Source organism: Ictidomys tridecemlineatus, chromosome 6, assembly GCF_052094955.1.
Source record: "Ictidomys tridecemlineatus isolate mIctTri1 chromosome 6, mIctTri1.hap1, whole genome shotgun sequence".
Lineage (NCBI taxonomy): Eukaryota > Metazoa > Chordata > Mammalia > Rodentia > Sciuridae > Ictidomys > Ictidomys tridecemlineatus.
Window position 1 is genome coordinate 130,789,310 of NC_135482.1, and position 288,358 is coordinate 131,077,667.

A 288,358-nucleotide genomic window follows, 5' to 3' on the forward strand; every position below is an offset into this window, starting at 1 on the left:
AATTTGGCTCTGTTCTTTTAAAGAGGAAGACAGGAAGGAAAAAGAGGAGGGAGGGAGGGAGAGAGAGACAGAGGGAAGAAAATAGAAAAAAAAGAAGAGACAATGCTCAGAAAAATCATGAAACAAAATTAAAATTCCTTGTAAAACAATCCCATTTCGTATCCTATTGAACTCCACAGGAAATGCCATCTGCCACAGTAAGCAAAACGGATGATGGAAGGAGAAAAGAATATAAGACTCTTTGAAAACTGAGAATAAAAATACCACTGCTGACATTTTGGGTTCCTCTGACGTGTTCCTGTATCGGGTTATAGCCTCCCTCCGAGACAGTCCCTTTCTTTCTTATACACATGCCTCCCAGCCAAAAATAGTTTCACAGAGCTTCTAAAGTCAGAAATGAGCGGTGCTCTGGGTGTGTGTTTGTGCGAGGTTGCATGTGAGCTGGTGAGCAGGGATGGGAACAGTGAGGGTCATTCAGACCCGTGAGACAGGCAACCCTGACCCGCGAGGCCTGGCCAGCAGCACAGTGATTCATCTTCCTCTCAGGCACAAGCACATTAAGTCCTCTCTTTTGCTCTTAGTTCACATTTGTCCTCTTTAAACCAATGAGTCACAAGTTGGAAATATGCATGAAATAAGCAAGAAGAATATGTCACCGAGTTATTTCTGGTGGTTCAATATACACATCCTAGGACATCATGTGTTTGAAAGGCAGATTTTTTAATATGAGAGGCTGATACATAGCAGATACAGTTGATTACTGTGATAAAAAGAAAAAGGGAAAGGGAACAGGAGAGAGAAATAAATAAACCAGGTGCAAGAAAAAAAAAAAAACAGATCCTGGTAAAATGATTAAGTTTAGGTGAAAGGGGATAAAATATTTCTTCCTGATCTCTAAAGGATAATTTTATTCAGAGGAAATTGCATAAATTCTTGGTCACTCCAATTAGTAGAGAATCATTCTTGCCAAAAGTTTAGTCCTGGGGAACAAATGGCATTTGGTCTGTTGTAAAGCTGTCCCACCCTCTCCACGGCAAACATGAGTTTCATACCTGGGTGCAAACAAAACGCTTCTATTCACATTTCCTCAGCCAAATCTTAATTACCTGAGAAATAGAAGATGAAATAATTGAGGAGTTTTATTATGAGAAAATAGGAACCTGAAAACAGCCACCTATAACGACTGGCCAGATAATTACCCAGGCAGGACCTTGTCACTCATTCATTTGTTCAGCAATTACCTCTTGGGCACCTAGCATGTGTCAGGTTGTAAATACCTGAGACAATGAGGAGACAGCAGTGCACAAAGGCAACACTGCTCTTCTCCTTGTGAAGCAGGGGGCAAGACGGGCATTAATTAATGAAGGAAGCAAGACAGGCGTTTAGCAAGTAGTAACAGAAATAACGTCTGACAATCAGGTGTATGAGGAGCAGGAGGGGGGTCCTTCCTTGCCTGGGGTCTGAGGCAATGTAGGATAGAGACCTAAAGATTTGAAGTTCAGTGGAGACCCAAGGAACTGAAGGAAAACAAGGGGATGGCAAGAACCCTCTCAATGTCATTGCCAAGTCCTTCCTGAAGCAGGAAAGAGAAGAGAGCTCATGAGGTTGTGACAAAGAGAAATAACTGGAGCTCAAAGAGTGAGACAGAAGAATAGGAACTGAGGAGGGGAAAGCAGAGGAGAAATAGGAAATGGTTTCTTAACCATGTTGAGAACCATGGCCTTTCTACAAAGAGTTATCACTGGAAGTCACTGGAAGTTGGGGACAGATGTGAACAGATGTACACTGTTAGCAATAACTAGCTTTTATGGAAAGATAAGGAGAAAGAGAAAATGTTCAGGGGCTTCTGAAGTTCTCTAGCATAAGGGTTATAGGTAAAGAAAAGGTAGAAATGGTCGGAATCAATTGAGAAAGACTTATCCGCAAGACAGTGATTGCTTTCAGGCATAGGTGAGACAGAGTCGGATGAAAGGGGGGAGAGTAATAGAATAGGAGGGGAAGAGGGTCTCTATGAACCCTCCTTTGTGAATTATTTGTTTAAAAAGCTTCCTCTTAAGCAGTAATGGATAATGTGGCATATATACACAATGGAGTTGTATTCAGCCATAAGGAAAAATGAAATTATGTCATTTGCAAAACAAAAAGAAAGAAAGAAAGAAAGGGATGGAACTAAAGACCATTATGTTAAGAGAAATACACCAAACTCAGAAGGTCAAATGTCACATGTTTTTTGTTTGTTTGTTTGTTTGTTTGTTTGGTTTTTGTTTTGTTTTTTTTTCCTCATTGTGAAAGCTAGAGAGGAAAAGGAAAAGAAAGTTGGTAGGTGGGAGACCTCGTGAAAATCAAAGGGAGATGAGTAGAGGAAAGGAACCAAGGGACAGGAGGCTAGGTAGGTGGAGGGAGTGCTGGGGAGTGATATTGACCAAATTATGTTGTTATGTTATGGGCACAAAGAAATATGTAACAACAAATCCCATCATTACATCTAACTATAATGCACCAATTAAAATGTAGAAAAAAATAATTAATTCTTTTAAAACTACTTCTTGGTATCACATGTCCACTGTACATTTTAACTAGTTTTCCTCTTAGGATTCCCTTTGTTCCCTCCTATTCAATATAAAGTACTTCCCTTCACAGTGGAATTCATATTGAAAGACTCCGATTAGGGTCATGGCAGAATGAAGGGAGGAACTGATACCACCCAGAAAATGTGGTCTGGACTAATGCAATGACTGATAAGATTTGGGTTATCTCCCTATTGGCAGGCAGTAAGTGCATTCTCCGTTTTATATAAAATAATTTATTAGGATACATGGAAATCATTTTCTTTGGGAAGGGCAAAGGTAAAAGGAAATCTATGTTGGTTTCAGGCAGCCAAAGGATGGTATGCTATTACAGACATTCATCATTTTTTTTGGCTGCCCAGTGTCTGACCTTCTTTCGTCCATTTAGGATATTTCACAAGACCTATCCTACTACAGAAGGAAAAGATGTTAAATACTCACTATCCCAGATTTTCTTGCAAAGAGGAAAATGAACTCATTTTCAAGGCTGAATCAGTTCAGATGCACCCACCCTGTATTATAAATAAAAAATTAATGACAAAAAGAAGAGTCAGATGAAAGTGTGCTCTGATGATAGGGTGGCAGCTGTATTCACATCTGCCTTTCAGGAATGGCAGAACACACAGTCCCAGCTGCTAAATACAAGGATCACCAGCAATAGGGCAGGGAGAACACACGTCAAATCAGAGTTCTCGGCAGTTGTAGCAACTGTGTTTTCTCTAGAACAGTCATATGACGTTCTTTGGGGTTGTGGTTTTTTGCTTCATCAAATCTGAACCTCTTTGTTATGTCTTCTCAGTAATTCCGGGACTTATAATAGTCATTCAGTAGATTTCTTTTCTAATTTCTATCTGGCATTTAAACTAAAACCCTTCACTAATAATCACTCTGTAGCAATAAAAGATGAGAAAGTGGGAGAATTTAAAGGGTTGTATGGCTAAGCATAGTGCAGGACAGTGGCCGGCAAAGGGTTTTGAGACAGACAGGGTGTCACTGAAGATGTAGACAAAGTCTAAACAGCAATGAAAGGAGAAAAGTTAATGTTCCCACAAGCCAAGGTGGAGAAGACCAATCCCACATAATTCCAGGCTCCAGTTCTCACATATTCCTCATGTGATTCTCCTTTGATATAAAACAAAGGTCCATCAGTGAGCTGGACTTGTCATCCTCCATAAGTCTAGCCTAGCTGAATAACCTGCAGGTTTTGCCACAAAGGGTTTGACAGTCAAGGTTTGACCTTGCACTGTTAATGCTTTTCATCCTCACACTCTCTTCCCAGGAGGGCAGCCACTAAAAAAGATTTGGCAAAACTTTATAGCAAGATTTTGCCCCTTTAAAATTACCTTCTACTCTCTGTAACCAAATCTATCACATTTGCTCCTGAACTAGAACATTTCTGTAGTCCATTGGTTTTAGCTCCAGTGCATACTGGGTGCCAGAGGTATCATGGGCTCCATGCTGATCTCACATGGTTGAATCAGCCAGATGCACCCACCCTGTATTATAAATAAAACTAACGTGGTTGACATTGCTATGTCTCAAGGCAGCAATAGGAGTAAACTGAGAGTGAAGAATACCGGATTAAGTGGGACCACCTCTACTGGAAAAAAAAAAAATGTACAGGGATAAGAGCTCAGACTTATTAACTCATTCATGAACTCCCCACTGGTCTCACTCTCTCCTCTCTCCTCTAGTTCTATGACTTTCAATATCATCTGACCATAGCCAAATGCATATTCAAAGCATAGATTTGTCCCTTAAACTCCAGAATCACAGACCCACTTACTTTCTTGAAGTATATGCTTAGAGATCTAATGATTGAGTGATACTTAAAATGAGCACAACCGAACTCCTGATTAGCCTAACATCTCTCCTTAAGTGCATATCATTCAGTCATTGCTATTTCAGTTAATGACATCACCACCCTATCAACCTAGAATTATTATTTTTTTTACCTTCTCCTTTCACTTCAGATATATTGCCCTCCTTGCTTTCCTTATACATTACCAGGGATTCTTCTACATAGAGCTCTTTGCATATTATTGTTTCATTTTCCCAAAGTGATCACTTTCTAATTATAACCTGTAACCCCCCCTTCCTTATTCGTTCAAGAACGTCCCTGATATCTACATAGAATGCCTCCCCTACTGAGTTATTTTTCTACCCTCTCATCATGCTTTATTTCTCTTCCTCCTTTTACCTTTATTTCTTTTGTTCATGTGTGTATTTTCAGTTGATTCCCACTAGATTGTACTTCATTTAAACAAATTCTGCTTTTTTGGCTCACCGCTACATCCCCAAACTTTTGTTAATGTCCTCCTGTAATAAATCCTTTCTCTGTGTTTGTGAAACACATAATTGAATGAAAGAATAAAGAAGAACTCTAATGAGAGATCCCTGAAGGAACCCATCATGTTTAGGAATTAAAGAATACAGAACTCTGAGTCGTCTCAAAGAAGAGACAATTAAACCAAAAGAACTGGAGTCGCTGAAGCCAGTGGAAGCAACTGTTTGAAGCTAGAGGAAGTGGTTAGCACTGTAAAATGCCGCAGAGGAGGGGCCACTGAAGGGAGAGGACAACAGAGAGTGGTAAAGAATCAGGGTCAAGTGAGGAAAGAGTTTCCAAAAGCAGACAGTGACCAACAACGTCAAACATATTTGAAGAGTCAAGTAAGATCAAATGGCCATTGAGTTTGTGAAACAGAGATTAATAAGAGCAGTTTTGGTGGAGTGTCGGAAATGAGAATCTAATTGCAATAGGCACAGGGAGCTGCAAAGAAAAGAGGGAAAGGAAATAATGAGTACATAAAATTCTTTGAAGAAATTTTTCTCTAAATAGAAACTGAAATGGAGCAATTGGCGTGGATATTCAGATACTTGGGACATTTTAGTTTTTCAGATAGAAGATATTATACCATCTTGGTATTTGGATGAGAATAATCTTATAAATAAGGAACAGTGATTATAGAGGAAAAAGACCTAACAGAAACAGTAAAATATATATATATATATATATATATATATATATATATATACTGAATTCCATCCCTCTTTGCATACTCTTGCATACGCAAATACATGATTCCTATTTTTGTCTCATTTCTTAATATCGTGCTTTTTAAATTCAGGAAGAAATGCAAAATAATACTACAAAAACTTGCCATTCTGCTTTTTATCTGCTTTTTCTCCTTTTCCAAATGTGCCAATTATAAATCCTGCATACAATCAATACAGTCAATATATAAGCCATTTTGGACACTAAGCATATGCTAAGCATGCTGGTATTGACTGTTACATTTCCTTGAAAAGAAATGCTGTTTATGACAATTGGACTGCTAAAGAGTCATGATAGAAACACAGCAGTTCAGGGTCTGCCAATGGAAAGTGAGTGAAGGATCTTTGGAAATGGGAAGGTCAAGAATTTGAGAGTCCAAGGTAGAGAAAACACACTTAGTAGAAGTATATTATTACCATTTGGATTTTAAATGTCCTCCAAATGTTCATATGGTAAAAGCCTAATCACCAGCCTATGGCACTATCAAGAGGTGCTGTAACATTTAATAGTTGGGGCCTACTAGAAGAAAGGTAGGTCAGTGGGGCCATGTCCTTGAAGTACATGTTGGGACCCTGTTCCTCCTCTGTCTTTTTCCCTTCCCTGCCAACATCAGAAGAGCAGCCTCCATTGCCATGTACTTCTATCATAATGGCACTGTACTGCCATAGTCCAAAGGCAACTAGGACAAATGTTCACAGGCTGAAATTTCTGACACTGAGCCAAAATAAACTTTTTCTCCTTTCAATTGATTTTGTCAGGTATTTTGTCACAGCAACAGAAAGCTGACTAACACATATATTAAAATCACCAACAGTTGGATGGATCGATGAACCAAGTGCTGAGCCTTTAGGTTGTATGGTCCAAACATCCACAAGAGGATGAGTGGAGGAACCTATATTTGAGTTTCACTGGAGTTGAACATTCATACTTCACATAGCATTCCTGGGCGATCTCAATAGCTCCTGCCACTTTAATGATGAGATATATTTTAGTGTATACATTAGTAACAAAGAAATATCTGCCTTTAGACTCCAGACTCTCATAGCCAGCTGCTTACAATATCTTCACTAAGGTAGAAATTGAAAATGTCCAAAATTAAAAGAATTTCTCATTTCTTCCCAATTGCTTAAGAAAGAAGTATCAATAGCCACTTTAATCTATCTCTATCATCTGACACATCTATAAATTGAATACATATTGTTTCTACTTCCTATCTCTCTGCCAGCTCTGACCATTTCTTCAAACTCATCTGTTATAACTCTATTTCCAAAGGCTATAATTTTTTTTTTTATGGATGTGTCCAACAGATTCCTGATTAGTACCTACTTTCTTTCTTCTCCTTGGTTTCCACACACACAATTGATTAGAGAGGAAATGGCTGGAAAACACTACCGATTGAACATTCTTTTTTATTATCTTTGTAATTATCATTGTTCTTCTTTTATCCAATTCTTTTTAAGTATTTTCAGCTTAAGAGAAACGGCCTATTGTGTGAAGCTTGAGGAAAGCAAACTCCATTCCCCACTATAGTAACTGAAAGAGAACAGACCCTTCCATCCCCCATCTTCTAGTACCTAAGACACCAACGTCCAATGTAGGCTTGGCCAATTTGATACTTGCACTCAGCACTTTAGATCTGGAATAAACGATGTGAAAGATCATGTAGCTGTGTTACTTAACAACAGCTCTCTGGAGTGGGTAGAGTATCCCAAGGGCCAAAGGAGGGAACTGTTCACCTGTCAGAAGTGCCACCCTAATAGGTTGTTCTGATCCATCACCTTGGCTGTGGCACAAGCTGACTAGACTCCATTAGTTCTCAGATTTTCTGGATCTCCAACTTGTCCTATGCCGCAGTCTGGCTGGGCACAATTCAGGAGCCACTTGTCAAAAGAAATGAACTTTATTTTTAGAACCACACAGGCCAAACAAAACAGCTCCTCAGGAAAAACCCTCAGAGCCCAACTGCCATCACCGGCTTCCCACAAGTCTCTTACACAAAAACACAAGCTCTCCACCTCCCACAATCCTCCTGCTCTTGAGGCCGATTGGCTGGATCATGTGGGCAGAGCCAAAGAAGTCCCCCAATGAGCAGCTCCGTGGTCTGAAAGGGCAGGGAAACAGCCCAATGAGCATCACTGCAGAGGAGCCAATCAGCTAGATGTTGCTGGGGCCGCTGTGAGCCAATTATCAGCAGTCTGAAAGGGCAGGGAAACAGCTCAATGAGCATCTCCCTTGAGCATCACCACAGAGGAGCCAATCAGCTAGATGTTGCTGGGGCCGCTGTGAGCCAATCATCAGCCGGCAGCTGGAAGTTTGCTGGCAGCTGGAAGTTTGCTGGGGCCCCTTCGGCTATGGCTCTCAACAGTCCTATAAGTATTTCTAAGCCAATGTGAAAAGTTAATATTCTGCTTGACCCAGCCCATATAATGTTCTATTGCTCACAGTGCAAATTCTGACAGTTTGGTAAAGAGGTTGTCATAATAGTTTAGGATAAAAAACGAGTGGCCTCAACTAAAACCAGGGCAGCATAATGGAAAGGATTGAAAAACAGGAGTTAAAATTCGTAGGAATTTGTTGGATCCTGAGATAAAGAGAAGCCAAAGTCAACAAGAATAGTTTTTAGCCTGAGCGAATGAAGTGGTGGTGAGTACTTGGAAACAGAAAAGAATAGAGAAATAATAATTATAAAGGAGGTGGGCATATGGCTGTGGTGAGTGGGATTTGTGGCGGTGGGAATAATTACTATTTGATAAAAGTTGAGTCTGAGACTTTAAGATAATGTTATGAGAGCCATGAAGTAGACAGATGGATGAATCTGTGGGAAATGTTAGGGATAAAGATAGAGAATTGAAGTCATCAGGAACTGAAATCATGAGAGGAAATGAGATCACTCTGGAAGAGTTCATAGCATGAGAACAGTGGGTTGAGGATGGACATCTGGAGAATGCTATAATTTACGAGATGAGCTTAGGAAGAAGTCTAGAAAATAAATCAGAGCATTTTGGTCCAGTCTCTGTTTCTTATGAGATAGTTTGACTTTAATTATTCCACCTTCTTGTTTCCTTAGACATCTAATGCCATTTGAAAATCATATTCTTCCTCCCTTCCTTCCTTCTTTCCTTCCTTCCTCTTCCTCCTCTTCTTCCTTCTCCTCCTCCTCTTCTTCTTCTTTTAATTTTTTGAATTTCCTTCCCCATGAGCTACAATTTTGAATAGTTATTATCTACCTCAAGTTTCTAAGCAAAGATTAGAGTTCCACATTCTTTTCTAGAAACCTCTTCCTTTAAGCTCTGAAGAAAAATAAATATCTCTCCATTTTCCCCTCTGATAGATTTTGAGCAAATCTATCAGAGGGGAAAATTTCTAAAAGTCACAGAATAAAGGAATTTGCTTGTAACTAATACTCCCACATAGATCCCTAAGTGCAGGTTTTCTCCATCCCCAAACCCCCAAGCCCCCATAGCCATCCTGAGTTTACAAGTTCTAATTAAATAGAGTCCTAATTCGGTCACCAAGTGAGGACCTGTTTGACCTACAAGAAACTCAATCGATTATTCCCCCACGTTTTTTAGCATTATTCTTTGGTTTTGATGCCTTATATCAAATAAATGCTGCTGGTTAAATAGGGACTGTGTTGACATAAAAAAATTATCTTATAGTTAGTTATAAATCCACTGCTCTTATATTCTCAGATTTTACTGTTTCTTGAATGCAAGCATCTCTGATAGTGTGCATGTACGAATATGTAACAGCAAATGGCATCAGTATATACTATAATGCACCCATTTTAAAAATATGGGGGAAAAGTAAATATGTACATTAGACTATATATTAGAAAAAAAACTATATGATGAGAATAGTTCATCTTTATTCTTAATAAATAAAAAGGCCAAATTGGCTCTTTAAAAAAATCTCTAGTAGATGTAAAAGAGGTAGTGAAAAAGGAAATAAATATATATGCAATTCCTCCATCTTTTCTTTGTCTTAGGGTTGGGGGAGGATAGAAAAAGGGAATTATTCTATAGTCCCAAGACAGGAAAAGGAATTCCTAACAAATGCAACAGAAAAAAAAAATTGAGAAAGATGGTGATACATAGCCTGAAGGTAATTTTATACAATATTTTAAACAACTTTGTGCATGAAACAAGAGAAAAGCAGTGATACATGGAAATCCAGATAATGCCAATACATTAAAATAAAAATACCAGGTTCAGAGTATCAGAGGTTAAACTAAAGGTTCAAGTCCCAGAGCAAAGAGTTTAGATTAGAAACAAAAGAGGTAGAAATCCCAGGTATGGTCCTGAACCTAAGAAGGGAAGTGTTAATAATTTACATAAAGTTGTATAGTGAGATTTGACTTGAAGACAGGGAAAAAGGGAAAGCACATCAGTGACATTCTGGGAAACATCATTTAACTAAAAGGCAGAAGAAAAAGAACAGAGATTGACCAGAAGCTTTTGAGTGCTATTTTTTAAAGTGTTGAGACAAGGTCTCTAATAAGGCCAAAAGAGAAAATATGGAATAAAAAAAGGAAACTTGTGTCAACTGAAACCAATGGAGACCTTAAATCCCTATAATATTCTCTGGAATTCAATTGAATCTATGAGGTGGTGAATGCACCATGGAGCCAGTCCCTGGGGAGGCCCTAGGTAAAGCTTGTAGAGGACATGAGCTGAACAGCAAAGCCTCTTCTAGTTTTCTGAGAACTAAATCCATTCAAGAGCTGACTGGATTCTTAAAATAAGAAACCAGAAGATGAAAGGAGTTTTAAGAAAACAGGAAGTTTGGGGTATAATCAAGTAAAGGAAGAAACTGGAAGAATGGTAAAGCAGAAATTATTCTGAGAAAGAAGACCCTGTAATTGAAAATATTATAAATCAGCAGTAAAACATGAGAAATTACCTTTAGGCAGGAGAAAGATATACTGTATTGCAATATATTAAGTAATTAATAATGGAAACTATATCTAATATTAACCCTCACCACTACCTGCCTTTCCCAATGGACATCTGCCTGCAGATAGACCTCTCTTGGTTTTTAAGGCAATAAAAACTTTACGAAAATAATTGTAGGCTCATATACAGTTTTAAAAATAACAATACAGAGAGATGTAGTGGGTTCCTTACCCCGTTTCACCCAACAGTAACTTTTTTATTTATTTGATACTAGGGATTCAATCTCTGACCTATATTCTCTGAGCTATATCCTCAGACCTTTTTAAAATTTTTTTTAAATTTTGAAACAGGTTCTTGCTAAATTGCTGAGAGTTTGGTAAATTTGGGGGGCTGATCTCAAACTTGCAATCCTTCTGCCTTAGCCTCCCAAGTCACCAGGATTACAGATATGTACTGCCACCACATCTGGCAGCAATCAGGACTGACATTATATCACCATTTTTTTTTAAGGGGAGTGTTGTCAAACAAATTTAAAGACTGTGGGATTAATATGCTCTTATCATAATTTAGAAGGTAAAAGCAATGAGTTGAGAAGAGGTTTTAAACATCTGACAATGTCAGACCAATAGCATCTCTTCATCTAATGTGAAATTGAGAAATTACAGAAAGTATCATGTTGCTTCATTAAAGGATCTGCATGCATCTATAGAACCATCAGTTCTAGGACTGTAATAAAAATTTTAATGAAATTTTAACTTTAAGAGGAAGTCGAAAGTGCAGGGCAGTGATACTGGCCAAATTACATTGTTATATTATTTGCATATAGGACTATGTAACAAAAAATTCCACCATTATGCACAAGTACAATGCCCAATAAAAGTGTATTGAAAAGTAAATTTAAATTTTAAAGATAAATTTAAAATATCTTTTAGTGTCAGAATAAAAGATCTCATAACTTCTCAATTTCATCTTTAGAATTCATTTCTAAATTACTTTTAATCACTCAAAAAGTATTTATTGATGTTTATTAGAGGACTGATATTGTTTAGATTCTGAGAACCTACTGGCAAACAAAAGAGACAATGTGCCCACCCATGTATCATACTATATATATATATATATATATATATATATATATATATGAATTAAAAGTTTTGAGGGGAAAAGAACTTTTCCAAATCGTTGTTATTGTTGTTACTGAGAATGGAACTCAGTGGCACTTTACCACTGAGCTACATCCCCAACCATATATATGTATGTGTGTGTGTGTGTGTGTGTGTGTGTGTGTGTGTGTGTTTTGAGACAGTTATCTCAATAAATTGCTCAGGTTGGCCTTAAACTTGGGGAAATCTAGCCTCCACTTTACAAATGACTGGTATTACAGGTAGGCACTACCATGTCTGGCTCACACAGCTCTTCAAGGCACATATCTCTGTGATCTCCAGGAAGCCCTAGAACAGAGGCTCTGCACAGTGGTTTCAAAACTGAATTCATGGCATCCTGCTTTACCAAGACCTATCTGACATGGTGCTGAGCCAAAGATGACTGCCAGACTCTTCCACTTAGTTCTGCCCCCAGAATCATTGAGGAATGTAGAACATTTAACATAAGATAGAAAAGAAAGGCTGAGGGAAGTGGCGTACACCTATAATCCCAGCCGTTCAGGAGGCTGAGGCACGAGGATTATGAGTTCAAAGCCAGCTTCAGCAAATTAGAGAGGCCCTAAGTAACTCAGAGAGACCCTGTCTCTAAATAAAATATAAAAAAAGAGCTGGGGATGTGACTCACTGGTTGAGTGTCCCTGAATTCAATCCCCAGTACAAAAAAAAAAAAAAAAAAAGATGAAAAAGACAAAAGTGGTTTAACATTCCAGCAAAATATTCATTCAAATTAAATAATGCATCTACATTATTTTAAAATAAGAAGGAGGAGGAGAAGAAGAAGAAGAAAGTCTTTTGGTGACCCCAAGAGCTATCATTTCCCTGCCCCCCACCCATGAACCATTTGATTCAATTCAGAACCCCAGACTACACCTTCTCTCTGGTCTTTCTTTTCTTATCCCTTTCTCTTCTTTATCAGTCCCTCCCATACAATCCCATGTTCTTCATACTCTTGAGTCCCTTATTCAAATTTGACTTACCAAAACCCAACATCATCTTTACTTCCCTGAAATATGATAATGGCTCTAAATAGCAAATTTCCTTCTCTGTTATTACGTCCTAAGTTATTTTCATTATAGTCTGGTTGTATGTGTGAAAATAGCTATTTCAATACACTTCTGGGTGGAACAAGTGAAAACATATGTTATATAACTATGATGGTGTTAGGCAGAGACAGGGGAGAGAGGAAATTACTCTCTGACCATAAAAGTTAAAAAATAGATGAATGGGGCTGGGGATGTGGCTCAAGCAGTTACGCGCTCGCCTGGCATGCGTGCCGCCCAGGTTCCATCCTCAGCACCACATACCAACAAAGATGTTGTGTCCGCGGAGAACTAAAAAATAAATATTAAAAAAAATTCTCTCTCTCTCTCTCTCTCTCTCTCTCTCTCTCTCTCTCTTCTCTCTCTCTTTCTCTCTTCTCTCCCCCTCTTTAAAAATAAATAGATGAATGAAGGACATCAGATGAGAGTAAAATTTGCCTTCACCATGATCCCAGTCACTCCACTGTTTTTTGTGCATTGTGTACCTTTAGTGGAAAATGAGACTAGAAAGACACCATTGTGTCAGGCAGCTCCTCAGAACAGAGGAGGTGAAGATAGGACGACAAAATTTTACAAGAGAACAAGTGACAGTATAAAAAGAGGTGAAAGCAAGACTAGTGAGTTAAGGTTGATCTTAGTTGCAAATAACAGAAAAACCAACAGTGATCAAAGGAAATGGTGTGTGTCTATCAAATAACAAGAATCCAGGCCAGGTGTGGTGGTGCACACCTGTAATCTCAGTGGCTCAGAAGCTGAGGCAGGAGAATTTCAAATTCAAAGTCAGCCTCAGCAACTCAGCAAGCCCCTAAGCAACTCAGGGAGACCCTGTCTCTAAATAAAATACAAAATAGGGATAGGGATGTGGTTCAGTGGTTGAGTGCCCCTGAGTTCAATCCCTGGTACTCACCCTGACTCCCCCCCACCACCACCAAAAAAAGAAAGCAACACTTCTGAAATACAGATGCTTCTAGTTTTCCTGTTCTGAATTTTACAGAATGGTGAATTTCATTCGTATGGCACAAGACAGTCTCTACACCACTTTGCATTGACAAAAGTAGGGTGAAGGGCAAGGTGAAGGGCAAATTCTCCTTCTTTACCTAGCTGTGCTTTATTTGGCAAGACAAGGAGGGAAAGTGTCTCCTCAGAATTTCTTTCAATAGCTCATTGCCCAGAATCATGTTACACAGTCACTTTGACTTATAAGAGGAGATATCCTGAGTACTTCCCCCCGCCTACAATTATAGGAGAAGAAATCAAGGAAGAAGGAGTTTGGGTGTTGAGAGAATCAATCTACAATATCTGCAACAACTGGAGTGGAGATGAATGAGAATTCCTAACTGCTTCTAAGATTCAGGGAAGATGGATCACAGAGAAACATTAAGCAATGTTGAGATAATTTGCTGCTCACCAGAACAGCAAATTACCTCAAGGATTTACATGTTTAGTTAAAAATAATAATTTTAAAATATCAGTGATATCAAGTGAGATGAAAAGAAAATTCACCCTTTAAGTTATTTGAGAAGTTCCTAAGTTAATACAATATCCACTCAATTATTGGGGTGTGTGTGTGTGTGTGTGTGTGTGTGTGTGTGTGTTTGTGGAGAGAGAGAGAGAGAGAAAGAAAGAGGAGACAAGTCTCACACCAAAGTAGAAAAATTTTTTAAATTTCTTTAGTAAAAAGAGAACTAAACTATATTTCAAATACTTCCAAAAGTATTAAGAAATAGAAACACAAAACTGGGCTGTATTCCATACAAGTTAATCTAGGTAACATGAAAGAATTAATGGATTATGATTTTACATAAATAATCATGTTAGTGTCAACCTACAACAGATTTGATCACACATTTGCTGGTTAAGCAACTTAATTTAGAGAGAGAAAAAAAATAGATTCTTCCAGAAATTTTTTTGATATATAAAGCATTTATCCAAATGGTGAGCATGGGTTAGTGGGTATATATTAGTAAGCATTTTAGTAGTGTATGCCCAAGTAGTTTGAAAATTGTCCTATTTCAAATATTTAATCTTTACATTTAGACTACATGAATCCATGTAAAACCCAAAGTAGAAAAATTGTGTTAAAGTATAAGATTTCTGATTACTTTCTGCTTTTGAAAGAAAACTGATAATAGTCCCACAACTCTAAAAAATACTTTTTATAAAAGAAACTATCTGAATTTTTCCTTAAAAAAAAATGTTTCAACAGCTCTAAATTTAACCATGAATCTGGAAACTTTCATAATGTCAATACTGGGTTGGGTTTGGTTTGGTTTGGTTTGGTAATGCAGATTGAACCAGAGGCACTTTACCACTGAGCACAACCCCAGTCCTTTTTATTTTTATTTTTTATTTTGAGAGAGGGTCTCACAAAGTGGCTTAGGGCCTTGATAAATTGCTAAGACTGACCTCAAACTTGTGATCCTCCTGCTTCAGCCTCCCAAGTTGTTTACAGGTTTATGCCACCATGCCCTGGGCCAACACTGTTTTTGATACAGATGTATAAACAATAATTGGTCATGACACATCAAAAGTAAAGTGTGACACTACTATTCTGGGATCTCACCATTGTAATGTCATTCTGTCATTGCATAATAAAGAGGATATAGACAGTACCTCAAAGAATATACTTGGTTGTATCCCAGTATAACAGGAGGCAGGCTAGATTTGGTCTGTGAGCCAGACCTCTGCATTAAATATTTAAGTCAAGGCGACCCACTGGCAGAAGAGGCCCAGAAACCCACAGAGGGGCAGAGCCGCCCCCCGCGCCTGCAAGGTAAGCGGACCTGCGACCCACCAGCAGAACAGGCCCAGCGACCTGCCAGTGTAGTAGACACATCTCCCCAGTTGGAGTAGGGGCAGAGCTGCCACCTGCACCTGCAAGGTAGACAGACCTGCAACCAACAGACAGAACAGGCCCAGCAACCCGTGCCTGAAAGGTAGGCAGACCTGCTACCGACTGGCAGGACAGACCCAGCGGCCTGCCGGCATGGTAGGCATATTGCCCCAATTGGAGGAGGGGCAGAGCCGCCGCCTGCACCTGTGAGGGAGACTTTGCAACTATACAAGAGCAATATAAATATATAGGGGGAAAATTCAATAACACAACAGTTTCACCAAGCAGAAAGAAACGCAAACACTATGAAAGGACAAGGAAAGAAAGGACCACAAGCAATGCAAGTCAACTCAACGTTAGAAGAGATAATAGCTGCAGCAGATGGAATGTCAGATAAAGAATTCAGGATATACATGCTTCAGATGATCTAGAGTCTCAAGGAAGACATTAGACAGCAAAATCAGACAATGAAAGATCACTTTGACAATGAATTACATAAACAAATCCAAGAAGCAAAAGATCAACTATACAGGGAGATAGAGGTTATAAAACACAAACAAACAGAAATCCTAGAAATGCAGGAAACAATAAACCAACTTAAAAACTCAATTGAGAATACTACCAGCAGAGTAGATCACTTAGAAGATAGAACATCAGACAATGAAGACAAAGTATTTCAACTTGAAAAGAACATAGAGAGCTCAGCAAGACTGTTAAGAAACCATGAGCAGAACATCCAAGTAATATGGGATAACATAAAGAGACCAAACTTAAGAGTCATTGGGATACAGGAATGTATAGAGGTCCAAACCAAAGGAATGAGCAATCTATTCAATGAAATTATACGAGAAAACTTCCCAGACTTGAAGAATGAGACAGAATTCCAAATCCTAGAAGCCTGCAAGACGCCGAATGTGCAAAATCATAAGAGATCCACACCTAGACACATTATAATGAAGATGCCCAACATACAGAATAAGGAGAGAATTTTAAAAGCTACAAGAGAAAGGAAGCAGATTACATTTAGGGGTAAACCAATCAGGATAACAGCTGATGTTTCAACACAGACTCTGAAAGCTAGAAGATCCTGGAATAACATATTTCGAACACTGAAAGAAAATGGGTTCCAACCAAGAATTGTGTATCCAGCGAAATTAAGCTTCAGGATGGAAGATGAAATTAAAACCTTCCACGATAAACAAAAGTTAAAAGAATTTGCTGCTAGAAAACCATCTCTCCAAAACATTACAGGAAGAGGAAATGAAAAATAACAATGAAAACCAACAGTGGGAGGCAGTACAGTAAATGGGGGGAAATAATCAAAGAGGAAAACAAACCATGTTTAGTAACATAAATAAATATGGCTGGAAGAACAACCCATATCTCAATAATAACCCTAAATGTTAATGGCTTAAAGTCACCAATTAAGAGACACAGGCTAGTATAATGGATCACAAAACAAGATCCCAACAGTATGCTGCCTACAGGAGACACATTTGATAGGAAAAGACATACATAGACTGAAGGTGAAAGGTTAGGAAAAATCATATCACTCATATGGACTTCGGAAACAAGCAGGAGTGTCCATACTCATATCAAATAAAATAGATTTCAAGCCAAAGTTAATCAAAAGGGATAAAGAGGGACATTACATACTGCTCAAGGGAACCATACACCAACAAGACATAACAATCATAAATATATATGCCCCAAACAATGGTACAGCTATGTTCATCAAACAAACTCTTCTCAAGTTCAAGAGTCTAATAGACCACCATACAATAATCATGGGAGACTTCAACACACCTCTCTCACCACTGGACAGATCTTCCAAACAAAAGTTGAATAAGGAAACTATAGAACTCAATAACACAATTAATAACCTAGACTTAATTGACATATATAGAATATACCACCCAACATCAAGCAGTTACACTTTTTTCTCAGCAGCACATGGATTCTTCTCAAAAATAGATCATATATTATGTCACAGGGCAACTCTTAGACAGTACAAAGGAATAGAGATAATACCATGCATCTTATCTGATCATAATGGAAAGAAACTGAAAATCAACAATAAAAGAAGAAAGGAAAAATCATGCATCACTTGGAGAATGAACAATAGGTTACTGAATGATCAATGGGTTATAGAAGACATAAAGAGGAAATTAAAAAATTCTTAGAGATAAATGAAAACACAGACACAACATATCGGAATCTATGGGACACAATGAAAGCAGTTCTAAGAGGAAAATTCATTTCTTGGAGTCCATTCCTTAAAAAAAGAAAAAAACAACAAATAAATGATCTCATACTTCATCTCAAAATCCTGGAAAAAGAAGAGCAATACAACAGCAAAAGAAGTAGAAGGCAAGAAATAATTAAAATCAGAGCTGAAATTAATGAAATCGAAACAAAAGAAATAATTGAAAAAATTGATAAAACTAAAAGTTGGTTCTTTGAAAAAATAAATAAAATCGACTTAGCCTTAGCCATGCTAACGAAGAGAAGAAGAGAGAGAACTCAAATTACTAGCATACAGGATGAAAAAGGCAATATCACAACAGACACTTCAGAAATACAAAAGATAATCAGAAATTATTTTGAATCCTTATACTCCAATAAAATAGAAGATAGTGAAAGCATCGATAAATTTCTTAAGTAATATGATCTGCCCAGATTGAGTCAGGAGGATATAGACAACCTAAACAGACCAATATCAAAGGAGGAAATAGAAGAAATCATCAAAAGACTACCAACTAAGAAAAGCCCAGGACCGGATAGGTATACAGCAGAGTTTTACAAAACCTTTAAAGAGGAACTAATACCAATACTTTTCAAGCTATTTCAGGAAATAGAAAAAGAGGGAGAACTTACAAATTCATTCTACGAGGCCAACATCACCCTGATTCATAAACCAGACAAAGACACTTCAAAGAAAGAAAACTACAGACCAATATCTCTAATAAACCTAGATGCAAAAATTCCTCAATAAAATTCTAGCGAATCGGATTCAAAAACATATCAAAAAAAATTGTGCACCATGATCAAGTAGGATTCATCCCTGGGATGGAAGGCTGGTTCAATATACGGAAATCAATAAATGTTATTCACCACATCAATAGACTTAAAGATAAGAACCATATGATCATCTCAATAGATGCAGAAAAAGCATTTGACAAAGTACAGCATCCCTTTATGTTCAAAACTCTAGAAAAACTAGGGATAAGAGGAACATACCTGAATATTGTAAAAACAATCTATGCTAAGCCTCAGGCTAGCATCATTCTGAATGGAGAAAAATTGAAGGCATTCTCTCTAAAATCTGGAACAAGACAGGGATGCCCTCTCTCACCACTTCTGTTCAACATAGTTCTTGAAACACTGGCCAGAGCAATTAGACAGTCGATAGAAATTAAAGGCATAAAAATAGAAAAAGAAGAACTTAAATTATCATTACTTGCAGCTGACATGATTCTATACCTAGCAGACCCAAAAGGGTCTACAAAGAAACTACTAGAGCTAATAAATGAATTCAGCAAAGTGGCAGGATATAAAATCAACACGCATAAATCAAAGGCATTCCTGTATATCAGCGACAAATCCTCTGAAATGGAAATGAGGACAACCACTCCATTCACAATATCCTCAAAAAAAATAAAATACTTGGGAATCAACCTAACAAAAGAGGTGAAAGACTTATACAATGAAAACTACAGAACCCTAAAGAGAGAAATAGAAGATCTTAGAAGATGGAAAAATATACCCTGTTCATGGATAGGCTGAACTAACATCATCAAAATGGCGATATTACCCAAAGTTCTCTATAGGTTTAATGCAATGCCAATCAAAATCCTGATGGCACTTCTTGTAGAAATAGATAAAGCAATTATGAAATTCATATGGAAAAATAAAAGACCCAGAATAGCAAAAACAACTCTAAGCAGGAAGTGTGAATCAGGTGGTATAGCGATACCAGACCTCAAACTATACTACAGAGCAATAGTAACAAAACAGCATGGTACTGGTACCAAAACAGGCGGGTGGACCAATGGTACAGAATAGAGGACACAGAAACCAATCCACAAAATTACAACTATCTTATATTTGATAAAGGTGCTAAAAGCATGAAATAGAGGAAGGATAGCATCTTCAACAAATGGTGCTGGGAAAACTGGAAATCCATATGCAACAAAATGAATCTGAATCCCTTTCTCTCGCCATGCACAAAAGTTAACTCAAAATGGATCAAGGAGCTTGATATCAAATCAGAGACACGGCATTTGATACAAGAAAAAGTTGGCTACAATCTACATACTGTGGGGTCGGGCTCCAAATTCCTCAATAGGACACCCATAGCACAAGAGTTAATAACTAGAATCAACAAATGGGACTTACTCAAACTAAAAAGTTTTTTCTCAGCAAAAGAAACAATAAGAGAGGTAAATAGGGAGCCTACATCCTGGGAAAAAATCTTTACTGCTCACACTTCAGATAGAGCCCTAATATCCAGAGTATACAAAGAATTCAAAAAATTAAACGATAAGAAAATGAATAACCAATCAACAAATGGGCAAAGGACTTGAACAGACACTTCTCAGAGGAGGACATACAATCAATCAACAAGTACATGAAAAAATGCTCACCATCTCTAGCAGTCAGAGAAATGCAAATCAAAACCACCCTAAGATACCATCTCACTCCAGTAAGATTGGCAGCCATTCTGAAGTCAAACAACAACAAGCGCTGGCGAGGATGTGGGGAAAAGGGTACACTTGTATATTGCTGGTGGGACTGCAAATTGGTGCAGCCAATTTGGAAAGAAGTATGGAGATTTCTTGGAAAGCTGGGAATGGAACCACCATTTGACCCAGCTATTCCCCTTCTGGGTCTATTCCCTAAAGACCTAAAAAGAGCATGCTACAGGGACACTGCTCATCAATGTTCATAGCAGCACAATTCACAATAGCAAGACTGTGGAACCAACCTAGATGCCCTTCAATAGAAGAATGGATAAAAAAAAAAATGTGACATTTATACACAATGGAGTACTACTCTGCATTAAAAAAAAATGACAAAATCATAGAATTTGCAGAAAAATGGATGGCATTAGAGCAGATTATGCTAAGTGAAGCTAGCCAATCCCTGAAAAACAAATGCCAAATGTTTTCTTTGATATAAGGAGAGTAACTGAGAACAGAGTTGGGAGGAAGAGCATGGAAAGAAGATTAACATTAAACAGGGGTGAGAGGTGGGTGGGAAAAGGAAAGAGAAGGGAAATTGCATGGAAATGGAAGGAGACCCTCATGGTTATACAAAATTACATACAAGAGGAAGTGAGGGGAAAGGGAAAAAAAGGGGGAGAAATGAATTATAGTAGATGGGGTAGAGAGAGAAGAGGGGAGGGGAGGGGAGGGGAGGGGACGGGGGGATAGTAGAGGATAGGAAAGACAGCAGAATACAACAGACACTAGTATGGCAATATGTAAAACAGTGGATGTGTAACTGATGTGATTCTGCAGTCTGTATACGAGGTAAAAATGGGAGTTCATAACCCACTTGAATCAAAGTGTGAAATATGATATGTCAAGAACTATGTAATGTTTTGAACAACCAACAATAAAAATTAAAGGAAAAAAATATTTAAATCAAATCATGTTCTTTCAGAAAAAGTAGATAGTAGTTTGCTATCATTATATAATTAATTTATTCTGTACATGGTGTTACATCTCTTTCTCATTAATAACACAAACAATGAATTATACCAATTTCTCCCTATAAATCTACATTGTTATAAAGATAAAAATATGTATAACATGGTGTTTGAACTAATCATTTTTAACATAAAACTAATATAAAAATATCTACAGGAAACTTACTTCTGCATGACTAGTTTCCAAGTAAAAATAATAGACAAAATATAACATACACAACAAAAATAATTGAAAGTACCTAAAAATTATGGGTTTAAAAAATATTCCTAACCCTTAATCTAACCATTCCACTTCTAGTATTTTAAGAAAGTATCCCATAACGATGGTAGCCCAATTCATAAACACCTTTACAGCAGTGTGTATTTTTAATTCACTGATTATACACATATTAAGTGCACTAAGAATCTAATCTTATTCAATGCATCAAGAATATAGCAGTAGCAAAAGAGAAAAGTTTGTATTCATGAACTTAAATTCTGAGGGTAAAAGAAATAGACATAAAAAAATGTCATGTTGGGGCTGGGGATTTGGCTCAAGTGCGCTCGCCTGGCATGCATGCCGCCCGGGTTCGATCCTCAGCACCACATACAGACAAGGATGTTGTGTCCGCCGAAAACTAAAAAAATAAATAAATAAATATTTTTTAAAATTCTCTCTCTCTCTTTCTCTCTCTCTGTCTCTCTTTAAAAAAAATGTCATGTTAGATGATGACAGATACTGTGGAGATAGGAAGGAAGGAAGGAAGGAAGGAAGGAAGGAAGGAAGGAAGGAAGGAAGGAAGGAAGGAAGCAAGAAAGGAGGGAGGGAGGGAGGGAGGGAGGAAGGAAGAAAGGAAGGAAGGAAGGAAGGAAGGATGGAAGGAAAGGAAGGAAGAGGTGAGCAGATAACCAGTCTGAGAGTTGAAATTTTAGTGTTGCCATAAGAAGAGTTGAGAAGGTCAAGTTTACCCAAAGACGGAAGAAGGTGAGGGAGCCAACTGTGAAGCTTTTTGGGAAAGAACACTTCAGACCAAAAGCAAGGGCAAATGCCTGATGTACAAAGAGACTAGAAAGTTCCACTACCAAGGGAGAGAATAATCTGACCAAAAAAGAATGAGAAGAGACAGAGCAATAGGAGATGAAATCAGAGAGATTCCTAGGCACCAAATTACATAGAGTTTTGTTGATCATTATTAGTATGTGGAATTATAATTAAAATTCAAGTATAATAAACTCTCAAAATTATGTAAATACTAAATATATTAATGAAGAATTAATACTTCTTTGGAATGATAGGATGTAATGCAGATATTTTAAATATGTATTAATTTTTCCTAGTGAATAGGAAAACCTGGTGATAGAATATCAAGTGAATGAAGCATCATATGGCATTGTAAACATATGGGTGCCCCTCCACCTGGGATGGCATTACATCCTGAGAAGCTCAGTGCAATTTGCAAATGTAGTGAGTAGGAAGTGCAGTGGATACGCCTCACCTACCAGCATCATCTTCTAACAAGCAGTACTCAGTGGAGTGTTGGTTGTTTACCCCATGACCCCAGGGCTGATGGGAACTTCAGCCCACTAGGAACCCTCCACTCTCACCAAAGAGCATCACACCACATAATGCTAACTTGGGAAACAATCAAAATTTGAAGTGTGATTTCTCTAGTTGTATCACTTTTATATCTTTGTAAAATCAAGGAATAAGTTGTGCCATCATAATTGAAGAATGGTCTGTGGTGAGATTCCAAATACTAAAGCTAGACTAGATCCTGGAAAAGGAACTTACTTGATGTGTCGATCTCAAGTTGTAAAACAGTGGATGTATTGTTTTCATTCCTTTCTTCATTTCTCAACTTTCCTTCAACAAGTGCCTAGATCTTTTATAATGTGAAAACAATTGCAAGTACCTTTTGTTAAATTAGATGAATATTTTGAAAAGGTGAAAAACCCAAGGTGGCTTCCAGAGCCAAATATCAAGAGAAGCCACTGGGGTGTGGCCCTCACCTTGATGCTCTGGACTCACTCTTCTTATATAATATGTATTGTCTCTCTCTTCCTCCTGACCACCTGTGCTACTGTTTGAGTCTGTAGAGAAATAGCTGAGAGAAAATTTGGAACTAGGTTCTTGGCAGAGATACTATTTTGTGCTAGAGGCAAGCACAGGCTTAGTTCAGAGGCTAGATCTGAGGTAAATGCTGCTTCGCTGTTTGGAGAATGCAAGATTCCTGGCATGGAACTGCTTATTTTTCTAAATAAATTGAATTTGTTGTAGGAGACGGTTTAGAATCTGGCACAGACCAAAGGAGGAGGTTTCAAATGAAATTTTTACCTACTGACTCCGTAGGCTTACGTGTGCAATAGCTGTAACCTCTTTGTTTCAGAGCTTTTTGATCTCTGAGATGAGAAGAGTAAGGTCAAGGGCAGTAGAAGAAGGGAAAACACTGAACAGTGTTCCTTCCATGTGCAGATATTGCTCAAATCCAGGGTGTGTTCACATCACCCCAAGTTCAGGCTGGTAATAGATCTTGTCAACCACCCTTCTCAAAGGATAGAGAGTAGCCAGGTTGGGGAACACTGCAAGTATATTTTTGAAAAAATAAGTTCTGGAAAATAATAAAGAAAAAAAATATGTCTAATAATGAAGACATATTTTTCCATGGTTTTACATCAGCAAAATGTTCAACCATCCCTCAGAATCGTTCAGGAGGTTCAGTTCCAGGAGCTCCACAGATTCCAAAATCTACAGAAGCTACTGTCCCTTATATAAAAATAATAGCATAGTATTTGCATATAATCTATGCACCTTTTCTGTATACTTTAAGTCATGTCTAGGTTACTTTTGATTCCTAATACAATGTAAATGCCATGGAAATAGTTGCTATACTCTGTTGTTTGGGGAATTATGAAAAGGAAGAAAAAGTCTGTACACGTTTAGTAAAGGTGCAAATGTTTCCCAAATATTTCCAACCTACAGTTGGTTGAATCCATGGATTTAGAACCCACAAACAAGGAGGGCTGACTGCACATTAGGTGGAATGTGACCATTCAAAAGGGAAGTACCTAATTAAAGGCAGAAATGTGGCATAAAGAAGGCCAGAGACATGACATGATGGCAATTCCCCAATTCTGCATGTCATTCCAAGGGAATATACACACAGTGTACAGTTTAATTCAATCTTCTACCTCACTTGCATGAATCAATATAGCATTAGGGTCTTTTGATCTTCCATTTCGCTGACAACTACAAATTCAGAACTGCAAAATATGCAGAGCCCAAGAAAACAAAGGAGATTCCTATTTTAAAATAGACACAACTTTATGGTTAACTCACAAAACTAAAGGAAACAAATGCGTTCCCAACACAATATCAGTAAGTCTTATACTCCAACCCACAAGGTGCTAAGCGAAACTTCACAGATCTGATGAATCAATCTCCATATGTCCCTGTAGGAAGAAGGGCTTCCTTTTGTATGCAACAGTGAACAAATCAGCACTCACCAACCAAAAGACATGGGGGATGGGGGTGCTCTATTCATGACCATCAGCTTAGCCAGAAATACCAGGGATGAAAATTGAATGACATCCAATTATAAACTGAATTGTCACACAGGATTCTGGAAGGGCAGATAAATTCTTCTCTTTTTCAGTTTTCAGCCCATTTTATGCAGCTATTAACAGATGGCCAAAGACTAGATAATTAATAATGAACAGAAATTTAGAGTAGAGGAAGGGAATTGAGAGGGAGAGGCAAGGGAGAGGCATGGGGTAGTGCTGGGGAACAAAATCTACCAAGTTATGGTATGTATGAATAGAGCACAGTGAATCTTGCTTGTATCTATCATTATAATGTACCAGTTGAAATAATAATAGACAAGAGGTTACTAGAGTAAAAAAGAGCCCATGTGGAAGTGGTGCAGAGCATTTCAGCTCTGAGCAGCTGGGCAACTCCCAAGTCCCGTGAGGCTGCAGCACAGCCTCCAGAGAGAAGACACAAGAGATTGGCAACTTGGACTGTAGCCCCACGAGCAGCGATGTCAGCCAGGAACCAGGTGCAAAGGCAGAGAGCAGGTTAATGTTGAAGAAGGAAAATGCCAAAGTTGTCATTTGACAAATTTTAATAAATGAGTATTTGAAGCTCAGGAATAAGTGAAGCTGAAATATGAAAAACAAATGAAAGAATGCATTCTAACTATCAGACCAGAAGTCCTACTTAGATGAGCAATATGTGTGCAATGGGCAAGATCAAAGAAGTCCGAATTCGAAACAGAAGAATTTTAAAAAGAAATAAAAATGAAGTTCAGATAAGAAGATCTGGAATGAGAAAGCACTACTCTGAAGAATCCCCTCTTGCTTCCGGAAGTGGAAGCACTCACTGGCGGGGAAATCTGCAAGGCATGCCTCTGCAAGGTCTCCCACCAAGGAAGAATCCAAGTGCTCCAGATGAAGGTCCAGGTGGAGATCTGAATCTAGGTCTAGATCCACAGAGGCTCTCGGAGGCATTATACAAGGTCCTGCTCCGATAGCTGTTCCAGTCTAGGTCTTAGGGTAGAGATCATAGCAGAGGCACAGCCACAGTTATTCTCCCGCATCTCCTCGAAGACACCCTGTTGGCAATCAGGCAAATGCTGACCCCAACTGTTGAGTGTTTGGGTTGAGTTTAGGTACCACAAAAAGAGATCTGAGTGAAGTCTTCTCTAAATATGGCCCCATGACTGATGTGTCTCTTGTATAGGACCAGCAGTCCAGACGTTCAAGTGGATTAGCTTTCGTATATTTTGAAAATGTAGATGATGCCAAGGAAGCTAAAGAACGTGCCAGTGGAATGGAGCTTGATAGAGGTAGAATCAGAGTTGATTTCTCTATAACAAAAAGACCACAGATACCCAACACCAGGAATGTACATGGAAGATCAATCTATGGCAGCTCACATCGTGGGGATCATGATGACAGGATATGATGATGTAGGCTATGATGATCAGGACCACTATAGCATATCACACAGAGGAGGAGGTGGAGGGGGAGGTAGATGGAGAGCTGCTCAAGACCAGGATCAGGTTTACAGAAGGTATTGAGCCATCCATGGGTGGTGTGTGTGAGCTATGTGCATTTGAGCATATAAGGGGATTGGTCTGGCCTGGCACGCTGATTGGGCCTCTCACTCTGCCTGTGACCCCACACAGCACCTGAGATGGGTGTGACTTGCTAAAATGTCAATCAATCTGCTGACCCCAAGCCATCACCAAGCAAGACTCCATCTTTCGAAACCCTATCCCTTGCCTTATTTGGGTGGAATATTCTATTGAATGTTTTTTCCCCAGTAAATAGAGAGGTTCCTGGTGTACTCTCTCACTTTTGCTCTTTCCAGACCTGTCCAGCAGAGGGCTGACCCTTGGGGTCACAGAGCAGCCCCACCCTCAAAACTCATGTTCATGTGTTGCATGGTTTCTTTGCGGTTTTCTTAGTTTATTGTTGCAGTCAGCTCCTTTGAACCCAGCTCATCTCTTCAGCCGAGTCAGCTGGCAGAGGTGTTACCTTCTCCTTACTTTTAGTTGTGGCGGATACAGGTCACATTCCAGATTTTGATCCTACTCACTTCATTGCTATTAAAGCATGGAGTTGAGGACTTTCTGAAACTTGCAGTAGACCTGGGATATTGTTTGTGGACGATATTTTTTATTGTTTTCTGTTTAAAAAAGTGAAGAGTTCCTAGTGAAATTAGGGAACTTTTATACCTTTTATGATGACTACTTTTGTTGGACTTGAAATGCTGTTTGTCATACTGCTAATGTGTAATTTGGTGCTTTGTTCAAAGTTAAGTGTTTTCAGAAAAGTGTGGTTTGCATGTATTTTTCTACACACTAAATTTTGACTGCTGAGAAGTTTCTATTGTACAAAACTTTATTCAAAAGATTTTTCTACTGAATCCAGGGTATTTTGAAGATCAAAGCCTGTGTGTAAAATGCTACCAAGTGGCAAAGAGCAACAATAAACAATTTTATTTTTAAAAAAGAGGGTGGGCTGTGGATAATTTGTACAAGGCCCTGGGTTCAATCCCCAGCACCACACACAAAAAAAGAGGTTATTAGAGTAGAGCAAGAATATTGAAAGGAGAAAGAGAGGGAAAGGGGAGGTACAGTGAAATGAGATTGAACAGTTGTGTCATGTATGATTATGGCATAATGAATCCCACTATTATGTATATTTTTAATGCACCAACTATAAAAAGAAAGGAAGAAATTTACTTGATTCAAGGTTCCAAAATCTTGGAAGTCTAAGATCCAGGGAACCATATCTGGTGAGGGCCTTCCTACTGTGTCATACATGGTAGAAGGTATCATACTGTTGAGAAAAATGAGAAGGCCAAATTCATCCTTTATATACCCCACCCCCCAAGATAACAAATCCATTCCTTCAATAATAACATTAGTCTACCCATTGCTTATTACATGCCCCACCTCTCAACATTGTTGCACTGGGAATTAAGTGTTCCACATATAAATTTGGGGGAATTCATTTACATTGCAGTAACACCCAGGTATAGAGAAAACTGGAAAAAAATTAACAATTTCAGCTGCAAGAAGATAGTGACCTTAATTTTTTTTGCATCCAGGGCTGGGTTCCCAAAAAAAGTTCAACAGAGAAAAAGTCCACTTCCTAGATGGTTCAGGTTATTGGTATATCATATCTGTAAGACTCGTGGCAACTTGCTTTTCCAACACCAATAATTGTGAGAAAGAAACACCACTGAGACAGGTGAGAGACACTGTTCTGTAATCATGTTCAGGTTATGAATAAATGCTATCACATTCACCACTTTCTGTGGTTTAGAAGCAATATCGGGTCTTGTGTAAACAAGACATGAATACTTCAAGGCATGAATACCAGGAGGTGGAAATGATGTAGGTGTACCTTAAATTCTGTCACCACCATCCTCCCTGTGATCCCCAATTCTTTAAGTTCCTCCCACATGAAAAACAAGGTTTTAAGAATCTCATCCCATTACAGACAAAGCTCAACAACCAAAATCTTATCATCTAAATCAAATCCAGGTACAGATAAAGTTCCTGGAATAATCTTTTCAATATAGGTTTTGAGGCACAATTTTTTTTTTCCATTTTGGAGCTATAAAACTAAAGAAACAAGTTATCTGCCTTCAACATACCCAAAATAGAATGCAGAGCATAATAGCTTATGGACGTGTGTTTTTATAAAAGGAAAAAATGGAAAGATGAAAGGAATCAGTGATCCATACAGTTTTGAAATCTAGCCAGGCTGATATTGGGAGCTCCTTTATTGTGTGTGTTTCAAGGCCTAGAAATAACCTTAGCAGAAAGTACCACTCCCTCTTTCTTGTGGCTTCTACTTTTTGTATCACATACACAAATATGACTGCACCTTCCCAGCTTCCAGGCCCACTTCCTGTTTCAAGTTTGCATGAGTGGTCCGATAATCTTACTTACTGCTGTGGAATTTGGGGATCTGACAGCCTCCTTTCATCTTGCACTCTGTCCATTTGAGTCCAAGATGGTAGTGTTCTGGTGAAATACTTTTTCCTAAGAATTATGCAGATCTCTTGTAGATTTTAATGGGATTAACTCAGAGAAAAATCTATACCTGCAGATTTGTACGTGGTAAACTCTTCTCTACCTGAGCTTCCTGCTAGATGACATTGCCCTTAAGACTCCTAAAACTAGGGCTGGGGATGTGGCTCAAGCGGTAGCGCGCTCGCCTGGCATGTGTGAGGCCCGGGTTTGATCTTCAGCACCACATACCAACAAAGATGTTGAGTCCACTAAAAACTAAAAAATAAATATTAAAAAAATTCTCTAAAAAAAAGTTTAAAAAAAAAAGACTCCTAAAAGTCCCATGGTTTGAAAAAGAGGATCTGTGTGGCACATTCTTAATATCTTAAAAACATCCTTTGTGTGTCCCAATATTCTATATTTTTGATAGGTCTGGGGCTTCAACAAAAAGTTATAATTGTCACACACAAAAAAAGTTATGATGTCACACCTCTGCTTTCTCACTACAGCATCAGCATGCTTTTCTGACACTGCTCAGAAACCGTATTTTATCCTAGTACTTGCACCATTGGGAAACAAATTTTAAGATCAATTCCCATTTCTTGTGTTTAATAGTCCTTGCCTTGATACATCTCTCCTCTTTCCTACTATTATAAACAACAGAATAAGTACTAAGTACACAATTCCCAAAATTTTCATCTGTTTCAACTAAAGTAGTAGATATTGACAACACTTATTTTCCAAACTATGTTCTTCCGAGACAATGAACATAGTATCTTTCAAGTACAAAATCATCAATGTTGTCACACCTGCAAGTTAAGACACTCAATGTAGCCATCACTAATTGAATTCTTATTGTCACTATAAGGATTTCATTACAATATACTTCCAATAAATTTTCAAAAATATTTAAAGGTCAGGCATGATGTGACCTGCATGTAATTCTAGCAACCAGGGAGGCCAAGACAAGAGGACTTCAAGTTTGAGGCCAGCCTCAGGAATTTAGTGAGGCCCTAGGAAGCTTATTGGGACACTGTCTCAAAATAAAATAAAATAAAATAAGAAGGGCTAGAGATGTAGCTCAGTGGTAGAGTGTCCCTTGGTTAAATCCCCACTACCACAAAAAATAAATAAATAAATAAAACAGTTTTTAAAAAGATACTGAAAAATAGTAAGCTAGGTATATAGCTCATTGGCAGAGTATGTTAAACTTAAAACAGATGATGATGGTCACAATCTGATCCTGAAGCTTGTTAATGAGTATTTGGTGCTGAATTCATGATACTGAAGTTAAGTGCTCATGCTGTGTCTGGTCAAGGTTTGCTTTAGAGGAGTCAGTGAGAATTCAGTGAGCTTCTAGACGAAGTAGTTGCATGTTTTTTTTTTTCAGTTAGCATGGATTAACTCTGGATTGTCTTTAGTAGAAGCAGTAAAGTTTTATTTAATTATCACTTCAAGTATAGGAAGCAAAGTTGGCATTCATTAATTTAAATATTATATATATATATGTGTGTATGTATTTTTTGCCATCTATATATATATATATTTATTATTATTATTATATTATTATTATTATTTTGCTATACTGGGGCTCAGACCAAAGACCTTGCACATATTAGGCAATTACTTCACCACTGAGCTACAACCCCAGGCCACACATGTGATTTTGTATCATTGCATCTAACATAATTAACTGTAGAAAGGACCATTATATTATATACAAATAAGAAAAAAGTTTCCAACTAAACTATAACACAATGCCTTATTATCAGAATTTTTAATACTTTTCAGAAGAGATTATTTTAGACTTTAGATACAGATTTTATTGTATATTGCCCTTATACATTTTTAAAAATGTAATAAATTAGCAAAATAAATCAGTAAGGTATTTTCAGCCTACTTTTCACATTCACAGAATGTGTTTTGGTCAGCTTTTTCACTGCTAAGATGAAGGACCCAACCAGAACAACTGTCAAGGAGGAAAGATTTATTAAGTTACCAGTTCCATTCCTCAGGGCACAAAATGAGGCAGAACATCGCAGCAGAAGAGTGTAGCAGAGGGAAGCAGCTCACCTCATGATCAAAAAGCAAAGATAGAGAGTCCGCTGGCCAAATACAAATATATACCCCATAGCCATGCCCCCAGTAAACTACTTCCTACAGCCACACCCCACCTGTCTCCAGCTCCCACTCAGTTAATCCCATCAGGGATTAATTCACTGATTAGGTTAAGGCTATAACTCAGTCATTTCTCTTCCAAACCTTCTGGCATTATCTCACCCGTGAGCTGTTGGAGGACACCACATCTAAATGGTAACAGGCTGCTTTTTTGACTCACGTTTTGATTAAGCATCACTCATATCTATGCACTTTCCACATGAGACCCTTTTGCAGCTTCAAGGTTAATGCTATGCACATTCTTCAAAAAAGCACTCCACTATCATCTCAGAATTTCCTCTACTGATCTTCATACCATGAATTTTCATGTTGAATATCTGGATCCTATCATAATGTTCCAAGAGAGGGTTTAAAGATCATTTTCACTCAACGTAATTACAGCTGTGTCATGACTACAAACCTGGCAGACAGCAATTTGTAAGATATCATCCATCATTAGAAGAAACTTGACTTCAGAGAGGTCAAAATATGTGCATCTTAGAATTAACAAAACATAGAAAATATGGGCTGAGGTTGTAGCTCAGTGGTTGTGCGCTTGTTTCACATGCATGAGACACTGGGTTCAATCTTCAGCATCACATAAAAAACATAAATAAATTAAAAAAAGATATTTTACAACTAAAAAAAGTTAAAAAAATACGGAAAATTCATTTTCTTATTTGGTACAATCATCACATTTAGGAAGCAAATCAAGATTGGTCCCAAAGTGATTTTTTTATAGCTACCTAATAAGTACTTAAACAAAAAGGGATATAATAGAAATATTAAATGTTATATTACAAATATAATCCTCTACCTGAAGGTTTTCCAAGTTTTTCAGCTCATAAAAAGTTTCATGTTTCAATTGAGACATATTTCAAATGTCAAGTAATAATGGCATATTCTCATGACTGCAAGCATTACAAATAAAAGAAGAAATTTGTTCCCAACATATGTTACCAGCAACCATTCTGTCCCAGAAGTAAAACAGGCAAGAAGTTAGATAGGCCCACATCCTGTGAAAAACACATTGATTCCAAAGATTCCTATTAGATTTGAATTCTACTGAATGCTATGTTCATTCCTCAAAATCCTGAGAAACTTTTTAACATAAAATAAGCAGCGCAACTGCAAACACTTTTCAATAATGAAAATAGTTTAATTGTGGCTGCTTTTACTCAAGAATTACCATTTTAAAGTTCTATTTACTGTATTTAGTAGCCAAACTACTTATCGAGCGGTTTCTATAAATTAATTCTTAAATTACTTGAGAATGCTTCTAAATGCAAGTAACATCAAATTTATTTGACATTTCACTATATGAGCTTCTTTGACATGCACTGTGCATGTCGGGTTGATAAACTTACACACACACCTTGCATGTGTAAGTAAAGTTTTATTGGAACATGATCACACCCATCATTTACATATTGTCTATTGTTGCTTGGCCATCTCAAGTTCGAAGTTGAGTGCCCCACAAAGCCAAAATCTTTTTTTTTTTTTACCATATACAGAAAAATAAACAAATTGTGCAAACCCTGGTGTAGAGCAAGGCAATGGTTTTATGTATCCCTTTCCACCCTATACCCTTCAGCTTTAAGCCAACCTGTTTTCCACTTTAGTAATGAGAAAAATCAGATTATTACTGAACAATAATGTACTATAAGTAATACTATCCTATGGAGTAATACTTAGAAAAACAAACTCTTCAAAATGATCCTTAGAGTAGAAGGAGAGCTTAACCTCAATATAATTATAAAATTTTCTTGAGCTCATATGTCAAGGACTATAAACACTACTTCTTTTGTAATTCAGTTGACCATCTCCTGCCTCCCAATGTTACAATTGAAATCCACTTGGCATTTTCAGTTCTACAATATTTTCAGAGAAGAATTTCAATGTCTCAACTGGTGGCAGTGCCAAATGACAAATACTAGTTTCAGTGGATAAACTAAGGGACAAAGACAGAAAATTTTAATGGCTCTCATTTTTATTCTTCCCTCATTCTGGATACATGGACCCTGACCTTGGTCTCAGGGTCAAGGATGGGTTTTGCAACCTAGGCTGGATCAGTTATAATGTCTTATTTCAATGCTCAAAGTGATTGGTTTAAGAGAAGAAAAATGCCCATAGCTAGCCAAATCCCAATACTTTCCTAGGTAATCTGCAGTTGGGAGGAACCTAGTCTTTTTCATATTTTTTTTATTTCACAGCTGTCATTGAGGCTGAAAATTTCATTAGCCATATTTTAGCTGTGGTTCCCAGGGGTCCAGTAAAAAAAAAAAAAAAGAAAGAAAGAAAGAAAGAAAAAGTCAAGCCAAATAAGAATCAGAGATGAGCGTGAGTAAAGGAGAAGAATATGCTGACAAGGACCAAGGTCCCTCATTTCAGATGTCCCTCAAGAGAGTTTTGCTGCTGTCCTAAGATAGAGCAGCCTCAAATCCTTCTGTTAGCATAAGCTGTGTTGCTTGCAACCAAGATTTTTGACTAACAGGGCCAGATAATTCAATGAAAGCAGCCAGCAAACCAACTTGGCAGATGTGACATCTTTACATTTTAAAGGCATTAATGGGAAGGAAAAAAAAACTGGAAATATCATTACTGTTTTCTTATGGAAACTTTTTTTTTGTTCTAGTGAGTTAAGAAACCAGTTTGGAAAAAAAATAAGCAATAGTACTAACACAACAATTCTTAGCCCAATTTAACATTAACATGCAGTGACTTAATCTTCCATTTACTTTTCAAAACAGATTAACAAATCACACAGCCTTACTCTCCATTTACTTCTCCTATCTTTATATCTCTGCTTCACTTCTCATAAAAAATTTTATGTCTAAAGTATAAAAAGCAATTTATGTAAGATCTGCTATAAGCATTTAGCTCGAATATCGAACTCATTCACATGCTGTTAGATATAAAAACAGTAAACACTTTTTTGGTTTTAAGTAAAGCAAAACTGTAAGGTGATGCAAAGGTAATATACATAAGAACTAAACTTAAAAAAAAAAAAAAGAAGAAGAAGAACTTGGCTGATCCACCCCTGCTGTGTGCATCTAATGTTTTTCCTCTGAGAATAGAACTTATTAGCAATCCTAAAGTAAAAAGGACAGGATATTTTTCAACAAGGGCCTCTGCTTTGCCAAACATCCCAGAGTTTGTCTCCAAGGACTTGAAAAGAAAGGAAGGAATGAAGAACGGAAACCATAAAGCACGCACTACGGCTATCATCTAATTACTGAATGAATGGTACAGTTGTTTTGTCTGATTGCGCTAAGCTAGTTATCCACTGCTAGCTTCATTGACAAAAAGGGAATCTACACAAATTATAGGGAAATTCAAGCACTAAAGGAATGTTTTGGTTCAGAGGTTTGCAATGACTATTGGCTTTGGTTTTTGGCAAAGCCTGTCTTTGCTATATGAACTCGGCTGTGCTGGGTCAGCCTGAAGCATTCCCAAAAGCCTAGAAGGGGACAGACTTCCTTGTCATCTGTATCCCATCAATAAATTAAAGTGATGTTCTCCAGTTCATGTTTGTTTCTTGGCAGGCTAATCTACAATCAGAAAAAGAAAAGCCTTTCATTTGTGGACTCCAGCTAAAGGAAGGAAGCTTTTGTATGTGGAATCACCGGAGACCAAATATTAAAAAGTGGAAGAGGAAAACCATATGTTGCAGTTCTTGTAAGCAAAACATCCCAAAGTCTTGGTTAAAGAAATGCTTGAGTTCATTATACCAAAAAAAAAAAATATTTTACTAGGAGAAAAGAGTGTTCGAATAACAATATTGATACCTCTGTTTCAAACATGGACATTGTAAGTCATGTTTGGTTTGCTCTGATTTTTTTTTTTAACCAGAAAAACCAAAAAGTTAGATATCTCTGAGAAACCTGAAATGATTAAAAATTTTAGCATAATCTTTTAAGACTTGCACTTTATTTTAGAAGAAATGAATCAATAGAAGAGAAGAGAAGTTTTAGAAGCTCATGGTTTGCTCTTTTATAAGTAGTCACAGCAAGATTAGCTGATGCTCTAAAATTGCAGCAATTGAATGCAGATCAAAGTAGAAGTGAGACATCACCGTGCTGATTATCTGTACCCTATATCATAGTTGCAATGTTAACACACCCCTTATTTCTCTTGGTTGATGAGGAGTTATCCTCAACCTTGTTTCATTTGTGAACAAGAACATCAAGGAGAAAAAACTGGTGAGGTCCTCTTCCAAAACCCCTTCATAGAAAATGCATAAGGTTCTTTCCATTCCTTTTGTCCTTAACCACATTTGTGTTTGGTTTCCTTATTTTCTCTCTGAAGAAGACAAGCAATAAATCTTATGTTAATAAATATTTTTTAAAAAGAATATGGCTTGCAACACAAAGCTTTAGTACTTCCTGACTTCATTTACCAGTGATTCAGCTCCTAATAGAAGTAAATTGCTATTGTTTTTCTTTTGTGCCAGGGGTCACTTAAAAAACCAACAGCAGATCCAATGCAAGAAGTATGATTGGTAAGAACCCTGGAAGTTCTTAGAATGAAAATGGAGTCACTGTGTCAACCCTTACCAAAAAAAAAGAAAAAAGAAAAAAAAAATTTAACCAGGAGGAATGAAAGAACAGTTTTCATGCACGATTGCCTGATAGTAGCTACCACAAAAGCCACAACCAGAACCACAATCTTGCACAGAGGCCACCACAATCTTACACAGAAAAATACTTCTGTGAGGACATTCACCCAGTAACTGTCTGTTCAATCTCAGACTGGCGCCATTCTTGTTATTAATCCTTGTGGTCAAGGATAATTGTTTCAAAATATCTTATGTAATCCTCCCATTTTTGCCTTTAAAAACTTCTTTGAACGTACTCATAGTTTACAATGACATGTGTATTCCCACTGCGATGCTGCACTATTCCCAGATAAATTTAATTAGTCTTTAAAGAATCTCTCTCAGCTTATTATTGAGGTTGATAGAATTGATTGATAGAGTAGGTACTGATGAAGCTTAAGACACAACAGTTTGAAATATGACTGTAGAAAACTAGAATATACCACCCTGAAATACGTGTCTTTGGCATATTGATTATTTTAAGCTGGTTGTTTTAAGAAACTGCATTTGCAAAAGCTCAGAATAGTTATGCTTTTATAAGAGAGTATTACATCTATTCAGGAAATCCTCATTTGAAAGTGTGTCTTCTGCATAAGGAGGAGAAGACGCAATAATCCACTAAAGACTCCTCATCAAGGGCTGGGGTTGTGGCTCAGTGGCAGAGTGCTTGCCTCACACATGTGAGGCACTGGGTTTGATCCTCGGCACCACATAAAAATGAATAAACAAGATGAAGATATGGTGAAAAAAAAGTTTAAAAAAAAGAAGACTCCTAGTCAGTAGAGAAGGCATCAACTTAAATCCGTACCACAAACTTGATCTTTCTTTGTTTCTTTCCCCATCACCTCATGTTAATGAGGACTCTCCCCCCTCCATCTCCCAAAAGCCCAAATTCCTCTTTTTTTCTATAGCTCAGGATGACATAAAAAGTCTGAATCATTGAGTTCCTTTTGTTTCTGGGGGGCGGGGGGGGGGCGGGCGGAGGGGCTCCACTCTGTACATACATACCTAATTTAACTTTGTTTTTCTCCTGTTTCTCTGTCCTATGTCAATTGATTTCATAGATCAGCCAAAATACCTAGAAAAGTAGAAGGCAATTTTTCCTCCCCAAGAGCACATTGGACAGAAACGTAAACATCTTTTGATACTCAGTAGATAACTACATGTTCATTTATCTAACTTAACTGGAAAGAAGATTAACCTCAAAAGCCAGAGAACTTTGTTCCTGATTATAGCATACAGAGCAGTGAATCTTTGGAGCCAGTCTGTGTAACTTGGGATAGTTATTTGACTTCTCTGGGCATCAGCTTCCTCATCTTAAAATGGGGATAAAGATAATGCTCACCTTACAGGACTATCATATACCTAGCACATAATAACCACTTGATGTATATTCCCTACAATAAATTACTCTCCACAGAAAGTCTTAGTTTTTCTATGCTCAATTTATCTGATTCGTAAATAGAGACAATAACTCACGTTTCCTACATCATGGTGATATAGGCTCAGAAGGAATTTTTCTTTTACCATCCGAGGGTTCAATATTTGAGCCTATGAAATAACCTGACAATTGACAGGTTAATAAGGTAGAAGATGCACAAATTTATTGTGTGTACATGTGCATGGGAGTCAAACAAAATATGAGACACAAAGAAGAGCCAGATGGTGGAAGCCTAAATAGCCTTTTGAACTACGGAAAGAAGAAGAGGGTTTTAGTGGGCAAGTGGCAACACAAGCTATGGGAAAGGAAAGGGAGGAAGTGCATGATGAACAAAGGGAGTCTCATTATGCAGATGGAGCCCTCTTAGGTAGCAGTCCTCAGAAGAATATATGATAGTGATCAGTGAAATTACAGGACAGGGGCTCAAAATAATTGCTTTCCTTCTAGAGAAATTTCTCTTAGTTAGGGATATTTCAGAAAAAGCCCTTTCCTGTACTTCTGGGGAAAGAGAAGGTCAGTAGGTCAGGGAGATTTGGGTTCTAGGGATGTTTCTGAGGCATTTCAATCTCTTTTATTGAAAAGTATCACTACAAGTGCCACATTTGGGGTATCATTTTCTGTGCTGCAATAGAGGTTTCCAATGAGTAAGTTATCTATTGCCTCGTCCCACTTCCAAATGCAGGTATAGCAAAATACAAATAGATCTCCCTCTTTTCATAGTTCTTAAATGGAACACACTATAATAACAGATTAACAAAAGAAAAATAAAAGTTTACTAATATGCATGTCTGCTATATATCCAATAACATATGTATCTTCCTAGGAGAAGTTCATTGGAGATAATCCAGAGAAATGAGTGAATCTCTATAGAAGATCTCAAAGAGACAGTTTAAACTCCAGGTTTAAAACTCTTGTTCTCTGAAACACAGAAAACAGGACTGGGACAGTCCCACTTAGGACAAGATTATTAGGACTGCCGGTGTTACTCAATGGCGGAGTGCTAGGGTCCCATTTGTTGGCACTGCAAAAAATAAATAAATAAATGCAAAATAAAGGCAAGGTGGCCAGAAAAAAAACCTTAAACAAAGGTAATATTTCTTATGCCCATTTAAATCACTGCTTTGATTATTGATTCAGAGCCTCTTAGAGTTAAGGCTGGGACTGTAGTTCAGTGGCAGAGTGCTTACCTAGCACATATGAAGCACTGAGTTTGATCCTTAGCACCACGTAAAAATAAACAAATAAAATAAAGGCATTCTGTCCATATTTAAATAATTTTTTTAAAAAAGAGTCTCTTAGGATGTGGTTCAGTGGTAGAGAGAAGAGAGGCTCTCACAGATGAAAATTTCCTTTGCAGATATAATCGTCCCTTCTGAGACAGTAACTTTTCAATCATATTTTGGGGCAGCATATTTTCGTACCCAACAACAATATAAAAAATGCGTTAATGTGAGGCTCTGAAGACAGATGGCTCTACAAAACATGCTTCCTCTCCATTGTGTCAGGCCTCAAGCAGCAACACTCACTGTGAAACTTAAAGTTCTGAAAATGGTCCATCAGCAACAGCTTTAGGTTGTGAACAATCAAGTACTACTTTCCACTGAATAGAGATTTGTGCCTGACTTAGTGAAAGAATTCATTTAAAGATCCAAGAAAGCTTCCTCTCCAAATGCCCAAAAGGTGAAGCAAAAGTTTCTTCTCTGAGACCCAAACAGTGGAGGGGGAAAGGTGATCATTTCCAAGAGTCACTTGAAATGACTAACATCAGACCAAGTGTGAGGAGGTGGCTTATCAATTTAGGGAGATGTTTTAGTCAGCTTTATTTTTGCTGTGACCAAAAAGACCTGACAAGAACAATTTTAGGAGGAAAAGATGATTTGGAGGCTCCTGATTTCAGAGGTCTCGGTTCATAGACAACTGACTCCATTGCTCTGTGTTGAGGTGAGGCAGAACATCATGGTGGAAGAGTATGGCAGAGAGAAGCAGCTCAGAACATGGGACCTAGAAGCAGAGAGAGTAAGCTACAAAGGCCTAACCCAAAAGCATGCTCCAGGGACCTACCTCCTCCAGCCACATGCCACCTGCCTATGCTACCATTCAGTCAATCCTTATCAGTGGGTTAAAACATTGATAGTCTAGACACCGTGGCACATGGCTGTAATCCCAGCAGCTAGGGAGGCTGATGCAGGAGGATCATGAGTTCAAAACCAGCCTCAGCAAAAGCAAAGCCCTAAGCAACTCAGTGAGACCCTACCTCTAAATAAAATGCAAAATATGGTTGGAAATGTGGCTCAGTGGTCAAGGGCCCCTGAATTCAATCCCCAGTTTAAAAAAAAACTAATTAGATTAAGGCTCTCATAACCCAATTATTTCCTCTCTAAGCTTCCTTGCATTGTCTCACACATGTAGCTTCGTCACCTGTCACAAAGTTGATGACTAAAAGGAGAGAAATATTCCAATATCCACATTAAAGTGATGGGGTTGGTAATAATTGTTTTCTTTTATTTATTTTTAAAAATATTATTATAATTATTCAGGGTGGGGGGAAGTACCAGGGATTGAACCCAGGGTTGTTTACCACTAAGCCCATCCCCGGTCCTTTTTAATATTTTATTTAGAGACAAAGTATCTTAGTCAGCTTTTTCACTGCTGTAACTAAATGATTCAACCAGCACAACTGAAGAAGAGGAGGAGTTCATTTGAGGGCTCAGGGTTTTAGATGTGTTAGTCCATAGAAGATGGGTTCCATTCCTCAGGGCTCGAGGTGAGGCAGAACATCATGGTGGAAGAGTGTGGCGAAAGAAGCAGTTCACAGGATGGTAAGGAAGCAGAGAGACTCCAATCACCAAAAACAAATACATACCCAAAGTCACACCCCAATTCCCATCTCCTCCAGCCACACCCTTCCACTTACTTTATCACTCAGTTAAACCCTTTTAGGGGATTAATTCACTGATTGGGTTAAGACTCTTACAACTCAATCATCTCCTCTGAGCCTTCTTGCGTTGTCTCACAGGTGAGTTTTTGTGGGACATCTCATATCCAAACTGTAACACGGGGTCTCACCAAGTTGCTCAGAAGCTTGATAAATTGCTAAGGCTGGCTTTGAACTCGCTATCCTCCTGTCTCAGCTTTGCGAGCTACTGGGATTACAGGTGTGCACCTTGTTAAATATTATTGAATTATTTTTTTTTTTACAATACTGAGTAGAAAGCTATGCTGTTGGCTGGTAGTAACCAGGTTCTCTAACACATGGATGTGGACTTGAAGTACAGGAAGAAGATGTGTACATGAGGAAGAAAGAGAGAAGGAACAAGAGACCTCAAACTCCTTTTCTGAGTTTTTATATCCTCTTCCATGAAATTCAATAACACTTTCTTATATATTGCCTTCTTTTTTTGGAAATTGAAATTCATTTCTTCTATCTCAGTAAATAGCTCCTGCTTTTTAAATATTAGCCTACAATCTTAATAGGAAGAATAAATTATTATTACAGAGAATACTGTATTCTGAGAGCTTGAGGTCCTGTTATATACAAATTGGAAACTACAAGAAAGATAGAGCAGGTTTCCTTTTTCTTGAAGTCCAAAGGAGGAAAATTGCTGACACTTACTAAGTTAGTGTTCATCACTGTTGATTTTTGTACTGGAAATTGAACCCAAGGGTTCTTTACTACTGAGCTACAACCCCAGTACTTTTATTTTATTCTTTTAATTTTTCATTTTGAGACAGAGTCTCGCTAAATTGTTGAGAGTATCACTAAATTGCTTAGGCTGACCTCAGATCTTGCAATCCTCCCGCCCCAATCTCCTGGAGTTGCTGGGATTAAAGGCATGCACCACCAACATCTGACTTCCAATAATTTTTTTATGACTTTTTCCGTTTTTGTTTTTGTTTTTTCTTTTGAGACAGGTTTTTACTGTGGTTAAGATCCTCCTACCTCAGTCTCCCAAGGATCTGAGTGTATAACTCAGCTTTTCATTGCTGTAACCAAAATACCTGACAAGAACAACTTAGAGGGAGATACATTGTTGGTTCACGGTTTCAGAGGTCTCAGTCCATGACCAGTGGGCTCCACTGCTCTGCCTCACCTCATGAGGCAGACCATCATGGTGGAAGGGTGTGGTGGAAGAAAGTTGCTCTGTTCATAGCAGCCAGGAAGCAGAGAAAGTGAGTAAGGACACAGGGATAAGATACAGTCTCTAAAAGCACAACCCTAGTGATACTTTCAGCCGTGCCCACTTACTAATAGTTACCACTCAATAGTATATTCAAATTATTAATCCATCAAATGGATTAATCTACTAATGGATTGCAGCCCTTGTGATCTAATAACCTTGCTGCATTGTCTAACATATGAGCTTTTAAGGGGATACTCCAGATCCAAACCACAACACTGGTATTATAGGTATATGGCACCAGATCAGTCCCTCCTTCCTAACATTTCAGAGCCTCTTTTTCTAGAAACTCAGTGTCTCTTGAGTTCCCTCACCCCAAATGAAGCAACTGACTTGGTCTCTTCTTTTACTAATCCAAATTCCTAATTCTTCAGTTTTTTCTTTTTTTTTTCTAATGCTATAGTAGGGATTGAACCCAGAGGGCTCTGCCACTGAGCTACAACCCCCATCCTCTTTTACTGTATTTTCAGACAGTTTTGGAAATTTGCTAATGCTGGCTTCAAACTTGCAATCCTTCTGCCTCAGCCTCCCTAGTAGCTGGGATTATAGGCATGCATCACCATACCCAGCTCAGCTCAATTCTTCAGAACTAAGGTGTTACTGGAAAGAAATCAGATCCAATGTGCAAAAAAAAAATTTATTTCTTCAGTTTGTCAAGCTCTGAAGAAATTAACTAATCTCCCTTCTTTATCTGGACTATGATTCAAACATAAGCAGGATGTAAAAGAAGGGTCTGTATAAAAATAATTTAGTAGTGAAATAACACTATTATAGAACTAAGAAAATAGAAACAAATAGAATAGGCATGCTAAAAACATAATTTCTAACATTAAATAAAGTGCTTAAAAAGTCGTACTTATGTACAATAAAAAAAAATAGATCAAAGAAATTGGAGAAAAGTACATAAACCCTAATGATAAAGACATTCCAGTAAATTGTTAATTAGAATTTCTGAAATGAAAACCCAACTGTTGAATTCTCTTTGAGGAACAGATTTAATCATTCCCATCTGAAACAAAATGAGAAATAAAGTAGATCAATGATAATGATCAAAATATTACTGCTATTTGTTGATAAAGGCTTATTCAGACATGCCTCTAAATCACAGTATTTGGCATGCTTACCTTGCCCATTAGGCAATGCTAAATCAAGGTGGACTACTCACCTGGGAGATAGAAGGATGAGGTAATTAATCAGTGGAACATGATAAAGGAAAGATGAACATTTGCTCCCTAAAGCCCAGTTACCTCATAAGGCAATACTGACCTGAGAAGTCCCAATTTATTTTTCCAGAATTTTCAATGATAATTCACTTACCTTCATTGGATAGAGTGAGTAAAGAGGTAAAGAAAGACTATGCATTAAACTAGCTGAGCACACATTATAAGAGAGTGCTCACTCTCAGTGAGAGGGATCTTACAATGTGCATGCTGTGGAATTTTCAAAAATCTACTTGTATCATGTGTCTTCACATTTGCTGTACTGTACATCTCCGAGTCATCCTTTACCAAGTGGGAAATCTTATTGCAATTATCCTACCCCAGTACCATCTTTGTATATTGGATGGATAAAAGACAGAAAACATGCCATTTAGCCCTAAAATCTCTGGATAATATCAAAACCTGATGTAGAGACGGCAGCATATCACCAGCTATCCTGACCTAGGAATTTGCTGTCATTATTTTATGGGGCTCTTTAGTTGTTTCCTTCTGGATGGAGTAAGTGTATTTCACACATGAAAATGAGGCTGAATCAAATATTTCCTTGCACGGAACCACCACGGAAGATATTAGACTATGTTCTGCTTTCCTTCTCCTTCCAGGAATACAGGATTGTATTTCTCTCTTCCATGTAACTTTCTTAGGCCAATAAAATGTGGATGGAAGTGCCATATGTTTCTTCCATGTGGTAGCTTTAAGAGTCAGTGTGCAATTCTCCACATTCCTTCTTTTATGCTTGTATTTTCTTGCCTTAGTGATTATGGAAGCAAGTGTTGAGATGGAGCATCTGTCAGCCTATGTCCCTGAGAGACTTCTGTGGGTAGAGGCCTTGTAAACCACAGATAAAATGTAGGCAGGGGGGCGGGGGGCAGGGGTGGGGGGAGTTGTCTTGTGTTAAGTGCCACTGAAATTCAGGGGTTGTTACTGCAGCAAAATCCAGAGCCTCCTGATGTGTGTACTGCTTCTTGAAAAGACAGAAATTTACAGTGAGGCAGTGCCAATCTCCTGGTCTCCATTAGGTGCCATTTTTTCTCTTTCATATACACCTAAAGCCTTTTAATTTTCATTCACCTCAGTTCCAAATGTCTTATTTTTTGATGAGCTAAAATCCACAATAGTGAACAGGCATTTTCATCCTTAAATCTCAGTGGATGTTGTCTCTTTTTACAGAATGACTTGGGATTTCTAAAATTCTTAATATGTTTTCATCTTGCCTTTACATCTAACTGGAAAAACCACTTTTAAGAGATTTCTGATCTGAAGTAGCTGGTGATGTTTCTTAAAACTGAACCCTGAGGAATCGAGCAAAGAAAAATAGTCATGCAACGTTCCAAACCTTGAAAATATTTATTTCTCCAATGTCTTTTTCTCAAGTATGTTTTTCCCCCTCTTCTCCTTTCAGAAAGATTCAGCTCAATTTTTGGCAGACTGTGTAGCACTAATTACTTAAGTCTGAAATTAAGAATGAAAAGTTAGGGACTGGGGTTGTGGCTCAGTGGTAGAGCGCTAGCCTCGCACATGTGAGGCCCTGGGTTCCATCCTCAGCACCACATATAAAAAAATAAATAAATAAAATAAAGGTATTGTGTCTATCTACAACTAAAAAAAAATATTTTTTAAAAAAGAAGAATGAAAAGTTAAAGCCAGGTGCAGTGGCTTTTTCCTGTAATACCAGTAGCTTGAGAGGCTGAGGCAGGAGGATCACAAGTTCAAAGCCAGCCTAAGCAAGTTAGTGAGATCCTAAAGCAACTTAGAGAGATCCTGCTCTCAGTAAAATATAAAAATGAACTTGGGATATTGCTCAGTGGTTAAGCACCCCTGGATTCAATTCCCAGTACAAAAAAAAAAAAAAAGAAAAAGAAAGAAAAGACAAGAAAATGTTAAAAGAATATAAAACTAAAATCTCAGGTTTAAGTTTAGGCAAACCAATTATAGCTCTAAATAGGTGATTACACTAGTCATTTTTCCATCACTATAACAAAATACCCAAGGAAAACAACTTACAAGAAAGAAATGTTTATTTTAGCTCATAGTTTCAGATGATTCAGTGTATGGTTGCTTGGCCCAGTTGCCTTTGGGCCTGTGGTAAGGAAGAATATCATGGCATAAAAGTGTAGACAAAGAAACTGCTCATTTAATTGTGGGCAGGAAGCAAAGAGAGAGAAAAGTACCTGGATCCTAATATACCTTCAAGGGCATGTCCCCAGTGACCTACTTCCCCCGACTAGATCCCACCTCCTAAAGGTTCCACCTGTCAATAATACCACCAGCTGGGGAGAAAGTCTTCAGTGCATGAGCCTTTGGGGGACATTCCAGATCCCAAACCATAACAGTACCCAAATTTACAAGGAGGTCTCTAAAGAACCTCTTTTCTCTATTTTGCAGTATGATCCTATGTAGCAGTTAGTTCCTTCTGTGTAACAAATTACCCTAAAATTTAGAGGCTTAAGACAAGAACTATTGGGGCTGGGGATGTGGCTCAAGCGGTAGCGCACTCTCCTGGCATGCGTGCGACCCGGGTTCGATCCTCAGCACCACATACCAACAAAGATGTTGTGTCCGCCGAGAACTAAAAAAATAAATATTAAAAATTCTCTCTCTCTCTCTCTCTCTCTCTCTCTCTCTCTCTCTCTCTCTCTCCCCTCTCTCACTCTCTCTAAAAAAAAAAAAAAAGACAAGAACTATCTATTAGTTTTATGAGTTTACATGTCAGCTGGACTGTTTCATTGATCATGAGTTGAGTTATATGCTCTCATTTTTATTCCTCCATGTAGTAGCAGTCAACTGAAAAAAATAGAGGCTAGGTGACTTAGGCTAGCATCACTAGGATGGTATTTCTGCTTTATATGGCTTCATGAAACTATACAGGCTTGTTTTCATAGCTACCTCAGAATGCCAAAAGAGGAAGCAGAATCAATTAACTACTTTCTGAAATCTCTACTTGTATTATATCCCTTATTATTTCATTGGCCAAAGACCTTCATTTGGAAAAGCCCAGGATCAGGTATAGAACTATCAATGTCATGGGTACAGGAGGCAATAGGATATTTGTAGAATTAATATATCACACTGCAGCTAATATGCTTAGAAAAAGCTAAGTTTGCATAAAAAAGCTCTATCAGTCTGTATTCTAAGACCATTCTTGAAATCTTCTCACAGGTGTGGTTCTGGCCACTTTTATGGTTGTTATCTAAGATTGCCAGTTCACAGCCAACCTGCTAGAATCTGTGCAATTTTGTCAAGGTTCTCTTTCACTTTGTGTGCTCCTATTAAACAACTCTGGCTCCCACAAGCTTCATCAATGGTCTTATATCCCTGCAAATCCTTGAATCTACAGAAACTACCACTTGTGCATCAAGCTCCTGTAAGCTACAGTCCTATAAGCTACAGACGAAACTCAAATACCAAGTGCTCAAAGGCAATAGCAATGGAAAGTTAGTGTACTGTATCCTTCCACAAAGTGAAAGCAATCTGCCCACACACTACAAATGACTAAAACCATATCAAAAGTTTCTGTATCTCTTACTTTGGCAAATTCTGCAAACTGCAAACTCTACTTTTTGCTATATCTCTCAATGCTTCTGACTCATATATTAAATGCTGGGATTTTAGAAGGGCCTCAAAAATTAGCATCCCTCTCTCTTGCTGAGACTATGAAAAATGAAAAATAAGATATCACCAACAGATAGGCAACCCAAATACCACATCTATGGTTAATAAAGGCAGAGCCGGAGTGAGACTTAAGCATGCCTGCTAACTGAAGCATACTTATTTCTCCAGGTACTGGCAGCACTCACGAGTGTTCTACTTTTCAAGATGGGAGGTGGGTGGTCTGATCTCATAAGAATTATTGCATGAAGAGCAGAAGTTATCCTGAGTCTTGATTCTTGCTTCCTTCAGGCTTTTATTTCTCACAAGAACAAATGGAAACTAAGCCAAACAGTTTTAATTTATTCATCTCAAATGCAGAGTTCAATGTGTCATTGTTTGTTCACTGGAATAGACAGGGTAAAAGAGTGAAATTACACTAATTGAGCTTCTACATTGGAAAAGATACCAGAAATTATAAATGTATATTTCTCCCTAAAGCCAACTTATGAATTTTAAAAATATTCAAAGATACAGTGGGAAAAATAACTCTCTGAATTGAAGATTTTAAAAAATGGACATCAAAATGAGACACTGTGAAATCTACTTTTAACCACATAGCCATATTTTATGGGAATTATATTTATAGGTAAAATACTAGGAAACAATGCAAAATATTTGAAACTATTATTTTCAGATACTGAAATTCATGCAGTGCAGGAGTATGATCTCTGAAAGAATCCAACAAATAAGATAAGCTATATGATTTCCCTGGCTCTTTGCCTGGATGCATATGGTCCCTAGAATAGAGGAATGGACCTAGGGGGAATGGGTAGAGCAAGGAGAAGGGAGGGTGGATATGATCAAAGCGTGATATGTTTGTGTATGGAAATATCATAGTGAAACCCATTAGTTAGCATGATTAATGTTCATCAATAGTTATAATTTTTAAAAGGCCATGGCATAGAGAAGTGTGGTGCAAATAGTATCTAATGAATGGTCTCACTAAATTATGAAGATAAAGGTGAAAGTTCTGGGTGACCTGTGCAGGGAGAGACAGAACATCATAAAGGAAAGAGCTAGGCAGAACATACTCTATGAATCTGCATAAGGTTTAAGTGTGTGGCTAAAATCAATCTGAACCTATATAGTGATACTATGTTTTCTCTATACTTTGTGATATAGTAATACTTCATGAGACTAGAGAAAGATTAACTGATGGGTAAAGAACAATGACTAATATGTTATACACACAAACACACACACACACACAAAAAAAAAAACTCCCAAGCTCACTAAAGCTCAATTCCCACAAGACAACAGAACAACTTTGTTGAACACACAAGGCATTTTTTAGAGACCTCAGAATGGGCATACCTTTGCAGAGGGACTAACTTACAGCTATAGTAAATACTAGTCTGGACTGGCTCCCCACAAAGCTTTAAATAATTTTCCAAAAGATCAATCTTGTCTGCAAAAAGAACTCAATCAATTACCACAATAAATTCCAACATCTTTGAATCAATGCAACAAAAGCCAGAGGCAAGAGAGCTATTCTCCTGAAGCAACCAAGCAGTGCCTCACTCATGGTGACTGTACCCCATTCCCTCAGCCAAGTTCCTCTGTATAGAACACACGAGGAATCTGTCATCACCACCTCCACAAAAATTATATCAAGAACATGAAAACCCAAAACACCTCACCAACATTTACTTCAAAAAGCAGCAGCATGGTGGCACATGCCTGTGATCTCAGCAACTCAAGAGGCTGAGGCAGGAGAATTGCAAGTTCAAAGTCAGCCTCAGCAACTTAGTGAGACCCTGAGCAATTTAGTGATACTTGCCTCAAAATTTAAAAAAAAAAAAATGAAAAGGGCTGGAGATGTAGCTCAGTGGTTAAGTGCCCCTGGGTTCAATCCTTGGTGAAAGAGGAGGCGGATGAGGAGGAGCGGAAGAGGAGAAGGAGGAGGAGGAGGAGGAGGAGGAGGAGGAGGAGGAGGAAGAAAAAGAAGGATAAAGTGGAGGAGGAAGAGGAGGGATGTGGGCAGGAAGGAAGAGGAGGCAGAGGAGGAGGAGGAGGAAGAGGAGGAGGGGGAGGAGGAGAATCTCAGACACCAGAAATTAAAGATCTTTGAAACAAAAACAAGAAGTATAAGATGGCAGAGCAGTATTAGGTTGACCAGGTTGTAAATTTTATCAAAAATCAAAGCTATTCCTCAGCTCCAGGACCAAGTACAATTTATGGAATTTATTACAGGTGCAGTGGTGCACACTTATAATCCAAGCTACTTGGGAGGCTGAAGCAGGGAACCACAAATTCTAGACCAACCTGGGGCAACTTAGTCTCAAAATAAAAAATGGGCTGGGGCTATAGCTCAGTAATAGAGTGCCCCTAGGGTCAATCCTCAGTACCAAAAAATCTAAATTATCCTCATAAACTGTATTCTAAATTTCTTACCAAGAATTCTAATTAGTTAGGGGCTGGGGATGTAGCTCAGTCTGAGATTGAGTCCCTGGGGGAGAACCTAATTACTTAAATGACATATTTTTTTAAAAAAAAATAATTTCTTCTACTCTTTAAAAGGCACTGTTTAGAAGAATGAATCACAACCCAAAGACCAAGAAAATATATTGGCAAAGCATATATCTACTAAAGGACTTGTATCCAGAATATATAAAGATTATAAAAATTCACTAATAAAACAAATTTCAATAAGAAAATGGACAAAATAATCAAGCAAATATTTCACCCACAAAGATATACAGATGGACCATAAGCACATGGAAAGATACTTGATATCATTAGCTATTACAGAAATGCAAATTAAAGCCCCCCCAAAGACATCAATATATACCTATTAAATTGACTAAAATTAAAAGACCATACTCAGGAAAAACTGAAACTCTCATATTCAGCTAGTGAGGATGCAAAATGGTACACTACTTTGGAAACCAGTTTAGCTATTTCTTAAATGTTAATCATGCACAAAACTTATCTTAAAAATTGACTTAAGCCAAGAATGAGAGAGTATATGTTCACTCACATAACTGCAAAATCTGTTGGGAATTGGCCTGCTCCAAAGACTAACTTCCCCATCCGGAGAAGAACCATCCAATGGTGAGCCATCCATTGGTGAGCCATCCAATGGTGAGCCTTGCTGGCTCATATGATCCTTACCCACCAATCAAACTAGCCCTTCTAATTCACATGATCCTTACCCACCAATCAGAAAGCACTCCATGCTAACTGTCAAACCATTCAACCATTAAACTGTCATAACTGTCAAACCACCCTTGGCTCTATAAATATGTAAAGCTATTCCTCAATAAACGGGCATTTTCTCCAATGATGAGCCTTGTTAGTTCTTTCAAAATCAAGATTAGTTTTATGTCAAACACTTCTAAATCCAGTGCTCAAGAAATATCTTCAAGACTCAAGTCACCTTTTCTCTTGCTTTGTTGTCTCCTGAAATAGAATCTTACACAGCTCTCCCTACGTGACGATTTCCAGCAGTACCAGGTTTACATTCTACTAACCTAAAAACCTCATCAAAGGAGCTTTTCTTTTCTGATGGTTCTGGAGAAAGTCCTGGAATTGGTATCATTAACCTGGTTCATATGCACATTTCTAAAATAATCACTTAACCATGAGAATAAAATGCTCTGAATGACTAGAATTCAAGCACACCCCCATACTCCCACTTGGCATTGCCCCCACTCATTGCACATGAACTGACCGAGGGGAAGGCCAGAAGTTTCCTTCAGAGTTAAACTGCTATTACCTTAAGATGGGCAATGGTCGGTGTGCAAACTTAGCTGCTGAAAAATCTATTTCACTAGCAACTGATTTGGAAATATCCTTTCTAGTCAAATTATCAGTGTCCTCTGGCATAGTTTTTTTTTCTTTTTCTTTGTTGCCTTTGCTTGTTTTAGTCACTCCTGTTGAGAAAGCTCAATACATTAGAAACTAAAGGAAGTACATAAGTTTGCCCTTCATTTGCATGGGTTCTGCATCCTTACATTCAGCAAACCATGGATCAAATATATCGGGAGAAAGAATTGCATCTGTACTGAACATGTACAGACTTTTCTTCTTTGTCATTATACTCTAACCAATGCAGTATTATATATATATATATATATATATATATATATGTAAATATATATGTGTGAATATATAAATGTTTTTGTATATATATGTAAATAAAACATTTACATTGTATTAAGTATTATAGGTAATCTAGAGATGTTTTAAAATGGTAAGAGACAGCAGAGCATGGTGGTGCACACCTGTAATCCCAGTGGCTTGGAAGACTGAGGCAGGAGGATCTTAAGTTCAAAGTCAGCCTCAACGAAAGCAAGGCATCGGGCTGGGGCTGTAGCTCAGTGAAATATTTGCTCAATTAGAACTTGGAATTAGGTTTTCTGTACACTTGCCTAGCACATGTGAGGTACTGGGCTCGATCCTTAGCACTGCATAAAAATTTAAAAAGCCATGCTATCTATCTACAACTTAAATAAATAAATAAATAAAGCAAAGTATTAAGCAACTCAGTAAGACCCTATCTCTAAATAAAATGCAAAATATGGTTTGGAATGTGGCTCAGCGATTAAGCACCTCTGGGTTCAATCCCCAATACCAAAAAAAAAAAAAAAATGTTAAAGAGAGTGAATAGGTTACATACAAATACTATTTCATTTCATATTAGGGAAACAGCGTCTGTGGATTTTAGCATGGGAGAGAGTCATGGAACCAATCCTAATGGACACAGAGGGGTGGCTCTATTTCTTCTTCTTGGGCCACCACAACTGGTGATATGTAATAATATGAATTTAACTTAAAAAAAAAATCTGTCAAAACAGGTAACACAAAGCCCCAGATGGAATGCACATCTACTGGGCACCTTGGAAGTCCACCATGCACACTGCCTTGGATGAATAATGAAAAGCTACCAGAGTTTCATGAATAGAGCCTTTGAATGTTTGGGGTTCTTTGTAATTCTGCTTTCGTTTTAGTAATTTTTGTCACAAATAGAACAGAGAAAGTGGAGAGGAAAGCTGTAGCACTTTCACAACCATAAAAGGCTATCTAGCTGAAGACCTTCTGACTCTTTGCCTGCTTTCTATTGCTAAACAACACAACAGTTATTAAAACATACCCAAAGCCAAATAGGCTGGTTACTGGCACAAAGTTAATTTAAAGAGCTGAAGTAGGAAGATTACAGAGCTGGAGAGACACAAGAACTTTTTTTCTGAGGAAAACTAAACAACCAGGAAAACACTGGAGCTTTCACAATCGTTTAAAAATCAGTGTGAATTAATGGGGCTGCTCAAATATCTCTCACAACAATCTTGGAATTTCCCATAGGAAAAGCAGCATTCGTAATGATTGAGTAACATAAAAAGTAGCATAAAACAGGTTTTCGAGAATCTATAATTATCAGATTGAAAAACGGCTATGTCGATTTGTATTAACAACTACACATTCTATTTCATAAAGAAATGAACGTTAAATGTTTTCACTTCTATGTTCAATTTTTAAATCATCTCATAATACGAGAAAGATCATCCTTTCATATGAAGCAATCCCAGGCCCCTCTGCCTGGCTTTTAACAGAGGGTCCCAGTTGTGACACCAAAGAGAATTAGTTGGTGACTTTTCCAGTTATCTCCAGTGGACCCTCTCCTTACCTGAGAGTCACTCTCAGGTGAAGGGCAATTCAGATGTTGTTTCATGTTCTGTCTCACCGCTAGGTCATCCTACAGAGAAATGCAGAGGTTGTAAGCAAGAGCATTTGACATTTACAAGAAGTTTTTCACCTTTAAAAACTCTTTTTATTGTTTTTACAGTTTAAGAAACACAGTAAGAGCCTGTATATGACCTCTTACTCAAATTCTTTCTTAACTTTAGCCTAATTTCATCTGTAATAAACAAGAAGAAAATTGAACTACCTTGAATTGACAAAGATTTTATATGTTATGTATGCACTAGGCATTTTTATCCCTTTCTCAGAGATATTGAAAAAGTCCTTACGAACATGCTCAACCCCTCCCAGCTAGTAAGTGGCAGAATTAATTAGAACTTGGACTTAGGTTTTCTGAGCAAGTCCACCAAGCTTTTCACAGCTTAAAAAATTAATAGCAATCTCTTATGTTTGCATAATATTTGGAAAAATTGAAAGTATTTCACTTGCATAATCTTATTTGGCTTTAGAAGGGTGATATGAAGTAAGCAGAGTAAGGTTGTGTCTTATTTTCAGTGCTGGGGATAGAACCCCAGGGCCTTGTGCATACTAGGTAAGTGCTCTACCACTGAGCTACATCGCAGTCCCCAAATAAGGAACTGAGGTTCTATGTCACATATAGGGAGTAGCTCAGTGGAACAGCACTTGCTTAGTATGCACAGGCCCTGGGCTGAATCCCCAGGACTACAAAAGAGAGAGAGACAGAAAGAAGGAAGGAAGGAAGGAAGGAAGGAAGGAAGGAAGGAAGGAAGGAAGGAAGGAAGGAAAATGATGTCCACTTCACACATGTGGAAACCAAAACTCTGAGCAATGGAGGTGGGAGGGTTAAATGGCTTACCTAAGATCAAACCATTTTAAACAGCAAAATCTAATCCAGAAGCCAGGCATTGGGACCCCTTATTCACATCATATTCCATTCTGTTATAACAAATTATATATTGCCTCTTGCTCAAATCCTTTCTATTTATCTAATTAAATTTATGATAAATAGTTTTGCCTTCATGTAGGAGGAAAAATGGACTACTGTAAAATTTTTTGAGCATTTTAAGATATTTTTGTAGGAAGGACGATTCTGCTGAAGAGTTTTACCTTACAGCACCTAAAATTAAGAATTTTGATAGTGTTTGTGATACTGATTATGATGGTGATGATGATGACAAAAAAATGATGACAATGATAATTATTTCCAGTTTGTGTAAATCTATTTACCTTTCCAATCACAGATATTAAATTTTGTTTTAGTAAAAGCTTTATTGATGCTGTGACTTAAAAACTAGATCCGCAATTGTAAAGTAGGAAAAAGTTTATTTGGGGGCTCACAGTTTCAGAGGTGTTAGCCCATAGAAGGTGAGCTCCATTCCTCAGGACTAAGGGTGCCGCAGGGCATGGCGGAATAGTGTGGCAGAGGGAACCAGATCACATGATGATCAAGAAGTAGATAGAGGCCACTCTCTGGATACAAAATACATACCCTATAGCCACGCCCCCAATGAACTACTTCCTCTAGCCCCACCCACCTGCCCCCAGTTACCACTCAGTGAACCCCATTAGGGATCAATTGAGTGATTAGAATAAGACTATAGCCCAGTCATTTCTCCTCGGGACCTTCTTGCATTGTCTCACACATGAGCTTTTGTGGGACACCACATTCAAACCAGAACAAATCTATCTCCCTTTCCAATCATGAGTATTTATACTCAACCTGTTTAATTATTACTGGGCTTGGTGTGCTGGAGCCTGCCTGTAATACCAGCAGCTCAGGAGGCTGAGGCAGGAGGATTTTGAGTTCAGAGCCTGCATCAGCAATTTAGTGAGACCCTAAGCAACTCAGCAAGACCTTTTTTCTAAATAAATAAATATATATATATATATATATGTTTAAAAAGTGCTGGGGATGTGACCCAGTAGTTGAGATCTCTGAGTTCAATCCCTGGTAAACAAAATTTTTTAATTAAAAAGTAAAATACTATTTGTGTATTACATTTTTAATTGTTCTTTAGGGAATTAATGATTTCATTGTGAACAATATGGGTCAGCATTTGAGAGGAGTTTCTTCTTGATTGGTTGGTTGGTTGGTTGGTACCAGGGATTGAACCCAGGGGTGCTTAACCACTGAGCCGTATCTCCAGTCCTTTTTAATTTTTTTATTTTGACACAGGGTCTTGCTGAGTTGCTTAGGGCTTCACTAAGTTGCTGAGGTTGACTTTGAACTAGCAATCCTCCTGCCTCAGCCTCCCAAGTGGCAGGAATTACATGTATGCACCACCACACCAAGTGAGAGGTTTCTTTAAACACTTCATTAAGCTTTATTTTTAAAAATTATCATTAAGAAAGCAATTGTGATGAAAAACTTTATAAACATTGGAAGATATGTTCAATATAAACATGCATCTATTTTTGACATGGAGAAGGTGAAATAAAAATTTTTAAGATAGATAATTCAAGATGTGTCACAAGATTCTATTGAATTTCCTACTGTATCAAGAAAAGTACTATGAAAAAAAAACAAAAACAAAAAGCAAAAAAAAAAAAAAAAAGAAAAGAAAAGTACTACGTACGTTTGGTTCCATGTGTAGAACATGGGAATCTAAACATCTTTGAATTCTACCTGACATTGTAGAAAAAATGAAGATGGCTTTCCTTCATTGAATAATAACACAAGTGTGACTTAAACGTTTAAAATTTCTCTCAAAATGTGAATATCAGTGAATATAAAGATATTTATAAAAATATAGTAAAGGGGGAGCGGGGGCTATAGCTCTGTTGGTAGAGTGCTTATCTTGAATGCACAAGGCCCTGGGTTTGATCCCCAGCAGCACACACAAAAAAAAAAGAGAGAGAGAAAAGAAAAGAAAAAATATATATAGTAATGGGGTGATATTTTCTTCTTTCTTAGAAAGTGAACATTGTTACTGTTAAAGGGCATTCTTATTACTACCAGGTGGTATGTATGCGTAGCTGTGTGTGTATAGATGAAAATACTTCATCAACTACTGGATATTATTCACATATATAGTATTTTTTTAAATAATTACCCCATTAACAGTTAAAAGTATCCTCATCTGTTTGGCTTCCTTTAGCCACAAGTGAAAGGCCATAGAGCTTTGTGAATAGTGAAGGTGAAATCTCCAGTAAAAGAATTTTTAAGGAAAAAAGAAAAAACTCACCATGCCAAAGTTCTGAGAGTTTCATGTTGAGCAACAAAGCTCTGGCTTTGGAACAGTGCCACAACTCTAGCACTTTCTGCCAGATCCTACATTTACTCAGGGCTATTTGAGCAAAAGTAGTGAAAAATGTTAAAGCAATGTTTACTTAGCAGATATGCAATATCAATCATGTTATGTACATTAGTGATAAGAATAAGTACTGGGTGGTTTGGGAAGAAAGTGACATTTTTCTCTTAGGTAGTGGAAAATTACCAGTAGACAATCTGTTTGAATTTTCTACTTAACTTTCCAAGTTTTTCTTCATGCAGCTCAGCTCTAAATTACTATGAGAGTGAAAAGGGAAAAAAAAGATAATGTGTTCCTCAGATTCTCATTGCTGTGACAAAACACCTGAGAAAAACAACTTAGAGAAGAAAAAAAATTCACTTTGGTTCATAGTTTCAGAGGTTTCAATTCGTGTTTGGCTGGCTCTGTTGTTTCTAGGCCTGTGGTAAGTTAGGGCATCATGGTGAAAGGGCATAACAAAGTTGCTCACCTCAGGGTAGCCAGGAGAGAGAGAGAGAGAGAGAGGGAGAGGGAGGGGGGGGAGGAAGGGCCCTAGAACAAAATAAATCTTTCAAAGGCACATACCCTTTTACCTACTTCCTCCAACCAGGCCCTATCTGCTAATATTTCCGAGGATTCTCAATAGTGATATCAGCTGAGAACCAAACCTTTAGTACATGATCTTTGGAGGACATTCAAATCTAAACCATAACAGATATCATCAAAAATGTTTTTTAGGAGCTGGAAATGTATCTTCATGGTAGAGCACTTACCTAGCCTGCGCTGGGTCCTGTGTCTGATCCCACTATCACCACAACAACACTACCACCAACACAAAATTTTATAGAGTTGATCTGAAAACCAAATAAACATGATGATAAACAATCCATTAAATATGTATGTAGTCTATTATTTCTATGATGAGATAAAGGGGCAAAGTGTGTGAGCAACAATTATGCTCCAAATATGCTCATTATTTATTCTCAAATGGCAGACCACTATTGGTACCTACCAATAGACACCCTGTTCCCTGAGTCCTAGTAACTGATTTCTCTACATTAGTTTATTCCCGCGCCATTTAATTAGACCCTTAATTTCCCACACAACTCTCACCCCTTATCTCTACTCCCTGATACCTTATATTCTGTTCCCAAACTGAATAACCTTCTCCAAGATAAAGGGATCTGAATGATTACTAGTTGCCAGTCTAATATTTAGCCAAAAGCCTAAGTAATCCACGGTACATCTAAAAGCAGGATTTCAGCTACTCCAAATACCTCCCTTGGTATTTTCTTTCCCTTGGGATTGGTCTGCTGGATTCTCATAGCGGAGTCATGGAAGATGTCTTGCCTTGATAGTAATGGAAACCTTGACCTGCCTTAAGGAGAGAAGTGGAACTGACTGACTGCCCACATCATTACCCCAGCCATTTTACATAGCTGATCTCCTCTCATCTTCAGGTAGCTATTACACAGACTTTTATCAACAGGAAAATGGAAGCCCACAGAGCCCAAAGTGAAAAATGGGATAAAGAAATCCAATCAGGATTTATACCATTAGTACTCTAATAGGGAAGTTCATGCTCCATCCTGCCTTTCAAAAAAAAAAAAGCTTGGGGTCCGGGTCTACTACTACTTGGGCATTCTATGTGAGGAACAAAGGAAAATTAGTATTTCTCAAAGATAAATTATATCTCCCCAAAATCACATGTTGAAGTTCTAAGCTTCAGTACCTCCCAATGTGACTATATTTGGAGATAGGACCTTCAAACAGGTAATTATGTGAAGAGGAAGCCATTATAATGGGTCCCAATCTAATCTGACTGGCCTCAAAATAAGAGGAGATTAGGACAAAAAAAAAAAAATCTCCCTAGGATATTAGGGACACACGCGGACAATAGAGATGGTACGTGGACACACTGAGGTGGCCATCTGTAAGCCTACGGAGGTGCTTCAGTGTAAACAACGCTCACCTTAGGCACCCACCTCCAGAAGTGTAAGGAGTACATTTCTGTTTCTCAAGCAACGTGGTCTGTGCTATGTTGGTATGGTGGCCCTGAAGGCCCTGGGAAACTAATAGAGTTTACTCTTCTCATAGTGAAGACGAGCTCTGAAACTTCCACCCATTCGTGTGGGATGAGTTATCTTTTGTCTGTTGTTGAACGATGAAGTTCATTAATTTTAGCCTTAAGGCCTGATTTGTATAGAACTTTCTGTATTAGCCAAATTAGACAAATTTCTAGTTAGTCTTTATGAGTTCATAATCATGTGAAAGAACTAGACCCATTTTATTATTCTGATACCTCATAGTATCCCATAATAGTTAAGAAGGCAGACTACAGCTAGGTGCCGTGGCACACGACTGTAATCACAGCAACTCGGAGGCTGAGGCAGAAGCATCACAAGTTCAAGGTCAGCCTCAGCAACTTAGCAAAGTCCTAAACAACTTAGTGAGACTCTGTCTCAAAATAAAAAAATAAAAATAAAAATGGGCTAGGGAAGTGTCTTAATGGTTAAACAAATTCCTGGGTTCAATCCCCAGTACTAAAAAAAAAAAAAAAAATTAATGCTGACTAGAAGCACACTATCTACACACACATTGGAGACATGGTTCTTAAAACATTTGTTATTGAAAAATGTAAACATACATATGAAAATAGAAAATTTAATATCCCATGCACATCAGCTGACTTTGATAATTGTCAATCCATGGCTATTTCATAAATCACGGCCACTCCCAGTCCGAATCTATCACCACCCACACATACCAGGATAGTTTTAAAGCAAACCTGGATATCATAGCATTTCATTCATTGACATTTATCTATATTAAATACATAGCAAATATAGTGATAATACAGTGTAAGATATATTAAAACAATATGGTCATATTACTTTATATATTACTTAATAGATATAGTATATTATTTTTAAAATGTATAATAAGGACCTTTTGAACATGATCAAAATCCCTTTATATAATCTAAAAAATCAGCAGTTAATTCTTATAATCACCAATAGGCAGTGTTCAAGAAAGTTTCTTGGTTTCCTCATAATTGCTTTTTCATAGAGCACTATGTTTTTTTAATAGTATATATTCAGGGCCAGAAGTATAACTCAGTGTTAGACCTCTTTCCTAATATGCATGAGGCTCTGAGTTTAACGCTTTTACTCCTTTAGTAACTCCTTTATGTTACTAAAGGAGTGAAATAAAGCAGATATTAAATTCAGTTGTGATCTTCAGAGATACCCACAATTACAGTTACCCTCGGGAGAAAGGACACTTGTTTATTGAAAAATCTATAGAATAAATGTAGTCCATGAACTGTCTAGTGTGTAAAATGATCCTGAATTTCAAATCGGCCTCAGCAGCTTACATTTCTCTCCTTCATCTGGGAGCCGTGTTTATTTGCTAAATAGTTAATATGTAAAAGGTAATATTTAATAAATAAATATTTAATAAATAAAGACAGCCTTCTTCTACATTATTGATATTTTTATTAATTAATTAATTTATTTTTTTTTTTAGAGAGAGAGAGAGAGAGAGAGAATTTTTAATATTTACTTTTAGTTTTTTCAGGGGACACAACATCTTTGTTTGTATGTGGTGCTAAGGATCCAACCCTGGCCGCACGCATGCCAGGCGAGCGCACTACTGCTTGAGTCTCATTCCCAGTCCAATTTATTTATTTTTAATTAGGTATATATGACAGCAGAGTGCATTTTGATTCACTGTATACAATTGCAGCACAACTTTTCATTTCTCTGGTTTTACATGATGTAGCATCACACCATATGTGCAGTCATATGTGTACCTAGGGTAATGAAGTCCAAACCATTACACCATCTTGTCCCCATGCCTCACCCCCCTCCTTCCCCTTTGCCCCATCAGAGTTCCTCCATTGTTCCCATACCTCCCTCCATTATGGATCAGCATCCACTTATCAGAGAGAACATTCGGCCTTTGGTTTGGGGGGATTGGCTCACTTCTCTTAGCATAATATTCTCCAACTCCATCCATTTACCTGCAAATACCACAATTTTATTCTCTTTTAAAACTGAGGAATATTCCATTGTGTATATATACTATAGTTTCTCTATCCATTCATCTACTGAAGAGCATCTAGTTTGCTTCCACAGTTTAGCTATTGTGAATTGAGCTGCTATAAATATTGATGTGGCTTCATTACATTCAGTATGCTGATTTTAAGTCCTTAGGGTATTGACCAAGGAGTGGGATAGGTGGGTCAAATGGTGTGTTTTTTTTTTATTAGTTGTTCAAAACATTACAAAACTCTTGACATATCATATTTCATACATTTGATTCAAGTGGGTTATGAACTCCCATCTTTACCCCGTATACAGATTGCAGAATGACATCGGTTACACATCCACGTTTTTACATACTGCCATACTAGTGTCTGTTGTATTCTGCTGCCCTTCCTATCCTCTACTAACCCTCCTCCCCTCCCCTCCCCTCCCCTCCCATCTTCTCCCTCTACCCCATCTCTCTCTTGTTTGTTTTTTTTCCACTTTCTCCTCACTCCTCTTATATGTAATTTTGTATAACCCTGAGGGTCTCCTTCCATTTCCATGCAATTTCCCTTCTCTCTCCCTTTCCCTCCCACCTCTCATCCCTGTTTAATGTTAATCTTCTCATGCTCTTCCTCCCTGCTCTGTTCTTAGTTGCTCTTTTTATATCAAAGAAGACATTTGGCATTTGTTTTTTAGGGATTGGCTAGCTTCACTTAGCATAGTCTGCTCTAAGGCCATCCATTTCCCTGCAAATGCCATGATTTTGTCATTTTTTAGTGCTGAGTAATACTCCATTGTGTATAAATGCTACATTTTTTTTATCCATTCATCTATTGAAGGGCATCTAGGTTGGTTCCACAGTCTAGTTATTGTGAATTTTGCTGATATGAACATCGATGTAGCTATATCCCTATAATATGCTCTTTTAAGGTCTTTAGGGAATAGACTGAGAAGGGAAATAGCTGGGTCAAATGGTGGTTCCATTCCCAGCTTTCCAAGAAATCTCCATACTGCTTTCCAAATTGGCTGCACCAATTTGCAGTCCCACCAGCAATGTACAAGAGTACCCTTTTCCCCACATCCTCGCCCAGCACTTGTTATTGTTTGACTTCATAATGGCTGCCAATCTTACTAGAGTGAGATGGTATCTTAGGGTGGTTTTAATTTGCATTTCTCTGACTGCTAGAGATGGTGAGCATTTTTTCATGTACTTGTTGATTGATTGTATGTCCTCCTCTGAGAAATGTCTGTTCAAGTCCTTGGCCCATTTGTTGATTGGGTTGTTTGTTTTCTTATTGTTTATTTTTTGAGTTCTTTGTATACTCTAGATATTAGGGCTCTATCTGAAGTGTGAGGAGTAAAAATTTTTTCCCAGAATGTAGGCTCCCTATTTACCTCTCTTATTGTTTCTCTTGCTGAGAAAAAAAAAAAAAAAAACTTTTTAGTTTGAGTAAGTCTATTTGTTGATTCTTGTTTTTAACTCTTGTGCTATGAGTGTCCTATTAAGGAATTTGGAGCCCGACCCCACAATATGTAGATTAGAGCCAACTTTTTCTTCTATCAGACGCAGAGTCTCTGTTTTGATATCAAGCTCCTTGATCCATTTTGAGTTAACTTTTGTGCATGGCGAGAGAAAGGGATTCAGATTCATTTTGTTACATATGGATTTCCAGTTTTCCCAGCACCATTTGTTGAAGATGCTATCTTTTCTCCATTGCATGCTTTTAGCACCTTTGTCAAATATAAGATGGTTGTAGTTTTGTGGATTGGTCTCTGTGTCCTCTATTCTGTACCATTGGTCCACCCGCCTGTTTTGGTACCAGTACCATGCTGTTTTTGTCACTATTGCTTTGTAGTACAGTTTGAAATCTGGTATCGCTATACCTCCAGATTCACTCTTCCTGCTTAGAATTGCTTTTGATATTCTGGGTCTTTTATTTTTCCAGATGAATTTCATGATTGCTTTATCTATTTCTATAAGAAATGCCTTTGGGATTTTGATTGGCATTGCATTAAATCTATAGAGAACTTTGAGTAATATTGCCATTTTGATGATGTTAGTTCTGCCTATCCATGAACAGGGTATATTTTTCCATGTTCTAAGATCTTCTTCTATTTCTCTCTTTAGGGTTCTGTAGTTTTCATTGTATAAATCTTTCACCTCTTTTGTTAGGTTGATTCCCAAGTATTTTATTTTTTTTGAGGATATTGTAAAAGGGGTGGTTGTCCTCATTTCCATTTCAGAGGATTTGTCGCTGATATACAGGAATGCCTTTGATTTATGCGTGTTGATTTTATATCCTGCTACTTTGCTGAATTCATTTATTAGCTCTAGTAGTTTCTTTGTAGAACCTTTTGGGTCTGCTAGGTATAGAATCATGTCAGCTGCAAATAATGATAATTTAAGTTCTTCTTTTCCTATCTTTATGCCTTTAATTTCTTTCATCTGTCTAATTGCTCTGGCCAGTATTTTGAGAACATTCCAAGTTTTCCAAGGAATCTACCTACTGCTTTCCAGATTGGCTGCACCAATTTGCAGTCCCACCAGCAATGTAAGAGTGTGCCTTTTTCCCCACATCCTCACCAACATTTATTGTTGTCTGTGTTCTTGATAACTGCCATTCTGACAGGCATGAGATGAAATCTTGTAGTTTTGATTTGCATTTCTCAAATTACTAGAAATGTTGAATATTTTTTCATATATTTGTCGATGGAATATATGTCTTCTTCAGAGAAGTGTCAGTTCAGCACCTTGGCCCATTTATTGATTGGGTTATTAGTTCTTTTGGTGTTAAGTATTTTGAGTTCTTTATATATCCTAGAGGTTAGTGCTCTATCTGATGTATGTGTGGGAAAAATTTTCTTCCAAAATGTAGGCTCTCTCTTCACCTCATTGATTGTTTTTTTTTTTTTGTTGTTGTTGTTTGTTTGTTTGTTTGCTTCTCAGCAAAACAAGCTTTTTAGTTTAAGTCCATCCCATTTATTAATTCTTGATTTTATTTCTTGCGCTATAGGAGTCTTGTTAAGGAAGTCGGGGCCTACTCCAACATGATGAAGATTTGGACCTACTTTTTCCTCTATTAGGCACAAAGTCTCTGGTCTAATCCCTAGGTCCTTGGTCCAATTAGAATTGACTTTTGTGCATGGTGAGAGATAGGGGTTTATTTTCATTTTGCTGCAAGGGGGATTTCCAATTCTCCCAGCACCTTTTGTTGAAAAAGTTATCTTTTCTCCGATGTGTGTTTTTGGTGCCTTTGTCTAATATGAGATAACTACATTAATGTGGTTTTGTCTCTGTTTTTCTATTCTGTACCATTGGTCTACATGTCTATTTTTGTGCCAATAGCATGCCGTTTTTGTTACTATAGCTTTGTAGTATAATTTGTCTGGTATTGTGATGCCTCCTGCTTCACTCTTCTTGCTAAGGTTGGCTTTGACTGTTTGGGGTTTTTTATGTTTCCAAATAAAGTTCATGATTGTTTTTTCCATTTCTATAAGGAATGATGATGGGATTTTAATTGGAATCACACTGAGTCTACATAGTGCTTTGGGTAGTATGGCCATTTTGACAATATTAATTTTGCCTATCCAAGAACATGGGAGATCTTTCCATCTTGTAAGGTCTTCTTCAATTTCTTTTACATTTTGGGTCTTGATATGTTTGACATACCCAATGACTTTAAATCAGCAAGACACTTTTTATTTTCTTCAGTACACACAAAAGTTGACCTGTGAAACTCCCTCTTTTCCCATCTCATCCATCCACTACAGTCTCTGTGGTGATGGGAAGATCCTGCTGTAGATATCATTGTGCTTTTAAAATTTATTTTCAAAAGATAGGGTGAGACTAATCATTATTTAGAGATTGAAGAAATTATAAGTCTCAATCCCTTCCCACGCAGTTGTTGATGGAACTCAGAAGATTTGTAAGGATGCATGCTAGGATGTGTAGGGCTTCAACACAGCACACACAAGTGTGTTGCTTAACACGTGCCTCAGGCTGGGGACATTCACATTAAGTGTGAGCATGGACTTAGGTCTGTGGGTGAGGCCAAAAAGACAGGAGGGGATGAGTAGAGAAGTAGAGATGAAAATTAATTCTCCAGTTGAGCTACCAGCTTTTTGTTATTTTCGTAATGCACCATTTTCCCACCTACCTGGACAAGTTAAATGGTAATGCCAGGATAGTCAACAAATGCCTCAACTAGTGGTCAAGCCTGGAAAAGTGGACAAGTCACTGAGAGAAACACTAGCCCTTTCTCAGATAGAGAAAAACACCAACTCCAGATATGTGGCCATTGACTTGATTTCACTACAACTCAAACCTTTATCACAAAATTCATACTATCATGTTTTTCTGAACAACTTGTTCCTTTGTGAAAGATTAGATCTCACCTGACACTCTTATTTTTCTCCCATGACATTGTAGAATGAACCAAGTTTGCTTCAGGCCTTCAGGGCAGGAAGACGTCTCTAGGGTGGCTAATTTCTTTGGCCCCTGACTGAGGCTGCTGACAGAAGAGCTCTGTCACCCACTTGAGAACTACCGGCAGCAATATTCCCTCGGGAGGAACTGAGTGGGGTAGCCAGTGCTGGAGGACTTGCAAAGGAAGAGAGGAAGAAGCAAGGTCTTCTGCTGTTGTTTTTTTTAAGATCTCCCATTTTTAATCCTCTCATCAGAACCAAATGTCTGGAAAAACAATAGATTTATAAAACAAAGGAAATAAAATGAACTGTTACCCAGAGCTACTTGAAGAAAAATATTTTCCTTTAAAAATATATTTAGTTTGAATAGAAATCTTTTACTATAAATATCTGCTCCAACTTAGAATCTAGAGCAAAGATAATAAAATAGGAAATAATTTTAACAAATGTGTAACTAAGGATTTAAAATTAATGTGTTGCCTTTGGTACAGCATAACATTCACTTTTATCACACATATGTTTAACTGGAGGTTTGAAAACATGATTACTCTATCCATTTCTGAAAAATAATGAATGTTAATGTCTTAATAGCCTAACAGATGAAGCCAAACAATTTAAAAATTTATTTCATTACCTACAATTAGTGTAATTTTAGGGAGACAATAATGTATACACAAGATGGCAAAGCCCTTAAAAAACTACACATAGATTTAAAAAAAAAAAAAAAAAAAAACTTCTACAAGTGTATAAAATAGATATGTTTCCAAGTCATGCAATCCAAATTCTTGTAATATAAAACTTTGGAGGCTGGGCACAAAGTCTTATGCTTATAATCCCAGGAGGATCACAAGTTTGACATCAGCCATGGCAACTCAGTAAGACTGTATCAAAATAAAATATAAAAAGGAGTGGGGATGTAGCTCAGTGGTAGAGCACCAATACAAAAGAAATAATTCTGAAATAAAATTTAAAAGTTAATTTTCACTTTTTAAATTTATTCTTTTGTAGGCTTTCTTGTTTAAATTCTTTTGTTGCCGTTGTTGTACTGTTTTAAAGCTAAGGAATGGAGCCAGGTGTGGTGGTCATCCCAGAAGTTTGGGAAGCTGGACAGGAGGATCGTAAGTTCAAAACTAACCTCTGCAACTTAGAAAGACCTTAAGCAATTTACCAAGATCCTGTCTCAAACATAAAAAAGACTAGGATGTGGATTGGTGGTTAAGAGCCCCTGGGTCCAATCCCTGGAATAATAATAATAATAATAATAATAGAAATGGAATTTCATTATATATGTATATATGGAATACATACATGGTAGACTGTGAAACCTACAGAAATACCACTTGTAAGGCCAAAGAAGTCAGTGTGCACACACTGACTTTAGATTGCTGCACTGAAGTCCCAACTCTGCTACTTGTCAGTGTGGTGCAGGCTAAAATACTCTTATCTATTAAAAAAAAAAAAGTTATAACAAAGCCTAACTCAAATGACTGGAAACATTAAATAAAATAGGCTACAAAAAAAATCAGTGTAGTTGTCAGCATATTCCAAGAACCCAGTAAAACTTATTTTATTGTGATCACTGTGTTTAATAGGCAAGCACTTTCAAGGGTTTCATTTAATTTTCAAAGTTACTGTTTTTAGTGAATTGAAGATTCTCTTAATTCACTTCCCTTTGACAGATACATGGGCCTAATTCTATGGATTCACAGGAACCAAATGCTGTGAATTGCAACTAAATCCCAGAAAAAAATAGAAGCAGAAAATTAGGACAGCATCTGCTCTTTCTCTCTGCTACCTATTGGAATTTCTCCATACATTTACCAAGCATACATTTACTATCACTGGGAACAAATTTGATAATCTTATTCCCCAAAGAGTTTCCCTGGACCATCTTGACATAGCTTAGAAAGATTTATGTAGACAGATTATGTGCCTAGATGAACCCACCTTCCCTGCTCCCCACATCCAACTTATATTTCCTAACTCCACGGATCCCACCCCCATCACACGTATCTACAAATTGCTCATAAGGCTCCCATTCTCAATATTCCTTGTAACCTAAGAACTTAATAAAACCTTAAACTGGAATTCAGCATTGATGCCTAATGTCGGGCCTGATCTGACACACTGGATTGGAGTTTGCCAACATGGGCTGTGCATGAATGTGGTATCTCTAGTTGACTCTGGTAGAACATTTCATCTGAAAATGGAAATCTGTTTCAATATGACTGCTTTATTAGGGAAACGTTTAACACAACACTAATTCATATTAGTTTATAACAATTTCACCTCCCAATCGAATTACGAGGCCTCCACTGAAAACTGCAACCAACTGGGCTGTTTGAATCCATTTAACACATGGGGACAATGAGTTGCCACAATCTTGTACATCTGCTGTCATACCTTACTATCAAATTTCAGATAACTCTTCTCTCAGTAGTTCACAAACTGCCAGTGCCCCAGTCTGGCTGGGCACAATTCAGGAGCCACTTGTCAAAAGAAATGAACTTTATTTTTAGAACCACACAGGCCAAACAAAACAGCTCCTCAGGAAAAACCCTCAGAGCCCAACTGCCACCACCGGCTTCCCACAAGCCTCTCACCCCAACAACAGCCTCTCCACCTCCCACAATCCTCCTGCTCTTGAGGCCGATTGGCTGGGTCACGTGGGCAGAGCCAAAGAAGTCCCCCATTGAGCAGCTCCGTGGTCTGAAAGGGCAGGGAAACAGCCCAATGAACATCACCGCAGAGGAGCCAATCAGCTAGATGTGGCTGGGGCCGCTGTGAGCCAATCATCAGCCGGCAGCTGGAAGTTTGCTGGCAGCTGGAAGTTTGCTGGGTCCCCTTTGGCTGTGGCTCTCAACATGCCAGATGCTGTCATACCAGCTACTAGGAAGGTTGAGGCAGGAGGAACACAAGTTTGAGGCCGGTCTGGCAAGGGGTAGAAATGTACCTCGGTGGAAGAGCATTTGCCTATCATGTGTGAGACCTTGGGTTCAACACTGAATACACCCCACCACACAACCACCACCACCACCACCAACAACAACAACAACAAAAATTTTAAATAAAAGAAAGAAAAAATTCACAAACCGTAGCCCTACAAATTATACATGTACACACACCCTCCTTTTAATTTTCTCCTCTTTCTATTTGGTCAATTTTAAATTTTCTTCTTGATTCTCTGTTTTTTCTTTCTTTTTTCCTCATTTATTGCCTAGCGCCCTTTTGTTCTTTCTTCTTTTACACACAGCCTGCGGTTATGTGTGTATGAGAGCAATTGGAGCAAAAACCTACTCCCACAAACCAACGAGATATTTTTTTCCAGGTAAAGTGCTATATTTCTTTTACTACTGATGTATAGCTCCACAATTTGCTGTGAATTAAACAGTGCCATCTTTATTGTCTTTCCTCCTTTTTTAATGTACCAGTGATAAATTTTGTGTGTATTCCCTTCGTGATAGCCTGTGGTTTCCCACAGGGAATTGGTTCTCGGACCTTCTAAGATACCAAAATCTAAGGATGCTTGGGTTCCTCATGTAAAATAGCATAGTATCCACATATAACCCATACCCATTCTCCTGTAAAATTTAAGTCATCTCCAGTTTAGTTAAAATGCCTAATACAATATAAATTTCATGTAATAGTTGTTATTCTCTATTGTTCAGGGAATAAAGACCAAAAAAAATGTCTGTTTGTGTTCACTACAGATACAATTTTTTCCGGAATATTTGATCTATAGTTGTCCTCAGATGTGACCTAAAGATATAGAGGGCCCATTGTATGGTGCTAAATGGTATGGTATAGGACTGCAGGATCTCTAGCCTTCTAACTGGAAGGGCATAGAGGGCAGGGAAGAGTTACTCTTTCTTCCCAGATAATATAAAGATGAAAGGTAACTCTGGTTAAAGAATTTTTGAAATAATCCACCAGACCTTAATTGCTTCCAAACCCTATTTAAATTAATACTTTGCTTAGTGTCAGATTTGATGTGATCCATGGTTAAGGGAAACATGCGTCCATCTAAACATATAATCAATTCCATGTGCAATTCGTAAGGAATGTGGGAGGAGATTTTCCCTTTCCACACTGTTTCTCCTAGGCTAAGAGTCTGAAGAACATATGGGCAATCTTTTGAATAATGATTCTAACAATAAGAGGCACAATTTAAAAAAAAATAGTTATCATGAACAAAGTAAGAAAAAGAAACAAATTTAATTTTTAAGTTGCTTCATATGAGATCAAAAATTCATTAAGAATTTATTCATAAAGAAATCAATACATAAAGAACAAAGCTTAGAAATGTAGTCCTTCAATGAAAAATTACCCACATTTAATTGGTTATAAGAATAAATTTGATCAGCAGCAGCAAAACACCCCCATGGTTTCCTGAAATTTTTAGGACAATTCTTTCTTCACAGGAAATACTAAGTATATAAAATCAAAGATTCTTTCCCTTCCCTTCCATCATATGCAATTCAGTGGATTCACTGCAGCTCTATGAAACATCACTGAGAGAAACACCCCTACCAGCTCTTTCATTTAGAATAATATGGGTAAAAAATTATAATAACATAATAAAGAAAAATGCACTCAGAGAAATGCAAAAGATCTGAAAAACAATCCTGTATTTAAGAAATTTAAGATGTATCACCTAACGAGACAAAGCTAAAACTAATTTTAAAATTTTAAGAGAACTATTATGTGGTACTGATGCAAATATAAAAGTTGTTTGAAGAAGGGGTGTTCTGGACTCTTAAATCTCTGACATCTAATGCAGAATGACTTTATGGGTAGGCTAACTAAACACTGGGACTTACATCAAGGTTTGAAAAGCAAGGGGCATGGCCCTACCCTCATCCTCCTATATCGCCTATAGTTCCCATTTTTGATGCAGTTATATGTGAGGCCTTTAGGTCCAAACTGAACATGCATTTCATGTGTGCAAATCCTTTCTAGACTTAAGATGAAAGAACATAGCCATATATTAGAATCAGTATCAAACCAACCTTGATGATGACTATTCATATCACACCCTCCAGAGCACAGATGCCATCATGACTCCTCTGACCTCAGAGCCCAACCGGAGAGACTAAGTCTCACCTTAGCTTTGATTCAATGCCCGCAATTCCAAATCTTTCACCCTGAAATCCAAGAATGTATGCCCCCTCAAAGCACCTTTCACCCCCAAATCCTCCACTCTCCTCAATCACTCCAGAGCCTTGAAATCTCATACTAACCCCAGTAGTTAAGATAGACCTATTTGACACTGCCTCTCCCGGATGTTAACTGTCACTTACTGACCATTCCACTGGTGTTTTTCAGGCTGTGAGGATGATCTGATGATTTTTTTTTTTTTTTTTTGGTACTAAGGATTGAACGCAGGGGTGCTTAACCACCAAGCCACATCACCAGCCCTTTTTATTTGAGACAGGGTCTCGCTAAGTTGCTTAGGGCCTTGCTAGGATGCTGAGGCAGGCCTTCAGCTTGTGATCATCTTGCCTCGGCCTCCGGAGTCGATGAGATTATTGATGATGGTATCTTGCTCATCAGGTTGATTTAAATGATCTGGATTCCACCTTTCTATTTCCTTCCTGTTTTACCATCCCACAAATGCCCCTTACAAAAATGACTTTTTTTAAGAAGAGAGCTGTTTTGAGTCAAAGAAATATAGTCCTGTTCTTCCTTGTTGAAGAGCATTTTGCCTCACTCTTCATTGTCCATTGCTTGGGGTTTTCTTTATTTTCCACTCTATTCCCATGGGCCTGATCATTTTCAAGAGACAACAGTCTTTTTTCTTTTTTTACCATACGATTTATTTTTATTTTTATTTTTAGTCATACATGACAGCAGAATGTATTTTGACATATAATACATACATGGAGTGTACAGACATCAGTCATATTGTCTATTCTATTCTGCTGCCCTTCCTATCCTCCCTACTCCTCCCCTCCTCTCCCATCCTTTCTCTCTATCCAATCTAATGTGACACACTTTATTTTTTCCTTTTTCTCATCACAACATCATATATGAATTCTGCATAACAATGAGGTTCTCCTTCCATGCAACTCCCCTTCTCCCTCTTTTTCCCTCCCACCTCTCTTTCCTATTTAGTGGTAGTCTTCTCATGCTCAAGATCAACAGTCTTATAGTCTACTTTATGTTACACAAGCCCTCTCCTTGAAACCTACCATTAAAAAAGCTTCTTTGGAAAGCTTATAGAATCCCCAGACTTCCCTACTATGTGCACATATCCTTGTTTTCGACAGTCTGTAATCTAATACCTTAACTGACATCTATCTAAAATCAAAGCCAGTAGAAGGAGTAGAATATGTGCAAAGAGAATCTTCACATTAAATATCTCTAAGGCAGAATATAATGCTATAATATAATATAAATATAATAAAGATATAATAGAATATAATAAAGATATAAGAGAAATTTAATGCAAGCATTTCTTGAGCAGAAATGAACAGCTAGTATGGATAGGTATACTTTGATCCATGAAAGTCAGGATTCCTAGAGCGCAAACTGGTAATTCAATGAATTGTAAGCATCTTTAATCCTGGTGTTGATATCAAGATAAATTAAGTAAACTAATCAGTTTACAAATATTTATTATATTGGATGATATAGACTAAAATAATAATATAACAAAGTGTGAATAAAAAACATAATTGTCCAGGGGCAATGTTATCCCCACCAACAATTGTCTTTATTAGTGTGAATTTGATGCTCAAGAAGCCATCTTAACTATTAGATCCAGTTACTAAGAGTTAGTTCTATAAGATTAACCCCAATAAAAAATTTCCAGTAAAATAAGAATTGTGTTTTATGTCCTATTTTATGAGAAAGGAGAAATGCACTTAAAAAGGATTATAATTATCTAGTTCAACTTCAGTACCACTATTAAATATTAGGAAAAATTTCATTTTTACAAACTTTATTGACACTTGCTGACATTCAGGGATAAAACTTGTATGTAAAAATGGTAAGTATTTTTAAAAAATCATAATTTTATTTGTTGTTATTTCATCCTCCGAAATTGTCCAGCTACTGTTGCCGTAATACCAGTAGAGGGAGCACCAACCATTGTTTTTTTGATGGTCTGCTCTTAACAAAACAAACTCTTTTTTGATGGATTTTTAAATATTTATCAACATAGGCAAAATTCTTGTAAATTACAAATATTGTTATCACTGCTAAATTTTCTCTTGAATTGGTTTTATTAAATCAGTATTGAAGCATTTTATCAATGTTTTAATTAAGAAAATAAAGTATGTTGTACAGAGTGAAACAAAATAGAAAAAAAGTTTTAAAAGTTAATAATCTAGAGCTCTGAGTACAGCTCCATGGTATAGCCCTTCCCTAACATGCACAAGGCCCAGGATTCAATCCCTAGCCCTGCAAAAAAAGAAAATAATAAATAAATGTTAAAAGTTAATACTCTATCTCCCCTTCAGATCTGTATTATAAACAAGACTTTTAAGTGTCTTATCATATCTTTCTTATAAAAACTTTATTTATATATATGTTTTTGTGTGTGTGGTCTGGTACATGCTGGGCAGCCACTCTACTGCTGAACTATATGCCTAGCCTTGTTTATTTGTTTTAAAATGGGGATCTTACTAAGGAATCTTATCTATAGCATATATAGATAACATATGAATATATGAACATATGAACATATGAACATATGAACATATGAATATACAATGCATTCCAACAGAAAATGTGAAATAAATATAATGTTAGCCCATGTAATAATTATGTATGTACAGAGGTTCAATATATGTATATATATATCACTGCCTTCTGAAGGAAAAATCTACACAGGAATGAATGTGCAGGTCTGGGGGGAAAAAAATACACAAACCCAAATGTACAATCCCCTTCTTAAAATGTGAAAGAAGTACTAAGTGAATTCACTTCTGACTTATGATTTATTACTGATCTCTTCACAAAACAAAATTGAAACAAAATAACAGCAATAAAGCAACCACTTAAAGCTTTTTAAAAATTGAAAAATATTCAAATACATTTTTTAAACTTTATCATATTTTTTAGATTTTTAACTAGCTGATCAAACTCCTTTCCACTAACAGCTACAATGCACTTATTTGTATAACTGGACTGAAAAACAAAGGGATGTAGCCCTAAATATTGGGCCTTTTCATTTTCTAGAGGCAACTCTCCTACAGTCTATTACTAAAAGCCCTCTCCTTGAAATCTACCATTAAAAATGCATAATAGAGAGAATTTCACTATAGGTTCCAAACTCAGCTCTTTGCAAAGAAATCCTGCTATATAAGTGGACTCAACATGTACAGATCCATCAGAGCCTAGAGACCCATCTAGCCATATGGTAGCCCTCTCTGTGGGTTTATCTTTCTGAGCCCAGTGAATTTGCTGAAGCCTGATCCTTTACTGGAACCCCTGCCCCCATTCAGTTCCTGTCACTCAGCTACCCTCCTTGTTTTCCGGTGTCTCTGCATAGCCTAATAGAAGTATTCTTCACCCTTACCAGTTTCTGCACCCCTTGATATCATGCACAATGCTATGGTTTCGCTCATAGAAAGGAAGGAAATATTGCAAGAAAAGAGAGAAAAAAAAAAAACAAGAGAGGGGAAGAGAAAAGGAGACACAGGGAGAGAGAGAGAAAAAAATGAGAACAAAAAGCAATGATAAAGGAAAAACTTGCAAGTGTAGGAGAAGGGAAAGACCCTCCTTACGTGATTATAAAGATAATTATTTCAGGGAGTGGGGAGTAATTAGTCAGCTATGTTTTCCTTTTCATCTCCTAAGAGCAGAAAAAGTTCATTCTATCTGTTTGATTTTTTTTTTTTTTACCTTTTACTAAAGGTATTCAACATTTTTTAAAAAATCTTCTAACAGCCACACCTTTGTGATAAAATAAGAAAACACAGCGTGGTGATCCTCCTTCCATCCATGAGCAAGACTGAGGAATGGAGGTCAAAAGCCCAGCTCAATGTCACAAGGAAGGCAGTTGCAGAGTTAGGATAAGACCCAGGGTTCTTGACTCCGGCCCTTTACTTTATCCACAAAGTCAACACAAGCAGTCTAGATTTGTTATCTCGCCCCCTTCTGTCTCAAAGGCTGAGTGACAAAGAGCGCTTAGTGTGATACTGAGTGTAAATGACAGCACAGGAAGTCCGTTCTCAGGGCAAGCTGTGAGACTGGCAGCTGAACGGAGGCCAGAAAGCAAGTCTGTACAGAGCACTTTCCATCTACGCTCACTATCTTGCTCCTACTGTGGCCCAGAGTCCAAGGGGAGGAGTCGCTGAGGCTTCGGGGAGGGCACCCTCAGGGCTGAAGTCCCCTGATCTCAATCCCTGAACATCTCTTAGCAAAAGGAAAAGCTGGCACTGGGTGAGGATGAAATGAATCATCTACAGAACTGAGCGTTTTACATTTTTAAAATAGAATGTTTTGTATGATCATTCACATAGGAACTGTAAATTATGTAATTACTTATGAACCATGTATATAATTCCTGTGCCAATGCAAAGGAACACTCTTTTCTGACATGGTACTAACCTCAGTTAATTCAGCTCTTTGAAACATGTTAATACAGTTCTCAAGGAATTCCATCTAGTCACGTATCACATGTTCGAAGCTTAAAATGCTGAAAGTGAACAAATGTTGCATCCAAACAGGTTCAGTATGAATAGCGACCATATATGGAAGAAACATTTATATGGAAACCACACCCACAGCTGGATTCAGGGTTGTAACACCCAAGACACTGTGTGTGTACAAATCTCGTTAGCCAACTGTATAGCACAAACACGGATTTATTTGTGCTATTATGGCATTGTCATTTACTGCAAATACAAAAGGCAATGAACCTATGATGACCTAATTCTACTGTAAATTAAATTTCATTACTATCTTCCTGTGAACATACCTTTCATTACAAATGGATAATCTTTTACCAAAACAAAGGAGAAAAATAAATTGACTTGTTTATATCAAATCTCAAAATATAATGTATAATTATTTATCTGTACTAAATTGTAACCAACAATTCTTTTTAATTTATCAGTAATCAAAATATCTTATGAAAAGATATGCTTTGCCTTATAATTAATTTTAAGATTGCCTAATTACATATATATTTTTACCCCCTAGTACTAGGGATAAAACCCAGAGATGCTTTACCATTGAGTTATATTTCCAGCCCCTTTTTATTTTTTATTTTTTATTTTTTATTTTGAGTCTGGGTCTCGCAAAGTTGCTCAGGCTGACCTCAAACCTTCGATCCTCCTCCCTCAACATCCCAAATCACTGGGATTGAAGGTGTGTGCCACTATACTTCACTGCTTAATTATATTTAAATTGATTGAAATAGACATCGTGTGCTAAACTCAGACAGATCTTGAAATACATTTTTGTTTTTTGTTTTGTTTTGTTTGAGTGGGGGTACCAGAGATTGAATTTAGGGGCCCTCAACCACTGAGCCACATTCCCAGCTGTATTTTGTATATTTTTTTTACCTGGACACAGGGTCCAACTGAGTTGCTTAGTGCCTCCACGTTGCTGAGGCTGGCTTTGAACTCGAGATCCTCCTATCTCAGCCTCCAGAGCCACTGGGATTATAGGTGTTCTCCACCACACCCAGCTTGAAATACGTTTCTTAGTTTTTCATGCCCCAGTTGTAAAAAGCTAATTTCTAAAATGCACACTCTGATTCATCATATTTTCATTAAAAATAGATTTCTGTTCTAAATATCAGGCATTTATAAAACAAAGAAAAATTTCCTTTATCACAGGAAGGAATTGTTTTATATTATCTATTCATGCAAGTATTCTAACAAATGGAAAGATCTATCAGAGCTCGATAGGTTTTTCCAGAACCCAAAAGAAGATATACTTAAAAAGGGAGATAGACACCCAAAGGAAGCCACAAAAACAGGCATAAAGAAAGACCCAAAGGGACAGAAAAATTGCAAAATGTCCTTTCTTAAAAAAATCCCAGACTACTTTGGTTACAGCATATGCACTGGCTTGGTTTTCCTAAATCAACAAGACTGAAGAAAAACTGCCTTGTCATCAGACCTCCAAAATATATGGATCTCCAGAGAAATAAATACATGAAGCTATAGATCTAAATCCAAATACTCTCTGCAGAAGAAAACAAATTTTACCTGCAAAATCAGTCGAGCTGCTTGACCAATGCATCAAAAATTACAGAGCAAATAAACTCTAAGGACATGATACTAAACTCTGTCCTTTCCAAAGGGTGTGGGGGCAGATAAGGGGCTCTCACTGCAGCAAACAGAATGCAAAACGAAAAGCTTGAATAAGAAAGACTGATGAAAGCATAACATTAAAAAGAGAAGTGTTTAACTGTTAAATCATCCAAATTACTTTGCCAAATTTTGACATGCTTGGTTTCCTGTAGTAAAAATCTCTCTCTCTCTCCTTTTTTTTTTTTTTAGTGAAAAAAAAAAAGTGAGGAAAAATAACCAGCTGTTCCTTGTATAGTTCAGGAAACGAGTTTGATTTATTACTTTAAGGTTATTTTTGAATAAGCTGCTTGTGGCAGCCAGAGTGCAGAAGTCACTGAGGCCTGTCCACTTGAAGGGCTCAAACTGTTTCCTGAACAGCCCTTCTTCACTCCTCACCTCCAACGGCTATTATTGACTACGTGTGACTGGGGCCTTCCAGGATTTTAAAACAGCAGGGGTCCCCGCCGAACAATCGGGCTGTCAATTACCTTTTCCCCTGTAGTGAAAGAGGGGCCCAAGACAATGCAACATCCCAGCGGGGAGCTGTGCAGCTCCAAGTCTGTAACCCACTCTCGCACAGCTCGGTATTCAAAACCAAGTAAATGGTTGGTGCCTTCACTTTTGTCTGTGTGTGTCAGTTCAAACCAGAATTACTGCAAGGTGTAGCTATGTCTCCATGGATGGGTTTTTAAGTTCTCGCTAGAGCAAAACTGACTCTGTACATTGTTATCTATGAGCTTTGTGGAAGTTCTTTCTGAGATCCAAACATACACAAAGAGCTCTCTGGCTCCCAGCCCCCTTCTGTACTCTGTAACCAGGAACGCCCAAGCCTCTCTACCTATATTGTGGCTTAAAAAACTTCCTGTGTGCATTGATGACTTGCTGTGAGGACTGTCCATCATCCCGCCCCTTTGTCTAGCAGTCACTTCCATTCGAATTTGACTGACTGAGGCAGCCTGAGTTATTTGTAAAGAACAACAAGGCTTTTCATTCATAATTTTAGTAGGGGGACAGGGTGCTAATGACTGAGCTTGAATAACTAGGGAATGTGGTATTCAAGGCAGGAAGAAGCCCAACCGACTGCCAAATGAAGGCCTGAGAGGATGTAGGTGAAGAGTGCCCGGGTAAAAAGCCAAACAGTGACAGGAGGATCACACATGTATGCAAATACAAATCGTGGTTTTTAAAAGGTGAGACAATCAAAAAGATAGAAGCAGGAAGGAGGGCAGGAAAAGTCTAACAGGATTTCATTAACTTTGGAGTTAAGTTACATGCCAGGGTTTTACAGAATCCGAAACCCATAAAGTGTCTACAGAGGAAGTGATCTTTTCTGCCACTGCTGGTCTTCCTACAAAAACAAAAAAGTTTTTTTTTTTTTAAAAAAAGGAAAACTAGTTTTCACTCTCTTTTGGTACCTCTCATATATTCAAACAAAGAGGGCTTGTTTTCCAAGGGTGCTCAGTTTGACAACCAAGTCTGAGTTCCAAAGAGCTTAGTTTTAGGGTCTTTAGTCAACTTTCTGTGCATGCAGCACAAACGTGGTATATAATGATTTCACATATCTGATGCTTCCAGGAAAGAGAATTTATAAAAATATAGATTTCCAGTTGAATGTAACTATATATTCAAGTATAACAGGATTTATTTTTCTCACTGAAATAGTAAAATTCTGGTTTGGTGTTTTTCAAATTAATAAATTATAACTGTCATAAAAATTTATTTAAAATGCATGATTTTATACTCAGATTCATAGAATACAATCCAACAGGAAAGTGTTGCACATTTTTAACTTATTGTGAATTAGTAGAATAATCCAAGCTATTTTTTTTTCCAAAATCCATGTAGTGCCTTAAGTGAAGAATGTTTCATTTTTAGAAAATATTTATTGTGTTTCTTCTGTTAAAGCAAATCAAATAAAAGTAAAGTTGAACAATAGCATGCTAGTGAACAATAACATGGTAATGACCAGAAAAAAATAAATTTTCTGTCTCTGTGTTTAGTCTATTAGAACTAGTGTTGTTAGGGAGAATTTTGGGCTACTGAAGCCCGAGGTCAAAGTTCAGACCCTGGGTTGTGTTGTCACCATAAAGGGCTATGAGAAGGTCTCACCAGAGGCAGCGAAGACCTCTACTCAGAGCTTTCAGACTCTTGACACATCACAGAAAAGAATTTAAGGACATGTCAGGCTTTAGCAAAGAAAGGTAGAGTTTTCTTAGCAAATGGTGAAGATATATGGAATGCTGTTTATCCGGAAGGTTAGACCTATCTCAGGGCTGGAGGACTAAGTTCTTTATTAGGGTACATAATGAGGTGGAATATGTATGATGCTAAGGGGCTATACTTTCCTCAAGATTGGGAAATATTAAGCAAAATTGTGTTTCCTCATTGTGGGGCCTGGTCCGGCATGCAGGTTTTAGCTCACATCAATATTTCTGGTGGTCTAATGGTTGATTGGATGGTGGGGTCCTAAGATTATGGTCCAGTCAAATGCTGCCCCTAGCTTCACAAGGTAACCTTCTTTCTATGTCTTGTTTCTTCTTTCCTACATTTCAGAAAAACTTAAAGGAACTGGAAAGTTATGAAGATTTGAATGGGCTCTTCAGTGTACTCATTTATTTTGATAGCTTTCTGTTCATTAGGGTGTTTTTTTGTTTTTTTGGAGAGGTGGGTACTGGGGACCAAATCCAGAGGTGCTCAACCACTGACCTACACACCCTCAGCCCTTATTGTTTTTTTTATTTTGGGACAGTCTCACTGAATTTCTCAGGCTGGCCTTGAACTTGGTGATCCTTCTACCTCAGCTTCCCAAATCCCTAGGATTATAGGTGTGCACTACCATGCCCTGGCCCTTAGATTCTTTTGTTGGATCGTAATTGTTCACAAGCCTACCGTACCACATTCCAACAGGGATATTTTCTTCTTTCGAGATTCAGCTTTCTCACGGGCTGCAGTGGTGCATGCCTGTACTCCCAGTGGCTCAGGTGGCTGAGGCAGGAGGACCGCAAATTTAAAGCCAGACTGGGCAAAAGCTAGTCACTAAGCAACTGAGTGAAACCCTATCTCTAAATAGAGCTGGGGATGTGGCTCAGTTGCAGATTGCCCCTGGGTTTGATCCAAAAAAATTAAAAAAAAAAAAAGAGGGAGATTCAGTTTTCTCTCTACATTCTTATTCTATTTCAGTGTAGGTACTTATCTCTAAATTCCCATCTCATACACTGACCTAATATTCTTTAAAACTGAGAAGAAAAATAGTTATGGCATGGCTAACATCCAATATTTTCTCATTCAGACAGCCATCCTGCCCAGATCAATGAGGGAACTGAGGCCTGGAGATACTTTATTACTTCCATCCACCTGAGTACTCGACAAATCAGTGAACACATTTCTGGAGCATTCTAAAACAAACCTAAAGAGGGTCTTGAGGAGATATTTTATTTATTTGTTTGTTTGTTCGTTTGTTTATTTATTTATTTATTTATTTAATGGTGTGAGTCCTAACCATGTACATAAATTGAAATAAAATTAGATGGACCCTGTTTATCTTGTGGTTTCTTATACCCTTGGGCATATCCTCACAAATTCTAGGGGTTTTAGAATAGGATTAAATAACTTACCCCAAAGCTTAAAATTAAAATTGGTTGAAAACTCAATTGCATCTTGGTGATTCTACAGTCAAAGCCAGGCCCACCATGCCTTTCTATCACCCTTGGAACCTAGGCACAGGCCATTTCCATGAATGACAGATGCATGTAAGACCTGGCCCAGGCCAAACCATGAAGTTTATGAATGTCTTTTTTTTTTTTTTTTTTTTTTTTTTTTGGTGTCTTTTTAGACTTCCTGGCCAACTGTCTCTATCCTCTTATGTGGTAGTAAATGTCAATAACTGGCTCTCTGGCAGGGCGAAGGGATTGATTTCAATATTGGGTGATGTCTATGTTGTAAATACACTCACAAGGCTAACTTTCCAGCCTAGCATCTTTACTAACTTACTGGCTTTACTAATTGTGGAAGCCAAACAAGATGCAGATAATTCTGTTCTAGCATCCACCTCCATTTATCCTCACTTCATTTGATATCTCCTCTATTTTCTATTCTTGGGCTCAATGAACTATGGATGAACATTATGGTTTCAAATTATAATAATTTATTGGAGAGTTATTACAAGTCAGATATCTTCTAAAATTCCACATGCACATTAGGCATGTCACTTTGGGGTGTCTTTTTAGAGGTTATGCATTTAATCCTCACAAGGATAATCTGATATAGGAACTATTTATATTCCCATTTACTTTTGAGGAAAATAAGGCACTAGCAGATGGCATAAGTTTTACAAGGTCCCCTTCCAGATCAACCGCATAATTTCAATATGTGGCCAGAGTTGAAAATCATTTATCCAGATAACAAAGCAAGAATCTTAGATATCTGAAAAAATATATAACAACATTCCCATTGTGAGTGGCTAAGTATATGTTAAGTCTTGAGTAAAGCTCAATTCACACTCCTGTTTAGTTTATAGATACCTATCCTATAAAAACCTCATTAGAGCTGGGAGAGATGGTGTGTACCTGTGATTTCTGCTACTCTGAAGGCTGAGGCAGGAGAATCTCAAATACAAGTTTGAGGCTAGCCTGGGCAACTTAATGAGACCCTGTCGCAAAATAAATATAAAGGGTTAGGGGTCCAGTTCCGTGGTAGAACACCCCTGGGTTCAATCCCCAACACAAAACAAAACAAAATAAACAAAAAAAATCCCTCTGTAGAGATGAATGAAGTGAAAACATGGGTCATCTTTAGGTTGTGACACAGTTTGTAATTTTTCAGTGTTTTATTTTGTTTATTGGTTTTTTTTTTGGGGGGGGGACAGGGTTGGCAATGCTAGGAATGGAACATAGGAACTTGTATATGCTAGGCAAGCATTCTTCTGGTGAGCTACACTCTCACCCCATTAATTTAGAATGTTGAAATTTCACAGCATTCAAATATACAAGAAAGACTTCCACAACTCAGTGTAAATGAATGCACATCTCTCTCCTAACAGGGGATGGAGTTTCAATACCATTTCCCAAAAGTATACAGTTTAATTCATCGTTGGGTAATATCCCAAATGTTGCGACGACTCTCATTTAAAAGCAGAAATTCACATTTCTCTATTCCAGATATTTTGAACAAGTAATTCCATGAATAGACTTTCCAATCAGAAGCAACCATATCAGCTAAAGAGGTTCTTTCTTCTCCAAAATGCTTTACCTACTTTGAAAAGGTCACTGACATAAACAAAAATCAATATATGGTTGAGAATTCCCTGGAAATGTTGACTATTAATAGCTGAATATAGCTAATAGTCATTATAACTTGTTTGTTTTTTTCTTTTTTTTTTTTTTTTTTTTAATTTGAGGTGTTAACTGGGCATTGAAGCCAGGGATGTTTAAACCACTGAACCACATCCCTAGCCCTTTTTAAATTTTATTTTGAGACAGGGTCTCCCTAAATTGTTGAAGCTGGCCTCAAGCTTGCCATCCTCCTACCACAGCCTCCAGAGTTGCTGGGAAATAGGTGTGCATCACCACATCAGCTAAAAACTTGTTTTAAATTTCTAAATTGGTTTTCCCATGTAAGTACAAATAAGTACATTTAAAAAAAATTAAATTGTTCTTAGTATGTTTAAAATTTCTTGAAAATATAAAGGACAAATAGCCAATTTTACCAAATAAACTACCAAGCTCAGCTTAATGGAAATCATCAGTACTGCACAGAGAGAACTTCCCACATGCTAGCTTTTCTGTACATTTCGGCCACCCAAGCAACCCCGTGCTCCCCCTTTTATAGACAGGAACTAAGGTTAATCATTTTGGTCACTTACTCATTCATCTGATTGAAAAATAATATTTTTAGTTCCTTATATGCACCAGGCCCCTCAGTGCTGAAGATAAAATGGCAGGCAAAACCAGATTTGGAGTCCAGCCCTATGGAACTTAAAATGCAGAGAAGGAAACAGTTATTAATGAAAGGATCACTCAATTACATGTACAGCTGCATCACAGAAGGTCATAGAGGAAAAAGAGGGATTTGACCTAGTCAAAGAGGTTAGAAAATATTTTCCTGAGAACACCATAATAGAAATTTAAAAGAGAATTAGGGGTTATTAAGGCAAAGGATGGTTGGGAAAAAATGCATCCAGGAAGGTCCTGTTGTAAGAGAGAGATACTTTTGAGCAACAAAAAAGTTGTCTTCATAGCTACAGGTACAAAGCAGGGAAGCAGGGGTAGGGGCTGGGGGATTGTTAGCAGACTCTAGGACCTTGAAGTTGTGTCGATGACTTGGATTTTTATCCCAAGAATAACCAGAATCGGAGGAGAATTTAAGCATCAGGAGATTGTGATCACATTTGCCCAACGTGGTCTGCACAGAGTCCAAATCCAAATCACTTGAATTCCCAAACCTCTGGAATCTGTCATGATATTTAAGTTCAACATAGAATATTATTTTGAGGGGAGGGAGGGAAATTACTAGTTTTTTGTTTTGTTTTGTTTTGTTTAAAGAGGCCTGAGATTAGCTAAATGGCCAAGTGCAAACCCTAGGTTTAATCCTTAGCACCACAAAGGGGGGGTAGAAAAGGTAGCAACTATAATAGTGATTTTGAAGATAAAATTTCTAATTTTACTCATGCATTATTTTAACATCTCTCAGAGTATGATTCAGGTATGTTTAGAATGTTTCTGTAATTTCAAAAGAAGGGTGTGAAGACCATTTCCTAAAATTACAAGAACATGAATGGCAAGAATTCTTAAGTTTGATGAATTCCTTTCTGTTATTTGTATTTTAATTATTTACTTATTTTGACTTTTCATGGTCCCTGGCACCAATGATGCAATTGCTGATAGGGTACTCCTTTATTCCTCTCCTTCTCTCCCTTCTTCCACAGTACCCCCCCCACCCCCGACTCAACTCCCTCCACTCCTACCCCTGCCACCCCACTGCAAGGGATAGAACCTAGTAGGGCCTCTCACCTGCGAGGCTATGCCACTGAATGACATTACCATCCTCTTTTCAAATTTTGAGACAGGGCCTCCCTAAATTTCCCAGCCTGGCCTCAAATTTACAATCCTCCTACCTCACTACCTCAGCTCCCCAAATCACTGGGATTATAGGCCTGAACCACCATGCCCAGCTAGTAGTTTTTAACTTAATAAGTATTTGCTCTTTCACCTATTAAAAATCACAGTCTTACCAAACCTGTTTGAGTCACTTCCTGATAATTATGCAAAATATAATGGTAATTTCCAGAGTAGCAGAATGACCCTTAAAGTCCCTCATTAAGAAAATTCAAAGACTGTTAATTTGCTTTTACAAAGTTTACACTTAAAAAAAATATTCACTTAATATTCCTTGATTTCATTCATTCATTGAAACGTTATTATTGTCTAAAGTCACAGAGACTCCAGTGAGTCTTTTCTTTTCTTAAGAATGTGCGGTGGTACATTTCTGTAATCCCAAATACTTGGGAGGCTGAGGTAGGAGGATCCCAAGTTCCAGGTTAGCCTGGGCAATTTTGAGAATTTGTCTCAAATTATTTTGAAATCTCAGGGTCTTGGGAGGCTGAGACAGGAGGATCACAAGTACAAAGCCAGCCTCAGCAACACAGCAAGGCCCTAAGCAATTTAGCAAGACCCTCTCTCAAAATGGAACATAAAAAGGGCTGAGGATGTTGCTCAGTGGTTAAGCGCCTCTGGGTTCAATCCTTGGTATGGATGGATGGATGGATGGATGGATTAATTAATTAATTAATTAATTTTAAAAAGGGAGCTGGGTGAGTAGCTTAGTGGGAAAGTTTGTCGACCGTGTGCAAGGCCCCAAGTTCACTTCCCAACAGGGAAGAACAAACAAACAAACAAAATTGTGATGATGAAGACATGAAAAGATAAATTAATAAAACAGGAAAAAGAACATAAAACTGAATACATGCTTATAGTTTGGAGGACTAGGCTCCAAAAATCCTATGATTTCAATTCCAGGCCCTAAAGAAGTCCAAGGCAGCCCTGATACAGATTCCCCAGATCTTTGGAGGAGTCTATCTTTTAGAGTTACACCCAACATACCGTAAGTATTAAAAAGCTGTAATGATTCTGTAACTACAAAATATTTCCTGTCCAAAGGAACAAACTAAATCCACATGCAATAGTAATCCATTTATCAAACTGAATCCATTTAGACTTGATCTGTTAACTGAGATTAACTCAAATCTGGCTGGTAGCCTCAATACCGTGGCATCTGGACCAGAAGAATGGCCTTGATGGAATCTGTTTGACTTCATCTTCCTTAGAGAGCGGTTTGAACTTCCTGTGCCCTTTTGATCAAGTCTCCACATAATGGGAAAAATAAAAGTAAACATCCTATTTATTCAAAGGCTAATATCTTCCTACTGCTACTAAACATGGCCAGTAATATCCAAAGACTAATTTTAATGATTTTCATTTATATGGGGCTTTAGTGTCTGAGAAGATTCTGAAACAAAGGGGATCAGATATTTAAAAAGAAGAAGGAAAAAAAAAAAACCTAGGACTACTCACAGAGAGGCAAAACAAGAATGCAGTGTCTTCACAGATAAGATTTTCTCTGAACACATCAATCCTACAAAGAAAGAAGTTTGATTTTTACATCAAGGGACAAATACATTGAAAAAATGAGAAAAATCATGTTGGCCATGAACAGAGAAATTCTTTTCCTGCCTTGTTACAGAATTTCAGTCCACAACTGACTTTACATAATTGTAGTAATAATGTACAAGTATTTACCAAGAATGTTCATTAAGTAGTCAGTAGAAACCACAGGTAGATTACTGCCAAGTACATAATCTCTGAGAAAGACCAGATCCTCGGAGCCTCCAGCTCAAGGTCACTCATCAAGACCACTCTTCTTTCCCTGGGATAACCCCAGATCTTTCTCCCGGTTTAGTTTGGAGTAAAGGACATCTGCAAAAAAAAAAGGTTAGATCCAGAGATAAACCATTTCCAGTCCTCCAAGCAATCTAGATAAGAACTCTAGTGGTCTATTTTGAATTCCTTTGCATCTTTATTGCAGCCACTCCCAATTCCTTCCTAGAGGCAATATCAACAGAATACAAGGGAATCAAAGCAATTCAAAAAGTGAAATGACAACAGTCCTGGCTGCCAAGTCCAAAGGTCCAGTATTGCAAAGTCCTTCAAGGCAGGAAAGCCCCCCGGAAGTGTCCTTGCATAAACTGATTCTACTATCACAATCAGGCTCTAAGGAAATGGTTGGAAGCCCCCAAATTTTGCCCCAGGAAACAGCACGTTGTATGCATGCCATCCTTAAATGTGAATATATAAATAAACTGTTTTGCTAATAGAACTAACAAAATATCCATATAGCTATTCTTTTTCTTTTCTTTTTTGTCCCAAGAACGCATTAGGGCTGGGGTGTAGGTCAGTGGTAGAATGCTTAACATGTGTGATGTCCTGGGTTCTAACCCTCAACACTGCCAACCTCCCCACTCCCAAAAAAAAAAAAAAAAAATGATATCTTTGCAATTTCTCTGAACCTAGTAACATTAAGTACTTTGCTCAATCTAAGAAAGAACTGGAGAGAGCCTTGTTTAAAGCTAAATTCTCCCACTGCAGCACAAAAACTTAGACCCAGCAAGTACAATCCTAAAAATATGACTTCAACTCACCCAACACAACTACCAGCAGAGAAAAACATGTTTCCATTGCTGCTATTTACCAAAGATCAGAAGAGGTGAAATGCACATGTTTATATATTTAGAAAAATACTGAGGAAGGTCATAGCTACAAAATGAAGTAAATGCAAATAAATGAATACATAAAATATGTATTCATTTATTTACACATGAGATCTAAATATATGGTGGTGTCCTGTTTAATGATTAGGACTAAGAAAGCATGTTACTTGGTGAATCCTGGGAATTTGGAGGTAGGTATTGATGCACCACGAATTTCCATAGATTTGGAATTTATCAGTATTAGGCAAATGGCAAAACTTGTTTCCAGGCATCAGGATTTACATTCAAGAACTTTCCACAACAATGTGAAAATGAGCTTTATTATGAAGTTTTACCTAACTATAAATTCTAGAGTATCTTTCAAAATAAAATTCCTGTTATAATTTTGGAATGTACCATGACAGTTAATTTGGGAATACAATAGTCACATTAAATGTCTCACTGTGCATATCTCACACGTTCACAAACAATATTCATCTTCTGAATTATAATTCAGGCCAGGTGTGGTGGCACAGACTTGTAATCCTGGTTACTAGGAAAGCTGAGGCAGAATTCAGTTTGAGGCCATCCTGGGCAATCTAATGAGAACCTGTCTCAAAATTAAAAATCAAAAGGCATGTAGCTTAGTGGAAAATCACTTGTCTAGGTTGTGTGAGGCCCTGGGTTCAGTCCAGAGTAGGAAAAAATAATAAATAAATAAATAAACAAACAAACAAATAAATAAATAAATAAACAACCTTAGGCACAAAGTGCCTTTATGCTGCTCTTCATTCTGAAAAGTAATGATATTGCACTACATAAGATAAAGACAAAGATGCAAATTAGAGAAAATCCAACAGATGGTTGTGTTTTCCTTAAGTTACAGGTTACACATTTTTCCAACCAGCAAACTGGAGTCTGTGAGAGAGAAAGGGTGGGCTAGAACATAGAAATTTTTTTCTAGTTTATGGGAGACAAATATAAATTTCTAGATTCTCCCCTATTGCCTCAATAAAAATACAAAGTGCTGTAACCAGCAGGAAGTTCCTGATCTAAATTCCATCTTTGTTGGGATACTAACTACGTCTTCGAAAAGCTCCTGATGCGCTGAAGAATTAGCATAGGCGCCAAAGACTCCTAAGAAACCGCCAACCGGGTGCAAGGGTTTGAGCAGAAGAGAAGGCGTTTCTTTCACCTGTTCAGCTCGAGGAATTGGGTTGGCCGGACAGGAGCAGTTCCCGACCAGCCTTGCACAACCTGGCTTTAACCCCCCAACTCTTCCCCTAGGTAAAAGCTGGGGTTCTTCTGAACCGAGGTACAAAACAAAATGCGCCCGGGATGGCAGGGAAATCTGCCTTCTGTGGCACTTATAGTATAAATATCTTTTTATTAATTTTAAACCAGCCATCTTAATGCACGTTTTGGAAGACAACCCCACTAGCCCACGTCGCGTCCTGGAAAAGAAAGCAGATCCAGCCCTTCGCCGGCCTGGCGCCCCCTAGTGGCTAGATGGGCCTTTCAGCGCAGGAGCGCCTGCGTTCGCTAGAAGCTCAAAGGCTTCGGACGTCGGGCGAGTGGCTGCAGCCGTAGAGGCCCAGCTGTCCAGTGCCGGCAGCCCCCGGATCCTGGCAGAGCCGGTCGACATGGCCTCATCCACCTTCACCCGAGGGGTGGGAGGATTTAGGCCGGCACCCGGAAATAACGCATGCCACTTCCCCTACCATCTGTAGTTCCAAACCTCAGGCGAAAGGAGGAGAGTGTTAGAGAAACATGGAGAGGGAAGGGCGAAAGCGCGAGGCAGGGAACGCGCCAGGGACATTCTAGAGCAAGACGTCGGAAGAAGGCAGCTGGTGCCAGGATAGCTGAGAATGCAACTGGGCTCGAGCTGCAGGAATCAAGCACCATATTTTCCTAGCAGTTTTCAAGAACTGTAACCCCGCATGGGGCAAGATCCCGCAGGTGCCACTCGGGAATGTTGCATTTACAAGCAGGTACTTCCCTATAAAGTAAAAGCATTCTGTAAAATCGACAGAATACAACAGTAGGTGTGTGTGTGTGTGTGTGTGTGTGTGTGTGTGTGTGTGTGTGTGTACGCGCGCGCGCGCGCCCCGTGCGTTTTAGTTTCCCACTAACGCGCAGGCACGTGGAGCAGCAGCTGGAGCAGTGCCTATGTATTTTCTACTTATATATAATTTTTAAGTGTGGCAATTAAGTCCACCTTCAACGTGGACAAAGGAAGCTTCTTGAGAAATGTTCTAGGTGACAAAGACTGGGAAATTAAAGCTGACTCTCCTGATTAAGCAGTGGAATAGTAAAGCGTCCCCACCCTGCGCCCCATTTCGGAAGTCCATGATGTCGCCCTGAGTAATTATGTATTACTGAATTCATTTAAAAGGCTTCGGCTACTGCATCGAACAAACAACAAAAAAAGGTATCTATAAAAAGTCTCTATAGATAATTCCCCTTAAAAAGTAAAATTCAAATAAGCCAAGCCGAGAAACTACAAGTCGACACAATCAAAAGCAAATCCCAGCAAGAGCAGAAAAGACTTGAAACTCGAATCTGCATTCCGTTCCTCCCGTACAAGGCTCGGAGGTGGGGGAGGCGGTTTGTGCTGGTGCCTGGTGTGTATAATCGGGTTAATCCAGTAGACAAAGAATAAACCAATAGCCCTCCCACCTCACTTCCCGCTCCCCTTTCCCTCCCTCTTGTGCTCCCCCCCCCATCGCCCCCTCGGAGAGAGGGTGCAAACTAGGCGAGAGGTAAACTTGAAGTGGATTCTGGATAAAGTCTTAAAGCCTGCAACTTGTTGTTTTTAATGGTAACACTGAATGGCCCGGATTAGTTTTAAATGTTCATTCCCCTTTCCTGGTAACAAGGAGAAAGTTCCATAAATCAACCCAAACCTATAGCTCGTCCACATGGCCCCTAGGGAAACCTTAAGGTCAGTGTTTCCTTGAAACTAGATAAACTGACCCCGCCGTGCCCAGTCCGGCCCCGCCGGCGCCCCGCGTGACGGAGCCGGGGCGGCAGGACTGGCCTGGGGACGCGCGGGGCGGCGCGGTTGCCCTTTTGAATGCCTCCTGCGGCTCGGAGCGCTGGCGGGCGCTGGAGTGTGAGTGAATGTAGCCCCGCGGAGCCAATGAGCTGGGACCGGATGCGATATATCCTCTGGGACAACAACTGCTCTGTTCCGCCTCGGATCCACATGACGCCATTTACTGCTGCCGCGGCCGCCGCAGAGCTCCCTGCCTCCTCCGGAAAGGCGAGGGCGCAGGCCAACGGCGAGCCCCCCCGGCCGGGCCCCAAGCCCTCCTCCTCTTCCTCCTCCTCCTCCTCCTCCTCCTCCTCCTCCTCCTCCTCCGCACCCACCGCCCCCGCCTCGGCCTCGCTGCCGCGCCTCCACAACGCCCAGTCTGCACGGCCGAGAGCTGCGCGCCGCAGCGCGAGCGGAGGAGAGGGGCCGGCGGAGCGCGCAGCGCCCAGGCCCCCGCGCCCGCCCGGCCCGGCTCCCGGCTCCGCGCCTCCGCGCCGCCTCCGTTCAGACGCGGACGGAGCCGCAAGACTTGGCGATCTGGCTTTAGATTCTTTGTAAGGCCATTTCTTTTCTTATTCGCTAATCTGCCAGGAAAAGAGATTCGCTGTTGCCGCTTCGGCCTCTTGTTCATTGAGAAAAAGAGGAAATACTCCGCGTGCGCTTCTGGAAGGGGGGTCGTCTCCAGCCCCGAACCCCGGAGTGTTCGTCGGCGGGGGACTTGGCTCCGAAATTTTCTCTCGATTTTTCTCCGCCGATTGCTCGGAAGTTGAACTGAAGCTGAGTTTGGAAAGAAGGGGAAAAGTTTGCGTCGGGGCTGGATTTATTTGCACATCGCTGAAAGAAAACCCAAGGGAGAGGGGTTGGTGCAAAGCCGCGATTACGGTGAGGCGCGTTTGGCTCTTCTTGGAGCCGTGGCCGGCGGTGCGTTGTGGGCAACATGGAGTAGGTGTAGTCGGGCGGGAGTGGGGGTCCGTCTCTCCCCTAATCCCGCAGGCTTTCCGCGAGGATCCAGGGAGTTGACCGCCGATCTACCTCGCCCAGGGTACGGGCTCGGCCTGCCTTGGTGGGGCTGCAATGTGCGCCAGTGCAGCGTCCCACGACTTCGCGCACCCGCACTCTAGGGGGTTTGGAGCAGAGGACGGCTCGCCTGAATTCTGCTCCCAGCCCAGAATAGGCTACGAATCGGCGCTGAGAGCGGGAGACCCAGGAGAAACACTTTTGTGTTTTCCAGGTCGCTTTTGCTGGCGCTCTCGTTTCTAACCTGTTCCTCCTGAATGGAAGGCAAAGTTCTTTCGGGGCGAGCGTACCCAGAGGCGGGGGCCCCGGTGGAGCAGGGGGGCTGGATTGCTAACCTCACTGGAGCAGGAGACCCTTCGAGTGAAAAAAAAGGCCAGTGTGCTGGGCGGGAGGAGCCCCCTGATCTGCCCAGTGTGGCCAGAGTCTAGCCCAGTGCGGGTGGGAACTTAGCCCAGCCTGGCGCCAGGTCTCTGCGGTTCGGAAATGCAGCTTTCTCTTTTTTCCGTTCTTGGTCGGCCTAGGTCATGCTTTTTATTTTTTATTTTTGGACGCCTGTTCTGACCCAGCACAGGAAGGAAGTCATCAAGTGGTCGCGATTGTTTTCCATTACCTGAAAGTAGGTGGCAAAAGAGGCTAGTTTTTTTAATGCCTTTTTTTGGGGGGGGGGTCGCCCTTCTGTCTTGTTGCTGTTATTTTTAATTTGAATCTTGTGCGTTTTTTACAAAGCGGTTTCTGTGTTGGTTTGCCCCACCCTAGTGCTGAAGTCCTTTCCTCCTAATCCTCAGTCTGATCACACACTGGTCTTAATGGGGGTTTCAAAGCACTTTCAAAGGGGAGGGAGGAACTGAGAGAGCGCGGTGGGGTGGGGGCTATTAAGAAGGAGGCCAGGGATCGGCAGAAATCATTTTTTCTCCTTTCAAAGATGCTACTTTTCATTGCAAGCCAATGTGTGCTGAAAGTTTCCAACCCAGGGATCTGGGTCCAGCAATCCTGGCTTGTGCAGTGGAGCTCTGGAAACAGCCTTTTTTTTTTTTTTTTCCACTTTAAGAAATAACATGTTGGGTTTTTTCTCAATCTTAAAGGACATAGGCGTGTGCAGATTACAGGCAGTGTTCACTCCGGTCAGTGCACCATGGAGTCGCTGTGCGCGCGGGGTTGAGCTGTGTCCCGACTGTGAGGCCGGGCTTTTTTCCTCCGGACATCAGGTTTGGAAACCTGTGCGGGACATTGGAGGGCCTTTTCCAAAACGCCGTCTGGTCTGCTGCGTGACCTTTGCGGGGTGGGGGCGTTGAGGTTGGCTCCCTCTTGGAGCTGGAAGATAGAGTTCCTGAGTTGCGGCGGGAGGGGGTGGTGATTTTTTGCTGGGGAGGGGAGGGCGGGGGAAGTGTGCTAGTGCGTTTCACAGCACGTCCCCTTAGGAGGCGCCGCCGCCCCCTCCTGTCTTTGCGTCTCTGGATTGTAAGGGGCGGGGGTGGGGGGGGCAGCCTGGCCCCTGGACAGCGTCAGTTCGCCTGGAGAAAAGTCCCCCGGGGTTTTGGCTGTGTCCCACCTGCTGGGGACGGTGTTGGGGCGCAGATCGAACCGATAAAGGGAGTGAAAGCAGAGCAGCGTTGTCTGGTCTGCCATTCTGTTGAAGGTGAGGAGATCCGGTTACCAGCTCTGCCTTGTTCTGAATTAAGAAGGCGTTTGTCACCTGCCTTGTTCGCTGTGGCTTTCCTCTAAAAAGCAGAGACTGGATGAAGGTCCACTTTTACCTGTTTTACTTTCTATTTTCATGTAGTCTTGGAAAAGGGATGATACCTAGTTTTGAAACCTAGGATGACTGCAGTTTAAGAGATCACTTGACAGAATGCTAGGTTTGAAATATGACACCTGAATTTTTTAAACTTTTCCTATTACTACTAGTTGGTTTATGTTCTCAACTCTTCATTTTTCAGAATAAGAAAGTAAGATTTTGATGTACTTTAATTTCTCAGGTGGTCGGATAGTCTCTTTTCTGCTGCAGAATCTAAGTGTTCCTGGCTATCAGGCAATAGAATATTTGATTCTTAATGTTGATAAATTGAAAATAAATTCCTGTGTTGTTGCTTGTTGTGTAAGTTTGCTTTAATGTTCTTCTGGTACCTAATTAGATTTGAAGTGATTTGTTTTTAATCCTATAACTTTGTTATTAGGAATTGCCAAATGTATAACCGTCCTTGGGGAAAAATATACTTTTTTTGCATGTCATATTCATGCTACAGATTTTGAAAAAGCTTCAGAATAATGGATAAGTCATAATGCAAGTACTTGATGTAAAAGCAGAGTTAAAGAACTAAGAAAGGATTTTCTAGGCTGCATTTATGTATGTTTAAAAAATGTTCACGACAAATTTAAAACCTATTTCACATTTTGAAAGGGTATTTAACTTTTTTGAAAATGTTGGTATTAGTACTGTGTTCCAACATTACTTTCTTGCAATTTTAACAATGAACCTGAACCTTTCAGATTGTGTGCTTATTTGAATAAGGGATTGTTGCTGAAGTGATTCAGACAAAGATCGGCTTTGTGTCACTGCACATCACAGGATTACAGAATTGTTAGTACCGAGACACAATTTTTACCTTCTGGTGCATACATTGATCAGTTCAGCAGTTCCGATACATCTCCACTGTCATTCCACTTCAAATCCTGTTTCTCTAGGGGATGTGGAAAGTAAAGAGTCAACTCAGGTGGGTGGAGAATGGGAAGTATTTTGGAGTGTAAACCATTCTCTTTCCTCTTGGTCTCCCCAGGAGTTCAGATGTGTTCTAAGCCTGCTGGAGTGACTACACTTCCAAGACCTGATGGAGGCCAGAGCTCAGAGTGGCAACGGGTCTCAGCCTTTGCTGCAGGCGCCCCGTGACAGTGGCAGGCAGCGTGGGGAACCCGACCCTAGAGACGCCCTCTCCCAGCAGGTACACGTTTTGTCTCTGGATCAAATCAGAGCCATCCGAAACACCAATGAGTACACAGAGGGACCGACTGTGGTCCCAAGACCTGGACTCAAGCCTGCTCCTCGCCCCTCCACTCAACACAAACACGAGAGACTCCATGGTCTGCCGGAGCACCGCCAGCCTCCCAGGCTCCAGCATTCACAGATTCATTCCTCTACTCGAGCCCCTCTGTCCAGGTCCATCAGCACGGTCAGCTCAGGGTCTCGGAGTAGTACAAGGACAAGTACCAGCAGCAGCTCCTCTGAACAGAGGCTATTAGGACCATCCTTTTCCTCTGGTCCAGTTGCTGATGGGATCATCCGGGTGCAGCCCAAATCTGAGCTTAAGCCAGGTGAGCTTAAGCCACTGAGTAAGGAAGATTTGGGCCTGCATGCCTATAGGTGTGAGGACTGTGGCAAGTGCAAATGTAAGGAGTGCACCTACCCAAGGCCACTGCCATCAGACTGGATCTGCGACAAGCAGTGCCTTTGCTCGGCCCAGAACGTGATTGACTATGGGACTTGCGTGTGCTGTGTGAAAGGTCTCTTCTATCACTGTTCTAATGATGACGAGGACAACTGTGCTGACAACCCGTGCTCTTGCAGCCAGTCTCACTGTTGTACACGATGGTCAGCCATGGGTGTCATGTCCCTCTTTTTGCCTTGTTTATGGTGTTATCTTCCAGCCAAGGGTTGCCTTAAATTGTGCCAGGGGTGTTATGACCGGGTTAACAGGCCTGGATGCCGTTGTAAAAACTCAAACACAGTTTGCTGCAAAGTTCCCACTGTCCCCCCCAGGAACTTTGAGAAACCAACATAGCATTATTAATCAGGAATATCACAGTAATAAGGATTTTTTTTTTAACACATATGCAACCAACTAAACAGTTGTAATCTTGGCACTGTTCGTAGAGGGTTGGGATATTGTTTGCTGTTTGCAGTGAGATGCTTTTTTGTCCATGTGCCATTTTAACTGATATGCTTGTTAGAACTCAGCTAATGGAACTCAAAGTTAAGGGATTCAGAACTTGGTGACCCATATATTACATAAGCTAAAGCAACAGACACTCCTAGGCAGTTTTTGTTTGTGAATAGTCCTTGCAAAATTTGTAAATTAGCAAATGACTTTTTTTCCATTGTTTTCTCCAGAGATAATGTGCTATATTTTTGTATATACAATAATATTTGCAACTGTGAAAAACAAGTTGTGCCATACTACATGGCAGTCACGAAATATTATACTAATATGTTGTACATTCGGAAGAATGTGAATCAATCAGTATGTTTTTAGATTGTATTTTGCCTTACAGAAAGCCTTTATTGGAAGACTCTGATTTCCCTTTGGACTTCATGTATATTGTACAGTTACAGTAAAATTCAACCTTTATTTTCTAATTTTTTTCAACATATTGTTTAGTGTAAAGAATATTTATTTGAAGTTTTATTATTTTATAAAAAAGAATATTTATTTTAAGAGGCATCTTACAAATTTTGCCCCTTTTATGAGGATGTGATAGTTGCTGCAAATGAGGGGTTACAGATGCATATGTTCAATATAAAATAGAAAATATATTAACGTTTGAAATTAAACTGAGCTGTTTTGTCTTATTTTACCTTTTCTTTGTTTCTTTCAAATGTAAGAAACCACATAGGAAATAGTTTTATTTATCTGCAACATTATTTTTATGATTTCTGCTTTAATGCAAGGTAGAGTTGATGAAATAACTGGGCTGTTTCTCCCTCTGGAAACAACCACATTGTCCCTTGAATGTGCCTCTGCTTTCCTAAATAAATCTCTGTCTATGCCTTTGGAATAAAAAAAAGAGAGAAATAACTGATCATTTGACTCTCTGATCTGGGGGAATCATGAGAACTGGTTTTGGCTATGTCATTGTCCCTGTTCTCCGTCTTTGCAGATTTGCTGACTGGCCTTTGTTATCGGGGTGATTGTAGTTTTTTTTTTTTTTTGAGCTGATTTATTTAGAAATTTTTCCCAATGATTAATAATCAGATTTTTTCCCTTGATGTACAGTATTAAGAATGAATTCCATGAAGATAATTTGAAACTAGAGGAACAAGTTTAGTTCAAATATTTATTGAATGCTGTCAGTGTGTCAAGCATGGAGTATATGTATGCACAAACCAGTCTTTCTTACTGAAGCAGAAATGTTTTCCTGACTGAGCATGGCTTTGTTTTTTCTGGTTATTTAGTTTTAGACTCACCATCACACCAAGTTCCTTACGTTAGAAAAGACATGAAAAACAACTTGTTTTTGATTTCAGGTATTTGTTGTGACATTTCAACCTTTATTGGTCTTATTATCTAGAAAAGTGTTAGATTTAACTCTATAGGTCCAAAATATATGGCAAACAATCGGTGCATTTGGAGCTGTCTTTTGGGAACAAAGACAGCAAGCTGCTACAAGTCCATCTTGACAAATATTAGGTTTTCTTAAGTCATTTGATTAGTCACTTTGTGGCTGATGATTTTTTTTTTCTTTTTTTCCAAAAGCACAAGCTTTTGCTGCCAAGAATCACCGGAAGTCTAGGAAATGATTTACCTGTCATTATTGTTTAATCTCTTGTTTCCTGTTCTCTTGGCTTAAGAGGTCTTAGTACAGGTTGTCTTCTGTTGTGTTTTTTAAAAGTGGCTTTCAAGGAACCATACAGCCTCCTAAACTCACACAGTGCTATACAGACCTTCAGTTCCTCTGAACATCCTCCAAGCAACACAAGATTAATTTGGAGATTGTTTACTCTTTAAAACTTCAACTCGGGGTTCTGAATGTTCACTGAACGTTAGTTCTAATGTGTGTTCACAAATTTCACTCACTGATCTCAGGAAGAAGTAGATTGTTGAAAAATAAAGCCAGGTTCCTTATTCAGTGTAGTTTTCAAGACTTGTAAAACTCCCAATTTTTAACTGATTAACTTTGTCTTTCAGAACTGCTTTATGCTCTGATAGTTTTTGGTGTACAAGTTGTATGAATCAAAACTTTCTTGGACAGTAAGAAAGCAGTGTAAAAACAGTAAACGGTTTTCAAAGTGTTCTGTAGACAAATTGCAGCAGATGCCATTGGTATTAATTGAAAAAGTAGATTAAGAACCTTTCGCCATAGTTACTGAAACAGAATCTCTAATTTTAGATTTTCATTTTTAATCTTTCCATAAGCATTTATGTATAGTCTGAGACTGTTAGCCTAGGAATTGCTTTCAAATAAAAGGTATAATAATAATCTACTGAAATTAGGAGAGAATTTGGTATAAGTATAAAGTCATGGAAAAAATAATTTCTTTAAAGATAAAAAGGAAAGTTGAATTTCTCAAGAAGCTACCAAATAACCTAATTTAATGTTGAATTTATGAGCCAGTATAGAATTCATGTTCAGAATATGGAAAATTAAATGTTTATGTCCAAGTAGATTGCAAACAGCTGGTGCTCACTCAGTGTGTTCAGGAACTTTTTGAATGTCATAAATTATCTCACTTGGGAACAAATATATTGGAATAACCACCTCAAGTTTTTAATCTCTAAAAGTTACAAATTCATATCACAAATTAATGAGTTTATTATCCAATGGCCATTATTTTGACATAATAGATTAAAAGTGTAGTAATATAGCAAACATGACCACTAAGCATTTAGGGCAATTTTAAAAATTTTTTTGTTTCTTTTATGTTTTTAAAACCTGTGCTCTGTATTTGAGATTCATTTAAAAATGACAACTTGATTGTTATTACTTAAAACATTCATTTATGTGTTTTGAGGAGATTTTAAGGCCTTGCCAAATTTCTGCCATGTTGGAGCATGCACTGGGGATTGTGAAAGAAGAAAGCCAAAACCCAGGGAAATCCCAACCAAACTTTTGCATAACTTCTTTCTCCGGTACACTTATGTCTCAAGGAGTACTTGACTCTAGCATATGTAAGTTAAGGTACTGATGTCAGATCAATGAATTCATTCTGCACACTGTTGTGATGTTTTCCATAGGCAGTTGATGGGCTTGATGTAATTTATTAGCTTTTGATCACGTGGGTCAAAATGTTCAAGAGTTCAATGGATTTAAGAGTTTCACTTGTATTTATAACCACAAGTGGCCATATGCTTTCCTCTCCTCTATGTTCAACCAGTTCTCAACTTTGAGAACTGGTTGAACTCCAGAGTAAATAGAGACTTGCTACCATATGGATAATATTTTATGCAATTTCAATACAGAAAATATGAAAATAGGTTATTGACAAGTTACTTCAATACCACCTCAGTATTTGGTCCTGGGTTTGCAGTATCTGTTACTGTAAAAGTCATGTTAATATCTATCTTCATTTGGACTAAGGTCTCACTTCTCTATGATAAACCAAGGGGGGGCTCCTTTGACAGAAATCTGGACCATAATTTTAACTAACTTAAATGATTTTATCTGCTTTGGTGGAAAACTGATCATCAGAGTGAAGCTGTACATCTGCACTGTTTTATCATTGGTTTGGTTATTTGTAGGAGCTTAAAGCAGTCAAACTGCACATCCTGTGCTGCAGACCTTCTTTTGATGACACACCTTCCTTCTACACCATGAGAGACAACCATGTGAATAATGAGAAAATATGAATTCCATCAGTGATTTATTGCACTTCTGGTCAAAATACACATTTAATTTTAAATAAAAAAAAAAAGACAGGGAAGATAGATGCATAGCCAATGAGGGAAATAAAAAAACCATCAGCACTTAAACTTTTATTCATGCCTAGCAAATATTGTATTTTTATTTAATACTGCATTTTGATTAAGGAATTTTTAAAAGCCAGTCTTATTTGGCAACCCACTTTGAATAAACTATTAAAGAAGATTAGAATGAGTCTTGGCCTCTGGCTTGGCTAGATGGGGCATGTAAGACTTCAGCATACCTTACAAAGGTTTATTCCTCAAAATAGTTGCTAATACATAAAAGAATATTACAATGACCCAATTGGAATGGAATATGGGCACTAAAATCATTTAGCATTTTAACATTTTTTTTTAATGCCTGCTATTTACAAATGACAGGACTGTGGATCTAATGCAAAGGGAAAAGATTAGCAAGTCAAAATGCAAGACAAGACTTACACGTAAAGCACAAGCAAGGTGCCAGGAGAGTGCAGAAATTGAAGGAAGCAATGATGCCTTCTCCAGACAGTACATTTGGTCTCCACGTCTTTGCAATGGTCGAGGATATATAAGTAGGAAAAGAGCTTCTGCTAAGGAAGTTGTGGCAGAATTAGCCTCACTCCTTAAATAAAACTATACCCACCATGTTCATATCCTGGATCCTAAATGAAATGTAGAGATGTCTGATGAATACTTGCATAATTATATTCACTATGTTTATTCTTAACTTTGAAATACATGATTCACTAAAACTTTCCCTTTAAAAATACAGATTTTTTTTTTTTAAAAAATACATTTTTTAAGATATGTTACTAAGAATGGAGTTGAAAAGATTCATCTATTCTTGCTTTTCCAGTTCTCGGTGGAATTTGCCTCTTGTTATTAACCCATAATTTTAGTTAGCTTTGGCACTTAAAGAAGGATAAATACTTGTGAAGAATGAATTAGGGATAATCAGGTTGTGGGGGGAGGGTGGGCAGGGTGGAGGTGACAATGTGAAAAGTGGTTGAGGGTTAGAGTGATTCACCCCTTGCCATAATACACCACTTGAGACCTGGCTGTTCAGGTTTGCAGAGCTAAAACTCAGCTGTCCATCTCTCTTCAGTACCTAAGTGATGTAACATCCATTTTTTTTAAATAGTTTGTTCTCCAAATAACATCAGGTTTATTGACTTGTGCCAATAGCTCTTGCTATCAAGCAAGGTTCTCATAAATACATATTTCTCTCAACTCTCATCCCTCCAGGTTCTATCCTGCCCCTAAGCCTAGCTTTCCAGCCCTATAGTAGCACAAAGTAGCTCTAATATCAGTGGCTGCTCACACTAGAAAACTGCTTCTGAGATTTCTGTTAGAAAGTCATCTTTAGAAGTTCAAAACATCATTTAAGGATGTGTGTCTAAAAGTCAGCTACAAACGTTGTAAAACCTAGTGACCAAGAAGGCCTTGCATGCACCAAACAATACCTCACACAGAGCCCTGGGAGAGATCTAGTACCTGCTCCCTTGGCAAGGCTAATGTGTAGGATATCCCAAGAGATGTTGGTCTCTAACCCATGACTCAGTTGGTAAGGAACTGACTCTGGGAACAGAGGCAACCACAAAATCAACAATGGCTTTGAGGTCTAGATGCTACTTGGACTCTGACCTACATGAGTAGGACAGAGCCTAATTGATTTGGTCTTGTTTTCACTGTAACTGTACACTTAAACTTTGGAAATCCTGAAAATATGAATTCTTTCACAAACCATTAATTTGATTCTAATCGTCTGTGAAAAGTCACATAGTGTGAACCTAATAATAGTTCTTCTGGGTCTCTGCCCTGCCACATAAACAATCAGAACTGCCAGGCTGGGGGCGTAGGTCAGTGGTAGAGCTCTCATCTAGCATGTATGAGGCCCTGGGCTCCATCCTTACCCCTGAGGGGGGAAAAAAAAAGTTGCAGGCCCAAGGTAGAATGACTTGCCATTGATCCAGTATTTACCGTGTATCAGTGTAAATGATGTTCCAGTAGATGGCGGAGAAAAGGATGATTGTTCATAGTTCTCTGGAAGCTGATAATCTAGGACTTAGGTGCTAAGTCATAGAAAATGACTATTGGCATTAACCACTTCCTGTCTGGAGTTACTTGACCAGCAACCCCCTCCCCACCCCCACCTCCAGCTCCAGGGACATTGGCAAGGTCTGAAGTCATTTTTGGTGTTCTGGCATGACTGGCAGGAGGAGGGAGAAGCTCCTGGCATGTGATGGTTAGAGGCCAGGAATGATGCCGCCCATCCTACAGTGCCAGGACCTCCGCCCATAACAAAGAATTATTCAGCTCAATGTGCCAATAATTCCAAGCGTAAGACCCCCTGCCACAGAGGAACATGGGGGAGGAGAGGGGAGAGACTCACGTATCTTTAGGACACATGGCAAGGAAGCCCGTCAGCTAAACCAGGAAGGGTGAAGTTACAGGACATGGGGAGATTCCTGTCACTGTAACTAAGGAATTTTGATGCTGCGTGCTGAACCTCTGAAATTCTTACATGAAAAATGCCTTATCTTTTAAAAATATCTAACCCTTCCTCGGAAAACTTGGAATGGAATCACCCTTTGACCCAGTTATCCCACTCCTTGGTATATCCCCAAAGGACTTAAAATCAGCACACTACAATGATGCAGCCGTATCAATGTTTATATAGCTCAATTCACAATAGCTAAGCTATGGAACTAATCTAGGTGCCCTTCATGAGACAGGGCTAAAGAAAATGTGATATATATATGTGTCTTTGTACACACACACACACACACACACACATATACAATGGAATATTACACAGTCATAAAAAAGAATGGCTGTGACTTTTGCCAGTAATGGATGGATCTACAGACTCACGCTAGGTGAAACAAGCCAGTCCCCAAAACACAAAGGCCAAATGTTCTCTCTGATATGTGGATGCTAACACAGAATAAGGGTGGTGGTGGGGGGGAGAATAGAAGTTCAGTGGATTAGATGAAGGGGAATGAAGGGAAGAGAGGGGAAGGGGAATAGGAAGGACAATAGAATTAATCAAACATAACTTTCCTATGTTCATATATGAATATACCACCAGTGAAACTCCACATCAAGTAGGACCATAAGAATGGGATCCTATTAGAATAAGTTATACTCATGTGTGTATAATGTCAAAATACACTCTACTGTCATGTATATCCAAAAAGAACAAATTTAAAAAAAAATCTAACCCTAAGTCAGCTTACTATAATTTCTCTATAGAGAATGTGCATGTGTATATATGTGTATATCTGTGCGTATGTAAATTTTTGCAATATTTCTACTAAAACGAACAGCTATTTAAAAAAAATAGTTGTAATTGGACATAATACCTTTATTTTATTTATTTTTATGTGGTGCTGAGGATAGAACCCAGCGTCTCGCATGTGCAAATCAAGCACTCTACAGCTAAGCCACATCCCCAACCCTCAAACATGTTTTTTTTTTCTTTTCACAGTATTGGGGATTGAATCCAGGGTCTCACACATGCTAGGCAAGTGCTTCACCACTGAGCTATATTGCCAATGCCACAAAGATATTAAAACAGAATGTATTACAATTCATATTATACATATACAGCACGATTTTTTATGCTAATAAACTTACAGATCTCAATTTTATCCATGGTTAATTTGCTTTGAGAGAACCATCAAAAAGGACTTAAGGAATTCATTCATAGTCCCAAATGCTACGTTTTACATGAAAAACTTCACTTAATCCTAACAGCTCAGGAGGCTGAAGCAGGAGGATTGCAAGTTCAAAGCCAGCCTCAGCAACTTAGTGAGATCCTGGTTTCAAAATTTAAAAAATAAATAAAAAGTGTTGGAGATGTGGCAAGTGGTTAAGAACCCCTGGGTTAACCCCAGTACCAGTACTTAACCCTGGTACCAAAAAAAAAAAAAAAATCTAATTGGATTTGCTATGATGCCACCAATTTAAGGCTTTTTTTTCTTTTTCTTTTTTTAATCTTGAGAGGAGGGATCTGATGGCAATTGTTCATCTGGACAGAGCCTACCACTTGGCACTTAGATGTTCATTAATCATGTAATGAATGAATGTATTCAATAGAAAGTAAAAGTATATCAAAAGTGCCCAAGAAAAAAAAAAACTTGGAATGGAACCACCATTTGACCCAGCTATCCCTCTCCTCAGTGTATACCCAAAGACTTAAAAACAGCATACTACAGGGACACAGCCATATCAATGTTTATAGCAGCCCAATTCACAATAGCTAAACTGTGGAAGCAAACTAGATGCCCTTCAGAAGATGAATGGATTAAAAATGTGGCATATATATACAATGGAATATTAATCATCAATAAAAGAAAATAAAATCATGGCATTTGCAGGTAAATGGATGCAGTTAGAGAAGATAATGCTAAATGATGATAGCCAATTCCCCCCCCCAAAAAAATGGCAAATGTTTTCTCTGATACATATAAGGTGACTGACTCATAGTGGGGTAGGGGGAGGAATAGACGAACTCTAGATAGGGCAGAGGGGTAGGAGGAGAAGGGAGGAGGCAGGAGGTTAGCAATGATGATGGAATGTGATGGACATCATTATCCAAAGTAGATGTATGAATAAATGAATTGGTGTGAACATACTTAATATACAGTGGAATTCAATGGTCATCATTACCCTAAGTACATGTATGAAGACACAAAGGATGTGACTCTACTTTGTGTAGAACCAGAGATAGCAGCCCAACTCACAATAGCTAAACTGTGGAAGCAAACGAGATGCCCTTCAGTGGATGAATGGATTAAAAATTTTAATTTTCTATTAAAATAGAAAGTGGGGAAGTTTTACATTGCCATTGTCAAAAGACAAGAGTTGAGCAGAGTTCTGTTCAGGAGACTTGAGTGGACCAGTCTGGCTGAAATGCACGTTCATGTCACCAGGAAATGAAAAAGCAAATGGGAAGGATAGATTTGGCCTCAATTCTGAAGAATCTGAATGTTGACTATCAAACCTGGACTTTATCACAATACTTCCTAAATCCATTTTGGCCCTCCCCTAGTATTTTCCAATTGACTAAAAAAGAGATGTTTTAAAAGTGTACTCTAAGGATCTTGATCCTTTTAAAAGCTGATTTTATGACTTCCCTTTGCTCTTTGAACAAAGTTCCAATTTTTCAAGCTCCTGAAGGATCTGGTTCTTCTCCACTCCAGTGACAAGTCTGCCTTTCGTCCCTTTTTCTGACATCAGTGGTCTCCCTCCTCCTCTCTACAAATCCTTCAGACACAATCGCTTTACGTAGAGTCTCCCCTTCCTTAACCTTCGCCCCACATCTATTCATCTGAAAACTTTTGACTTGTATTTTAAAACTGTCAGTTCACCAAAGAAGCTCCTTCCTTTATTTTTTTAACTTTTAAATTTTGGTACTGGGGATTTAACCCAGGGGGTTCTTTACCACTGAGCTACATCCCTAACCCTTTTTATATTTTTATTATTTTATTGAGACGGGCCTCACCAAGTTTAGGAATAGCCTCAAACTTGCAATTCTCCTGCCTCAGCCTCCTGAGTCTCTGGGATTAAAGGCATGCACCGATGCACCCAGCTTTGTTTATTGGTTTAATGTCTCTCTCATCATTAAACCTGTTTTATTTGGCTTACATCTGTATTCCTAAGCTCAAGCCCATTATCTGGTACCTAAGAGGTATTCAAGAATTTGATGAATAAATGGATGAATTAAATCAATAGAAAGTAAAGATATACTAAAAGGGGTTTGAAGAAGTTGCCATTTTGGAAAAAAGAAGATTGTTTTAAGTAGAATGAATTTGAACATAAGAATTTAAAGAAAACTTTCTTTTTTTTTTTTTTTACCTTACTACATGACCATTCTTGTAGGCAGCAGTATTGTATTATTGCTGTTACTTACATATTGATTTCTCTACTATGTTTGATTGCAAGATTTTTAAAGATAGGGCTGAAGACTGTGTCTCCAGTGTTTATCACAATGTCTGGCACAACGTAGATGTTCCCTAAATGTCATTTGAATGAATAGACTATTATCAATCACAATTCAGCTGTTATAGAGATTCAGCTGGTCTATTCTGATTATATGTGTAGAATTTTCATGTCTCAGATATTCATAACCCTTTAAAATAATTCCTCTGGCTGGGTACAGTGGCGCATTCCTGTAATCCCAGTGGCTCAGGAGCCTAAGGCAGGACAATCGCAAGTTCAAAGCCAGCCTCAGCAAAATCGATGCACTAAGCAACTCGGTGAGACGCTGTCTCTAATAAAATACAAAATTGGGCCGGGGATGTGGCTCAGTGGTTGAGTGTCCTTGAGTTCAATCCTTGATACCCACCCCCAGCCCCCGCCAAAAAAAAAAAAAAAATGATTCCACCTGACTTATATGAGAAAGTCTCTGTATACTAAATCAACTCAATCAGAAGTGTGGACTGTGCTTTCCTAGTAACAATGACTTTCATGATAGAATTGAAAGATTTTTGAATTTGGGGTAGCAGTTAAAACGAAGCACAGAAATTTCCCTTGGTATATGCTTTCCCTGCTGGTAAGCATTCTACTACCCTAAAATATAAGGACCCTTTAGTACTCTGAAGACTGATACAAAGTCTAAACTAGATATACTTCAAACATAAAAGGAAAATGGAAAAGAGAAAAAAACATCTTCAATTCTTCGTCATTCCAGATAGGAGAGAGTCAAATTTATTTTCAAGAATTAAATCATAATCAAACTGTGAAATATGATATATTAAGAACTATGTAATGTTTTGAACGACCAACAATAAAAAATTTTAAAAAATTTTAAAAAAAGAATTAAATCATATGGGTCTGGGTTGTGGCTCAGTGGTAGAGCACTTGCCTAGCATATTTGAAGCACTGGGTTCAATTCTCAGCACTACATAAAAAAAGCAAACAAATAAAAAAATAAACTTATATTTTTTAAAAAATGAATTAGGTCCGATGATTATAGAAGCTAGCAGATCCAAAATCTGCAGAGGGAACCGGCAGCCTGGAGACCCAGGAAGCACTGACAGAGCAGTTCATGTCTAAAGCCTTTTGTTGGAAGAATTCCTGCTTGCTCAGAGGAGATCAATCTTTATTCTTTCAAGGCCTTCATTGATAAGATAACCCCACCTACATTAAAGTGGGCAATCTGCTTTTACCTAGTTCACTAATTTAAATATTAATCTCACCCACAAAACATACTCTCACAGAAATGTACAAAATGTTCGATGTGTGACCAAATAACTGAAGCCTATAGCCCAGCTAAATTAATTTTTTTTTTAGTTGTAGATGGACACAATACCTTTATTTTATTTATTCATTTTATGTGGTGTTGAGGATTGAATCCAGTGCCTTACATATGTGAGGTAAGCACTCTGCCACTGAGCCATAACCCCAGTCCTAGCCCAGCTAATTTGCCACATAAAATTAGTCCTCAGAAGCAGCAAAGATCTAGAGAAAGTTTGGGTTCTTGGTGAGATGTCTGATTTGCCAGGGATTTGAGGATTTGTCAATATATAATTGTGTTAAGGGTTTTAGTTTGTTTTGTTTTTGTTTTTCACTGTGACCAAAAATACCCAACAAGAACAACTTAGAGGAGCGAAAGCTTATCTTGATTCAGAGGTTTAGTCCATGATTGGCCAAGTCTATTGCTCTGGATGGAAGCTGAGCAGAACATCATGGTGGAAGGGTATGGAGAAAGTTTTTCTGCTCATGGTGGCCAGGGAAAGGAAAGGGATACAAGGAGGAAGGGGCCTTCAGGATACACCCCCCATGACCCGCTTCCCCCAGTCCCATCCTACCTGCCTACAATAACCACCCAGTCACCCCATTTAAACTAGGATGGTCTAATTAAGTTACAACTTGCATAATCCAATCACTTTTACCTCTGAATATTCCTGCATTGACCCAGAGCATTTGGGGATACCTCATATCCAAAACACAGCAATTTTAAGTAAACTGCTCTGTGACAACTATGTGGAACTTTAAGTAATGGAGCACTGAGTCTCTTGTATTAAATAGAATACCATATTAAACCTTATAAAATACATATTTTTATTATGAAAGCTGATATATTTAAGATATAAGTATATATGCATATATCATTTTATAAAAGAATAATTTAATTTTCCTAAACTACCTGGGGGAACTTTAATGGGTCTCCAGGAAAGTACCCCCCAAAGCAATGCAAACCTAACAGCCCAAACCACTGATCTTGGAATGTAAAAGTTAGCCTCTTGGAATGAAAAAGTGGAGAAAGAAATATTATGCACACTCCTAATTAAAATTGTGTAGTTAAAAAAAAAGAAAAAGAAAGAAAGGAAGGAAGGAAGGAAGGAAAGAAGGAAGAAAGAAAGAAAGAAAGAAAGAAAGAAAGAAAGAAAGAAAGAAAGAAAGAAAGAAAGAAAGAAAAGAAAAGAGAAAAAAATCTTCTCACACTGATGGCCCTGAATGAATGGCATTAAATATGATTACTGAAAATGTCTGAGCATCTATTTGCTCTTATATAACAGAGAAATTAAAAATATTTTTGTGGGTGTTTTATAATTAAAACTTGCTACATCGGGACTATCTTCTTTACATTGATTTGTGTAATCCTCCACAAAAGATTTTTATTCCCAGTAGATAGCTTGTGCTTTGGATTTGCAACATTTGTGGCATGAGAACATTTCAGTAAAGAAAGGACTTGATAAATAGTAACTTTAAACTACTATTGTGGTGGATAGAAAAAAAAAAAAGACCATTTTAGATTAAATATCATTATAAATCAAAGTACTCTGTATCTCTGGTTTTCCCCTGAGGTCTAGATCCAGATCTTTACATGGAAATTGGGGTCACATGGGGTGCCGTAATCCCAAATACTCTGGAGGTGGAAGCAGGAGAACTGCAAATTAGAGGCCAGTCTCAGTGTCTTAGGAGACCCTGTCTCAAAAAAAAAAAAAAAAAAAATCAATAAAAATAAAAAGAGTTGGGGGTGTGGCTCATTTGTAAAGCTCCCCAGGGTTCCATCACCTATACCTAAAATAAATAAATAATTTACATTTAAAATAAATGATTTAAATTTAAAGAAATTATTTATTTATTTATTTTTAAAGAAATAATTTAATTAAAATAAAATCAGGGTTGCATCTGTGCACACCACGGTGATTATTTGCATTTTATGGTTTAGTACCCTACTGTTTGCTAGTTGTTTTCACATACATTATCTCAGTTTGACTTTTGATCCTCAGAGCTAGCCTTCAGATGTTGTAAGACAGATATTCACAATCCTATTTTATACAAGAGAAAATTGAAGTCTCTGTACATGAGAGAATTGTTCCAAATCATATAGTAAGCAAAGAAAAATATCATGACTCAACCACAGAGTTTTGATTCCAAGTCTAATGATCCATCATATTGTTTCTTTCTATCAAGGCTTGCAAAGAAATCTCTATTTATTCATTTATTTATTATGGTACTGCAGATTGTAGCTTTATCTCTGAGCTGCATCTGCATCTCCAGTCCCTTTTATTTTCTGTTGTAACACAGGGTCTCACAAGTTGCTGAGGCTGGCCTAAAACTTTTAATCCTCCTGCCTCAGCTTCCTGAGTTGCTGAGATTACAAGCCTGTGCTGCTATATCTGATAGGTCTCATTTTTTTCTCTTTCTTTGGTACCAGGGATTGAAACCAGAGGCATTTAACCACTGAGCCACATTCTCAGTCCTTTTTTTTTTTTTTAACTATTTATCTTTTAGTTGTAGTTGGACACAATACCTTTATTTTATTTATTTATTTCTATGTGGTGCTGAGAATCGAACCCAGGGCCTCACATGTGCTAAGCAAGCACTCTACCATTGAGCCACAAACCCAGCCCAACATTCACAGTCCTTTTTACTTTTTATTTTGAGACAGGGTCTTGCTAAATTGCTTAGGGCCTCACTAAATAGCTGAGGCTGGGTGTTTTCAATCTTTCTGCCTTATCCTCCCAAATTGCTGGGATTACAGGCATGCACCACTGCATCCTGCAAGAAGTATCTCTTAAAAGCATTCCACATTGTTAACATTTCTCTTCTGGCATCTTCATACAGGGGCAATAAATTATTACCTAAAGTTAGGTTATTCCAAATTATCTCTAGGTATGTTGTAGTAATTGTTATCACCTTTGATATCATTCAAATAAAGTAGTAGATCTCATCTAGTTAATTCCCAGAAGTTCTATAAAATAAATGAAAAAATACACAGGCACTTTGCATTTTCATATAAAAAAATTACTTAATTTGGAAACATCTGAAGAGAAAATCATGAAAATATATTTCCTATCTCTTGCATTTCATTTTAATGAACCAGGATTGAGAAAGCAGCCTAACATTCTAATGTTAATAACTATGGAATGTAATTTTCTCATGGCTGTTCTGATTAATTAAAAAATGTGTGTGTGTGGTGGGGGGAAGCTGTGAATTTTAAAACCAAAATACTAAATTTCATATTCTATTGAAATTTTGTAGAATTGCTCTATATAAAGGTTGTCCAAAGAGTATTCTGGGGTTATAATTGTGAACCTTCCGAATTCTAGGTTGTTTACTGCCATGGTGGTTTAGTTATGGTTTATCACCCCAGAGTTTCATATGCTGGAGGCTTGGTTCCGAAGGTCAAGGTATCAAGAGATGGAGGAGACTTTAAGAAGTGGGATCTAGGGCTGAGGTTGTGGCTCAGTGGTAGAACACTTGCCTAACATGTGTGAGGTACTGGGTTCAATCCCTAGCACCACATTAAAAATACTAAATAAACAAAATAATGCAGTGTGTCCATCTACCACTAAAAATACTAGAAGGAGGAGAAGGATCTATCAGGAGGTGATTAGGTCATGGTGGACTCAACCCCAGAAGTGATTAATGCCCATCTTAAAAGAGTAGGCAAGGTCTCTCAGGTCTGGACTAGTTGTCTCAAAAATGGGTTGGTTGTTATAAAGCAAGTTTGTTTTCCTCAGCTTGCTTTCTCACGGTGTGGCCTCTTTGACACATGCTGCTGTCTCACACACTCCTGTCATGTAATGCCATCTGCCATGTTAGGATGCCGTATGAGGCCCTCACCAGATGTGGCCACCTAAGCTTGAATTTCTCAGCATGCAAAACTGTGAGTCAAAATAGTCCTCTTTCCTTTATAAAGTACCCGGTCTTAGTGATTTTGTCATAGCAACACAAAATAGCCTAAGGCATTTTATTCCTGTTGCATTCTTTCCTCTCATATAGGAAAGGAAATGATGCTACCCTGTTGAATGTGATGGATCCATTTTCTCTGTTGTCATACATTTTCTGTCTTACATATTATTAAACTCTAAGATTCACATCAGTAAGTGTGTATAACAAAAAAGAATTAAGGGCTGGGGTTGTGGCTCAGTGGGAGAGTGCTCACCTAGCACATGTGGGGCGCTGGGTTCGATCCTCAGCACCACATAAAAATGAAAGAAAGATATTGTGTCCAACTACAACTAAAACAAAATATTTTTTTTAAAAAAAAGAATTTAAAAAATCTACTTAAACTTTTTCAAGTTCAACAGATTTTTCAGGTCCTTTCAGGTACATATAATTACCTGCTCATCCCCTCTTTTCTTACTCGTCCCTCCTCCACCTCCAAAAAGTCTCCTTTATTAAGATTTTGAATTTATTTATTTGTCTTCTTACAAGGGAAGTTCTTGTGCATACATTGAAAAGATGAGGCCAGGATTCCACTTAAAAGGCAGAACCTTCTCTTGATTACCTGCCTAAATCTTTGGAATCAAGCCTCAAATTTAAGCAGCAAGTTAAACAGTAAATAGGTTCTGCTAATGGCTATTAGATTGCTAGCTGGGGAGATTAGTATAGGGAGCAATTCTAATTAAATAGAGAACACTGGAGAGAGCTGAAACGTTTCAAGAATAGATTTTGTCTCCCCTGCCTCATTAGGAATATAAAATCAGCTTCTATTGTAAGAAGGACCACTTTTCAAAGACTGCTCTTTTGCCATAAAGAGGTTGTATAACCTCCATTTTCAAATTTTGAATTTCTTTTTTTTTTTAGTAGCGAATGGTATTTTTATTGCCCGAATCCAATTAAAGCCATGCTAAATCACCATGTTGTATTTAAATGGTAACAATAATTTATCTACAGTTTAGACAACATTCAAAGGCTGATCTCAGCCTCTGGTGCTGGATTTAAGTATTGAGATTCTTGCCTCCCAATGGTTCTCTGAGAGAGCTTAGAGAGCTGGTGTTGGGCTGATTTTCCTTCTTCCTCACCTAGCATCTTCAGCACATGGAGCTCACACATCCTGCAGCCGAGCAGATATTATTTACCCAAAAATGGAGAAAAAAATTACGGTAGACTAATTAAGTAATAGATTTCACCTGCCTGAAGATCAATCAGTCTTACCAATTTTGAGTTTAATCACATAATTCATTAAGTTATTTTTTTAAAAAAAAGAAAGGTAAGTGAATTTTGAGGTAAGCAAAACTATTAAAGTTTACAGGAAAAAAAAAAAAACCTTATGATTGTATTTTTTTTCCTGATTTTTTTTTTTTTTTAAAAAAAAACAGGGATTGAACCCAGGGCACTTAACTACTGATCCACATTCCCAGACCTTTTTATTTTGAGACAGGGTCTGACTAAGTTGCTGAGGCTGGCGTTGAACTTGTAATCCTCCCGCTTTAGGCTCCTGAGTCACTGGGATAACAGGCATGTGCCACAAAGCCCCGCTGGTCCTTTTCCTTAAAGAGTGTGAGTTAGTGGTAGCTCTACAGCCATTGCCTGGAATCTCTGACTCTTGATTGTTCTTCGAATATGAAAAACAAGAAAGCATGGAACACAGGAGGCAAGATATTTGTTTATTTGATGATATAGTGTAACCATGAGAATTGAAAAGAAAAGCTTAGACGCTGGGAGAGAAAAAAAAATTATTTTCAAATGTATGCAATGAATTTCTCAGCAGTGTCTCGTAAAGAGGAACATACAGGAAAAGGCCGCTCTGGCAGTCCCACTTGAAGCAAGAACTCATGAGAACCCACCTAGGAGGGACCTCAATCCTTCCTCACCAGGCATCTAGAAGGAGGTCAGATGCCCAATTCTTTCCTTCACTGGCTTTACTCCTCACTCCTGTCTCTTCCCGTGGAACAAGAAACACATCATACTGCACCCTAGAGTTGATGTCAACACCGTCCAGGTAGGTTGATCTTTTGCCGGGAATATACGTGCTGGTAGGGAGCACATCCATAACTAAGACTCCTCTGAGTCACTTTATTTATTGGTTTACTTGTTTATTTTACGAAGGGAGTAATTTCCTACAAAAATGAATCGTCAAATTTATTTATTTATTCTACTTATTCACTGGTTCAGTGTTCCAGAAAGAACATGAGCTTTGAAGTCAGTGATACCCTAATTTGAGCCCTACTCTACCAGATGAAAAACATGTGATCTTAGACTAGTATCTTAACCTCTCTTGAGTTTCTGCATCCTTGTTGAAGGGTAAAACAATACTTGCTTCTTAATATTTATAAGAATTCACCAGGAGCCGGGAATGTACCTATAGGGAGGCTGAGGCAGGAGGACTGTGATTTCAAAGCCAGCCTCAGCAACTTAGAGAGGCACTAAGCACTCAGTGAGACCCTGTCTCTAAATAAAATACAAAAAGGGCTGGGAATGTGGTTCAGTGGTTAACCACCCTTGGGTTCAATCCCCAGTAAAGAAAGAAAGGAAGAGATTTTTAAGAATCCATGGTCAGGTATACGTATTTCCAAGCTCAGCAGTAAACTCATGGTGCATGGTTGATAAATGTTATTTCTTTCAGCTTTGCTTATATCTCCCAATTATACCAAACTTGGATGTGATAACCTGTACTTCTCCTGATGCCCACCATTTTGGTGTGTGTGTCAGCTTTAGATTTGTAGGTAAGCAAGATAATGTGGCTGAATATTTAGCCATCTTTTAATTCTTTTCCTGTTACAGTGACTCACTTACCCTGCTCATGAGGAAGAACTACAATAAAATTTGTTTCTTTTTCAAGACTCATATTTTTTCTCCTTCTCCCAGGACGAGCATCATTTTCCTGAGCTGCACAAGCTTCAAGGAGGTAAGCACTGCTAACCTCTGCGTGGACTTCTGTATACTGGGACATCAGCATTCTGGGCATGAGCACTGAGATGAAGGATCTCTGGACTCAACCCAACCCCTTATCCCATACAGTCTCTGAAAAATCCAATTTATGAGGGAACCAGGCACACCTGTAATCTCAGCAACTTAGGAGGTTAAGGCAGGAGAATGGCAAGGTCAAGGCCAGCTTTGGCAACTTAGCAAGGCCCTATCTTGAAATGAAATAAAAAGGACTGGGTATTTAGCTCAGAGGTAGAATATTCCTGAATTGAATCAACGGTACTAGGGGGAAAAATCCAATTGTTGGGATCCTTGTCTTTTTGTGATGTAAATAAACTATTAGGGATTTAAAGAATGAATTTATCCTTTTTGACAGCATGTTGTTCTAATGAAGGATAGGACCTCATCCTGGGCTAGTACCTGGATTCTTATACACTCAGACCTGCACACAAACAAGGCAATGGCAGTGTTATGCTTGAATTCGGGACCCCCAAAGACCAGAGACCCAAGATCGATGTAAACAGCAAAGAGGTGTTTATTGCAAGCTAGCTCGGTCCTCCTCCCTCACACAGCAACTGGTGACGCTGAGAGGCCCCAAGCCCAGGGTTTGCAGCAGTTTTATACATTCTCTGGAGAAGGCAGGGACCCCCACATACATCATAGCATCTCTTAGCAAATCATCACACACCGCGGGAAAATCAAATAACAACTCTAAAACATGATTAGCACATTCACTGGCGGGAACAAGTTGGGTAGGGGTGATTGGTCAGTACAAGAGGGGGATTCGTTTGAACTGATTGGTTTAAGCCAAAAGGGGTGTTCCTGCTGAACTACATGGTTTCCCAACATGTTATCAACCACCATAAACTACTGGCAGGGTCATCTGGCATCCCAGGTATTTCCCTGTCTCATGCTGATTGGTGGCTGCTAGGGGGTTGCTATGGATCCCCACCTAGCCTGACTGAGTCAGGGACACCGGCAGATCTCTCCTGTTATTTGCAGACAAACAACTCAACAGGGTGGGAATGTGCTTAGGAGTGCTCTGTGGGTCTTTCCAAGGACAAAGGTGATGTCCCTTCCTTGGACAGGCTTTGCTCTGAGGTAGAGGCTGGTTTTTCAGCAGACCAGCACATGAGGATGCTCAGCTCATGCAAAGGCAATGGTAGAATGCTTTGTGCTAGACAACAGCTTAAGTTCTAGTGAAACATTCAACAGAGACACACCTTACAGATCAAATTCAAGGATAAATGCTACCTCAAGAAAGGGTGCCTTCTAAGACAGAACTACTTTTCAGATTTCTTAATTGCTCAAAGAAATGTCTTATTCATCTGTTGAACACAGTAAATTTGGGGACAGTAAGTGATCTGTAAGACAAGTGCTTCATTTGCACCTTGGTTGCAGGACTATCACTTTAAAAATGGCACTTGCGAGACAATCTTCCTAAGGGAGAAAATGCAGAGAATATGGACAACAGCAAGGAGAACTGGACTCCCTTTCTCATCCTGTCACTGTGGAGCTGCAGACAAGCCATTTCGTTTGTTTTTCGTCCCTTCCATGAAGTAGGAGAACTGGGTTTGTAAAAGTCTCTTCCAGCAATAATGGGTTTTGTTTGGGTAAAGGGAAAAATGGATGCAGAGACTGGCTACCCTCCTGCATTGTTTTCCTATCTGGTCACCAAGGAGCCATTCTCTGATATTTTTAACCACTGCTATTATTCCAAAAGTGCACTCTCAACACTCTGTTATCAGAGAACACAGGAGACTCACTGATGAGGATGAATATTTGGGTACTGGGGATTGAACCCAGGGGGGCTTTACGACTGAGCTATATGCCTAGCTTTCTGTTTTTTATTTTGAGACAGGTCTCACTAAGTTGCTTAGGGGCACACTGAGTTGCTGAGGTTAGCCTCCAACTTGCAATCCTTCTGTCTCAGCCTCCTCAGTTGCTGGGATTGCAGACATGAGCCACCACACCCATCAACATAAACTCAGTTTTCAACACAGAATGAACAGATATCCTAGGAGTCCACTGCACTGGATTTATATATACCCCCCCCCCAAAGATGAAGGCAGGTTGACTACCATTTGCTCAAGTGAGTAATTCTTTTTTTTTTTTTTTTGAAGAGAGAGGAGAGAGAGAATTTTTTTAATATTTACTTTTCAGTTTTTGGCGGACACAACATCTTTGTTGGTACGTGGTGCTGAGGATTAAACCTGGGCTGCACACATGCCAGGCGAGTGTGCTACCGCTTGAGCCACATCCCCAGCCCAAGTGAGTAATTCTTGCTTAGAAAATCAATTTATCTGGCATAAAGTGCTACTCTATTGATCAAAAGTTTTTTTTTTTTTCAAGACATAACAGAACTGTATTCTCATCAGTCAGTAATCATGTTTATTTTTCTTGTTTGTTTTGATTGAAGCCAGAACCTGACTGGTACAGAGGAATCATTTCTAAAATGGTATGGGGCCACCCAGAAGGTATGTACAATGCCCCCCCCAACCCCCCAACCCCCCCAACCCTCCCCCCCACATGCTGGAGGCACATTCTGGACTAGAGATGAAATTTAGTGGCAGAGTGCTTGCCTAGTCTGTGCAATTCCCAGGGTTCAATCCCTACATGATAAAAATGAATAAATGAATCCATCAATAAAATATAAAAAGAAAAAAAATCAACTTTTTTTTTCCAGTAATAGGGATTGAACCCGGGGGCGCTGTACCACTGAGCCACATCCTTAGCCTGTTTGTTTTTAATTTTGAGACAGAATCTCACTAAGTTGCCAAGGTTGGTCTCAAATTTGAGATCCTCCTGCCTCAACCTCCCAGATTGCTGGATTATAGGCATGAGTCAGTTAGCTTTGCGATATTTTATTACACACATGATACATTAATATAAAAATATTTGTGTATTTATAAATTATTATACTCTAAACTTTTATTGTCAGGTTCTTAGACAAATATATTTGGTTATCACTAATTTAGAGAAAAATTTAGAAGATGGCTGGAGGAAACCTTCTTTACTGACTATGGAACTTTGGGAAACTCCCTCAGATTCATCTGTACAATGGGGAAATAGTAACCTTTAATATGTAAGATAAAGTGTGTGTGTCTTTTTTTTTTTTTTTTGGTGCCAGGGATTAAACTCAGAGGCTCTCAAGGATGGACCCACACCCCCAGCCCTTTTTTATATTTTATTTATAGACAGTCTCTTTGAGTTTCTTAGGGCCTCCCTGCTGAGGCTGGCCTTGAACTTATGATCCTCCTGCCTCAGCCTCCCGAGCTGAGCCGCTGGGATTAGAAGTATGTGTCACTGTGCCTGGCTCCTGTGTGTGTGTCTTTTAAAAAGCGATGGACAAGTAGTATGAATGATGTTGATATGTTAGATTTCACTGGTTGATTGATTGTTGTTATTGTCACTGCATCATTTCCCAAACTTTGTTCCAGTACACTTTTCTGGAAGAGTAGCTGCAAACATTTGAGCAATGCTGCATGTTTGATCTTTTCTTGAAGAGTTGCAAAACAAATTGCTGTCCCAATGGTTATAAGACTTCTTGAAGGAACGGAACTTAAGTTTATTTCATTTCTTCTTAAATACATTTGACCAGAGAAGCCATTTTTAATTTATAAATATTAATTAATTTAAATAAACCCATTATTGGTAATCATAAATAACATTTTATGTAACCTATGATACCAAATTCCCTCCAAAATTTCAGGCAGCATGGCGGCATTGTTTTATTATTTTTGCAATTCTCTTTAATGTCAGGCTTCATAGTTGCTCAATTCTCATATTTGCTACCTCAGTGTTTTGTGAAATCTTGTTTTGGTTGAAATAATTGAAAAAAATCTGGCCTGACACAGATATATAGTTCAAACAGCAGGAGTTTATCCATAATAATTTCTGGAAATTGTGGTTATTCTAGAATACTATACCAAAATTTGACATCTGATATTTTCTTAAGAGTTAGTTGTAATGTGGAAACTAAAACCATATCAATGAATCTTTCATATTATGTCACAATAAGATTTATTGATCTGTCCTGCATTTTGAACGGATGTTATCTCCCCTACTTCTTTCTTTCTCTGTTCAGCACTAAAGGTTAAACCCAGCAGTGCTTTGCCACTGAGCTACATCCCCAGCAATTTTTATTTTTTATTTTAAGGTAGGGTGTCTCTACGTTTCTCAGGCTGATCTCCTGCCTCAGCCTCCTGAATAGCTGGGATTCCAAGTGTGTAGCACCCCCACAACCTAACTTTGAAGGAACATGTATAAACATATCTCACGATTTGTGAAAATTGCCTTTCTGGTTATAGGATGTCTGGTGTTAATACTATTCTGTTGCCTACATATGAATAATAATGTTTAAGTTCGTTGATAGAAACCCTCACGGTCTAGGCTCATGTCTAAAGAAAACTTGGTACTTACTAAGGTTTGATTTGGATGGTGGCATCTCTCCTTATTGTAGTGTTTCACAGAAATAAAGAAGATATGGAAATAAGTTAAACAACAGCACTGTGGCTTCATGATGGAGGGGGGCGGTGGTAGGGGGAGGATTCTAATCCCATTGGACTCAAATTCTTAGACCATTAAAAATAAATTTAAAAAAATCTTTCACATCCCTTGACCTCTCTTTTATAGAGCATGGATCAGGTAGGAACATCACTGAGCACAAATTTAGCAACAGACTCTCTAGGGAGAGTGTGCAAAGCACTGAACACTACTGTTCACTTTCTCAGAAGAATGAGTTTCCAGTTCCGTCTATGGTGCTCCAAGTTAAAGTCAGTGCCACAGAATACCTGCCCTTCTTCTCTCCCGGGAAAGTCACATTTCCTTCCAAAGTTCCACAAAACCTTTTCTAAACAATTGTTGACATTAGCTAGCAAAATTTCTAAGTCTTCCTGCCAATGTCAAAGGGCACGAAGAAGCTTTCAACATCCTTACTTAAAATACCATTTGATTTTTTTCCAAGTTCTTTTTATGCTTTTGTGCTTTTTCAATAACACTGTTCCTATAGTCCCGTGGAAATTCGTAACCCAAAGCATTTAAATATTAGTGTTTCGGGGGGGAAAAAAAGGTGTAAAATATGAAATGAAAAGCAAAATATAATGGAAGAACCTTGTTAAGCAGCTTTAGGAAAACTAACTAGCCTTGAAAAAACAGAACTATTTCCAGGAATAACAATTCTTAAGCACTTTTTTTTTCCTTTTCAAAAAAATAAAATAGAGCATAAAAACGTGGTTCATAAATCACTGAGATGTGTAAATAAAGGAAACTACAGAAATTCCTGGATCAGAAAAAAATCATTTAAAAAATTTATCTACTTGTAAGAACAAATATATCATATCTGAAATGTAAATAATTATAAAGTCACAAATAATTTCTTATTCAGTGGCAAACTTTTGAACCGTTTCCAAGTTTTCAACACTGTAAATAATATATAATTTAAGACTGCTCTTTAAGTTACAGGGATGATGAAAGATATTTTTCTTCTCAAATGCTGTCATAACTAGTTTATAAATTTGTTCAAGTTAAAAGCCAGATTTTTCATAATTAGATGATTAATGAGTCGGTTTTTTTTTTTTTTTAGCTCATGGGTCAGATATGGGTCTGAGTTAAAGATTCCTAGGGTCTAGGAGAAAGAAAATAGGTCCTTCCAGCTCCTTCTCTTCTGGAGAACTAAGACATCCCCTTCCTGCTTCCCTACGGAGGCAGTTTTGGAAAAAGACAGAGCCCCTTACTTTCCCACAGAGGCCGTCTAGAAGCTTTCTTTCTTGAAACCCAGAATTGATCATTAAAATTCTTCTGCTCCCAGGTGCTTTGACTTCAGGAAACTGAAGGCTTTGGGAACAGGGCAGGTTTTACAAGCAAGAAGGCAAAAGTCTCACAGGAGAGACCAAGGCGTTCTGAAGGGCGGGTGAAAAGGTGTCAGCAGATGAGCAATAAGAGACAGGGTCAGGAAAAGTGTTTTACAGAACTCTGGGAAATCTTAAATACCCTATGACTGGGACAAGAACAGTAATGAAAAAACACAGTAAGATTCTTCCAGAAGGTTCCAAGGCAAGTTGCTGTCTTGAGACTATGAATGTCAGCAAGACCACGGCACTGGAGCGAGGTCTTGCCTGGAACACTCAGCAGCTAAGGGCTTCCCTTGACACGATTCCTAAGGGTTTGCCCTTGGTTGCCTGAAGACCAGCTGTGTCTTCCTCAGAGCATACTCACACCCTCTTGAATCCACACACTCTCTTGGAACCCAACCAATGCCATTTTTTAGGATTGTTCTGGAGATACTATCCAATGTACTTAGCTAGGAAAAGTGAGTAGGAAGAGTCAGGCCATATCATTTATTTGAAGACAATATGACTGTTATTAAGAAAATCAAGCCAGCTGTGGTATTGGACCTCCCGAGTCCCAGCTAGTTAGGAGGATGAGGAAGGACGATCACTTGAGCCCAGAAGTTCGAGTTTTTTTCTATTAGGCTTTTTAATATTATTTTCTTTTTAAAAAAATTTATTTGTTCTTTTTAGATATACATGACAGTAGAATATATTTTGACATACCTGGAGTATAACTTCCCTTTCTTGAGGTTGTACATGATATGGAGTTACAATGGTTGTGTATTCATTCATATATGAACATGGGAAAGTTACGTCAGATTCATTCTACTGTCTTTCCAATTCCTATCCCTCCCCCCCTCTTCTATTTTATTTTTTATTTTGGTACTGGGGATTGAAACCAGGTACACTTTAACCACTGAGATTGGCCTCAAATTTGTAGTTCTCTTGCCTCAGCCTCCTGAATTGAGTTGCTGAGATTACAACCACATTACTCAGCTTCTATTTTTTTTTTTTTTTTTTTTTTTTAGTTGTTGATGGACCTTTATTTCATTTATTTGTCTGCGGTGCTGAAAGTTGAACCCAGTGCCCCTTGCATGCTGGGCAATTGCTCTACTACTGAGTTACAACTCCAGCCCCTATTAGTTTTTAATTTAAAAAATAGAGGCATTAGTGAAAACGTGTGGAATACACATGGACTGGCATGTGTTCTAGATTTACACCACTGAATCACAGAGAGGAAGGAACCATGTAAGTGGAAGGGGTTGAGAAAGACTTAGCAGAGGGGACAGCTAAGAAGCTTCTTGAAATAGGAACGGAAGTAGAGAAGAAGGGGGAATGGCATTTCAAAGGAAGAGAAGAGTGTGTATCTAGGGTATAGGGTGGATCAAAGCATGGTTTCCCAGAAAACCCATGGTGATAAAGATGAAGAAGAAATTACTTTGTAAAGATAAGTCCATTCGACTTGGTGACTGATTGAACATCCTAGATAGGGACAAAGTGAATAATGCAATCCAGTTCTCTAGGAGACAGAATGCCACCAATTACAAAACCAGGGAATGCATGACACACAGTGGATTTGGATGGACAAATCCATACATGCAGTTTTTGACATGGTCAGTTTGAATGTTCAAGTCTAGAAACCTATGTAAATAGGTTCAGGATCCAAGTGTAAGAAAGAGTCCCCAGTGAGTTAGTAGGTAGATGTCTGAGATAGGAATGGGGTGATGATAGGGAGCCTCTCCATCAAACCAACCTCCCTTGGTCTCTGCCAGGTGTCACTCTTCCTTACACCTCCTCCAACACACTCTCCTCAAAACCCAGGTTAGCTTTACAAGCTGCATCTGAGCTCAACTCAAGCAGGTAAAAGGCTTACAACTTACAAACAGAATTCCATTTAAACCTTACAACCTGCTGCAAGGAGATATTATTATCCTACATTTGCAGATAAGATACTAAAGCTCAAAGCCTCAGGGAACACCAAAGATCCACAACTAATGATAAATGGCAGAGCCTCCTTCCATTCAAACTTTATCTCTTTCAGAAGTTTGTATCTTTATTCCTTAACTTCCATCCTATAGCCTCTGTTTTCATGATTTCTATAGCGTTTCTTTAAAAATGTACAAAAATAAACAGGAAATGACACAAGGAGGTAGGGGGAAGCTTTTCTTCCATCCCATTGGTAACTTACTGAGTAGGAGGCTTCAGTGAACTTTCCAGAGAAATCCTTGGACCGATGATGATAGTTTTCAGAGAATGTATTAAAAAACATTAATGTTGTCTCCTTCTCATGCTTATATGTGGATTTTACCTTTGACAGACTTCAGAGTAAAACCTAGCCTGCATCGCCTATGTGTGAAATTAAAGATTGTAGAGGACAAATACCTCTCTGTTTTCCATGGTAGCTACAAAAGTCCAATATGGTATTTTTAACCCTGTAAAAAATATTTAAATCACTAATATTGTAAATGGCACTATTCAAAAACATTAAGAAAGGAAAGGTCATTTTTGTCACTTAAAAAAAAATTGCCTATCACTACAGAAAAAAGAAAACAAAAGCATTCAAGGTAATGCATTGATTTGAGTTTAAAGTGTCATAATGAAAACAAAACAAACACCACAAACTTTCTGTGGCCCTGCTTCCCTTCCTATGCAATGGAAATCTTGTGACTCTAATGCCACATAGAGTTAAAACTTACTGTATGGATGGCTATCCACACCCTTCAAAACTTGTCCATCTCCCAGCTCCCTGGCTTCAACACTGTCTATATAAATGACCACCTTGGAAGTCTTAAGACTTATTTTCTACTCACCCCTTTTCTGCTTCAATACCATCATGACTTCATCGACTATTACTGTCCAAGCCAGTCTAACCCAAAACTTAAGGATAAGAGATGAACATGTGCTTTGTCCGAAGGCACACAGAAGGTAAATAATAATTAACTATAACACATGAGATTAGTGATCTCTACCAGCTTTAAGGCCAGGATTGGTCTCTCCAATTTAGGAAATGGACTTTTTTTTTCTTTTCTTTTCTTTCTTCCCCTCCCCCCCCTGCAGTACTATGAATAGCTAAGTGCTCTACCACTGAGTTAATTTACAGCCAGAATCTTGAGTTGTAATAGTTAACTTAGTTCTCACTTCTGTGTCTCTGTGTTATCTTATAATAAAACATTAAGGCATCTTCCTACTCTGAAGTTCTGTTTCATCCATCCAAAACAGCATTAAAGGGCTGGGGATGTGGCTCAAACGATAGTCGCCTGGCTGGGTTCGATCCTCAGCACCACATAAAAATAAATAAAGATGTTGTGTCCACCGAAAACTAAAAAATAAATATTAAAAAAAAAGTTCTCTCTCTCTCTTAAACAAACAAACAAACAAACAAACAAAAACCCCAGCAGCAGTAAATCTTCATATTTTAGCTTGAGAAGGCGAGGGCACCTTACTTTCTGTCTGCCTGCCATTATTACTTTCTGGATATTCAGGATACGTACTCAATGCTTCAGCAATCTAATACTTGCCTGGCATTTGATTCCATAATTATTACAAAAAGCTGTGGCAAGGCAATGCCTTTGATTACTCTTGACACAGATCTAATTAAAAAACAACACTGAAACCACCAGCCACACTCACTTCCCAAGTCAAAACTCAGGCAAGTATAAAGATTGTAAGGCAAAATTTGCATTTAGCTTGACAGAGTGACCATAAAGAAAAAGCAGAAATGCACCATCAGCTGATGTGAACCTTTTTTTTAAAAAAAATAAATTATTCAATGCCACAGGCTGGCTGTATTTTTGTCAGACCTACATCCTAGTGAAACCAACATCTAATTTTTATCATTATACCCTCTAAAAGAAAACTCAACGCTTTCTTTTTTTTAATCTAGGAATTCTTGATTTCAAAGTTCTATTATTAGGTGAAGGGTAGTATCTAGAAGGCAAAGAGTTACAGATATCATTTTAAGTGGCAAAAGCTGAACACTTTAGCCCACTTTCCCTCTGGAGTCTATCCATCCTTCCATTGTGAAAGATTTCAGCTTTCTAAACTACCTGCTCCTAATTTGTATTCCTAGGAAGAGACTTGGCTGGGTGTTTTGCATTTGTGTGCTAATGTTGATGAGCTTCCTGCTCTGCGGAAGCAGGGGGGAGGAGGAAGCTATCAGGGCTGGGGTGGGGGTGGGAGGGACCGTACAAGGTTCAGTGGGCGGCTCCTCTGGGTGTTAACCTTGAATCCTCCCAGCGGGAATCTCTCAAAGCTTTCCTGACTTTTTGAGAAATAGGACACCCTGTGAAAACCCCTGTGTATTTACACATTCAAACTAAACAGGTTAGCTAAAATTTAAATTTAAGGAACTTCTTTTGGTAGAGTGCTTGCCTCGCATGCAAAAGGAACTGGGTTCAATCCCCAGCGGCGCCAGGAAAAAGAAAATTAAGGAACGTCTTTAGTTACAATAATAATCATTTAAGAATAATTGGTACAATACTTTCAAAGTATATGAAGGCCTCAGGAGAACTCCTATAAATCATCCAAGGGGCAGATTCACTCTGTTTGAGGTCGGGATGGTGGGGAGAAAGAAAGAAGGAAGATGTTAAATATTTTACCAAAATAAAGGGAGAATGTATTTTTTTTCCTCCATGATTAATGGAATATGGGGAAACAGAAATGTTCACAGGAAATTATCTTATGGGGGTGGGGGTGGGGGGGTGTTGGGGGCAGGGTACTGGGGTTGAACCCAGGGACATTTTACAACTGGGCTAATCCCTAGCCGTTTTTTCCTTTTCATTTCATTTATTTGTTTATCAACATTGAGCATTTTGACCCAAGAGTGCTTTATCACTGATTTACATCTCTGGTTCTTTTCAGTTTTCCTTTCAAGACAGGGTCTCCCTAGGTTGCTGAGGCTAACCTGGAACTTTGATCCTCCTGCCTCTGCGGTGGCCTCTGGAGTCCCTGGGATCACAGGCATGTGCCACCCGACCTGGCCAGAAATTAATTATATTTTATTTTATTGATTTTTTAAAAAAATTAAACTACTGGGCTGGAGTTGTGGCTCATCGGTAGAGCGCTTGCCTAGCACGTGGGAGGCCCTGGGTTCAAACCTCAGCACCACATAAAAATAAATAAATAAAAATAAATAAAGGAATTATGTCCAACTACAACAAAAAAGTTTTTTTTTTTTTAAATTTTAAAGTTAAACTACTTTGATTGGTCCTCTTAGAAGTGTAATTTACCCTATATGCCTTGTCTGTTTGCAGAATGAAGTTTTTGTACCAGATTTTCTTGGTGATTTCCCCTTTTCCCATATTGTTGTTCTTTTTTTCCATGCTTTTTTTTTTTTGTGTGTGTGTATGTGTGTGTGTGTGCATTGTAATTGTACATAATGGTGGGATTTTGCTGTGACATATTAGTATGTGCACACAATATAACAATATAATTTGGCCTTTTGGGCCACACAGCTCTTCCCTGCCTCTCTCTTCCTCCCACTACTGCCTCTTCTCTCTTATATGGATCTCCCTTTGATTTTCATGGACCACACCCCCCCACACACCCCATACACATCTTTCTTTTCTTTTAGAAAAGTATTTAAATTAAAAAAAAAATCTTTAAAAATAAAAATAAAATAAAATGAATTTTATCAGAAATCTTTGTAGGTTACAAATAATAATAATAATAATAACCCTGATTTAGTTCTATCCTGTTTTATTCTCTGAGAGTACAACCCAGTGAGGAAAAAAAAATGCATAAAATACTTTTGATCTTCTTATTTTGTAAGGCAAAAATAGCAATACATGGTCCATATTTATAACTAGTAAACATCAGTGCAAAGAAGGCAGCCCGATTTTGAATAATTGTGTAGTCTAGCTCTAAATTAACAAGAAGGGGTGCCAACACCCTCTGGAAGAAGGCAGCTGTGTCCCCTCTCTAGTTGTACTGACTAACCTGGGAAGTAGAGAAAATTTTTCATTTTTCTTCCAGATTTTCGCAGACTCCACCTTTTAATGAAAGTGTAGAACATCAGTAGATTGTGAGAGGTTCTTGTGTGGTCCTTTTAGAAAATGAGAGTAAATGCTGTCATTCAGCATAAACTAAAATTAAGATCCCATCCCTTTGTTGTGGTTTAGATGTGGTGTCCTCCAAAAGCTCAGTGTGAGACAATGCAAGAAGGTTTGAAGGGTTATAGCTTTGACCTAATCAGTGAATTGATCCCTGATGGGATTAACCGAGTGGTAATTGGAAGCAGGTAGAGTTTGGCTAGAGAAAGTGATTCCCTGGGGGCGTGGCTACAGGGTATATATTTTGTATCTGGAGATTGGATTCTCTCACCCCTTTCTGATTATCCTGTGAGCTGCTTCCCTCTGCTACACACTCTGCCATGAAGTTCATTCTCACCTTGAGCCCCAAAGAATGGGAGCCTGCTGTTTATGGTCTGAGATCTCTGAAACCATGAGCCCCTGAGTAAACTTTTTCTTCTCTACAATTGTGCTGGTCCGGTCGGTCTTTTAGTTGCAACAGGGAAAAAACTGACTCAAACACCCTTCTTGCCACCTGAGGGAGAATGTGAAAGAAATATGGGGAAGAAAAAGGGCATTCATTCAGGATATTACAAATTAGAGGACATAGTTCTGAAGTGAAAAGTTAGAAATCAGAGATCAGGTGGGGCACAGTGGCACACACCTGTTAGAGTCTGTAAACAAGTCAGGATGGCGCCTGGCATTTTGCCAGGGGGAGTGGTTTGTGAAGTAACACCATTGAGCCATTAAGTGTGCGAATTCCTTATTGGTTGACTGCTGTATCGAGTTTATGTTAATTAGATAAGCTGTGTGAAATATATAAATACCTCTGTTGTCCTACAATAAACGGCTTCCACTCCTGCTGTATCAACGTACACAAGTTGTTTGTCACCCCCCAGATTATTTTGCTGCAGCCAGACTGCGACACACACCTGTAATCCCAGCCACTTAGGAGACTGAGACAAGAGGTTTGCAAGTTCCATGCCAGCCTAGGCCTCTCAGTGAGGCCCTAAGCAACCTTAACAAGACACTGTCTCAAAATAAAAAATAAAATGAAAGGACTGGGGATATAACTCAGTGGTAAAGTGTCCCTGGGTTCAAATCCTGGCATCAATCATTCAACCAATAAAGTGAAAAATAAAAGAAATCCGAGATGAGCATTCAAACTATGTATCCATCTACTTGGGTCAGGGCACTTGAGTAAACCTTGACTATGATTTGGCGTGTCCTTGAATTCTGTTGTTGTTCTTTTATTTGTAAAACTAGGATAATTCTAAGAAACAGAATGACAAAAAAGGTGGGGGGAAGGTAATGGTGGGGGTCGGTTTGGGGGACTGAATCCAGAGGTGAGCTGCTTTTTTGTTTTATTTAGAGATAGGGTCTCACTAAGTTGCTTAGAGCCTCACTGAGTTGCTGAGGCTGGCTTTAAACTCAATATACTAGTATCTTAACCTCCTGAGCTGCTGGAATTATAGGCCTACACCAACCACCATGCCCAGCTGACAAATAATTTTAAAAATGGTTTCAGTAGCTTTAAAAAAGGATGATTACCTGCTACTAATAGTATATATTGGTTGCTTTGCTTCCAATTCCTCTGCAATTTTACTCACTTGGTATAGTAACTTACATTCTCCCAAACTGTGCCTATTTTAATCTTAAAATATATCTGATTGATTAATTTTGAAATACAAGTGAACTATATGTAACAAATACAGATTTATGAGAATTGGAAACAAATAATTCTTCCATCTGAGGTCTCCTCTTAACCTAATAGAACACATGAAAGAGAAGTGTGTTTCTCATCTGATCACCCCAGTCTGTCCTGGGATTTGAACTTATGCAGTTCTGTGAAATTGATTTTTCCTGTTAGGCTGAGCCAAGGATCTAGCGTTTGTTCCTTTACTCCATTGAAAGAGCTTGAATACTGACCATTTTTACTCATTTGTTATTTATTCCATTTTTCATTGAATTGATAATTGTGAACACATTTTGTGCCAAGATCTGCGCTGGGAAGATTTGTACCTTCACAGCTCTGTTATCTATTGAATTAGGCATATTGGTAGTTCTATTGCAGAGTAATAAGCAAAAACTTAAAAACATGCACAAGAAACTACTGGAGTTTAGCTGAGTGCAATGGCGCACACCTATAATCCCAGTAATATCCACTATTTGTGAGTCTGAGGCAGGAGGATCATGACTGCAAGGTCTGCCCTGGGCAACAGAGCAATATGGATCTCGAATGGGTTTGTATATCAGTGTTAGAGTGCTTGCCTGGCATCTGAGAACACCTGGGTTCAGTCCCCAGCACTACAAGCAAAAACCTATCTCAAAGGAGGAGAAGGAAGAGGAGAATCAGTGAAGTTTTCATAAAACATAAGGAAAGAACAGCAACAACAACAATAATCCCCAAACTCTGGAGATAGCGGGAATTTGGCAAAGAACATTTTGAAACTAACAGCCTAAATATTCCTATATGGAAATTATAATCCTTGGGAATATATAGCTTCACCCCAAGGAAAAAAGACATTTAAAAAATATATTTTCATTAAAAAAAATCATGAAATCATTAACTTTTATTTTTCCTTTTTCTTTTTCTTTTGTTGCCCTGGCTCTCTCCAGCTCCTTGATTCAAGCTATATCTTCCCACTTCAGCCTTCCTTGTGGCAAGGATTATAGGTGTCTGCCACTACACCAGGCTAGGCTCCCTCCCTCCCTTTCTTCCTTCCTTCTTTCTTTCCTTCCTTCCAATTGAATCCAGGAGTGCTCTACCACTGAGCTATATTCCCAGGTCTTTTTATTTCTTATTTGGAAACAGGGTCTCGGTAAGTTGCCCAGGAGGGGCTCACCATATTGCTGATGCTGTCTTTGAACTTCCAACCCTTCAGCCTCATCCTTCTGAGCCCCTTGATTACAGGTGTGTGCCATTGTGCCTGGCTTTCGGCTTCATTTCAAAATGAATCTCTTAAAATTATACACAATTGTCTCTTTAAGTGCCTTGTTAAAGAAAAAAAATTAAATTATTCTTTTCAAAGCATGGAAAGATTAAACTTCATTTGGAACTATCTAGATAAGTAGAGAGACCAGTGCAGTGCGAGAGGCTTGAGCTCAACTGAAAATATAGCATGAGTTCTTGGAAATGTGTAGACCAGGAAGAGACAGGTAGGTCACTAGACGAAAAATCATTGATGTACCATCAAGGATAAGGGGGATCCTGGCTAACCTAACTTCACTGGATTCCTGCTGAAAATGAACTAGGTGATCAGACCTCACCTGTGAGATGGTAATTTTCCTAATTCAAAGAGATAATCTGACTGTTTTGTATGTGTATATGTGTGTGTGTGTGTACAGATACACACACACACACACACACACACACACACACACACATATATATATATAAAACAAATACATTACTTTAAGTATATATACACATACAAATAAAGTTTTGTAAATATTTCTTTATAAACAGAAACAGCAAATTTCTTTGGCAGAGCTAGAGATTGAATTTAGCGCCTTATGAATATTAGACAAATGCTCCACCACTGAGCTACATTCCATGTCGTCAGAAACAGTAAGCATTGTCTCCTTTTTTTGTGTGATTATACTATAGCTTGAACCAGCCAAAATCTAATGAGGCTAAAATGTATTTCAGTCTTCATGCTGATGCAGGTTAACAGATTTCCTGTTCATGACTATATAAATCATGACTAGTATTAGTAGAAATTTTATAATATTAGAGTTATTAAATTGTACATATTACAAAACTAGATTTATTTGGTTTAGAATTATATATGTGTTTAGAATGTAGATTGTAGATTTTGATACATTGGAGATGAAAGTTAACCAATCTCTATTACTCTTTTTATTTATTTATTTATTTTTCATACTGGGGATTTAACCCAGGGGTGCTTTACCAATGAGTGACATCCTCAGCCCTTTCATTTTTTAAAATTTTGAGACAGGCTCTCAAAATTGCTGAGACTAGCCTTGAGCTTGCAACCCTCCTGCCTCACCCTCCAAATCGCTGGGATTATAAACGTATGCTGAGGTACTCCGCTATTTATTATTTGTTGTGTATTCCTGTCAAAGCAAAAATATGAAATATGACATATGCCTTATTGTACCTTCACACCTTTGGGATGATCTCATATGCTCTAATGTGTGAAGTGAGAGGAACAATGGAAGGCAAAAAACCCAAACCAAACCAAAACAAAAGAAAACCCTCTTTTTTTTTTTTTTTTTTTCTTGTGGTACTAGAGATTACCCAGGGCATTGAGCATGCTAGGCAAGTGCTCAACTACTAAGCTACATCCTCACACTTTTTAAAAATTTTATTTTATCTTGAGACAGACTCTAAGTTGCCCAAGCTGACCTCCAATTTATGATTCTTCTGCCTCAGCCTCCCAAGTAACTGGAATTACAGGTGTGCATCACCATGCTCAGAGAGACTATTTTATAACCATAGAAGGCTGCAGTGTTTCAGAGAATGGAAAGGAAGTGGCTTTGAAATTATAGTGACTCATGTGCTTCCTCCATAAGGAATACGAGGGTGCTTGTCCTTCATAGAAGCGTGTGTTGGAGCCTAAAATGGGGTGTGTATTTACACATAAAAATGATAATTTGGTTATGAAGCCTCCATTATTTGTTTTGCACTGTTACAAAGATTCAAAGTAGTTTTCATTGCATAGCTCCTGCTATCTGCCCGTTTAGTCAGCTCTCCAGTCCTTCACTAAGAGCCTTTATTAAGAACCTGTTTTGTTCCAGACACTAGGGAGACAAAGATAAACTCAACACGGTCCTTGAAACCTCTAAATTAGTTGAGAACACAAAGTAACCTAAATGAATTAGCTAATATGGTGGCGATATTGGTGACTGACTTACAAGTGGTGCTTCTCTATAGGTAAGAACAGGGCACATAAGAGAACCTTCTTTAAGTATTTGATAGTGATGGGCTATCAAATCAGATATGTACTGTTATAGTTTAAATGTGTGCTTCAGAGTTCATGGGAAACTTAATCCCAATGCAGGTGGTTAGTTCAGTAGGACTCTGCCCTGGTGAATAGATTAACATAGTTATTGCAGGAGTGAGCTCATTATAAAATTGAGTTCTGCTCCTCTTCCTTGCTCTTTTACTCTCATCCTTCTGCCTTCCACTATAGGATGACACAGCATAAAGGTTCTTGCAAGATGCCAGATGCTTGATCTTGGACGTCCAGGGTCCAGAACTGTTTGAAATGAACCTGTGTTCTTTATAAATTATCCAGGCTGTGGTATTCTGTTACAGCAGCACAAGATACTCTCAGATAGTCCAGGATACAAATAAATAAACCACTGAGCTTCCTCTCTGGGCCCACATCATATTTCATGTAGCTAAAAAGAAAAAGATCTGGGGACTCTGTTGGCATGTGACCTAGGCTCAAATTCCAACTCCAGCTGGGTGAGCTTGGGTGAATCCTATAGCTTCTCTGATCTGCCCTAACTTCTCTGTGAAAGGGCTATAATAGTAATAAATGCTTAAAGGGGATGTTTTAAAGTTTAAATAAAAAAGAACTTCATATAGTCTCTTGCTGTTAGGAAATTTTATTACTATTTATTAGAGCTCATTTTTTCCTTGCTCATTTTTATAGACTAAAATGAAGGGCTTAATTAGTTCATATGTAAATGACTACAGACTAAAATGCATATACCGATGGATTTTTTAATCCTGAAAGATGAAGCAGTTTAAGTTCTTCAACTATTTAATAAAAACTATCTTTCAACTTCAATTTTGAATTTAAGACACATTCTGGTTCATGGTCATCAGAAGAATAATATAATTTAAACATATTATGTTTTTAATATATACTAATGTACTGTTATGGTTTAGATACCATGTGCCACACTCCCTCCCCCGCCCCCAAAGCTCCAGTTAATTCAGGAGTATTCAAAAGGTGAGAAATAATCTGCCCATCCTCGTTTGAATGGACTGACTGGCTGATGATTGTGGGTAGGTAGGGCATGGCTGGAGGGTCACTGGGGATGTGCCCTGGGTGTGCATCTTCCCTGTGGCCAGCTACACCCTTTCTCTCTCTGTTTCCTGACCCCATCAGGAGCTGAGCAGCTTTCCACTATTGGGTCCATCCCCCATGATATGCTACCTGACCTTGGGCCTAGAGCAGTGGAATCAGCTGTCTGGACTGTGAGTTCTCTGAAACTGGGAACCCCAAATAAACTTTCCTTCCTCTAAGTTGTTCTTGTTGGGTGTTTTGGTCACAACAACACACACAAAGTGACTAAAACGTGCTCCTAAAATAACAGTGTTGGACACCACCAAGTTCTAGTTGTGGAAGTGCCCAAGGTAAGTAAACATTTTTACTTCCAGAAATATTCAAACATGGATGTCACAGTGACAAACTATGTCACCAAATAACAAAAGATGACAAAATAATAAGGCTGCAGTTATAATCGAATATTCAGCATAGTGAAGAGGAGAAAAGGAGATGTAATAGTTGTTCATTGTTGTCATGACAAATTCACAGAGTTAGTGGCTAAAACAATAGCCATTTCTTAACTCACAGCTCTGTGCAGCAGAAGTGTGGGTGGGCTCATGTGGGATGTGTGCTCAAGGTCTCACATGGCTGAATCAGTATTAAAATCTTCCATCTTTCAGTATGAAAACTCCCTTCTCCATGAGTCTTATTTTATTTATTTATTATGTATGTATGTTGGTGGTGGTATGGGGATTGGACCTTGGGCCTTTTGCATGCTAGGCAAGTGCTTTACCATTAAGCTATGCCTCTAACTTCTACATGCATTTTAGTTCGTAATCAAGTCTATTTTCTGGGCTGTGTTCTTATCTGAGGGGAGAACCCCCTTCCAAGCTCCTGTAGGTTGTTGGTTGCCTCTTCTTCCTTACCATTGCAGCACTGAGTCCTCAACAAGTTTCCTTGTTGCCTATTGCCTAAGGATCACACTTTGCCCTTGAAATCACACACATTTCTTCTCATGTAGCATCTTTCATTTTCAAAATAGGAGCCGTGGGTCAAATCCTTTGTACATTTTGAATCTCTTCTCCTTCTCCTCCTCTGCCTCCTCCTCCTCCTCCCCCTTTTCCTCCTCTTTCTTCCTCCTTCCTCCTCCTCCTCCCCCTCCTCCTTCCTCTCTTCCTCCTCCCCCTCCTCCTCCCTCTCTTCCTCCTCCTCCCCTCCTTCTCCCCCTCCTCCTTCTCTTCCCCTTCCTCCCCTCTTCCTCCTCTTCTTCCTCCTCCTCCCCCTCCTCCTCCCTCTTTTCCTTCTCTTCCCCTTCCTCCCCCTCTTCCTCCTCTTCTTCCTCCTCCTCCCCCTCCTCCTCCCTCTTTTCCTTCTCTTCACCTTCCTCCCCCTCTTCCTCCTCTTCTTCCTCCTCTTTCCCCCCTCCTCCTAGCTCTCTTCCTCCTCCTCCTCCCCCCTCCTCCTCCTCCTCTTCCTTCTCCTCCTCTCCCTCTTCTTCTTCTTCTTCCTCCTCCTCCTCCCCCTCTTTCTCCTCCTCCACTTTCTCCCCCTCTTCCTCCTCTTCTTCCTCCTCCTCCCCCTCCTCCTCCCTCTTTTCCTTCTCTTCACCTTCCTCCCCCTCTTCCTCCTCTTCTTCCTCCTCTTTCCCCCCTCCTCCTAGCTCTCTTCCTCCTCCTCCTCCCCCCTCCTCCTCCTCCTCTTCCTTCTCCTCCTCTCCCTCTTCTTCTTCTTCTTCCTCCTCCTCCTCCCCCTCTTTCTCCTCCTCCACTTTCTCCCCCTCTTCCTCCTCTTCTTCCTCCTCTCTTCCTCCCTCCTCCTCTCCCCTTCCTCCTCCTCACCAAATTGAACCCAGGAACACTTAACCATGCCATATCCCCAACCACAACCTGTTTTCTTGTTGTTGTTTATTTTTTTCGGTGCCAGGGATTGAACTCAAGGACACTTGACCACTGAGCCCCAGCCCCAGCCCCATTTTTGTATTTTATTTAGAGACAGAGTCTCACTGAGTTGATCAGCGCCTCGCCATTGCTGAGACTAACTTTGAACTTGCGATTCTCCGGTCTCAGCCTCTCCAGCCACTGGGATTGCAGGCATGTGCCACTGTGCCTGGCTCCAGCCCGTTTTTATTTTTTATTTTGAGACAGGATCTTGCTACGTTGCTGAGGCTGGCTTTTTCTTTGTTCCCCCAAACTTTGATTTTCTTTTGAATGAGTAGCTACATATGGGAATGCTGGACCCTACAGTATATTTTTGTTTATAAGAAACAAACAAATGGTTTTCAGAGGAGATTGTACAATTTTCCTACCCAACAGGAATATATGAGAGTTAAAGTTACTTCTCACCCTCACCAACACTTAGTGTGGTCGGTTTTTATAATCATACTCAATTTAGTTGGTTTATAAAACATCTAATTATGAGTGTTTTTCACCTTTTTTGGGTAGTTAGTTATACATGACAGTAGAATGCATTTTGACACACTGTACACAAATGGAGGACAACTTCTCATTCCTCTGGTTGTCCATGGTGCTGAGTCACACCAGTTGTGTGATCATACATGTATATGGGGTAATAATGTCTGTCTCATTCTACCCTCTTTTCACCCCCACTGGCCCACTCCTTCCCTCACTCCCTCTGCACAATCCAAAGTTCCCTCATTCTTCCCTATCTCCCCTCCCCCACCCCCACTAGGGATCAGCATCTGCTTATCAGAGAAAACATTTGATCTTTGTTTTTTTGGGACTGGCTATTTCACTTAGCATGATATTCTCTAGTTCCATCCATTTACCTTCTAATGCCACAATTTCATTCTTTAAGGCTGAGTAATATTTCATTGTATATATGTACCATATTTTCTATATCCATTCATCTGGTGAAGGGCACCTACGTTGGTTCCATAGTTTAGCTATTGTGAATTGAGCTGCTATAGACATTGATGTGGCTGTGTCACTGTAAATTGCTGATTTTAAGTCCTTCTGGTATAAACTGAGGAGTGGAAAAGCTGGGTCAAATGGTGGTTCCATTTCAAGTTTCCTGTGGAATCTCCATACAGCTTTCCAATGAGGTTGCACCAATTTGCAGTCCACCAGCAATGTATGAATGTGCCTTTCCGCCCACATCCTTGCCAACACTTATTGTTGTTTGTATTCTTGATAAATTGCCATTCTGACTGGAGTGGGATGAAATCTTAGTTTTGATTTGCATTTCTCTAATTACCAGAAATGATGATCATTTTTTCATATATTTGTTGATTGATTGTATTTCTTCTATGAAATGTCTATTCAGTTCCATTTATTGACTGGGTTATTTTTATCTATCTATTTATTGATTTATTTTGGTGTAATATTTTTTTTGAGTTCTTTATAAATCCTGGAGATAGTACTTTATCTGAGGAGCACGTGGTAGATTTTCTCCCATTCTGTAGGCTTTCTCTTTTCACATTATTGTTTGTTTCCTTTGCTGAGAAGAAGCTTTTTAGTATGAATCCATCCCATATATTGATTCTTAATTTTACTTGCGCTTTAGGAGTCTTGTGAAGGAAGTCAGATCCTAGGCTGACATGGTGAAGATTTGGGCCTGTAGGCACAGCGTCTCTGTTCTCATACCTGTCTTTGATCCACTTTGAGAGGCTGGCTTTTTTGAACTTGTGATCCTCCTGCCTTGGCCTCCTGAGCCTCTGTACCCCTTTTGAATCTCCCTTTTGCCACATTTGGATAAAGTTCTTTGCTTTTTTTTTTTTTTAAACTGGGGATTGAACCCAGACGTACTTTACCACTCACCTACCATCCCAGCCTATATCCTTATCTCTGTATCTATTTTTGTTGTTGTTATTGTTGTTACTTTGTTTTGTTTTGAGACAGGAACTTGCTAAATTGTCCAAGTTGGCCTCCAATTTGAGATACTCTTGCTTTGCCCAGGAAGTAGCTGGGATTACAGGCATGTACCACCATCCCCAGCCAGTTCTTTGCTTTTTAGGGTCTTGTGTGATTAGGTCAGACCCATTAAGATAATCTACCCTGTTTAAAATTAGTTCTGCCATGTGATATAACTCAGAAGTGACATGTCATTATGTTCCTAGTTTCTAAGGACTAGATTGCAGATATCTTGGGAACCATCCCACAGAAGAGGACTAGTTGGCACAATTTGTTCTACATAGGCTTCACATACAATGGTTAAAAAAAAAAATAACAACAATGCATTATTCTGTTAGGCAATATTCAATTTTTGACCACCAGTTTAAAGGTATATTTCTTTGAGAAGTTGGCAGCTTAGGTGTTATCTATACAAATTAAGAGTTGAGTGGAAAACATTGAAACAAATATGAAAAGAATCATCCTTAATGTCCTTATGTATAAATGCAAGGTAATTTTAGAGAGATTTGAAATTTTACATTTTACACAAATGTGTACATGTTTTTACTGACAATGCAAAATTAGATCATTTTAATTACATATTTAATGTCTTTCACATCTTTTCTGGTTCCTGCTCTTCCCCGCCACCAGGTCAAATTATTTTATCTCCTCTCTGCATATGTCAAAGTCAGTGGGGGGAGAGAAGGATGACTTACAGGAAGAGCATTTTAAAATACTTCTCCAGTGAATATCATCACAGTTGTCCATACCAATTATAACTTTATGGTCACAATGAAATAGTTAGATTTAAAAAAATTATTTATTTGTTCTAATTAGTTATACATGTCAAATTCATAGTACACAAATGGAGCACAATTTTTCACTTCTTTGGTGGAACCCAAAATAGAGTTAAACCATTCGTGTAAAGCTTTATACACGTACGTCGGGTAAGGATGACCATCTCATTCCACCATCTTTCCTACCCCCATGGCCCCTTCTTTCCCTTTGCCCTATCTAAATCTCCTCTGTGTCTCCCATGCCCCCCACCCCCAATATGGGTCAGCATCCACATATCAGAGAAAACATTCAGCCTTTGGTTTTGGGGGGGGGGGATTGGCTTACTTCACTTGAAATAGCCAGATTTTTAAGAAAATTTTGAACATGAGAGAATTACAGATTAGAAACTGGAGAAAGCTACAACTACATGGGTCAGTTTAAAACACACAGAGCAACATAAACGGTAGCCCTTAATAAAAACAATAACCTGCATGTTTGTGCACTTTCACCCCCTGCCAACCCCCCCCCCCCCAGGAGTTCCTGTATCTGGCCCTCCTCCCCCTGGTGCTATAGCTCAGAGGCTTGGCTTAGGTGGGGTTGGAAATGCCCCAGAATGGCTCTTTGTTGATTTTCCCTGGTGCTAGAGCCTAGTGCTGCTGTGAAGCAAAGTGCTATTGAATTTGCTCACTCAGGCAGAACACTCAACAGGAAGGAAGGAAGCGGCCATTCTTTCTGGACCTATTGTCTGACCACCCGGCTTAAGCAATCAAACAGCTCTGTGGCCAGAGCTGGATGCCTACAGGCCTGTCTGTTTTTATTTTATTATTATTATTATTTTTTTATTTGTTCCTTCTGGTAGGCATTGGGGAAGGGAGTAGGGATGGATGGAAGCTGACTATAGGATTTTTACTTGTTTTTGATTCAGTCTGGTGGCATCTTTTCAAGGCTCCTTCTTAGGTACCCATTTTTAACAGCAAAGGAGAATCAGAAAGGGTGAGAAGGTACTCATTTTAAAAGTAGAGTAAGAGGAGCTATATATCAGCTTTCTCTATGGATGTATTGTGAAGTAAACATTTTGCATCACTAACAGAATTCTAGATAAGTCAGGGTTTTTTTTTTTTGTTGTTGTTGTTTGTTTGTTTTGTTTTTGTTTTGTGGTGCTAGGGATTGAACTCAGGGCTATACATGTGAGGCCAGCACTCTACCAACTGAGCCATATCCTCAGCCAAAATTTTTCTTTTGGGGAGTACTGGGGATTGAACTTGGGGGCACTTGACCACTGAGTCACATCCCTAGCTCTATTTTGTATTTTATTTAGAGATGGGGTCTCCCTGAGCTGCTTAGTATCTTGCTTTTGCTGAGGCTGGCTTTGAACTTGTGATCCTCCTATCTCAGCTTTCTAAGATGCTGGGGTTACAGGTATGTGCCACTGTGCCCAGCTTATTAGTCAGCATTTCTGAATGACAGCATTTGCTGCAAGTCATTTACCTCTCTGCACCTCAGTTTTGTTTTTCTTTTTTCTTTTTTGAACTCATGGAATAAGGCCATTACCTTGTTTTGCAAGATTAGGATATTCATCAAATATGCACAGAAGTTACTTAGAAAAATATTTCATTATCCTATTAAAGATATTGGCATTCTGCTGAGAAAAAAAAATGCTGCCAATTAAAATGACTAGCCAGGGTAAGAAAATATAATAAAAACAGTAAAATTTGACATTTTTTATTTTATTTTTCATCCTAAGGATTGAACCCAGGAATGCTTTATAGTGAGACCATTCTACACCCCCTGCTCTTTTTACTTTTTATTTTAAAAAAGGATCTCATTAAGTTTCTGAGGCTGTCCTTGAACTTGAGATCCTCCTGCCTCAGTTTCCTGAGTCACTGGGATTACAGGCGTGTGCCACCATGTCCAGGTTACATTTTGGCATTGACATATCTGTTTCTCAACTGTTGAAAGATACCCTTGAAGTATTAAGTTTCTTCAGAAAACTGTAATTTTGGGTCATTGCCATCAAAAGGCAGTTGGCATAAATCTTTTGTTGGCAGTAAATACTAGTAAGGTGTGATAAACTTTTTTTCTAAGAACGCTTCTTAATTTCTAAATTTAGTTTGAGAACACATTTACCAAAAGACTAAAATGTCACATAATTATTTTATATATGAATTCTAGAGGAAATTTAAAAATAAAAAATTGAAGAATAATTATAGTTAAATTTTATAGGAGAAATAATGTCTTCATTTAAATAAACTTTAAGTTCTTTTTTTTTCTGACAAGAGTTCTAAGTAATTCAAACGACTACAGTTATATCTTTTTTTTAAATTTTAGTTTTACATGACAGTAGAATGTATTTTGGCATATTATGCATACATGGAGTGTAACTTACTCTAATTCGGATCATATTCTTGTGGTTGTACATGATGCAAAGTTACCCTGGTTGTGTATTCAAACATACAGTTAGAAAAGTTATGTCCCATTAATTCTGCTGTCCTTCCTATTCCCTTACCCACTCCCTTCTTTTCATTTCCCTTTGTCTAATCCAATGGACTTCTATGCTTTCTCTCCCCACTTTCCCTTGTTTTAGGTTAGCATCTCCTTTGTTAGAAAGAACATTTGGCCCACCTTTAATCCCAGCACCTTGGGAGGCTAAGACAGGAAGATCATGAGTTCAAAGTCAGCCTCAGCAACTGTGAGGTGCTAAGCAACTCCGTGAAACCCTGTCTCTAGATAAAATACAAAATAGGGCTGGAGATGTGGCTCAGTGGTCAAGTGCCCGAGTTCAATACCCAGTACCAAAAAAAGAACAGTTGGCCTTTATTTTTTGGGGATTGGTTTTTTTCACTTAGTATCATATTCTCCAGTTCCACCCATTTACCTACAAATTTTATTTTTCTTTATGACTGAGTAATATTCTAGTGTGTGTGTGTGTGTGTGTGTGTGTGTGTGTGTGTGTGTGACATTTTCTTTATCAATTCATGTATTGAAGGATACCTAGGCTGGTTCCATAGCTTGGCTATTTGAATTGGGCTGCTATAAACATTGATGTACATCCCTTGGACATATATTGAGGAGTGGTAAAACTGGTTCAAATGATGGTTCCATTCCAAATTTATTATGGAATCTCCATACTGCTTTTCATAGTGTTTGCACCAATTTACAGTCCCACCAGCAATGTATGAAAGTAACCTTTTCCCCATATTCTCACCAATATTTATTGTTACTTGTATTCTTTATAATTGCCATTCTAACTGGAGTGAGATAGAATTTCAGTGTAGTTTTAATTTGCATTTTTCTAATTGCTAGAGAAGTTGAACATTTTTTCATGTATTCTTTTAATCATTTGTATTTCTTCTGTGAAGTGTCTGTTCAGTTCCTTTGCCCATTTATTGACTGGGGTTATGTGTTTTTTTGGTGTTAAGTCATTTTGAGTTCTTTGTACATCCTGGAGATTAATGCTTTATCTGAGGTGCAGGTGGTAAAGATTTTCTCCTATTCTGAAGGCTCTCTGTTCACATACTTGATTGCTTGCTTTGCAGTGAAGAAGCTTTTTAGTTTGATACCATCCATCCTATTTATTGATTCTGATTGTACTTGCACTTTAGGAGTCTTGCTATAAGTTTCAGAAGGCATGAGGAGTTACCTTGGGTTATTTGGGGGACTTTCTGATGATCTTTGAAAATTTTATGTCAAAATCTTTAAAAAGTAATAACTTTCAATATTAAGGAGTAGGGAATGATAGCAGTTTTCAAAGGAGAGATGATTGATCACTAAGGCTCCTGAGGTCCTCAAGAGAACACAGTTAAGGAAATGTTTTCACTTGGTTTGAGTGGATTTTTCCTTTCTAATGACCTGATATCAGTGAAGCCCGTGGTTAGTTTACAAATTCAGATTCCTAGGGTCCAGAGCAGGCTCAGATGGGCATACTTAGATATTATCTGCTGATCTCGGAACTTCCTACATTTACTCTTGTATTTATTAATTTCTTTATTGACAACTTTCTTGATTTTACTTAAGTACAAATAAAACATGTACATAAACCTTCTATTCATTTTCTGGCATCACAGTGGCTTGGTGACTCTGATGGCCAGACGGGCTGCTTTTTCCATGAAGGCATTGTAATTCTTGGATCTTGGAAGAAACATTCGGAGCAATCTTAGCACAGTAAGATTGATTTTTTTTTTCTTTGAGATTGTACTCAGGATGTTCAGATATGTTCAACCACTAAGCTACATCCCAGACGCTCATCACAGTGAAGTTTGTTGCTAAGTGAACACTTCTAGGTCCTTGTTGTCATGGACCAAGAACTCTGGAAGTCACTTGGCAGCTTTGCTTTCTAGTTGCCCTATAACCAATGTTGGGCATCAAGATCTGGACCTTGAATCTTCCTTACACCCCATCCATACATCTGGGTTCATTCCTAACACTTGGTTTTGGTGCATTCATCTGACTGGTGTTGGATGAGTTTCTTGGTCCTCTTTTTGACTGTCTTTGGCTACACCTAGGTCTGAGGGTAGCCATGATGCTAAATGGGAGATGGCTGCCACTTCAGTGTAGGCTGAAGAAGAGAGCTCTCCTTCTGAAATTGGATAATGATACTAGACACTTGTTGATTATGCCCACCAGTCATCTCATTAGTAAACTACTATTTGGTAATCTCCCCAAGTAGAAGTAAAAAGCAGTTCTTCCTTTGGAAAAGACTGAGGATTTTGAGAGTAGACTGGAGACTTTCATCTAGTCCCTTTATGGTTCCCCAGAATTTAAAGCCAGAGTTGCCAGGAAGAGGGTAGGAGGAGGTCTCTGAAATGCTGAGAGCTTTTAGTTATGCCTCCAGTGTAGGTTAGTTTTAGACAGTCCCTTGTACGGTGATTAGCAAAGGAGCTTGGAGAGCATACAACCCTTGAAAAACCATTTAGCCAGGTAACCCAGTGTCACAACTTTGCTGTTATGAAAATTATTCCTTTAGGCTAAATAATTTCTTTGGGTTAAAGTCACTTTTAAAATTTGAATTAATTTTTAGTCTTTTTTCCTGGGGATGAGTCAATCTGAAAACACCTGAGCCTGCAGGGTAATTAAAACATGTTGAAAAGGAGCAAGAGTTACAAGAGAGGAGAAGCACTAAACAGAAGATATGTACTTTTTTTTTTTTTTTCCCAGTACTGGGATTGAACCCAGGGAGCTCTACCACTAAGCTACACCCCCAGCTCTTTAATTTCTCACTGTGAGAAAGGGTCTTGGTTAGTTGCCCAGGTTGGCGTCCAATTCTGCAATCCTCCTGCATCAGCCTCCTGAGTAGCTGAGATGATAGGGATGTAGTGCCATGCCAATCTCTTTCTTTCTATTTTTCCTTTTTATTTTTGGTTGATAGCTTCTTATAAGTTTTACACCCTGAAGTTTGAGGTGACAAAAATAGAAAGGAAAGATTAGTTGAGAATGGAGAAAGCTCAGATCTGGATCCTGCATTTCTGCCAAATATGTGACCTAAGTCCAGCAATTCAGATTCTCAATGTAATTTCTTTCTCAGTTAAACGAGACCTTTGGAACCCATGTTCTTATGTTGCTGAAACATCTAAAAATCTCTGGTCCTTGGGTTGTAGACTTAGGGACCAATGACATATATTGTTCAAAGCCATGACCCATTTATCCAGTTCCTTCGGTGACAGAGAAGAAAAAGAAATGGGTACTTCCCCCCCCCCCCAATGTACAGGATTCTAATAGGAAGAGTTGAAGGATATCATCCCTAAAAATTTGCTCCCAGAGAGGAACAGAGCATCTCTATATACTAGTACCATGTTTTGCTATTGTAAAAAGACTGGTTGGAATCTGAGCTAATACACTAATTTCCTTTGGGTAAAACTGTTCTACACCTGAAATCCTCATGTTTGAAGAACAGCATGAAATCCCAATTGAATCTTCAACTAACCAAATCTCTTCTCCAAAGATTCAGACCAAGACTTTAAAAGGGCCTTATCTATAGTATCTAGTTAAGCAACATTTCTTGTTCATCCAATATAAATGAACTTTCCCTGACATTTACAAAGCCGGGCATACACTTAAAAAATAAGATTAGAGGAGCTGAGGTAAAGTGCTTGACTCATATGTAGGTATGAGGCACTGGGTTCAATCCTCAGCACCACATAAAAATAAATAAAGATACTGTGTGTTCATCTACAACTAAATAAACATTTTAAAAATAAATAAATAAAAAGTAAAGTTGGAGACAGCTAGATAACACCAACCGTGGCGATTAATACCTACAGAGTTTACAAGCTAGATATGTTCTAAATGTTTTATATTCAGATACCTTTAATTCTCAAAATTATTCTATAGGGCAGTATTAATGATTATTTCCACTTAACAGACAAGAAAATAAAGGCACGGAAAGTTACATTTACTTGCTCTAGAGCACCTTCAAGTAATAAGTAGATTCAATGAAAATGAAAGCCGCCCATGCTGTTTCTACTAGTTACTCTTAATGAACTATGCTATTCCATTTTTCTAATTGAATGGAGGGTCAAAGTTTATGAGAAACATGTTGCCATTTGTTTCTTTATTTATTTATTTTTATTTTTTTTAAATATTTAATTTTTTTTAGTTGCAGTTGGACACAATACTTCTATTTCATTTATTTATTTTTATGTGGTGCTGAGAATTGAACCCAGGGTCCCGTGCGTGCGAGGCGAGCACTCTACTGCTGAGCCACAACCCCAGCCCCTGTTTCTTTATTTTTAATATTTATTTTTAGTTATAGGTAGGCACAATTTTTATGTTTATGTGGTGCTGAGGATCAAACCCAGTGCCTCATGCTTGCTAGGCAAGCTGAGCCTCAACCCTAGCCCCTTAATTGTTTCTTAATGGGCAGTTTAAAACCTGATGATGCCTTTTAAATGGAATTGATGATTCTATGTTCAACCAGTATTGTTTCTTCTTCTTTCTTCTTTCTTCCTCCCTCTCACCCTTCTTCTCTCTCTCCATCTCTTCCTTCTTTCTTTTTCTTCTTCCTTCCTTTCCTCAGTTTCTCACACATCCTAGGCAAGTGCTGGACCACTGAGCACCCCAAACCCTTGTATCATTAATGAAAGTGACATATATCTGATGGTAACATGCCTTTGTCTCCCTGTAGCTGACAGATTCATTTAAATGATTATTACTGGTAATGGGTTGATAGAGCTAAATTCCGACTTTTTGGGTTTAGTGATCCTTTCCGTAGAATTCATGATGGACACTGTTTGAAAAGACTTGTAAATATGAAAATGAATCTTCTCCATTCACAGTAAGAATAGTTATCACCTAATCCCATCAGAGCTATCTGAGACCATTGAAATAGTACTCATTCAATATGCTACTAGAATATTGCCCTTGCAAACTTTCCTCCATAATTGCAGAGGTGAAAGTGTTCCTTTAAATTCTGTCTCCCTTATCTCATTTGTGAACTACACTAAATCCCAAAGCTATGCATAAGGCTTAGAATTATAACAGTTCTACTTGTCAGAACGAAATAATGACACTGAATAAATGGGGTAACAGGAGGGTCCTCTTTTATTAGCCATGAAGCAAAGACTATTTTAAACCTATAGTAGTAATGCACTGAAAAAATATATAAGTAGCTCAGTGGTAGAACTCAAGCTTAGCACATGAAAGGTCCTACTAGTTCCTTCTCCAGTACAGCAGAATAACAATTAAAAGAAAGAAAACCCAAAACGGCTTCTAAGTAACCGTCAGAACATAGTACAACATTCTGTAAAGGAAAAACAAACTAGTATGTGAGACTGTGAAATTCACAAGGTCTAGTATATGAACAAAAAGAAATTTGCTAGATATGCAAGGAAAATGTAACCTATAGATAAAACGAGAAAAATAATCAGTTAATAGACAAAGACTTGAAGTAGCAGAGATAGAACTATTAATTAATGATGTTAAACAGCCTAAGGATTAAAAAGGAACACATAAACATAATGAACACGACAACGGGAAGATATCAATAAGGAAATTTGGGGATAAAAATGCAATACCTTAAATAAAACTTTTATTGCTGAAAAAAAAAATCAATGAATTCAAACCAGAGCATTAGAATTATAGAAAATGAAATACATTGTCTTGGTAAAAGGTGCAAAGTTTGAGTTTTGTAGGATAAATAAAATCCAGAGATCTAGGGCCGGGGTTGTAGTTCAGTGATAGAGCACTTGCCTAACACAGGTAAAGCTCTGGGTTGAATCCTCAGCACCACATAAAAAAATAATAAATAAATAAAGTTTAAATTATTTTTAAAAAATTTTATTTATTTATTTTGATTTCTTACATACATGACAATAGTGAAATGCATTACAATCATAATTAACCATTCACAGCACAATTTTTCATAACTCTGTATATAAAGTATATAAAGTATGTTTAAAAAAATCCAGAGATCTAAAGTATGCACCAAGAATATTGTTAGCAGTACTGTATTGTATACTTGAAACATTCTGAGAGTAGTTCTTAGGTGACCTCACCATAAAAAAGGATAATTTTTTTTTGAAGAGGTGGATATGTTTAATGAACTTGGCTATAGTCATCAGTTACATACATAATATGTGTGTATCTCTCTGTATCTATCTCTCTATATATTGTTGTATATAAAATAAAATAAAAATAGACCAGAAAGGCAGGAAAAAGAAAATAGAGTATGAGGATAAACCACCTGAAAAATGAAAGATAGTGTACCAAAGCAGGAGGCTTCAAATACAAACCTCTGCAGGAACCAGTACTGGGAAGGAAATCACGGAGTGTAATTAGTATTTTTGTTTACTAAGTATGGACAAGTCTGAAAGTTACAAATTCCAGAAGGATCTGTTCCCGAGCCCACTGTTTCTGTAAGTCTTACCTCCTGGAGCTCAACCAGGTTCTCACAGTAACTATCAAAGAAAATTCTCCCCTGGCTTCTGGCAGGCAGAGGGGGAAAGTAACAATTTTGAAACTGACCAAAGCACTCTGTTTTTCCTGTGTTCTTGCTAATAAAGCCTTTCTGCAAAAGTAACTATTTTATGGGAATCTAACTTGGTTCTTATACAAGTGTATCTACCTAGGGAAAGGTGAATACCCAACTCCTCCCCTTTAGCTATCCTGTCCACCTAAGGTATTGGGGAAAAATACACCAGAGGCACTTTGTAAATTTCACAGCCCAGTGCTACTAGCTCATTAAAAGACTGGAATTTCATCCCAGAAGACTATGGAATGCTGCCTTTGTGTAAAGTAGGACACTTCACTTTAACTATAGCTTTGCCTAATGTTCCCATAGTCATATACCCATTGCTGTAAAATATTTTATGTTGGATAACATAGGTGCTCTAATGTAATAAGTAATCAATTAAAGTTAAAATGAGTCTTATACATTGTCTTGATAAAATGGGACCCCATTAGGCCCCAGTTAAGATAGTTAATATGGCCCAAGGCAAGTCAAAGAAAGCATCAAGAATTAAAATCTATTTTTTAAAATTTAATTAATTTAATGAATGCCAAGCTAAGAGTCACGCGGCTATGATCCCAGCTCCTTGGGAGGCTGAGGCAGGAGGATAGAAAGAGGACAGCTTCAACAATTTAGGGTCTCACTGAGTTGCTTAGGGTCTTGCTATCTCAAAATAAAAAAAAAAAATAAAGCTGGGTCTATAGCTCAGTGACAGAGAGCTGCTGGTTTCGATTCCCAGTACCAAATAAATAAATAAATAAATAATAAAAGTGCTTGTTCCTATTGCTTCTCCACTTAATATTACATTTTTTCCTATTGTTAAATCTGAGAAATTTAAAGAGCACCTTACGATGGATTAGTACCTTAACCCCTTGGTCATAGTTCCTAAAATTTAATATTAAAATGATTGATTATATTCAATCAATGACTAGTAAATATTTTGCTCTTATAAATTTGAGTAACATTCTATTCAGTGCCCATTTCAATAGTGTCTTACCTGCAGAGTGTCTCCCCCTCAGGAGGACATGATACCCCTCTCTAGGCTACTTGTGGGGAACTTAACAGCTTTGTCATTACAGGGAATCTTTGCAAACAAGATCTTAATAACAACTTCATTTCCCAGGAGCACAGACACAACATTAGATTGAAGACATTCTCCTTCCAGAAGATTCAAAAAAGGTATGTATTAAAGAATTTATTTATGTCCAATATCTCTTAGTACTTTTGGGTTATGGTGGCAACATTTTTCTCATTTTTAAATTTTACTCCCCCACCCCCCTAAAAAAAAAAATCCCCTCTTGCCTTACTATACAGGCAAACTTTTGTAATGCTTTCTGGACTATCTGGACCATTCATGATGCCCAATAGTCACCCCAGGACTTTCCAGTGCACGATGTCACCTCTCTTGGACTTGCGTTATACAACGTCAAAACAAGAGATGACTGGCTTTGTACTGGGTTTTCTTGGAAACAGAGACTTTCACAGACCCTGAACCTGTAACTCCCTCATACCAAGCTGTCCATTATGCTTGGATCATGGAAATGGCATCTTACAAGCTTGGCATAGCTACTGAGGGCTCCCTAAGACATGGTGGAGCCAAACATGGGCTCTCTGTATATTCCAGCTGCAGGAATAGGTAGCTTCCTCTGTCCTTAGAACTTTACCAGTTGCCAGGGTATTGGAGGAAGTCAACCGTCTTCCATGCCCCTGGACCACCTGGAAAGCACTTTGGAGTTAATATATACTAGTAATGGAAGTTAACAGACTATGTGAATGGCATTTGTTATGGTTTGGATGTGATGTGTCCCCCAAAGGCGCACACGTGAGACAATGCAAGAGGGTTCAGACAGGAAATGATCAGATTGTGAAAGCCTTTACCCAATCAATGAATTAATCCTCTGATGGGATTCACTGAGTGGTAACTGGAGGCAGGTAGGAGAAGGTGGGCATTAAGGGTGTGGCTTTGGAGTATATGTTTGTATTTGGCAATTGGAATTTCTCTCTCTACTTTCTGATCATCATGTGATCATCATCATCCTTCTGCCACACACTTCTGCTATGATGAATTGAATTGAATTGCCTCATCTAGAGCCCTGAGGAATGCAGCCAGCCTTCCATAGACTGAGACCTCTGAAACCTTGAGTCCTCTGAAACCCTGAGCCCTCTAATAAACTTTACCTCATCTAAAACTGTTCTGCTCAGATCTTTTAGTCACAGCAGAAAACTGACTAAGGCAGCATTGGTAACCATCCTATATCATCGAGCTTACTGGAATGTTGCTGTTTTCCATCCCTAAAACAGGACAGGTCTCAAGAAACAACACATGTGGCCAAACTTTAGGCAATTGTCTTTGTATTAAATGCCTCCAAAGACAAATGGTCTCACTTCACATTTATTTAAAATGATTAGGCTATTATCTGAAAATTGTCCCTTTCAAGATAAGGCAAAATCTAAGAATTTCTTGCCTTTTAGATAACCAACTGGATCACGGATCATGGAAATGGCATCCTACAAGCTTGGCACAGCTACACAAACTCTTTGAAAGACAAGTTTTGCCAAAACTCGCCCAAGAACAAATAGAAAATCTGATTTGTCTATATGTATTAAAGGAATTGAATCGATGATTCATAAACTTCCAGACTAGAAAACACCAGGCCTACATAGGTTCCCTGATAAATTCTTCCAAACATCTAAGGAAGAAATAATATTATTTCTCTGTAGTCTATTTTAGAAGACAGAATAAAATGGGAATTATTCCCTTTGTTTCTATGAGGCCAATCTTTCCCTAACATAAAAACCACCAAAGACATTATTAGAAAACAACAAAACAAAACAAAACAAAACCACACTGTGGGTGAGGGGTGGCATACACTTGAAATCTTAGCACCTCAGGAAGCTGAGGCAGGAAGACTTCAAGTTCCAGGGCAGCCTAAGCAATTTAGGTCTGGGGAGTTAGATCAGTGGTGGAGCACTGGGTTCAATCTCCAGCACCCCCAAACAAAATAGGGCAGAAAGAAAGAAAATAAATGTGTAAACAACCATGGTTAAAAAAAAAAATCTCACATCAGCAAGAATCATCTTAACATAGGTATAATTGGAATAGCAGAAGTTGAAAGATAGGAGCAGAGAATAGAAAGAACCTTTTGAAAAATAATGCCTGCTTTTTTTTCAAATTTGTTAAAGAACTGTAAGCCCACAGATCCAAGAATCTCACAAAACTCTGCAGAGGATAAGTACCAACAAAACCAAATTGAAGCTAATCATAATTGAATTGCTAAAAATCAATGACAGGAGGAAAAAAATCTCAAATCAGCAAGAGGAAAAATAAATTATGTACAGAGGAACAAAGATGAAAAATGACAATAGCAAATCAGGCAAGCCAGAGAAAACAGAAAGACATCTTTAAGGTGATAGAAACTAAACCTGTCCATGTGGACTCCTGTGTTTAGTGAAATATTTTTCCAAATGAAGGCAAAATAAAGACTTTCAGATGAAGGAAAACAGAGAATCTATTGCTTAGAGATCCCAACTCTGAAATTGTTGAGGAAAGTTCTAGTGCTTTCCACATACCTACTGTACCTTCTGGTCATTAAGACCACAGCAGTAAACAAGAGAGACCCCTAAACTTTCTGGTTTTCCACACTTTGAATAACTTGGGCATAGAATTTGATTCAGACAGCTAACAAGAAGGATGACGCTTGAAGCTTTGATGTTTACTTGAAGTAGACAGTAAATTGATAATGGCTTTCCTACTGGATTCAAAGAAGTAACTCACTTTTAAGAATTCTCTTCCGAAAGTGATCAGAAGTCCAGGCATATTTGGAAAAGAAGGTAAAGGGAAAAGGGACAAAGAATTCTTCACTTCTATATTCCTTCCTTAGGGTAGTTGATAATTAGCCTATTATTTGAAATTGGATGCGTGATTTAATAGTATCAAAATTTTTAAAAAAAGTATTTTGATACCAAACAAACATGCTATTTTCCTCCTTTGTAATTATAACAAGTTTCAAATTTCATTAAAATTAACATGGATAATATACTATCATTCCCTTTTACAAATGACTAAATAGTTTTATTTTAAAATTAAATTTTTTACCCAGCTGACCACTGCAAATTCTTTCAGTGTGTACAGCTGCATCATATTCATACTTTATTAGCCATTATCGTGAGTTGAGTACTAAATTCTAGAGGACATCTCCAAGAGAAATATTGGCTTCTAAAACAGACTTTTGGTCATCAGTCTGAAGGTGTTGCTTACGACTGTTTTGGAATCAGGTTGCTAGGAAACTATGACCTTTGGGGACTATCAAGATTTAGCTACTTTTCTTCCAGTCTTTAAGAGTTAGGTCTAAGTAAATACTAGTAATGGAGAAGCATAAGAAATCCCTGAGAGAAGTAGTCAAATTTTAAGGTGGACTGGAACATGTTTTGATACAGGGGTAACTTACCGTTAGGATCTCAAAATATTTCTCATTATATTATAGTCATCACTTTAATGTATAGAAAGCCAAGGCTAAAATCCTTTTGTAAAATGTTTTGTAAGACTCTGAAGAATTTTGAACAGTGTGCCCCAGTTTAAGCAATCTTGTCAGAAAGACCTGCAAGAATAGCCTCACTTTTCAGGGACAGAAGGATAATCAGATTTGCCAAGAGACAAATTAGAATTGCCAAATGACCAATTAGGATATTACCTGGGAAAGATCTCATTTATAGTGAAATCTCTTTTGTATATTGAAGTGATCCTCAATACATAGAAATTACCTCTTCAATGATCAATAATCAATTAAAAAAATTAAAAAGACAATGCGAAAGACCACAAGAATCAGATATTTGGGGCCTTCTGTCATTAGAGAATATAGATGTGCCAATTTGCTCCACTTTATATACATGTGTACTTATTTTTCTCAGGCAAGACTTTAGTGTTTTTGATCTAAAGGACTCCAAAAACAATTATCCTTAGAACATACCTTAACAATGGACAATTTCTTAGACTATTAAAATCTTGATTTATTTTGTTATGTATTTAATGTGATAATTAAAAAAAAATTTGGATTTGCTTATGAAGTTAAGATATGAGAAATGAAAGTAGTTTTTATTTTATTAGAGACTCATTTTGTTATGTGTTTACCACTCTGGCTTATTTAAAAGAAGATAAAACCCTATTTTTTTTTTTTTCTCTCTTTGCTCTTACACCTCCCGGGAGGGGATCAAACTCAAAGCCTTACACATGCTAGGCAAGTGCTCCACCCCTGAGCTATATCCCCACATGACAAGAATGTTGAAAGAGAAAATGCAGTTCTTAGCAGAAAACATCATACCAATTCATAGAAAAGTTTCACCATTTTCATTTATTTCTATGAATACATTTTTATCCTTAATATCAATTGAATCTTCTTGTTTCCAAGATACATGGTAGACACTATATCTAAGAGGGGAGGCTGACACATGTATAAATACCATAATCCCAATCCATGCAAGGGTGTGATTTTTAGCTAGAGTCTCTTATGCTCCCTAATTGATTTCATTACAACAAAGACTTAGATAAAAGTTAATGACTGCATCGATAACTGAATGTTAAATAAGTATATTATTATTATACATTATTATTATACATATATATACTTACACATTATTATAAACATATAAACTTAGATAATGCAGGCTGGAGTTGTGGCTCAGCGGTAGAATGCCTGTCTAGCACATGTGAGGACCTGGGTTTGATCCTCAGAACCACATAAAAACATATAAAATAAAGATATTGTGTCCTACTACAAGTAAAAATAAATATTAAAAAAATACTTACAATTTAATTAGCATGGAATTTATTTGGATAAAGGAAGAGTTTGAGGGGATTATATAAATGAATTTTATTTATATAATTGTGAGAAAAATATCATACATATCCCCAAACAAGTGCCAAACATAACAGAGGAGATACACTTCATTAAATAAAAAAATAAAAATTTTTACAAGATGATAAAAAAACCAATGAGGGACTGAGGTTGTAGCTCAGTAGTAGATCACTTGCCTTGCACGCATGAGGCACTGGGTTCAAATTTCAGCACAACATAAAAATAAATAAAGATATTGTGTCCATCTACAACTAAAAAAATTTTAAAAAAGAAAGATAAAACTAATGCAGACTGAGATTTAATATATATGATAAAATTTAATATCTGTGCCTTTAAAACAATATCAGTAAACATAAGTTTGATCTCCTTTTAAAGAAGCAAGCAAAGGAAATAAACAAACAAATTATAAAAGTTTGTAAACAAATATCCCATACATGCAACAAACAAACTGGCACTTTTCACTTAAACGAGATTAGCAATTACAATAATAATCATATCAGAGTTGCCAAGGATGTATGATGCAGACTTTCTCATTGATTGCTTTTGAGTCTCTAAGTTGATTAAAACAATAATAGAACAAAAAAAAAGCAACTTTAAAGCAAAAAACAAAGGCAATATATATCAATAGTTTTCCTATAACAATTCTACTGACAAAAAAAAGAAAATCAGAGAAATCATCCCTTTCATAATAACCTCAAAGAATAAAATACCTGGAAATTAATCTAACCAAGGAGGTGAAAATCTCTCAGTGAAAACTAGACATCTTAGAAGAACAATTAAAGACCCTAGAAGATGGGAAAACCTCCCACGTTCTTGGATAGATAGAATTAATATTGTCAAAATGGCCATACTACCAACAGCAATACACTAATTCAACACAACCCCTATCAAAATACCAGTGACATTCTTCACAGAACTCAAAAGAAGTCCTTAAATTCATTTGGAAGAATAAGAGACCCAGAGTGATCAAAGCAATTCTGAGCAAAAAGAGAAACGCAGGAGGCTTCATAATACCTATTCTCAAATGATACTAACGAAAATAGTATGATAGTAGCATCAAAAGAGACACAAAGGTCAGTGGAAAACACAGATATAAATTTACAGCCTTTTGATACTTGAAAAAGGTGCCAAACAGAAGAATGAAATTAGATTTCTATTTCTCACCCTGCACAAATGTCAAAATTAGAGACTTAGGACTTAGACCAGAACACTTGCAACCGCTAGAAGAAAACTTAGGATCAGCACTCCATCATATGGGTGCAGATACTGACTTCCTCAACAAGACCACTAAAGCACAAGAAATAAAACCAAGAATCAATAAGTGGTATGGCATCAAACTAAGAAGCTTCTGCACAGCAAAGGAAACAAGAGTATGAAGAGAGCCTATAGAAAGGGGAAAAAAAATCTTTGCCAGATATTCCTCTGAAAAAGATTACTATCCATAATATATAAAAACCTAAAATACTCAACACCACAGAACAAACAACCCAATCGATAAATGAGCAAAAGAACTAAACATTTCTCAAAAGAAGAAACAAATGTCTAACAAATATGTTAAAAAAAATGTTCACTATCTCTAGAAATCAGGAAAATGCAAATCAAAACATTGAGATTCCATCTCACTCCAGTCAGAATGGCAATTAGAAAGAACACAAATAATAATAAATGCTGGTGAAGATATGAGGGAAAAGGCACGTTGATATATTGTTGGTGAGACTGAAAATTAGTTCATCCACTTTGGAAAGCAGTATGGAGAGATTACTCAAAAAACTAAGAATGGAGCCACCATATGACCCAGCTATCTCACTCCTCTGTATTTATCCAAAAGAATTAAAATCAGTGTCTATAGCAATACAGGCACTTCAATGTTTATAGCAGCAATATCACAATAGTCAATTTATGAAATCAGTCCAGATGCCCATCAACAGTGAGTATATACACATTGGAGTTTTGCTTAACCATAAAGAAGAGTCAAATAATGGTATTTGTCAATAAAGTAGATGGAATTGGAGAACATTATCCTAAGTGAAATGAGACAGACTGAGAAAATCAAGGGTTGCTATTTTCTCTCATGTGGAAGCTACAGCAAAATAAGGGAAAGAAGGAGGTGGGGGGTTGGATATCGTAAAGACATACAGAAGATAGTGGAGTAGAAGGAGAACTAGAGGGAGGGAGGAAGGATGATAAAGGGGAGAAAATAAGGAATGAATTTAACAAAATCATGTTATTGTTTATTGTTGCCTTAGCATGATTCTTGCCCTATGTATACCTTGTCCCGTCCCCTGCAGTCTGCCACTGTGGTCCTTGGGACTGATCTGATGCTAAAAACCCTTAACTGTCCACACCCCACTTGATAGAGAAAGGACTTTGGGTTATTTATCCTCACTTCGCCGTCTTTCAGCAGGAAGGAGCTTGACGATATTGTCGACCATATTTCCATAGAAACAGACTATGGAAATTGACAGTGGGGAAATGTAACAGTGGTCTACTTTGTATTTAGCCCTTGCTGCTCTGCCACTGCAACTGATTTTTACAATGGACATGGTTCTTTCTTTTTCTCTCTTCCTGCTTCTCTCTAATCTCTCCCCATCCCTAATTGCAGGGGAAACAGTGTTACCTTTCATCTTCATTTTAGGCAGAATTATTTGTCCTTGAGTATATACCCACCATGGGAACAAAGTCATCCCGACTTTGGGGATAGTAACAGAAGATGTCAGAAATGATTTTCTTCCAAATTAACAAGTGAATTACAACTCCAACAGAGAACATGGGGAATGTAGCCTCTGAATCACTTCTTTAAAAGCCCCATGTTCTGCAAAAGAGGAGAATTACAGCCTCTGGGACAGGAGATCCTTGTGTTTCTCCTTTGCTAGCAAAGCAATAAAACTTCCTTTTTCTCAACAACAACAACAACAACAATGGGAATTTCTTTATGTATATATAAAAAGTACCAATCAATAATAAATAAATGAATGAAAAGAAAATAGAGTCAAGGAAGAAGACTAGGGGAAGGGAGTAAGAAAGAGAAAGTGGGGGAAAATAGGGATTGAAACTAAATTCCTTGCATGTATGATTTTGTCAAAAGGTACCTAAGTGCTATGCGTAACTATATTGCTCTAATTTTGTTTTTAAAAAAGGAAGATAGTAGACAAAAATTTCCTTAAACTAAATGATCATAATCTTTGACACTGCAATTCTACTTTTAGGAGTTGTTCTTAAAGAAGATAATTGTGAAAATGTTTACAAAGTAAGTGAATCCTAATGCAAGAATCGGGGTTTGAGCAGGGCATGATGACACGTGCCGGTAATCCCAGCAGCTCACGAGACTGAGGCAGGAGAATTGTGAGTTCAAAAACAGCCTCAGCAACTTAGTAAGGTCCTAAGCAAGTTGGTGAAACCCTGTCTCTAAACAAAATACAAACAAGGACTGGGAATGTGCCTCAGTAGTTAAGCCTCCCTGAGTTCAATCGCCAGTACCAAAAAAAAAAAAAAAGGAGTTTGAAGAGGGGGGGCCTCTGCCCTGCCCCAATTTCTTGGAAGATTCCAGCTCTGAAACACTAACCACTGCACCATAATAAAGAAGGACCAGAAACAAACCATAGGTGTATTAGCAGAAAACCTTTAAGTAGTTGTATAACATTTTTACAAAGGATCACTTTTTATGATCCTCGTTCCATATATGGCATGCAGATCTATCATGACATGAAAAAAAGTGATCCACAACCTATCAGAAAATGGAAAAAGTGATTACAGGAGAACATATACAAAATGATCCCTTTTATTTAAAGTTGCATGTAGGTGAGCACAGGTTTACATAGTGAGTCTAGAGAAGCACGTTCACCAAAAATTTTCTGTGTTTATTTGAGTGTGATATGCTTTTTGGAACACTCTTATTTCTTTTTGCTGTGAGCTTGGTATTGCTTCTTTTATAATCAAAATGAGTTAACAGGTCTATTTCGAAATTAGAAGCAGAAATGATGAATAACAATTATTAGGAGGGAATGATAGGCAACACCCATGGAGAGAATGATAAAGTTCATTAGAAGCCATGTGCAGACTTTCTGTAGATCCCTAACAAGCTAAAATTGAGTGGAGGCCTTCAGATCTCAACCTCACTGCAGGAGAACTGCAAACCACTGTTACTAATTAGAGTTGTATGAAACTACTAATTTTCACTTCATGACTATGCATGTACTGAAGCTAGAACTGCAAGGGACTCAGCAGTTTTGGTTAGATTGGAGTTTGCCACAATGTTTAAGTAGCTTGGATTTAGAAGACTTGAAGTCCCGGAATCTTGTTTCGTTTGTTCCTACATGTCAAAAGTAAGAGGATCAGCAACAAGCTACACTTCACAAATTTGAAAGTGGTACAGAACAAAAAAAAATCATGACATTCAAGGATTGTGGATTTCATATAAGAGTAATAAAATTGTCGGTAAGCCAAACTGCAGTGTAGACTTTTTCTTTAGGATATCACTTAAGAAAACCATTGAGCTCTGAAGAGTGGAGATTTTATTTATTTAGGTACTGGGGATTTGAAACTTGCATGCTATTTTAGTTAGCTTTTGCATTACTGTGACCAAACCATCCACAAGAACAATTTATAGGAGGGAAAGTTTATTGGAGGCTCATGACTTCAGAGGTCTCAGTCCATAGGTGGACAATTCCATTACTTTTTGCCCAAGGTGAGGCAGCTAGTGTATCATGACAGAAGAGCCCAGAGGAGAAAAGCTGCTCCCCTCAGGGCAGCAAAGAAGCAGAGAGAAAGAGCGGGCAGGGGCCACAAGGAAGATGCCCCTTCCAGGACACAGCCCCAGTGATCCACCTCTTCCAGCCGTGTCCCACCTACCTATTGTTAACACCCAGTCAGTCCATGCAAACCAAATGGACTGCATAGGTTACAGCTTTCATAATCTAATTATTTCATCTCTGAATATTCCTGCATTAGCAGGAGCTTTTGGGGAACACCTGATAATCAAACCCTAACTTTACCCACTAACACATATCCCCAGTCCCTTTCTTATTTTTAATTTTAAGAAAGGGTCTCACTGCATTGCTGAGGCTGGCCTCAAACTGGCAGTCATCTTGCTTCAGCACTACTGCATGCAGCTTGTTTATTTACATATTTGTTTATTTTTTGTGGTACTGGGAATGAAACTTAGAGGTGCTCCACCACTTAAGTGTCCACAATCTTTTTTACTTTTTAATTTGAATCTGGGTCTTGCTAAATTGCTTGGGCTGGCCTCTAACTTTCAATCCTCCTGCCTTAGTTTACTGAGTAGGTGATATATTACAGGTATGTGCCACTGTACCTAGTTGAAGAGTGAAATTTAACTCAATTCAGTAAAAACTTTCTGAGGACATATGATGTTATAGGGTAGACACAAAGAATGCACAGTGTGTCAGAGAAAAATAACACTTAATAACATAAATAAGTGTTCTTACTTAAACAAGTATAAAATATTCTTAAAAGATAGAAATGGAGGGACCAATTATAGAAGTTGCAGAAATAAAATATACTATAAAATGCTATCTATTGAATTCATTGTTTCCATTTATAGTCCTAAAAAGAGTATTGAAAAAACATTCTCAGCTTCATAGACAGACAGACAGACACACACACACACACACACACACACACACACACACACATACACATACCTGTTATCTGTTAATTTTTCAGACATATTAGCAAATCTTGGATGAGAAGAAATAATTTACCTCTATCTGAAGTTATTAGAACCTACTTCTAGACTCTACATGGGAAATAGGGATGGGAGAGTGGAAGGCAATTGGGGTGTGGAATTAGAGTGTGTAAAAAGTTGAATTATGAGATATTCTAGGCTTCTGGGCTATTTTCTCTTTAGAATAGACTTCTTTGAGTATTATATGGCGTCAAATCTTAAGCAGAAAGTAATCTTCAAGATGATTCTGTTTATATGTTTTATTGCAAAACCTTTTTAATCATTGTGATGACCAATGGTCCCTTGACCTTCACTTGAATTACACCATTAACAGAGGACTCACTAGTTTTTGATCTGTCAGTTTGATTTTTGAGTAACTTTGTATTTTTCTCCCTCATTCAGAATGCGATATATGAGTAGGACATTGGGAGACAGAATGGAAGAGGCCAAGAAGGTAGCATGTAGAGGCAAATCTATGACTTATATCTAGTTATTTTATTCAAGTACTAGTAGTTTGGACTAGGGTAAGGCACTCAACCTTTCTGAATTTGTTTTCTCTTCTTTAAACTAGGAATGATAGCAACCGGGGATACTTTAGTTAATTAGCAGAAAAATACTACTTAATTAAGTTGGATTCCGAACACATTCCTTTTTATGAATTAATGACACAATGTTTTATATGTAAAAAGTGAAAAAATACAAACATTAGATGATAGCTCAATTATTTTAGAATGAAGAAAGTAGTTCTAAGCAAATCCCCAAATCCAGAGGCAATAAATAAATAAATAAGATTGATCAATTGATTATGTGAAAATTTAAAAACCCTTTGTGCAGAAATAAAATGCATAAAGTTAGAAAAAATAACGCATTGTATATAACATTGGAAAATGATCATCTTAATCTATATAACATTAAGAGAAACATCAATTCAAATTCTACAAAATTCAGAAAGGGATAAAGCACTTCATAGATAACTTAAAAATGTTTTAAGTAATGTTCAATGTCATTCGTAATTAAAGGAACAAAAAATATAATTATTCAGCTACCAAATTGTCAAAATCTGAGCAATTTTGAGAAACTATAGAGTCGTTAAACATGTGGGGAAGCAATCTCACAAGAAGTTGAATAAATTGATGAGACTTCTTTAAGCAACAATTCCTATGAAACCATGAAGTTGAAAATGTGACTTGCATTATGACTTGGCAATTCCACTTCTGTGTGTCTAGCCTAAAAATGCATTCAGAGTTGCTCAAAGAAGCATAGACAAGGATGGCTTATAATAGCAAGAAACACAAAACAATTTAAATAAATACGTGTTGAACTATTCACATAGGAGAGTACTATGTAGAATTAAAAAGTCTGAGGTAAATTTTTTATGTATAAATATCAAATGTTTGCCAAAATGCATTACTAAATGAAAACACATTGTATATACTATAATTCTCACTTATGCTTTGAAATAAATATACCAGAGTATATACATTGGTATATATACAGATATTTTCTGGAAGGTTACATGAGAAACTACTGATTACTTTTTGTGTGTGCTGGGGTTTGAACTCAGGGCTTCATGCATGCTAAGCACACACTACTATTTAGCTACATCTCTAGCCCCATGTTTTTGGTTTGTCTGTGGAAAAGAATATGCTCAAATAAAACATGGAAATGGATCTTATTAGATATTATTTTACATGATTTATTTTATTTCATATTATTAAAATAACTGTCTAACATGAGTTTTTAAATTCAAATGAAATATGCAGAGATCCTTATTGAAACAGAGTTCAATCTTTTTTCCTGTGCCAATGGAATGAGTTATTTCAAGAGACGTGTTTTTTTAAGCTACAAATCTCTAGTTTTTTAATCTGTATATTTTCAGTAATGATCTCTGAATATATGAAATGTCAACATCCAAGTCAAAGAATGAATCAAAGAATTCATTTATTTAGATTAACCTCCTGTATAGCAGAATTGAATTTATTTCTCCTATTTCCACGGAGGACAGAATTTTCTATTAAAATGATTTGCCATTGGAAAAGTAATAGAAGCAACATTAATCAAGAAGATACAATGTAGACAGGGTTAGGGAAGTACAAAATCATAAGCATAGAGGACAACAATTATTAGAATGCTTGGCACCACCAAAACTAAACTTGGGCTTTATTCAAATATTGAAGAAATAATAATAATAATAATAATAATAATATTATTATTATTATTATTATTATTATTATTACTGCTGCAAGGGATTGAACCCAGGGCCTTATGCATACTAGGTAAGTGCTCCACCATGAAGCAATATCTCCAGTCCAGAATGAAATTAACAAAATAATTCAAAAATAACATGACAAAATTTAAACATAAAAATTAAAATGAAAACATAAGCAACCTAGCCATATTTATCAGTCAGCTGCTATACAGGAGGTTAATCTATTCCCATATCTATTCCCCTTCTTCCCACATTGTTTTGATACAAGTCTTAGCCATAATATAGTAAAATCTGTAAGCAATTCAGGGTATCTTTAAAAGGCGAGGCGTAAAAATTATTGTACACTTTAACATTAAGTGAATGTAATCAGTGTTTGGGAAATTTTGTAGGTGATTTCTAGAAATTAGTTAAAAGACAAGAAAAAGTAGAGTTCACTCCCTGAGTAAAAAACTGAAGTCAGTACAAACAAATCATTAAGAAATCACCCATCTGCAGAAGTAAGATATACTGAGAGCTATTTGGTAAGGACTTAACCAGAAAATTTAGAAATCTCCATGTCCAATTAACACATTTTTAATGAAGGAGAGTTGTAGGTGTTGTGGGCTAGGAGATAGCAGGCATTTATGTAAGCCCAAGTAAGAACTTTGTTTATTACTTTGGTAAGATAGGAAGATCTAAAGAGTTTAGGATAGGTGTAACACTACTTTTATTTTAACTCAGGACTTTTTTTTTTTTTTTTTTGGCAATTCTGGAGATTGAATCCAGGGTCTCATGCATGCTAGGCAAGACCTCTATTACTGAGCCACCATCTCACTCCTCCATTCCTATGATTTTATAAGTTTCCTCTGGTTGCTGCTATATGGAAAATGATTATAGAGATTCTGGGAAAGGAATGGAGAGACCAGTTAGGATGGAGTTTCTCACACCTTATTGGGCATAAAACTCACAGAGCACCTTGTTAAAATACAGATTCTCTTTCAGTACACCTAGGACAGGGACTGAGATTCTGCATCTTTAACAAGCTTCCAGGTGAGGTTTATGCCCCTGGGGTGCAGGTATAAGCTTGCTTAGTGAAAACTTAAAATATTCCAGGTGGATGTGGTGGTGCAAACCTGTAATCTCAGCAGCTTGGAAGGCTGAGATAGGAGGATTGCAAGTTCAAGGCCAGCCTCAATAATTTAATGAGGCCCTAAACAACTTAATGAGACCCTGTCTCAATAAAACAAAAAAGGACCAGGATGTAGCTCAGTGGTAAAGTGCCTGTGGGTTAAATCTCCAGACCCAAAATAATAAATAATAATTAGATATCCAAGTAGAAGATGATGGGGCTCAAAGTGATCGTGGTAAAAAAGAGTGGAGTTTTAAAAAAATGGCAAGATGCTGGATTTTTTTTTTTAAAGTGTATCCCTGTAGTTTTGGGAAAAAAAAGATTTAAGACAAGACAAGATTCACTGATTTTTGGCTTGAGCAGTTGGAAGCATGGGAAGTAGGAAGCAGGAGCAAGTTTTAGCCAAAAGTCAGAAATTTGATTTTCTGACATCTCAGTCTTGAGATGCCTGCTAAACTTGCAAACAGTGAAAATGAGGGGGTGATAGGACACACGAGTCTGAAGTTCAGAGAAGTGATTGAAAAGGCAGTTGAAATGTGTGAGTCTATAAATAGTATAGAATGCCAAGAGAATGGCTTAGATCAGTCAGAAGATGAGTACAGACAAAAATGAAAGGAGACTCTGGGACTGAGCATTGGACCCTCTCACCATTCAGAAGTTAGAAGAGGAGGAAAGAGCAAAGAATACTTATGAAATAGAGTCCTGAATGGGAAGAACCAGGACAGTGTGCCATCTGGAATTTCACAAAGAAAGTGAGATCGGAGGACCAGGAAGAAGCTAACAATATCACATCAGCAGGCCTAGGCTTCTGGGAAGCTCTCAGAAATTTAAATTTGATCTGGAGGGGTTGGGGGATGTAGCTCATGGGGGAGACCTTGAGTTGGATGGTGAGTACCACATACTCAAAAATGAACAATAATAACATAAATAACAATAATCTGCAGCATTTAACACATAAATCAGTATTTTGAGCCAGCTTGCTGTTTCTGAGAACATTTAGGAGTGTTTGGGAGGAAAAAGAATCAAATATTTTATAAAGTTGACCTGACATAGTATCTGTGAGACTCTATCCTTGATACTAAATTAGTCAACTCACTGGAACAAACAGACTTTTGTCCATAATTAGGTTTGAGGTCTTTTCTTATTCTTGAAGTGATGGCTGACATTGAATAGTTATTATTACATCATGTATGACTTAAAGCACATTTGTCCAATTAGGAAGTAAGTAGGTTTTTTTTTATTATGGGTGTCATGTGCTCTGTCAGTACCATTGATGTCCATTTTTTCTTGATTTCCACTGTCTGATCTTGGTCTGTTCACCTGCCTGTGTTTCCTCATAGAGGAAGAGACCAATTGCTGTCCTTAATCACAGTGACATTGAAGTGGGATCTCAGGCCTCTGGGAAGACAGCCGAGGAAATGTTTATGGAGATGACAGTACTAATAGGATGCCCTTGGCACAGATTCTTAGTTTAGTTGACTCAAGGGTATATCTTGTGATGCTAATAGTCTTTCTAACATTATGGGAAGGGACTGGAGCGACTATCTTGAAAGTATTTATAATTAGTCACACACTTGGACCCATAAAAATGACATTTTCACTTCAGCTAAATCCTCAGTTTTTAATAGTAAGCAGAAGATACTTGACATTAGTTGGATTTTTGCATTATATTCTCAGTATAGCAAATAAGTATATTTCCATTGAGTGTTTTTTTTTTGTTGTTGTTGTTCTTTTTTATAGTTTGGCCAGTTTTGCTTATTTTCTAGAGTGGGGATGAAGGAAAGGATAAGTTGGATCTTTTTCTTATTTTTCAGCCTTTGCATGATTTTTAAAAATTAATTTATTATTTTAATTAGGTTTATATGACAGTGGAATGCATTTTGATTTATTGTATACAATTGCAGCACAATTTTTCATTCCTCTGATTGTACATGATGTAGCGTCGCATCATATGTGCAGTCACACATGTAGCTAGGGTAATAATGTCCATTTTTCCTGCTGCCATACCCCCCCATGTGTTCTTTTACTAAGTATAGATATGTGTTCTTTTTCTGAGTCTATAGACAATTTCCCCCATTCCCAATTCTGTAAGCTTTCTGATTAAAGATTTATCATATGAATATGGAAGGTAAAAGAAAAAATGTGATCATTTCATTCTTTAAGGCTGAATAATATTCCATTGTGTATATATATCACATTTTCTTTATCCATTCATCTGTTGAAAGACACCAAGGGTGGTTCTATAGTTTAGCTATTGTGAGTTGAACTGCCACTCTCTATTTATCTATCTATCTATCTATCTGTCTATCTATCTGTCTATCTATCTATCTATTTATTTAATGGGTAGCAGGGATTGAACTCAGGGGCACATGACCACTGTGCCACATCCTCAGCCCTATTTTTTGTACTTTATTTAGAAACAGGGTCTCACAGAGTTACTTGGTGCCTGGCTTTTCTGAGGCTATCCTTGAACTTGTGATCCTCCTGTCTCAGCCTCCTAAGATTGGGATTACAGGCATATGCCGCTGTGCCTAGCTTCATTTATTTTTAATTGGTGCCTTATAAATATACATAAAGGTAGGATTCACTGTGATATATTTATACCTCGATTCTTCTCGATTTCTATACTTTTCTCCTGCATTCTGTGTGGGCTATGAATTTTGGGTTTCCCTTGAGTGAAATGTGCGGGCTGAGAAATACGGTGAAAAATCACACTACACAAATAATTTTAAAAAACGAGGGCGGGATGACCTTAAGGGTCCTGCTTCCACACTGGAAGGAGAGAGAGAAAGAGAGTGAGAGAGTGCAAGAAACCATATTTTCTTTATTTATACAAAGGGGGCTTCAAGAGGATTTCGATGTTCTTTTGCCAAACAAGGTAGAAGGTGGGCTATCAGAGACAATTGGGGAATGCCCAAGTCTGGGGCTACGAGAGCTGTCCCATTGGTAGAGCGAGGGCAGAGATCTTATGCCTTGGGCAATCTATACACAGGAATGCTTGGGATCGTTCCCAAGGGGAGACATAAGCCCCTGTTACTCAGTACCGAGTAAAAGACCATTCAAGTAGTGTCATGGGTGGTGTACCACATTTATACATGCACATAGCAGAATTTTGACTAATTCATTCTGCTTTGCCTCCTACTTCCTGTCTTTCTTCCCTCTCCCTCCATATCCACAGGTCTTCCCTTTGTCTTTATAATATCAGAGACAACATTTGACCTTTGACTTTCTGAGTATGATTTATTTCACTTAGCATGGTATTCTCCAATTTCATCCATTTACTGGATTTCATTCATCTTTATGGATCAGTGAAACTCCATCCCGTGTGTATGCACCAAGGGATTGATCCAGGGATGCTTAATTACTGAACCACATCCCTAGCCCTTTTATTTTTTAGTTGTAGTTGGACACAATACCTTTATTTTATTTATTTATTTTTATGTGGTGCTGAGGATCGAACCCAGAGTCTCGCACACCCTAGGCGAGCGCTCTACCACTGAGCCATAACCTCAGCCCCACTAGCCCTTTTAATTAATTAATTAATTTTTATTTTGAGGCAGGGTTTCACCAAATTGCTTAGGGCCTTGCTTTGAACTCATGACCCTCCTGCCTCAAGTGGGGATTTTCATTTTTATTTTTTATATGTGCTAGCTATGGTCCCCCTAAAACCTCATGGTTTGTCACAAGTACTTCAATGCCCTCTGCCTGTCTGCAGACCTTTGCTTTGACTGTCGCAAGCTTCAGTCACAGGTAAATCCCAGATGCCCTATGACCTCTATGGATGGCTCCAGTGCTCTGCAGCCACTTGAGCTGTTCCTACTCCAATGTATGAGGAGACTCCTCCATGATTAACTAACAGGACACTGCACATGTGTGAGGTGCTTTTTTGTCTAATTAAGCCGACTTCCCCATACATTTATCAGAATAGTCCAGGTGCTGCTTCCCCTTATGCTGCAGCATGAGTCTTAATAAAACTTCTTTCAGATGTTGTATTTTGCCTATTTATTTCTATCTCGAGTAGAGTACAATGAGCTGGTTGTACTGAGAGCTGGTTGTTGTCACTGAAAGTGATCAGAGACCAGGATTGGTAACATTAAAGCCATCTAGCAGCCAGAGACTGGTGGGGGAGGAATACAGAGCAATGGAGAGCTGGGAACTGCTAACTGCAGAGAGCTATTGATATCTGATGGCCCTGACTGCTAGGAGAAGGAGAAATTCTAATACTAGGAGCTGAGAGCTGCTGGACCTCAGAACTATTAACATTGAAGGGACATGCACTTTGCCTATTTCTGATTTATATCTGCATTGAACAAAAGAACAAATCAGCCCATTGGTAAGATTTTTATTTCAAGTTCATTTCCAAATCTCTTAAATCATAACTCTAGCCCATTTTCAGATTAAAAAAAAGTACTTCCTTTCTTTGATAAAAATAGGGCTTAGAGGAGAAACATCAATTTTATCACTCTGAAAACACACAGACTCAAATTCAGAATTCATCCATATATCCACCCCCCCCCAAACACCATTTGGACGCCATGTTAAAGCTTATTACCAAAGAATACAGAGGATTTTTATATAATATATGTGAAATAACTGGTCTTTGTCAATTGTCCACAGTCTGCTTTTGCTTTCAAATCATCACTCTGTCAGATATTTCACAGTAAGTATACAGACAGCACGAAGTAGATTCTCTTGTGTGTAAACACATATGTAACTGAAAGATTTTGTTAAGAGGTAATTAAACAAGAACTACTCAGTATTAGTAGGATGAAGTCAGGTATACCTTACCCAAAGAAAGCATCTCTAGAGACAAAGTATAATTGTGCAGTGAGATTCACCTATATGGACAATACCAATCTTAATAGAATAAAAAAGAGAAAGAGAGAAAAGGCAGGTTTTCTCAATGCATTTGTTTTGGACTGAATTATCTCAATAATTGTCTTAACTCTCCATTTCACAAAAGGAGCACTTTTTAAAACCAAAGTTGTGGTTTAGCAAGTTGCCAGTCATTTGGACAATAAACTAGACAATTCAAGCCATTTGCTGTACTTGGGATAGCAGGAAACTTGTAGGCCTGGCTGGATTGATGCCAACGAAGGACTGCAAAACGTTTATGTATTTGCAATTGATGGGTTAGATTGCTTCATCTTGACCCTCTTCTTATGTGCTTTGCTTTCAGTAAGATTCTTTTCTTCCAGGTGCTATTAACTTACTGCGTGTGAGATATAATGTGGCTATAAGATATTCATGTCCTAGGAAAGCATTTTGTTTTTCTAAATCCCATGAAGTATGAAAAGGGATTCAGATGTATTATGATCAGTGATTTTAAAAAACAACTAAGATAATAATAATTTTACTAGATGCAAAATCAAAGATAAATATAACCATATGTAGAAAACCAGTAAGTATCTGAGGATATTAAAAGTTGGTACATTGAGAGGGGAAAAAGCATATTCTCATGAAGTGAACATGGTTTTTGGAATTTTTCCCCCAAATTTAAAGAAGCTTAGAGCAAGGTATTTGTTTCCAGAAATTAACAAAATGAACCATACAGTTTAAAGCAAATACACTTTAAAAGTTGCTTTTTACTGATTTAAAAGTTGCCTTTACAGTAAGGAAATACTCTAGCAATTATTTCCAAATGAAGACTTCATTGTCTTGATGGGAAAGGGAAACTGGAAATTCACAAAATTTTGAAATCTAGATTTTTATTTTCCAATTCGCTAAGAAAAATTAAATTTTCTAATAACTACTTTGGGAAGGCTACCTAATTAAAAAATCAACTTTTTTTAAACTTAAGAGACTTTTCTGTCATGTAAAGTTCTTAAATGACAATAGGATAAAGGAAATAATATCAAATAGAGAATAAGATGGTATTGGTGGCTCATGTCTGCAATCTCAGCTATTTGGAAGGTTGAGGCAGGAGTACTGCAAATTTGAGACCAGCCTGGGCAATTTGGTGAGTCCCTATCTCAAAATAAAATGAAAAGGGCTGGGGTGTCTGTTGCTCAGAGGGAGACACTTGCCTAGCATGTGTGAGAACCTCAGTTTCATCCCCAGTAATTAATTCAAAAGAAAAAAAATGAAATATAGAACAAATATTGTTTTACAGATACAGATAATTTGCTAATTTCATGTTACCAAAAATGAATGGACTAAATCTGGTTTAAATCTTTCATAAGAATGTCCTTTGAAAGATGTACATACAGCTGCTACTGGTCTGCATGAAGCTCTTTTTTTCAGTCCAAGAAACTTTATTGTCTGAGATGTGGCTTTTTTTTTTTAATAATCTTTTTTATTTCTTTCTTGCAATTGAAGATGCAAGTCAATATGTTCCTTTATTATGAGCGAGTACACTCAAGAGTTTTATAAGAAGCACATGTTCTGAATTTTAAATTCAAGTCATATTGTTAAGAAACATCCTTTAACTCAGTTTTTTTCTTCTTGTCCTCCCTCTACCCTTTATTCTAGTTTCATTTCCTTTATTATTCACAGATCTGCTTTCATAGATTCCCATTCTTATGGAATATTATGATATTCCAAAGCTAAACCACTTATATCCTCTCCTGTTAATGGAAATGCCCCCCTCCCCCCGCCCCAGTATTAAAAAGGACATTGCCCTTGACATGAGTAACTCATTCTAAATTTCCTCCCTCATTGTTTTACTTGCCTTTTATTTTCTCACTGCCCACATTTTTCCTGAAATGCCGTTTTATAGTTTCCTTTCACAGTAACATTGTCAATATTTTAATACATGTTTTTTATATGGTGTTTTACAGTTTTATAAAGCATTTTCATTTCTTTGGCTTATTTCTTATATTTTATTTCTACTGAATGTATTTATCAAAACTTCACGTAGAAATGTGTCATCAATGAGGCATACATTGTTGAAGACCATTTATTGCCAGAAATAGTTTCAACTACTTGCAGAATTATATTAATCTTGACGTTTAATCATTTCTGAAATATATTAATCCTAGAATTCAAAGCTCTAAAGCATTAATTGATGCTATGCTTTTTTCATCTCAATTTTACATATTTCCCTATTATTAAAGGCATTGCTGGTTTCAGTGTAGAAAAACTATGCTAGAATGTTAGCTACTTTAATAGGTATTTCTTGGGAATAGTTCTGGCTGTGCATATGTGCACACTGGGCCTATTTTACACTGAATGCTGAAATTATGAATGTAACATTAATGCTCTTTGGTCTATACTCAAAGGACTTAAAAGCAGCATACTATAGGGGCACAGTCACATCAATGTTTATAGCAGCACGATTCACAATAGCCAAACTGTGGAACCAACTTAGATGCCCTTCAATAGATGAATGGATAAAGAAACTGTGGTATATATACATAATGGAATATTACTCAGTAATAAAAGAATATAAAATTATGGCATTTGCAGGTAAATGGATGGAGTTAGAGAATATCATGCAAAGGGATGTAAGCCAATCCCCAAAAAGCAAATGTTTTCTCTGATAGATGGATGCTAATCCATAATGGTGGTGGGGGGGGGCATAGGATGAGTGGAGGAACTTTGGATGGGGCAAAGGGAAGCAGGGGAAGTGAAAGATGGTGGAATGAGATGGACATCATTACCTTAGATACATGTATGATTGTATGAATGGCGTGACCCTACTTTGGGTACAGAGAAGTAAAAAAATGTGTTCTATTTGTGTACAATGAACCAAAGAGCATTCTGCTGTCATGAATAACTGTTTAGAACAAATAAATAAATTAAAATTAGAAAATTAACATATTTGTATACCAGAAGGATAACTTATCTTCTTTAGTGCCAAAGAGTAGCATCTCCTTAGCAAGGTAAAGACAACATTTCTTTTTTCATTTTTATATGAAAACAAATTACTATAGTTCACCTTCATTGTGAGATAGGACAAAGTGAATTGAGAGTTGTCCATTGTTATAGTTTGGATCTTTAATGTCCCCTGAAAAGCTCATGTGTTAGGCAATGCAGGAATGTTCAGAAACAAAAGGATTAAATTATGAAAGTTACAGACTCATCATTGTATTAATCCTTTTGATGAATTAATGTGAATGGATTACTTGGTGGTAACTGGAGGCAAGTAGATATGGCTGGAGGAAGTAAGTCACTGGAGAGATGACTTTGGGAACTGAGTCAGTCTCTCTCTCTCTCTCTCTCTCTCTCTCTCTCTCTCTCTCTCTCTCTCTCTCACTCCTCCCCCCCCCATGCCCTTCATCATGATGTTCTCCCTCACCTCAGGCCCAGAACAATGAAGTCAGCCAACCATGGACTAAACCTCTGAAATTATGAGCCCAAAATAAACTTTCCTTCCTCTGAGTTGTTTTTGTCAGGTATTTTGGTCACAGGAAGGAAAAGCTGACTAATACATTCACAATAATGAACATGGCTTGTGATATTTTAGAGATCTTTTATTTTACCAAAATTTGAGAATGATTTTCTCATAGCTGAAATCTCTTTTTAGACACTGAAGATATTCTGCCTACTATCAGAGTTACAATGTGAGATGAGATTACCCATGATAATACGCTAATGCTTAGTACTTGTTTTTTTTTTAAATATTTTTTTTCTGGGCATTTTCTTTTATTCTACATTTATAGAATTTTTTTTCTGAGGTAAGTGTGGTGTTAAAAATTACTCCTAAACTTAGCATCTTGAACCATTGGTTATCTTGTTATTTCTGAGGGTTGGGTATCTGAAAACAAATAATTTGGTTGGTTTTGGCTCAGGGTCTCTCTGGAGATTGCAGTCAAGTTGTCAAGTAAGTTTGTAGTCTTCTCAAGACTTGCATGAGCTAAAGGATCTGCTCCAAGTTCACAAATATAGTTATTGGCAGGCTTTACTTCCTCATTATCTGTTAGTCAGAGACTTGCTATATGGCCAGGGTTCTTTGCCATATGGACCTTCCTATTGATTGATTCAGTGTCATCAAAAACTGGCAGACTCCAGGTGTGTGTGTAAGTGTGTATGAGAAAGACAGAGGGCGGGGTGGGGGGGTAGGAAGAAGAAGTAGTCTAAGACAGAAGCCACATTCTTTTTTAGAACCATCTCTCAGAAATATCATGCCATTACTTTGTGTATGTGTGTGTGTGTGTGTGTGTGTGTGTGTGTGTGTGTGTATTGCTGGGGATTGAACCCAGGGTCTTATACACGTAAGGCAAATAGTTTACCAACTGAGCTGTATCCCCAGCCCTCATGCCATTACTTCTGCCATATACCATTGGTCACATAGAACAACCCGGGATGGGATAAGAATGTAATCACCACTCACTTGAAGTGTTGACTGCTGCAATAGAAAATCAGGCATTATAAAGATGTTCCTACAGGATAATAAAAATGTCCAAGTTAAAACAAAGCTTTTATTGGATTCCTCAAGTTGTTTTTCAATTCATGACTGTCTAGCTCTTCAAGAAAAGAAAATGAGGTCCACTTTACACGTACCATTTCCGTCGGCCATGCATGGAATTCTGGCATCACTTAGAGCATGCAATGCCTCCTGCATGATTCTTGATCATGCTCTGTTCCCCAGTGTTGTCTTACATAGCAGCCAAACCACAACTACAAAATGGAGAGTTGTGACTGCAAAGGCCTTTTATCTTATGAATGCGGGGATTTGGGAAAGTTCCATGACAGAGGAGTGTGAATGGTATTTTAAAATGAGCTTAAATGTAGTTAAAGTTTTTATTTACAAAGCAGTTAGTGGAAAAGTGTATACTAATTGTCAGGAGAATTTTCTAAATTGTTCAGTCAAGCTATTTTTTAAAAAGTTCGTATAACTAGGGAATAAAAAGCTCATATAACTAGGAATTTAAAGTAATCAAATTGATCATCTATTTTTTTTTTCTGTCACAAAACTCAATTTGCTGTGATATTCATTAAACTTTCGTAACATGTGTTTTTAACTCCATAGCATGGCATTCAGGGTCCTCTGGAATTAGATTTTTACCTCATTCAACAGCTCTATTTCTCAATTCCTGTGACTCATATTCAATGATTCCTATAATTGAAAGTATTTTCACATATCTGTATTCCTTGCTTTTTTTGAGCATGCATACATTATCTGATAGATGCAAAGCACGTATACTGTGCCAAACCCAGGGGTTGGATGACAGGAGGCAATGTGAAGAAGCTGAACTAGTTCCTTCTTTTCCATGGTCTCCTTAGTCTTCCTCAGAGAGATATTCCTGAAAAACTAATTGTTCAAAAGCATATTAAATTGTAATTTTTAAAAATTATCTGCAGGAGGAGGACTGTTTGTAGCTATATTGTATAGAGGGGGGTTAATCTCAAGTGTGTAGAAAGAAGGAAGATAACAAATTCTTCCATAAGGAAATTTTTAATTGTCTGAAGTTTACATGAATCTTGGTCCAGGTAAATACACAGGTGGTTTAGTCAGCTTTTTATTGCTATGACAGAATACCTGAGGGAAAAACATATGAGGAAGGACTTACTGTAGCTCATGGTTTCAGTCTATGGTAGACTGGCTCCATCGCTTTGGATCTGAAGTGAGGCAAAACATTATGGCAGAAAGGCATGGCAGAAATGGCTACTCAAGCTTATGGCAGCCAGGAAAAAGGCAGGGGGCACCTGGGAAAGATACAGTCCCCAAATGCATACCCCCAAGGATCCACTCCTTTCAACTAGGCCCCACCTCCTCCAGTTTCCACCACCTCCCAATAGTCTATGCAGCTATGAATTCAACAGTCTATGCAGCTATGAATTTATATGCATTTATGAACCACAGATAAAGTAAAGACTTTAACCACATTTAAGCTCTTTTTATGACACCATTCACACTCCTCTGTCATGGAACTTTCCCAAATCCCTGCATTCATAAGTTGTCTAGGTCAACATCATCACGATTCAGTCCCTCCCCCAAAACCCACCTGAACTTTGTGGCACTGGGAGCTAAGCCTTTAACACATGAGCCTTTGAGGCACATTCCGTCTCCAAACCATAACAATAGGTATGCCTGAGATTGTTTTTTCACAAGCTATTAACTTAAATGGAAATTTCTAGAGTCGAGTGCCAAGTTCAAAATATTAGGTTGCTACACTTTGAACATTGCTTTAAACGTGATGAACTTCAACAAACTCTGTCCTCCAAATAAGTAAAATTAAAGTTTGTGAATTTAAAAATTAAACATAACTTCATATGTGTCTTTATTATAAGTAACACATTTATTTATGCACCAAATAAGCTTTTAAGTAATGTATCATGGAGAATGAGCCTTGGAATCAGAGAGATTTGGGTTGAATTTTTACTTTGGGTTGAATTTTCTCTCAGGGGAAGAACCTGAGTCTTATTAAGATAGTCGATTGTTCTATAAAATGGGAACAATGGAACATACTTTGAAAGCTATTGAGACAATGAAGATGAAGCATTTACCAACATCTGGGGTCATTGTTGGTTCTCAATATGTGGTAGCTGTCATCATCATCATCATCACCATCATCATTGCTGTTATTATTTACTAAGATAAAAAGTAAACCAGATAAGTTTGATCCAAAGTAATTGTTCTGTAATTCATTAGAGAGAAATATGTATCAGAGTTTCAATATCTCAATACAAAATCCTACAACTACATTTGAGATTAGAATTATCCAAGACTACTTGACTACTGTGTGTCCTTTGGAGAGTGTTGTAATATATTCTAACTCAATAATTAGAGGTATTGAAGAACCACAGATTATGCATAAAAGAACAGGAAATGACTAAATGGCTTGATTCTGGTAACTTGTATTTATGGTCATGCTAATATATGTAATTAGAAACTATTTAGTGAAACCTGTAGTGGTGGGAATGGGTAGTAGGGAGAAGGAGGAGAAGGCTTAGAGGACATTAACAGCCAGCACTGCCTGAGATCTTGGCCTTCATTCTGTGGGTAAGACAGAGAGAATGCAAGGTTTAAAGTAGAGGTGTAGCATGGGCAGGTTTGCATTTTCAATGGCTGATGAGGAGAAGGGGTAGAACTTAGACTCAATGAAGCAGAGAAGTCAGTTAAGGGTACCTTAATATGCCAGGTGAAAATACCAGAAAAACTGAACTGTCAAGGAGGTCGCAAAGCAATAAGGCAATAAAAACCAAACCAAACCAAAAAATGGTGGTAGCCTGAAACAAGGTGGAATTAAATTGAATTTTTAGGAATAAAAGAACATCATCGGCAAAGGGTTTTTTAATGAATTTGGATGGAGGAAAGGTAAGAGCACTGTTTAAGGAAACAGGTGAGTCAAAGGTAGTGAGTCAAAGATAGTGTTGAGAGGGGCTGGGGTTGTGTGTCAGTGTTAAGGCGCTTGCCCAGTATGTGTGAGGCTCTGGGTTTGATTCTCAGCAATGCAGATAAATAAGTAAATAAACATCTGAAAATACATTTTAAAAAGATAGTATTGAGAAAGGGTAGGGCATATTTAAATATGTGTGTGTGTGTGTGTGTGTGTGTGTGTGTGTGTGTGTGTGTATATTTCAAGGGGAAAATTCAAGCAGAAATGGTGATTAAATGGTTGGCGGAGGTAAGTAAAGATTTGGGATAACTCTGGGATGATGCCACTTTTGAGCAATGGAGCGTAGCAGAGAAATGCACTTGTAAGGGATGTTTATGATTTTTATTTAATGAAGTTTGTTGATTATAAGTGATGTGTCTGTTCTGAAGATGTAAGTCAGGGAGATATGAATAGCTTTGTGACAGCTCAGATGATCTCAGAAGCGGAGGACAATGTCTTCTAGGAAGCACGGTTCCAGTGAGACAGAGAAGGCAATGTCACCCTTGCCTTTGTTTTTAAATCTGTTTATTCATCAAGAACATCTTTTGCAGGGCATGGTGGCACACGCCTGTAATACTGGTCCCTCGGTCCCTTGGGAGGCTGAGGCTGAGGCAGGATGATCAAAGCCAGCCTCAGCAATTTAGTGAGGCTTTTAACAACTTAGTGAGACCCTGGGTTAAGTGTCTCTGGGTTTAATTCCTGGTATCAAAAAAAAAAAAAAAAAAAAAAAAAAAAAGGAAAAGGGAAAGGAAAAGGAATAGGAACATCTTTCAAGTGGGCTCTCTTTATGTCATCATTCCATGCCAGGATCCTGACCTAGGGGCTTATTCTTGTCCACAGAGCCTTCTGACAACCCTCTCTGCTCCCAGTTCCCTTCTCTAGCACCAACAAAATAATTTTCCTTTTGTAACAAAAATCTGAGTGGTAATCATTTGATATGGTGATTAAAGACTTGCCACACCTCTTCATCACTCAGTGTTTATAACTGACCCAGTAACGTGATATACAATGGCACTCATCTCACATTATGCCTTTCTCTGTGTCCAGTCCTGACCAAGATTGTTGCCCTCCCTGACACACATTGTATGTTTATGTCCCTACATCTTTGCTTAAGCTATTGGCACTTATTAAAATATCCTTCTCCACCGTTCGTTGTATGGTGAGCTATGACTTAGTCTTTGGGGCCACTCAGCTGTCATTCTGTGTTCTGGAATCTTCCTTGACCCCTGAATTCTCACTCTGTGCCCAGTGCAGCATAGTGTGTGAGTCTGTGCACATCTACTTATGTGCTCTGATTTGCTCACATGTCTTTTTCCTCTTCATATAAGTATTTCATGGTGGGTACTTAAAAAGACAATAACTGCTTGTTGAATTGAATATGACAATATGAATTTGGTAAAATTCTGTAGATGAATGTAAGGAAAAAAAACCCACTAAATTAAGTATGTGATTGTAAGGGGAGCAATTTAGACCAAGACATGATTATTATAGGTCCATATAGAAAGGTTAATCCTTTGCCAAGAATCAAGAATCAGGGGCTGCGGTTGTGGCTCAGTGGGAGAGCACTTGCCTCATACATGTGAGGCACTGGGTTGGATCCTCAGCACCACATAAAAATAAACAAAATAAAGATATTGAGTCCATCTATAACTAAAAAAAGAAAAAGAAAAAAAAAGAACCAAGAATCATGAGAAATAGCCCTACAGTGGTTCAAAGTTAAAAATTGAGTTAAACTAGAAAGGAGTCAGGAAAAAAAAAAAAAGAAACATCTTTATCAACATGTGAAGCTGAGCCAAGTGAAATTAATTAATGTGATACTGTGAAATTGTGCTTTTTTTGTTACCCACAGTTAACATCATTATAAGGATGAGCCATTGCATCTACATGAACTTTAAATATAATTAAGAGTAAAGTTGTAACTGCTGGTTTATAATAATCATTAACCTTTTCCTGAAATAAATATCTCTTAGAAAAGCATCAAGAACTTTTGGTTTTCATATACTAAATAACAAAAAACATTTTTTTTTTCTTTTAGAAACAACTTTACAAGGATTACATATAAGTTTTTTAAGATGCATACACATATATGCACACAAAACTTCATAGAAAATGAAAACATAAATAAAAAAGCAGAAAATCTTTATAAAATAATTTCATCACTTTCTCTAGTTATAAATTATACATATTCACTGTAGACAAATTATAAATCATGCCCATGCTTAAAGATAATGGGGAGTGAGGATATAGTTCAGTGGTCAGGGGCTTGCCCAGCATGTCTGAGGTCCTTGGTTTGATGCCAGGAACTGGACAGAATTAAATAAATTAATTAATTAATAAAATAAAATAAAATAACCCCAAATTTTATCACCTAAAGTAATAGATTATTTTAAATGTATCTTGGAATTTCCTTTACATTTTCCTTTATATTCTCTCTCTCTTTTTTCCTTTTTGTGGTACTGGGGATTGAACCCAGAGGTGCTTAACCATAGGGTTACATCCCTAGCTCTTTTGGTCTCTCTAAATTGCCCTGGCTGGCCTTGAACTTGTGATCCTCCTATCTTAGCCACCCAAGTCACTAGGATTAAAGGCATGATCCACTGCCTCTGATCATGTATTTTTTTTTTAATGAGAATTAGATACTATATGTCATTGTATATTTTTAAATATCTTTTTAGTTATCAATGGACTTTATTTATTTATATTTGGTGCTGAGAATCGAACCCAGTGTCTTACACATACTAAGCAAGCACTCTACCACTAAGTGACAACCCCAGCCCTGTCATTGTATATTTGGATTTTCAAGTTTTCTATGACAAAGTAGGTAATACCGGGAAACATTCATAAAATAAGCTAATTTTAATGGCTGCACAATATTTCATTATAGTGTCATTTTTAAAATATATTTAACAATTCTCTCCTTTGAGCATTTGTGATATTTCTGCCTGTTAGTTATTAAGATGGCTTGCTGCCACTTTCTTACTGCTGTGCTCTTTGTGACTCAGGATGCCCTAGGCATCTGCTTGTAATACTGAAAAATCCACTATGGCCAAAGTCATCAATCACCCTCCAATAAATACTTAAGAAGACTCCTTGCAACTTCAGGCCACTAATGATTGCAGACTTTGGAATTAGGTACATGTGGATTCAAATTCTGTCCTTACCACTTAGAAGCTCTGTGACCATAGGCAAGTTATTTAATTCTCCATAATTTAGTTTTTTCATCTGTAGAAAGGAACTCATGTTTACAAATGTGATTTACATAGGACTGCTGAAGAACTGGGTAAACTATATACCCAAAGAGTTTGGAGAAATACCAGGCTTCAAATCAGCACACAATAAGTGATCATTATGATTTTCAAAGACATTTTTCTTCCCCCTCCACCTCTTCCTCCTCCTTCTTCCTCTTCTTCTTTTTTTTAAAATTCTCTCCTCTCTGGGCTTCTAGAATACTCTTTTCTACACCCTCTCTCAACTTGTCTAATATTGCTTTGTAAAATATTTCTGTTGGTAGTTCAAGGTCCTCTTGTTGACCTCTGTCTAACTCTGTCCTCCTCATTGTCCACAGATGACTTTGTCCTAGTATTTGTCCTTCCTTCCCAGCTGCTTTTGCGGATCCCTTCACAGGCTTATCCTCCTCTGCCTGCCCTTAAAGGTTGGCGTTCCTGGCACAGGCAGCTTCCTCTTCCTACTCTGCTCTCTCCCCTGCTACTTCATTTATGCATTAAGAATTCCACTACCAACTATGCACAGCTGATCCAGCGAGATTTCTTTCTGGCACAAATCTCCCCTCCGGATGTCAGACTCATATTTGGTATGAATCTATTTGCTATTACCCCACTGCCTATTTGATGCCTCCTCTTCAGTCCTCATGCCTAAAAAAAATGATGTTTTGGTCTTCTTCCCAAGCCTACTGCTCTTTCAGTACCACCTAGGCATCCTTTCTCATCCTTCTCCCTCATTTCATCCAATCTGTTATCAAGAGATTGATTTTTTCCCTCCCAAATATTACTTTTTTTAAAATTAAAAAATCTTTTTTTTTTTTTAAGTTGTAGGTAGACAAAATATCTTTGTTTTATTTATTTATTTTATGTGGTCCTGAGGATCGAACCCAGTGCACTGGAGGCAAGCGATCAACCACTAACCTACAACCTCAGCCTCCCAAATATGGCTTGAATCCATATAACTTTTCACCAACTGGCAGCCTAAACTACCAGCATGTCTTGCTTCAAATTTTAGTAACCCACCTGTTCTCTCCTTCGCTCAGAGCACCCATAGTGCTTTCTACACTATGCATCCATAGTCAAGGTTTGACTGAGTCATTCCCCTGCTTTAAGAATTTCCCTGGTTTCTTGTTATTTTAAGGATGAAGGGCAGGGGAAGGGACAATCTCTTTAGCATGGTCTTCCTCCAGTGTGTTGTTCTAGCCATATCTTTATCTTTCTCCCCTTCTTTCCCCTTAATCCTTTGCTTCTATAATGTTCTGTGCTTAAAATGCATTCCTTCCCAGACCCAACCTGCTTGGCAAATACCCAATTTTTACTCAAGACTCAAGTCAAAGACTACCTCTATACAGATCTCTGATTCAAACCTTTCCCTCTTTGGCCTACTTGTTCATGGTCAAATTTTTGACATATCATCTATAATATTTTAGTGTGCTTATTTTTTTATATATATAAATATATCTCTACTAGAGAGTAAACTCCATGATGGGTAAGATTTGTAAAAACACCTGACATAGTAAACAGTACAGAATAACAAGGAAAGCTAACATCTGTCTGCACTTGGCAGCTTGAAGTGCTTTATAGGTTTTGGGTCCACTGACCCTAAAGCTCTCCTATCAGGCACTTCAAGAGGACTGCTTGACAGACCAGGAAATGGAAACTGAGTGAGTTGAAGTAATTTGTCTGAGGTTGCACTGCTGACAAATAGTGACTTCAGGATCTGAAACCTGAGAAAAAGTAACCTCAAAGTTTAGTTTTAAGTACTTCCCCAATATTGCCATTCAGAGCAGGAACTAAAAAATATTTGCAATGAATTAATGCATTTCTTTCCAGGAAGGTGTCTTTGATGGATTTCTCTAACCTCAGAAATTATCCTTCCCCTTTTTATGTAGCGAAATATGCAATCCTTTGACATTGCATTCAAGTCCTTGAATATGTTCCTGTTCACTGAGATTTTACTCTTCCTTACTAGGACTCCACCCTTTGATACTTTGTTTTCTCCCCCCTTTTACTCTTTTCCATTTTCATTCTGTCCTACAGTATCATTGCAAACTCTGTTACCTGTTTACCTAGAAGTGAGCCATCCTGTGTCCCTGCTCTGAATATCTGAGTGAATATCTGAATTCACCCTCCACTCAGCTCTAATCCCTCTAGTCTGCTGTCTATGAACTGCATCAACAGTTCCCCAAAACCCTCTGAATTCTGGTTGATTTCATCCCTAGGAGGCACTGGCAAGAAATTAGGGAGTAGAAGGAGATGGTTACTATAGTAATCCTTGCCAATATCCCCTATAAGACGGTTTGAGTTGTGTTTTAGTTTGCTTTTTTCCCCCCATGCCATGACCAAAAGACTGGAGAAGAACAATATTTAGGGGTAAAAGTTTATTTTGAGGCTCATGGTTTCAGAGGTCTCAGTCTACAGAAGGCTAGCTCCATTTTCAGGACTAGACGTGAGGCAGAACATCATGGTGGAAGAGTAGAGTGGAGAGAAGTGATGTGATCAGGAAGCAGAGAGAGAATCAATTCACCAGATACAAAAAAAAACCATGCCCCAAAGCTCCAATGTCTACCTCCTCCATTCTAAGTATCTGCTCTACCATTTAGCTACACGACCCCTCTATAACCACAGCTTACCTGTCTTCAGTAACCACTCAGTTAATCACCATCAGGCCATTAATTCACTGATTGGGTTAAGTCTTTTTTAACCCAATCACTTCCCTCTGAATGGTCTTGGATTGTCTCACACATGAGCTTTAGGGGAACACCTGATATCAAAATTATAACAAAAAGTTTGAGGAAATAACTGAGTCCCTTGATAAAGACTGGATTCCAGCAAGTAGCCTTATTCATACATCTTTTTTCCCCCTTCCTAGGTTGTAGTAACAACAGCCCCTTCAAGTTTAAGATGGTTAACAATTCCTGGATATTGCTGACTAAAAGAAATATCTTGTTCTTGCAATTAGAATTTTATTGAACTATTCAGTTTGAGTATATCATTTCTGTCCTTTGGACCTGTGACAGATGACCCCACCATTCCTTTCAGCCTTCCTAACAGAACCCTGCCTTATTCTATACACCTACTCTTCTGCAGCTGGACCATGTGACACAGGGAAAGATGAGATTTATATTCATTTTCAGTGTGAGATGCTCACTGGTATTGACCAGTCATAAAATCTTTTCTCCCACTCTATAGAATGAGACTTCAGACAATTAGGGAAAAATGTTTCTCTAGTAACTGTCATCATGCAGCCTGGGATGGCCACAAGGTTAAGTTATCCCCAGTCAGGGAGGGTTTTATTTCATGGCTGAGGAATTTCTTTCTTTTCCTCTCTTTTCTGCTAGCTATGAACAAAGCAGTTGCTTATCTCAGTTGTCACCAGCATCTATTTTGTAGCCCTGAGGCCAGTCAGCATGAAGACACAACCTACCCAGAGAAGAGGGCTAAGAACATTGCAAGACAAAGTTTGCAATCATGCTAAACTTGGAGCCTGCCTTACTTCTAAATTCCTGTTCCATAAAAATAAGGTTTTGCCTACATTTTAAGCCTACTTGAGGGAATTCCCGATTCTTGATACATATTGTTTCCAAATTATTTGATTTTATAATAGCTAGCTGATAGTATTTACTATTTGACATTTGTGGTTCTGAGTTCAATAAACCAAGGTTAGGTGCCAATAAATACTATCTTCATTGTCCACATGAGGAAGCTAAGCTTTTAAATATCCATTAACTAGCAGTGGCTACTAGCTGGTAAGTGCTCCAGCTATAACCTACACCTGGGTCCATCTAGCCTCATTTTTCAGCAGCATGTCACTCAGTTTGATATTCACTTACTTTTTAGATAACCATGGCATAAACAATCATAAGCCAGTGGAACACTGTTGGAATTTGTGCTTCTACCTCTCCCTCTCTCTTCCTACCCTCCCTCCTTCCTTCCTGCCTGCCTGCCTACTTTTCACTAAGGATTAAACGCAGGGCCTCACTTATTCTAAGTACCTGCTCTACCATTTAGCTACACGGCCCCTCTACATCATATTTTGATAACAGAAATAAGGTACACTTTTGGTGGTATGTTGAGATAGAGTTCAGTGTAACATTAAAGAAAAGCATGGTAAAAACTCACCTACATAATAATGTCAGTTCATTCAAAAATCATGGTAAACTTATTGTAAAAGTAATCAGGATTAATAGTGAGGTTCTAGGAACCACACCTAGCGAAATGATTCAAAGATGAACCTACTTTGAGGAATATGCTACAGCCATATTTTAATATGTTTTACCTAAAGTTGGAGATTCTAAATTACAATTAGGACACAGAAATTAGAATCAGACACAATCAAAGGAAAGCGTCTTATTTGGTCCTTACTACATCTTTGACTTTTCCTTTTTTAGCAGCAATACATCTCAGGTGAGCTGAACTGAATTTCCAAACAGTATCTTTGAATTATACTTTCTAACATACAGTTTAGGACTTTGCTTTGTCATTTTGCCTTTCCCAACAATTTGTTTGTGCTTTTAAATGTAGCCCTCTTGGTTCTGAGGAAACAATTTTTAGAGTGTTAAAAGGAGAAAAATATTGGTCTGAACTAAGTGTCTTTCTGGGGCTGCTGTTTGGGGACAAAATCAGATGAAGCAATTCATGTAGACATTTGACAGAATTTCAAAGCCAAGTCTAATGATAGCATTTACTCCTAATATGGGTGATGTAAGAACAGAAGCTTAATGTTTCTTAGTAGCCCTTACTAAAAGAGTAACTAAAACAAAGAGCAAAGAAGATGGAAATGTAAATACTCAGCAATGAGCTCCCAGTTTCTCTGAAATTAATTCACATATCTGTGTGCTGCTTTAAATGAGTTTCCTTCCTTTTACACTCCCACTTAGCTTTCCTTTAAGTGTCAAATGAAGCAGTGGTAGAAAATGCAGTGCACCAGTCATTTTGACATTCCTTTGCAAATTAATCAGGCTTTGATAGTACAGGTCTGCTCTACCACGCAGGGGAGCTTTCAGCTTTGGGCATCTGGCAGGAGTTCAAGAGCAACCGTATTGCTTTGAACTCACTTGTTAGCCCTGCAAAATAAACACCATCCACCTTGCAATAAAAAAGCATCAGCAGGAGAAAAAAAGAGAACATTCTAAACCCCTCCCTGAGACTTCAAAACCCTCGCTGGGGTTGCTAAATTAGGACAGGAAAAATAAGGCTTGCTTGTGAAAAGAAAGGAGGGGAAAAGAGCCATCTTACAACAAACACAAAAATTACAATCGCTGAGAACTAATTATGTTTTCACGATCGCAAATGCATTGAGAGTTGGAAAGCTCACGGCCGCATCCTGATGCTGCTATGAAATGTTTCCTGGCTAATTATTTGCCAGTACAACTGTTCACTTCCTGTGGTGGATTTATGCTAAATCCTGTTATTAGCCTTGCTCTGCAATTGCCATTGTCTATGACTAGAAGCAAGGCTGAAAGGCTACAGTCAGCCTTTTATTACACAACGTGTGAATGGAGATTTGACCCAATGTCCGACCACTTCCCCCCCCTTGGGTTTTTATGTGAGCTCGCTGAGCCTTTCCCAATAAATCACTGGGTTCCAATGAACTTTTACACTTTTTTCTCTCCTTTCAACCCCACTACTTTGTGTGTCTATGGTGCAAACTTTAAAAAATAAACCATACCATTTCTTTTTCTCTTTAAGCAGTAGTTAAAACCTTTTCATCATATACAATTTCTGCCGTCTTTGCTCCTCAAAATGTGTGAGACCTGTTTGATGCCTTGATTTATTCACTGGATCAAAGTGGGAAAAGTAAATACAACCAAAAAAATAAAAAGTCATAAAAGCAATTTATGTTTCAGAAAAGTCATGATGATCTTAAATAAATGTACTATGCAAATAATCATAATGGCTACAGAAGAAACTAATATGTTCTGTAAAAACACAGCAAAATGTTTTCTAGGATATTTCATGTATCTTAGGCAAATTTGGTAACATCTGAAATACAATATTTCCTTTAGGCAAATTTAGCACAAATACTGTCAACTGTCTAAAAAACTTCTTGAATGAAGTTTATAGTATTCCAAATCTCAAAATAAACACATATAACCTCCCTGTCTGATACTATTATATTCAAGAACATAACTACTATATTTGAAAAATAGTCTGAGATTCAGATATCAAATAAAAAATTTATGAAAATTACTGGTTTTTAACAGCAAAGTAAAGTATAAAATGAAAAAGATTAGAATGATAGCAAGGGCTTTTGTTTATCAGCTTATATATTTTATTTTTTTCTGTTGCTAATGATTATATATTCACTTCTGCTATTTACTTTAAATAAATTCTTTTTCAGAATTTTATCTGTGAATATCTACAGAAGTGATCCTTATAGATTTTAAAACTTTTTCACAGATCTCTAACACTGACATAGTCAGTTAATTAATCTTTGAAAATGTTATCACCATTGCAAATATCTTTTATTCTGAAATTTTGTTTTTCAAAATAGCTACTGTTAGAAATATTCATCCAAGGCTGGGGATATAGCTCATTTTGTAGAGTGCTTGCCTCACATGCACAAGCCTTGGGTTCAATCCCCAGTACCACAAAAAAAAAAAAAAAAAGAAAGAAAGAAAGAAAGAAAGAAAGAAAGAAAGAAAGAAAGAAAGAAAGAAAATATTCATTCAGAGGCACACGAGTACTTCGATGTTTTTAAACTATAAAATACTGTAGAAAACAAAAAAGGAACATTAGTCGGAAGATTGCTAAATTATGCTATCTCCAAACCATGGAATACCACATACCCATGTTCTTTAAAAAAAAGGAAAAATGGCAAAGGGAAAAAGGATGGGTGGATCTACATTCATAGAAAGATATCCATGTTCATTTTTGATGAAAAGGATAAATAGAGAGTAATATGTGTGGAATAATAGCACTTTTTAAAAAAAACTATATACCTATATGTGTACAGAGGAGTTCTGAAGAGTTATACACCCGCCTAGACTATAATTAGTTGTCTTTCCTGGGGACATGGTAGATGAGGAGATGGGAAAGAAGGTGATCAGGCCACTTTTACCATTTGTCTTAAGTGATTTGATAGTATTTGCTTTTTTTTTCCTCAAAAGCATCATTCATTTAGTAATTTTAATATATATATTAAAATTATATATATATATATAATTGAAGGAAGAGTCGTATAACAAAAATATTATTTAAAAAAATGTGGCTTAGGCCCATGCATCTTTGAAGTGTGACTGTCATGTGTATCAAAACGTTCTTTGTTTCTTCAGTAAGACGTTGATTGTGTTGTATTCTGTTATGCAAGTGGATGCTTTCTGAGAGCCCCCATCTCTCTGGGATAGTTTGTGGAAACCTGTGTACAGTAGCCCAAATCCCTATTTCTTTCTGAAGAAAGGGGAAAAGAATGTGGAGGTGATCTGGCTGCATTTCACAGCAGCAAAAAGTCCTAAACTTCTGAGAGTGTTAGTCACCTTTCTTTTACTGTATCAAACACCTGAGATCACCAGCCTCTAAAGATAAAAGGTTTATTTTGGGCACAGTTTTAGAAGTTTCATTTCAGGATTGGTTGCCTAGGATTTTGGTGCCTGTGGCGAGGCAGCATATCATGGCAAGGAGTAAGTACATGGCAAAGCAAAATGCTCACCTTATTGGCAGAAAGTGAAAGGAAGGAATCCTGAGTAGGTGCTGGGACCCGGTTATTCCCTTCAGTGGCAACCTCTGATTGACAGGAAAACCCTGCTTTTCACCTTTTCATCTTTTTGAGAATGATGAGTTAAAATAAAAGCATTTTCTTTATATATTACTCAGTCTCACATGCTCTGTCATAGCAACAGAAAATGGACTAACACAGATGGTCGGCGGAAGTTGAGTAAATTAAGATAAAACTGTACCATCTCAGCATTCCTCATTGCTTCCAGAACTCTTTATTGTGATACAGTAGTCTTCCAGTCTTCTTCATGCATGTGCCCCACACATCACAGACATACATCACAACAGACAAGTGCACACACATGCTTTCCTTCCACTACTCTTTTATGGTACAGAGTCCCTGGTTTGATCCTATCAGGAAAATATATCTTGAGATGAATGGCATTGTGTTTTCTAAGAAGTCTGAGATCTTATAGTCTAGAATGGTGGAAAAAATTCAGGTATTATTTATTTATTAGTTTTAATCAGTTATACATGACAGTAGAAAGCTCTTTCATTCATTGTATACAAATGGAACAGATTTTTTCACTTCTCTGGCTGTGCATGAAGTAGAGTCACACCATTTGTGCAATCATACATGGGCCTAGGGTAATGATATCTGTCTCATTCCACTGTCTTTCCTACCCCTGTGCCCCCTCCCTCCCTACCCTTTGCTCCATCCAAAGTTCCTCCACTTATTCCTATGCATCCCCCACCCCAATATGGATTAGCGTCCAGTTATCAGAGAAAACATTCGGCCCCTGGTTTTTTGAGATAAGCTTATTTTGATAAGCATGATATTCTCCACCTCCATCCATTTACCTGCAAATGTCATAATTTTATTGTCTTTTAATGCTGAGTAATATTCCATTGTGTATTTGCACCACATTCTTTATCCATTCATCTATTGAAGGCCATCTAGGTTGCTTCCACAGTTTAGCTATTGTGAATTGTGCTCCAAAAACATTTAAGTGGCTGTGTTACTGTAGTATTCTGTTTTTAGGTCTTTAGGGCATAGGCTGAGAAGTGGGATAGCTGGATCAAATGGTGGTTCCATTCCTAGTTTCCTAAGGAATCTCCATGTTGCTTTCCAGATTGGTTGCACCAATTTTCAATCCTACCAGTGATGTATGAATGTGTCTTTTTCCCCACATCCTTGCCAACACTTATTGTTGCTTGTATTCTTGATAATTGCCATTCTGACTAGAGTGATATAAAAATCTTTGTGTAGTTCTGATTTGCACTTCTCTAGTTGCTAGAGATGTTGAACATTTTTTCATATATTTGTTGATCAATTGTGTTTCTTCTTCTGAGAAGTGTCTGTTTCTTAGCTCATTTATTGATTGGGTTGTTTGTTGTTTTTTGATAAAACTCAGGTATTGACTCTGAATTTTAATGGTTTCTGTTTTATACAACTTTATGTGAGAGATACTACATGTACATGTATCAGAATATCATATCACCCCTATTAATATGTATTTTTTGTGTGTTTAATGTACATTTAAGTAAAACATAAAAATTTTAAAAATCATGTGGTAGATTAATATATTTCCTGTAACACATCAGTGGATGAACAAAACAGCTTGTAAACACTTTGCATTTTTGCAAATTTTCCAAATTTGTCCACCTAAAAAATTTTCAGTTCCATACTTTTTTATCACTACTAGTTTTAACACATCTTAGCAGATTCTTCTTCAGGTTCTACTGACCTAGTGTTTTCTCAACATCTTTGAAAATATTCTTGCCTGTTGTTGCTGCATGCTGGCTGTTCATAGAGGCTGGTTGTTTAGTCACCTTAAACTCAGCATTGCCTCCTTGCATAAATAACAACCAAGCACTATCTTTAAAACATCTATTGATTCATCAAGAGGCCAGAAGAACTATTCAAAATCATTTGCCTTCTATTTTAATTGAGTATTAATGCTGTGTTCTATTTCCTCAGTTCAGAACAAATATTTGAATTGAGAAGCCAGTGGTTTTAAATAAGCTCACTTTGTACTGGCACATTTCTTTTCCTATTGTGTCAAACACAATTTGACGATAGCATCATTTGTAAATGGGCTTTTTTTTTTGCATGGCTAACAAATGAAACTTTTTGGTTACAGTTCATCTTAATATTTTATTTTGTAAAGAAACACTACCATGATAACTTCTTTTGTCTTAACTTGCTAATTCTTCTCACTGCTGCGTTCCTGAAAGTTGAAGATATTGTGTTGAGTGCTAGGCCTGGTGATGTTGAAGTACATTAATTTGATTTTGCACATCTAAAAGTCTTTGCATAATAAGCATAATGTTTTGCCATCTAATTTCATAACAGAATAATCCACATTCAAATGTACCTTTAGAGTGTAACATTCAAAGTTCTCTTTAATTTTTTTCTTCTTGTTTTGAAGTGATTTGTTCTAGTGATATTTAAGTAAACTTTAAAATAAAATTTCACAGCTCAGGAATATGCATGACACTTGAAAGAACTGAATTATAACTGTCTCTTGTGTACATTTTGCTTAGCAACAATGTACCACATACAAACTGTCACATTGTATCATGAAAGCTAATAATTTCACTAATATGGAAATTAGTGAGTATGGCTGTATTGTTATAGATATTTTATGGACATTAACATTTGACTTTCACATAATTTTTATTGTAAAATATTCTTCTGATTTTTTTAATCAACCATTTAAGAAAATAAAAACTATTCTTAGGCCATATAATAGCAGGTGGCAGGCTGGATATGGTACTCAGGCCATAGTTTGCCAACCCCAAGTTTACAATAGCACATAATAGGTACTCAACAAATATTTGTGGTTGAATGAGTAGATTTGCAAATTATAGGGCACTAGTGAATCATATTCACATATTAAAGAAGTAATTTCTTAAGTTGGGTGTGGTAGCATATACCTATAATCCCAGCTATGTAGAAGCTGAGGCAGGAGGATTGCTTGAGTTCAAGAATTCAAGGCCAGTCTAAGTAATGTAGTGAGATTTTTTTCCCCCTCAAGAGTTAATTGGAATGTGTTTAAGAAATAAAATTATCAACAAATGTTCTAAGGACCACCAGCATCAGTTGGCCAAAGATGCCTGTTAAGAATGTACAGTGAGTTCTGTGTTCAGTGCCTTTATTATTTTTTTCAATTTTGAAAATCTCTCTTAATGTTTGATTTTATTACCTTTTAAGCAGAGGTTTAAAAAAGTCACAAGTCTATATGAATGTTACTTCTGGTGGGTATCAGAAAAAAGTTTTTAAATATGAGTCCAGATGTAATAGCAGTATTCCTTTGGACTTCATTGTTTACCAGTCTTCGTGTACCTGGGCAGACACTTGCAACATTCTCACCCACAGTTAAGGATAATTCACCAAACTTCATGGTTCATCCTTTCTGTACTACAGGTTTATGAAATTAAGAATCATTTCAGATATTGTGAGATGGATGAGCCAAATTCAATTTGCAAATCTGTTTTTTCTTTCTTTAAGAAAATTATTTCAAATTACAATTGAGTTTTGAAATATACTCATAACAGTATATTACCTGTTAAGTTTGATTGACGAGTTCTAAAGTGCTACACAATTTTCTGCATGTTAGATGACAGAACTGTAATCTTGTCTCCAATAGGTCTTAACTGTCTTGCATTTCACAAAGAAATGGATATTCTGCATCTATCACATGGAGACTTTAAACATTGCTAATAGGTTAGACTAAATGAATGTCAAGGGCACTTCCAAGTAGATTCCATGATTTCATGTGAATTTATTTTTCTTGAATATCTGATTGAGATGTTAAAATCTAAACCAATAATATGGGGCAATGATATTTAATTGTAGAATATAGAAATTAAATACTCATTTGTCTGGGAAATTGAAAAAGAAGAAAGGTAGAGTATGTGTCCTTAAGATTTTTGTCAGATATATTGTATTATCACATCACACAGGAAAAAGTGCTAGCGTAAGATGAAAAGGGAGTCCCGAAAAAACGATGGTAAGCAGTACTTCACAGAAGAAAAGATGGTACCATTCAGCTACTTAAAATCAACTCTTCCTAAATTTGGATGCAAACCAATGAAAACAAATATGATAAAGCTACATACTTGTCTGGATCGGACAGCCAGCTTTTACATTCATCTTAAATGATTGGTTCGGCTTAACTTCAGAAACTATTGAGAATCAATGGCACCATAAAAAAACAATCAAGATGATTCTCCAGTTTAGTGTCTCTTGCACGAAAGTAACTTGATGCAGTTACCTGAAGATGTAATTCTTTGGGGGGAACTGTGATCTTTATATAATAAAGAAGGTTAATGTCTTGGTAGAGATCAAGATGACTCTACATAACTAGCTCATTGTTCACTATGAGACTGACGGGATTACATCAAACTTTTATCCTGTCTATGCAGCAGATATCATTGTTCCATGTTCTAGAAACATATATATATATATATATATATATATAGGTTACTTGTTTAAGGTCATCTGATAGGAGATCATTCTTGGATCCAAAGCCCTTCCACTATATATTGTTAAAATCTGCTTTTTGGACCTCATTTTGTATTGTGTGCATCAACTTCAATGATTTCAGTGGATAACAAAGTTCCCATTTATGACTTTCATGAGTCATTTTGACATAAAATGATAAATGAGTCGTGCTTTATTCCCTCCTTCCCTAACTTCCTCCTCCTCCTCCTACCTCCCACATATTCATTAATACATCGCATCCATGAAGGTAAAAGTACTTTTTTAAAGACATGAACTCCTGAGTCACTATGCCAATCAAATATAATAGCTATATGTCAAGTCGTGTTTTCTCTTCTTGGTGTTAGTCATAGGAAAAAAAAAAACCTGGTTCAGTATGTGCCATTGGTTTGTTCATTTGATTAAATTTGTTGGTTTCTTTCAAGATGACTATTTGTGCTCGAAATAATATATTTTTGAGATTCATTTCATACTTCAGTGTAGTAGATAGAATAATCGTTTCCTGAAGATGACCACACCCTTAACCCCTGAACCTTCAAATATGTCACTGCTGGGGATAAAAAAAGTCAGCTTTTCCTCATCAATTCCAAGAGTCATGGCTGGCACACCAATAACAAAAGAAAGATCAACATGAGAAAAGCCTTGCAAATTTATTTAACTAAAGTTTTATGTGACACGGGAAACTTGAGAAATGAAGATCCCTTTGTTCATATTCTCATCAGCATCAGAGTGCAGCACAGAATCCCTCTTTCACCAGAATGAGGTCAATGAATTCTTTTTGTGTCCTGAAGGGAGAAAGGCAGAGACAGTCAGGAAGTGGCCTTTGGGCTTCTGTGATTTTTCTCACTTTTCTTCAGCTTTAAATACTCAGAATGCCAAGGTGTCTTTCTTGGTGGGGAGGGCATCCTGCCCCCATCATTACCTTACACAGTAAAATGGCCTTTGTAGATGTGATCAAGCCCAGGATCTCAAGATGGGAGACTATCCTGGAATGTAATTGGACTGAAGGATTCTTATAAGAGGGAAGCTGGAAGGTGAGACTTAGAAAAGAGAGGCCACAATGGAAGTAGAAGTTGGAGTAACACATTTTGCTGATGAAGGATGGGCCGTGAGCCAAGGAATCAAGATGACCTCTAGATGCTGGAAGGATTTCTCTCCTAGCATCTTAAGCAGAGAGAAGGTGGCCCAACCTACAGTTTGACTTTGGCCAAGTGAAATCCATCTATAAAATATGTAAGATAATAAGAAAGAGTTGTTCACACTGCAAAGTTTATGGCAATTTGTTACAGCAGCAATAAGAAACTAATACATTCAGCATATTCTCTTAAAGGGTTTAACTGGACAGTATTGCACCAATATATTGTAGCTGGTATGCTATCATCTCAGACAAAACACTGTGTGTTTTTCTTAATGATCTTGATTATTTTTCTGTGATATAGTTCAAATAGGAGTTTCAGGAAGTGACAGCACCCAACTTTCCTGATTGCTACTACTTGGTTGCAGACCAGTGGTCAGCAGCTCTTTCAGGTCATAGATATTTTCTGTATTATGTTTTAACTACCATTCTTGAAACAGTGATATAGGAGACTCAAATTAAGTGCTTGCCATGAAGACACGTTCTTCTAAGACTGACATGTACCCACATGCTAATCCATATATTTGAATAATCACATCCTATGTAGCAATCTTTAGGACAATCATAAAACAAATGCAGTGATTTTAATATAAAAATTTAATTTTAATATAAAATTTAATAATGTTATAATTATAAAATGAATATGGAATCTCTATAGTAGTACAAATATCAAAACTTACATAATCAGCATGGACTCAAATTTTAAAACAAATGATATTAATGTGTTTATAGTCACTGGCAAGTTATGTTTAGCTTTTTAAGAACTTGTTTCTCAGAACTGGTTTGGACTTCATTGTATATCTGATAAGAATTTTCTAAATTAATTTCTTAAACTAAAATAAAATTGTATACAATCAAGAACAGAGTTGTTTTGATCCACACTAAACTTAGATATATTTTTAGTTAGTAGTATTTATTGAATGATGAGTAGATTCTAAGCACATGCAAGTACAGTGATCACCACCTTTCTCTAATTTTATGGAAACTCAGCTAAAACAGAGGAAAGCTAAATAGTTCATCTGAGCTCTTTCAGCAACTATACAGTGGAGCAAGTGTTAGTAAATAGACCCGTTTTGGAGAATGCATCACCAGCATTTAATGCCTGCCTATATTAGGTCCCGACATGGTAGCTTTGATCCATTTTTTTTTCAACCATAAAGAATACAAAATTAAATTTATACTTGAAAATGATGAAAAACAAAAATCGGCATCCAAAACAGCATGCCATACAAATAGCTCCCTGACTCATGATCTTTTTTCATTCCCATACTCCTTGAATTGTAGACTTTCAGCTATTTAAATTTTGGGTTTTGGGTGGTTACATAAAGATAAAAACCATGCATATACCATTATATCTTGTTTGATCAGTCTTAACGTGGAAATGTTGCCCTTTTGGCCTATCCTGATTACAGCTAAATTTGTAGTGCGTTCCAAGAACACTTCTTCCTGACGCTGAAAAGGCCTGGCTTTGAAAACATTTTTGCATCCAGCGTAGTCAATGAAAATCTCTTATCTGTCTGTGGTATGGTCTTTCATCCCTTATAAGCAAATGCTCTTCCTCTTGCCCAGGAAGTTTTCTTTAAACATGATATGCTAAAATTTAATGAAGGTACATTTTGCATCTGGGTCTTTTTTTTTTTCCCCCGTTCATCTCCCTAAACACATGATAACTTTTTCAACTTAAAGTTGTATATTCAGTACTGGGTAATTTTGTTCTAACTCTCTTACATAATTTCTTTCAGCCTATTTTCTCTATCTTTTTGAAACTACTCTTAACTGAATTTTGAGATTTCTGGTAATTCTCTACTTTGCTTCTCTCTCTCTTTTTTTTAAAATATTTTATTTTATCATACTGCTTTACATTTTGCAATATTTCCTTGACCTTATCTTTAATTAAAAAATATTGATTTTTTCCCCTTATTTTTTGACAATTCTATTTTCAACTTTTAGCAACTCATTCTTTTTTTCCCTCTGGCTGTTCCTATGTTTATGGCTCTCCTGAAATAAACTCTCAAATCAATCTCTGACTCTAATAATTAAAATTTAATTTGCTTTTTCTGTTCTCTGAATGATTTCTAGTTCTTTATCTTGCTCCTTTTATTACAAGCCTTTTTTTTTTTTTTAAAGTTTAGATAGCATTGCATAGCTTTTAGGAATGTAGATTCTGGGAGCCAGATTATTGGCTTTTAGCCTCAGCTCTATCACTTATTAACTATGTGGCTTTGGACAAATAATTAAATTTCTATGTGGCTGTTTCCTCACTTATAAAATAGTGATTTTAGCAATACCTACTTAACAGAAGTTTTAATCCTGAAGAATTAAGTAAATTAAAAATGTAAATTTTTTTTTTAAATGATATCTGCTGTGTATTGCAGCTGTAATTATTGGTTATTTATATGGTTGTAAAATGGAAAACTGGGATATGAAGGCCTACTTTGTTACAGGTGTAAGTGTAGATATAGGTAGTTGTTCTGCAAATAAGTCAGTTTCTACAATGATATCCCACTCAGGTGGGGAATCTGCTCAGGATACAATTGAGTCACATCAGCGGTGCTGGCAGACTTCACTTTACCACTGTGCACAGGCAGAAAGCCAGAGGTCAGCTGGGCGTTCACAAGACAGGTTGAGGAGAGATTTATCCTCTCCTTCCATGCTGGAAGTATTGGCTTTGAACAGGAAGATTGCTCACTGTTTAAAGATAAGGCCTTTACAGTGGCTAGCCTGGAGGTAAATGCAGGGCTGCAATTCCAGTTTTTCTGCCCCAGGAGGGTTGGAGGAGTGGGGCTGGGGAAGTGGAGCCAACTTGAGGTGGAAGTTGTTTGAATCTCCCTGTTTTAGCTCCATTTTTCACTGACTCTCCTTGTTGTCCACTCTGAGCCTACTGTCCAGAGACCGGCTCCAGCTCAGCTTCCTTGTGGGCAGTTTCTGGAATGTGGATTCCTCCTCTTTGTTTTAGTAGCTTTCTGATGCTCCTATCTACAGGAATTTGTGGAAATCTCTTATCTGCTGTGGACTCCACCCACTCCCTACCTTCCCTTTATGGTTATCAGTTTATTCCCTAGCCCACTTCCTGAGTCACTTCAGTGTGCTTTGGGGCAGGATGGTGACTCATGAGAGACACAGTTTGTGCTTAGAATAAAATATTGATCTCCAAATTCTTTTCTTTTTTTTAAATATTCAACCCAGTTTTTTAAAAAAATTATTTTTTAGTTGTAGTTGGACACAATTCTTTATTTTATTTATTTATTTTTATGTGGTGCCGAGGGTCGAACCCAGCACCTTGCAGGTGCTAGGTGAGCACTCCACCACTGAGCTACAACCCCAGCCCCATTGACCCCCGAATTCAACTGCCTCTGTCTCATGTAATTTCCATTAACAATTACAACTATCCAGCGAAGTGAATATAATTATTATTCCAATTTTACAATTGAAAATAAAAAAGGAAAAGTTTCAGCAGTACCTCAGGATCCTAGGACTAGTTAAGTGATAGCATCAGGATTCAAACCCAAGTCGTTTCAAAAGAAAAAAAAAATCAAACTGTAAGATCAAAGAATGGGGGACTCATGATGAAGATAAACATTATGGGTACTTAGTATTAGGCACTTAGGAAAAAATGTGAATATTAATCATGCACATCTTGATACCATGCAGACAAATTACTAGTGTTATTTTCTGAGTTTTTTAAAAAAATATAAGGTGTGGATTTTTAACAAAGTGCTGCTGATGATGTTTAGGTTCACTGATTATGGCACCCGTGACTGGGAGGATTTTAAGTCTAAGAAACGAAGTTCTGTGTCCCATATTCTTCCTTTACCAGCTCTGGTCAGTGTTCATCACCAGTTTAGGTGTTAGCATTAGGCCATAAGGAGACTTGGTGTAAGGTGTAAGTGTAGATATAGGTACACTCTTCCTCTCCAAGGCCTTTTTGGGTGGCAAAGGCCCTCAGCTACACTCTCCTGAAGCAAATGTGGTATAGATGTGGAAGCAAAGTCAGTCAATCCAAATCTACTTCTAGCCAAGATCTGAATTCTTACCCCAGGGTTACCCTTTCTTTTTCCGAGACATACTAGAAAAAACATTAAGGGTCAGTCAGGATGTTTATGGATTTATAGTGAAGATATTACTGTCACATAACAATAACTTCCTAGATTTGGATATAAGAAAATGAATGTTATAATTATACTAAAAATTAAGCATTGTGTTGCCTCAGAAACCTTTCTCAGTAAATGCAGTCTGAGAGAAAAGGAGATTTTCCTTGTATTTAACCAAAAAAGGCAATATTTGTTGTTGAATGAGTCCAGCTGCCCTTAGTCATCTGATTGATGGAAATCAAACTATGGATTCCTGAGTTATTTTTTGATGAAATTTGTAAGTTAATCATTTGTAAAGAAAACTCTTCTGGAAGATGGAATATGTATGTTTCTTCTGAAGGTCAGTGGCTTCAACTAATTGTATATCTTCCTCATAACGACAGCACTCCTAAAATCAAACTTTGTGATTTGTTCTTCCCCTTGATATGGTTTTGACAATTCAACTGGGCAATTTGAAAACCTTCACAGGAATCAAGTTTACACACGAATCAAGTCAGAAAAGCAGAAATATGAATATCCAGGGAAATGAATGTTAAAGAAAAAGAGAATTTCCTTATTAAATGTGAAAATATTAGAATTGATCCCAATTTCTAATGAGACAACATACTGATACAATTTTAAGTTCCCTAACAAAGTGTCACTAGTTTCCTGCCCACTCTCATTAGAATTTCCCTTATATACAAAAAGACTAATTTATTGCTCAAATGTGACACCTAGCTGTATGGTAAATCAAAATGTAATTAATGTGTGATTTTTTTTTAGCCAAAATATTTTATTAGCCATTTATTCTACTTACTAAAATTGCTATTTTTTTTTTATTTAACTATAGAAAAATTTGTGTCATCATGAGAAGAAGTGGGATCCAGGTTTTGTAAAGTCAATGACTACAGTGAATGATGAAAGAATACCCATGTATTTTAATAACGAGAGCTGTAGCCAAAACATGTCTGCTTGCATTCTTTATTTCTCCTAAGTGGCATTTCTTGTGAAAGGTTTTGTTTGTATTGCCACAGACAGAGAAAAAATGCACTCCATGGTGAATTGGATGTGGAAAGTTTTCTGAAAGAAAGCACATGCTCTGACGGTGACCCCCACCCCCACCCCCAGTCTGTCTCAGCTCAGAATGGAACCCCAAATTTGAAACACTTAAAAAGTATGTACAATTTAATATTGCTGTTTATGATACAGCAGCTGCTGATTCTAAGAAGATACCCAAGAAGCCAGGAGTTGCTAGAAAGCAATTCACTTACAGAAGTAGGAGAACCTGGATTTGTTCATTTGCCACTTCCAAGCAATGGGATCAATATCTTCCATTTTCTGTAAAGCCGGATAATTTTACAGCCATTTCAGAAAGGCCATTTATTATGGGACAAATTGGTGTGGGCTCAAATGTCTGCAAAATACTTCATATCGGTTCCTAGTAATATAATCATATTCAAAATAAATCTCCACTATAATCAGCCCACATTTAAGTTGGGGGAAGAAAGATCTTTTTATTTGGTTGATTTACTTCTCAGTCCCCTCTACAAGTGAGAATAGGATCAGTCCCCCCTGCCTCCAAAATTTAGAGCTCAAATGTGTTTCAGATTACCCTCTCAAATATATACAATTCAGTTAACTTGTTTAAAACATATTGATTCCCACTGGGCAGCTCCACCTGGGAGGAACTGATTCCTATCTAAGTATGTAAAGTTTTGCTTTTCCCCTGGCCACACACACACACACACACACACACACACACACACACACACACACACACACACACACACACACAGAAACTGAAGATGTAAATGAAGGCCTGCAAGTCTCTGTCTGGTTCTAGTTACAAGGTTTGTTTGTTGACATCACAGATGAAGGCCTGCTGTGTCTCTGGCTCTGTCTACTCCATTTCCCCTCTAATTAGGCTTTGCCCTCAATTAAGCTAATGATGCAACTTCTCCTATAGATCATTTGCCCTTTCAATCAATTAACAGAATATGAAGGGTGCATCCCTCCTTGGCTTGGGATCCATTTGCCTGAGGGCAGACTGTTTCATTCCCAGAAGTACCACATAAGCAAAGGCAAGATGTTTACTATATCACATTTTTATCCCTAAGAAAAATGGGCAGAGATAATGGAAGCTTTGATAAACCTGCATTTCATTATCGATTTGTGTCAGAGTAAAGAATGTATCTGAAATACTAGATCAGGTCAAAAAATTTAATGAGTGTGCTGTGAATATAAGGCAGTTCAAGATAAATTTAGAGTCAATATTTTAAAAGAGCAAATAAAAACTCCTGCCATGTGAGATGCAATGATGAAACACACACACACACACACACACACACACACACACACACCACACACCCCTACCTCTCACACAATACACTCACCTAAATGACCTGAACAAATGGTTCAGATTTCTATCTTTAATGGGAGAAATCAAAAAGATCCCTATCTGAAGGAGGGATCTTATTTTTATTTATTTATTTTTTAGCCCATACAACATAAAGATTCAAAATAGATTTTTAAATAATTTGGTTTTAAATAATAACAATCACCATAATGAGATGGTTGTGGAACCCATCTGTCATCTGTACCAATGCTTGAATGCTGCGGAGACCAAGGTTTTCAAAATAGCTAGTTGATGCTTTTCTTGAAATATGTGAAGATCATGTTAAGCAAAAGACAAGGAGAGAAGTTTAGCATTTTACTGAAAAGCGGGATCGAAATACACATAGACCTGCCACAGGGTTCTGTGTAGAAGAGAGATGCTGACTTCATAAGAATGGTGATGAGGCTCCCCCAGAATATTTTGTGTAACAGAAGGTGGCCATTTCGTTATTTACAGAAAGGTGTGTTTTCCTATCTTGTGTTTTTACTGTTATAAGAGAGTTATGCTTTTAATATAGAACTTGAATTCTACCTCTCAAATTTCTGGAGATGTGACAAAATTTATACATTCAAGGTATAAAGTGTACTGTTTTGATATATGTACATTTTGTGAAAGGATTTCCACAATCAAGCTAATTGAGATATTCATCACTTCACATATTTGTGTGTGTGTGTGTGTGTGTGTGTGTGTGTGTGTGTGTGTGTGTGTGTGTAGAATGCTCAGGATCTGCTCTCCTTGGAGGTTTTAAGAGTCTAATGTGTTATCACTAACCATAGTCATCAACTGTACATTAGGTCTCCAGAGCTGGAAATGGCACAATTGCCACATCCTGCTTGTGACAACACCTCTACCCTGCATAACCCTCTCCTCTGTTTCTATGAGTTTGATTTTTTTCAATTCCATGTATAAGCACCTGTCATTCAATGGAAGATTCATATAAAAAAGGAATACTTCTACTAAAATGTTTTAAAGATATATATATATATATATATATATATATATATATATATATATATATATTTTTTTTTTAACTAACAGGTCTAAAGGAATTGGGTTTGTAGAATTTGGCCCACAGAGGAAAAGATTGTAAAAACACTGTATCAAATAATGGAAATACATATGAAGGAATGTTATTTAAGAAGACTTTACTCATTTCTCTCTCATTTCTTTGAGTATGGGGATGAGGAGAAAGTTTATACTGTAGCACTCAAATTAGACACTTGTAACATTGCATCTGTAAGGATTATACGCAATGAGCTACAGACCTAATATATTGAGGTGTCTTCTCCACTCATGTTGAATGGAAAAGTACGCAGACCATTACTTTAAAGGGAGTCCATAAGATATTTTTCTCCCTATCAAATTTCAGGAACAAGAGACCTCTCTGGCTGCTTTCCTCAATTTTCAAGGACTTTTTACCTCCTTTGTACAAATGAACCCAGATGAGTATTACTTCTAACAAGGCAGAGTCCAGATCAACTCGTATCTCTACACCAGATCATCATCACACCTAGAGAATGGGAGCAGGTCCATGGTCAGCCTTGAATTTCATGCTGTGCTTGGATGTTAGCCTACAGGGGGCCATGGAAGGTTTTAAAGCCCTTGAGGTAATATACATATCACTCTAGGGAAATTCTACTTTGGAGTCTCCATTAGACCTCAGGTAAGAGCAAAGACATAAACAGGCTTACCTGGTACCTTCACATGAATTCAAGCTTCTCATGTCCAAACCTTAACTCATGATTTCACCTCAGAGACCACATTCAATTTCTTTCTAATTTACTCCATGGGTAGCAACGTCTTTGCCATGCAGGAAAGAAACCATTACTAACAAAGCCCTTTTGGGGTAAGAGCAGCAGAGCCCACATAACAAATGTACTTAGGCCTAGAATGGGAGGAAATGACTAACCCAAGCCACAAAACTAATAAGGGATAGAAAAGGGAATCTAGTCCTGTTAGAAATTAGACTATCACCCTGTTCCACCCACAGAATCAAAATTGAATGTTAACGGATACAAATAATTGGAACAAGGACATTCAAGTGACTTTGCAATGGAGGACCAGGGTGAGTCCAATTGGGGGCATCCATCAGGATACTGACCAACCAACCCTCCAGGAAGAGGTGGGTGATGTCTCTGTCCTAATTTCACTCAAGAGGAGATGGACTCCGCTGAGGGAAAGGAAACCATTCTGGGGAAGTGAAAGAGTACACTGGAGGGGACAAAGGTATTTGAAGCACATGTGGTCCTGGGAGTGTGCAGATTGTTGTTCCTGGTAGAAAAAGCATCATCCAACACTGGGACAATGACGCTGGTGTCCAAGGGCCATTTGGTACAATGTATTTGATCTTGGACCAATGAATGAACCATAATTTTATTACTTTTATTCCTTCTTTAAGAGTATGAAGAGGATTGGCTGTCAAAAAGGCAGCTGATATACAATTTAGAAATATCTGCATCTCGAATTCATTGATAACTTTAAAAACTCTCCGCAAGTCTGGCCCATCTTTTTCATCCTCTACTTATGATCACGATTTCCCTTGGAACTTCTGGCCTTTCTCAAGTTGCTGAACTGTCCTTGAGTTCAAGCTGATTCCACTCCAGTTTAGTGCTTTTGGAGCTCCAGCATGCTAAAAAGTTTAGGCACACACCACATTTCCCCCATTAGCTCTGAATGTAGCAATGGTTGTCTGCTAGATAACAAAGCAATAGATCAAAAAAAGACCTGGGATTGTAAACTGCAGTGTCCTATCCAAGCACCTTTATTTTTCCTTCCTTTGATAAATGGCTCCCTCACTCGAAGAGAGGACACTGGAGTTGGGTTCTGTGGTTGTTCAGTTGATTCTTTGCTATGAAGGATGGGCAATGTCTCCTCCCTAAACATTTTCAACTACACCATTTTATTTGTTTAGTTTTTCTGCAGCACCTTTGGCTCATAGTGTTCTTATCATAGCTACCTAACATAGTGGAAAAATTCCTATGGTGCACATCAGAGATACTTGAGGCATGTTTCAGGTTACCGTCTCAATCCATGCAATAGATTGACATTGCTAAAAACTGATCAATTCAGAGAAGTCCACATTTTGCCATTTTTTTCCAAGCTGACCTTTGATATTACTGTCTTTTTGTTTGTAATTTGCTAGTTCACTTTGCATTTCCATACATGGCAAGGGGAAGCGACATTGGGTGACAGATATTCTTTGAAATTCAAAGCAGACAGACTTCCCCCAGCCTTCTATGGCCACCACTTCTCACTCTGCTTCTGGTGGTTTGCTACACTTGAGCTCAGCCATCCTTAATAATGCATCCTTAACTTCTCCTTTCAGAAGCTTTGCATTTTCTTTCTTCTGAAGGCGCCCGTCTTTCTTCCCGTCTCTTCCCTCTTTGTAATCACCGGTTATGATTCAACTTCTTTCTCTAGATATTTCCCCAGAGTTTTTATTTTTAACCAACGTTTTTAAAGTTGTTAGTATCAAATTCTCTGACAGCTTAAAAAGTGGGTTTTAGTATTGATGGTAATTAAGAAAAATCAAAGTAGTTGCATGCCTGTAATCCCAGTGACTCTGGAGGCTGAGGCAGGAGGGACACAAGTTTGACACCAGGCTGGGCAACTTAATGAGACACTGTGTGAAAATATAAATAAAATTAAAAAAAATAGAAGTGCTATTTTTCCTTCTATTAGGCACAGGGTTTCCGTTCTAGTGCTCCAGTCTTTGATCCACTTTGAGTTGATTTTTGTGTAGGGTGAGAGATAGAGGTTTGATTTCATTTTGCTACATATGAATTTCCAGTTTTTCCAGCACCATTTGTTGAATAGGCTATCTTTTCTCCAGAGAATGTTTTTGGCACGTTTGACTAGTAGGAGATAACCAAATTTATTTGGGTTTGTCTCTGTTGTGTCCTCTATTCTGTACCATTGGTCATCAAGTCTATTTTGGTGCCAATACCATGTTGTTTTTGTTACTATAGCTCTGTAGGATAGTTTTAAGGTCTGGTATTGTGATACCTCCTGCTTCACTTTTCTTGCTAAGGATTGCTTTAGCTATTCTGGGTTTCTTATTTTTCCAAATAAATTTTATGATTGCTTTTTCTATTTCTATGAAGAATGTCTTTCCTTAACAAGACTCCTAAAGTGCAAGAAGTAAAAATCAAGGATCAATAAATGGGATGGATTCAAATTTAAAAAGCTTCTTTTCAGTAAAGGAAACAATAAAGTGAAGAGAGAGGCTACAGATTGGGAGAAAATCTTTACCACATGTACCCCCAATAAAGCATTAATCTCTAGCATATATAAAAAACTCAAAAAAGTTAAAAACAAAAAACAAACAAACAAAAAAAAAAAACAAAGAAAAACAACTAGCCCAATCAATACATGGGTAAGGAATTGAACAGACACTTCACAGAAGAATAAATACAATTGATCAACAAATACATAAAAAAGTGTTCAATATCTCTAGCAATTAGAGAAATGCAAATTAAAACATCTCTAAGATTTCATTTCACTGCTGTCAGAATGGCAATCATCAAGAATACAAGCAACAATAAATGTTGGCAAGGATGTGGTGAAAAAGGCACACTCATAAATTGCTGGTGGGACTGCAAATTGGTGCAACCATTATGAAAAGCAGTATGGAGATTCCTCAGAAAACTTGGAATGGAACTACCATTTGACCCAGCTTTCCCACTCCTCAGTTTACACCCAAAGGATTTAAAATCAGCACACTACAGGGACATAGCCACAACAATGTTTATAGCAGCACAATTCACTATAGCTAAACTGTGGAACCAACCCTTATAAGTGTTCCTCAATAGATGAATGGATGAAGAAAATGTGATTTTATATATATATAAAATGGAATACTACTCAGTTTTAAAGAAGAGTGAAATTGTGTCATTTGCCAGTCAATGGTTGGAGTTGGAAAATATCATGCTAAGTGAAATAAGCCAAACCAAAGGTCAAGTGTTTTCTCTAATATACAGATGCTAATTCACAATAAGTGGGGCGGGGCACTAGGGAAGAATAGCATTACCTAATGGTAGATGAAAGTGTTAGGAAGGGAGGGGAGGGGAGGGGAGGGGATGTGGGGATAGGAAAGATAGTAGTATGAAACAGACATTATTACTGTATGTATATAGTGACTACATGACCAATATGATTCTGCAACATGTACACTCAGAAAAATGAGAAATTATATCCCATCTATGTATGATATATCAGAGTGCATAAATGCATTATACTGTTACGTAGAACTAATTAAAACAAATAAGAAAAAAAATTTTTTAAGGAGAGAGTGAGAGAGGAGAGAGAACGAGAGAGAAATTTTTTTCTTTTAATATTTATTTTTTAGTTCTCGGTGGACACAACATCTTTGTTGGTATATGGTGCTGAGGATCGAACTCGGGTCGCACGCATGCCAGGCAAGCGAGCTACTGCTTGAGCCACATCCCCAGCCCCAAGAAAATTTTTAAAAAGAAGGGCTGAATATGTACCTCAGGGGTGGAATGCCCTGGACCCAATCCCCAATATCATAAAAATAAATAAACAAATAAAAATAAATAGAAAACAAAAAGAATAAAATCAATACAAATATATTTAAAACCAACGATCTCATAAGGGACATCATTAAAATTTTATAGATAAAAAACAAAATTCATAGAATTCAAACATTGCTTTTCCTTTTAGGTAAGATCAAAAGTAGAATAGAAGAATTTAAATGGATTTCCATAAGTCACACATTGCTAAGTGAATTCAAATTCACATGTGTTGGTTCAAAGCCCAAATACTCTCTGGCATCTGGGGAGAAATACAGCAGGTTATAAGATTGCAATGGCCACACTGCAGAATAACTCTAAGACAGCTCAGGTGCCTGGGGCTATGGCCTCTCTATTACAGTATTCCCCACTTTGTGACTTCATTGCTTGTTGTTGTTTGTTCAGCCTAGGAACAACCCTTGTCCATGGTTGCTGTTGTCAACTAAGGACAACAAAGGCTCCTACACCAAATCAGACAATGCAGAATGCTTAATCACTAGCCTGATTTTATCCTTAGCTCTAAGTCCATGGTATTGGCCTGAGACTGACCATTCTTCACCCGAGGAGAAAGGGGAAAAGAGGCTTAGCATTCTCTCACTGTAAGATGAATCTCATCATCGCAACACAGCATAGAGTTTCCAACTGGCTTCTGGAAGGAACAAAAATGGATAAAAATGAGCGCCAGTCATGGCGGCCTGCAACAGAATGCATCCTTTGTACTGAGCTTCCCAAGTTAGTTTATGTGCAACATTTCTAAGTTCTTCCCATACTTACCATGGTATTCTTATTTAAAGCAGTGATGTGATGTGTTCCTTTTTTCTTTCTTATATCTATACAAACATTGAATATCTTATTCTGATTAGGATCCCAGTCTTATGGATGTACATGATATGGAGATTCACTGGGGTGTATACATATATGTACATAGGAAAGTTATGTCAGATTCATCCCACTGTCTTTTCTATTCCAACTCCTCTCCTGTCCCTTCATTCCCCTTTGTCTAATCCATTGAACATCTATTCTCCCCCCCATCTTTTTGTATGTTAACATTCACATATCAGAGAGAACATTTTACCTTTGCTTTTTGGGGATTGGTTTATTTTGCTTAGTAAAATAGTCCCCAGGTCCATCCATTTACTGTCAAAAGTCATGAAGTCATTCTTTTTGATGCCTGAAGTAATATTCCAGTATATATATGTATGTGTGTATGTGTGTAATATATATCACACACATAAATACACACACACAGAGGAATTTACATATATGTATGTATATGTACACACACACACACACACACACACACATATATATATATATATATATACACACATACATACACACACATACATATACCACCTTTTCTTTATTCATTTGTCTGTTGAAGGACACCTAGGTGGGTTCCATAGTTTAGCTATTGTGAGTTGAGCTGCTATAAACATTGATGTGGCTGAATCACTGTAGTATGCTGATTTTTTTAAAATTTTTTTATTTTTTGGTGCTGGGGATCAAACCCAGGGCCTTGTACACAGGAGGCAAGCACTCTACCAACTGAGCTACATCCCTATCCCCTATGCCGATTTTTAAGTCCTTTGGATATATACTGAGGAGTGGAATAACTAGGTTAAATGGTGGTTCCATTCCTAAGTCTTTTGAGGAATCTCTATCTGCTTTCCAGAGTGGTTGCACAAATTTGCAGTGCCCTTTCCCCATATCTTCGTCAACAATTATAATTGATAGTTATATTCTTGATAATTGCCATTCTGGTTAAGTGAGGTGAAATCTCAGTGTAGTTTTAATTTGCATTTCTCTAATTGCTAGAGATGCTGAAATTTTTTTCATATATTTGTTGATTTTTTTGTATACCTTCTTCTGTGAAGTGCCTGTTCACAGAAGTTTGCCCATTTATTGACTGGGTTATTTGGATGTTTGTGTGTGTGTGTGTGTGTGTGTGTGTGTGTATGTTAACTTTTTTGAGTTCTTTGTACATCCTGGAGATCAATGCTGTATCTGAGTTGCAGGTGACAAAGATTTTCTCCCATTCTGTAGGCTGTCTATTCACACTTTTGATTGTTTCCTTTGCTGTGAAGAACTTTTTAAAATACCATCCCATTTACTGATTCTTGATTTTAATTCTTGAGCTCTTCTGCAATCTGTATACAGGGTAAAAATGGGAGTTCATAACCCACTTGAATCAAAGTGTGAAATATGATATATCAAGAACTATGTAATGTTTTGAACAACCAACAATAAAAAAAAAACTGACACAAGAATAAAAAAAAAAATTCTTAAGCTCTTGGTGTCTTGTTGAGGAATTTTGTTCTCAAGCAGTCCTGAGGGAAAGTGGGGTATATATTTTCTTTTAGTAGGTGCAGGGTTTCTGATCTAATTTGTAGATCTTTGATCCACTTTTAGTTGAGTTTTGTGCAGGATGAGAGATAGAGATCAAATTTCATTATACTACCTATGGATTTCCATTTTTCCCAACACTATATGTTGAAGAGGCTATCTTTCTCCACTGTATGTTTTTAGTGCCTTTGTCTAGTATGAGGTAACTGTGTATATATGGGTTTGTCTCGGTTACACACACATTGAGATCATGTTTTACATATATACTTTTATGTGAGTGTACGTAGATATAAATCTCTTTTACATGTGAGTGCAAAAAGGCTTTAAAAACACCCACACTTATAAAATATCCAATAATGACACTCCCTACAGAGTAGTTTGATAGCTTGGCAAACTGTGTAAATCATTATGACTAGTGCTATAACTTCAGCTTGTTAGAATTTCATTCCCCTCACAATTTCAGAGAAACCTGAGTTTAAGAAAATAAAGTGAATAAATTAGGCAAATGAACTGACTATCCCTGTGTTGTGCTCCTTGGTCAGGACAGCACACAGAGAGGGCATGGAGTCATTAAAGAGAGTAGTGGCTACTCGTGGTGGATAACCTGGCCTTAAGTACAAGTCCAACAATATAACAACCAACTTCTTAAAATCATGTGATTGGAAATATTACCCAAGTTGAGGTGAGATAACTACCAAAGTTGTTTGGAGCGCTGACATTTTGCTCTAATGATCATTCCTGTATCTAACTCTTTGACATTTCTGCATGGATCATGGGAACAATCAAACCCTTGAATTTTCTGCCTCAAATAAGTTCCTCTCACAGTCTTTCTCAGCTCAGGAAACAGTAACATTTTGTATAAAGAACCCAGGGGTCATTCTTGATTCATCTCTTTCTCTCATCTTTCTACACACAATCAACCAGCAAATTGCATCAACCATATCTGCAAAATATATTGTGAAATCATACACTTTACTCCCTACAAAAACTCCTGGCAGCCACATTTATCTCTTCCCTGAAGTATTTACATAAACAATTTCTTAACTTGTCTCCTTGCTTTCCCTCATGGCTCCTTAGAATCTGCTTTCTTTTTTTTTCTTTCTTTTTTTTTTAATTGCTCACCCTTGGATCTTTATTTTATTTATTTATATGCAGTGCTGAGAATTGAACCCAGTGCCTCACACATGCATGGCAAGTGCTTTACCATTGAGCACAACCCAGTCCCAGAATCTGCTTTCTAACTAGAAGCTAGAATGAAATATTTGAAACTTAAATTACATCATCCTAATGTCCCGTGTACAACCTTTGATGACTGGTGACTTCTTTTACTCAAAAATGGACAATTCATATGCCTCCCTACATCAATGCTAAGTTAGAGAACCCTTTTAAATATCTTCTAAAGGAGTAGGGATCAGCCCAGTCCTCTTAGCACATTTTAAAATGTTCTTTCCACCATGAATCTTTAGTCACATCAATTTTCTTTCATTTCCTTGGTTTTATTTGGGGACTTTTTTCTGGCTGGTCTCTTCTTCTTATCTCCCTGATTTTTACAGATCTGGTTTCTTCTTAAAAGTTAGGTTTCAAATTTAATGTCATCTCTTTAGAGAATCCTTTTATAGTGGTCTGTAGAAAGATAAGTCCACATCCTAACCCCTGGAACCTGTTACCTTACTTGTAACAAGTCTTTGCAGAAGTAATTAGGTATAGATTACCCAGGGGTGCTTAAATCCAGGGACAAGTGTCTGTATAAGGATACAGAAGAGAATCATGCAGAGAAGAGGAGCAGGCCATGTGACCCTTGAAGCAAAGATTGGAATTATGCTGCTACAAATCAAGAAATCCCTTATGCCATGAGGACCTGGAAGTGGTGAGAAAGTCTCCCCCAGAGACTTGAGAGTGAGCACAGCCCACTGACACCTTGATTTTGGACTTCTGTCCTTCTGAAATTTGAGAGAATACATTTGTGCTGTTTCAAGCCACCATGGATGTCATTATTTGTTTCACCAACCTTAGGAAATTAATGACCCTTCCTGACGACCCAATCTAAAGTAGCCATGCAGTCACTGTTGATTTTATTTTCTTCACGATATGCATCACTGGTTGATTATTTTTTTTCTTTTTCTTTCTTTGTTTTTTCCTCACTTACAAGGTGAATTCTAAGCAAACAACTATAATTTGTTCTGTGCACCACCATTATCTTTAAGGTCTATACTTGTGTCTAGAACAAGTGGGTGTGCAGTAAATATTCACTGAATAGATGCAAAAAAATTCTATACTTTGAATGCTTTAGGAGGACAGACTAAATGTCTCTAAGATTCCTTCTGACTTAGGATTCATGATGTCATCATTTTGCTATTTCAAAATGAATTTTTTGGACATGAAATTAGAGGTCATTGGGCTGGGGTTGTGGCTCAGAGGTAGAGCGCTCGCCTCATACGTGCGAGACCCTGAGTTCCATCCCCAGAACCACATAAAATAAAAAAGTCAAATAAAGGTATTGTGTCCAACTACAACTAAAAAAAAAAAAAAAAGAAAGAAAAGAAAAGAAATTAAAGGTCATTGGTATAAGTTTCATATTGAAAGCAGGGCTTTAAGAAGATCAGTATGGCAGGAACTTGTATGTGGATCATGGAGAGAAGAGAATTTCACCACTTACAAGGGAAATAATCTAGTTGAGAGTGATAAGGGACTATAGAAGTGTATTTGTAGGAAGGACAAAGAAGAGAAAAATATGAGCGATACATATGATTATAAGGCAAAATGAAATTTCTACTGAATAAAATGAATGTGTGCCACAGTGAATAAGATTTTCATCTGTCAGCTCAGGAAAGCTTTTAAACTGCCCATGGGTTGAGGATTTATCTTACAAATCATATCACAAACTTACAGATAATGTTTATATTCACCTGATAAATAAAAACTTATTTAAATCTTTTCTTGAATGACCGATGATGAGGATATTTGAAGGCTGAATGTATCAAGATGATTAAAAATATTTCAGAGAGTATTTCGGTGAATCAGTGAGCCACCTCAGCTTTTTTAGTTGAATAAATTTTAACTGAATCACAGAGTGTAAGTCATAATTTCTCTGAAGAGTTCAATGACTATTTTAGAATAGCAGTAGAAACTCAGTAAATTATCATTTACACTAAATGCATGATGTCCCAGCTTATTTGGTCGAAGAGGATTTTCCTGATAAAATGGAGATTAAAAGTTTGTTCAAAGGATGTCTTTGGAAGACAGGTGGTATTGGTTTTTATAATTATAAAAGATAAACTATGTCAATTATAAATAAAGAAAAATGCTTTTCTTTTTATGGATAGTCTCCATATGTAATGAAAATAAATCTCTGTCAAGAGATTCTCAACATTTGATTCTACATATTAATCAAAATAAAAATAAAAGCAAATTAAAGTTCTGAGGTGATACAGGAATGGATCAGGAATCATACTAGTTAAAGGAGTAGGGTGAAAGTTCTCTGGTAGGAAGGGAAATTGTCTGGTTTTATTATGTAGTTAAAATACAGAAGGGGCTACCACAACAGAAGTTTCAAATATGGAGTATTTTTTGAGGCTTTTACCCTTAGGCATTTATGCTATGAATTATATACTTTACATAGAGGATTTGAAGAATATAAGGTTTTAAGCTTAATTGTTGCAAGCCATGTTGCATTTTTTTTCCCCCAAAGTGAACATAAAGTCTTCATTGTTGATGAAATCAAAATGTTAAGATATACTCTGAGTGCAGTGGTGCATGCCTATAATCCCAGGGACTTCAGAGGCTGAGACAGGAGGATCCTAGTTTGAGGCTAGACTCAGCAACTTAGCAAGGCCTAAGAAACTTAGTGAGACCCTGCTTCAAAATTAAAAAAAAAAAAAAAAAAAAAAAAGGCAGGGGGCTGGGGATATGGCTCAGTGGTGAAATGTCCCTGGGTTCAATCCTCAGTGCTAAATAAATAAATAAGTAAATAAATAGAGCAGAACACCCCTGGCGTCAATCCTCTGTACTGCATTAACAAACAAAAAGTTCAAAAAAATATTAAGATACATGAGAAAGTCAGATGATACCAGGCGATTGGTATAGAATTAAATCTCATGAGTGAATTAAGAAAATTTGGGACATATTGTAATGTTACATTTCTCTTCTAAAGGGAAGTTTGGAAACCTCTAAGAGCACATCGTGAAGTCTGGAACCAGAGGCTAGAGACCCCCAGGAAGCCTGCAGATGCTTTGAACTGGTCTGTTGGAAGAATATGCTGTGTGTGAAGAGTTACGATCACTTAAGGGCACTTGGCTGCAGAGGGAGAAGTCCTATGCTTGTACTTCACACTTGTCCACGAACTTGCATCTGAGAATAAACTTGAACTGATGGAGGAAAGAATGAGTAGCAGGGAGAATCATGCCAGATAGATTGGAAAACTCTTCCTACACATACCCCCATTAAGGGATAGGACTGATCTCCATGCTCTTCTTTCCAAAAAAATCCCAGTGTTTGGTCACACATGGCCTCACTTTTCTGTCCACCTTTGGCCATGGCTCATCTGAAATTAAAAATCTATATCCTGACTCAGGATAGGCTGTGCCCATGATGTTTACATTTTAGTACAAATCAAAGCTATGTAGAAAATAAAGTTGAGAAAGGGAATTTAGTCAGAAGACAGAACAGCATGGAGTTGATATATGGTGATATATGAGGATGTATGACTGGGCCATAAAACTAACTAGTGGTGGTTATTTTGAAGCCTTATTAAGCTTCACATGAATTGTATGTGCATGTTCTTTCAATAAACTCCCTGACAGAAGGGTGACCAAACATTTTAATTTGCCAAGCATTAACACTGATAGTCCACTGCCAGGAAACACCTCAATTCCCAGCCAAACTGAGGCAATTGGTCATTGTTTAAGAATTTCCATCTCTTGCAATCAAAAAAGAACACTGACTAGAGCCAAAATCCACTTCTAGAAGGAAGATAAGAGCCATTAAATAAAGAAAAATTTCAAATGCATAGACTAAATAATTACTCAGTAATTATATAACTGCATAACCTCCTACCATCTTCCTCTAGATCACAACCCATTTTGCAGTTTACAACCCAAAGTAACATACATCTTTGCTTCTTTGAGGAGATAGTGAAAAACTGGGAAGGTATTATGCATACATAACAATCTATATTTCAAAGCATTCACAGCTGCATGTGACCATCTCCTTCAGGACAGTATAAATGTAATACACAGAGCTACATCATTTAATAATAGAGTATGTTAGTGTAGTTTGTTTTAGATGTTAAGATACTTTCAGAAAATTATCTCCTTTAATCCTCACAGCAACACCATGAAAGTTGTAGAGTTATCATGCCAAGTGATGAATGAACTAACTGTAGGGAGAGAAATTAATATGTTGAACACCTTATGTTAGTCAGCTTTCTGTTACTTCAACAAATACCTGAGATAGTCAACTTAGGAAGAAAAAAAAATGTTTATTTTTGGCTCACAATTTTGGAGGTTTCAGTTCATAGCTGATTGTCCCCATTGCCATGAGGCTTGTGGTGAGGCAACAAATCACGGTGGGAGTATCTGGCAGAGGAAGCTCATTCACCTTATGTTGGATACAAGAGAAAGACTGGGAGAGAACTGGACTGAAATCACATAATCTCTTTCCAGGGTACACCACCTATAAGCCAAAACCTTCCCCTCGGCCCACCTCCTAAAGTTTCTACTTCCTATCAATAGTGCCAAGCTGAGAACTTTAGTCTTTACCATATATGCCTTTGGGGGACATTCCAAGTCCAGACTGTAGCCACTGTGTAACCACATGGACATGTAGCCACATGTTAACTAATTTGTTAATATGTAAAATATTTTCTTCAATTTCATTTTTCTTTGCACAGACTTTCCAGCACGTAGATCCAGAGGTAGATTAACCAGTCCATCATAGTCTATAGCCAAAGTATTTGGATATCGAAAAAAAAAGGTAAGGAAAATCAGAGTAGATATAAGGGGAAAACAAGCACATTAGAATGAGCTTAGTAAACATTATCACCACAGATGTTTTTGGATATCAGAGAACAGAGAATCACAATGCACAAATATTTTTCAGGCAAAGGCAAATCTAATTTATTTACAATGGAATATATGAAGCCTAGGATACGAGCGACTAAGAAGATAATATGACTTGTCATAGAAGAACAAAAAAGAAAAAGAAAACAAGAAATTATTTCAAAAAGGCTTTTAAAGGGAGATTTAAAATCAAACTGCTGCTTGGAGAGACTCACACATGAATGAAGCTGTCAGCAACTCTTTTACTTGTGGTCAGGGGGCAAATGAGTTATTGAGGAGGCCATTTTTCTCTTCAGGGCCAGCACCAAAGAACGGAGACACCCCTAGCTGGATGAGCAGGACTGCTGCTCAGAGGTATAGCCGCCATTTCAGAGTGAGGCCTAATACCGAGTTCATAGCTTGATGCCAGTTACGGAGAATAGAAGAAAGGAAGGAAGATCTTATCTCTGAATGTTAGTGTCAGGTTAGCACAAAATTGATTAGGACTCACCACAGATTATTGCCCCCCCCCCTTTAATAGGAAATGAATAAGAGTTCAAAGTTAAAACACAAATCATCCTAAGTCCATATGAATGACCTTGAAATGGGTGATGGGGACAAAGGTAGGAGTCTCATGTGGCTTTGGTTGAAATGAAACACACTTTTTTTTGTTGATGCAACTTGTGGAATTATAGAGGTGATCCTAATCTTGTTGTGCCAAGCACTGGGTTTGAATCAGGTTTGTGCTACCAAGATGACCAAAAATAGCTCATCCACCCCAATTTCAAGACTGGTAAAGACATTGAAAGAATGACTCCGTTTGGGCCTGAATGTAGCATTTGTGTTGATGAAAAAGAAGTAATAGGAGACCTAAGTTAACACTGAGCCAATAACTTAAAATCATGGGGAAGGAACACAGCAAAAAGTTGATTATAACCTTGACTTTTTAAATTTTGTTCTAGGGCTTTACCACTGAGCTACATCTCCAGTCCTTTTTATTTTTAATTTTGAGCCAGGCTCTTACAAAGCTGAGCCTGTAGATCTCCCAGGTCCCCTAGGTTTGGCCCTGGACATAACTTAGTGTTTACACTTAATCAGACTTTCTAAAACGGTTTGCACACTGGGATGCTGCATGATTGGAAGAATTTGCTGAGGAATTGGAACAGCGAATTCTCACTCAAAGTGTTGGTGTTTTGGTCCTACCCTAGAGATGTTGCAAAATACTTAGACACCCCACCATCCTTACACCCAAGAAGAACACCATTGAGCAAAATGTAGAGGTTAAAAAATTAGTGTATGTCCACTAAAAAATATTAGTTTAAAAAAGGGTTGTAATGGATAACAGATATGTGACAAGTTAGAAAGATAAAAAATAATAACTTTTCTGTTGGAATGGAAAAAATGCATGGGTAGCAGACATTTTCAATAATGGTACTGATCAAAACAAAATCTGGAAGAGAAATGCACCCTGGGAAAGGAAAGGGAATACTATTTGGTTTTTACTCCCTTCATCAAAGGCTTCTGTAATTCAATTTAACAGCATTTAGGACATTTCACAAAGCTGTCATTTTCTTTAAGAAGAAAACAACAATTAGCAAGGTGCATTACATAAAGATATTAAGAACTGGAAGGAATTAAAACAATAAATCCTGCAAAACAGATTTAAAAACAAACAAAAACAAAAAAAAATTTCATCTTACTAAAAAACTTCCTAATACAGTTTTTACTTCTTTGGAAGAAAGAGAGGTGTGTTGAAGTGAATGGACATGCATACACACGAACCAGATTAAATATGCATGGCATGTATTCTGCACCCAAATGCTTATAGATCCTTTTGTATGGTCTACTATATAAGCAAAGGCATATTAGACTGGGAATTTAATTAATTTATTTTTAATTGGTATATAATAGTTATGCCTAGAAGTGAAATTCATTGTTTCTAATGTTTATAATGCATATGACATAGTTTGGTTAATTAAATTCTGCTCTTTCTCCCCTTTCCTATTTCTCCTTTCTCTCTCTTATTCTTCATCTACTCCGTTGTTCTCCCTTCTATTTTCCCTTTTACATTTCCTATTTCTGTCTAGTTTAGGAGTTTAATTTCTGCTTTATGGAGACTAATCTATAATTATGGATGAGGAGTCTTGCTTTGGTGGTGACAATAACTATGTTATTTGGGGATTAGAATGCAAACATTTTAGATTTTTTAAAAAGTGAAAATTTAGAGGTTTCTTTACGTGGAATGAGGTATGGTTTTATAATGTTAAAACAATGATTATTCACAGACCAATCATTCTTGGTAATTTTGACCATCTGTTTCTCTTCTTAGTTTACTAAGTAGACTCATTATAAGTATAAAATTCTTTTAAAATTTGGTGTTTTAATAAAAAACATTTAAAATTTGAAGTCATTCCTTTATGGGATATGTTTAATATACATTTTAAAAAACTAGTGTTGAGATTGCTTGGGTTCTCGACCTCAACAGTAAAGAGGGGTACCTTTGCCCTATTTCCCTATTTGGCAGTTCAGGGAAATCCATAGTACTCTTCCCAGAACAATGCCCAAATGATACTTAGCACAATGCTGAGGACATTATTCAATAAATGTTAGCACTCTGCTAATTTAATAAAGTGTGTAATTTTAATAAATTTAATTAGTGGTTCATTTGAAATATAAAAAGCATGATCAAAACTAATTTCTCTCTAGTTCTATACTTCTTTTCTATAAATATTTAGCAAGGATTTCTATTTTATGTGTACAGAGTGGTAAAATAGTATGTTATCAATGTTAATAAAGAGATATCTACTTTGATTACTATTTGTTATTACATTTCAAGTATAATTAATTGGGACAAATTTCGATTCCACTGGAAAGTTATTGCACAGTCTAGCTCAGAAAGATACTTGCAAGTTTCCTTGAGCTTTATTTTATCAGTTAAAGTCAAAACATTCCTTTTATTTTTATCATGTCAATAAACATTCATGACAGCCACAACCAACATTTTTTGAAGAGGTAAGTTGTAGTTCAAATAAAGCATTCATATAATTCTCTAAATTCTCACATTTGTTCTATTATTTTGATTTTGCTTTTTTCCTTACTTATCTATCCACACATAGATATAATTATACACCTATACACATCCTTTCTAGGAATAAGCAATAAGCTGACCATATTTACTATATTTATCTAACAAAAGTATGAAAAGATATGTAAATGGTATCTGTTATTCTGAGCCACCTTGAACAGTAAACTTTAATATTCAATGAAACTTAGAAAGGGGCCTGCTTAGAGAAGCACAAGGATGTCTGACAAGCCATGGTGGTAACATTAACTAGGGGGAAGTGAAGAATTTATTTTTCAGTTGAAACTCTGAGAAAATTTTTAGGTAAAAAGCAGAAGGTATAATTATGTGGTTTGGAATTTGGCCAGGGCACCGGAATTCATACCTCTTCACTTTCAAGATGTGTCACAGACTCTTTAATTACCCAAAGTGGATCAGGACCTCTGTGTTCCATCTCATCAAAAAGATAACATACTTTGCTACACATTTACTTGATGCATCTTTTGAATTTAAAATTTTACCAGTCAATACGAAAAAACAATAGCTCTCTTATTAAAATATTTTGTGTTTTGCTCTTTTTTTTTGAAATTCTTTCATGGAAGGATGACTACAGGTATCCTTGGGGTTCTCAGGCAAGGCATAAGACCACCACTTACCAGGAATCAGACGGTCTGGACTTGACATTGACCTCAGCTGCTCACTAGCTGTTAAATCGTGCATGTGTCAGTTGATGTTACCCTTAGCATGAGCTATAGTTTCCTCATCCATAATATAATTAATAAATATTTATCTTTTTACACTATATAAATAAAATCAGTAATAATCATACTCATATTCATTGAGATTTGCTAGGTATCAAGTATGAGGCTAAGAACTTTTTGCCTTCTCTAGGTACACAGTAGGGAGTGCTATGAGTAGAAGTGGTGGGAGTCCAGCTAAGAGATAGAACGTTCAATCTGTCTGCGAAGAGCTTTGTACATCAGGCTAACAAGTTTAGATTGTGAGAAAGGAATTATCTAAAGGAACTCTCTAAAGTTTTTACTCAGGGGAATGACAAGATGACATTTGTATTTTAGAAGTAGGACTCAGGTTACAGGGAGGAGGAAAGATTTGGGAGCAGAGAGGCTGGATATAGTCTCAAACATATTGCAAACTTGTCTGTATCCTCAAAGAGGGCATGAACCTACTTAATCTCAGTTACTGAATTGTCCTGCAATCCTTTGAGAGACTAATAGAGTTTTTTTGTCCTTATATATGAAATGACCCTAAACTTCTATTCATTTATTTTTCTGTATTCCTTTCCCAAAAGCACACTGTCTTAATTGCTTGCTTCTACATTTCAGTATGCTTATTTCTTGTACTATTCCCACTTCTTATTTGTGACTTCTAAGTGTTGTCAGCAGAAGATTCAGGAAGCCAACTTGTTAGTATTATGTCTAAAACAAGAACAAATAGTCCCTCAGTTTTTTTCCTTCTTTAACTACTATAGATAAGGTTTCAACACAGAAATAGCTCCACTTACCAACATTCACCTTGTAAATTTTCGTAGAAATAATATAAAACAAAGTATAGATGGGGCAAAGTGCCACAGCCCTGATCATTAATAATAGTGTATAAACAGTCATTTGAAAACTCTCACTGGGACCTAGGAAAAATGAAACAAGGCCACTCACATTTCTATACGTTGAGGCCCTGCTCTGCAGCAGAGCAACTAGAATTGCCTTTGTCCTGCCCTGAGCCACATTATTCTTCACTACAAACCATTTCCTTTCTAGCAATGGCTCTTTATTCCTATATGCAGAGTAGAAACAGATAAGAACTTTTTTTTTTCATATTAGTCACTTCTTTACGGCAAAACAGCACTGATTGCTGCAAATGTGCATATTATGTTGGAGGATAACACAGAAGAATAGTAAGTGTGTTAATTCAAAGAGTTGAGATGAAAAGTCCAGATATTTGATTAAGGCCACAGATAATAACAAAAAGACTTGCACAGATGGGGCAGATGAAAATATCTAGAATGGTCAGAGTCCAAGGAAGCAGACAAGAGAAACAACACAAACACTGGTGACCAGATGTCCCAGGAAATTGTAAGTTAACCTAAAGAAAAATATAGGATACAGGACTGAAGAAATAGGATAAAACACTTCAGAGAACAAACCTGAGGTGTCAGACCTAGAAAGATCCCCTAAGTGAGGCCAGTTTCTGTTTCATTGGGAAGGTCTCTGATCTTCCCTGTTATAGCAGGAACCAGTGGGATGATTATCCACTTAGATGCCCTCTATGGGTGTTGCTGGCACAATTTACTATGGAGGTCAGGAGTAGGAGATAGGAGTGGCAGTTCCTTCTGTCCTCAGTCTTGATGCTGAGAGGATAGGCCGTGGGAGGCTGACTATGGAAGAGAAGTGTACTAGAACGGTGAGGAGAGGTGGCCTCGGGGCTGGAGTGTAGCAAGAGGCCCTGAGCATTTGGGAGAGGTACTAAAAAGCTTTGCAAAAGAGAGATGCTATTGCATCAAAGTCAAATTACACTTCTCATGATTTTGCCTAAATTCTATTCTTGATTATAGAACTATGTCAACCATCTTATTAAGCCCACTGCTTTTTTTCCAATTTCAACAATGAATTTTATATTTACTGATCCCCTGAAGGCAAAAATTTAGAAAATAGCAACCCACTGAAAGAATATTCTCTATAAAAACATTCTCATCCACTCATTTTTCACAAAGTGTGCCTCATACACATATACCATCAAAGAGCAGACTGACATATGCAAATGTCCTGTCCTCACACCTTCAGGTGCACCTCCTTGGCCAGCAAAGGAAGTCTTCTCTACAGTTCTCCCTCTTTTGATAGAAATTTATTGCAACTATTTTCTTTTTAACAGCAAAATATCTAAAGATCCCTTTCCTTATCTCCCCACTTCAATTACATTCTAGAAAAGTACAGAATTGAAAAGTTCCTTCCCCCAGGGGTGATCAGAACACCGAATATTAAAGAATGGCAGGTTACTTTAAGTTCCTGGGCCATATACTTCATTCCTTAGAGAAGAAGTTGAGCTTCAAGTTCTATAAAATGAGTAACAGGAGAAAGGATCAGATTAGGACCCCTACAAAAAATGATGGTCATCCTATGATGGAGTAAAGCAAGCATCCTCCACCATCAACCAAGACTACCTTGCTGATCACAACTTTGCAGAGATCCAACAAGTTTTGAATTTCAAATATAGAGTCTACTCCAGAAAGCCAGTCAGGGAGTGCTGAGAAGTGTGAATGTAATAGAAAGCTGGTGAAGGCACAGAGTAAAGAAAGTTTTAGTGTCGTTTTCATTTAGTAAGACAGTGGTATAGCCACCCATGACCTCAGTGGTGATCCCATCAGGATGTTTTTATGGAATTGCTGCAGGAAAACACAGTTGGCAACGGGCATCCTCTGGATCACTGTACTCAAAGTACAGCTGCAGACCAACTCCTGAGAGCTTCAAGGCTGGGGACTGTGGCAAAGGTATCTCTTTGGTGAAGATTCCTTTAGGGAAGGTGTTTTTTTTTTTTGTTTGTTTGTTTGTTTGTTTGTTTGCTTCCTCTATAGGGATGGTTGGAAGGACCATCACAGCATCTCCGTCCTTCCCATCAGCCGGGGTGGCAATCTTCTTTTCCCCTGTCAACTGCAGAGCGGTAACTACTCATCAAACATTCTTCTTGGCAAATCTGTTGTCAGTTTGCAACTCTGCCAAGCTCTATGGTGCACACAGGGGTGAAGCCCCGTGGGTGGGAGAAGAGAATGCCCATGAGTCTCTCAGAAAGTCATAGAAACAGATGCAGCCGATTATGGAACTGGCCTTGAAGTTGGAAGCTTTGTCCCCAACAAGGAGCCCTCCAGGCAGGGATGAAGAGGCACCAAGCTTTCCACTTTTAAAATCCCTAATAAAGGAGTCTACTCCCACATCCCATAGATCTCCTCAAAAAACATTTTTTTTTAAAAAAAAAAAAGTCTCAGTGATGAATGTAAGTACTATGAATAATAAAAATGGGGCTGTGCTCTATCAAAGTCTAGTATTGGAAGTGGATATTTGATGTTTCCAACAATTTTAGAGTGGTTTCTTATAATTCATGTATTAATAATGCATGAGTATATTTAGAACAACTCTAATATCTGTTACTATTAAAATAGTTGCTTGCCTTGAATAGATGACTATACTTTCAAATATTAGATTATTTTAAAAATTATATATGTACACATTTATGTATAGTTCAAATTCTTCAAAAGATTTCTCAAAGGAGAAGAAATATTGTTTAAGTACATTATACAATAGTTCATATACATATATAGTTCAGATATATATATATATATATGAACTATATTTATTTCACACATGTATTTATATACATATATATTTTATCCATATAATTTAGACTTTTTTATTTTGGAGTCTATCATATTTAATATAATCAGTATAGCTAGTTATAGAATTATGATGATACATGAGAAACACAAATGAATAATGGTACTTGAGTCTTCCATTGAAACAATGCAGTATAATTTAATGGAAGTATGCCTAATATTTAAAAGAATGCTTTGTCTTGCAGACAAAGTATTCCTGTATATAGCCAACCTCCCTCCTACTGAAAATTCCTCTTTCCCTTCTGTTCTCTATTTCTCCTCTTCCTTCCTTCCCACCTCCTTCCTCTTTCTAATACCATCAGTTATGTTTTTATTTAGCCTAGAACCAATGGAGAACAAATTGCTAAAAATCATTCATCCAATAATTATATTTTGGATGCCTACAATGTGAGATTCTACAACAGGTGCAGACACACTACGGCCTAGAAGCAGACTTCACCATCATTTTTTATAAGTTGGCATGGACCTAGATAAGAGAGAGATGAGCTGGGAGGTGAGGAGAAGTGGCATCTAAGTGGAGACCTGTAAATAAATAAGATTCCCTTCTTTGTGTCAGGACAGAGAGATTAAGAGTGTTCTAAGTAGAGGGAATATTATAAATGCCCCAAAGCAAGGAAGACCATGGGAAATGCCAAAGAATCTGGTTTGTGGTTGGAGGTAAGTGGGGCCATGGTGTTCTGCATTGACACAGTGGTAAGGAAGGAAGTGAAGTTTTCTAACAGAGTCTATGCATTTGGTTTTCCTTCTAAGAAAAGTGAAAATAGAAAAGCTCATGTGTACATATATTTAAATATGTTCAGATTACCTATCCCAGATTCCTCTTAACCTGCTTTTATGTGCATGCTCATGAAAACCAAGACTAGCTCCGTCGAAAGACATGAGTAAGTATCTGGTTCATAAACAAAGAGCAATATAAGCCACCAATTTTTTTCTTTTGTTTTTACACCACTGGCTAGAATAATATGACAATACTCAAATTTAGACTCCAAAGACTTTAAGCATCTTTTGGAATCATAATATATACTATTTTATCCCTGAATTCTATAATATTTGAAATTATATAAGACTTCTTGGGCAGGGATCTGGAGACCCTCAGGCCTCTGTGGGCACTGGAATGGAAACTCCCCAAGTGAAGGAACCCAGGTCCATGGGGGCTGGGAATGAGGAGCCTTAGAAGGAGGCTGGCAGGTTTGCACTGGCACAGAATCATCTGCCCAAAGCCAACAAGTAACTAGGATAATGCAAGGACTAAAATATAAATTTTATTTTTCTGTTTCCTTCCAATGAAATTTCCATAGGAGTCTGTGGTTTTGAGCCCTATTCAGTGGAGTGACACTTACATATTTCAAAATGGACAGAGAGAGAAAATTATTTCCTTGCTCCATAAATTCAACTGTTTTAGAACTATGGTTTTAAACCTTTATGAGGAGCATTTTGAGAAATTACAACCTCATCCTTGATCTCTGAATAGACAATGGTCATATCCTTTATACACAATTATCCTTTGTACACAAAATCCTTCTAGGGTTTTAGAAGACTCACAGCATCCCATGGTTTATCCATGAACCCAACAACAGAAGTAACCTTGACTGAATGCTGGTATGCAAGTACTCAGCTAAGCAGTTTATATGCTGACCTTATTCAGTCTTCACAATGATTGTATCATGGAGTTACGATTATCCCCATTTTAAGACTGAGCAAGTTGAGGCTTCAAAGGGTTTTAAGTGACATGCCTGAAGTTGCACACATAGAATGATGGAGCCATCCCTACAACCAATACTGGCTGTCTCCAGAGCCCAAGCTCTTCCTTATCACCCAGATGATATCACAACTGAATGACATGGATGTGAAAGTGATTTCAGATCACCAGATTCGATCCTCATTCTGAATGTCTTCTTCAAGGTCTAAACAAGTTAAAAAAAAAAAAAAGAGTTTTTGGTTCATTTTAAGTAATAAAATATGTGTAGGAGGAAAATTATCAAAATCATCTTTACTCAGTAACTCAGGGATATATGTTATCATTGAAAAGTTTAATGAATGACTGTTATGTACCCAAAACTATTAGCCTAAAATGTGATCCTACCTTTATCTTTGTTTCATACAGTAGAATATAGGCTTAGGGTGAACAAGTAATGGATTCAGAATTATATAGTCAGTGATTCTGTACTAAATTCGGAAATTATAATCCAATCTCTTCCACTGCATACTCCTGTTATTACTCAATTTTCTGTGTTGTCTCATTTTACAATTTAATTTTTCAGTAAATAGATATTTATTTCTAGGTATACATAGCTGTACATAAGTAAATATTTTTAAAATGGAACATCCTGGACATACAATTTTATAATCTTCTCTTTTATGGGGCAATTGTTGAAAACCTCTTTCCTCATCAATGTATATAGTAGTCACAAGTCTATACCTACAGACTACTCTTTAATGGCTGAGTCATATTCCCGTGTCTGGAGCTCAAGACTTGTGGACTCCCTTAGGTTTATATTTATGTAGGCTCTGGCTTTTCACCAATAATTTACTTCTATGTAAAATACACTATTTATATTAAAGAAATGATAACATTGATCTACATATCATGGGGTTGGTACTGTATGACAACCGAATCAAATAATACTTAAGTTCAATGAGGGAAATTACTATGCGACTATCATTTCTCTTTTGGAAAAGAACTGTCTCACCAATAGGAAAAATAAAATGATCACTTTGTGTAACCAAAATCATAATATTTCTCTACTATTCTCTCTATCATCTGTGAATTTTATACTTGACAAACCAAAATAAAGATAGGTAAGAAGTTATCATTTTGTTTTAAAAATGAGGCAGATGGCCAAAATCTCTGAAAGATTATGAGATGGCGGATCCAGAGAGAAAAACTGAGTCTCTTACAAAGAAATGTCCCTGTTGGAGTATGGAGTGGGCAGCATATGGACAACTTGTGAGCTGGACAAAGGGGCCTAAGGGACAGCAAAAAACCCAGATAACAAATGCCACCTGAGCACACTGAACAGCCTATGAATTATAACTTTCCAGTTTCCTGCAAGTTTTCTGGAATATAGCAAAGCAGGGGCAATATCTCAATAGAAAGAGACCAATAACCAACCTTTTAAAGCAAAGGACTAAGATTGGACTGGACCAGGATAGCCCTCTGGTATCATCATCTAGTTGACCATTGACAGAGATGTCAATGCAACCTAAAACTGTGTGCCAGACCAGAACCCCCAATGTGGAAACATGATCTTTCTCCAATCCTGAGGGAAGCCAGCCCCTTTGCATCATGCATATGTGTCCTAATAAAAAGCCCAACCTTTTAAGCCCTGGCCGTATATCTGGCTCTCAATATAGCCTATATTCTGCTCTGAGAATGCGTATCTTTAACTTTTGCTTTCTAATAAGATCTCTTTGTTCAAACCTTATGTATCCTTAAATTCTTTTCTGCAACAGGCCAAGAGCATGGAAGTTCTGAGTCCTCTGTCTCCTGAGAGATCTCCTTAAACCCCCTCACAGTGTGGTAGCTATATAATTGTTTTAAATTAAATTGTTTTAAATTTTGTTATCTACAAAAAGATAACCAGATTGTGCAATTGTGAATATCATTTATGCAGCATCAGAGCTGCTTGTGGGATGGATAGAAGAATCAGATAGGAGTTGTCATTTTATTGTGCAACTAATAATATAACAATAAATGATTTATGGATATTTTGTTTAGACATTTTCCTTTTCTTTTCACTGTGGATTTAACCCAGGGCTTCATGCATGATAAGGATGTACTCTACAACTGAGCTATAGTCTCAGCCCTTAGAACTGTGTTTTAGTGGTAACATGAATTACATGGCCAAAACTGAATTTGCATTCTGGTCTTCTTTAAAAATGTGAGCGGTAGCCAGGAGTGATAGCCCATGTCTGTAATACCCACTGCTTGGGAGGCTGAGGCAGGAGGATCATGAGTTCAAAGCCAGCCTCAGCAACGATGAGGCACGAAGCAACTTAGTGAGACCCTGTCTCTAAATAAAATTCAAAATAGGGCTGGGGATGTGGCTCAGTGGTTGAGTGCCCCTGAGTTCAATCCCTGGTATCAAAAAAAAAAAAAAAGTGAACTTCAAGTCTGTAAATTATTAATTCACATAGAGCTGGGTTTTTTTCATTTTGTAGACTTAAAAGATTATGATCACATTTGTTTCTAGAGTACCTGGCAAATTGAGAATATTTTCCTCTCTTTTTCCTCCTCACCAGACCTTATCTCTGGAATCCTCTCTTATTTTATCTATTACTCTCAATGGCATCTCTATCTGCTAAGGCTGCTGGGCCCTGTCAGAAGCAGAGGTGAGATAGTAGTCCTTTGGCATGCCAGATTAGCAATGTGATAACATAGTCAAGAACAAGGGTTGAAGTCTGGCCTCAGTAATTGGACAGAGCCTTAGGCCAAGTGTGATGTGGATGTGACTTCATGTCATATCATTACTCTCAGTGCAATGAACTTATGTACTGTTGTCCTGAAACTCCCCAAATCTCCCAGTTATCTATAACTGCCAACTGCCCTCTATTTAATTAGGTTTAAAATCATACAGTTTTATGGGAAAGAAAAATGCTTCTTTTTCTACTGCAGTTCCGTTGTGTTAGAAAAGGCCACATCAGCTCTTAACTAGATTATTAAATTTCCTATTTCCTCCCCCTCTCTCTTTCTCCTCGCGCCCCGCCCCCCTTCTCTTTAGTCTCCAAATATTGCTTACTCAAGACAAATTGGACCTCAGCATTTTGGAGGCCCATCATTCTTAAAAAAAGAGAAGCACCAACTTTAAAGAAAACAAAGACAAGTTAAAGCCTTATTCTATAAAGTGTTTTTGCAAATTGCTCATATCTCCAGGCCTTTGTTCTTTCCCAACTTAATTCTAACTGCAACAAACTTTCTCTTGTTTCATGAATAATGTGCAACACCCTCTATTCTTCTCAGTGCCTTTTCATTAGTATTCCTTATCTGCAGAATGTTCTTCCCTTTCCACTGCATACTTAGATTTAAAGATGCAGCTCTGAGAGATCTCAAGACAGCCTCAGGCAGACTTGGTCCCTCCCAGTGCTGGAGGCCAGGCTCCCTGTTCCTATCTCTATTAGCATTTGATGCCCTTGGATTGTAGTAGCTTGTTCATTTGCCTAATTCTCTTCCTGGACTTGGTCTCATCTAGAGTCCAGGACTTTTATGTTATTTATTTTCCAGTTCTCCATATAACAGTAAATATATTGGTGGAAATAAGGGAAGAATGCAAGTAAAGAATGCTTCCACGGTGTAGAAGATAGCAGCATTATGAATGCATATTACATGAAGTTACCTTTGTAATTGTGGATCTTGATTTATACTTTACATTTATTTGACTGCTAGATAAAATAACAGATTAGAGAAAACAATTTCACCTCTAAAACTGTTTTTCTTATTGAGAGAAATTGTGAAATTGAAGGTTTGTGCCTATAAAAGGCAAACACAAATCTACAAATTGAGCTGAAAATTAGGTGATGGGGACTAGGCATTAGCCAGATTTCAGCCAGCCACAACAGGTCTTTACTTGTAGGTTGGATTCTGTGTGTGGAACTAGGAGTAAAAATGCCTGTTATTAACAAACTCAAATGGTGTGTAGCTGATATACCCGAGGCATTTTACTGGCTTTGATTTGAAGTTCCACCTGAAAGTTTGCTTTTAGGTGCCTTGACAAACCTGTACTGTTTCTTGTGATAACAAATAGCCTTGTAACTTCTGTGCATGACCAATGATTCTTTTCACTTTTTCTTTCTTTCTTTCTTTCTTTCTTTCTTTCTTTCTTTCTTTCTTTCTTTCTTTCTTTCTTTCTTTCTTTCTCTCTTTCTTTCTTTCTCTCTTTCTTTCTTTCTTTCTTTCTTTCTTTCTTTCTTTCTTTCTTTCTTTCTTTCTTTCTTTCTTTCTTTCTGTTTTCTTGGTTTTTGTTTTTTTGTTTTTGTTTTTGTTTTTCTAATCTTGAATTACTGGGATGAAGTACACATACTGATATCAGTCTCCAGGTCTGAGCCTTCCTCCTCTCTTAGATCATTGGTAGTTGGAGTCCCAAAAGGAGAAGAGCCTCTTTCCTTCTCATTCTTAAAGTTTTATTTACCTGATCACCTCCACTGTCATGGCTCCTATTCCCCATATATTTAATATGTTTAGTGGCTCCCAAGTTATATCTTTACTTTTAGAATCTCTTCTGAGCTGTGAATATCTCTATATTTAACTCTATGTTTATAGCTCCACGGCCTCCTGAACTCACGCCTCTCCACAAATCCTGCTTTTCCTCCTGACTCTCCAGTGCAATGGTACCACACAGGAGCTCAAAGAGATACTTGGAAGTCATGGCTATTTTAATGTTTCCCTGTAAGTGAGTCCCATGCAACATATCCGTTCAATCACACATTCCTTTCTGTTTTGTTATTTAGTCAGTCTTCAGTCATTCTATTAGTCTCCACTCTCTGTACCTACCTTGATCTAGCAGTCAGCAGCCTTCTTCCTGGGACCTCTCTGTTGGCTAGCTGTGCATGCACTCAGGCGTTCCTCCAACCCAGTTCTCCCCAAGGTACTTAGAGCTGTCTTTAAAAATAAAAATCTGATCATATGCCTTCCTGATCAGTCAGTTCTTCGGCCTGGTCAAGTGCTGTCTTCTCCCTCTCTGCTTTCCAATTTCACTGACTTGATTTCAGTTTCTGAAATTTTGCCATTCTGTGTCCTCTCACATCTCTGCCCAAAGCATGCTCAGTTCCTCCAGATTGTTTTCTGGCTAAGGACTTCCTGTATCACTCAAACCAGATTATTAAGACCCGCTACAAGGACGAAGTATGGAGGAAGGTGGAAGTGACCTTCCTGTTTTAGTCAGATTTTTTTTATGACTGTGACCAAAACTGGACAAGAATATTGTAGGGGAATAAAAGTTTATTTTGCCTCATGAATTTCAGAGCTTCAGTCCATGGTCAGCTGACTCCCTAGTTCTAGGCCCAAGAGGAGGCAAAACATCATGGTGGAAGGGCATGTGGTGGAAAGCAGATCAACACATAGCAACCAGGAAGCAGAGAGAGAAAGAGCTTTCTTCACCAAGGCCAAACTGTATATGCCAAAGGCATGTCCCCAGTGACCTACTTGCTACAGTTGTACCCTACCTGCCTACAGTTACTACCCAATTAATCTATATCAGTGGATTAAGCTATATAGTAGGTGACAACTCTCATAACCTAATTATTTCACCTCTGAACATTCTTGCATTGTCGAACACATGAGCTTTTGGGGGATACCTCATAGCTAAACCATAACACTTCCTACTTCTGTGGTTTTCCAAAATACCAAGGTGAGATATTTGGGGTAGTATGAGAAGGAAGAAAGGGTCAGAAATAATGCCATCAAAACTGTCAAGTGACCATGAACTGAAACCTCTGAAACTTAGCCAAAATAAAACGTCCCTTTTTGAAAGTTGTTTACCTCAGGTATTTTGTCATAGCAATAGAAACCTGAATAAGAACTTTTCCTCCCTAAGCCCAGATTTATTTATTTATTTATTTAGTCTCTTTTCAGGACAAACTCATTCTGAGATGACACTATTTCCTAAAACTCTATGTGGTCAAAACCAGACTCTTCTCCTTTCCTATTAATTGAGTTCACCCTTTTCACTAACAGCATACCACTACTCTGCTTCCATCCTCCATTTCTAATTAGAGAGTACACTTAATAGTTCTTCTATTAAATAATTTCTTAGCAGTATTCATGTAAACCTCTTTGTCTAAAAATACTAATACTAAGGCACCAAAAAATTGGAGAATTTTTCTGTTCTTGTAAGGATGTGTGTATTCTAAATAAAGAGACATTAAAGTTAAAAGGATATGCACATATTCAAAAAAATAATAATTTCTTAGTTGATTGAAGTATTTCTTAATTAATCCTTATGACAATCCTATGAAGTAAGATTTTATAATAATTTTCATGAAGGTAAAGCAAATAGGACTGGTCCAAGGTCATGTGGCCATCATATGACAGAGCCAATATCTGAATCAAGTTTTACGTGAGAGCAAATCTCACATTAATTTGCTGTGCCATGCTGGTCTCTCAACTTCTGGAAGATCCTCAGGAACCACTAACTGTAAATGATCTTTAATCTCTTCAAACTTCATAGCACTTACACTTTACAGGACTCATACATTTAAGTATTACTTCATTACACTATTTTTAGTTATTTTATGTTGGTGACTTATGTAACAAACCAAATGGAACGGAACTTTCCTGGAAGGCAGAGATTTTATCTTATGTTTTAATTTTTTGTTCTGTCCTAAAAAAAGGACATAAAAATTGATGTTTTCATGTCATAACAAAGTGAAATGTGCATAGAAGTTGCCCCTCAAATACTGATTCAAACTTAGAACCAGATTTCCTAGGAGGACCATTTAACCATAATTGCTGTTAGTTGTCTCTCTGCTCATTTAAAGTGTGATAGAATGTTTCCATTTTACAATTAGGTATATGGAGACTTGAAGGAATAAATGAGTCGTCTACAGTTCCAGGTAGGAAACTAGGAACCTATAAAATGATGTCAAAACTGATGAGAAATTTAAAAACACATTCTAAAAAAAGAGGGTAAAAATGTTTAATAGAGTAATTTTTTTTCCTACTTAATTCTTTTCAGTATATTTTGACTGAGGACAATACCGCTATATCACTTAATTCAACGAAAGTAAGTTCTGCCACCGAAGTCTACAATGTTTTCCACATTTGTGAATTTAACAAGGCTGATGAGATGCATCTGTTTTCAGATGTAGATAGTAAATGCAGAATGAATGGCAAAGTCCATTATAAATGCAAGCAAGTGTCTTAAAGAAAATGCTAATCAACCATGGGAAGGCCCAGAGCCAGGTGCCTGACCATAGAACTGAGTGACCCAAACTTCAGCCTGGGGCAGCCAGCTGATAAGAAATGAAAAGGAAAGATGGGTAATCATCAGAGTTGTAAGAAAGAAGAAAAAAATGTGAGAAAGATCATAGCAAAAAACAAACAAGCAAACAAACAAACAAACAAACAAACAAAAAACCACATATAAAAAAGGAAAAGAAAATAAGGGAAATCAAGAAAACGAGAGCCCACCACAACAAACAAGAAGCAGAGAGGAAACAGTATCAATTTTTCAAGTTTCCAAAAGAAAACATACCTACTTTTAATCAGATCCTCTCCATTTTCCCTTACAGCAATGTTCCGTTTGGCTGGGCAGCTCACTAACTAATCACATATGCAGCCCCCTCTGCAACTTTCCCTAACTTATCCCTGGTTTGAATATCTTTTGGAAACTTTTAGTAAATGAAAACATCGAGTTTTTTTTTTTTCCCCTCTCTCCTTTTGAGTAATTTCTCCTGTAACCTTAACACTTAAGAATTTTTTTAAAAAATAATTGCCCATAAATAACTTAGATGATCTGCAAATATTTTATAGTCATTATATTTATTCAGTAGAGATGGTTGACAGCGTACTGTGCCCTGAGACTTGTTTTTGTGTTTCTGCCTGATTTTGGTCAAGTGGCTATAAATATCTTTACATAAACTATCAAGAAGCATTCATGTATGTAAATAAACTGTTTTATATGAGTTTTGGATCTCCAAAGAGATGTAGAAAAGATGACACAGAGTTAGTTCCTCTATACCCTGTTTCTGTTTCTCCCCTTGTTAACCTCTTACATTACTATGATGATTACATTGGTTACAATTAGGATTCGAGTCTGTTCCTTCCTATGAAGTGTTTCCACACATCATTTGATTTCACTGCATTTCCCCTACTATCTGTTTTTCTGCTTCTATATCTCCAACAGGATAGAACATCACATTGGGTCAAATCTCCCTTGGTTCCTCTGGGCTCTGATAGTGTTTCAGATTTTTCCTGTTTTTTATAACTTTGACACTTTTTAGGAATCCTGGGGAGGCATGTGGTAGAATGGCTGGCAAGATGGATTTTTTTTTTTAAGGAGTTTTGTCATAGCCAGGTTAGAGCTGTGAGGGTTTGAGAAGTGTGTCATGGAAGCCAAGTGCTCTCCACAAAACATGGTATCAGAGGATGGTTTGCCCTGAAAGTTTGCGCCTGCCCCAAATTCAGATGTTGAAATCCTGTCAATGTGATGGTGCTAAGATGTGCCTTTGAGAGATAATAAGGTCATAAGGGTGGAGCCCTCACAATGGGATTAGGGTCCTTTTAAAACAGACCTGGGAGATCCCACTGTCCCTTAAAAAAAGAGGTACATACAGCAAAGAAAGAATAGCTTTTACTATTGCCAAACTTTCTTATGATGGCTAATGGGCTGGTTTCTTCCTAAAACGTAGGCAAAGAGCCAGTGGATGTTTGGTTCATCGTTCAGTGAAAATATTATTAATTATTAGAATAATTTAGAAAGATTAATGGGGAAATTACTGTTAATCCATTCTTTTCAATAAGCAATCCTTGAAAACCCAAACCAAATTTGGATCTTCAAAACTACTACAATCTCCACCATCATTTAGCCTCCTAGTTTCTAAATGGAATAAAGAATGAAGAAAATGTGGAAAACAGGCCTCTATTATATAGCGTGCATTTATAGTGCATCTTAGATCAATTAATGTTTGAAATATTGAAGTAATAAATATAGATCCCAGTTACTGTCAGCACTTTCCTCTGCTAACTACACATTTATTCTCACATTTGGATGTATACAGTATATTTGTAATTCAAGAAGCCAAAATCACATGCAGAAACAACAGCAAAGCCATCACCTCTAGCCCATTCTAACTAATTAAAAGCAAAAGGCCAATAGTAGATTTTAATCTTGTTCTGTTTCAGAGTTACTTAAGATTAAGAAAGAATATAAGGTATGTGATACCTTGGAACAAAATACAATTCTAAACTTACAGGATTGAGTCCACGCCAGGACTGATTAAGGCCACTGGAAGATCAGAGCTTAGCTTCTCTAGTTCTAAGCTCTGTAGGATTTCCTTCTGCAAAGCCATGTGAATGTAGACACAGCTGATTGAGGTCACAAATTCAGACAGAGGGCTGATCCCGATAAAACAGGTCCTCCACCCACCAGATCATGTCAACTGTGACCTCAAGACCCTTGGTTATAAAAGGGAAGAGACTGGTGCCACTCCATCCCTGAATGCTGAGGTAAAACCCTGCTGCTGATCTGCCATATTGTATACCTGAAACCATGCAGTTTTGACCCCAAAATGTTTGCTCTGCTAATCATGAGTGCTTGCCTGATGGACCAGGGCTCAAGCTAAGTTTCCATCCGTCATGTGACCACTCAGGCCCTGACGGTGCCAGGAGAGGGCTGGTATCCTATAATCACCCAGCTCAAAGGTCTGAGTTTTCTCTTCTGGAAACTGTCACCCCAAACTTGGCAGTCCCTATGTTCTGGCTCAGGAGGCAACAGGCCTTGGAAGAAGAGTGCACTGTTCTTGTTCCTATCTTTGAGAATACATTTTAAAGAAATCCACTTAAGGAATTCTTGTCGGCATGCTTCTTGGGTACTTTCTAGGTTTCTATGACATCTACCAGTAGCAAGGCATGGAGAGGTCATGACTTGAGGACACGTTTTACCAGCCAATTCAAGATCTTAGGTGATGTCCATCTATGGCACATTAGGATAGGCTCAGGATCCCCTTGTATGACAACAAAAGAACCCAGGAAAACATTCCTCAGGTAAAATCAGAGCAGAACAATCTATTTACCTTCAAATTAGTGGAGTCAGCAGGTATTACCCTATTCCGGGCTGAGTTGGAGATCAGAGTGTAAGAATTACCTCCTTAGATCATTCTTATAGGAAAATGATTACTAAGAAATAACTACATGCCACCATGATAGTAGATAAGTACTAGAAATAGTGTCTCTGTTCTCAAGAAGCTAAGGCTAGTTATGGAGGCTTATACGAAATGTCTCCCCCCAAATTTGTATGTTCACATTGTAACTTTTAATGTGATGGTTTTAGGAGATGGGCCCCTTAGGGTAAGTAAGCAATGAGGGTGGAATCCTTATGAATGAGATTAGTGACCTTTAAAAGTGACCCCAGAGAGCTTTCTCACTCTTTCTCCCATGTGAGGATACAGGAAAAGATGGCATTTGATGGGCTGGGGATGTGGCTCAAGCGGTAGCGTGCTCGCCTGGCATGCGTGCGGCCCGGGTTCGATCCTCAGCACCACATACCAACAAAGATGTTGTGTCCGCCGAGAACTGAAAAATAAAATAAATAAATAAAAGATGGCATTTGAAAATAGCCCTCACCAGAACCAACCTTGCTGACAGTCATCCTGATCTTGGAATTCTGCTGTCTAGAACTGTGAGAAGTAAATTTCTGTTTACAAGTCGCCTATTATAGTAGCCCTGACGAAGAGACCAACAACAGATAAAGTGACATGTTACAATGGGTTGTCATACAGCGCTAGAGAAACAAGAAATAACAAACACTATCGGAGAAAATTCAGAGTGGACTTTATCTCAAGATGGACATTTGACGTATGCTTGAAATGTCTGAGTCTACAACCTACTTGGGGACACACACACAGGACCCTCAAAGCTGAATGTGGTTAAGATACATCTGTTTCTAGTTGACAAGAAAGGATACTTCCCTTGAAGCCTGAACTCTACATATATGGTACCCTGTCATTTGCAAAGGAAACATCTTAAGACTTTCCATAATCTCTAAATTCACAAATACTAACTAAGACACACAGGATGGACAATCAGTCAGGCTTGTTTGTGGACTAAGTACTTGATGCTATACCTGAGCCATGCAGCAGCACATACATGTGTTCCAGTGCCATGAGTCCAGAGTAGACTTTAGAGAAAGATTTCCTTGATTGGCCACAGGATCATCATGATTCTATGGGCCGGAGAATCATGGTCTCCCATGTTTTATGGTTAGGGACTAGTACTAGATCTTGCTGCATACTGGGTCACATGTAAAGTTCATAGGAGGAGGAGATGATCAGCCTTCCTATTGTAGGTCTTAATGAGACATATGGGCCAAATTTGATTTCCTTCATCCAAAAAGTATTAATGAGCATGTATCATTTATTGAATATACTAACTATATTTTGTCAGTGCTAAGAGAAATCACAGTATCTATATAACAGAATATTATACAGCTATAAAGAAGAATAAAATTCTATCATTTGCAGCAAAATGAATGAAACTGAAAGACAATTTGAAAAAATGTGTAATCAGCTGGACACAGATAACCAAATACCAGGTGTTCTTTCTCCTATGTGGAAGTATAAAAAAAAAAAAAAAGTTGACCAGAATGTAAAATAATAATTCCTAGAGGGAGGAGGTAGATAAAGGGATGTGTGATCAATGCAAGCAGTATACATGTATTGAAATATCAATTATCATACCAAAGTGCATTGATTTGCACAATTAATAATGCTAGAGAAAAATGAAATAGACTGGGGATGTAGCTCAGTGGTAGAGCAGTTGCCTAGCATGTGTAAGGCCCTGGATTCAATTCCCAGAACTGGGAAGAAAAACAAAACAAAACAAAACAAACAAAACGCTTGGGAGTTCGTCACTGTTATTTCCCCATTTCTGAGATGAGGAAACTCAGCTTGGAGAAGTTAAGCAATATATTCAAGGTCACACAAACTGGGGATCAAAGACAGAGGTTAACCTGGGAATATCAATGGTCAAAACCTCTGCTCTTAGCTTTTCAACCTTCTTCTCTGAGAAGATACGGGTGCAGTTTGTGCAGTGAGGGGAAAGGCTGGCACGGCTCTTCTACCAGGGACTTTTCCATGCTTACTTACGGGGCGGCCTAAGGAACTCAGGCAGGGGCTCCCATGCCCAACATTGCCAGCAATCTGGATTTTGTCTTTGACAGGTCGATGTGGCCTGTGACAGGAATTACACATGTCAGGGCCAAATATATGTTACTAGAAATAGATTGCATCAGGAAGCCAGATTTGCACAGTTTAAATAGAAGTGAAGAAACTGGAAGTAAGATATAGCAGTCTAATCTGTGGTTGAATCATGCACCATAATTAAGCCTCCTCATTTCCTACTCTTTCCTTCTTCATGTTGCAAATGTCTCCATCTGTGACTCATCTTTTCTGAAGCGGTACTCCCTCATATTTCTTTTTCTTGTCTTGCTATTTTCTCCATCAATGTCATCTTTTAACTTTTCTAGAAAAGTCTTATTGATTATCAAAATTATCAACGAGTAAGATGGAAAAGACAGTTCTTGTACAAGCATTAAGAACTCCTATTATATAAGTCAAGGCCCTATTAAATTTATATATATATATATATATATATATATATATATATGCATAGAATTTAGTCACTGATGATACGGAGGACATTATATACATAATTAAATTCAGCATATTTTTCAAACGCTTAACTTTGGATGGGAACTTTGTTAGGGGCCAGAGTTATCAAAACAAATCAGGCTCTCCTCTTTTTTCTAAGACCTCATAGTTGAATGGATAAGACCGGAACATAAATAGATAAAGTCAACACAGTGTGGTGTTATGATAGGGATAGAGGCCTGTCACCAAAGGGACTCCTCATCCATCTTGGGTTCCAGGAAAGCTTTAAGAAAAAGATGACATCTCAGCTCGCATTATTGGTGGATTAGAACAATAGGAGAGAAAGCAGAGGGATAGGAGGGGGAAAGACACATGAGTCAAGGAGCAGAGGCAGGGAGCACTTGGAATGTTTTAGTGCCGTCAGCAATGCTCTCTTGCTAAAGGGTGGAGCTTCGGGTGGCATGAGGCCGGAGTGAGCTGGGGAGAGTATCCGGGCCACTTCACAGAGGGTGTTTGTCTGTCAAAGGAGACTGGCGAAGTGGCCCGAAAGAACTCTGTTGGTATGATATTCTTGAACAACTTCTAATTGCTCCTGAGTTATGGTCACACTCAAGGCTCAAAGTTTCTGGGGGAAAAAATGTATGGTCTTAGCTACTGGGAATTCAGAAAGGGATGATGATTTCCTATTAACTTCCACGGTAGGAAGGTGGGAAGCAAAGTCCTCTCTTCCTCTCCAACTTTTGATCTTCCTGAAAAAAAAAAAAAGATATTAGAGTTCTGAGCCACCCCCACCCCCCATATATACTTATATTGCACATTCATGTCAGTTGCCATGAGGGTGCTGCCTTATTCACTTCACTGGCATCTTCAATGCCAGACCAAATTATACTGGGAAAAAAGAAAAAAAAAAAAGGCACTACCTCTGAAATTACTGTAGGATTTTAATAAATCTGTACTACTTGGTACTTACCAATACTTTATAATTCCCTTCTGAGACAGAAACTAGAATTGCTCCCACCTTCTGCTTGTCTCATGGGGTTTATCAGGGTCCCACTTCTGAAGTTCCAATTGCAAAACAAATAACCAGACTTCTCAGTGCATGCTCAGAGCAGTGCCATCAGCCTCCCTCAGCTGTTCACCTTCCCATGGATGTCCAGATGGACAAGTTTCTCAGCTCTGGAGGCCTTCCTAAGTGACAACACCTCCAGGCCGTTTCCTTCCAAAAGGCAGAGATGAACAACTTCCTTGGTCATGTTCAAATGTGAGTTGCCAGTAGATCCTGTAAGTGTGGATACTGTATAACTTGAGAGCCATTTGGGATTTGAACTATTTATTTTCTCTGACCAACCATGATGTTGAAATTCTGGGGAGATATAATAATGTTTTCAAATAGATGACCTATTTTTGACTCTGTTTTAAGAGTATGATAGGAAAAGCTATCGTAACAGTAACATAAAATGTAACCCTTGTAGGACTGTCAACCTAAAAATCGTAGTCAAGTCTTATCCAAGACATAAACACTGTCATTCAGTTGATGATACAGTAAATTAGGTCTCATCAACATAAAATAAATGGCTCAGTGCTAATGATCTGTCTTTTTTTTTTTAGAGAGAGAAAGAGAGAGAGGAGAGAGAGAGAGAATTTTTAATATTTATTTTTTAGTTCTCTGTGGACACAACATCTTTGTTGGTATATGGTGCTGAGGATCGAACCCGGGCCGCAGGCATGCCAGGTGAGCACGCTACCGCTGAGCCACATCCCCAGCCCATGATCTGTCTTTAGAAATAAGTCACTTTCCATTGGATTTCTTAATCTAAAGGATTTTGAAAACATACAGCTCCAACATTTGACCCAGCTATCCCTCTCCTCGGTCTATACCCAAAGGACTTAAAAACTGCAGGGACACTGCAGGACACTGCAGGGACACCGCCACATCAATGTTTATAGCAGCTCAATTCACAATAGCTAAACTGTGGAACCAACCTGGATGCCCTTCAGTAGATGAATGGATAAAGAAAATGTGGTATATACATACAATGGAAAATACTACTCAGCATTAAGAGGGAATAAAATCATGGCATTTGCAAGTAAATGGATAGAGTTGGAGAATATAATTCTAAGTGCAATTAGCCAATTCCAAAAAACCAAATGTCCAATGATTTCTCTGACTTAAGGATGCTGATTCATAATATGCTTGGACAGTGGTGGGGTGGGAGTGGTGGGAGGATGAGATGAACTCTAGATAGGGCAAAGGGGAAAAGGGGAGGGAGGCGAATGGAGAGGGCATAGGGGTAGGAAAGATGGTGGAAAAAGGTAATGGTCATCATTACAGTAAGTACACGTATGAAGACACACAGGATATGACTCTACATTGTGTATAAACAGAGATATGAAAAATTGTGCTCTATATATGTAATATGAATTGTAATGCATTCTGTTGTCATATATAACAAATTTTAAAAAAACTTCCTAAGATTAAAAAAAAAAAGAAAACATACATCTACTTCGCTGTTTGCATTGATATCATCAGTTCTTCAATTAATATTGCCTCATGACGTGGGCTAGCTAAATTTTACTTCATAGGCCATGTTTTAAAATTCCATTAACTTTGGCCATTAGTAGTTGCTTCTGTGAACTGGAATCCATCATTTTCCCTGCTGAGAATAAAATTTGTTCTCAGAATAAAGCACATTTGATGCTTTCTAAGCTGCCAAAATATGAAGTCTTGTGGTTAGGTATTTTGGAAAACTGGCAGGTTTTGTTTACATATTGTGGTCTTTCTCCAAATTTATCCCACACCCCACACCCCACAAGTCTAGGACCCCTTCCAATGTAATTGCTGTGGGACAAGTGCAAGGCAAAGGCTTCGGCAGTCACCAAATCCCTTCCATCTTGAATGAGATGCAGTAAGCGCCAGCAGTGCTTCCCCTGCCTTAAAAAGGAAAGAAAAGAAAAAAAAAATGCTGACCTACAGAAATACCTGAATCTAATTTGCTGTACAAATGGAAACCTTTTCTTCTCTAGATTGGATGCAGAGAATTTTTTTTTCAATGTTTATAATTTAACAATTGCTTAGAGCCTTTCATCTGAAAGCAATTTACGCATATTGGGCTCAATTATCCTAACATGCTTAAAACTTACCAGTATTTTTCCTCTTCAACCTTCCTGCGGTAGTCTCCTTGGACAGGGTCCTTATACCCATAGCAAATCTTAAACTTAATCATTGAAGTGCTTTATAGATTAAAATGCTAGAAGACCCTTCTTATCCAAAAAAAAAGAATAATATTTTAGAAAATGACAGGGTTTTTGTATATTCTTATAAAGATTAAAACTTGACGATGTGAACTCGATTCACCCATTCCATGTATCAATCAGCCAGAAGAGATGGTGAGTTAGGAACTCGCACTAATTTTCTGTTACCTTCATTTTAGAATAAGGCAAGGTGGCCCTTCTGCAGCAAACGTGTTATCTTTATCTAGTGCCCATCCCGCAATATAGGACCATCTGCTCTGGCTGCTTGTATGGCTTATTCAGTCAATTCATTCATAGTGTCAGGCACTGTGCTAGATACCAGAGAAGGAAACGGTGAGAGAGCAAGATGTGTCCTGTTGAGGAGTTCATGATTCAGAGGGCGATAATATACTCACAAATAGGTCATTCTAATACTGTGATACACTCTATGATGGAAGCCCTCAGTCTTTGGAGGAGCAGCTCACCAAGACACAGGACATGAAGAGGGCTCCCAGAGAAGAGAGAGTAAGGTGAGGCATGACTGGCTACTGGTCAGATGAAGGGGAGAGAGCAAGGATATATGTAAGAGAAAGTAGAGACTATTTTTTTTTTTTTTTTGTATCGAGGATTGGACTCAGGAGCACTCGACCACTGAGCCACATCCCCAGCCCTATTTTTTATTTTATTTAGAGACAGGGTCTCGCTGAGTTAGCGCCTTGCTGTTGCTGAGGCTGGCTTTGAACTCACGACCCTCCTGCCTCAGCCTCCCAAACCGCTGGGATTACAGGTGTGCACCACTGCACCTGGTGAAAGTGAAGGCATTTTTCAAAGCCCATAAATCACATGTTTGTGTGACTAGGAAAAGTTTCATTTCATGGGGGATGGGTAAGGGATAGAGTTTAAGGTTATATGAGGTCAAAGATGTTGCAGAGAAATAAGGACTTTATAAACCCTAAGTTCATACAGACTTTGCAAAGCCTAGAAATTTGGCAATTTTTGTGAAGGGAATGGGGAGCCCTGAAAGAATTTTACACAAAGGAGGGGAAGGAATTAACAACATATTTGAAACAATAACTTTGGTGGTAGTGTAGGGAGTGGATTGTGGAAGATTGAAGTTGAGCCTTTGCTGCTGAAGGGAGAAGGATGTCCATTGCCTGGACGATGGTGGTGACCATAGAGATAAGATGCCCTTCACCAAGTGAATAAAGAAACTGTGGTACATATACACAATGGAATATCACTCAGCTTTAAAAGAGAATAAAATTATGACATTTGCAGGTAAATGAATGGAGTTGGAGAATATCACGCTAATCAAAGTAAGCCAATCCCAAAAAACCAAAGGCCAAATGTTTTCTCTGATATGTGGATGGTGATTCATAACAGAAGTGGGGGCAAGGGAAGGGAAGAATGCAGGGAACTTTGGATTGGGTGGAGAGGAGTGAGGGAAGGGGAGGGGGTAGTGGGGTGGGAAAGATGGTGGAATAAGATGGGTATCATTACCCTAAGCACATATATGATTCCACAAATGGTGTAACTCTACATTGTGTACAACTAGATAAATGAAAAGTTGGGTTCCATTTATGTACAACGAACCGAAATGCATTCTGCTATCATGTATAACTAATTAGAACAACAACAACAAAAGTCTAACTACTCAGTTGAGGATCTATTGGGTAATCTTTCACAGTGGATTCACTACATGTGGGAAAAAGAGGAGTCAAAGGTTCAGACTTTTGCTTATTGATCTCCCTACTGTTGCCATTATAACACCTTTCACCCAGCTTTCCTGAATTCTCCCGTGTTTCGTGGAATTTTACTGAGTGGGATCATCTTCGTTTTCAGTGCCCTTGAGAGTAACCAAAATATCAGACACTGACTTATGGTTGCATTATGCCAAGAAGTAAACCAACAGAAAGAAACGATACAACAAATAGACTATACAAAATGTAAAGTAAATAGCATAAGTTCTGTAAGGTTCTCCGGGATGAATTCTGTGTATATATTTACCTCACCTGCAAATGTAGATGTTCAGCTACTGTGTGGCAGAGTAGAGCTCAGTGTTGAGAATCCATGTTTGTTCTATCACCTCAGGGGTTTCAAGCTATTTAGTATCTAGTGGTGGCGCATCTGCCCTCCTCCCTCCTCCCTCCCCCCTCTGCTGGCTCACACTCACATGCATCTCTGCCCCAGTCAAAGCAACCCAACTTTCACTGCTTTCTACAATGGGCTTCTGCAGAACATTGTGCTTGACAAAAAAAAAGAAAAAAAGAAAGGAAGGAAGGAAGGAAGGAAGGAAGGAAGGAAGGAAGGAAGGAAGGAAGGAAGGAAGGAAGGAGAAAATGTCACATGAAAAAACTTTTTTTGTCACTCCTCTTTACCATTGCCTCTTCAGGCTCTGAGAGTTACTAGCCAGGAGCAAACTGGTCCATCTTGAAAGCTTTAGTTTCCTCATTCACAAAACAAGATCACAATTTTCTCTGCTATGTCTCAAGATGGTTTATTTGATCAAATGACACCATTTGTGATAAAGTGAAATTTCAAATTTTCAGCTTCATTGAAGTATAATTTATGTCCAAAAACCTGCATCCAACTCAAAGCATCCAATTTGATGAGTTTGACAAGGTATGCACTGTGATACCATTGCCATAGTCACATTATAAAATATTTTTATCACTTCAAAAGATTTCTCATACATAAATTTGCAGTCTGTTCATCTTTCTGCTCCTCCTCTTCCCTACACCCTGAAACCAACCTGAAATTGCTTTCTATCACTATGTATTAATTTGTATAATATAAATGGAATAATACAGCATATACTGTATTATTTGTGTCTGGCTTCTTTCATGCAGCATGATTTTTAAATTCATCAATTTATTTTTACTATGACTCATTTCTTTTTATTACTAAGTAGTGTTCTATTATATGGATGTATGTTTTATTTATTCACCTATTGATGAACCTTTTGATTATTTCCTATTTTAGACCATTGTTAATATAGCTGTTATGAATATTCATGTACACATTTTTTTTGTGTGTGTGTGTGGACTTAAGAGTGCTATTTGAACTGTAAAAATAACATTAAATCATAAACTTTCATTATTTGAATGTTAAGATCATTCTATCTTTTGTGGGAAATTTGTCCCATCTAAAAACAATTTTTATTGATCTCTTGGGAACATATATGGAGTTAATGCACATAGCATTTATGTAAATGCTGTAGAATGTCTCATTTCAAAAGAAATTATGTTTGTTATTAAAAGTATGTTCAAAAATTTGTATTTGTGATATAAAATTGCAAAAGTGATGTAGATTTTAAAAAAATATGTAGGACCCTTTATAATAAATGGGTCTCCACCAATATATATGCTAGTGTTAATACCCCAACCTATGATATTCCTTTGACACATAAACTGAAGTCTCTTTGACTCCATGGGACTTGTATCCATAAATTGAAAAAAGAATATATGCAGCAATTGTGTTAATCACAGTAGAGTTATTTGTTCAGATCAAAAAGCATCTCACTGGACCTTGCCTGGGGGATCAGGATCGACCTTTTATTTGCTCTTTGACTATTGAAATGAAAGGAATGTACATTAATTTTTTACTTTGTGTTTTGAAATCTTCTCAAGTGATGTTGGTAGGGAAGTAATATATAAACTAAAATATGTAGTTATTGATGTTCTAAAGAGAAATAAGTCTGGTCCTCACCTCTCCCTTGAAGCTCTCTGGATTACTAAAAAGAACTATAATTTTATTCTCTATGCTTATCTTATGTGAAAGTCACACTTTTTTACGTTTTTGAAAAAAATCTCTTTCATAGGTAGCTCATGTTTATTTCTGCATCCAAGATGTTATAATATTAGAACTCTTGCAGTCTCTGAAGAAATGCATATAACCCCTGCAGTAGGAGAGAGAAAACACCAAGAAATGATCACAGTGTGATTAGGAAGTAGTTTGGACTAGAAGACCCACTGAGGTACATGGGGAGACACCTCCAGAGCTTCCTGGACAGACTTTGAGAACTACTGCTCCAGTTATTGCTATAATATGATGCAAGTTTCATTCTAATGTACAGTTCATGAAAAGTAGCATGTTTGGGTTTTTCTCATTTATTGAATCTAGCTAATCTATTGTAAAAATAATATAAAGTACTGGTGGGTGAGATTTTTTAAATGAGTTATCTAGGGTTACCCTTTCCATTTTTTCCCTTCCTTTCTTGTATAACTGATTGTTATTGTCTTACACAGCTGGATGCAAGTTTCAATCTGCCCTAATATCTTCATGGCCTATGGAATCTATGACCACAAATGGTGTTGCCTAGAGCAAATCCTTAGAATGCTCCAGGCTTCTTCAGAACTGTTGTCATCTTAGTACAGCCCTGACTCTATAAAGGCCATCACAGCTTGTGTCCTTTCCTGGGTGTGCACTCTCAGTGTAAAATCATAAGCAACTAGAATTTCCTGAACAACTCTCAAGGGCTTACAGACTATAGCCAAATGTTGAGTTGGGAGAGTTTCCCAGAACACTATGAAAATATCCATAGTACAAATGATTGCATAGCACAAAATGCTCACTTTCATTAGTCACATATAATAATTACTGCAGGCCCCCTCTCCCAAATGACACCTCAGACTGAAAAGTTAGAAACAACTCAGTATTTCCCCCTACTCATGTTCTTTCCTGTGGCCCTTCTTTCAGCTAATGTCAATACCAGACCTCTGATTCTACAGATTAGCTAACCTGATTCATTCCATCTTCTGTTTTCTCTGATACAGTAAGTTGCTAAGTCTTTCTGATGCTACATCTACATCTCCTATAATTGCTTTCTTCCTCTGAAATACAGAATTTTTGGTTTTTTGTTTTTTCTTTCTCTTCTTACTTGGGCTACTATAATTCTATGAACCCCTGCTTGAACTCAGTTCTACTGAGCAGCAAGTATTTGCACTGCTGCCAGGGTAATCTTTCAAAAACACATTTCAGATAATACTGTCCTCTTATTTAGACAGATAGTTTTCAGAGCTTTGATTTGCTTAGGAAAAAAAAAAAGTTCCGACTCCATAGATAGACTGGCATCAGTTTTCAACCTTTTCTCTAGTTGCCACTCCATGTGAAATGCACATTAAACCTGTCTTGTTTTAATCCGAGCTCATTCAACTTTTCTGACTCTTGTTTCTGCTCATCTTTATGCAGTGTCCTTTACTTTGGATCTTAGCTAATAGTGGGACTTGGTACTCAGTAAGAATTTAATGATTGAGTAAAGGAGTGAGTGAAATCTATTCTTTCCTTCTTGATAATGTATTTGTATTAAGTGGAGAACAATAATGTAGGTGTCAACACAATTAGAATATTTTAGATTGTTGAAAGATTTTGCCTAGAAGTTGCTAAATATAGGGTCCCTGCAAAACTGAAATGAAAAGAAATGTCTGGCAACATTTATTCCCTGCACCTCTCCCTAATCTCCATTGTCTCCTTCTAGATGGATAGAGTTTCAGCAAGACACACAGTCAAATACTACTTTCTCCAGCCTCCCTTGCGGCTCACAATAACCATACAAGTAAGTGTTGGCCAATAATTTGTGAATAGAATTAATGGGTACCGTTTGTGGGTTTTACTATTAAAATAACGGTATGTATGCTGCTTGGGTCTCTCCTCTCTTTCAGATGCCTTGGAAATGATGTGTCTGAAAAGCTACCTTAGATCTACAATTGGGAACCAAATGTTGAAGGGGCAAAGATACTAGCCTTAAGAGCATTCTCTAAACTCTAAACATTTAAACATCTATAGCTATTTATTATAGTCCTTAACCTGTACCTTTTCTAGCATACTCCCTTTCTGCATTTGACAAACACACACAAAACCAATTTTATTTAGGAAAAAGACATGCTTAGTAAAATTTCCTTAACCTCCCAGACCTACTTACAACTCCAGGTGGCCACAGGTTCCATTTTTGGCCATGAGGTATGAATGAAAGATGCCTAGGAAGAGTTTTCAAGAAATTTGTTATTTCCTTAATTAAAAAAAATTTAAACATGGACTAACATTTTTTATAGTTTGTTTTTCATGTTTGTTTTTTTCCTGCCTAGGAATCATTTATAATGCTATTGTTAAGTTGTTCATTCCCTACCAAAAGTTTTTACCTCACAGTGGTTAAAATAATTAGATTTTTTTTTCTACCTAACATAGTTTAAGTCATCAGTCTAAAGAATGGGTATACACTTAACTAAAATATTGATTCATAAATTTGAATAAGGAAAGGATTTGTCCCTTTGAATAGCAACTGACTGCCTTTGCATTCCTAATTTTTCAAGGAAACCCAAAAAATAAAACAAAACAACAACTACCAAAGAAACTTTTAAATTCTTATATTCTACTATATCCCTAATTCCTGGAATATAATAAGTGATTATTAAAACCTGCCAAATGAATACATAAAATAATAAAGTTACTTTATACTTTAAATTTTCAATTCCTTTAAAGGAGTAAATTATTATGAATTAACATAATGGGGAATTATTTCATAATTCATGGATCAAAGTTTGTAATGATTATTTTATAATATAATTACGATACATTTGGATGTACTCTATAAAAATATTCTAAGCACTACAAAGATGGGTACAGATATGTACACACATATAAAAGAGATATGAAAATATATCAAGCATATCTCCTATGAGATAGGATTTAAAGTGTGTATAATATAAGCAACTAAATATTCAAGTAAGTCACCACAAGTCCGTTAAAGCTAAATGCTATAGAGAATGTGAGGAAGGGTGAGCCATACATAATTAAGGGAATGTAGCAAAGTTTTGTGGAAGAGATGGTTTGGCATTGGCATGGCCTTGAAGAATAGTTATAGTTTTTTCTTTTCTTTTTTAACTAATGTTAGGTCTCTATTCTTACTACCTTTCTTTTCTGGCCAAGGCAATAGAAAGTTCATAGAATTACTCTAAACACAAACCAGAGTTTGCAATGCTGTGTATTCATCAAACCCTATCGTAATCTAAGAAAAGTAAGCATGCTTCCTGGAGAGAAAATTTAATTTTTTTTTGTTTTAAGTAGTTATACATGACAGTAGAATGCATTTATGCACTTTGATATATCATACATAGATGGGGTATAATTTCTCATTTTTCTGAGTGTACATGTTGTAGAATCACATTGCTCATAACAGTCACATATATACATAAAGTAATAATGTCTGTTTCATACTACTGTCCTTCCTATCCCCACATCCTCTCTCCTCTCCTCCCTTCACTTCGCTCTACCTAATCTAAGGTAACTCTATTTTTCTCTAGTGCCCTGTCCCCCTTATTGTGAGTTAGTATCTGCATATTAGAGAAAACATTCAGCCTTTGGTTTTTTGGAATTGGCTTATTTCGTTTAGCATGATATTCTCCAACTCTATCCATTTACTGCAAAATGCCATAATTTCATTCTTCTTTAAAGCTGAGTAATATTCTATTGAATATAATTATATATATATATATATATATATATATATATATATATATATATATATATCACATTTTCTTCATCCATTCATCTATTGAAGGACACCTAGGTTGGTTCCAGAGTTTAGCTATTGTGAATTGAGCTGCTATAAACATTGACATGGCTGCATTATTGAAGTATGCTGATTTTAAATCCTTTGAGTATAAACCGAGAAGTGGGAGAACTGGGTCAAATGGTGGTTCCATTCCAGTTTTCTGAGGAATTTCCATACTGCTTTACAGAGTGGTTGCACCAATCTGCAGTCCCACCAGCAATGTATGCCTTTTCCCCCACATCCTCACCAACATTTATTATTGCCTGTATTCTTGATGATTGCCATTCTGACTAGAGTGAGATAAAATCTTAGTGTAATTTTGGATTTGCATTTCTTTAATTGCCAGAGATGTTCAGCACTTTTTTCATATATTTGTTGATCAATTGTATTTCTTCTGTGAAGTGTCCATTCAGTTCCTTACCCATTTATTGATTGGGTTTTTTTTTCTGCTTTTTTTGGTGCTAAGTTTTTTGAGTTCTTTATATATCCTAGAGATTAATGCTTTATGGGAGGTACATGTAGTAAAGATTTTCTCCCAATCTGTAGGCTCTTTCCTCATATTATTGATTGTTTTCTTTTCTTAGAAAAAGCATTTTAATTTGAATCCATCCCATTTATTGATTCTTGATTTTACTTCTTGCACTTTAGGGATCTTGTTAAGGAAGCCAGATCCTAGGCCAACATGGTGAAGATTTGGGCCTACTTTTTCTTCTATTAGGCAGAGGTCTCTGTTCTAGTGCCTAAGTTTTTGACCCACTTTGAGTTTATTTTTGCACAGGGTGAGAGGTAGAGGATTAATTTCACTTTGCTACAAGTGAATTTCCAGTTTTGCCAGCACAATTTATTGAATAGGCTATCTTTTCTCCAGGAAATATTTTTGGCATCTTTGTCTAGTATGAGATAATGTATTTATGTGGGTTTGTCTCTGTGTCCTCTATTCTGTACCTTTGATCTACAAATCTATTTTGGTGCCAATACCATGCCATTTTGTTACTAAAGCTCTGTAGTATAGTTTAATGTCTGGTATTATCATGCCTCCTAATTCACTTTTCTTACTAAGGATTGCTTTAGCTATTCTGGGTCTCTGATTTTGCCAAATAAATTTTATGATTACTTTTTCTATTTCTATGAAGAATGTCAGTGGAATTTTAATAGGAATTGCATTAAATCTGTATAATGTTTTTGGTAGTATGGCCATTTTGACAATATTAATTCTGCCTGCCCAGGAGCATGGGAGATCTTTCCATCTTCTGAGTTTTCTTCAATTTCTTTCTTTAGCGTTCTGTAGTTTTCATTGTAGAGGTCTTTTACCTCTTTCGTTAGGTTGATTCCCAGGTATTTTATTTTACTTGAAGCTATTGTTAATGGGGTAGTTTTCCTAATTTCTCTTTCAGTGGATTCATCAAAGAGGTATAGGAATGCACTTGATTTATGGGTGTTGATTTTATATCCTGCTACTTTGCTGAATTCATTTATTTATTCTGCTTTTCTGGTGGAATTTTTTGGATCTTCTAGGTATAGAATCATGTCATATACAAATAGTGACAGTTTGAGATCTTCTTTACCTATTTTTATTCCTTTAATTTCTTTCTTCTCATTGCTTTGGCTAGAGTTTCAAGGACGATGTTGAACAAAAGTGATGAAAGAGGACATCTTTGCCTTGTTCCAGTTTTTAGAGGCAATGCTTTCAATTTTTCTCCTTGGTGGCCTTGGTTTTAGCATATTTAGCTTTTACAATGTTGAAGCATGTTTCCATTATCCCTAGTTTTTCTAGTGTTTTGAACATGAAGTGTTCTGTATTTTGTCAAATGCTTTTTCTGCAGGTATTGAGATCATCGTATGATTCTTGTTTTTAAGACTATTAATATGATGAATTATGTTTATTGATTTCCATTTGTTGAGCCAACCTCGCATTCCTGGGATGATCATGGTGTACTATCTTTTTAATATGTTTTGTATGAATTTTAGTGAGAATTTTTGCATCTATGTTCATCAGGGATATTGGTCTGATGTTTTCTTTCCTTGATGTGTCTTTGTCTGGTTTTGGTATCAGGGTGATATTACCCTCCTAGAATGAATTTGGAATGCTTCCCTTCTTTTCTATTTCATGGAATACTTTGAGGAGTATTGGTGTTATTTTTTTTCTTTGAAAGTCTTGTATAACTCAACTGAGAATCCATCTGGTCCTGGGCTTTTCTTGGATGGTAGGCTTTTGATGGCATTTTCTATTTCATTACTTGAAATTGATCTGTTTAAATTGTATATGATCTCCTTATTCAGTTTGGGTAGGTCATATGTCTCTAGAAATTTGTTGATATCTTCTATATTTTGTATTTTATTGGAGTATAAATTTTTAAAATTTATACTAATTATCTTCTGTATTTCAGACATATCTGTTGTGATATTTCCTTCTTCATCTTGTATTTTAGTAATTTGATTTTTCTCTCTTTTTCTTTTTGTTAGCATGGCCAGGAGTTTATCTATTTTATTTATTTTTTCCAAGAACCAACTTTTTGTTTTGTTAATTTTTTTTCAGTTGTTTCTTTTATTTTGATTTCATTGATTTCAGCTCTGATTTTAATTATTTCCTGTTTTCTACTGCTTTTGGTGTTGATTTATTCTTCTTTTTCTAGGGCTTTGAGATGTAATGTTAGGTCATTTATTTGTTGACTTTTTAGTCTTTTAATGTATGCACTCAGTGTAATAAACTTTCCTTTTAGAACTGCCTTCATGGTGTCCCAGAGATTTTGATATGTTGTATCAGTGTTGTCATTTACCTCTAAGAATTTTTTTTTTGTTTCATCCTTAATTTCTTCTACTATCCATTCATTCAATAGTGTATTATTCAATAGTGTATTATTTAGTCTCCATTTGTTAGCGTAGCTTCTATTTTTTACTTTATCATTGATTTCTATTTTCATTCCATTGTGATCTGATAGAATGCAGGGTATTATCTCTGTTTTTGTTTGTTTTGTATTTACTAAGAGTTGCTTTGTGGGATAACATATGGTCTATTTAAGAGAAGGAGTATGTGCTGCTGAAAAAAAAGTATATTCATTTGTTAAGAAATGAAATATTCTATATATGTCTGTTAAGTCTAAATTCTTGATTGTATTATTTAGTTGTATAGTTTCTTTATTTAGTTTTTGTTTGGAAGATCTGTCCAGGAGTGAGAGAGGTGTGTGAAAGTGACCCAGTATTATTGTGTTGTGATCTATTTGATTCTTGAAATTGAGAAGGGTTTGTTTGATGTATGTAGACAGTCCATTGTTTGGGGCGTAAATATTTATAATTGCTATGCCCTGCTGATGTGTATACTTCCCTTAAAAAGTGTGAAATGTCCTTTTTTGTCTCTTCTGATTAACTTTGGCTTAAAGTCTATTTTATCTGAGATGAGGATGGAAATCCCTGCTTATTTATGCAATCCTTATAAGTGATATGTTTTTCCCATCCTTTCACCTTCAGCCTATCAACGTCTTTGCCTGTGAGTCGAGTCTCTTGAAGACAGCATACTGTTGGGTCTTGCTTTTTAATCCAATCTTCTAGTCTGTTTTTCTATTGATGAGTTTAGGCCATTAACATTCAAGATTATTATTGAGATATGATTTGTCTTCCCTGTCATTTTGACTTATCTGGTTTTTAATTTGACTTTTTTTCTTCTTTGCTTGAATATTCCTTCAGATCCTCCCTTGGCTAGTTTTCACTTTTTTTTTTTTTTTCACTTCATCCTCTTGGAATATTTTGTTGAGAATTTTCTATAGTATAGGCTTTCTAGTTGTGATTTTTTTTTTAAAAAAATGTTTATCTTGGAAGGTTTTAATTTCATCTTCAAATCTGAAACTTAGTTTTGCTGGATATAAAATTCTTGGTTGGTATCCATTTTCTTTCAGAGCTTGAAATATATTATCCCAGGACCTCCCAGCTTTGAGGGTCTGGGTTGAGAAATCTGTTGAGATCTGAATTGGTTTCCCTCTAGATGTAATTTGAGTTTTTTTCTCTCATGGCCTTTAAGATTTTATCTTTATTCTCTGTGTTAGTTATTCTCATTATAATGTGTCTTTGTGTGAGTCTGCTGTAATTTTGTATATTTGGGGTCCTGTAAGCCTCTTAGATTTGATTTTCCATTCTATCCTTTTTGTTTGGGAAATTTTCTGCTACTATATTATTTAAAAGATTGTGCATTCCTTTGGTTTGTATATTTGCTCCTTCGTCTATTCTGATAACTCTTAAATTTTGTCTTTTCATGTTATCCCATAATTCTTGGATGTTCTAGTCATGTTTTTTTATCATCTTCTCTGCATGGTCAACTCTACTTTCAAGATTAAATATTTTGTCTTCATTCTCTAACTTTCTATCTTCCAAATGGTCTAGTCTATTGGTGATGCTGAGAGAAACCTTTTTATCTGTTTGACAGAAAGTTCTAGAGTGGTCAGCTACTATTAGAGTAATAGGACCCCAATCTGTTATAACTTGACTTTTCACTAGTATTTCCAGAACTGTAAGAAAGCCAAAACTCTTGCTCCTTCCCACAAAAGGCTTTTATGAACTATAATGAGATCATATTAACAAAACATTTTTGAATTTGTGGTTAAAATATTCCTGGAATATCTTCGTGCACATAGGATTTGGGTTTCAAGATCAAAGAATGAGGTTGAATAAATGATGTACTTCAGTTCAGGGCTTAGCTTACATCTTTCCTTCAACCTCAGTGATTCCTGGAATTATTCTGCATACTTGGCTTTTCTTTTAATAACTATTTCTATGGTACTACTTGAGAAATACCATATTACTTGTGAAACTGTATTACTGATTACTGATCTTTTAAATGTCTTGTAAACTGATCTTTTAAATGTCTTGTAAACTGTTATCTGTCTTCTGGTAAAATTCTTCAATGGTGATTGTGTTAGAGCTGTTTGAGTCACAAAGGATTTTAATGATGTTCTAGGTCAGTGGAAGTTGGTCATAGGTAATTGGTCAGCAAGACAGGAGAGAGGATTTGGTGATAGTTCAACCCAGCCTTCTGCCTGATACCAACTGCAACTCACTCTCGTGAGCCCCTACCCTGTTCTGTGCATCCTTTTTCTGGCCTCAGCTTCCCACAATTTCAGAGCCCTGAAATCCTTCCATTTCTACCTATCTTTGTCTAACTTGCTAACAATTTACTCAACTCTTTCTCCTCCACAAAAGCAAGCATCTTTGTCAGTTTATGATTTGTAGTAGTTAATATGGGGGAAAATGAAATAAGAAACCTGAATAAAATAGAAACTCTTAACAAATGCTTGACAATTTCAGTCTCAGTATACAGAGATATATTAAGTAGTATATTTTAAAATGTTCATTCAAATAAACATCAGGTATGTGCTCTAGTAGTTTAGGCAAAGCCACGTGTCTATTCAGTCATTATTAATACCTAATACATTCATAGGCATTGTACTAGATTGGCTGGTCATTGAAGAATGAGATTTAGTCCTTGTGCTCCAAGGAGTAAACCCCCTAGTAGAGAAGACAAGGGACATCCCTTTGCATAAGGTTAGATGTAAAAACAGTCTAGTGGTAGCACAGCCATGAAACCTCTGGAGGCACACAAAGATACCACATGACCTCACTTATTTGTGGAATCTATGAAAATCAGACTAATAGAACACAAGAGTAGAATGGTGATGATTAGAGGTTGGGAATTAGGGGAACTGAAGCCATGTTCGTCAAAGGACACACATTTTCAGCTGGACAGGAGGAGATTTATTGTCAAGTATGGTGACTTTGGTTAATTAAATATAATATATACTTGAAAACTGCTAAGAGAGCAGATTTTAAATGTTCTCATCACAAAAACATCTGAAGTTGTAAGGTAATACTGTAAGGTCATATGTATGTTAAGTAGTTTGATTTGATCATTTCGTAATGTATGCATATACTGTAAATATATACAAAACCTATTTGTCAACTTAAAAACTGCTATAGTCTGTATCTGGATTGTCCCTCAAAGGTCCATGTGTCAAAGGCTTGGTATTCTGGACTGTAGCACTATTTGGAGGTGGTGTAACTTTTAAGAAGTGGTACAAAGTAAAAGGAAGTTTGGTCACTGGAGCATGCCCTCAAAGGTGATATTGAGACCCTGGCCCCTTCCCCTTCTGTCTCCTGATCACATGACTTCCCCTTTCTTTCCTTTTTCCTCTACTACCTATATTTATCTATTTATTTATTTTGGTACCAGAGATTAAACCCAGGGGCACTGAACCACTGAGCCACACCCAGCTCTTTTTTATATTTTATTTAGAGAAAATGTCTCACTGAGTTGCTCAGGGCCTCACTAAGTTGCTAAGGCTGGTTTCGAACTCATGATCCTCCTGCCTCAGTCTTCCAAGCCGCTGGTATTACAGGCATGTGCCACAACACCTAGCTTCTACTACCTAATTTTAATCAATTACATTGATTTTTTTTAAGGTTTGGTTTTGTTTATTTAATAGGATTTTATTGCTATTACTTGGCCTATTAATCTTAACCAATATTCCTTGATTCCTGGTCAATATAGATGAGAAGTCAGCATTCTTTACATTCTACTGCCTTTCTCTTTCCTTTCAACCTAGACACACACACACACACACACACACACAAAATTTACCTTTGTATCACAACTCTAATTTCTACATTTGTTTTATTCTTAGTTGTACATATAAATATAGTCAATTGTACACCACAACCAATCCTTTTATTGTGGTTCTCTTAGGTCCCCTAGCAAATTTTGTACATGAGATATTACCTCATTGCTACATGATAAATATAGTTTGTTGACCTTTATACTCAAATACCAATTTAGCTGGTTGTGCTTTTTTCCCTCTACAAGTTTCTTTTGGGGTTTGCTCTTATATTGAATGATGTCAGAGAGAAATCTGTTGCCAGCCTGATTTCCCCCTACCTCTCATAAGTAACCTGATCTTTTAGCCAGCTATCCAAGAAAGGCTTTATCTTCAGTTTATTAATAAATGAAGATTCGTCTCACTGTTGGTCTAGTGAGTGAATGTTCCCCAATACATAGTGCATGTTTTCAAATAGTAAATTCAAATCATTTTCTATGCAGAAAATTTATTTTCCATTATGTTTGGAAATATTTGTTCTGTGGCATTATTTTTAGTTTTATGATGTGATTAAAGAACCCCAATGTCTGTGTTGTATTTCTTTCACTTGTCTTCTGTAGACATTATTTTATCTCCAATTAGTTAAAATAGTTTTTCCTTAATTTAATTTTGTCACTTTAATTATTCGTATACTTTCTGAACCCTTTAAGTAATCCTAGCTTCATTTTCTCCATTATTTACTTTAATTATTGTTATATTTCTGCTTTGTAGTCTTGCTAGTAGACTGATCTTTCACCATTAACACATTTTTAAAAATCAACCTAATGTGATTAGTCACAATATACATGTGTTTCATGGTATCATTTTTAAAAATTAATATTTATATAGAACTTACTGTGTATTTGGAATGATTCTAAGAGTTTTACAATTAGTTTATTTAATCATTCTAATAACTCCCTCCAGTATTAGCTTGAACTTTGTTTCTCAAACTGAGAAAACTGACGCACAAAGATGGAGATTTATTTACTCCAGAGATTGATTCATAGATTGATTTTTTGGTACTGGAGATTGAACCCAGGGGCACTCAACCACTGAACCACATTCCCATTCTTTTTAATATTCTATTTAGAGTCTTGCTAAGTTGCTGAAGGCCTTGTTAAATTGCTGAGGCTGGATTTGAACTTGTGATTCTCCTGCCTCAGCTTTCTGAGCCACTGGGATTATAGTTATGCACCCCTGTACCTGGCTACTCCAGAGATTTTTAAAGCTGTCTGCTTTCAAATTCCGTTGTATTAATGATGATGCTTTGCTGTCTCCATGTTGCATATTCTTTGCTGTTTATTTTAAATTATTATTATTATTATTATTATTATTATTACTTTGGAACTATCCGTTTGTAGACCCATTCTTATTTTTCTGTTTCAATTCATCATTGAAAAGGTACATTTTTCTGGACCATATTACAGGAGTTTCAGGTGTGGAGGAGGATCTGGGGCTGTGCTACAGACAAATGGGATTTTTGCTTTTTGGTTTTCCCCAGCCTGTGGGTATAGGTAAGATGGGAGGATACAAAACTATCTTGAGCCCAGTTGCACTAGAAAAACTGCTTGTTTGTTTGTACATATGTCTTTCAGGTGTGTGGTATTTTATGTAGATTTCTTTCTCCCATATCTCAAAATGAACCCAGGTCCAGGGTTGCTTCTGGTGCCAGAGTGTCTCAATCCTATGTTGCAAAATAGGATGGAAAGTTAACAGACTCTTCCCCTCACTTCTGGAGGTTGAATTTTGCTCTTTCTGCTCTCTGTGGGGGTTGGCCTTCTGCCCCTGCTAAAGTCCACTTTGCCATTTCTTTGGGCTCCTTCCTCCCTGACTTCTCTCCTCTGGAGCTCAGTCTGCTTTGCCACTAGTAGCTCTTACACCCATTTAGGGCTCCAGGGATTTTAGCTATCTCCCACTTTTGTTGAAAATGGAGTTTGTAAATTTTCATTCCCCTTTCTCCTTGTTGCTTTTGAATGTTCTCCAACCAGACAAGGGGAATGTAGTAACTGCACAAACTTACATTTTTATAATTCCATTTTTTTCCACAGTTACTGGTCTTCTGACAAGGATGTCTAATGAAATGATTATAAAGTCTTTGAATGAACTGTTATTACTGAGAAAATGGGAGAAAGTATTAACTCTGCGGGCCTCATTTGATTAGGTTCACAAAGCCAGACTCTGTTGAAATCAATTTTAACCCTGTTCTCACTGATGAATGTTCCTAGTATGCTGTTTACTTCCTCTACTGGATTGCAAATGAATACAATTAAAATTCTAAAGGAAAAAAAAAATGCGTAACTCTGTCGCCCTGATTTAATGTGTACCCAAAGCATCCTGTTCCATATACAGCATCTATCCAACATGTACAATAATGATATAAAATAAAAATGCTCTACAGTTTTAAGGTTTTTTTTTTTTTTTTGGTTATTCTTGAATTATTGAAGTATGGTTCTCCCTGGCCATTTTAATAAAATATGCAACAAAAGTCAAAGCAGTAAGAAAAATGATACTTTGGAGTGATAATCAGCTAACCATTTATTTTAAAATCATTCATTTAATTGTTAAGATATTCCAGTAAACACCAACTCTTTTTACTATGGTTTGCTATGTAATGCTCAAATTGAAAATTAGTGTCATTCTCTACTCCAAGTCTCAAAACTATCCTAAGAGAAACACTGCTCAGAGCCATGACAGTTTCAGAGAGTCTCTCGAAGCACTCAAATTGCCAAGAGAAATGTGTGTACTTCTTGTTCTCCTGACCATTGGACAGGAAGCCTCTCTTCCAATTTCCAGGTAAAAATATTATCCACCTTTGCATCTTAATGTTATTTTAAATTTTATAAAAGTTCCATCCCATGTTTAATCCCACTTAATTTGTATGTGTAGGTTCTAACATTCCATTTTCTTTTTCATTAAATAGTGACTTCAGAAACTAAAAGAATTTGTAGCAGGAAAGGGCTAATTTTAATGATGCTAAATGAAATTGATATTTAAGTTGAAACATGGCCTTCTTCACCTCTCAATCCCCCATAATTCCTCTTATGCCTTAATTATGGTTTGTTAGACCTATAATTTGGCTATAATTTGCTTCTCTGAAAAAAATTTTAAGAAATGAATCATTTGTTTCTAATCCTTATTAGTGATTTTTTTTCTCCCTTCAATTTCCCACCTTCTAATTTTCAATACAAATGATGAATCATGAAGTCACTGGGATTTTCCTAAGCACATTTGGCAACCTCTTCAGATTTCTGGCCTATGAAGAAGTCTAATTTGGTATTTTTATTACAGGAAGAAATCATTTATTGCTCGAATAAAACGTGTTGGTGAAACACTAGTGAAGAAGAACTTCTATATGATGTAAGTTCAAAAAAGTTTATATTGTTACATTGTGTGATTTTTCCTTTGAGTAATATCCTATCATCTTTCTCATGTTGATACTGCAGTATGTTCCTTTTAAAGTATGTCCAAATTAAAAAAAAAATTAATAAAATAAAATAATGCCTGTTACAGTTGCTTTCAGAATTGCCATTTATATGATTGTCAGGTAATGGCAGAACATCTAAGTGCTTTTTCTTAATGTGAAATTTTGATGTCGGTTTAATGTTAGTTGGTTCTCATTACAACGTGGATTACTCTCATTCAACATGAGTTGAATGATGTTAGAATCTAGGAAAGTAGGATGATCACACCCAACCAGGACTGTCCTTTCTACTCTGCATTTCTTATCCCATGAAACACTTCAGACCCTGGCAACCTGAATGGTTCATCACCTAGAAAAGATGTTTCCCTTATTCTCTTTTTAGAACTGGGGGCAGCAAACTACTGTGGTTGGTTGGTTGAATTTGGCCTGTTTTTGTAAAGAGCATTCTACTGGAAGACAGAAACACCTATGTATTCTGATGATCATTTGGCACTATGACAGATTTGTGTAGTTACAAATCTGCAGGGTCTCTCAAGCAGGAAATATTTACTATTTTTTTAACAAAAAAATTCTGTATTTTTACATTCCGAATTTTAAGTTCTGTATTTTACACAATTAAGAGAGCATTAGTTTAGAAAATTATCTTTGAAATGTGTCTCTTAATTTAGGGATGTAGCTCAGTAGATGTAGATCGAATATATTATTTACAATTTTTTTGTAAAATAAAATGTTTTGAAATTCTGTGATCTTCCATTATTTGCAAGCTACTGTGCTATTTTTTAGAAATACATAAAAAATAAATAAGACACTAGATGTGTTCAGAAATTTGTTCTATAATCAAGGGAGCATCTGGGCTGTGGATGTGGCTCAAACGGTAGCGCGCTCGCCTGGCATGCGTGCGGCCCGGGTTCGATCCTCAGCACCATATACCAACAAAGATGTTGTGTCCCCCGAGAACTAAAAAATAAATATTAAAAAAAAAATTCTCTCTCTCTCTCTCTCTCTCTCTCTCTCTCTCTCTCTCTCTCTCCTCTCACTCTCTCTTTAAAAAAAAAAAAAGGAAGCATGGTTAGCAAAATATAAAGCGTAAACATTTTCAACTTTCTTCAAGTGAACTATTTTAGATAATGTGGAATCGTTTTAAGATAGTGGTCATATTAAAATTTTTGCTTTTATTTTCTTTCCTCTTAAGTTTACTTTCAATGTAAGGTCAGAACAGAAAGAAGAGAAAAGCAAGATTCTTGGCTTCTTCTTAATTTACTGATTGAATATTGAGACTTATACCTGTCTCTTAGATAAAAACTGCAGTAACAAACAATGCTGTCAGATAAAGGCTTCTTCCACATTCTCATGTGCTTTAAAGTTAGTGCTATCATGGTAAAAGTAGATCAAACAGGACCATTTAGGAAAAAGTTTGATTCAAGCTAAACTTGAAAAAAATTGGTATCAGGGAATCAGAGCTGCTAAGATCTTAGAGACTTTCTTAGTGAAAACATATTCTTAAAAAATCAAGAAAGAAAGAGGGAGAGAAAATGAATTGATCTGAATTGGAGAAATAACAATGAAAAAATTGTTAAGTAAGGATAATAGAAACTCATTAAAATCTTACTATGTGCAATTGTTTAAATGCAGGAGTCAGCTATTCCAAAATCTACCCTGGAACATTTCTGCAACTTGAACCTTTAAATCCCATTTTTCACTCATGTCAGTTTCAATTGAGGTTTTTATCACTTGCAATTGCAAAATCTCAACTAATATATAATACTTCCAAAAATTTTCCTTTGAAATAGCAAAGGAAAATAAAAATGAATTTGTAGCTATTTGAGATGTACCCCAGTAAATACAAAGCATGCATAAAACTTCTTTCAAATCTCTCATCTTAAAGTTAATGGGAATATTGTGTCATTTTTCTTAATATCTGGGGTTTTTCTTCTCTTTTTTTCTTTTTGGTACTAAGAACTGAACCCAGGGACTCTTCATCACTAAGCTACACCCCCAAGCTCTTCTTTTAAACTTTGAGACAGGGTCTTGCTAAGTTGCTTAGGGCCTCACTAAATTGCTGAGGCAAGTATTGAACTTATGATCCTCGTGACTCTCAGCCTCCAGAGTTGCTGGGTTTACAGATTTGAACCACCCAACTTTTAATATCTATTTTCTTTCAATTAAAAAAATGCATGCGTTAGAAAGAAATTAAAAATAGAAACTTGCATATGCATTGGTCTATGTTTTCAACACGTCTCAATTGCATACAATTTTACAAAACCTGCAGCTTGTATTATTTGTCACATTTTATAGGTGAGGAACTGAAAGCTCAGTGAGATTAAGTAACATATTCGAGGTTTCAGAGCTATGGGTTGAAAAGCCAGAATTCAAATCTAGGTAAGTTTAATGTCAAATCTGAACGATTAGCCTGAGTCTCCATAATATCCACATGGACACACAGATGGGGAAGAATCAAGATGTTCCAGGTGCACCTCAAGGAAATGGGTGTAAGTTTAAATATAAAAATAACTACAACAAAACAATCTTTACAATATGGATATCTAATATACATCAGGCACCGTGAACTAAAAAAATGTAAGGAGGAAATTGGAATCCTTTGGAGAGAACCACCACGCTAAACAAGTAACATAACCTTGTGCAGGAAATTAACTTCAGCTGTCTATACTTTATATCCCTAAGGGATCCTGAAGTTCCAGTGAGCGTTGTGTTGCTGAACTGACTTGTTATGTTGAGCTGCAGAGATGATGTGGTAGAATGAGTAACACAAGAGAACTGCAGAAAGCAGAGTGTGACAGAAAGGGCACCCTCCTGGGAGATGAGCTCTCCTCCCTCCCCAGCACAGGAGGCAGCACATGGGAAATTTGGTGCCAGAGAACCTGAACTATAAGTACTTTTTGTTTCATTCAGAGCTTGATTGGTCTTCTATCCTGGAACTTGAGACTCACTAGTTAAGGATAAGTAGTAGGAAGGATACACAATAGAAAAGAGCTCAAACTATCCCTATTTGCCAATAACATGATTCTATTTTTAGAAGACACACACAGAGAAACACAACACAAAACTCTACTAGAAAACTTCTAGAACTCATAAATGAATTCAGCAAAGTAGCAGGATATGAAATTAACACATGTAGATCAATTGTGTTCCTATAAATCAATGATGAATCAACTGAAAGATATATTAGGAAAACTATCCCATTCACAATAGTCTCAAAAAAATAAAATATTTGAGAATCAATCTAACAAAAGAGGTGAAAGACCTCTACAATGAAAACTACAAAACACTAAAGAAAGAAATTGAAGAAGACTTTAGAAGATGGAAAAACTGCCCATGTTCTTGGATAGGCAGAATTAATATGGTCAAAATGGCCATGCTACCAAAAGCATTATACAGATTTAATGCAATTCTTATTAAGGTTCCAAGGATACTCTTCATAGAAGTAGAAAAAGCAATCATAAAGTTTATTTGAAAAAATAAGAGGCCCAGAATAGCCAAAAGCAATCTTCAAGCATGAAAAGTAAAACAGGAAGTATCAATACCAGATCTTAAATTATACTACAGAACTATAGTAACAAAAAAGGCATGGTATTGGCACCAAAACAGATTTGAAGATGAGTGATACATAATAGAAGACATAGAGAAAAACCCACATAAATATAGATCTCTCATAGTAGACAAAGGCTCCAAAAACCTACCTTGGAGAAAAGATAGTCTCTTCAACAAATGGTACTGGGAAAACTGAAAATCCATATGTAACAAAATAAAATTAGACCTCTATCTCTCACCCTGCACAAAACTCAACTCAAAGTGAATCAAGAACCTAGGCATTGGACCAGAGACTCTGTGCCTACTGGAAGAAAAAGTAGTACCAAATCTCCATCATCATGGTTTAGGAATAAAGTTCCTCACCAAGACTCCTAAAGTTCAAGAAATAAATTTAAGAATCAGTAAATGGAATGGTATCAAAGCTTCTTCACAGCAAAAGAAACAATCAAGAATGTGAAGAGAGAGCCTACAAAATGGGAAAAAAATCTTTGCCACCTGCACTTCAGATATAGCATTGATCTCTAGAATATATAAAGAACTCAAAACACTTAACACCAAAACAACAACAACAACAACAACAAAAACTTTAAATGGGTAAAGGAACTAAATAGAAACTTCACAGAAAAATTATGATAAGTCAACAAGTATATGAAAAAGTGTTCAACATCACTAGCAATTAGAGAAATGCAAATTAAAAGTACCCTGATATTTCATCTCACTTCAGTCAGAATGGCAATTATCAAGAATACAAGTAACATTATTGATGAGGATATGGACAAAAAGGTATGCTCACACATTCCTGGTGGGACTTCAAATTGGTGCAACCACTCTGGAAAGCAGTATGGAGATTTCTCAGAAAACTTGGAATGGAATCACCATTTAATTCAGTTATCCCACTCTTTGGCATACACCCAAAGGACTTAAAATCAGCCTACTATAATGACACAGCCACAATGACACAGCCTCAAAAATATTTATAGCAGCTCAATTCACAATAACTAAGCTCTGGAACCAACCTAGGTACCCTTCAACAGATGAATGAATAAAGAAAATGTGGTACATATACACAATGGAACATTACTGAGCCTTAAAGAAGAATTAAATTATGGTATTTGCCAGTGAATGTATGGAACTAGAGACTATCGTGCTAAGTAAAATAAGCCAATCCCCCCAAAACCAAAGGCTGAATGTTATCTCTGATATGCGGGTGCTGACTCACAATAGGCACTAGGGAGTAATGAGGGGAGATTCTCCAGATTAGATGGGGGCTGTAGGAGGCCAGGGGGGGCAGATAGGAACAGGAAATAGTAGAATGAATCAGACATACTTTTTCTATGTTCACATATGAATACACAGCCAGTGTAAATCCACATCATGTACAACCGCAAGAATGGGAAGTTATACTCCATGTATGTATGATATGTCAAAATACATTCTACTGTCATGTATAACTAAAAAGAACAAATAAAAAAATTTTAAAAAGGATAAGTAGGAGGAATTTTCCAATGTTTTTTCATATAGAAATATATTTTTAATTGCTTTGAAAGTAAATTTGTTACATAAGAATGGTGCAGAATTTTTGAAAGATTCGTATAAGACAGTTTAATATATTATGCACATAAAATACCATATACACATATAAGTAGTCTGCCTTAGATTATTTTTTTAAGAATTAAATGCCTCATAAATCTAAATAAGAAGAAGAAATATGCACAGTTAGTTATTACCTAGTTAATAATCCAGAATTGATAAAGACTTTCTGGAGTGATTTTTTTTTTCTATTTTGTGAAGGGGATGAGATAAGCACAATGAGTGTTTAAGAACCAACAAATATTTGGTGGTGCTTTCCAGTCTACAAAACTCTCACCCAAGTTACCCCATTAAATTCTTAGAGCAGTCTTCCTTAGGTAGATGGAATTATACTCCTTTTAACAAAAAGGAAATCAATACCTATGAAATTTTAGTAACATACTAGAAGTTGTAATTGCCAGCAAAGTCTCTGAAACAAATTTCAATTCTTCATCTCATCATAACTTTACTACACTTAATACAAGTTCTACATGGGTCAAATCTCTAAACAAACATAAACAACCCCAAGATGCTACCACAGATAAGAACCTGATTTTAATTTTTTTTTATATGGTGGTGCTTGGGATTGAACCTAGGACCTTGTGTGTGCAAGACAAGCACTCTAGCAACTGAGCTATATCCCTAGCCCTTGTTCTTAATTCTTTAAGACAAATACCCAGAAGTGGGATTTTTGGATAATGTGACTGTTCTATTTTAAATTTTTTGAGGAACATTCATGCTGTGCTCCACAATGGCTGCATCATTTTACATTCCCACCAGCAGTGCACAGGTGTCCCAAATTCTCTGCAACCTTGACAACACCTGTTATTTTCTGTTGTTTTACTACAATGGCCATTCTAACAGGCGTGAAATGATATCTCACAGTGGTTTGGATTTGCATTTCCATGATGACTACTGATGTTAAACATCTTTGTATATTATTTGTCAGTCATTTATCTTCTTTGGAGAAATGTGTATTCAAGTTGTTTTCCTATTTTTTAATTTGGTTGTTTACTATTGGTTGTAGAAATTCCTTATATAAGTTGGATAAAATTTCCTGTATCCACCTCCATGCCCATCGCAGCATTAGTCACAATAGCCAAACAAATGGAAATAATCTTGATGTCCATCAACAGATAGATGGACAATGTTATATACAAATAATGAATTATTATGCAGCATAAAAAGAAGGAAATCCTGTCCTATGCTGTAACATGAATGAAACTTGAAGAGGAGATTATGCTAAGTGCTAAGCTAGTCACAGAAGGGCACATACTGTATGATTCCCCTTTATATAAGGTATCTAAAGTAGTCAAACTTATTAAAGCAAAATGAATAGAATGGTGGTTACCAGGAGGTGGGGAGGGGTAAAGAAAATTGCTGTTCAATGGGTATAATGTTCAATCACGTACAAGATGAAAACATACTAGAGATTTGCTGTAAAACACCGGTGCTTAGAGTTAGAATACTGTACTATACACTTAAAAATGTGGTTTGTAGTGTTAAAAATATGGCTTTTTTTGGGGGGGGTCATAATTTAAAAGGAAAAAAGAAGAAAGGAAAGGAAGAACTAAAACCCTAAATCTATTCAACATATTAGTTGACTATTTCTAAATATTAATCTACTGCAGATGATTGTAATTCAGGCTGTCCCTCAGCCCAGTTTTGATCTACTGCTAGGCAGTTGGAGCAGTGACACAGAGCATTTCCACAGAGCACAGAGCTCAGGTGCTAAAATGGACCCCAAGCGACCAGAAGTAGAACACATGTGACTCATCCCTAGTGTCTTCCCACTCACCACCGTGGCAGAACATGCCTGGCTCTCCTCCCCACTACATGTTCATCTCTATGTGCCCTCAGAGGGTAGCTGTCCTCAATTCACCTCCTTTGGGAAACGGGAGTGAGGGAAAATGGACGGATGTTTGCATTCTGACCTTGAAACAAGTTGGGAGGAAAATTCTTTTCCTTTCTTTTTAATTCTTGGTTCACAGTCAAAGAGAACTCGGTTTTAGGAACTTATCCTCGGCTACATTTCAGCTACAAATGACTGACTGTCTTAGGAAATACAGATGGACTGTACTCGGAGGGTGGAGGAGTGTGGAAACTCTGATGGAGAAGGTGTGGACCTGGCCAATGGAAAGCATTTTGGTGGGTCTAATGATTTTGGGAAAATCTCTGCAAGGCTGGAACATTTTGCCACACATAAGTGGTTATTTCCTTAGCCTCTTCTGCATTCACTGAGAGCTCTGTGTAGCTGACCAGAGAGCGAGAGACCTGGAAAACAGTCCTGATGTGGGTTTGTCAAGAGAGATATTTCAATTTAGGTTTTCCAAATGTGTAGCATGTAACAAAGCCTGGATTTCTTTTCATTTCAAATGAAATCTGCCTCATTGTGGTTCACTCAGTTCTTGGAAACATAGTTTTATATAGTCCAGAAAGCCCTTTGAGCCCTTTGAGGGGGTTACTGCAAAGGCTTTTGCATGCCCCCCCACCCCCATCCCTTCTGTGAAAGCAGGAAATCAAGCGCTGCCAAATGCAAATGAGTTCAGACTCCAACAGGCAAAGTGTCAAAATGCAGAATGCTACAGGACTGAGAGAGTAGAGCCCACACCAATGCTATCTGGGGGTCTAGGAAACTACAGAAAGTCGTCAGGACACACTTAATGCACCATTTCAGAAATATGACTTTGTGTGGAACAGTCTCTTATTCATGTCAGTAAGTCAAAATACTTTTCCTGCCTTTATATGGTGGCTTCAGAAACCTCCAGGGACTTTATCAGATGCCACCCCCCTCTCCTATCCCCCCCCCCCCGTTTCTAGAGTTGCCTGAGTTGTTTGGGGGCAAAGAAAGACTCCTCTTTCATGCCCCTGCCACCGCTGGTCTATAATAATGCTGCTGCATGAAAGACTGAGGATTGCTGAAAGCAAATGGGAGCTGGTCCCCTGACAGCAGCTGCTGGCTGTCCCTCCAAGGGTTAACAGAGTCCGTTCCAAAGGAGTGAGGCAACCACTGAAGCAGGATAATAAATGTGACACTCTCAGACTATCAGTAGCAAATATTTGAGCTTATCAAATAACGGAGGAAGTCGTTTAGTTACAAATAAACCAATCTCTCATAAAACAAGTTTTCACACAGGGTCATTTCATTGAGTTGGAGACAGCTAGAGGCCACTCGTAGGCAGAGCTCCCACTCTGTGTACACTTTGTAACAGCCCCTCAGGATTAATGGACAGCCAGAGGGGAGGCCGCTCCTGCAGCCAGGGAGCTGGGCTTCCTATCAGGGGACCCCGATCAGCAATGTCTCTGGATTACAGGGAGGAAATGGGGCGCCTAGAGGGGTTTGTGCTAGCTCTCCCTCGACGCCCGCCTTCTCTCTCTCACGCTTTCTCCCCTTTTCCCTGTGGAGCAGAGACCATCGTGTCCTAGAAACTATAGTAGATGTCACTGCTTGGCACTTGCTGTGCAAAGAGAGGACAAGTATGTGGGTGTGAGGGGGAGGTGGAACGCTACTCTTAAAGTCACAGTGACTGTGCTGGCTGCGAGCTCTATGGAGGCTGTTTTTTTTTTTTTTTTCTCCAGCCTTTGAAATCAGTGTGGTGAAGGCATCTCATTTGGATTCCAGAAAAAGCACCAACACTGTTGTAGAGTAGAAGGGGAGAAAAATAAGAGCTCCTTGTTTCAAAGTAAAATTCTCATTGAGATTAAGAAGAAATAAAATATATATATATATATATATATATATATATATATATATATATATATATATATACACATATATATCTCCTATCATGATTAGAAGAGTTTAGCAAGTAAAAAGAAACCGGTAGAAAGCTGCTAGATGCTGGGTATGTGAATGTCATCTCTAAAGAACTAGAAATATGCATATTTCTATATTATGATTTCATAGAAATTTCGTTTTAGTCCCCCAACGGGTTATAAAAATAAAACATGTGGATTATATGAAATATGGGAATAGCAATGTAAAGCTGAAAAAATTCAACCATGACTCCACCATTTGAAGGCAAGCATTATGAATACTTTAGTATATTTTCTTCCAGTCTTTTTCCAACATCTTTTAAAAATAGATCATTGAGACCTTAACCATATGTAGAATTTTGTTCTTACTATTTTCAGCCAGCATTTTAGCATAGTCATGGCCCCCCTCATGCTAGCCAATCTTTTCATGTATATATAATCTTCAAACTGCAAAGTTCTTATTTTGCAATTTTAATTAACTTAGGGAAGTTTTTAGAATAGGTATATGTTCATGCTAAAAAACACTGTTTGATGCTTTATTTTCAGTTGCATTTATTTATTAAAATCACAATCTGTTTCTAATAAAAATTGAAAGAAAAAAAAATCTAAGCTATTATGCTCCTAGCTAACACATTGACTTTTATATTTAAGATAGATATTCTGGCAACTGAATTTTCCACAGAACTAGAAGAAATTCAGTGCCCATCTCCTGGCCTTCTCATAAACTAACCCTGCTAATGCTCTTTCCAAATGCATAAGCTCTTGTTGATTAACTACTTTTAGAAGTCACCATGAATTAAAATGTGAAGGCATAATATTTACATTCCCTCCCCTCCCCTCCCCCATGTATAATACCTACATTTTGATGTATTCTGTTTATATGGAACATCTGGAGCTACTTTTGATGACCATTATCTTTTCTGAGTCCAGGAACTGGACACATTTTCTCCCATTCAGCCCCGGAGCCATTGTGCTTTCTATACAGTAATTCCACTCTCACCGACAATGCTGCTGCTGTGCTTTCAAGAACCCAGAATAAAAGTTGTGTTGGGAGTGTTGGCAAAGAAATGCGGCACTGAATTCATTAACAATATGAAACTTTCCTTCTGGAATAAGATAGAACAAAGCTCACCAAGGGTTAAAATGCTGCAGTAACCAGTCTGTGGGGGTGGAGCTCGTGGAGCCTGCCCTGCCTGATTCCAAAGCCTGGGATTCAGCATGTTTCCAAATAGATCCCCTAGAACTTATTCTTCCTGTCTAACTTTGTACTTATTGATCAACAGTTCCAGGACCCCCCGCCATTCTGTTGCTCAGCATGACGATCATCGTTAATAATGCATTGTATGTTTCAATTGTATATTTCAAAATAGCTAAAAGAGGGGATTTGAAATGTTCTTACCACAAAGAAATGATAAATATTTGGAGTAATGCCTATGCTAATTAGACTGAGTCCATCATTCCACCATGTGTACTTGGATTCAAACATCACAACGTATCTCATAAATGTATACAATTATTATTTATCAATTAGAAATAAAATTAAAGTTAAAAAATTAGTTTTCCTCTAAGTTAACTTTCATTTGGATCCTTATGAGACTTAGGTTAAAGGACAGAAAATAGTTTTCTTTTAGGATGAAATCCAGATTAACCTAAATTCTTTTTCTTGCCTCCCAATAGATACAATTTAGGATGTTTTGAAAGCTATTTCTTTTATACAGAACCCAAACTGAACATTAATAGATTGCCAAACATTTAGCCACTTACTCAAAACTCTGGGGCAGGCAGTTCCCATATATTGAGGCATATTGTGTTTGAACATTACTTAATCTTAGTTTCACGCCAGTCTTAGACAAGAGATTTTCTTCAAGTTAATGGCTGCTCTGTTATAAGCAAATCTGCAAGATAAAGAAATTTGGAATATGGGTATAAAGAAATATTAATATTTCTTAATCTTATTTGCCCTTTACCTTCAAAACATTTGTAGTTTGTAACAACAACAACTATGTTGAATACGCACCACATGAAAATAGAAATAAATGAATATTTATAGAGCATATGGAGGGCTTTACATATACAGAAATATTTGATTTAAACTATATGACAACCATGCTTGGGGTATTATTATCCTACTTTTCCAAATTAACCAACCGACCTTGTGTAACTGGGAAAGTCAGGAAGACCAGTCATTTCAGATTGGGTCAATCACAAAAGAGAATCATCCACTCTTAAACAAAGATGCTTGTTAGAGTGCAGCATGCACTATCGAAAGAGAAAACTAAAAAGTAAAATCAAATCATAGGGAAAAATTCTAAAAGGAATTCTGAAGATGAATTCATTAAAACATAATATTTGTCTCCTGAAAATTCAAAATGAAAAATTACAGTTTCTAAGAACTGTTCTTTGGAAGAGTGAGCCAAGAAAGCCAAGGACCCATTGTGGATATAGTTTTAGTATCATAATCTGAGGTTCCCAGCAGGCTCTTATCTTTTTTATCCTAATGAACTAACACTTTCCAGTGTCCCTAATTATTGGTCTCATCCATGTTGGGGCATTTGACTTGATCTGATTTCTGCTTGGTCAAGCCTTGCTTTTGCTACTGGAGCAGAGAATATAAAGAGCCATGCAAGGGAGTAAAAGAGGTAAACCAAAGGGTTGGGGTTTTGACTCAGTGGTAAATCACTTGTCTAGCATGTGTGAGGTACTGGGTTCAATTCTCAGCACCACATATAAATAAACAAATGAAATAAAGGTCCATCAACATCAAAAAAAATTTTTTAAAAAAAGAGGTAAACCAAGGGGACAAAAGAAGAATGCAATGGGAATTATAGCAGCTACTGTACTGCAGGCCACCTCTGTGGCCAGCAGCTCTGTCTCACAGCAGCACTGTGTGGTGGGCTTCCCTTTATTCTTATTTCTAATTGTAGGGCCCAAGATTCAGAGGTTTAAAAACTTGCCAAAAGTAACAGGTAGAAAATGCTAGAATTTTTATTTAAACTCACATTTGTCAAACTCTAAAGCTTTTATTTTTTATACTTGATCACTTTGTTCTCTCACAGTTGTAATGACTTTCCAGATCGCTTAATTATCATACTTAGAAGCCAGATATCAATAAATTAAAAAAAATCAAAAGGACTCAAATGCATTATGTCTAAAAGGCAATCAAACCACGAGGTTATCGGAGGAGGTTGTATATTCCTTTTGCTGTTGGTCTTGAGAAGGAGGTGAGAGAGTGTTTTTTCTGTTTCAAAGGTATGAGAGCCAAGTCAGCGCGGAGGTGAATGAGCACTTTTCAAGACCCCTTTGGCCTCTACGATTGGGTATCCTGTGTTAACTCCCTCTTCTAGCGGAATATTCCATAAAGTGTAATGAGCACAGTTACTTGAAGGAATAAAAAGTGTCTGACAACATATAATGGATTATGGGAAGAGAAGAAAAAGGAATATCAGTCCTTAAAATGTATTTTTTCTCCCTAACATGTTGGTTTTAAGTAGCAGTCCATTTTCACCGTTGAAAATGTATTATTGTAGATGGTTGTCAATAGGGAGAGCTGAGCTACTTCTGGTGGTATAAAAAGAATAATGCAAAGAAAGGATAAACACAACAGAAGCTTAACACAGTGTGACCATATAGCATTCAAAGTGTGGCTTTTAAATTCTGAGACTTTTGATTGTCTGCATGAATCTTTAGGGAGATCCTGGGGTTCACTCTCCAACCCATAGCCTTCCAGAGGAACTGAAAATAGTAGATCACCAAGACAAATTTCTAAAACCGTTTTATTTACTTAGCTAATTGCCCAAATGAGTCTGGACTCTCAAGTGAATTTGTAAACCTGTTGGCATTGCGATGGTGCCCACAGGTTAGAATCAGTGGTCCTCAACCCTGGCTGTCCATTAGAAATACATGGCAAATTCTAAACACACCCACGCCCAGGCCCAAACTGAGACCAATTAAGACAGCATCTCCAGGAAGTGGGGCCTTGGCAATAGGACTTTTCAAAATCTCCCCGGGTAATTAGAATGTGCAGCAAGGGTTGAGAATGACTTCCTTAGCTGCAAATTACTATTATCCAACAGTGGCCAGCAATTTTCACTAGCCTACCTCCTGCCTGAGTTGGTGACACTTGATTTTATTTCCATCACACAGGAAGATAATATTTGAAGCACAAAAGGATATTTGCCACTTATTTCATGTTTCTAGATGTTAAATTATGACAAGAGCATACATCGGAGGCATTTTATTATATCACAAAATAAGCATTGTTCTTTCTCTCTCTCTCTCACACACACACACACATACCCATACACCCACTGTGATGCTGGAGTCCTTGGTCTTGATGGTGTTATGTACTGGGCAGATAACTCTTTTCCGGAAGGCCCTCTTGTTCTTTGTAAGATGTTTAGTGTCATTCCTTTCACTCATCTGATGCTAGTAGTACACCCCCCCCCTCCTCCCACCATTTGTAACAACTGAATTCAGACAACAGAACATCATAGCAATCCAGACGTTTGCTTAAAAAAGGAGAGGTAGAAAAAAGGCAAAAGTAGGCAAACAGTAATCCTGGGGGTTAATCCATTACAGTCAAAACCGCTGTCAAGTAAAATTTCCAGTCTAGCCGTCCCTGACAGCTACTTCCTCCCGAGAATCTTTTCTCTTTCATTGTGACTGTCACTGGCTTTGAGGAATGCAACTGTCTGTAACTCAAGAAAGTGAGGTGTCAAATTAGGGGCTGTTTAGAACTCCAGGTATGGTCTGGAGAGAAAACATTAAGGTGTGTGGAGTGATCAAGAGCTAAAGGTTTTCAGAATTCCACCAGACTCCTTTTCTCTCTCAGTTTTCCTTGTTCTCTTTTTAGATGATGAGTATATATGTAATTGAAAACAGTCAGGCTCTCGTCCATTTGGTGACACTCCAAAATATTTTTCATCATTAGTAATTATTTCATCTAGAAAATTCAACCGGTTAACCTTCACCTCTGTGAAAAATGTTAGAAAGGTAAAAACAATCTGTGATCAATATTTCTATGCCAATGTTGTATGTGAAAACAATTTCTTTCAATTACCAATGACCTTCATTTTGAGATAGTAAAATTCCAAATTGAAAATATAATGGGGCAGTGTTTTTTTTTTTAAAATAAATTCTCTAGAAAATATCTGTGATATTAAGGAAGATATATTCTCTAGGGCATACTCTAAAGAGGTCAACTCGTCCAAATTTAGTTCAAGCAAGCTCTAAAAACACCCGCTGCTGGATGATCCATGATTTTTATTGTTAATTTCAAAAGTACTCTACTTTTAGCGGATGCCTTTCACTGGCTAAAAAAAAAAACCTCCAGAAAGCTTTGTAGCTATGTGTGTGGGGGGGGAGCCATTAGTATATAATTTAGTTTTGAATATCTCAAAGCTTTAGGGTTTAAACAAGCAAAAACTACCCTTTTCCAGTAGTTTGGAGAAATTTCTAGGCTTTTCTTAAGATTTCCAACAAGAAAGTTGAACATAGAAACGTCCCACAAATGACAAAGAAGAATTTAAATTTACTTCTTGGATATTGAATCTACCTTTCTTCTTTGTCTCCTGTCTTTGAACTCTATCAGGACACTTTCATTTCCTTCTAGTTCCATAAAGAATAGTGACATATACCCAGGATTTTGATGAACTATGAGACTCATGGTTGCTTTACTTAGAATGTTCATACTGCTAGGACAGATTGGTGCTAGGACAGATTGGCCTAAGTTTTTTTTTGTTGTTGTTTTTAGTTAAGAGTGGGAAATTTCTTTTTTGTTCTGGCCCATAGTAACCATGAGTTTAAACAAATATATTTTTGTAAATGTATTTTGTTACTTCCTAAATTCAATATGTACATGTCTGAAAATTATTATTTTTCATGGTTAAACATTTCTTTGTGTATAGATTTCTTAATTGCTGCTTTTAAAAAGCATTGTTTAAGTGCCCCTTTGCAACACTAGCTTATAAGCTCACCATACAGCCATAAAATCACTAAATACAATAAAACAAAATCTAAACAAAGAAATCTGTCCTCATGATCTTATCATTTTTTTCTTTTTTACTATCCAATTCTACATATTTAATCTTGGAATACTTGAATCTGATTCTTAGACCATTTTTTTTCCTTCTGAATAAAAAATTCAAATGTAAAATAAATAAAAAAAAATATGTGTACATCTCAGTTTGGGTTTTTGACCTCTGGTTTTACTAAACTCTCAGTTAAAAGCAACGAGTCTTATGCTTTTAGGGAGGAAGGAACACAAATACCAAGCATCAAAGCTAATTGACTCATGAGATAAACCTTAGTAAGATCCTTGACATTCCAGGAATATATCTGGAAACTATCTCAATTGCCAAATTCTCAAATACGGAAATGTTTAGTCCCACTGCTTCCTGGATTTCTGCTGATTCACGTTTTCATTTTCTCAAATTATAAACATTGCCTCCTTTCTAGCATACATTAAATTTTGTAAACTTATAGTATAATACAGTATTCTTGTTACTGCAAGTTAAATTATTTTAATTGAACTATGCAAGATCCCTGATAGAAATAGAAGTGCTAATATCCTATGAATAAGAAAGAATAATAAAAGTAACAGAGTTTCAAAACCATACATTGTATCTGAGTGGGTGGGTTTTGCCCAGAGAGACCATTTTATGGTCATGAGAAATGGAAGAGCTGCTTTGAGGCAGAGATGAGGGACCAGGCCACTGGTGTACTGAGAGCTGGACTGACACATTACAGTGTCCTTCACACAGGGCCTTTACACCTGAGCAGATAGTGGACTCATGATATGGGGCTCATTATTGTGAGCGTCTAGGAATGCGAAGAGTCCTCTAAAAACAGTGAAGTGAGTTTTTCCTATTCCTATTCCTCTTCCTCTCCATTCCTTTCACCCTCTTTTCCCTTCTTGAGGGTGAGGCAGCTGAAAGGTGATTAAGAACTTGGACTTTGGAGCCAAGCTGCTGGAGTCTAAAACTTGCTCTACCAGTTACCAGCTGTTTAATCTTGGGCAAATTATTTAGTTTTTCTATGACTGAGTGTGTTCACCTATAAGACCTATCTCTCCTAGGGTTATTTTAAGAATTAGATGATTAATATACGTAAACCTTTTAGTGGTGCCTAGCAGTTAGTAAATACTGGGAAAAAAGAAAACCACAAGAAAACAAAAAGGAGTTGCAATTGTCTATCAGGTACTTTGAGGTACTTTGCTAGACACTAAAAGAAAATCTCTGACGTGAGATATTCTGTGTAGATAACCAACATAGTCCACTTTATGTCACCTAAGTTCAGCCCTGATAGAGATCATCTACAGTTTCTGATTTCCAGTCTTAATTTTATGGGAGAAAAAAAAAAGTGATTGGCCCCAACTTGCTCTGGGGATCCACCACAAATCTGAGCCTGTGTGGCCAAGAGGCCAAAGTCCTTTAGTACTTATGTGGCTTTAGGGATCCGCTTTCATTGGAGTTAGCTTTTAGCAAATGGGGAGGCATGAGTCAAACAGATTCTCATAAAGTACCTGAAACATTTTGCGGGGAAGGGGATAAAAACTCCTCAAGCTGTTTATTTAAGGTGACTTGGGAAGTCTTGATGATATGGAAGACTTATAATAAATATATCGCTACCTTGTTGCTGAAGCCATATTGTTCAGTATATGGTGCTGATTAGGTATTATTTAAATATATATTTGGTTAAATTTGTGATTAAAATTATTTTTGTGTGTGTGTATATATATGTATATATATGCATATGCACATATATATTTTATATACATACACACACACACACACATTTATTTATTTATTTATACTGGGAATTTATCCCAGGGGTGCTTTACCACTGAGCTATATCCCCAGCTCTATTTATTTATTTATTTATTTATTATTTTGAAGCAGGATCTCATTAAGTTGCTTAGGATCTCCTCACTAAGTTGCTGAGGCTAGCCTTGAACTTGTGATCCTCCTTCCTCAATCTCTCATATTTCATTCATATTTTAAGATAACTAATTTATAAAGATTTTAAAATACTTACATGTTTTAACTCTTGATACCACAAATGCTCCAATCTAAGCTGTGGAGAAGACTCAATAACAGAAATGCATTACACAAAATACAGTCCTCTCCTAGCCTTTTCTTGATTTGCCGATTAAATTTTTTCTTACAATTTTTTTTTATTTAAAAGACTATATATGTTTATTATGTCAGGAAAAGACATTCACTCTCTAGGTCATTATCTAGAGTAAGGAGAACTTCCTCAAATTGAATAAATCTGTTAAGCAACAAATAAAAGAAAAATGTCATTAATTTAGGTAGAGAGTTACACTAAAAGAAACCAAATGAGTAAATTTTAAATTCCTATAAAAGTTCTTTCTTCTTTAGAAATATATTTTTTTCAAACCATAATTGATAGTGTCTCCTTGGAAACAATCCTAAGAGACTAGTTGAGTTACTGGAAATCATGTAATTTTAAATTTAAATTATAGTAATATGTTGCCTCTTCCTATTACTGCAGACCAGTCTTGCTGGTAAACTTGAGCATCTTTCGATCACATTGTGGGCTGAATGTGACGAAAAGATGCTCCAAATTAGAAATTTGAGTCAAGAAGGGAACATGTGCATCTCAGTATAAAGTAATATGTTAATATTTTAATTCACTCATTGGTTATATTGGTCTAGGTTACTGTAGCTCTAGGTTTATGGGAAATATCCTAAGCTCCTATTATGAAGCTTGGGGTGGTGTAAGGGAGGAAATCAACTTTTTTCCTACATGATACCCTAATACTACTTTGACTAGTGCTTAAAACAGCGTTAATAGAAAACTCATTCTATAACACTCCTCCTTCACTTCCTCCTTTAACTACAGTATGTAAGGCATTGTCATAAGGATCTTTGAGAAAAAGAGTTCAACATAGAATTGACTCCCAAAGGATTCACAATTTACTAAGGGAAATCTAAACTGACATCACTATTCACCACACTGAAACACATTAATGAGGGATACAGCAACCATGTAGGACCACAAGAGACAAACTTATAGACAACAGAGATGTTCAGGCACAGAGAACTGATTGCAGAGTGTCCAAGAATAAGGACCATAAGGACCTCAGAGAGTAGAGGCAGTGACTTTCCCCCAAAGCCATACGTAACTTTAAGATATTCAGGTGGGAGGAAAGGAGGAAAGCATTTAATTACCATCTTTCTGGAATTCTCTATCAACTCTTTTATTAATAAAATGTTTAATTTTTTTTTCTACCTAGAGACCAATATGTTTGGAAGGATGGAAGCTTAAACATGTGGAAGGTGACAACACCCTAGCAAAGAAATCATTACTGTTAAAGCAAATTTATTATGTGTAAAACATTACTTATGACAAACCAATTTTTATTAGTATGCATTTACTTTATGACATTTTGTTTTGCATATATTATAATTAAATATACACAGATGACTTTTTTTTTGCACAGTCATTGAAAATTTAGTGTTTACAAGCTCTTTTAAAATTTTTCTTACTTACGAAGTACATGTTTTCTGTGTAGCATGCTTTATTTTATGTTGGAATTAGAAATAAAATGTTCACTGAGCTGATACTAATTTTATTTTTTTGGCAATGCCCACGACTTAACAGATTTACTATTCCTGCGATTTGATTTGGAAACCCAGGAAACAGGGTAACACCTTTCAAGTGTCTTGGCGATGGAATGACAGTTGCCTAAGCCTGGCCCTCATACTTGGTGATCATTCATTATTACTTAAAATATGCGGAAGAGTTTGAAACTGAATTGGCATGGGTGATGACAAATATTTATGACATAAATATTTATTACATAAATATTTTGTGGCAAGACTATCTGGGAGTATTTATTCAGAAACTAAATGAAGATCGATTGAATGTTGCTACTCCTTCAAGTTGCCTTCCTTGTCCCAACAACCAACCAGACTTCATGTGAGGACAGAAACTCCAAGACCCTTTTCTTCTGAGCTATTTTTTTCAGTTGCTCACCAAAGCAGATTTTTCTCTTGACAACTGACCTTGAGGTTTTATTCTTTTTTTTCCTTTAATACTTGGTCATCCAGTCTCAAAAAGTGTTTCCCTAGCTATAATCTTGATTCTTTTCACTATAATTTAGCTTCATTTTTACTCCATAGTACTTTAACAATCATCTTAAAATGCCACAATAAAAATTACTACCAACTAGACATGCTTTCGATATTTTTAAGTTATATTAACATGAGAGCTAGGCAGCATCCTAGCATATCAAATTTTGAGCTTTTCTTTCAGATTCAATTTACAATAAGGTAGTTGAAAACATAAATGGAGCTCACCCATTAATAACCAAGTATGTATTTATTTTTTTTTATTTTGAGAACATTACACCTTTAAGTTGAGACCAATATTAAAAGTTAATTCAAAAATAGCTTTTACTGCACATTACATAAAAATGGATTCAAAAGTAAAGTAATTTTATTTAAAAAACTATAGAAAAAAATATATGTGATCTTCTCATCTTTTGCTGACTTTGCCTGTAAATATAAGAAGGGGTTGAGAATAAGCCAGGATGATGATGATGATGACAATTTAATATCTTGTAGAAATATTAAGTCTCACGTATTACAAGGGCACATTTTACACAATGACTTAGACCAAAACATTTTGACTGTGTGAAGGGAGATTTTCAAATACACTAAAAAGAAAAATCAGCCAAATATTTATGAATATTGAACGTCTCTAACTACCCATTGAACTCCCATAATACTTAATTTGTATCTATATTATGATATTTATCACTTTCTTCCTTGTTCTGTATTATTTATTTATTTTAGTTCACCTAATAGCTTGAAGGCATGATAAATATTTGAATTGTCTTGAAATGCCCTTAGTACCTATCATAGAAATCAATCATTAAACAAGAATAACAAATAATGCTACTTTCATATCAGCATTCCAGAATTAATATTGACAAATTCATGTTGAGATGTAACAGATTTTTGGAAACAAAGTTCCATGCATGTGGAAGTAAAAAAGAATAATGCACATTCCTGCATCAGGAAGGAGAGCAGATGACTTCAAAGCCACCAGCAGACTGCTTACTTTATCTGGGATCAAGGACCCCATGTGGATGAAAGGCAGAGGAAGTCATCCACCTTGAAAAAAAATATTTTCTTAAAATAGAGGTTTGCTATCTAAAGCTCCTTTAATTCCTTGGGTTCTGCCCTATGAAATCATTCTCCTTGAAGTATAATCATTCCAAATCCCATAATAATAATTTGGGGAAAGATAGATTGCCATAGAAAACATGGAGTATGGTGGAGTTATGAGTCTAGCATTAGGAAGATTTGACCTGGTTAGAAAATCCATTCATGAAAGCACTGTGGTTGGAATTGGTGGGAAACCACCCAGCTCTGTGCTTGCTAAAAGGTACTGACAGGATAGAGGGAGAGATGCCTTTCCACAGAGCTTTTCTGAGTGTGCCACAGCAAGCCCTAATACCCAACGTACTTCAACTAAAGCAGGTGTTTTCGTCCGTGTAAGTTTGATGTAGTTGTTTTTCGTTTGCTTGCATGTTTATATGAAGAAAAGAAAGTAGAGACCTTGGAGGAAGCTCTGCAACCCGTTCTATTCTTGCTTTCCTTAGGAAAAAAAATTCACAATTTGGGTGAAGGGTGGAAATACTCAATTGTTAGTCAGTGTAATGACTCCAGACTGTCATTCCACTGACCTTGTCTCTTAATTGCCTCAGATTTGGCAGCTCTAACAGGGATTGTGGTTTATCTAAATTGGTAGAAGTCTTCTTTCTTTTGAGATGTAGATGTAGCTACAAGTGTAAAACCATTTCAAAATATGATAGAGATTTTGCTACTTTATAAGTTTTTATTTAATTTATCTTTAAAGCTTCACTATTCTTTTGATAGTAGCTGACAGATCCAATCCTATTCCCATATGCTTTCTGCTATTTTAAAAGAAATAGTACACAATTGCCTCCGAGAAGCACCATGTGTTTCCAAAGTGTGAATCTGAAAACCGTCCATCTGGTCACGCTGGCATCTTTCTCAATTGTATGTGACTGAAGGAAACGTATTCAACATTGTGCAACACTTTGCCTCGATGAGGAACAGAATAAGGTAAAGGAGATCTTTTTATTTTTTTCATTTCCAGTTCTGGAAAAATTGTTCTGGTTTGGATATGAGGTGTCCCCCCCAAGCACCTGTGTTAATGGAAGTATACTGAGATATGAAGAAATCAGATTAGGCTACTTAAAGTAATCAGTCCATCCTAGTGTGAATGGATTGAGTAGTGACTACAGCAGGTGGGGCCTGGCTGGAGCAAGTGGGTCACTGGGGGTGTGCCCTGGAAGGGTGCATCTTCCTTCCTATTCTCTCTGCTTTCTGGTTACCGTGAGCAGCTTCCCTTCACCACACCCTTCTGCAATGATGTTCTGCCTCACATTGGTCCCAGAGCAACTATGAACTGAATTTCTGAAACTGTGAGCCCCCAATTAACTTTTCCTCCTCTAGGTTGTTCTTATCAGGTATTTTGGTCATGGTGACAAAAAGCTGACTAACACAAAAATCAAGTCTGTTTCTTTAGCCTGGAACACCTTGCCCACCCTTCTACCTAGATGGCTCCAATCACTGACCAACACTCGGACTTAGTGAATTCCTGTGCAAACCCCAGCTTGGTATTTTTTCACACAACTCTCTTCATTTGGTATAGAAAATGTTTATTTACTTTGATTAAAATTATTTCCTTAATATTGCCTCTCCTGTAATCTGTGAGTTCCTGAAAGGGAAGGCAAATGGGCTTCAAGGCCATTCAATTCAGCACAACATCATTATAATGTTGCAGAAACTAATCTAGTGCTGTGGAGACAGCTCTGCCTAAGCAGAGATATGCAAGCAAATGAAATCAACTTGCACCTTTTTCCCAATTATTAAAAATAAAGTTGGAAGTTCAAAGTTTCTTTAGTGAAGTTTTAATCATTAATTGCTTCTGTCTTACAAAATTCAGATGAATTTTCTAGATGGTTCAAATCATTGTATATATTTCTCATGAGGATAAAGAACACTCATTAAATTATGGATTAGGCATATGGATAGGTTCTTATATATATTGTACATGAGCCTTCTATGTACAAGTTGTTTTATTATTTTTTAAACTTTAAGTTAAATTTATTCTAAGTGTAAAGGCTTTTTCTCAGACTCTTTAGGAAGCAGATAAATTATATTGAATCAATATAGCTTCAAATATGTAACATTAATATATGTTCACATATTACACAAATATGACCAATAACTTTATGGTAAAACATCTTGCCACAAAACATTAAGGGCAGAGTGACTGCCTGTGTTTTGACCACACTGAAGAATGTTAAGGTGTTGGCAGATCCAGTGTCCAGTGAAGACCCTCTTCCTGTTTTGCAGATGACCTTATTTTATCCTCACATGATGAACAGCAGAAAGAGAAAAGCAAACTCCCCAGAGACTTTTTATACCCGTACTATCGTAGGAAGTTTCCTCCCTTTGACATAATTAGCTCCCAAAGGCCACCTAATACTATCACACTGGGAATTAAGATGTCAACATATTAATCTGGGGGGAGGGTTGGGACACAAATATTCAATCCGTAGCAGAATTGAGTGGATCGTCAAAAGAATACTTCAGTTAAACAATCATTTTATCAGATTTTGACTAAATTGTTAATTAAAAAAAATGGTTCATCAACGATAAAACCTGCTTTCCTCCCTGAGTGGGAGGCCTATCTTTACTATGGCTTTTACTAGAAACCAAATTCCTCAAGAGTAAGCATCATCTCTATTTTTTGAATCTCATCACAGTGTCTAGACTCGAATTCTTTACCAAAGGAAAGCTTAGTTATAGCAGAAGAAATCAACTTGCACTCTCTTTTCCAATTATTAAAATTACAAATTATAAATGTATAAGTTATAAATTTAACCAATGCACACTTTAATCCACACTGGTATCTCCTGTTATCTGAACAGTCTCCTATAATGGGAGTTCTTTGGCTGTCCAAACTCTGGAACTGAATTGAAATACTAACTCTCTGACCAGGGAAACATGAAAGAACGTGGATTTCAGACACTCTTGAGAGGGCTGGTGGCCTGTGTCCTGCTGAGAAAGAAACTGCATACTCTTCAACAGAAATGAGAGAAAAGGAGTTTTGTTACAAAATTAATATAGTACCAGCTTCAAATATGTGCTAGAAGGGAGAGAAAGGAAAGAAGACCAGCTAGGAGGTGATACTAAAAAATGATACTAAAAAATTTCAGTTTTCATTTCTTGCTAAAGGGAAATGTTTGCTTTTCAAAAGTTTTGTTAAAATGGTGTACGTTAGAAATAAACTTGAAATCCAAATTATTCTGTAACAATATTGAATGTATTTGCTACTCTGTCCAGTTTTGAGAAAACTCTGCTGAAAGTTGTGTGATCACCAAGTGTGTGTCATGAAAAAAACCTTCAAGATCTTTCACTTTGTCATGCCTGGGCTGAGGGCAGATGACTCACTGTATGAATTCAAGTTAAATCACTTAACCTTTTTCTCTTATTCAACCCATCTGGGGAGCTGAATACAAGCACTTCACTATGAAACAGATGGTGTGCCAAAGCTAAATTTTACCAGATTAAAAAAGAAGAAAAATGTGTTATAAGCACTAAAAGAACCAAATATGGAAAAAGACCAAGGATTAAAAGGAAAAGAGCTATAAATTGGATCAGACCTTTTTCCCTGTAAAAAATAATGTAATGCTTAAAAAATAAGTCCTGTGAGATGATTTGGAGACCAAGTTAGTAAAATGTTTCCTAAGCACCATATGTGTAAAGGTGGTCATGAATAATGGTATTTCTGGTAAGTAAAATGTTTTTCGTTGGTTCATTTACCAGCAGGTCTCAGAGAACAAATATGGTTATGTTAGGGTGCTTTTACATTATCTACTTGATAACTAGGAATATTTCTTGAGATAGTTTATGGTACTCATTTGAATTGTACTTCTGATGAAATTATACCACTTGAAAAAACTTTCAATATATTTTTGGGTGATTATGATTTCTAACCTATCATTGAAAAAAAAATATGAAGAAAGGCAAGTTATTGCCCCTTGCCAGCTTTGTATGGCTTTATTCTTACTGTATATAAATACACTAAGTTCCAGTATATTTACTGTATATGCCTGTATTTATATCTGTCATCTGTTGTGGAAGAAAAAAGGTCCTGTTGTAGGTAAAGTAAAGGCATTTTGATGAACAAAATAGAATACCATAGAAAGAAGCTGTATCTTCTTATTTCCTGTGATAAACTTAGGTCAAATTAGGTTAGTATATGAGACATGTAATTTGTGGGTGACACTGAGATGAAACCTGAGAAATTTACATTGTAAATTCCAGATGCTACCGTATGAAACCCAGACTGGACTTTGGGTCCAGGCATGGCCTCCAAGGGAAGGTTTCACTGTGGTTGAGGCAAATGGTTCATCACAAACCCAGTGCAAATTTCCTTTGACTAATTCTTAAAATCCTGTTTTAAAGCACAATAAAATATGTATATTTTTTCTATTCAAAGAGAAAGTTAATTGAAGTTGGGTCATACTCTTATTACTAAGAAATGCAGATGAAGCATGACTAAATGGTTAAGAAGCAATGAAAATTGAAAAGCAAATACTGACTTCCTTAAGAAAGGAGGGTTTCATAGTTGTCTTACTCTAGTTTCCTTTGGAGAAAAGAGAAAAGAATTGACTTTAACTACCGCACTTAATGTCCCCAAAAATGCATTCTTGGGAACCTTTATATCAATAAGTCTAATACAAATCAATTAAATCTCTTGAGACTTCCAAATCAATCCACAGATTAACAAATTTTGATATAAAAATATATTGATATACAAAATATAACCAAAAAAGAATAATGGGGTGATTTGTGGATTGATTAATATATATTTATAGTGTGTGTGTGTGTGTGTGTGTGTGTGTGTGTGTGTAGACAAGCTATGTTTTCATGATTTTCTGTTGTAATAAAAATAGTTGGGAATAGATGGAAATTGAAAGCTTAAAACAGTAAATCACTGATGTGTAGAATTAAAATTTCCAAATAAAATTAGACTTTTATTCAGTTTGATTTGAAAGAAATGGGGCTTGCATGTCAATCTTACAAGGATCTTTTTCAAAGATATGCCTGTATGCAGACCTGAAAATTTGTACTTGATTCTCAGCCTCTAAGAATTTCTTGTGGAAAGTCTCCAGTTGTACTTCCAGCAGGTCTATAATGGAAAATATCTGTAATGTGCAGGACCATCTTCTTAGCTCCTGGTACATCACACCCAGAAAGCTTCCTATTTTGTACTTTATTTAGAGACAGGGTCTCACTGAGTTGTTTAGCACCTCACTTTTTCTGAGGCTGGTTTTGAACTTGTGATCCTCCTGTCTCAGCCTCCCAAGCTGCTGGGATTACAGGCATGCACCACCACGCCCGGCTCAAGTTCCCTCTTGAGCATATATTTTTATATGTTTTCAGATGAGCAAACTAAGGCAAAATAAGTTTAAATTACTCCTCCAGACTCTGGTCTTTAGAGCTATAAAGCCCATGCTCTTTCCATTACATTGTGTTTTCTGTCAAAAAAGGGGGAATTACAATAAAAACCAAATGACACATTCAGTAATAATTTTATATCTCTTAAAGAACATAGAAAAAAATAGAATGGAATTCCTTGTCTTTACTTTTTAAATGCTTCTTACATAAAATTAAACTTCTATTTCACAGTATATTGATATTTTCATATATGTGCTGATAATATTCTTAAACCTCTGATATTACCCTTAAATCCCTACCTTGCTTGAGCCCGTGAGTGCAACTTTTTGCTTAAATATATTCTCTTGATTTTTGTATGAAGAGAATGAAGCATCCTGATTTCCATTGATAAAACACTTTTAGCTTTTCCTTTTCCTTTTTTTTTCCATTTGTGCCTCTTTTTGGAATTTGATTTTCCCAAAGTTTCATCATTAAGAGAATTTGACTTGTCTTGAAAATTGTAATAAAAGAGCTAAACATCATATCACATGATTTATTTTCTTGCTGTAGCTTTCATATGCACCATTTCTCAGAATCTAGACCAAATGAACGTTTTTTGAATCATTAAAGTTGTTAATAGTCTAATCTGAGCTTGACTTCTTTAGGAGCTGACCATAGAAACTGGACACAAAAACACATGCAAGAATATAAATCTAGTTTTCCACCCATTTTTAGATAACAGCCTCTTCAATGGCTCTATGCCCAGCAACAATTTTAGTGATAGGTGAATTCAGTTATAGATCATATTTTCAATCAATTTCATCCAGAGGTTTCTAAACCAGTCCTTTGAGATATTGTACAAAGCAGTTTTATGGACAAATAAGTTTGGGGGAAGTTCTTGATACCACGTTGACCTCTTCAAGTGTCACATTGTATGCCCATTTGCTCCTCTCATATTGACTTTGAAAGCATTTGCAGCAAATAAGCTGTTTAACTTTTTTTTTGTTTTTGATCATGAAACTCTTCTTCAACTTATTCACATTGATCCGCAGAAGAAGGAAGATCTATAAATAAATATACATTTTTATGAGACATGTTTAATTAAAGTAGATAGAAATTAATTTGCTTTAAGAAAATTAGAAGTGCCCTAGAGGATTTCAGAAAGAGGGCAAGAGTCCCTGAATCCAGGGGCTCTTCAGAAGGGTCTGGCATGGGGGATCACCCTAGCCACCATATGTGACATCCTCAGTAGGATACCACACTCTGGACATCTATGCATACCACACACTGGAAGTTTCTTAGAGCTGACGTTGGAAAATATTTGGTGTAGTCTTTTACAACTGGAAAGATTTCTATATGCTGTGTAATGTTTACAGTAGCTGACATACTTATTAATTAATGTCATAAATAAGAGGAGAATAAATAGAACATTTATAAATATACATGACTAAAAGAATATTTAAACATTAAGAATCTTTAACTTTGAGTTCATCAATCTGGTTAAATGTCCCTCAGAGAGAATTTATAGCATTTGACTGAGCTCTCCAATAGTACCTGATATTTTGAGTTTTGTTTTTAAATAAAATAATCTTGAGCTTTCGGGCCAATATAACACCTTTATTTCACTGCTCTCTAGTCTGAACATGCTGAACTCTTCCATTTATTTATTTATTTGTTTATTTATTTATTTATTTCAGTGATGCTGGGAATGAAACAAGTTGAAGCCAGGACCCAGCACAGGCATGCAAGTCTAGGTACCACATCTAGGTACTACTGAGCTACCTTCTCACCCCCTCCTATGAAACTCTAAGAGTCCATCCTCCACCTCTTGAAACTTTTTTTAATTCTTCTTTTTTTTTTTTTTGTAGGTGAACACAATACCTTTATTTTATTTATTTATTTTTATGTGGTTCTGAGGATTAAACCCAGTGCCACACACAGGCTAGGCAAACTGTCTACTGCTGAGCTACAACCCCAAGCCCCAAACATGCTAAACTCTTGAGAAAGCCTTCATGGGCCCCTTATCATTTGACCATTGAGAACCAGGTCATTAAGGTAGATGATTGACCTCTTTTCTGCTTTCCCCTAAAACTGACTATGAGGATTCCCCAAAAAAGTGTTACACATAAACAGGCCTTTCTGGCTGTTGATGGTCTTAAGTTTCCATGATGATCTTAAATGTAGAGGGCTAAGATCCAACCTACTGTCCTTTACCTCTTAACTAAAGCACTATGCTCGTTTGTGGTATAGGAAATTGTGTTCGTTTTAGAGATCTTATTCAAGTATCTATGCTGAGTTCCAAAAGTACCATTAACAATCCATCTGCTTTTCTCTACACGCCTATTAGAATGGTCAAAAAAAAAAATTTTTTTTTTTTTTTTGCTGACATTGCCAGAGCTGGCAAAGATGTAGAGAAATGGATCTCTCATAAATTACTGGCAGGAATATGAAACAGTACAGCCAGTCTGGAAGTTTGGTTGTTTCTTGTAAAATTAAACATACACTTAAACCACATGCTCCAACAATCACACTCTGGGACTTTATTTCTGGAGAAGTGAAAATTTGTATTCACATAACGTTTCTAGATAATGTTCATTTTAATTATTATAGACCAAGACTGGAACAATCCAACCCAAATGTCCTCCAGGGAATAAAGGATGAACACACTGGAAATCCATGCCATGGATATTATTCAGCAATAAAAGGGAACATACTACTGATACAAATGTAGCAACATGAATGAACAGAGTTGAATTAAAAAGAAAAAGGCCAACACCCAAATGTTACACACTATGTGACTCCATCTGTTTAACATTCTTGAAGTGATAAAACTTATAGGAATGGAGAACAGATAAGTGGTTACGAGGTAGTGAAGGAGCAGGAGGAGGAACTATGGTTATCTCCAGGGAGCTCTTTCACGATGAGAGAGAAATACTGTAGACAAATCATGGAGAAGATCATATAAACATGTACATGCAACAAAGTTTCATAAACTATATTCATATATATGAAAAAAGAGAGCAAGCACATATGAAAAACTCTGAAATATATAAGGTCTGTAGTCTGGTAACTGTATTATGCTAATGTTAATTTCATGGTTTTGAAAATATATTATAGTTATGTAAGATGTTGCCATTAGGGAAAGCTCACCAATAGGTGTAGGGACCTTTCTATATTGTTTTTATAAATTCTTGGTTGCTAATAGCTATTTTAAAATATGGATTTTAAAAAAAATCTTTCAGAATTTCACCTGTTTTTAATAAGGCATGAATGTTGGGCCATATAAAAAAATTCAACTATGTAAAACAAATTATCTGACCAATAGTTCTGTCCCTACATTAAAGTTCTGTCCCTACATAAAATGTCCTGATTATTTTTCCCTCAGTAAAATTGCCTACTGTAAAACTCAGAGGTGAGAGGTATTGATTTTGTGTGGTGCATGTGTGTGTGAGTGTGTGTGGCACGTGTGTGTGTGTGTGTGTGTGTGTGTGTGAGAGAGAGAGAGAGAGAGAGAAAGAGAGAGAGAGAGAGAAATAAAGGAAGATTAGGCCTCATAGAAAATGAAGATTATTTTCAACCTTAAGTTTAGAAAGAAGATTTTATCTAAATGTACTTTCTAAGAAAAATGGAATTTAACATGGAAGTTGGTTAGATTACAGTTTTGTGGATGGCACTTTACAAGTTATGAGGGAATTATTACTAATGTTTTTCTGGGTATGAATTCATAAGGGAAATAAAACAAAGTGGAAGGATTAAGCACTTAAATGATTCAAAAACAGTGTCAAATGAGTGTTTTTGGTTGTAGCAAAGGGTGGGATTACCCATGAAGTTCTATGAAAAATCTTCAACTTTGTACAGATGACTGGAAGGTATAAAAACACAATGTTACAAGAAGTAAAAATGTTAGGTCATGCTCAGGATACAGCTTAAAACTGAACTGGCTTCTGAAGTAACTTCTAGAAAGTCACCTCTCTGTTTACCAAGTTGAGTGACCACATTTTTTCTTTTTTATGCAGAGCTATGGATGATTGGTTTAGTAGTAAAAAATACATAATTTTCTTTAAATAATGTTTGAATAATCCAAATCATGACTAAATTATAGTTACAACTGTTTCTCGTTTTGTATGGTCTTATCCAAGCTATCCACTGTGGTTTGTGCAATGTCACTACTTTTCTTTGGGGGTTTTGTTTCCAACCACTTGAAAATCTTCACCTGAATGTTCTAGAGGCCTTATATACTTCAATCCAGTATACCAACACTGAGTTCATGATTTGTTCATGTAAACTTGTTTCTTCTTCTAGAATCTCAGTCTTGGTGAACAAATGTGGCTGTCCCTCAACTGCAAGCTGAAATATTTCTGAACTCTTTTGCCCAGAACTGCATTCTGTCATCACATTCTGCTGTCTCTCTATTACAAATGTTTTCTACTGGCCATTGTAACAAACATAGCCATCTGAGCACGTAAACCTTCTTGTTTTAAAACCTTTATCATGTATTTTTTTTATATTAGATAAGTTTTATGTGGCTACCATAACAAATTATAATAAATTTTTTTTTGTGAGTTAAAACTACACTATCCTAAAATTGAGATCTTACCTAGGCCACATTACTTCCTGGAGACTCTAGGAGGGAATCTATTTTCCACTCATTTGGGTTGCTGGTACCCCATTCAGTTTCCTGTGGAGAAAGCTCCACACTCCCTTCTCCCTTGGTCATACTTTCTCATACTATATCTATACATTTCTCATGTGGTATTTGCATTCGGAGCATAATGGGATCTCATTAAATGTCTTTGTACAAATTTCATGTTTGTCAATCCAAGGTCCTCATTTTCTCACTATCTGTTGGCCAGGGGCTTGCTTTCAGTGCTGAGAGGCTGCCCACATCCTCTGGTTTGTGCTCCCTTCCTCTTCTGAGCCAGAATGGTTGGTTGAATACTTTGCACCTTGCATCTTTCTGATTATTCTTCTATAGTTACATCTCCCTTTGACACAGCTGAGAAAGACTTTTAACGACTCATGTAATTAGATTGGAGTAATCTAGAATAGTCTCAGAATTCTTAACCTTACTTACCTCTGCCAATTATGCGTATCTTTTCTACATAAGGTTGAACATATTCACAGGTTCAGGGGATTCAGACATAGGCATCTCTGGGGGCCATCACGCTGCTTTTCAGAGGCATGTTTGAGTTTTAGGAAAGCCAATGAGTAAACTTGTTATTCTCCTTCCAATTCAGGAACCAACTGGAAGAAAGAATACAAAAGTCAAACTCAAGTGCATAGAAACATCAGCTTTATTACTGATAAAACTGAGTAATATAAACTTTAGGTCCATGGCAAATGGTCTTTTTTAACATTTCACTCCTGAATGAGATGCTTCCCTCACCCAGTCAATGGCCAGTAAAGGCAGACAAAGAATCTTCTGTGATTTACCTGTGATGGAGCAGTGTTTGACTGTGCGTGCTCCGCTCTTTCCCTGAATTGATCTTCCTGTGGGCTTCTCTCCCTGTTCTGGAGAGGATATGAGATGGTTAGGATGAAAGTACAGTGGAAGTTCTCCATGGAAACGTGAAACAGGAAAAAAAAAAAAAAACAAAACCCTTCATCATAGTCAACCAGCTGCATCCGTGCTTTCACTACTGCCTCTTTCAAAGTCCAGCTCCATCTCTATTCTGGTCTCATTTCCTGCCACTGCTCTTCTTGACCTCTGCTGAATAAAGCAATGTATCCTCCCCTGCTTCACTATTTACCATCTCTTCTACCTGAATGACCTTTCCAGTCATTGTGTGATAACCTCTTACTCATCCTTTAAGAACAAATTCATATGTCTTCTCCTGTGGCGAAAGCTCCAGACTCCCTTCTCCCTTGGTCATACTTTCTCATACTATATCTACAGTTCTCATGTGGTATTTGCATTCGGAGCATAATGGGATCTCATTAAATGTCTTTGTACAAATTTCATGTTCTGAATAAAATTCATGAATGAATTCCTTGTTTACAGCCTTCCACTTGGCTGGAAGTGTTGTCTTAGCTGATTTTCTGGCCCCAACAACTTCATACTTGATATATAAAATATTCTCTATAAACATTTTCTGAAAAAATATGTAAATTAATTTAAATAATTCTGTTAAAAACAGATTATATCATTATAGATATTTATATGACTATATTCTTTGGTTTATTAGTTCTAATTCTTTAAGGAGAGTTTTGCTCTAGTAGTCTAGCTTCAGGAAATTTCTCTGATCTACCAAACACCCTTTCCTAGCTCTTTTGTTTGTTTTGTTTTTATTTTAAAACGAGTATAACTACATTCCTAATACTATACTAACATTATGTCACATTTACTGTGTTACATATTGGTTTGATTTCTTTCTGTATAATTAAGCTATAAGCCCCACCCTCTCAAAAATAGCAATATTGTTTTACTCAATAGTTCACACACTGCCTACCACAGAATGGGCAATGAATGAATAAATGTTCAGTGAATGAATGAAATAATGAGAGAGTGGAATGAGACAAAAAGTAGCATTTTGTAAGTAGAGAAAACTGGGTTAAAATAGTAATTCTCCAATTTAACTATTTAGCCTTCAGGAAATCATTTGATGTCTAGTAATTTCCATCTTGCTTGGCTGGTGGAATATTGACAATTGTGTATGCAAAATACCTGGCACTAAATATTCAAAAAATTGGCTGTAATGATGTCACTTATTTTTACAATTAAAGGCTTTATGTAAAAGTTGTTAATGGAGATCTGTTACTGCTATGTTTTTGTGTACCTACTAACTAGGAATGGAGCAAAATTCTAAGGTGAATATGCCATTGCTATTAGTGTAGTCAAGTATCTTTGATGAAAGTATCCATAATATCCATCAAACTTACTATGAATGTCATGAGAAGAATTTAAACATTCTTAAAAAACACTTAAAGTCATTCAGAAAACTTTTCAAGGTTAGTGCCTCTACTACAACTCCAGAAGGCAAGCCAGGATGGTGGTTATAAAAAGGGACTTATAAGTAAAATGAGGGAGGGAAAGGACATCACTTTGCTGGATTAAGTAGTTGCAGTGGGGATGAAGGTGAGTAGAGAGACCAAGGGCACAGAGGTGAAATATCTGCCAATAGAGTCTATGAATAAGGTCTGAGAAAGAAAGAAACCTTAAGGCTTCAGTAAGTGCAAAAATATTAGTTCCAATGACATAATAGAAATCCAGTTCCAATGACATAATAGAAATCCAGTAAAGAAGATGTTTGAAAGAATGGATAAAATTTTAAAAATCTGATTTAAAAATGAGTAAAGAACTTGAATAGATGTTTTCACAAAGAAGATATACAAATAGCGAACAAGAAAAGGTGTTCCACATCACTATTTATTAGGGAAATGCAAATTAAACACACTGAAATATCACTTCACATGCTTTAAAATGACTATCACCTAAAGATAAGAGATAACAAATGTTGGTAAGAATGCAGAGAAAAGGGATCCCTATTACACTGTTGGTTGGGACTGGTACAACCATTGTGAAAAGGATATGAATGTTTTTTAAAAATTAAAAATAGAAGTACCATATGATCCAGCAATCTAGTACTGGGTATATATCTGAAGGAAGCAAAGTAAGCATCTCAGAGAGACTTCTGCACTCTTAAGTTCACTGCAGCACTGTCTACAACAGCCAAGATACGAAAACAACTCAAGTATCCATCACAGGTGAAAGAATAATGAACTACAATTTATGCATAAATTTGAGAAAAGAATTTATAATTTTGAAATATAGAAAATGAAACTTATTGATCCATACTTGTAGTTCTGCCAATTAAAAAGAGATAAATTAGATAAAGCAAGAACAATTTTATAAACTAGAAATTGAGAATTTGTATGACACACTACAGTGATTTATGCAATAAGTCTGATTGCTTTTCTATCATAATTTTAGTATGCATAATTACATGTTTAATTATTTCACTTCATTTTCTCTTTACTTTTCATATCTCTGTGATATAATTCAGAGATCAATTGCATACTCTTCCTAACAGTTTGCCACGCAAACTGTTAATTAATCAACCAACCCATTAATTTTATGGGAGGAAATGTAACACAGGCATTTATTTGGTATCTTATACAAATGAAGTTGATCACTTTGATTGATTGTTTAATTTAATTTGATGATCTACAACTGAGATGTTAAAATATTTGGGAAGCCTAAATTTTACCCCAGTCAATTCTCTGGGCAAATGTCACTGCCGGTTGCTAGGTTTGAAGCAATTGAGCCAGGTTCTCCAGTGGCAGATTGGGTAATGGGCTATTCAGGTAGGTTTGCATTGCTCAGTCTTTATTTAAATAGGAAAGAAAATAATCATGTATTTGTGTCCCTTAAAAGCCTGAGGGAGAGAGCTGAGGATACAGCTTAGTTGGTGGAGTGCTTCATATGCAGAAGGCCATGGGTTCAGTCCCTAGCACCACACACACACACACACACACACACACACACACACACACACACACACAATACCTGAGAGAGTATTACTGCTTAAGATACTTGTGTGAAAAAAATATGGAGTGATCTCTTAGAGGATAGTACTGAAATGATCCTATATCAACCTCATTAGACCATTCAATGATATTTTTTCTATTGTAAGCACATTGCACTTTTTTAAACTCACAATAGCATTGAGGAAAAAAAAAGAATAATTATCTTCTCTTGCATTTTAACAAAAGATTTTATGATGACAAAATAGTTTACTCAAAATAGCAGTGGAGAGGTCTGTTATAATTCTATTGTTACTTTCAGAGCAGATGTCATGTCACATGCAAAATGCCAAGACCACAGAAAAATATTTTTAGCTGGGTAAAAATATGTGACATTTAAGAAAGAAGTGGTAGTGCCTTGATTCATTTGTTAATTAAGCACTTTTAACATTTTCTATACACAATTATTTGAAGGTTATTGAATGTAAGAAAGATACAGAACTTGCCCCCAGGGGATTTATATTTTTAGATGAATAAGATAAACTGCTCTTTCTCATTTATAATATGTGGGAGGAAAAAAGAAAAAGGCAATGATAAATCAAATGTATTCTAGGCCTAATCACGAAGAGGATCCAATACTGGTTTTAACATGACAGAGATGATAACTTGGGCTAGGCATGAAGAGAATGAATGCCTTAAATAAACAGAATAGATTGGTGTAACTAGAGGCTGGCAATAGGAGAGAAAAATTGTAGGATGTGAGAGGAACTTAGATAAATTTTGGAAGACATTAGGCAGAGGTTTGGAGGAGATGAAGGAAAGAAATTATGTTAACTAACTGGCAAATTCTTTTAGCTACATTTAAGATGAAAAAGTAAGTTGAGATAGAAATAGATGACATTTTGAGTGCCTAAGCTCTGAACAAGGACAATAAAGGCAAGTATTTTAAAATTTAGAAGGCTTGGAAAAATCTGTTCACATATGGACATCAAAATTATTGACAGTGAGACTAGTATAGATATTGGGTACTGTTTAAGATAGGATCTTGGCAATTTCTAAACTACAAATAGTGTCCTTTAAGTGTTGCAAATTGTTTTCTGTCTTCCAAAATAGAGAATTAAATTTAACTATAGAACAGATTTTCCCATCATTCTGTAAAAAATATATATATTAGACTATGCATATGTACAAATAACCACCTGTGTTCTTAGGGAAAAGCTGGATGTAAGGAATTAAGTCAAACATAAATACTACAAACAGAATGACTCGTTCAGCTTCGCATTGAAAATTGAATGTGTTGTTAGGAATTAAAAGTCTCTGCAAGTTTTATTTCTGATGGAGATATGTTTCTTTTCCTAAGAGTGGGTCTAGATTGATTTTACATGAAATTTTATGTCTTGGTCTTAGGAAGAAACACATGTGTACTCTTATCTAAACAGCTGCCTGGAGACCCTGGATTCTGAAAAAGAAAAAAAAAAATGGTCTAAAAATCCAATGATGTTCCCTTCATCTTATGACCATATGTAGCAGGAGATAGACTGAGATTTTTGCAACCCACTCTGGAAAGAGCTAGGAAGGTCTCAAATATAAAGACAAGTAAGACAAATAACCTGGCATTCGGTGAATGTACAGATACTAAATAACTATATGCTAATGCACTTATAAAGGAATCAAAACCCCGGTCATAGAAGCTTTTGTAACTGTGATGGAAAGAATAATGGCTCCCAAAAATGTCCAAGCTTCAATCTTCAGATCCTGCAAATATGTTATGTTACCAGATGTTGTGGTTTGAATACTAGGTGTCCCCTGAAGCTTCTATTTTAATGCCGGAATATTCAGATGTGAAATAATTATGAGAGCTTTCACCTAATCAATTCATCTTATTTGGAATGGACTGACTAGGTGGGGTATGGCTGGAGGACATTGGTCACTAAAGGCATGTTCTGAAAGGATTCATCTTCCCTTCAGCTTCCCCCCCTTGATCTCTGTTTCCCAGCAGGCCAGACATAAGCAGGCCGCTTTCCTCCAGTGTGCCCTCCCACCATGATGTTCTGCCTCATGTCAGGCTTACAGAGATGGAGTCGGCCAACCATGGATTGACACTCTGAAACCATGAGCCAAAGTAAGCTTTTCCACCTCCACGTTGTTCTTATTAGGTTCTTATTTTGGTCATGGCAATTTAACTATAGAACAGATTTTCCCAAAAGCTGACTAACACTCATGGCGAGGGGGGAATTAAGATTGCAGAGAGAATGAAGGATGTTAGTCAAATGACCTTAAAATAAAGAGATTATCCTGGATTACTAAGTAGATCCAATGAAATCACAAAGGCCCTTTAAATGCAGAAAAGGAAAGCAGAAGAGCCTGGAAAAGGGGATATGATGGCGGAAGAGAGAATGATGTGATTGAGTGAGACTCAATCAGCCATTGCTATCTTTGAAGAGAAGGAGGGGCTTCTGGCAAGAATTTGGGCAGCCACCAGAAGCTAAAAATAGCAAGGAGATGCGTTCTTTGCTAGAGTCTTCAGAAGAAATGTGGCCCTGCCAACACCTTCCTTTTAGCCATTGAGAACTATTTTGGACTCAGAACTGTAACATAATACTTTTGTGTTGTTTTAACCCATGAAGTTTGTGGTACTTTTTTTTTTTTATGACAGCAATAGGAAACTACATAAATTCTCAATTGCCATAAATATACCAGAGGTCAGTTAGCCTGGAAGAAAAGACATTTAAGGAATACACCTGAGACTATAATTTTCCCTTCTTCCGGGCCATCAGAGGTCTTGCCCTGGATTCCGTGCATTGAGATAAGCTGAACACACTGTGATGGAGAGTGGGTCAGTCCTTGCCTCAGAGAATTGAACCCAAAATGAAGCATGGAGGTGACCTGGAGAAACAGCCCTCAAGCCATGGTCTCTGCCTTGTCAAGTTCCTTTCTTTATTGTGAAGTCTTCAATGGAGCTTCATTGACCATAACCAGTTAAGTCTTTGCTGTGCAGTGAGAAACTGGGTATGCACAGTAAAGGGAAAGAATGTTTTTTGCCACCTTCACTTAGAAATAGAATGGTCAGGGAAGTGGCTCAACAGCAGCAGACATGTCAATCAAAGTACTGACACCACAAGAAGACTGTCACTGGGGCTGAGTAGAAGATAGTGAGGATGAGGATGAGACCTGTTGAGACTTCCCAGATGCTTTTTGATGTGTGCAGAAAGATTTGAGGATAATAGAGGATAGTGCTCATCTAAGTATCTGCCTCAAGTTATCATAATTTGGGTTCTAACAATAAATACAAAATTCCTGACTCACAATAAGGACTCATTCATAAAAGAAAAAAGTGAAGTCAATTTACCTCAATAATAAATTGATAAAGTGGACCAGAAATAGAAAAAAACTAGAATTGAGAAACACACGAAGAAATCAGCCCAAGTGGTACAGCCACAAATTAACAATCTGAACATAAATAAATTTTTAACTGCCAGGCATATCAAAGACTGTAACTGATAGTAGCCACTCTTTGAATGTGGAGAGAAAGGTTCATACTCACAGGTACATATGGAGCTTGTCATGTGGGAGACATGACATTAATAGTCATTGATAACTTAAATAAACATCATTGGGATAAGATTTTTCCATGTGGAAAAAATATAGATTACAACACTACTTCACACAATATTTAAAAAATTGGTTCCAAGTGAATTTAACAGGTGAATGTGAAAAGCTACACTTTCAATATTTTAGAAGAAAATATAGAATAATATCAATATGATATCAAGTCTCAAAAGCATGGAGATTAAAGGAAAAAAAATGATAACTTTGACAACCTTGAAATAGAAATATTTTAAGCAGTAAAATAAAATACTAGCAAAGTGGAAAAGTTTAATTTATATAACTAAAAACTTGAATGGTCAAAATATAAACACACATACAAAATGGATTTTTGAAATTCTAAGTTATCAAGTCAATGTAAATAAACAAAAGTAATATAAATCATATGACTAATACAAAGTCACAAATTGAAAATAATTTTAAATATGCCAATATCAAATGTCATTAAGAATATTTGGAATTGGTAATTCTCAAAAACCGCTGCTTTTGCAACTTGGATGGAAGCAGAGATCATAATGTTAAGTGAAAAAATACAGACAAATATCAAGTGTTCTCACTGTAGAAGTCAACCTTGTAGAAGAATAAAATGGAACACTGGTTACTAGAGACAGGGAAGGGCAGAGGGAGGAAGGATAGATAGAAATTCAATAAGAGGCATCTAGAACACAGGCGGGGTAGAGGAACTGCCCCTGGTTCTTATAAAGCACAGTAGGATAACTCTCGGGCAAAACCACCTATGGTATATTTTAAAATGGCTAGAAAAGAAGCATATGAAATTCCCAACTAAACAATGGTTAATTGTTGATGAGATGGAAATGTGTATTACATTATTTTTATTAATATATTCTATACATGTATTAAATTACAATAATATACCTTATAAAGACTTTACAGTATTTACTTACAAGGAACTATAGTAATATACATTATATAGTAAGATATCTTATAAAGACATACAAATTTAAAAATAAATAAAAGTTGCTTCTTGGAGTGGAAATTATTACAATTACCGTGGAAAGGGAAATTTGACAATATTTAATAAAAATTAAGGTATGCATATATTTAAATATATATAAAAATTCCTGATTCCTTTGATTCTACTTTTAGGAAAAGTAAACTTCTGCTCTTTCCTGCCAACTGAAAATCACTCTAACACTTTCAAAGCAGACATCTACAAATAATTTTTGTGATAGTACTAATTTAATCACAAAATAATGTTACCTGAATGTCCATCAGTGGAAAGATAATCTGTGCCTTATAGTATAAATGTAATATCACAAGAAGAGAATGAATGAACTTCAGTCATATCTATCAAATCCATATTCTTAAAAAGTCAGGTCACAGTAATGTAGATTACAGTATGAATAATATAAAAAGTTATAAATATATAAAATTATAAAACTTGACGAACTATCATAATATTGCTTTTGTTTATGTAACTACTTAGAAACACAAAATCATACAGTAAATATTTCTAAATAAGATTTTTTAAAACTAAGTCATGAATTTGCAAGTATTTATTATAGTTTCTTGTATATTAATATTACTAGTATTTCTTAATCTCAAAATTCAGTAGAAAAAGCAAAATAAAGATCACTTGCCTTTGGTTCATCAAGTAGAATATTTAGATACATGATGTACAATATGGGTTACTTTGTATACATGAGATCCAAAAGATGATCTTGGAAAAGACTATCCTTACAAGCAGGGTAGCCAGAGTCAATTATTCATACGATTAAGAACATTAGGAAGGTACATAGTGAAATGTCAATCACATGACAAGTGTTCCACTCAAATGGATATGGGTTTTGAAGAGATTTTAAAGAAACTCGAGCTCACTTAGATTATCATTTTATAAATGAGTAGATGTAATCTATAAATCAGTACTGAGAAAGCATTTATTCAGTGAGATTGAATTCTATTATAGTTTTATGCTTCAAGGGCTATGAAAAAAAAGCTTTATTTTGGTTTCTATGTTCCAATCCATTAAAAAATTAGAGCCTTTGTTACAATTTTTCATTGACAGAATATCAGAGGACTAACTCAGATGGAGCAATATATTAAAGTGCAATCATAAAATCCGTATGAATTAATTTATTTTATGCTTTCTTAAAAAGAGTTATTTATAAAAGTACACATTTCTTTGTATTTTATATTATGATTTTCCAATAAGAAGAAAAGTTTCTTTTAGAACAACCATCTGAATAATAATTGAAAACTTCTAGGGAAATAAATCATACTACCTGACCACTTGTCGATGTTTAATACATCACTAATATGGGGTTGGGGTTGTGGCTCAGCGGTAGAGTGCTTGCCTAGCACACGTAAGGCACTGGGTTTGATCCTCAGCACCACATAAAATAAATAAATAAAACAAAAATAAAAAAAAATAAATAATTACTTATGAGTCAGCAAAGAAACCATCATGATAAAAATTACTCACAAAAATTTAAATATTGTTTTTCAATGTTGTCTGTTCTCTAATAGTTTTAATCTTATTTTAAACTTTGGATGAGCTAGAAATTTTAAATTAAATTTTGTATGTAGAACATATAATGGGATGACATTCATGTTCCATATTAGTCAACAAATTAAAGAAATTTTAGTGATTAGGAAGGAATGCAGATGTTTATGAAATGGAATCTATCAATTAATAAATATGTAATGAGTGTTCACTAGCATCCTATTTAAAAAAAATGGTAAAAGAGTTTATCTCTAATTATATCAACTGGTGAGCGTTGAGTGTGCTATGACCACATTGTAATACCTGGAGATTTCTGAAACAAGGCATCCATTAATCAACTAAATGTCTGATTTATG

At 37.2% G+C, this 288,358-nt stretch overlaps 1 protein-coding gene and 1 pseudogene across 1 annotated transcript; both read left to right on the plus strand.

Annotated features, from left to right (window-relative positions):
• Nucleotides 1-25,474: 25,474 nt before the first annotated feature.
• LOC101973236 (transformer-2 protein homolog beta pseudogene) lies at nucleotides 25,475-26,323 on the plus strand (annotated as a pseudogene).
• A 61,633-nt stretch (nucleotides 26,324-87,956) lies between these two features.
• Nucleotides 87,957-92,956, plus strand: Spry2 (sprouty RTK signaling antagonist 2). Its single transcript, XM_005324782.5, has 2 exons — nucleotides 87,957-88,278; nucleotides 91,188-92,956. Exon 2 carries the CDS (start codon nucleotides 91,239-91,241, stop codon nucleotides 92,184-92,186), a length of 948 nt encoding a protein of 315 aa, XP_005324839.2. The 5' UTR covers nucleotides 87,957-88,278; nucleotides 91,188-91,238; the 3' UTR covers nucleotides 92,187-92,956.
• Nucleotides 92,957-288,358: the final 195,402 nt, after the last annotated feature.

What these genes read in the sequence shown, in the direction of transcription:
- Spry2 (XM_005324782.5), top strand. Translation starts at nt 91,239, where the DNA reads ATGGAGGCCAGAGCTCAGAGTGGCAACGGGTCTCAGCCTTTGCTGCAG.